This window comes from Eleutherodactylus coqui, chromosome 7, assembly GCF_035609145.1.
Source record: "Eleutherodactylus coqui strain aEleCoq1 chromosome 7, aEleCoq1.hap1, whole genome shotgun sequence".
Lineage (NCBI taxonomy): Eukaryota > Metazoa > Chordata > Amphibia > Anura > Eleutherodactylidae > Eleutherodactylus > Eleutherodactylus coqui.
Genome location: NC_089843.1, coordinates 178,960,585 through 179,226,126, shown reverse-complemented (window position 1 = coordinate 179,226,126; position 265,542 = coordinate 178,960,585). Strand labels below are relative to the sequence as shown.

Sequence of the window (265,542 nt, the reverse complement as noted above, 5' to 3'; positions counted from 1 at the left end):
TCCTTTCGCACAAAGTCACACCCCTTTGTATTTCCCCCATAGTAATAGTGTCTGTTAGTGCCCCCTTCACAATAGTAGTGCCCCTCAGTAACCCCTTCACAATAGTATTGTATTTTTAAATAAGTCAGATACCTGCTCTACATAGTAAGGGTGCGGGCAGACGAGCGCATAAACGGCGCGTTTTTGCGACCAAACGTATATACGTGACCATCTGAGGCAATGGTTTTGAATGTATTCGTTCACATGGGCGATTTTACGGCGCGTAAAAACGGCAATTCGAAAAAAAACGGAACATATGCGACCGAAATACGCGCCAACGCATATTCGATCGCCGAAAAGACCGTTTGCAAAGTAGGAACAAACGAAAATACGCTTTCTAGCTCTGGTCGTGATCGGTGAAAAACGATCGCTCGGGCGATTATACGTTGCGCTCGTGCGAACGGAAATACGCCTACGCTCATCTGCCCGCACCCTAAGGGTGCATTCACACGAACGTATATCGGCTCGGGTTTCACGCCGAGCCGATATACGTTGTCCTGGTGTGCAGGGGGGGAGGATGGAAGAGCCAAGTACAGGAACTGAGGCTCCCGCCCCCTCTCTGCGGGAGTCCGGGAATTAGCCCCGCCCCTGTCCCGCCTCTCCCCATTGCAAATAGTGCAGAGGGGCGGAGAGGAGGCAGAGAGGGGGCGGGAGCCTCAGTTCCTGGCTCTGGCTCTTCCATCCTACCCCCCTGCACACGAGGACAACGTATATCGGCTCGGCGTGAAACCCGAGCCGATATACGTTCGTGTGAATGCACCCTAACAGTGATTACACTGCAGTTACTTCCACTGATCACAGGTTCCGTTGTCTCTAATTGGTGTCATTCTCTTTCCCTTTTCTTCTCTATGCGGGCCCAGACTGTCATGATGACTTCTCAAAGGCCATAACTTTTCTCTGCAGAAATTGACACACATGCATCTTTGACTCCTTACCTTTCCATTACCCTCCCTATGTTTTGCACACCTAAACAAATAATATAAAGTTCCCCAGATAGTAAATAGACCACACACACTAAGTTCTGCTTTTAGTGTTTTCCACACAGTAAGTGCCCTGTTTTATGCTCCATCAGTAATAATGCCCCCTTCTGTGCCCCCATAAATAGTAATGATGCTTTTTTGACCTAATGAGTGATAATGTACCTTTTCTGCCCCATAAAGCAATAATGCTCCCTTTCTGTCTCCATAATTAATAATTCTGCCTTTTCTGCTCTCATAGGTAATGATTCCAGCTTTTCTGCTTATGTAGGTTATAATTCCACCTTTCCTGTCCCCATAATTAATAATGACTCCTTTTCTGACCTCGTAGGTAATAATTCCCTAATTCTGCCCTTAGAATTAATAATGCTGCCTTTTATTCCTTCATAAATAATTATGCTCCTTTCTATCCCAAAAATAATTATAGAGGTTTCCGGGCAAATACTATCCTGTCCTCAGGATAGGGCATCAATAGTTGATCATCGGGGCTCCACCCCTCAGTGCAAACGTATACAATAATAATACCCCTCAGTGCCCCCGATACAATAATAATGCTTCTCAGTGCCCCCTTATATAGAAATAATACTCATCAGTACCTCCTTACACAATACTGCTCCTCAGTGTTACCTTTTACAATAACAATGCCCCTCAATGCCTCTCATACATTAGTGCTGCCCCTTATACATAAATAATGCTCCTCGGTGCCCTCTTATTTAGTAATAATGCCCCACAGTTACCCCTTATGTAGCAATAATGCCCCCCAGTGGCCCTTATATAGTAATTTGGCCACTCTGTTTTCCATTATATATTAATACTGCTTAGCACCCCCCTTAAATCGTAATAGTGCCCCTTGGATAATAATAATGTCCCTTAGCACTTTTGAATAAATTAAAAAAAACTACATATTCACCTCACTCCCCGAAGCTGTTCCAGTCTTCTTCTTACTTCTGACGACTTGGAGATAAACAGTATTGGAGGCTTTCCTCAGCCTACCAGAGAGCTGGCAGTCGGGGCCACCCTGAAGGGTGGTTAAGAGACCTGGTGCCAGTGCTCCAAGTGTACCATTATTAATCCGGCCCTGATCAGATTGGTTGGGAATGTTGATGCACATCCATTTTCAGGTCTCTTTAAAGTTGTTCAATTGTCATTGAGACTGGGCACTGGCCAGGCCACCCAAGGGCATTTACAGTCTTGTCCTATAGTCACATCATTGCACTGTTGGAATAATAACCCCTGCTTAAATGGAAACTAACTTTTCAAACATCTTATATTCATCTAACATCCTGCATGTATATAATCAATCGTGTAATATACATATACTTGCAGTACATTTTTAGTTTTGTTTTACAACTGAAAAATTAAGTTTGAAGTGGCAGCCACTAGGGGTTTTCCTTCGTGCACCTTTGCAATCCATTACCTGTTGTTAGGCATTTGGCTTCTCTAGTAACAGGGACATGGGGATATTGCTAGTCACTAAATGCTATGGAGGGGCGATCATTCAGGTGCTGCCTTGCAGCTGATTGGAGGAGGGCTATGAAAGGTAGCATCGGAAGTGTGGGAAATACTGGCAGAGTGGCTAGCTTAGGACACCCCTCAGCTGTAAGTGGATTTAAAGCAGCAGGGCAGCAGAAAATAAGGAAACTCAGCATTGCTAGAGCTCAAACTATGTGCAATCAGAAACGCTTTAAGGTCCAGAACAATCTAGAACAAATTCAGCACAATATCATAATCAAACTGGTCAAGTCAGGATGGCAAATGGATCCTGCTGGAGGTTATACATGAAGAACTGGAGTATCTTCTAGAAGTGTTTGTTTTTGATAACATTGTCCATTAGAAGTATTCATGTATGATCATATGCCTGCGTATTTTTAAGATTTCAATAAAGCTTTCCCAAATTTCAAAAAATATTTTCACTCTCTGTAAATTTGATTTTACAGCATTTTATTCTGAACCCCTTTTTGACACGCACCATACATATATGGTGCATGTTGGGTGTTAGTGTATGGAGCAGGTTTGGGAGCTGAGCCTGCTCTATATGCGGCAGGCACGTGTCAGCTATTTGACACCTGGCTGCAATGGCCGGAATCAGATTATTCGGATCTTGCCTGTTAACCTTTTAAATGCCGTTGTCAGTATTGACAGCAGCATTTAAATGGCCTGACAGGTCGCTCCCTCTGTCTCCTTAACTCTGAGCGAACTAACAGATGTATTGAGCTGAACATTATTTTCAGCATCAAAAGATGGTGACAGAAATACATTTTTTTTAATAAGTTAAAGGTATTAAAATTTTTTAAAATAGTGCAAGATACAAAAAAATATACACTTGGTATTACCGGAGCTATACTGACTCAAAGGATACATTTATACTGCATCATGCACACTGTTAGGGCTTATTTACACGAGCATATACACGGTTGGCCGATATATTGTACCATCTAGAGATAGATTTATTCTCCCATAGCACAAAAATGCGACGTTTCGGTCCCCGATTGGACCTTTGTCAAGCTCCAATTGGGGACCGAAACGTCGCATTTTTGTACTATGGGAGAATAAATATATCTCTATTTTCTACACCCATTGATGCTGTCACGTCTTTTACTTACCGTATATACCGGCGTATAAGGCGACGGGGCGTATAAGACGACCCCCCAACTGTCACCTTATACGCCGGTATACAGTGGAGAAAAAAAAAAAATTCATTACTCACCTGCCCCGGCGTTCTGTCGCGCTCCGGCAGGCTGTCGCTCGCTCCTCTCCCCGGCGCAGCATAGCTTTCTGAATGCGGGGCTTGAAATCCCCGCTTCCAGAAAGCTAATACACACGCCGGCAGCCATGACATCATTGAATGGCTGTGATTGGCTAAAGCACACGTGGCTTCAGCCAATCACACTATTCAATGACATCATTGAATGGGTGTGATTGCTAACACGTGCGCCTTCAGCCAATCACAGCCATTCAATGATGTCATTGAATAGTGTGATTGGCTGAAGCCACGTGTGCTTTAGCCAATCACAGCCATTCAATGATGTCATGGCTGCCGGCGTGTGTATTAGCTTTCTGGAAGCGGGGATTTCAAGCCCCGCATTCAGAAAGCTATGCTGCGCCGGGGACGAGGAGCGAGCGACAGCCTGCCGGAGCGAGCGACATCCTGCCGGAGCGCGACAGAACGCCGGGGGAGGTGAGTAATAAATTTTTTTTTTTACACTTTTTTTTTTTTGTATTACCGGCGCATAAGACGACCCCCGACTGCAGAGCAGATTTTTCGGGGTTCAAAAGTCGTCTTATACGCCGGTATATACGGTATAAGATATTGTATTACGGAGGAAGTCCAGGGTCCGTGTGGCTGTTGCATCTACTAGAAGGTGCGTCCACAGGTGTGGTATACTTCCTGTGCTGTTGGGACATCTGTGTATATATTGTACCTTCTAAGCAGCCCCCCCTTCCTTCCCTCTCACTGGCTCTCTGCTTCTCTCCTCCCCCCTCAAGAGGTTTGCAATGGGAGTGGGCGGGATGGGGGCAGAGCTAAGCTCCCACCCTCTCCCCGTCCTTTGTCCATAGCCAGCAATAGCTTAGCTCCGCCCCTGCCTGCCCCCTTCCATTGCAAACGCCGGGGTGGAGGAGAAAGTCATTGAGAGGGAGGGAAGGGGGGACTGCTTAGATGGAAGCATATATCGTCCAGCCGTGAAAATGCCGGGCAATATACGCTCGTGTAAATAAGCCCTTAAAACAACACCTCCACCCCCACCAAAAAGGCAAAATTGTTATTTTTTTCCATTTTGTCTCACTTAGAAGTTTTTAGAAGTGTTCCACTACATTATATGGCAAGTTAAATGGTAGCACTGAAGAATGCAATTCATCCTGCAAAAGAACAAGTCCTTGTGTGGTCATATAACTAGAAAAATAAAGGCAGGATTTTTTGAAAGTGGGGGGAAAAAATTAAAATGAAAAAACAAAAATGGACTGCGGGGAGGAGTTAATAAATGTGTACAATCTATATATATAAAGACGAAAGCCCTCACTGACTCACTGACTCACTGACTGACTGACTGACTCGCCAAAAGTTCTCCAACTTCCCGATGTCGTAGAAGCATGAAATTTGGCACAAGCATAGATTATGTCATAAATAGGAAAAGTTAATGGGTCCCAACTCGATTATTCAATTCTAGCGTTAAAGAACTAGCGCCCAAATTTTACCTACGTAATCTAATTCTCTCACTTTCCGATGTCACAGAAACTTGAAATTTGGCACGGGCATTGATTATGTCATAAATAGGAAAAGTAAATAGGTCCCAACTCGATTATTCAATTCTAAGTGCAAAAGATTTAGCGTCCAAATTTATCGTACGGAATCTAATTCTCTCACTTTCCGATGTCATAGAAACTTGAAATTTGGCACGGGCATTGATTATGTCATACATAGGAAAAGCTAATGGGTCCCAACTTGATTATTCAATTCTAAGCGCAAAAGATTTAGCGTCTAAATTTTGCGTGCGTAATCTAATACTCTGCGGAATAAGTTGGCGCTATACAAATAAAGATTTATTATTATTATTATTACTCTGTCTTCCAAATGCCATAGAAACATGAAATTTGGAACAAGCATTGATTATATCATAAATAGGAAAAGTTAATGGGTCCCAACTCGATTATTCAATTCTAGCGCAAAAGAATTAGCGTCCAAATTTTACGTACGGAATCTAATTCTCTCACTTCCCAGTGGCACAGAAACTTGAAATTTGGCATGGAATTGATTATGTCATAAATAGGAAAAGTAAAAATAGGTCCCAACTTGATTATTCAATTTAGCGCAAAAGAATTAGCATCCAAATTTTACGTACGGAATCTAATTCTCTCACTTTCCGATGTCACAGAAACTTGAAATTTGGCACTGGCATTGATTATGTCATAAATAGGAAAAGCTAATGGGTTCCAACTCAATTATACAATTCTAAGTGCAAAAGATTTAGTGTCTAAATTTTACGTACGTAATCTAATACTCTTACTTACTGATGCCATAGAAACATGAAATTTTGCACAAGCATTGATTATGTCATAAATAGGAAAAGTTAATAGGTCCCAACTCGATTATTCAATTCTAGCGCAAAAGAATTAGCGTTCAAATTTTACGTACGGAATCTAATTCTCTCACTTCCCGATGTCATAGAAACTTGAAATTTGGCACGGGCGTTGACTATGTCATAAATAGGAAAAGCTAATGGATCCCAACTCGATTATTCAAAATTAGTGCAAAAGAATTAGCGTCCAAATTTTACTTACGTAATCTAATTCTCTCACTTACCAATGTCATAGAAATTTGAAATTTAGCACGAGCATTGATTAAGTCAAAAATAGGAAAAGTTAATGGGTCCCAACTCGATTATTTAATTCTAGCACAAAAAAATTGCGTCCAAATTTTACTTACATAATCTAAATCTCTCACTTGAAATTTGGCACGAGCATTGATTATTATGTCATAAATAGGAAAAGTTAATGGGTCTCAACTCAATTATTTAATTCTAAGCGCAAAAGAATTAGCGTCCAAATTTTACGTAAGAAATCTAATTCTCTCACTTCCCGATGTAATTTGACACGAGCATTGATTATGTCATAAATAGGAAAAGCTAATGGGTCCCAATTCGATTATTCAATTCTAAGCGCAAAAGAATTAGCGTCCTAATTTTATGTACGAAGTCTAATTCTGAAACTTCTCAATGTCATAGAAACTTGAAATCTGGCACGAGCATTGATTATGTCATAAATAGGAAAAGTTAATGGGACCCAACTCGATTATTCAATTCTAGCGCAAAAGAATTAGCATTCAAATTTTACGTACGGAATCTAATTCTCTCACTTCCCGATGTCATAGAAACTTGAAATTTGGCACGGGCATTGACTATGTCATAAATAGGAAAAGCTAATGGGTCTCAACCCGATTATTCAATTTTAGTGCAAAAGAATTAGCGTCCAAATTTTACTTACGTAATCTAATTCTCTTACTTCCCAATGTCATAGAAATTTGAAATTTAGCACGAGCATTGATTATGTCAAAAATAGGAAAAGTTAATGGGTCCCAACTCGATTATTTAATTCTAGCACAAAAAAAATTGCGTCCAAATTTTACGTACGGAATCTAATTCTCTCACTTCCCAGTGGCATAGAAACTTGAAATTTGGCACGGGCATTGATTATGTCATAAATAGGAAAAGTTAATAGGTCTCAACTCGATTATTCAATTCCAAGCGCAAAAGATTTAGCGTCTAAATTTTACGTACGTAATTTAATACTCTCACTTCCTGATGCCATAGAAGCATGAAATTTGGCACAAGCATTGATTATGTCATAAATAGGAAAAGCTAATGGGTTTCAACTCGATTATTCAATTCTAGTGCAAAAGATTTAGCGTTCAAATTTTACGTACGGAATCTAGTTCTCTCACTTCCCAGTGGCATAGAAACTTGAAATTTGGCACGGAATTGATTATGTCATAAATAGGAAAAGTAAAAATAGGTCCCAACTTGATTATTCAATTTAGAGCAAAAGAATTAGCGTCCAAATTTTACGTACGGAATCTAATTCTCTCACTTTCCGATGTCACAGAAACTTGAAATTTGGCACTGGCATTGATTATGTCATAAATAGGAAAAGCTAATGTGTCCCAACTCAATTATACAATTCTAAGCGCAAAAGATTTAGCGTCTAAATTTTACGTACATAATCTAATACTCTCACTTCCTGATGCCATAGAAGCATGAAATTTCGCACAAGCATTGATTATGTCATAAATAGGAAAAGTTAATGGGTCCCAACTTGATTATTCAATTCTAGCGCAAAAGAATTAGCGTTCAAATTTTACGTACGGAATCTAATTCTCTCACTTCCCGATGTCATAGAAACTTGAAATTTGGCACGGGCGTTGACTATGTCATAAATAGGAAAAGCTAATGGGTCCCATCTCGATTATTCAATATTAGTGCAAAAGAATTAGCGTCCAAATTTTACTTACGTAATCTAATTCTCTCACTTCCCAATGTCATAGAAATTTAGCACAAGCATTGATTAAGTCAAAAATAGGAAAAGTTAATGGGTCCCAACTCGATTATTTAATTCTAGCACAAAAAAATTGCATCCAAATTTTACGTACATAATCTAAATCTCTCACTTGAAATTTGGCACGAGCATTGATTATTATGTCATAAATAGGAAAAGTTAATGGGTCTCAACTCGATTATTTAATTCTAAGCGCAAAAGAATTAGCGTCCAAATTTTACGTAAGAAATCTAATTCTCTCACTTCCCGATGTAATTTGACACGAGCATTAATTATGTCATAAATAGGAAAAGCTAATGGGTCCCAATTCGATTATTCAATTCTAAGCGCAAAAGAATTAGCATCCTAATTTTATGTACGAAGTCTAATTCTGTAACTTCTCAATGTCATAGAAACTTGAAATCTGGCACGAGCATTGATTATGTCAAAAATAGGAAAAGTTAATGGGTCCCAACTCGGTTATTTAATTCTAGCACTGAAAAATTGCGTCCAAATTTTACGTACATAATCTAATTCTCTCACTTGAAATTTGGCACGAGCATTGATTATTATGTCATAAATAGGAAAAGTTAATGGGTCTCAACTCGATTATTTAATTCTAAGCGCAAAAGAATTAGCGTCCAAATTTTACGTAAGAAATCTAATTCTCTCACTTCCCGATGTAATTTGGCACGAGCATTGATTATGTCATAAATAGGAAAAGCTAATGGGTCCCAACTCGATTATTCAATTCTAAGCGCAAAAGAATCAGCGTCCTAATTTTATGTATGAAGTCTAATTCTGTAACTTCTCAATGTCATAGAAACTTGAAATCTGGCACGAGCATTGATTATGTCATAAATAGGAAAAGCTAATAGGTCCCAACTTGATTATTTAATTCTAAGCACAAAAGAATTAGCGTCCAAATATTACATACGTAATCTAATTCTCTCACTTTCTGATGTCATTTTATATAAAGGAAATGTCATATGGTTAGCTTCACGTGGTGTTTCCTGGGTAAGGCAAAGAACCATTCAAAATGGTGAACATATTTTTTCCTCGGTTTCTCTAAAGTAACGACGACTTCATAAGATTTTCCGTGTGAACACCAGATAAACACCTGTACCAAATGAACTCGGGCGAAGCCGGGTATATCAGCTAGTTTTCCATAAACCTGAAATGACCATGTAATTATGTGGGACTGTTGTGCCGCTCTGGCAAAATACGTCCATATATACAAAGCTTGGTGAATTATTACACAATCATTTTTCTGTATGCCTCCTTATGAAATAGGGGACATATGGAGGTACAGCAGAAAGCTTATACACTTCTATGGCAGCCCTATTATGGCCATATGTATAAGACCTTATGCATTTTGGAATAACGCTGTAGTGTAGCAAAATGTGTGAAAAGTGGGTCTTAAATACTTTCTGATAACACTGTGCAGCTGCTGAACATAGAGTCCAATCCTATTATTATTAGAATTTGCAATACGCAAGGAGTAGAACACATAGATTCCAATGGGCTTGTTCACATGCCGATAATTTTCCTGGACATTTCTGCTGTGAAAAAAAATATGCAGCATGGTCTATTTTCCTGCGCATTTAAGCACCAAAAGTCCCCAAAGCAGTTAATGGGGATGTGTTAGGGAATGTGTGATACACTGCCTAATTGCACAAGAAAAAAAATACATTTTAAATAGAGATGAGCGAGCATACTCGCTAAGGCTAACTACTCAAGCGAGTAGTGCCTTAGTCGAGTATCTGCCTGCTCGTCTCTAAAGATTAGGCTGCCGGCGCAGGTGACAGGTGAGTTGCGGCGGTGAGCAGGTGGGAGAAGGGGGGAGAGAGGGAGAGAGGAATCTCCCCTCCGTTCCTCCTCGCTCTCCCCCGCCGCTCCCCGCCCGCCGCCAGCACCTGAATCTTTAGAGACGAGCGGGCAGATACTCGACTAAGGCACTACTCAATCGAGCAGTTAGCCTTGGCGAGTATACTCGCTCATCTCTAATTTTAAACTCATTAGACTAATTAGCCGTTTCAATGGCTGGGAGCATCGATTCATATTTCTTTTGAGCTATATGATGGTATGGCACATGAGCCCCGGGGATCCCAGATCTTTGATTTCAATTTTGAGTTGTGGTCCCTGAAAGTGATAGTAAAATCTAATTAAAAGTTGAAGAGTAGCATGTGAGAAGCAGAAATCCGCTTTCCTCATCTTTCAGTGTTCCGTGGGACCGCTGCCATGACTGAAGTAAGGAAATTGTAAAAGAAGGGGCCTCCTTCTACTACCATAGGGGTCGATGATCCAGGAAGTCATCCACCATTGTGTGCAGTAGATTCGGGTACTGATCTGCATTGAGAGCCCCTGGAATGAACAAAGCTATTACTAGACTATTGCGCCAAAATCAACCCACACGTTCGCGCTGAAATTTGTATTGTCTTCTGATTGAGTCATGCTCCTTCTAGTAATTTGCATTACATCTGCACTGAATTGACGCTTTGTTTTTCACTAACATAGTCCGGCAATCATAGCATTAGCCCTGGACTGCACTGTTGAAAGGTTTTGAGCATCTTATTCTATAAAGAGGCCACTTTCCTTACTTCAGTCATAACAGTGGACCCATGAGACTTAAAGAGAGAAAGATATATATTCTCAAATATTACTCCAACTTTGCAGTTGGGTTTTACTCTATATCTCTTACAGGGGCCACGACACAAAATTGAGGGGCGACCCATGGGCCGATGCGTCACACCATCGTTCATCCATGCCTTCGTATTCATGTACGCTATTGTTATTTTCATACCATATAGGACATAAGAATTGAGATTTAGCGATGGATCAGACTTTATGACTACATCGTCTATCTATAGATCTATCTTTATCTAACAAATATCCAAGGAAGGATAAGTGAACAAGCAGAGACAAGACCATGGGTGCCCAAAGCTAACTGATGCACATGGGAATGTAGGCTAGCCAGTTTGGGCTGATCCCACAGAAGACCTAGTGATACACAAACTGTTGAAAGTGCTAACTCTGGCTATAAAAGAAAGGTGGTAGAACACACTTTGCACCTGTGGTTCATACCCAAACTTGTTTGTCAAATTGGACTATTGCTGTTATGTTAATGTCTCCTGTTAACCTTGTTTTATTTGTAGAAAGGGACTTGCTTAAGGCTTATTTAGACCCAATGATTCTTGCTCAAAAATCGCCTAAAGCTGTCTTTTGAGCTAGAATCGTTGGGTCCAACAAGAAAGCACAGACATCCTGCAGTTTTTTTGCACAAGTCGTTCATCGCTGTCTTTCAGCTAGCTGACAGAGAACAATGAGCCTTATCAGTGCCGTGCATTGAGTTCTCAGTGGGATGCTATTGTTTCAGCTGGTATCCTGCTCGAAGATCACAGCAGGAGTATGAAGAAGACAGTGCTCCAGCTGTGTTTTGCATACCCTGCTTGGAGTGCTCAGCTGGATTTCTTGAACACAGCAGGAGTAAACAGAAGAAGAAACCGAGCCTACAGTCCACTTTATCTGTATGACTCTGCTCCTGGACTTGGAGTACTCCAGAGGAAAAAAGGGGGTAGGGGTCACTCCATAGACACTCAGGCAGACAATTATTTAAATTAAGGCTTGAACAATAGACACCCTGCACAGCAGACGCATGGGTGTAACTCTGTAAAGTACCTCTATGCAGTGATCCTAGTTGTGGATGGCAACACAGGAAAAGCCTGCAGTGTGAACGGGTACCTATTTAGAACTTTTGGTAGGGCTCTCTCTAATGACGGAACTCACTCCTTCACATCCACACTCCAAACGCTAAGGGATATCGCTCCTCTTCCTCTATCTTTACCTATATAGAAGCTGAAGGTGCTTCCTTGTGGCTCTGTGTTAGCACTCTCTCCTCCTGAAGATGGACTCCTTTCATGCTCTCAAACACTCACATTTATAACCTCACTTGTACCACATGACATGACAAACTGATACATTTACAAGCAGGCAATGATTTTATTAACGTTAACCTCTCAAGCTACGCAGCTGTGCAACACACACACTGGCTATGACAGGACAAGCTTTGCACAGTGCATCAACATAGAACAAAACATGTATGACATTTATGGAGGGGACCAGGATGGTCTTCTGGGCCAGTACAGCTCTGTCCATTAACACAGCAGGCGTATGGAAAAGACAGTGCTCCAGCTGTCTTCTGTAAACCCTGCTCGAAGCGCTCAGCTGTATACCAGCAATCAATGAATAATAGAGGTGAAGCAGCATCCACGGAAATTATTTCAAACGCTTTAATTCCTCCAGCATAAAACAACGTTTCAACCAACTTGTGGTTGACCACAAGTTAGTTGAAACGTTGTTTTATGCTGGAGGAATTAAAGCGTTTGAAATAATTTCCGTGGATGCTGCTTCACCTCTATTATTCATTGATTCCTGTTACATTCGGTCCAGTGGATCCACGACCGATTAAGAAGCGTGCAACTTCTTGCCCAGTGGGTTCCTCCCTCAGATAGAGGTTTGGCGTGTGCTGTCGTCGATTGTCTCTTGGACTACGGTATCAGCTGTATACCAGCTGTGCACTCTCTGAACACAGTAGGAGTATGTAGAAGACAGCGCTCTATCTGTCTTCTGTGTACCCTGCTTGGAGTGCTCAGCTGTATACCAGTTGTGCACTCAATAAACAGAGCAGGAGTATGCAAAAGATAGCACTCCAGCTGTCTTCTGTATACCCTGCTCAGAGCGCTCAGCTACTTAGCACTTATGCAAAGTGAACACTTTGAGCGAATTTTGAGCAATCACCTTGCCCTGTAAATGCGCACAACGATGATCGCTCAAAAGATTGCCTTTGCGCAAATTATGAGCGATAATCATTAGGTCTAAATGCGCCTTTAGTCATTTTGACTACTAGTAGTATGGACCTGTAGCTGTAACATTCCCTCCTTATATAGCAAATTAAGCTCAGTTCTGCTGTAGATAAAAAATTGAAATTATGTAATGCTCATGTATGATATTGTCTTGAAAAACAAAAATAATGTCTGTTAAAGCAGATATTTTATCTATGAAGGACGTGAAACTTTGGTCTGATAAAGTCATGTACTGTACACTAAAGTCCTGCTGATTTTTGCCCTTTGCACATACAAAGTTACAGGTTGATTCTATCACTAGAAAACCGAACATTGATCAATAACTTTTTCATTTTTGCATGGATCCCCATAACAATGAACATGCATGAAGATTATATAGCCTATCAAACCATCACAACTATCAATACAGTGACATCGAAGTACGATTGCCAAACTGGTGTTTAATTCAGTGTGGCACACACATGTAGTTGAATAGCATGTACTTATTGTTTATGAATTCTGCTAAATGGGTTAATTTAAACGATGTCTAAGAGTATTTTGGAATAAGTATGGTGAAGGAAGTGTACTGATAAAATCTTGTATTGAAATAATTTGAGATGAATTAATAGAAGGTGACAAATCAACAAGATGACGCGGCATGCCACACATCTAATGCTAGCATCAGGAAAATTGAAAATCACTGTCGCGGCTTGTTGGTTGCAACTGTGTTGTGCTAAGTTAACCACGATACGGAAGCAGACTCGTCACTTTGCTCCTATACAGGCTGCTGGTTGACATATTTTGTGTGGGGGTTGCCTGCTGTTGTTGATTTTGAGTAATAGAGATGTTGATGTTTCTGCCACCTATTTTCACCCCGATTTCAAATTTGTCTAGGTCCATTTTTCGAATGATCACTTCTGCATATAAGTTAAACAAGAAGGGTGAGAGGATGTAGCCCTGTCGGACATTTTTGCTGATCCCAAACCAATCTGTGTCTCCATACTGTGTTCCCACAGTGGCTTCTTGATTGGCACGAAGTAATTTTATCAGCTTGACTAGATGTGCCTGCTACTATCTGTATCCCTATAGTTGCATGTTGTTTTTTTCCTCAGAGTCCCCCACCTCTGAGAGAGGTTTTATTAGGTGTGGTTTCTTTTCTATCAGCAAGTAGGGAGGGATTTATATTTTTACTCCTCCCTTAGCTAATTGCTGTTTATTGCAGTTCAGTTGGTGTAAAGCTGGTGTGTTACGATCGTGTGGGCAACTAACCACGGGGCCCACATGATCGTACCCAAAGGAGGACTAGGTACACACACAGGTATCTCGCAAACTGACCCTGTTCTACAAGGAGGAATGAGAGTGGCCCTACCTAAGCGGCACATTGCCCCAATAAGGGCAGCCCAGCGGTCTTCGGATCTGGGCCCTAGCTAATCCTAGGAGCCACGCACTATCCAGGATACATACACATGCCACATAACAGGGACTGTACAACAGGATACACAGCATACAAAATGCAACCACTAGTAACACATGATAAGCTGAATATAAATACCAGGTATTAGTTGACATGTTGTACAATATGTGGAAGCTAGCAGGCCACTTCACGGCTCCTGGTTATACTGCTAGTCCCTACACTAACCAGTAGTCCAGCAGAACCGGACACCGTTCACACAGCACGCTGCAACAGGACATTACACAGATTGCATGTCACAGAGCATACTGACACAAAACTGACAGAATTTAAATGTACACATGGACATGTACCAGCACACACTGCAAACTTCAACAGACAAGGATTCATGACAGCTCACCTTGAACTCTAGACACAGACTGACCAAGAGCTGGGTTTATATGTGAGCACAGACCCAGGAGATTGGCTGGCAGGAAGAACCACACCCAGCCGACTCAATCAATTAACCCTCCACCTCCTGTGGAGCTGTCCTGCTAGGAAGCCTAGAACTACAGATTCCAGCAGCACACATAACATGATGTATAAAACAGTGTAATAGCCTTTAAAGCCCTCCTCCTCCAGTACTGGGATCCAGGGTTCAAATCTGACCAATGATAACATCTGCTTGGATATTTGTTTCCATGCAAATGTTGTCCTTGGTCAGATTTGAACCTATGACCCCAGTGGTGCAAAACAATAGTGTTAACCACCATGCTTCTTCTTTTTTCGTCTTCCTCCTTGTCCTTCTTCCTCTGGTAGAAGAGAAGGAAAAGAAGGAGCAGTAAGATGAAAAGATCTTCTCCCCCTTCTCCAGAAGAGAAAGAAGGAAGACGCGTGATGGCTCAGTTGCCTTGCAGCGCTGGGGCCGTAGGTTTGAATCTGACCAAGAGCAACGTCTACATGAAGTCTATATGTTTTCTCTGTGTTTGTATGCTTTTCTTCTTAATAAGAAGAATCACATTATATAGTACATACATTTATTGAGAAGGAGAAACAAAAACACGGTAGAACATACTAACTCCATGTGGATGCTGTCCTTCTCAGATTTGAACCTAAGTTCCCAGTGCTGCAAGGCAACATGGGTTAACCACTGAGCCACCATGCTTCTCTTACCTTCTTTCTCTTCCTCCTGCTTCTTCTGGAGAAGGAAAAGGAGAAGAAGAGTGAGAAGAAGATGAGAAGAAGAAGGAAAAAGAAGAAGAATAAGTAGGTGAAGTAGAAGATCTTCTTGTACACAGAAGTAGTTGGATGCTGGAGGGGGCCATTTTTATAAATGATCTGGAGGAGGGAATTAAGGGAAAACTGATCAAATTTGCAGACAACACAAAGCTAGGAGGGATAGCTAACACTGGAGAAGAGAGAGAGAGAGTATTGAAAAGGATCTAGACAAGCTAGAACAGTGGGCGGTGACTAACAGAATGGTATTTAACAAGGAGAAATGGAAGAGTCCTACATCTGAGCAAGAAAAATAAAAACTGCACATACAGAATGGGAAGAATTAAGCTAAGCAGCAGCATGACTTGTTATGCTAATAGATCATAGATTGAATATGAGTCAACAGTGTGATGCAGCAGCAAAAAAAAGGCAAACACAATTCTAGGATGTATTAAGAGAAGCATAGAGTCTATAATCACGTGGGGTAATTACTCTTCCTTCCAGTTCTCGGTGCCCCAATTTAAAAAAAAAAAAGACATAGACAAACTGGAGCAAGTTCACAGAAGGGTTACCAGGATGGTGAGTGGCCTGCAAATCATGTCCAATGAGGAATGGTTAAAGGATCTGGGAATGTTTAGCTTGCAAAAAAGAAGGCTGAGAGGAGACTTAATAGCTGTCTACAAATATCTGAAGGGCTGTCACAGTGCAGAGGGATCAACCCTATTCTCATTTGTACAAGGAAAGACTAGAAGCAATGGGATAAAACTTAAAGGGGTTGTCTCGCGAAAGCAAGTGGGGTTAAGCACTTCTGTATGGCCATATTAATGCACTTTGTAATATACATCGTGCATTAAATATGAGCCATACAGAAGTTATTCACTTGCCTTCCCTGCGCTGGCGTCCCCGTCTCCATAGCTCCGTCTAACTTCAGCGTCTAATCGGGAGAAGACACAGAATAGATATTAAAAATGACTTTTTGACAATGAGGGTGATCAATGAGTGAAACAGGTTACCACGGGAGGTGGTGAGTTCTCCTTCAATGGAAGTGTTCAAACAGAGGCTGGACAGACATCTGTCTGGGATGATTTAGTGAATCCTGCATTGAGCAGGGGGTTGGGGCCGATGACATTGTAGGTCCCTTCCAACTCTACCATTCTATGATTTTATGATTTCAGCATATGCTCTAGGCAGACCTTGTTTTGCAACATACAAGCTAAATATCAACCAGACAGAATTAAATTATTGAGGAATGTTTGGGTTTCCTAGCAAGAGAATAACCCTGCATAAATAGTTCCATTATATCACTCTGCAAAATGTGAACTAGGTTAGGGCTACCTGTGTTGGCTTGCTCAGGCTTCATTATTGCTGAGCAACTATAATTATAGGTCTAAGTCCTACGGTTGTAACCTGTCCATCCTGATTTACCAGTTGATATTTAGTTCAAAACGCAGAATTCAACTACTAAAAGGTCCCATCCTACATAAACTGTAGCTGCGGACGTGCCTCTTCCAATATTTTGTTCTGCTGCTTCTCCACTGTCCTGCAATCTCCTCTAATCATAAGTACCACCTTCCATCTCAGCATTACAACCATGTAAGTTGCTATGGGGGTACTCTGTGGCATTGTAAACAGGCGCACTTTCTCGTAACTGATTGCATTAACTAGAGGACACTCTATTGGTATTGTATATAGCAGTATATAGAACTAAACCCCCCAGAATCGTCAATTTGGAAACACATTGTTCAAAATCCTCTATGGCTCTTTCACATGTGCAAAGGCAGTTCCATTTTGCGCCTCCCTTGCAGATTCTGTTAAATTACTGGGAAAAGTAGCATTGTATGCAGCGCTTTTTTCTGGTAAGGTGCTGAACACGATAAGGCTTCTTTCACACGAGCACATATTGGCCGATGTTTTCACGGCCGGCAGATATACTCTTCCATCTGGGGCGTAGAAGCTTGTAAACGGGAGCACAAATTTAACGTTTGTGTGCCCGTTCACACGGGATGGGGCCCGGTGCATATGCACCGAGCTCACTATGCTGTCTCAAATTTCCCCTCGCTCCCCATCGTAGGCTCACCTATCCTCTCCTTCCTGCTCGTTCTTTGCAATTGGAGGGGTCTGGATGGCGGTGGAGCTAAGCACTGGCCTGTCCTGCCTCCTCCCATTGATGGCTATGGACAAGGGGCGGAGAGAGGGCCAGAGCTTAGCTCCGCCCACCCCACCCCTTGTTCACAGCCAGCAATGGGAGGAGGTGGGTCGGGCTGGTGCTTAGCTCCGCCCCCACCTGCCCCCTTCCATTGCAGAGATCCAGCGGGGAGGGGAAGAATGGTGAGCCTGAACAGGGGGAGGAGAGCAGTGCTAAACTCCCTCCCACCTGCGGCCACTGCCATGGGCTCCCATAGAAGCCTATGTAACGGCCAACGCATTCTGGCCCAAAAGATAGTTTCAGGACTATCTTTTGGCCCGACATAAAAATGCCCGGTGCTATATTGTGCTGGCAGGGCGCTTTTACGTCTCAGGAATACGGTCACGTGATCTGATGCATTGGAATCCAATGCATCAGATCACAGCGTATATCAGCCGGCCATGAAAACGGCCGGCTGATATGCGCTCATGTGAAAGAAGCCTAATGGGAACATGATGGATTCCATTATAGGCAATGGGGTCTGTTTGGCACTGTTGGTGTCCGTAATATGCCAGATACCACCCCGTCATTGATTTTTTAAACTGGAGCAAAACAACATGAACAGTGCAAACGATGTGTGAACAAGCCCTTAGATTTTGTGACCTAGATTGCTGTCTATGTTAAAAAGGTGTTTTTCAGGCAGCACCTACCAGGGTGCTCTGTATAGTGGCTGGCGTTCTAAATTGCAGACACAGCTTCCATTAAAATCAATGGGTAAACTGCTTGCATCTACAAGCTTAATTTCCATTGATTCGAATGAGAACTGCGCCTGTAATTGCAAGCGCCGGCCAATACACAAGAGTCAGAGTGATGCTTCCACTTCGACCCCTGGGTATCTAAGCGGACACTACCTGGAAATCCCCTTTAACTATGCTTAACATTTTAGAGTGCTATAGAGTGCTGCACTGACATGCTTCAAGTATCTGAGTGCCAAGATTTGCATTATTTATTGCAATGTCCTTGCTGAGTCACAAATTCCGCCTTGGTTCTACAATCCATCATCTAAGGAACATTACATCTGCTAAAAATAATATCTTGGAGCATTCTCACAAGACATTTACTTCCTGCTGCAGCACCAACCGAAACATTCATCATCTGTGAGAAGGGATTAAGCATTAATCAATTTTGTCTCTTTAATCATCCTGACAAGCTGTCATGTGAGATTATTTATTTCTCTTTTCGCTGCTGAAGACTCACACATGCTTAGCAAAGAAACACTTTCTACATCTGATTACATGGAACGGACTTTGAAACTACGGTATGAAGGTAACATATTAATTAGCAATAAACCTTCTGGAGGGTTGGCCACACTTACCACGTTCGGAATATAATCAAAAACAGCATTTTCATTACCATTTTAGGTTGCTTGTACACAATACTGCTGAGTCGTGACAATTGTTGAACGGCCAAGAATCAGCTGTAAATCTTTATGGTTTCACGGCAAGTACAGTATCGGTGAAGTATAAGGTGTTCATGTGCTTACCTCTACTATGAATCCACGGCAATTCAAGATAAACTGCATGTGGCTTAGCCACCTCGGGTATGGGCACCCTTTGGCCGGATTCACACGAACGTATTTGAGCAGCGTTTTGCGCTCGCAATACACAGCCAATAGAATCTATTGATTTCAATGGGTTCATTCACAAACGTATTTTGCGCATGCATTTCATTCCCGCTAAAAAATGTGCAGCATACTCTATTGTCTCATGCATTTGCTCACGAAAATAGCACACATTGAGCTAATTAACTTAATTGCCCATTTCAATGAATGTGAACATGGTTGCATGTATTTTTGCACACAAATGCGTACAATTTGCATGCGCAAAAAGTACTGTAAACCGTGCACATGCATGCACAAATATGCACTGCCCATTGTGCAAATACACAGTGCAAATGCATGCACGTGATGCCTGCTTTAGAGACCTTTCACACAGGATGCAATGAGTCCGCACGGACATTTCTGTGTCACAATGTTATCCCTATTGGGCTTGAATTCCGCACCTATTAAAATCTGTGTCTTTACTGCTCTCTGTTGCAGTATCCGACCCGGACGTCTGCAGGAGGCCTATCACTAACTAGAGAAGAAGTATTAATTAAGCATAACTTTTGTTTATACTATTAAAAAAACTAGCTAGAGAAGTCTTGTTACCCATTCATAAAAACCCAGGATAGAAAAATGATAATTATAGCTGGTGCGGTATTATACTATGGTAGCTGGGATCTGGATAAGAGAGAGTTAATGCAATTAAAATGGCAGATGCCATAAAAAGAAGGGTGGAAGTATGCCTATTTAAAGACAAGGAAATGAGACAGCAGTTTGTATGAAGAAAAGGTTAGTATGCCTGTGTAGCAATGCAGCAAAATGGGACCAATCAGCATATGTGTATAAATAAGAAAGGAATTTTGATTGTGTATGATGTATAAAAAGTGTATGCCCCCTGTGCTCATGGCTCAGAATTCAAGAGAATACTCCTCTGAGACGTCACTGGTACCAATAGAAGCTATATTTCCTGAAGAAATTGCCTTGGTGTCTTTCTATCCAATACCAAATGCAGAGATATCTGGATGAAAAAGGACGTAATATACAGAAGACTCATCGATTTGAATGGGTTGAGTCATATGTGCATATTTTGCGCGAGCATTTTTGGTTGAATAAAAAAATATGCAGCATATTTTCCTGTGTATTTGTGCACAAAAATTCATCATAGAAAGCAATGGTGATGCGCAAATGCACACGCAATAAAAAAAGGACATGCGTATACGCTGCGTATTAGCACAGGAAATAGTTTGGACGCTATAAAGCAAACAGGAAATAGCACTGAGCTAGTAGATGCTCAGTGGGTTCCACCATGCCGAGAGGGATGAACATGAAGGTGCTCAAAGCCATGGTGGAGCAGTAACTTTGCTTGTAAGACAAAACCTGTGAGGACTACAAAGATCAGCATCTTTGAAGACAAGTAAGAAGATGACACACTGCAGCAGAGAAAAGAATTCTGAAAGCATTTTTTTATTGCTATGTTTTGCCATGTAATGTCTATGAAACATCTTCTCCCCTCATCTTCATCAATCATCTCATCATTGTAAATTTACTTACTCAATGCGCAGAGTTATCTCATGATTACCAAGATCTCTTGTTTATTTATATCTAATTGTTTTGTTACGAGGTCATGTGGAAATATGGATCCTAATTATACAATGAAGTAACTGATGTATAAGTCCAGTTCTCATAAATGCTACTGATATAAATGCAATATTGTTGAAATGTACTTGAAATTCTAAATGTATGCAACTTTGTTGAAAATTTTAGGTGAAATAAATTCTCAAAAAAAGTAATTTAATAAAACATTTTTAGCAAGTTATGAGTCCGAGTAAGTGTGGGTGCAGTGCACACAGTGTTTTATATGCAGAGTCTGGCACTCTTTGTGCCACTTTTTGTTGGAGTTTTCATGTTTTCCTTGTACTTGTAGACTTTGTGTGCATTTTTCCTGTAATTGTACAATGTGCCTGTATGCAGATTTTTTGGGCGGCCTTATGCTAACTGTTGAATTGAAAAGCATGTTTTAATAGCAGTGCCTTGCATTGTTCATTTTGGTTGCTGTACTTTCTTTTATTGGGATAAACCAAAGAATATTTAATTGTATATACTGAGCAATGTAATTTTTTTCACCAAATACAAATAAGATGTGAAGATAAGTTGGCGGACAATGAGGGGCTATTTCTGAAGAGAATAAACCTCCTTGCCACAAAATACAAAACATCCACACAAGTACTATAATATTCTTCTGGTTTTCAGAAGGGTGGTAGACACGGACCCGTAAGTGTTTTACATCTTTGTATTCATTTTCTGTATTTATATTGTCATTTTTTAAGTCTGCTTAATTGATTAATCGCTATGTTCCATAATTCCCCTAGAATAAAAGTCTAAAGTTGCCCAATAGTAAAATTTCCCAGCGGTATGGTTTACTGTTAGCTGTGCAAAAATCAATGAACTGTGTGTGTAGAAATTGACAGTAGGCTCGGCCATCGTGGACCTTCATGTGTCCTATAAATTACCATAGAAACATAATGTAAATTAAATCCAAAATTTTAACACTTGAATAGACTGTTAGCGCTTTGCCCCCACCAGGTTTGCCTCATAAAAAGGACACAGATACTTACCTGTATTTAATCACTCTGTAGAATAATATTTGTCACCTGCTTTGAACTTTGCTAATACAAGAAACACTCTAAAAACCTGTTACAGTCTGTATTTTCTTCTATTGGGAAATTTAATAACTTTCCAGAGGATGAAATGGAGGAAAGGGGTGTGACTGAGACAGTTGCCGTGTCATCTGCTCTTTCAAGCATTGTGAAGACACAGAAAGCTGTTAAAGGAGCATTCAGAGGCGTCCATATCAGCAGAAAGAACACGTATTACTTCACCAAGGCAGAGAAGACCAGCTGCTACTTTCACACCTGGCTTGCAAGTAGACCAAAATGTCCTGGCCTGCTTGCAAGTCAAGAGAAGGGAAAAATGGATAGGCCACTACTGCCAAAGTTTAGTTCATAATTTCCAAAAATTGCCATGCTACTTACTCCTCCAAGTTATATTTTGCCATAGCGACATATCTATCACCCTGCAAATCAAAAGAATGGTTTATGGCACTTGACAACTGGAGGGTTGTGTGAAGAAGGCAGTACCGGCCTCCTGTGAACTACTTCTCCGCTCCTTCACCACCTTTCAAACTCCAGTACCAGAGGTACATGTACTATGAAATTGACCCTGGATCTTAGCCTTCATTAGATAGAACCCAATGTCATTTTCATAGGCATGACCCATATTATACCCCCCTTCGCCTCTGTGCCACCTCAAAATCACCCCGCCTTTCAAGAACCTTGCTCCCAGTCTGGAACAAGTGCAATGGCCAGATCACAAATTACTGAAGCACTTGACCCATAAGCCACAGAATATTTTTACTGTGAGGGTTATTTGGTTTGTAGATTTATGTTCCAATTTTTTGCATTTTTTATTTAAATTCATGGAGAAAATGTAAACTTTATTTTATCGTTGAATAAAACTATTTTGGTTAAGCAAACTGCCTTGTAGTACTTTATTCATTCGACAAGGTAAACAGTTGTCTGTATAGTTTTTATTGTAAAATTTCAACCTTTAGGGCAGTAATCATACAGTGGTACTCTTATAAGTGACTGTATGTTTACTGGCAATATAGATACGCAAACACATGGTTGACTCAGACTATTACATTGCTTTCATACAGTGTGCTGCCATTTTGCTTTCCACAGTATTCGAAAGCAATACTGCACATGCAGCCTCCGAGACAGCGGGGTAGAGTTTGGGCCTTGTCACGGGGCTCTACCGTCTCCCACCCGGAGGGTAACCAGTGACACATCCAAGGGGCCGAGAACAGGCTATTAAAAGTGAAAACCCAACTGCGGTTTACCTTAGTTTCTTGTCACATGTGACACCACCCGTCTGTCCTCTGTGGTGAATTCCAGACGATGTAATAAAAAGTCCACGCACACAGAGTTGATCTTTAAAGGCTAAACCAGGAACGGTCGGTAGAGCCATTTACATGCAAAATAACTTGAATAAACTTGGAAAGCAGTCCATACAATTTACATCCCCTGGCAAGGCACTGGTGCAGGAGGACATGTAGTGTGACAGGGAGGAAACACGGGAGGCCAGAGGGAGTTCACAGGCCTCGTTATCTGTGTATCTCTGTTCCCGGACACTCTTCTTCTCTCACTCTCCAACTCTGCCAGTTCACACTCACGGGGTAGAACATACACTCAGCGCTGCATGGTGTGGTCTTGCAGACTTGCTGCTCCTCTCTCAGTTTTTGGAAACAGGGTTTGGGTAGAAGGGACCCAAGAAACACATATGCCATCCTCTCAGCTTCCTCCGTCTTCACTACACATAGACGAAAGATGTCTGTGTGCAGACAGGCTCTTGACTTGAATAACTGAAGCAGAAGGTTGATGGAAAAGACTTCACTCATGCACCTTTGCAAACACATATATAAAACAAGGTCACAAGACATACAAAAAATATATTTCCAGACATAACCCAGACAGTAACCCATTCAGTGCTGCAGCTAAGCAATACACATCAAATTCACTCACATAGAAGACACTGACAATACATAAGCACAAAACATATATAGATCATTCAGAAACATCTAGAAAGTTCTGTGCATTGACTTCTGTACACTACACACATGCAATCAGTAGGGTGGCAGTATTGCACTACGGTGCATGGCAGCTGTTAACAGCACAGTCACAACTGTATTACTCAGAGTTTTGTTAAAGATATTTTAAACCACAGCACATGGTTTTAGTAGAAATAAAGGAAAAACAATTTTTTCTATATAGTTTTATTGATGATTTTTATTTTTGGACAAAGCACTAATGAGGTATTGGTTATTAATTTGACAAATTTATACACATTGTTAAACAACAGAACATGAAATTACTGGTAAAAATTACTATAATGTATATACATTTTCCAAAATACTTTAAGCTCACAACCCACATCAAGGGTCCTCGTTGTCTGTGAGTCCCTAACTAAAATGTGAAAAACTAGCTAAATAACATATAAAATGAAAGCACAGCCAGTAGAGATGAGCGAGCACCAAAATGCTCGGGTGCTCGTTACTCGAGACGAACTTTTCGCGATGCTCGAGGGTTCGTTTCGAATAACGAACCCCATTGAAGTCAATGGGCGACCCGAGCATTTTTGTATATCGCCGATGCTCGCTAAGGTTTTCATTTGTGAAAATCGGGGCAATTCAAGAAAGTGATGGGAACGACACAGCAACGGATAGGGCAGGCGAGGGGCTACATGTTGGGCTGCATCTCAAGTTCACAGGTCCCACTATTAAGCCACAATAGCGGCAAGAGTGGGCCCCCCCCAACAACTTTTACTTCTGAAAAGCCCTCATTAGCAATGGATACCTTAGCTAAGCACCACACTACCTCCAACAAAGCACAATCACTGCCTGCATGACACTCCGCTGCCACTTCTCTTGGGTTACATGCTGCCCAACACCCCCCCCCCGCACGACCCAGTGTCCACAGCACACACCAAACTGTCCCTGCGCAGCCTTCAGCTGCCCTCATGCCACGCCACCCTCATGTCTATTTATAAGTGCGTCTGCCAGAGGAAAAGCAGGCACACACTGCAGAGGGTTGGCACGGCTAGGCAGCGACCCTCTTTAAAAGGGGCGGGGCGATAGTCCACAATACTGTACAGAAGCAATGAGAAATCCAATCCTGTGCCACCTCCATCTGGAGCTGGACACGTGGGCATAGCAATGGGGAACCTATGTGCCACACACTATTCATTCTGTCAAGGTGTCTGCATGCCCCAGTCAGACCGCGGTTTTTTATAAATAGTCACAGGCAGGTACAACTCCGCAATGGGAATTCCGTGTGCACCCACAGCATGGGTGGCTCCCTGGAACCCACCGGCTGTACATAAATGTATCCCATTGCAGTGCCCTGGACAGCAGAGCTAACGTCAGATGAAATGCAGGTGGACTTCGGCCCACACTGCATGCCCCAGTCAGACTGGGGTTCTTTAGAAGTGGACAGATGCATTTACAACTCCCTGTGGACCCACAGCATGGGTGGGTGCCAGGAAGCCACCGGCGGTACATAAATATATCCCATTGCATTGCCCATCACAGCTGAGGTAATAATGTCATGTTTAATGCAGGTGGGCTTCGGCCCACACTGCATGCCCCAGTCAGACTGGGGTTCTTTAGAAGTGGACAGATACATTTACAACTCCCTGTGGACCCACAGCATGGGTGGGTGCCAGGAAGCCACCGGCGGTACATAAATATATCCCATTGCATTGCCCATCACAGCTGAGGTAATAATGTCATGTTTAATGCAGGTGGGCTTCGGCCCACACTGCATGCCCCAGTCAGACTGGGGTTCTTTAGAAGTGGACAGATGCATTTACAACTCCCTGTGGACCCACAGCATGGGTGGGTGCCAGGAAGCCACCGGCGGTACATAAATATATCCCATTGCATTGCCCATCACAGCTGAGGTAATATTGTCATGTTTAATGCAGGTGGGCTTCGGCCCACACTGCATGCCCCAGTCAGACTGGGGTTCTTTAGAAGTGGACACATGTAGTTACAACAGAGCCAGGAAATAATTTTGCGCAAGCCTGCTGTAACACTTAGCTGGCTGCGTATGAATTTGGAGAACTACTACACCCAGCACAGACCCAGAACACTGAGGACACTCACAGGCAGCCCAAATAGATTTTTTTCCACAAATTTTTTTGCAAAGGCCCACTGCCTATATTCAATCAATATGTCTTCTGTCCCTGCCTAAGCGCTTCTGTCCCTGGAGTATTACTGCAGGGCGCAATGCTCTGCACAGCCGATATACCAAAAAAAAAAAAAAGTGCAGCACTGCAAAAAGCAGCCTCCACAGTACTGCACACGGTTAGATGTGGCCCTAAGAAGGACCGTTGGGGTTCTTGAAGCCTAAAATACTCCTAACACTCTCCCTATAGCAGCTCCGCCACCAACAACACTTTCCCTCCTCTATGTCAGAACGCATCTGTGGCGAGCCGCGGGAGGGGCCGATTTTTATACTCGGGTGACACCTGATCTCGCCAGCCACTCACTGCAGGGGGGTGGTATAGGGCTTGCCTTCCCTGTCTTTCTATTGGCCAGAAAAGCGCGCTAACGTCTCAGAGATGAAAGTGAAAGTAACCCGAACATCGCGTGGTACTCGTTACGAGTAACGAGCATCTCGAACACGCTAATACTCGAACGAGTATCAAGCTCGGACGAGTACGTTCGCTCATCTCTAACAGCCAGATAAAAAAATTATGATGCTGTTTGGAGAGATCAGTCCATCTGCCATGGAACTGCTCCGAGGTCTCAGAAAATTGTCTGCAAAGATGTTTCTGACAAGATGCTACTGGTCTGCAATGCAGCCTGGGGTGATCCACAACTTTTGAAGGAAGAGTTGCAGGTACAGTCTCATCTGCATTCCAAACCACATTGTCGTCTTGGCAAAAATTGTGCAGAACTACGCAGGCTCTAATTACGGTACACAAGTTCTCAGGTTTCAGCTTATACACCTCCTGGTGTCCATGTCTCTGCAAGCGAAGGGATGCAGAACATGAGGGGTCTGACTAAACCATCATATGCCACAATGACAAGTGGAGAAAGTGAACCTAAAGAGCCAGGAATGTTCTGTGGTTGTGCAGGGACAGCTGTTCGGGAAGAAGTCGCTGGCTCATTCTGGAAGCCTTGAAAATATGAGCATCCTCAGCAGTCCCATAGGCCCCGATATCCACAATTATAAATCAATAGTTACTATCAGCAAGAGCCAACAGCAGTACCGAGAAGTACTGCTTATAATTGTAATATAAGAACCCTGAATGCGGCCGCATTTTAACCCCTTAGTGACGGCCCTATAGTATTTTTAGGTCCTGCTGTTGCAGGACGTGTATGGAGGGAGATAGCGCCGCTATCTCCCTCCATACAGCGAGGGCATCAGCTGTGTATTACAGCTGACACCCGTGGGCTGCCTTAGCAGACTGCCTGTCAAGCAATTCCCGTGGGGCGGCTTGATAGACTACTGCCTGTCAAAAAAAAGTATAACGTAATGCTATAGCTTTACATCATACTGCAGGAGCGATCAAAGCATCGCTGGTTGTAGTCCTCTAGGAGGACTAAAAGAAAGTGTAAAAATAAGATCAATAAAGTTTTAGTATTTATTAAAAAAAAAGTAATAAAAGTTCAAAAAACCCTTTTGCCATATTTGCAATAAAAAATCAAAATAATAAATCAAAAATACGTGTTTGGTATCGCTGCGTCCGTAGAAGTCCGATGTATCAAAGTCATGCATTATTTACCCCGCAAGGTGAACGTGGTCTGAAAAAAAAATAAAGAATGCCCAAAAAGCACGTTTTTGGTTACCCTATCTGCGAGAAAAAATGTAATAAAAAGCGATCAAAAAGTCAATTGTATGCAAAAATGGTACCAACGGAAACAACAGGACATACCGCACAAAATGAGCTCTTGCATAGCTATGTTGACAGAAAAATAAAAAAGTTATTGTGCGCAGAAAATGGACGCAGAAAATAATTTAAAAAAATTTAATATCTTAAAAAAAAATAAAACTAGTACAGCAAAAAAAACTATATAAGTTTAGTATCGTAGTAATTGTACTGACCCATAGAATAAAGTTATTGGGTCATTTTTGTTGCAGTTTGTGCGCCCTAGAAACAGGCTGCACCGTAAGTTGGTGGAATGTTGTTTTTTTTTTCCATTTCTCTCCGCTTAGAATTTTTTAAAAGTTTTTCAGTAGATTATATGGTGCAATAAATAGTACCATTGAAATATACAACTCATCCCGCAAAAACAAGCCCTCATACAGCGACGTTGATGTATAAATAAAGGAGCTACGATTTTTTAAAAGGGTGAAGGAAACGAAAATGGAAAAAAGCAAAAAAAACTCCATCACTAAGGGGTTAACAAGGACGTGTTTGCCATCCAGCGATCCAATGGAGCTCAGAAAATGTGCGACAGCCCAGAATACCTCAGTGATGTCCTTACAGTCTTCATGAAAGGGCAGAGCCATCACCGAAGGCACCAGACATTGCCAAAGGACGTCACAGGTCTTCTTGATCATGCCTGAAATCGTAGATGTCCCAATGAGAAACTCAAAATGCAACTAAGCACACAAATTCCCAGCGGCCAGGAACCTGCACATAGAAACCAAAGAAAAACAAAGTCAGCTAAATGTCCATTTTTGTAAACCAGAATGCAATAAACAACAATAGTGTGGAAGACATTTCTAAAACAGAGAGATTAGAACATAGAACAGTCTATTTATTTACCTCAGGGTGACCGGGAGTCTTTTCTCAGCTGATATACACTGGTGCATGTAAGTCCGGATTGCATCTCCTCCAGAAACATATTCAACAGCTGGACCAACAAACGACAGAAGGCCATGAAATTCTCTGCCTTGAGTCATAGTGAAGAGTATAGACATGCCCCCTATGGGCAAACTGCAACATCAGGACATGAACCCAGAACCTCCTCCTTCTTCCAGCCCCATTCTCGAACATCTCACATGACTCTCCAAATGGATGAGACAGTACCCAAGCGAAAAGAACATCGGAAGAACATGTCTCCAAGTTCAACAACTTTCATTCAAACCTGGAAAAAATGAAGCACGGCAGAATTATACCTGGTGACCTCTTTATAGTTGATTACAGTGGGCAGAAACAATTATGGCAACTTTTGGTCTTGGTTGAGTGGCTTTTTGCGCATGCAAATATACAGTTCAAGCATGTGCATAAAACACCCAAAAAATATGCACAGACACACGCAAAACTGCAACTCCCATTTCTCTCAAACGTATTCTGGTTTTAGTATGCAATTTCCCTGCTGGTCTGTTATTGCAAATTGTTGCATATTTATGCCGATATAGAAGATTTCCCCTCATTTTTTACAAACCGGAATTGTAAATTCATCTTCCGTGCTGTAGACGTGCATCTACCTTATCTTACAAATAGCCCGGAGTGAATGATCTAGAAACTATCTGCTGGGGGAATATACAGGCGCAGTTTCTGAAAGTTCACAAATGCCTGGGAATTTTGCAGAACCAGAAATAACCAATATCCTGCTGCTCTATTTAACAGGGCTTTCAAATCAATGCCTTGTGTACACGGTTCCAGCTGCCTCACTCTAATTAATGGCAGTATCCTCCATTCCTGACACACTAGCTCAGTTTTCTACCATTACATTTTCTGCCGGCCTATATATTGGATCTAAGCATGCTATTTATCTCTTTTCAGGTTGTTATATTTTAACACCTTAAAGACCAGGATGTTTGGGTCCTAAAGGACCAGATACTATGTAGAGCTTTTACCCACATGGTTGTATTAAACTAATTCAAATTAATTGCCTATTGAAATCAATGGGAGCATGCTTTATGTAAACACGCACGGGCAAGGGCATAAAAACGCACGTGTACAATGCACTTACATTTGTGTAAAGGAACTGTATTTGGGCACGGTTTTCACGCAGTCTACAGAGAATAGAGTCCAATATTTTCATTGGGTTCATTCTCACCGCTCTTTTACGCACGCGCATTCTGGTCACACGATAAAAAAGCGACATGCTCTATTTTTATGCACATTTGTGAACCTAAGGCCGCTAAGCGGGCACAATCGCCATAAGGTCGGCACAATGGCCGTAGAACCTAACAATATGCAGCAAGCCAGACTATAAACCAGAGGAGCTAAACTGTCCACTGCAGACCTATATGCAGCCACCCACTCAACCCAGGCCAGTTTGGGGAGGAGCGACTGCATGTAACTAAATCTGCAATGTGAACGATACCACAGAAGCCAGCAAATAGATGGGTGCATCACACAATACAGCATTACAGCTCACACTGACATGGCAGTGGGTTGCCCCGTAACTCAACAGTGGGCCGCACTGGCTGACATCTTGGGCTCCCCCAGAAGTCTATAGCAAACTGCATAAAGGAAATATTGATACACACTAATAAAATGTGGGTGTTAGTTATTAGTTTATAAGTTGTAATCCTGTACTGTGGGATGCACCCATCTATTTGCTGGCTTCTGTGGTATCGTTCACATTGCAGATTTGGTTACATGCAGTCGCTCCTCCCCAATCTGGGCTGGGTTGAGTGGGTGGCTGCAAATAAGTCTGCAGTGGACAGTTTAGCTCCTCTGGTTTATAGTCTGGCTTGCTACATATTGTTAGGTTCTACGGCCATTGTGCCTACCCTATGGCCATTGTGCCGACCTTATGGCGATTGTGCCCACTTAGTGGCTCTCGTGCCTGCTCTGCACCTTATCAGGTATTGCTTTTTTGACCCTTTTCCAGTGAAATATCTTTTTGTGCCCCCCTTCACCGCTGTGATTTTAAGGTCCCATAGGAGTCTACGGGGTGCGCAAATCGCACCCAATTCCCAAAAAATTGCACAATTTGGCAGGGAAATCAATAACATTGGGGACTAATTAGGCTGCACAGCCTTTTCAATCACTGAATGGGTTTCTCCAGCACAAATGTGAACAGCCCCAGGTAGTGCAGAAAGTACAGAAAACGTGCTTAAACACAAACGATGGCATAATCTAAACAGCACTTCTTGCAGAAGTCATGCTACTGCAAGCATTTTTGCACTTGCGCTCTTCTGTAGCCACCCTAAGGCTACCTACACACGGATGACCGTCATATCAGCTTTAGAAACTCAGCCCGATATCGCGCTCATCTGTATAGGCACAGAAAATGCTCGCAAGCATTTCAGCCAATTGAGGGAAAGAATCCTCAGCTACATATCCATTCTTGTAGCACTGGATTCACTGAAATAATCATGACCCGGACGTAACTGAGTCGTTCTTGCAGTGACCTCAACCTCCCACCCTCTTCTCCTGCCGAATGACAACATAGACTGCCTTTTGGATAATTTGGCCACAGCAGGCATTTTTTTATACACACAGTTTACATAGATTTTAGCATACGTTGAAACCCGGCGCTTTAAACCATAACCCTGAAAGTGGAGAGGTCTCCCAGAGCCCCCCTAAATCTGTTGCCTCACCATATTTTAGGTAACGTATCCCCTGTTGCCTCTGACAGCATCAACTGACTTGGGAGACCCAATAACTCTTCAGCAATGCCTCCTGCCTAAAGCCACCTGACTGGGTAGGCCCAATATCACAATTTTCCTCCAGCCTCCCACCTTCTAACTAGGAGACCCACTAGCCACTTCAGAACTAGCCCACTCTACCAGCACCGCCCTATCAGAGCCAAGAGGCGACAGACCCCTCCATAACCATTTATTGACCATATCAACTCCAAGGGACCCCCCCTTCACTCTCCGCCACTGCTGTGACAATGCAACATTTCCCCTTTGTTCTTCTTCTTCTAACTATGGCCCCCCCTGTCCTCCTACTGAGCGGGTGGAACTTCCTGATTCTTCCTTGCTGCTTCCTTTGTCCTTTCCTCCTGACTTTCAGTTGTTGTTCCGCTCCTCCTCTTCCCTTTTCTTCCTTCTCCTTCAATTCGTCCGCCTTTCCTCAGTTAACCCCCTCCTAACCACTCCCTGTTAACACTGTCATGGGTGGCCTCTGCCTATATCCCTGCAGGCCTCCGCTACGGCCCTTCTTTCCTAGTTGAGGAAGCCACTTCACTTGGCAACTACATTAGAAAACAGCTATAAATCATTCCTGCACTGGATTTGTCAATGCTAGTTTTATAATACATTCTTAAATGCTTAAAATGATAGCAGAATACATTAAACCTTTGCTTTTCAGTATTGTAATTAAGTTTCATACAACTGTAAAGAATAAGACAGTGACTAATTACTGGCCAGCATCTAGCCCAAAATAAGGCACCTACTGCAGGACAGCAAAACTGCAACCATAAAAGGAAAATGAGACAGTAAATAACATAATCCATAGAGTTAAATTAGAAGGACTTTATATTTTGTTAAAAAAACAATCAGTTATATAGAATTGGCATGAAAGTAGCAAAGTTATTTTAATTAAATCAACTATTTTAAGTTTATCAAATAGTGACAATTTTGGTTATCGGATTTGTCTGTTGAAATCCCCTCCATCATGTTTTATTGATGGCAAGAGAACTACTAGGGTGCATGCCATCGGGTAATGGTCCTTTTAGATGAGCCGGTTATCGTTTGTATGAGCGAATAAGTGAATGATGTCATCGCTCATTCACTCTCATACAGCCTGTTAAGACAGGTGGAAGTGTTGTTCGCTCGTTCAAAGAAAAATTATTCAGAATCGTTCACTCTGTATAATTGCCTGAGAAGGACTGAAAGAGAGCTTTTTAAACCGAACGTTAAGCAAACGAACCGACGATTTTTATGCTCGCATAAAATGAATGGCAAACGAAAAGTGAACAATTCTCATTCGCCGTTTATTTGCCAGCTCACATTTAGACCAGTCGATTACACAGGTCTGCAAAAAAAATTTTTTAAGCGCTGTTTTGGTTATTCCACGTAATCTTTATATTTTTCGGTACGCTGAATCCGAAAATGACCTTCATTTTGTCATTGGACATCACATTTCCTGCCAATTCAGTTATCGATGTTAAATAAAGCAATACCTCAAAATAAATGAAAATTGAAAATAGACCTATCAAATTAATTTTTAATTACAAATTTTACTTGAAAATCATTTTTGAACTGAAATGAGCTCACTAAAACACACTAAAATAATTTCTTCTTCCCTGTGAGGCTCCTCTTGGTACATTTATGCTTGTGAGTAGCATCTGGAATGTCCCTCTGAAGCATCCAACAGTAGTCTGCCATCATTGTAATGTTCCGTTATCCCTGGTATCTTCTTTCCACCTCTTTAATGTCCTGGTGGAATCGTTCACCTTGTTTTGCACTCACAGATTCCAAATTTTTAGGAAAGTAGTCAGGTGGGATTGGAGGAAATGCACTTTCAAACTCATTGGGCAACTTAAAGCCTGAAATGTTTTCAGCATTCGTCCGACAATCTTTTTGTAGTCAGGATTTCTTATTGCCTAAAAGTTTCTCTACGACCTCTTTAAATGCAATCCACCCTTCTTTTTGAGAATCCGTCATGGTATTGACAAACCCTTGATCAGCTATAAGCCTTCTAATGTCTGGTCCGACGAACACACCTTACTTCAATTTTGCCTCCGAGAGGCCTGGGAACTTGGTGACCAAATATTTGAAGCATTCTCCATCTCTTGGAAGTGATTTTATGAATTGCTTTATCAATCCCAATTTTATATGGAGAGGTGTTAGAAGAAATTTATGTGAAAGTACCAAAGTTTCTCAGAGAACATTTTTTGACTGACTGTGAGCACCCTCAGCTGCCAACTCTTCTTGGTCCAGTGATTTTGTCGGTCTCGACTGTCCCATAGACACAGAAAACAAGAGTATTTTGTATATCCAACTTTTGGGGATATACTCCAGTATTTTGTATATCCCGAGCAGCATGGACAAATTCCCACATACTGGGCAACCGTGGTTTTCATATTTAAAGGGGTTGTTCCGCGCCGAAACGGGTTTTTTTTTTTTTCAACCCCCCCCCCCCCCCCCCCGTTCGGCCGCGAGACAACCCCGATGCAGGGACTTAAAAAAAAAACAGCACAGCGCTTACCTGAATCCCCGCGCTCCGGTGACTTCTATACTTACCGGTTGAAGATGGCCGCCGGGGTCTGCTCCCTCCGTGGACCGCAGCTCTTCTGTGCGGTCCATTGCCGATTCCAGCCTCCTAATTGGCTGGAATCGGCACGTGACGGGGCGGAGCTACACGGAGCTACACGGAGCCCCATAGAGAACAGCAGAAGACCCGGACTGCGCAAGCGCGTCTAATTTGGCCATTAGACGGCGAAAATTAGACGGCAACCATGGAGACGAGGACGCCAGCAACGGAACAGGTAAGTGAAAAACTTTTTATAACTTCTGTATGGCTCATAATTAATGCACAATGTACATTACAAAGTGCATTATTATGGACATACAGAAGTGTATAGACCCACTTGCTGCCGCGGGACAACCCCTTTAAGTTTACGAAGAACCAATTGCAAATTCTTGTAGGTTTCCTTTAAGTGTACGGAATGACCTACAGGGATGGAAGTGTAAAAACCGACATTGTGGAGCAAAACTGCTTTGAGACTTCTTTTTGAATAACATATGAAAAAACGCCATTGCGTTGAATCATATTGGATTTTGAATTGACCCATCAAACCTTCGACATCGATGCAATAAACCAACTTGTCTTCCTGGGCAAAGTAAGGAACGAACTCCTTTTCACGATGCCTGAACCATAAAAAGACACTCCTGGCAATAATAAATTCCTTCTTTTAAACCTTGAACAAAGTAACTCAGCGGCATCTTTGGGAAGATTCAAGTCTCTTGGTCTTGTATTATCTTCAAAGTCAGAACTTGATTCGTCATCTGGTTCAGGTATGACTCCACCTTCATAGGAGCTAGGTATCTCTTCCAAGGTAGCAGGTAGCTTGGGTACTGGTATATCTGTGTCATGGGGGATGGGACGAATTGCTGAATGAAGATTGGGGTATGAAATGGCATGCTTTCGTTTGGAATTATACCCTTTCACATCGCATGAACAAAAGTAACATTCATCACTATGGTTCTTTTGCTCTCGCCATACCAAAGGAATTCCATAATGGAAAGCTTTTTTCTTACCCTTGAACCAATTTCGGAGGTCCGCAACATACCTTTTGCACACTTAATGAGGCGCCCAAACTTTATCTTGATCTCCAAGTTTTAGTCCGAAGTATGCGAAGTATACTTTTTTCACAAAGTCTGTAATATTCAGCTGTTGCTTCAACACTGTATATTCACCACAAACAAAACAGAAACTGTCAGGCGAATTAATATACTTCTGTGGAGCCATAACGCTAACTTGGGGAAACATGATTTAAGAATGACGAGCTAACACGAAGAGATTGTGGGAGTTACTCACTCTCTTTCCATTTGTCAGCGGCCACAGCAGCAGAGAGCTGGCATCAGTGGCGTGGTGGCAGACACTGAGCAAGGGAGCGAGCTATCAGCGGCCACAGCAGCAGAGAGCCGATGTCTGGGACAGAGCTGAGAGGCGGCACAGCGGCACAGACACGTCTGCGGAGGAAGCTGTGGAGGAGCAGATGGCCTGGGAAGATGCTCTGCTGCTTCGTAAGTCACAGCGCAAGGGTTTGGCCAGGGGAGATGGGAGGGCACAGCCTCACAGCAGGAGGATTCCTAGAGCAGCTGCAGTATCACATTGTCAGGTGCCGCCTAGCATTTTGCCACGGGGAGAACGAAGGTGGATGGCTGCACTGGGGAAAGTGATTGCTGTAGTGTGCTAGGACCTTGCTCATGGCAGCCAAACAGCTCCTGGGGGCATCACCACCCTGTCAAGCACCCTGTATCTTGTTTCCACCCATACTTCTGGTGGTGTCAAGATACAATAGTACCACAGACGAGAACCAAGAAAAAAATTTAATCAAGCCCGTGCATGTAAGAGCTTGTGTGGTCAGCTTGCAACATGTTGATGCTGGCTTTCATTAGCTCACTCTGGAAGTTCTTTTCTTTAAAAGTTATGTTTTTTTGGCATTGTATATCTTAAATGCACTGATGTGAATTAAGTAATAGTAATTTTGACTTTAAATTTAGTTAAAAACCCTAAGATAAAAAAAACACCGAAAATTGAGAAAAAATAGCTAAATTTGAAGAGAATTTTAGATTTTGTGGTAAATCCTGACGTCTAGGATTTTTTTCAATTTTTTTTTCATTTTCAGCACACCAAAATACACGGAAATTAGTAGAAAATAATCAAACAGCTTTTTAGACGCAGATCTGTGTTCACTTTATCGTTCACTTTCTCTCGTTTGAACTAGAATCATTTAGTCTAAAAGCACCTGTAGGTGAGCTTGTTTTCTGACTGAAAGGAGGTTGTATGATCAAACTCCCCCCAACAGTGATGAGGTCTTACGCATAGCAACTGTAATAAAATTAATGCGAGTTGCAACTATCTGACAAACTAATCGTCCTAATTTTTTATCATGGCTTTTCTCATTGGGGTCAAGGCATGCTATGGACATGGATACTGAAATAAATGTTAGGCTGCATTCAGACGAACGTATATCGGCTCGGTTTTCACGCCGAGCTGATATACGTCATCCTCATGTGCAGGTGGGGAGGATGGAAGAGCCAGGAGCAGGAACTGAGCTCCCGCCCCCTCTCTGCCTCCTCTCCGCCCCTCTGCACTATTTACAATGGGGAGAGGCGGAACAGGGGCAGGGCTAATTTGCACCACTTAGCCCCGCCCCGCCTCCTTTCATTGCAAATAGTGCAGAGGGGCGGAGAGGAGGCAGAGAGGGGGCGGGAGCTCAGTTCCTGCTCCTGGCTCTTCCATCCTCCCCCCCACCCCTGCACATGAGGACGACGTATATCGGCTTGGCGTGAAAACCGAGCTGATATACGTTTGTGGGAATGCAGCCCACCATGCCAAAAACTGGTGACACGGACATCAATTAACTAACTCCTGCTATGAGAATAAATTGTAATATAATACTTAGTATAACTAAAAGCTGTGACAGATGCTTTTTACCATCAGGGTCTTACAGAATAAATTAATAGATCTTCAGCCTTTGTAGAAATATGATGAATCATAAAACTGCAGGTGACAGAAGCCCCGCTACGAGTGACATGTGGACCTCCAAAGACAATGCTTTTGACTGTTGAATACAGAGCTTCAAGAAAAGCCCCCCACTAAATTCCTGCATAGACCGAATGAACAGCGGCATCTTACAAGATATGCCGTCACGTACTAGTCAGTAGGAGTATAAGATACTGGATATCATAATGAAGGGGCCTCAGCGTTAAAGAAATATAGTGACCTTTCAGTATTTAGCACAGTGCTATTCCTGAACAGATGGTACAAGGAGATCTGCAACATAGTCTCATTGAAGTGAATGGTATTCACATTTTATATATTTACTAGCTTACCTGTCGCGCGTTGCTGCGAAGACAGACAGACATACATTCATTCGTTTTTATATATCTAGATAACAACCAATCACAGCGCAGCTTTCATGTTACCTCAGTGGTATAATATATAACAACCAATCACAGCGCAGCTTTCATGTTACCTCAGCAGTAAGAGAAATAACAACCAATCACAGCGCAACTTTTATTCTGCCTCAGCAATATAAAAAATAGCAACCAATCACAGCGCAGCTTTCATGTTACCTCTGCGGTATTATATATAGCAGCCAATCACAGCGCAGCTTTCATGTTACCTCAGTGGTATAATATATAACAACGAATCGCAGCACAGCTTTCATGCAACCTCAGTAGTATAAGAAGTAGCCACCAATCACAGCGCAGCTTTCATGTTACCTCAGCAGTATAAAAAATAGCAACCAATCACAGCACAACTTTCATTTTACCTCAGCATTCTCAATATCCAGCAATTGTCTTGCGAAACGTTCGGCGGTGCATCATTTTGTAGTTGAACACTCATCCCGTTGCTTGTAATGCCTTTTGCTTTCGTGCTTGAGATGGAAATCAAACGATCTTTGTCTGGGGGGCATAACTGTCGACGATGCTTGTACGCGCGGCACTTATCGTAGGATAGTTGTACTATGCCTATAATCTTCCCAGGAGTGTCATCAGCAACTTCCCAAAGTCTCATGGCAATTGGATGAATTGTGGTGTAGTAATGCATAAAGGACAGACAGACAGACATTCATTTATATATATCAGGAAGTGAGAAAATTACATTCCGTACGTAAAATTTGGACGCTAATTCTTTTGCGCATAGAATTGAATAATGGAGTTGGGTCCCATTAGCTTTTCCTATTTATGACATATTCAATGCCCGTGCCAAATTTCAAGTTTCTATGTGAGAAAATTACATTCCGTACGTAAAATTTGGATGCTAATTCTTTGGCACATAGAATTGAATAATCGAGTTGGGACCCATTAACTTTTCCTATTTATGACATAATCAATGCTCGTGCCAAATTTCAAGTTTCTATGACATTGGGAAGTGAGAGAATTAGATTCCGTACGTAAAATTTGGGCGCTAATTCTTTGGCGCTTAGAATTGAATAATTGAGTTGGGACCCATTAACTTTTCCTATTTATGACATAATCAATGCTCGTGCCAAATTTCAAGTTTCTATGACATCGCGAAGTGAGAGAATTAGTGGCAGTGATGGAAATCAAACGATCTACTGGGGGGGGGGGCGCAACTGTCGACGACGCTCGCACGCGCACCATTTATCGTAGGATAGTTTTACTATGCCTATAATCTTCCCAGGAGTGTACTCAACAACTTCCCAAAGTTTCATGGCGATCGGATGAATGGTGTAGTAGCGCATAAAGGACAAACACACAAACACACAGACAGACACACACACATACATTCAATTTTATATATATAGATTTAGATTTTTATCTTTTTAATATATTTTATATGTTTAGTAAAATATCAATATTTGCAGAAGATACAAAACTGCGTAATGTAATTAACATAAGAGAGGACAGAATGTGGTTGCAAATACATCTGGATAAATTTGGGGCAGAAAAGGGGCAAATCAGGTTTACCACTGATAAATGTAAAGTTCTGCACATGGGCAGAAGAAATACATGTCACCAGTACACACTAAATGGGAAACCACTGGGGAACACTGACATAGAAAAGGACTTGGGGATTTTAGTTATCTGTAAGCTTAACTGGAGCAACCAGTGTCAGGTAGCCGCTGCCAAGGCAAATAGGATCATAGGGTGCATCAGAAGAATTCTAGGGGTACATACAAGAACATGGTTCTTCCTCTTTACAAGTCACTGGTCAGACCACACATGGAATATTGTGGACAGTTTTGTGCACTGAAGGAGGACATATCAGAACTGGAGCGGGTACAAAGGTGGGCAATTAAGTTAATAAATGGAATGGGCAGAGTGCAATATCCAGAGAGTTTATCAAAATTAAAGCTATTAACTTAGAAAAACGATGGCTGAGGGGCGACCTAATAACTATGTATAAGGGTGTCTTTACACTGGCGATGAAATCGCACGATTTCCTGGTGCTGCAAGTCTGCGACAAATCACAAAATTATGAAGCCAATGGCTCACTTCACATTTGCGATATTTTTATGCTTGTGATGCGGCATGAAAGCAAAATCGCAGCATGGCTATTCTTTTTGCAATCTTGCCCATTGCTTCCCGCATCTGCAGCAGGGGATTCCTTAAGCCCCCCATAAAGGTGAGACTGTCATATCAAGGGGCTTAACCTTGTTCTCAATGAGGCCGGTGGCAGCAGGGGATTCCTTCACCCCTGCGGGGAGTCCCCTCATCACTGAACACTGTGACAGCAGTGCAGACAAGGTAGGAAAGATTGTGCGACTATTGACAGCCGAGGCTGGGCGGAGTCTCATCCGCAAGCAGTTTTTAGTATGTGGAAACGCAATCTTACACCACTGAGAATGATTAACATTGATTGTAAAAATGCGACATGCATGTTTTCAAAGACACCTGAGTTTTTACATGTGTTTTTAAAATGGCTTTCTTGCAGGGAATAAAAGGCTAATGTGTAATAGCACTCTTATACAAGGTTGAGTGCTTGACATGTATAATTATGTCTGAGCTTGTTGTGACTTATTCTTTAATTAGTCAACAACGGCTAAGATCCATTCTAATAGCATTTGGCATGTAAAGTTTGTTAGAGCTTGAGTAGAAGGAACATATATTGTGTGCGGTGCAGAGAACAGAGCCTTTGAATATAAATCATGCTGACAGTGAAGGTGAAATTATGCTTCCTGCAGTATGTCAAACTAATGAAGCGGCACAGTCAAGTTTTCTTACTTTGTTTTTTGAGGGTTTTTATTTAGTTGATGATGAAAGTAACTCTTATGTAAATTATGTAAATCCTATTGTGTTCCTGTTATAAAACGAACAGTGCCAAGGAAAAATTCTGACAATGCTAGTATTTGCCAAGGGACATGTTATAGTTTACAATAAAACCAATAATTGTGGGTTGCAGCAGCCGAATGAGGCTTTCATCAATAGGGTTTACCCACTAAAGTAAAGGCATATGGCTGAGATATACAGTTCAGTGGAGGTGCAAACTCCGGGACCTCACCAGAACTAGAACAAAGGAGCCACAGCATTAATGAAGCACAGTATCAATCTAATGCTGTGCAGATACTTTCAAGTAACAGTGTGTAAGGCTGAAAAAAGACACATGTCTATCCAGTTCAACCTATTATCCAGCAATGTTGATCCAGTAGAAGGCAAAAAAAAAAAAAAACACAAACAGTTTTTGCTGTGCAAGAATGCAGTTTTAAAGGGGTTTTCCAGCTTCTAGCTGTTTTGCTGCATGGGACTCAGCCTGCAGTATCAACTTGGGCCACTATGGAATCTACGGTGCTGTCTGCTTCCTGCAAAAAACTATCTAGAAGTGGGACAACACCTTGTATGTGCATTTTACATGCATTTTTTGTGCATTCTTTGACATATGCAAAAACAATAACGTGTAATAGCACCCTAAGGCAGCCTGCACATGGGCATATTTGCATTGCGGAATCGGGATGGGTGTCCGCCCTGGGTTCTGTAGCAAATACCGCCCATAGAATCCTACGGAAAAGCGCTTTTTACTGCACACAAGTGGAAATCAATTGCAATTTTCCACTTTCGGAGGAAAAAACGCAGCATGCTTTATTTTAGTCTGGTTTCCGCATGGACAGCTTACATTGGAATCAATGGAAGCCATCCGACCAGCGGCCCATCCGCAATTAGCATTGCGGACAGGTTGCGGATTCCATGTCATTGCCTAGCGACAGTGTGGAAAATCAACTCCTATTGATCAATGCTTTAATGGCCAGGGTTATTTGCTGAGTTTTTCACCTATGAAATTCCAAATGTGTACCTACTGTACATTTGTAGATTAGCTCAAGTTAAAGTTCTTATTTGATTTTGTATAAGCACTGGTATTATCGCACATTGTTTGTACATGATTTGCACAGTTCATGGATGTTACTTTCACTTTCTGTATAACTTTTACGTTTTCTAACCAGAAAAACATTTCCTAACTAAAAGCCACTCACAGGCTATAGTGGCCAGGGAAGAATTGCTAGTAAAGCCTGTGAGCGACCGAGTGGTCACTCGCACAATGACATGACCAGACAACACTACTTCTGGTTTCCATGTGGCGGGCACTGAGGCTACACCACTGGATGGGGAGTGGCCGGGATTGGTGAGTATTCAATTTTTATTGATTTTTAAGCCCTCTTTAGCTTTTTTAAACTTCTTTAACTCCCACAGGAGGTATGTTCTTTCCTGGTCAGATTCTCAAGCCATGGTCCCCAGAATAGTACTGTGCTAATAGTGTGCCACATATATAGCTGTGGCCTCCAGTGTTAGTATGTGAACAAGCATAGTGTTATTATGAGCCATAGAGTTTGGATTTATAGCAGAAGTCCTGTAAGACTTTAAGACAAGTGGTTTGATGTTACTTGATTCGTTAGGCAGACGGAATATTACGTAGTCTCTGGATATCTTCTGCCAGGATGGGCCTGAGGATTCAAACTGTGTTGCTTGATCTAGCCTAAAGCCACACTGTAGGTTCCTCTAAGGCGTACCATTCATCCTTACAAGAGCAAGTAGTATGTCATATGGCTCCTCCCTTCTCTGGACTGGAGATGCATTGGACCCATCTTAGGAAGCGTTTCTCACACGCTGCATGGGCAACAGCCGCTTTGTTGAATTCTAGTGCAACCCCATTAAGGAATGAATTTGGAAGCTTGTTGAATCCATTCATGAAGAATTCACACTGTTGTGCAGTGAATGGGTTGACGTCCTAATGTAATAAAGTCACTGCTGTTTGTAATTATTGTAATCATCGATTCACATTTCAGCTGTAATTAGGATTACCTTAAACAGAATGGCATGGGCTATGCTCTCTTTTAACGTTATTGTCAGATGCTTGCTTTTGAGTCCTCCTTCAATGTTATGTGAGGTTTAAGATAGCTTGTATGGTCATTGTTAGACACCCATTTGTGGTCCAAGTCAGATTTTCTGATGATGGTAAGGGAAATATAATAACGGTAGAGGAATAGAAGGGTGGTATACCGGAGACACATAGACCGCTTTGTTGACAATATCATGGCAAAGTAGTTTCTCACTTTAAAAAATGGATCAATGAGTTACAAACTATTAGTGCTCACTGAAGTAAAATAACAAACTGATCAGTACTTACCGCTACTCCTCTACCAGGTTCCAGCACTGCCGTGGTCCCGGTGTCTGTTGTGACAGCTGATGTTACCGGAAGTCAGGTGACTGCTGCAGCCTTCTATGGGTTGGGAAGGATATCTCCTCACTCAACTTCTAGGTGCTCTCCTTAAAGAGAAGTATACCCTTACTGACCCACATCTATAGGCCTCTCTAGACCAAGCTAGAAACCTTCTGCACACTGATGAGGGCCAAACCCCCCAAAATCACTGTCTGTATATGGATTCTGGTTTGATTTTCAATCCCCAGTCATTGTTATTAGGTTTGTCTAAAGAGTCTAACATTGACTTGCAGGAATGCTGTCTTCTAATAGATGGCGCTGCAGAGGTATTGTTCCATCTTCCCTATTTGCATATTTCTCAGAGGAGCATGCATAGCCTTATAGGTCTCCTCACACAGATTCTAGGTGATCTCCTTAAGGAGAATCAATATCCTTCCCAACCCACTATTTATTACATAATTGTACGTACATTACCTTTATTTTGCTGTTTTTGCTCATAGTCAGCAAAAACAACAAAATACAGTTAAAACATTTTGGATAATGTTTTGCTGTTAGCTTGTGTTGATGGATTCTAGAATGGTTTTCTTTACAATATCCTGATTGTGACTTATGTCTATGCTTAGGACTCAGAGTAGCAATGTGTACTGTTTTGAATTAAAGGATGTATCTACAAATCTATTTCTGTTTAGAACCTTCCATATCCAACTAAGACCTCTTGCACACTATCATACACTTTTTAAAAGAAAAACAAAAAACCCACAATCCTCCTAGAAGAAGTTGTCATTTTGCTGCAAAACTCGTCCCGCAGTTCCATCTCAGGCAGATATATAAATGATTAGAGTTGTGGTGATTAGATGAACGTTCTTGCAACCTGAGGTCCTAAAAGTGGTTCCACCCTTAGCCTATAAAAAGGCTCTCAGAGGCTACTTATATGTAGGGGACATCTTTTTCTGCTTGTGTAAAGCATGTTGACCACTAGTCGCCTCTATAACGGGGTCTGAGAAATTTTACCCACTTAACAGAGTTTAAGAGGAGCCGCATTATTGCCACATAAGAAACTGGATGGTCGTATCGATGCATTTTCCACCCCCTAGGCCATAACACAAGCAGACGGGCTCAAGATGCCCTCAACAGACCACCAGTAGTGAGAATTGATTGACCGTCCTACAAGCACAAGCAGCTCCAACAGTTTTCTTGTCTGCCATCCATAGACAGGTGGTACCATTATTACAGGCCCCTGTGTCTGTCAAAACCATTTCTAGGCATTTGATCTCACGGCACCCATTACATGTACGGTCTCCCTTCCACCCACTGTTGCCTCCATTTGCAGTGAATTTGTCAATGATGAAACTGGACTGCTATGGAGTGGAACCGGATGTACAGTGATGAATGCAGGCTTAATTTGGGCGCTGACAACAGCTCTGTTTGTGTTTCGAGACCTAGGGGTGAGCACCTCAATCCTGCTTTTGCTGTGGACTGGCACACTGCCCCCTGCTGGTGTGATGGTCCGTGGGGCTATCACATGGTCACCACTAGTAGTGATACGAAGAACAATGACAGCTCATCCTACAGCCACATGTCTTCCTCACATGGCAGCTTCCATGAGGCATTTTTCAGGAGGATAATGCTCGGCCACACACACAAGGGGTTCACATGAATGCCTTCACAACATTGCCACATTTCCGTGGTCTGCTCAGTTGCCAGATTTTTTAGCAATGGAGCATGTATGGGACCATCTGGGATGCCAACTTCAACAGCATATGAGTTTGCATGATCCAGGGGCTTAGTTACAGCAAATGTACACCAATATGCCACAGGATACCATACAGAACCTGTATGCCTCCATGCCTGCCTGTATCACATCTTGCATCCAAGCTAGAGTTGGGCCAACAGGGTACTAGAGCCTCCATGCCATCTCGTATCACATTTTGCATCCAAGCTAGAGGCAGTACAACAGGGTACTAGAGCTTCCCTTCAAAGGGTCAGTTTTCTGCAATAAATTATCCTTTTGGTCTGATATTGTAATTACTTACTAATATCAACGTTACACATAAAAAGACATAGAAAGTTTCATACAATTCTGACAACTCCTTCTAGATGCTTGACAATGAGTGTATTTGGGCCTGTGTGCTCTCCAAGTTATTTCGTGGACTGCACATGGCCCCATTATAGCCTATAGGACCACACAAATTTACATTTTTTCATGTGGACTGATGGTCTGTGTGAAAAAACTAGTCAGAGGTCCTATTCCTACCTGTATCACAGATGGGAAATAGGACAGGCTAATGCATGTCTATGCACTCTGTCCCTGTAAATCAATCAGCACACACAGGTCACACAGCATTTTAAGATTGAGCACAGAAACAAGACACAGAGTAGTTATACTGCATCAGGAAGGTCTCTAGCAGGCAAAGATTTCAAAGCTAACTGGGGTTTTAAGATGTGCTGTTTTGAAGAAGCATAAAGACACAGGCAATGTTGAGGACCGTAGACATGGAGGCAGTGGTCAGCCAAAGTAATAGTGCAGCAGATAAAAAACGCATCATGCTTACCTCTCTTGGAAACTGGAAGATGTTCAGCACTGCCAACAGCTCAGAACTTACAGAAACCAGTGGGATCCAGGTACACCCATCTCCTGTTCAGAGAAGTCTGTCTAGAAGCGGTCTTCATGGAAGAATTGCGTCCAAAAATCTATATCTTCTACATATAAACAAGACCAAGCGACTCAACTATACATGGATATCCAATAAAAGTAAAAAGGTTCCTGCGCTCCTTTAGGACCCAATTCCACCAGGGATTGGAATTGCCAATAAATGAGTAAGTTAAAAACTTTTCTTTATTCCATATCCAAGTACAGTGCAACGCGTTTCGTCGCATATAGCGACTTTCTCAAGCACAATCATAAAAACTTTTATGATTGTGCTTGAGAAAGTCGCTATATGCGATGAAACGCGTTGCACTGTACTTGGATATGGAATAAAGAAAAGTTTTTAACTTACTCATTTATTGGCAATTCCAATCCCTGGTGGAATTGGGTCCTAAAGGAGCGCAGGAACCTTTTTACTTTTATTGGATATAGCTACAGAGGATCACACCCAGAGTGTAATACAGTTATCCTGGCAGCTCTCCCGATATAGCCCGTCGGGATACCGTGGACACACAGGGAGATGACCGGCAGTATATATTAAAGCGAACCAGGACTTGGAGGTGTAGGTGGAGCTCAGGACCGGGCTCCACTATACACCGGGTGAGTCCCATTTTGTGTGAATTATTGTCCACATTGAGATTGCTTTCCATTATTCGTAGTGCGCTGTCCTGATATATATATCAACTATACATGGAAACATGGGAACTGGGGTGCAGAAAAATGGCAGCAGGTGCTCTGGATCAATGAGTCAACATTTGAAATATTTGGCTATAACAGAAGGCAGTTTGATATCAAACCCTATTGTAGTGAATGCAGAGGCTGGAATTAGTTGATCGCCAGGAGTCCTGAGCAGCAGACATGTGTTGATCAACTAGGGATGACCTATCCTAAGAATAGGTCATCAGTACTGAATGGGGTTAACTGTCTAGAAAACCCTTTTAATATTAAGAAATCCCAAGGGGGTCACTCCAGGGACAGAAGAAGCCCACTTTCTCTTCCCAGCCACCTAAATGTCACTATCAGCACTGACAGAGGCATCTAACTAGTTAAACTGCTGGGATCGCAATTATCTCAGATCCTGGTCAATTTAATTTTAGGATGGAAAGAAATTCAACAAACAATGGAGCTTCTGGACTGACTTGACATTGTTATAACCTTTATTCCATGTCTCACCATGTTCACAAGTCCCCGAGGAGAAAAAAACAGCCAATCAAGAGCACCATTTGTGTCATATTTTTCCTTGCCTTCATTCGTCTCTTTCATATTCATTAACTTATATAAAATAAATATGACATTGTACTTTCTAGGCTAACAGACAACTTAAACTACTTTGAGTTTTTGGCGATTATATTTGAGTACTTCTGCACCTATTGGGGATAAATGTTCTTTTAACAACTATGGGAATCTTCGTTCTTTGATTCTAATTCCTGTTCTCTGTTGAAACAATGCTTCTAATATAATGTACCTTATATCTCTTCATTTCTCCTCACCTTTATTACTTAAGGCGGAGTTCTATGTTATGTTAGACATGTATCCTCTTTAAAATCCTAATAAAAATGAAATTATTAAAAATTAAAAATTGTGGACCTCTACCTTGACATGTATATGTTGGGGTTTTCTGTAGCTTTATAAAGTATATGCTCATTCAATGGATTTCTATCTGATGCAAACGACCTGATGATGTAATCGCATTACCTGTTTTGTTACACGGGTTGTCAGACAGAACAAGCTAGGGGGTGCATGGAAGATGGCTTGGGACCGTGGGGGACATGAGTGAGTTTATTATTTTAGTATGGAGGATATTATGGCTACTACTACAGGGGACATCATCGTTACTACAGGAAGGATTATGGCTATTATTATAGGGTACATTATGTACCTGTAAAGGGGACATTATGGCTATTACTAGATGGGACATTATGGCTATCACTACAGGGGACATTATGGCTTCACTACAGGGGATATTATGGTTATTACAGGCAGCAAACATTATGTCTATTACTACAGAGGACATTATGGCTACTATTAAAGTGGGCATTATGGTTAGTACTACAGGAGGCATCATGGCTTACTACAGCAAACATTATGTATACTACTAGAGGGGGCATTATGGCTAACACAGAGGCCATTATGGCTATTATTACAGGGGACATTAGAACTTATACTGCACAGGACATTACAGCTATTACTACAGCAGACATTACAGTTAGTACTACAGGGGACATTATGGCTACTACTACAATGGACATTATTGCTTTTACTACAAGGGATATAATAGCTGCTACTACAGGGGTCATTATGGCTATTGCTATAGGGAATATCATAGCTACTACCATAAGGGATATTTGGTTGTAACTACAGGGACATTATGCTATATATTACTACAGGGAGGCACTTTGGTTCCTTATAAACTGCAGCCAGGCAGTGCTGATTATTTATTAAAAAGGGACAGTGCGACCTATAATCCATTATTCAGGGGACACTGTGAGTTGCACTGCTATACAGTTTTTAGGAGTAGCCATGTGTGGCACTGTTAAAAGTTAATCCTAATATGAGCTAAAGACATCTCTGTAGTAATCTCTCAGGGGACAAATTGTGCCCGAGAGAGGCTGTCATGTAGGTTTGGACTGGATGGAGAAGAAAATGACACTGCTAATTAGAGATGACATCACATCACATCCCATTGGGTTGGTGAGGTTTGGGTACCAGAGCTGTTTTTTAATGCCAGCTCTGCAGTAAACCATCGTGCAGTAAAAATACAAAAAATGCTTCACAAAATCCAGAATAAGGCTACATTCACAGAAGTGTGAATCTTGTGCGAATATGAACTCCCTTCTTTTGAATGGAGTCATACACATGAAAAATGTTTTCCCTCACTGCGATGCTGCGAGGTAAAAAATCGCTGCATGTCCTATTTTTTTTTGTGTCCCTTGTAATGCATTTCTCATTGTTTTCAATGGGACAGTCAAACACTTCGCACGTGAGTGCAATGTGATGTTTCCCATTGAAATCAAAGGTAAACAGTTTCCGAGCCTCTAACGCGTGTGAGAGAAATGACAGATGTCAGGAATTTTTGCATGAAATAGGTAATGCGCTTGTTGACAAGCGCAATATTGGGCTGGGTTTCTCGGCCGCATATCAAGCTCTCCGCGTGAATATAGCCTAAAGAATTCTTCATGCGATCATATTTAGCTTGTTTTTGCGCAGGCAAAAATCCTGCACGCAAAATGCGGACAGTAGAACCAATTGATTTCAATGGTTTCATTCTCAATTCTTTTCTTTTTCGCGGGCACAAAAATTAGGACCTGCTCTATTTTGTGCACATTTGTCATAGAGGTCTATTAGAGGTACACAAATGCGCACATATCTACGGTGCGGGTAGGCACAATATGCACACCAGCACCTTGTCGGGATTAATAGCCATTTAAATCAGGGCAGGGGTGATTCTCCTGCCCCATGTAAACTAGCAGTGCCTGCACTAATGCCCGCATTATTGTGCGTAGGCACGCGTACAGAGTAACCTCGTCCACTGTGCAAACCAATTGCGCAGGAGCAGGCGTATTTCACAATACACCCGTGTGAAGCTGCCCTAAGATTCTTCAGGTATTAGTGTACCTTGACGCCACCAGGAAGCTAGGGGTTTGACAGGAGAAACGCCCCTGTCACACCCCTAGCTCTCTATTGGATGACTTATTCAAGGTCGTAGCAGCACGCTGTGTCTTGACTGTTGGCTGCCATGGACTCTTAGGGTTAGGGATGTTTCAGCAGTTAGCCTTACATTGGTAACTGTTAATGCTTCCATGTAACACATGTCACATGGAAGCATTTTGTAACTCACAATGTAAGGCAAACAGGTAAAACATCTGTAACCCTAAGAGTCAAGACACACTAAGCAGCAAGACCTGAACCTGTGTCGTGGATATACAGGCGCCGCCACCGGCCACGTCAGGGGGGAGAGTGTCTCCGGGGATGAGCTTCCGCAGCGGCAAGCAGCGTTGAAGACACCGCTGCAGCCTGAAGCGGAGAGAGGAGCCGGGATGCCACGCAGGGGAGATGAGGAGCTTCAGTGGCGAACGTGAGGGGAGTACTCAGCAGGAGTGGGGAGCTGTGCGCTGGGGATAATAGTGCAGTAGCGGGGAGCACAGCGATAAATAAGCAGCAGCAGATGCTTGAGAAGAGGGCCGACCAGTCTACTGCAGGAGTGGGGATCGCTGCCCTGGGGACAATACTGCAGGTGCAGCAAGTGCAGCACCGCTCATAAGGCTACAACACCTGGGAGCAGAGTGATGAGCAGGAAATAGCAGGAGGGCTGAGCAGAGAGACGGGGACAAAGGAACACAGCGCCGGGGACCTAAGTACAGCAGCTTGGAGCACAGATGCGGGGAGCACACTTAAGGGCCTGGAAGTCGGCACATAACAGTTATATACGGCAACCAGGACCTGCAGCCAGCCCATATTTTGAAACCAATCAGCTACAGGGGCCGTCACCCCCTGTCACTCTTGTCTCCACCAGGACTTCCTGGTGGCCTCAAGATACACTAATACTGATTCTTCATTAGTAGCTATTTGCAGATAGCAGCTGGAGATACTTTTCTGTGTGAAAAGGAAAAACTAACCAAACAATTAGAATAATAAACTCAGCAAATGTCTCACAATAGAATAGTAAAACATCAATAAATATGCGCAACATCATTTATGACAGAAAACATGTTTCAGGCACGGATCCGATTCAATACATGGTTTGATTCATATTTATTACAGATTTGTGACACAAGTGCATTTACTTATTCCAGATATATTCTCATAAATGTTACATACTACTATAATAAAAATTGGTTATGTCATTTCCATTGTTTTTAGTTTCTCTCGATGGTTTAGCTCTGAAAAGTGTGCCAGAAAATATTTCTTCATTCAAATAGAAAATGTCTTTTTTTTCCTCTTTACACATAAAAGGAACATTCCTCTTCTTTTATTTGATCACATCTGTTTTTTTATAACATTACAATACATACAAATTAATGGATTTCAGTGTAACTGATGACGACTATTCAAATAGCTTCATGTAATGTGTTTACATCGACATCAACCAACTCCATCTTTCTATATCACATATTGGAAACACTGAATGTGGCCTAGATAGATGGGATAAAAACAGAATCAAAATTCTATTGGTATACCTTTGAAACATTTGCATAAAGACGTAAAAATTTCGTGGGCTACGATTATCGAAATACTACAATCACACAGACTCACAGATTGTATCAAACACAAATCTCTCCAGTGTTAGTATACATTAAACTCTATTAGAATAAGTTCAATCATTTTACATTTCATCATGTAAGGGAAACGCACATTTCTGATACATTTATGAAATATGTTGGAAATTAAATCAATGCATATATATTTACATTGAGGAGCCTTTTATATCGCTTTTAAGAGGAAGCATAGTCAAGACAGGAACAAAAAAAATAGCTTTAAATCTATAATAAAAGAAATACTCCTTCTTTGCTCATTTGCTTCTCGGTAATATGCACACTTGAACCCAGCATGCATTTGGGTCACATGGCACCGCAGTGTTAAGCATGCCCTCGGATTAGCATGGATTGATAATTTGGTCATTCTGATTAATCCTCCTATACTCATGAAGGGAAAATCCTTTAAAACTGCAGTTCTGCGCTTGCTGGAAACAGAAGGTTTTGTGAACTAAAAGCAATGGTTTGAATGATGTGAGATGATAGGAGCAGTACTGTATTATCCTATATGAATGCCCGTCTAAGTACTGTGTATTAACCTTTACAGTAGAGTAACATATTTGAGAGTGAGTGTATTGATGACTACAGATTTCCTTTCTGTCTGCTATATTCTCATTAACATTTCTAAGCATTAATATGCTTGGTGACATAAATGTGCATGTTAGCTGGGAAAACATGCAGAATGCTCTTGGCTGGCAGTAAAAAAATGTCTATGGTCTTCTGTGTGCAGCTATACGACCTTTCTATTTTTGGTGGAGAAGGGACTTTTACGGAGAGATTAAAACTTGTGACAGGTTAATTTCCTTGAGCAGTCCCCAATTATCATGTTGCTGTTCTTGCGTGTACAGTATCGTAATGGCTACATGATAAATTTAACAAGATATATCCACAAAGAATGGAATAGTGCTACTACATATGGTGGTCCAATGGGGGGAGATGACCAGTAAACTGGACATTGTTTTGGTATAACAAGGTGCTTTCCAGTTTCACAGTTAGGATTGTACTGGTGCATAATCTGCTGTGAGCTGGCATTACACATTTTATGTGGTCTGTTTCCTTTCCCGAACTTTCATATAGTAAACCTAAATGGGAGAAATTTAGCAAAACCAGTGCAAATGAAAAGTGGAGAGAATGCCCATAGTTTGCTGCAACTTACTACTAATCATCCTTCCCCTCGTTAAGCAGCAATACTCATCTTTTTATATAATGCTACACTGATGCCTCGATCTTGTGCCAATCATTGAACTGGTCAGTGACAAAGGCTCTGTGCAGCCAATACGCGTCTGGTCCAGAGATGTGTATGCCTGGCAAATTTTAAATATGTTTAAATAAAGGAAGATTAGACATTTTATTCTGCAAGCAAGCGTGGATGACACTTTTTCCTGCATGGAATTTTCTGCTCTTATTTGTAAAGTGCTCTAGAATATCTTGGTCATATAGAAAGATTGTTATTATTTATTTATTTTTTTAAACAATGAGGGCAGGAATCGTAGTCACAGGCAATCCCTCCATTTTTTGGCACTAATTCTGATAAATTCGCCTCCCCATTTGTGGGCAAAAAACTTTAAACATTGTGTTGAGGTCTTCAAATGAAAAACTAAAATATATACATTTTTATATGTTGGTTTACATACTGTTCAGGAAACTTTGTATAACATGTTTCTGATCCACGTATGATTGTGCTTTGTGACCCAATACAAGTATTTCTGCAAGGCTGTCAGCATATAATCTACTGATTGCAAAGAAATTCACCAGAGTTGTTAACTATAAAGCTCAAGTACGGTTAATGTATCATTGGAAGTCAATAGCATGTAATGTTTTGTCACCTTTATTCAATGCCAATAAAATGTTACACAGGGTCATACATATTGTACGACTGTTCTAACCATCTGAAGTTGCGTGCCTATGGCTGACAAAGGCTTCCACCCTCTAAAACAGTGCACACAATTCATAGAATTAGCATAAATGGCCAACACCTTGATTGGAAATACATAATTGTTGAATTATTCTAATGTCACTGGATGGTTCTCTGTGATGACCCACATTGATATGGAGGAACCCTTGTGAAGTGTGATACTGTACAATATGTAACCATTATGCACTGAGATGGCAACCTAATAACTATGTATAGATGTATCAAGGGACAATATAGAGATCTCTCCCATCATCTAGTTATACCCAGACAGTAAAAAGGGGGCACCCTCTATGTCTAGAGGAAAGACCAACATAGAAGGAGATTCTTTACTGTAAGAGCAGTAAGACTATGGAATTCTCTGCCGGAGGACGTGGTGATGGAGGACTCACTAAAGGAGTTCAAGAGGCCTCGGCATCTTTCTTGAGTGTTACGATATTGCATGTTTTAATCACTGATCACTTCAGAAGGGTTGGTGATCCGGGGATTATTTGATTGCCAAGATGGAGTCAGGAAGGAATTTTTCCTTCTAAAATGAGGAAAATTGGCTTCTACCTCATCGAGGTTTTTTCTTTTGCTTTCCTCTGAATCAACATTGGGGGGTAATTTTTCAGCCCTGTACACTATTTTACTATGAGATGGTTATTTGATGTGTCTATACTTTTCTTTTCTTGGGCTGTTTGTAGATGAAGAATGTGCTATCTAATGTGAAAGGTTGTAATGTAATACTACTATGGTGCAGACAACTGTGCTGCTTTTATATTGCTTCAATATGCAACTCATTGTCACTAATTCTTTTACCAACTTCAGAGTCAAACAAGGCCGATGTGAAAAGGCGTTTCTGGCACTGCATTTAACGGCACATATATTGACATTTCAGGAGCTCAGCCTAATTCTGTTTGCCTATTGAGATGAAAATACAAATTCAACACATACAAAACTGTTATCAAATGTTGGTTCTGGAAAGACAACTTGTGAATTTATTCATTAATATCCACCCTATCGTGAAAATAAAAACAAAATGGTATTGCATTACAAAATAGAGTGATATGGCAATCACCCTAAACCCTGTACAGTAATCAAATAAAAAATTTCCATGACATTCTTAAGTGCAAAGAAACATATTTGTCTACTAGTTGATGTGGCAATATATTTTAACAATTTTACAGAAAGTTACTCTATGACAGCAGAAGGAGGAGGACGACTACAGCAGTTGGGTCGTCTGAAATTTTTGAGTATTGATTGGAATACCCTGTGCTGTCTTCTTTTGTGCTTTTTCCCTGAAGAATCGGAACAAATCGATTTGCGGTTTTGCTTTAATTGAGCCCTAATCATTTTCTCATGTTCCCTAATTTGTCTTTGCAAGTGATTCTGTATAGCAATCCCTAAGGCCTCTGGGTCCATAGAAGCTCCATAAACTTCCCACGTCATGCCCTGTTCATCCCATACCACATCTTTCACACTTTTAGATTGCTGCTTTGCCTGGCTCTTAGCCTCGCCACTTGAACCTGGACTTGACTTTTTTCCATGTGTCTTGGGAGGTTCAGAGGTAGGTAAGGTGACCAGAACTGGTTCCTTTTTCTCTTCCCTAGCTTTTCTTAGTCTGGGTGTGAGCTGTACTGCACTCTGATTATAGTCTGTTGCTGGTCTGGTATGCAGACTTAGACTGCTTGACCTTTTGGCATGTTCTCCTTCATCTTGATCCTTTCTAACCAAAACTTCAAGTATTTCCTCTACTTGACCTCCAGTAGCGCCAATACTGCTGTTGACTTCAACTTCTACATGAAGTGGGGTTGGCCTTTCTTCCTTCTTTGGCTTTTTTATATCTGTAGTGATGATAGCCTGGGTGGAACCTTGTTCATTAGTAATTTTAAAATGAAAAGGTTTCCGATCAGAGCTTCCTTCACCGGGAACGGTAAGAGTGTCTGTCTGTTCATTTTCTTGACGTATATTATGTAGCTGAATGTTATCGACTCCACTCAAATGATGGAGCCTAGCTTTGCTGCTCAGATCATGAGCCGCCCTAAACTGAGCCTGCTCATTGTACTTGTCCTTTGTCATCTGGCAAGCTTTGGGTTGATTACTATTCTCTATGTTAATTTGGTAAACAGGTTTTACATTCATTAAAATTGGAGAGGCATTAGCCATTTGCATCTGCGGCATGGGGTGGCACAATCCTTGTCCATCTAACTCACTTCTATATAAAACCTGTGAATTTCTTGCTAGTTCTGGTCTCTGAAAGGGGGACCGTAACATATCTGGAGGACTTTTTGTGTGCAACTGTAGAGGCTGAGGACCCTTTGCATCAGGAGGCTGAAAACATACTTTTGGAGCTAAGTGATTTTGAGAGAGCTGTGAATGCAATGCAAAATTAGCACGGTCCATCTGAGGATTCCCTGGGTTGCCCTGATAGATGATACACACTTGTTCCTGTCTTTCTTTAAGTCCTGGAGAGCTGGATTTTAGAAATGCAGCTAATATGCTCGGGCTGGTGGACACAGACTTATTTTCTACATTTGCTACAGCTTGAACTTCAGCATCTTGCTTATCCCAGCTCTCAAGTTGTGATGTCATTGTACCCATTTCCTTAAACTTGCAAACTAACTGCAATTCCAGAGTATCATGTTCCCCATTTGTATTTACCTCTTCCTCAGACTGGTTAAATTCTGAACACTCCATGGCTAGAGGTTCATTGTCATGATCTTCCATATTTGCTTCATCTTGTACTAGATCAGAGCTGAGATTTGTTTCTGTCTGTGTATTCTCCATTTCTGTTTCTTGACTAGTGGAAGGAATGTGCCCATTTTTATCATTATCTAATATTTCAATGTCTGCATCTTTTGATGTATCAGATATCTGTGTGCTTGTTCTGCTGCTCCCTTCTTGATTTTCGGGAGCTATTTGTACAACAGTTATGTTTTTTGGCAAGTGGCTTTCTTCTGTTGCGGGATTCTCCGTTGGCAATGTCAAGTGTGTAACAACAGATGGTACGATAGTTGACTGTGACTGTATTGCATTATTAGTAGTGGCAGCATGTTCAGTAGTTTCCAAGATGGCTTGTGTCTCTTTGCTTGTTGAACCTAAAGGAGGCAAAGTATCTGATGATGTACAAGTCCTGAAGGATGACAATGTTTCATTGGTTTGCTGCTCTTCAAGTTCACATATATTTTTACTACTAAGACTTTCTGTGGAGGGTTTGCAATTTAGATCTGAAGAACATACACCTGTTATTTGCGCAACATTCCCATTGTTGTTTGATGTGGCCCGTTTAAGCTGGGGAGTATCCTCCTGGGATATATCTCTAGCCGGGCATTCTTCCTCCTCCGTTGATGTCGGTGATGACTTGTCAGATCCTGAAGGATCTGGTACAGTCCCCATGGAATCAGATTATGTTGGGCAGAATCTTTAGGCAGAATTACTACGTTTTATAAGGCAACAGTTTTAGTAGATCAAAGACGGGATCTTGAGTTCTCAAACCTGTGTGAGACAAAAAAAATAAAGAGTTTTAATCATAAATCATGAAAGTTAAAACAACGTATCATCAAAAATCTATACCTACAACAGATCACAACAAGCTGAATTTCCGGTGGAACTAGTGTTTTCCATCAAGGCGTGTGTATCCATATAATTTCGTTCTCCCACCCAATCTAAACACTGACACATAAAAGCCCACTTGGTGACATAGGTAGTAACCAAGACAAACATAAGATGTCTGAACAGTTTCATGTATAGATCTTTTTGTATTATAATAAGACACATGCATGAAGCTCTTCAGTTATCATGCTGCCCTCACAGAACCTTGTAGTGAAACTTGAAGCTGCAGGGTCCCAATGTAAAATCTCTAATCAGGCCCCGAAACTATGATGCTTCATTCATAGCCCTAGTTGCCTTTTATGGGGAAAAGAGACCCTATGGGCCCCCTAAGGCTCCAGTGCCCGGGTATGACGGTATCCTCTGCACCCATTATAGTTATGCCACTGTGTATTAACTAAAGTACATTTTTTCTAGTTTTACACTAAAAGCTTAAATATCACTCAGCATGACAGATATGAAATATTAAGTGACATCTAAAAGAGGGAAAAAAACTTTTCAGAATTCTGCAGAGATTACATAATAAGGAAGAATGTTGTATTATTAAGTTATTACGGATCATATTTCTCGGAAATAACATTGTTCACTTTTTTCAAGCAAGTTTATAAAAAATATTAATATAGCCTCTGTAGTGACAATGTACAGTACTATACGAGAGATATTTGATATAGCTCCCACTATTATATTACATAGATACAGGTAAAGGGGGGAATTATATACTTTTTCCCACCCTTGTGATGCAGAAAGTTTAAACCCTAAGAGTCAATATGCCTTGAAAGGGAAACAATTTCTGGATTAGCAAGCAAACAAGAATTCTGTACATTTTCATAAGTTTTTATTTTAATTTGTTCTGAAAAAATCATCAAATCAAATGATGTTTTTGCTAAAACCAGTTCCACAGGTATCCATCACTGAAAACTAATCTCTAATTGGGTAACTAACCACAAATAAAAAAAAACTCTTATTAACAAGTTCAACCACTGAAACATAACTTTTATTATACTATATTAAAAAGGAAGCTGTAAGGCCAAATATACAGGGGGTGGGGAAAAATATGGAAACACTGTACGAAATGCATGGGATTTTAATCATTAGCACTGAGCTAAACTCCATTTATGATGCTGTTCGGTGGTGATAAGTTCCCTTCAATGGCTTTTTGTAATGAGACAACCTTGTTAATGGATCATAAACATTCAGGCGATGTCTTCAATTGTTTTGTTTTTAGTAGAGCTGTACTAACTGTAAAGAATTTTGCAAAGCATTTAAAAAAACACCTCATTCAATCCATGGTGAATGATAAATCCTGCAAAATTCAAAAGAGGAGGATACAAAAGAATGTTATATATGAATCAATAAGAAAATTACAAAAAAAGAATCCACCAAAAAAGAAGAACAATAATCTCAGTATTTGATTTCTCTTCTCTAATTGTATACCCTATGGTCACTTTAAGTCCTCCATTATACTAATTACAAAACTAAAATGCGTGACAACTGTGCTCTCCCCAAAAAAAGTGTCTCCCAACGTGTTTTTGACTTTTCTAACCCTTTAAAAAGAGAAACTAACAAGTGACTACCAAAATATTTAGTACCTTAACTGTCTTGGAAATTTCTCTAAAATTGCTTTACAGTGGATTCTGGGAATGCGGGAACAAATAGGTTCATTCTCAATGTTCCTAATGGTGGTTCCGACACAGATTGGAAGACAGCTTTAGGCAGCTTTAAAGTGACTAGAACATTATGTTCTCCAAATTAGTCCAAAATTCCATGCTGAATAATTTGATAGTATATTTTTATGACAGTTGGAACTCTTTTTTACGATGAAGAGCTCAAAATCACAAAGCCACAGAATTACAAATCCTTCCCATCACAAATTTCTGTTCAAAGCTCAACTACTTGCAATACAAATATTGATGGAGGATCTACTTGTTTCTTTGGTGCCCTGGCATTGTAGACTTTTCATTGTGCTGATGGGTGGGGATACACAAGAATGACACACAACAAGGAAAGCAATGTTCAAGTCCCATGTAAAGGGGTTATCTCATTATTGAAACCCCAATCCAGATGTCCTATTAGGGTATATTGTATTTTATGAGCATTACTGAAAGAACCGAGCAGTTTCTGTAACTTCCATGGAGACTGCCCCACAGGTGGTTATGCCATATATGACCATCATTGGGAAACTGCTAAATATGCAGGATACAAGTCATATAATGTTCCAAAATACTGTTTTTCCTCATGCACACACTTTACAAATTATTTAAAAAGCCATCTGAAAGTTTAGATATGCTCTATGCAACATTGAATTTGCCACCCAAAGAAAATTGTTGCAAAAGGTGGACGTTCATTTTAAAGCTTTCTTCTAATGAGAGGTTCAGTAACAGATAGCCAAACTCTACACTTGCTTTGTATCTAAAAAGAATAAGTGTTTCTGAACATTCTTCACTATGAACAGAAAGCTAAAAAACTATGGGTCAGCAAGGATGTATAGCTATAAAGAATCTATTACTTATAAAAGCAAATAGACAAAAAGAAAGTACATTCTAATAGAACACTATTGTTATTGGAGATCGTATGGACTGAGGGGTTAAAACTTGAGAAAGTGTAGGTAATAGAAGAAAGCACCAAATCATTGAAAAAAAACCTTTTTGATGCAACTACCCACTCACTGAGTCAGAACTCAAGACTTAGCGAGTGGGTAGTTAGGCAAGTAGCCAAGCGATTCATACATCATTCAACTTCCAACTTCTCCCACAGGAGCATCTATATTCTTTGCACCTAAGAATGGCATATTACATTCTTGTATAAATTATAGAGAGCTTAATCAAGTAACTGTCAAGAATCGCTATCCTTTGTCCTTATTCTTGAATTACTTGAGATTGTATAGTCAGCAAACATTTTCACAAAGCTTGACTTGTGAGGGGCTGACAATGTATTTCACATTCAACCCAGAAACGAGTGGAAAAGAGCATTTAGAAAACAGTATGGTCATTTGAATCCCTTGTTCTCCCCTTTGGACTTTGTAATGCTCCAGCTACCGTTCAACACTTTATCAATGATATCTTCCAGGATCTTCTGGATTGATGTGTAGTAGTATTTGGATGAAACACTAATATTCTCCAAAAATTTCAAAGAATATCGTAAGCAAGTTAGCATAGTTTTGACATTTGCAAGAAAACCAATTATAATTAAGTTAGAGAATTGTGAATTTGAGAACAACAGAAATTCAGTTTTTGGGATTCATACTTTCTCTCAAGGGGTTATGCATAGACCCTGACCAGATTCAAACTATATTAGGGCTAATGTCCACGAACGGATTTGTACCGCGGTTCCCGTGAAGTAAATCCGTGGTGGGATTCCGCAGCTATTAGGTTCTATAGAACCTAATAGCTTTTCTGCCAGCCAATGTTGACACGTTGAATTTTACCGCAAATTTCTGCAGCGGGAAATAAATTGTGGCATGTTCTATTTTTCACAGATTTATGCCGCAGGAGTTCTCCTTTAATATAGTATTACTCGAGACGGCAGAAAAACACGCGTTTTTCCGCGATCACCAGCGAGCGTGTTTTGTTTACCACCGTGGTACTCCCGCGGCATAAGTCCGCGGGTGTATCCCGCTCCGTCCATGGGCATGAGCCCTTAGACTGGCAAACACCCAAAAATGTGAAGGAGGTTGAAAGATTTGTATGATTTACTAATTTCTACAGCAAATTTATTAGAAACTGCAGAAGAATTATTAGTCTAATAACGTAACATACCTTGAAAGGAACTGATATTCAATTGCTGAAGCTACATTTTCCCAAATAATGACTCTTTTACCTCTACTCTTTTCTTGATTTATCCCAACCCAGATTTATCATTTGTTGCTGAAGTGGATGTTTCGGATTCAGCAGTGGGAGCAGTGTTGTCCCAAGGTGATAAGTAGCTACTTTATCCATGAGGCTTTTGCTCATGCCAAATGTCACCCTCCAAAACAAATCATGATATCGTAAACCAAGAATTACTTGTGCTAAAGCAGGCCTTTATTGAACAGACACATCTTCCTGAAGAGACTTCTCACTCTGTGCTAGTGCTTACTGACCATCAAAAGCTTGAGTTTATTAGATCAGCTAAGACACTTTCTGGCAATAGGTATGTTGGGCTTTATTTTTTTCAACATTTACTTTTATTATTTCTTAAAGACCTGGATCCCACAACAGTAAGGTAGAAGCTCTGTCTAGGATGTTCTTGGAGACCTTTCAAGATTGTAGGAAAGGCCAGCATTCTACCTGCTAAGGACTTTGTGGAGGCTACCTTTTCCAGTGATATACTACAGAGCATCAAAGAAGGTTATAGTGGAGGTCCTATCTTCCAGATGTAGTAAAGTTTAATTTGAGACTTAGGAACCTTTTACACAGAATGATTATCGTTTAGGTAATCACTTGATCGTGAAAAACCAAACGATAACTGTTAAGTGTAAACATGGCCAACGAATAATAATTTGCTTGTCGTTCATAATATTCATTTTATGCAGGCATAAAATCCTGACAACAATCGACCAAGATTGCAATTATTAATGCAAGATGCAATTATTAATATATGGACAACTGTTTACTCTGAATGGAGCTGGAAAAGATCTCCGGCACGCACTGCCTCCACTTAGTGAGCGAAAATCGTTGGGATGACTATCAGGTGCTTAAGTGCCCAAAAGTCGTCTATGTGAAACCACCTATAACACATCAAGATAACTTTTTGTGCCACAGTTTGTTTTCGCTTTCTATTGCTTTAAAATGTCCTTTGTTGTTTCAAGTGAACAATAGCTTTTTAATAGCTTAAGATAACTTGGCACAAAAAGTTACCACACTCAAGTTTAACTTTGCTACAACTGTAGAAATCCTTCCAAAGACATACATTTAATTTTCAAGGAAACAGTCTGGACCTTTGGTCATTGTCTTTATGTCCTTAAAGGGGTTGTCCCGAGGCAGCAAGTGGGTCTGTACACTTCTGCATGGCCATAATAATGCACTTTGTAATGTACATTGTGCATTAATTATGAGCCATGCAGAAGTTATAAAAAGTTTTATACTTACCTGTTCCATTGCTGGCGTCCTCGTCTCCATGGTGCCGACTAATTTTCGCCCTCCGATGGCCAAATTAGCCGCGCTTGCGCAGTCCGGGTCTTCTGCAGTCTTCTATGGGGCTCCGTGTAGCTCCGTGTAGCTCCGCCCCGTCACGTGCCGATTCCAGCCAATCAGGAGGCTGGAATCGGCAGTGGACCGCACAGAAGAGCTGCGGTCCACGGAGGAAGAGGCCATCTTCAGCGGTGAGTAGAGAAGTCACCGGAGCGCGGGGATTCAGGTAAGCGCTCCGGTGAGCTTTCTTTACCTCCCTGCATCGGGGTTGTCTCGCGCCGAACGGGGGGGGGTTGAAAAAAAAAAAAAACCCGTTTCGGCGCGGGACAACCCCTTTAAGACTGATTGACTGGAGGCTTTATGTTTATCTCAAAATTCTAGAAGTGCAGGTCCTAGAATAAAGATCCTACAGTGGCTTCTCCTTTCTTAACTACTTTTGCACGTTTATTAATGGAATTAGGTTCATATGAACTGTGAAGGCTGAGAAACCCAGAAGATAGACAATACTCTTGTTATTCCATTTCACATAATACACATTTTAGAATAGATTAGTACTCCATTTATGCTTTCTTATGTCTGGTGAGTGAAATATCTACCCAAAAACTGATCACAATTTGTTGTTATAAATGGTAGAGGATTTAGTTCAGATAGAGTTTGGAGGGTAAATCCCTTTTGGTTGAACCTACTTGATAGGAATCCTATAACAGAGGAGGCTCTAGACTCTATTGGAATCTTTATGGGTTCTTCCTCAGTGTCTTTAGTGTGAGATGCTATGAAGGCATTTATACGTGGTTAATGTATACAGAAGATTAGTTTACATAAGTCTAAATCTCAGGATGTCATTAGGGCCCATCAGCAATGAGCTCCATATGCAGAGCAAGCATATATACATTCTCGCATTAATTAGGAAAAAAATTAATTGGAAAAAAAAGGCACAGTCTCACCTTGTGGATCATCTGAGAGGTGTCGTAAAAATAGGCAAAAAATCTTTGAGGAGGGGAAAGCAGGGGGTTGTTTTTCAACGTCTTTAATTAAAGCATAGGAAAAGGACAGCAAGCGCTGTAATTGGATCGAGCGCCAGCCAATCACAGCCGGCACTTGATGAGCCAATCATAGCCATTCAGTGAATGTCATTCACTGAATGGCTGTGAATGATCGAGCGCCGGCTGTGATTGGCTGGCGCTCAATCCAATCACAGCACTCGCTTTGCTGGAGGCGAGGTATTCAAAGCCCCGTCACCAGGAAGAAACTGATATGTCAGTGCAGAGGACAGTGCATCTTGCCGCAACGCTGCTGGAGACCATTGCAAGGCCCCGAGACGCCGCAGACCAGGTGAGTATTGATTTTTTTTCATGTAGGTTAGCTAGGGCGTATATTCGGGGAGGGCTTATATTTCAAGCCTCTCACAAAAACTGGGGAAGGGCTTATTATGAGTGTAGGTCTTAATATCGGGGAAACCGTTAATAATTTAGGGGGGTTATACCTGAATCTTCAGACGGAGCAGGGCTTTTTTCACTCGATGCTGCCAAAGCTTTTGACAGTGTAAAATAGAATTATTTGTAGGCTTTCCTCCTTCAGATGGGTTTTGGTGAGAAATTTGTGGCATGGGTTAAACTGTTCTATTCAATGCCCCCGTCGATTCTTCTCTTTGCCTTGGCAATTGAGCCCCTGGCTAGTTTGATAAGACAATCACCCAATATAGTTAGATTGCAGTATGGTAAAATTGAGGAATATATCTCATTATATGTAGATGTTCTGCTGTCGCATACGGGGGATATAAGTAAATTGATGAGTCCTATTATGTCCATTTTTGATATATTTGGTAAGATGTAGGGTCTCACTGTTAACTGGAAGAAATCTGTGATTCTTCCTTTTTTGGAACCTATGCAATTACAAATAGTAAAGAAATTCAAGTATTTGGCAGTTGTAGTATCTTCTAAGCCTCAAGACTATACTTCTGCCAATTTGCTTTCTTTGGTAAAAAAGTTTGAGGATCAAGTCGAGGTCTGCTAAGGGTGCTACGTGGCTGCGAAACGTATCGACAGCCTCTTTAGCGCTTATCACCAAGCGTTTTCTACATCTTTGGCTCCCTGGTTGTGGATCTTTGGCTACAGTCCTCAACTTCCAATCTGAGGGCTGGGGTCAGACACCACCACGAGGTACTGGCTAACCTGGTGATATTTATGTGGGGGGGGGGGGTGTCTATCCACCTTACAATCCCCCCTTTACTAGGTCCTACAATCCATCAGGGCCTTGTTATCCCCTTTTCACATCTTTAGGATTTGTTCACCTTTGTACTATGGTTTCTTTTTTACCATAGAATCTATGTGTATATGTGTTTGTCCTTTTACACCCCATGGTTTTAATTATTTATCAATAAAATGGTTGTTTGAGGGTTTTTTTCTGTAGGGGTTTTTCTGTAAATTATAAGGCCAAGGTCTGGAATCATCTCCCACTGTCATTGGTGGGGAAAGTATTATTAAAATTGTTTTGATGCCACCACTTCTTTATATGCTTTAAACCTCTCCGGTTTGAATTCCATCACAATATTTGTTTAGACTCAATATGATATTTAGGAGTTTACTATGGAACAAGCAATCTACTATAATTAAATTGGAGACTCTTCAAAGGGATAAACAGTCTGGAGGGTTGGCAACTCCAAATGTTTGGATATATTTTCTGATGTCTCCATTGTAATAGTTTAAGGAGTGGGAAAAAAGAGATGGAGTGGGGCTGAATAGCAGATTAATTTCTAAAATAACAAGTTGCAGCTCCCCTATAACAATATGTATGAGAGGGATGAAAGGAGGAAAGAAGGGATTATATCCAACAGTTACTTTAATAATTATATTCTGGAATAAATTTAAGAAGATATTGCAACTAGATGGATTTACTATATAGACCCCCTCTGGCGGAGTACCAAATTGCCAGAAGTTATTAAATTGGAGCAATGTATTTTAATCGTGGAAGGATAGGGGGGTAATCTTTTTGGTACAGGTACATTTTGGAGGTCTTTTTTTTTAAATAGTTTTGAACAATTTAGAGAGCTTTATGATGTTCCCCTATACTTATTTTTTCCAGTTCCTTCAGTTATAACATGGTTTTGCTTCTGAGGCCCGGTCAGTATCTATGCTTACAGTTCAACACTCTTTGATAATTTCTTTTGGCTGTTCTGGAGTTACAAAGGGTGTAATATCTTATTTATATAGAAAGATGCTTTCTTACTATTTACAGCAATTCCCAATAAAGGTAAAAGAAAAATGGGAAAAACATTTAGACCATATTAGTGAAGATAAATGGGCCATAGTGTAACATATAATTCCATTGATATCTCTATCTGAAAGTCAATGAGTATCTCAATTATACTGTATTTCCCCGAAAATATGATCCTGTCTTATATTAATTTTTGCCCCAAAAGAGGCACTAGGTCTTATTTGCGGGGATGTCTTATTATACTTGCCTAGCAGGCTGGGTCCACATCCCTCCTGCTGCTCTCCACAGCTCTGACACGCTTCCCGCAGTCCTCGGCTGCTCATGATTGGTTCTTCTACCAGCCTGGTTCTGCCCAGCCAATCAATGCATCACTGGATGAACCAATGCGATGGCTGTGGTTGTTTTATTCAGCGCTGGATTGATTGGCTAAGCAGTAGTCAAAGAACCAGTCACAGCCATCACTTCCTGGAAGTGGGATTTATGAATCCTGTAACCAGGAAGTGATGTTTATGAGCGGCCGAAGACTGCGAAAACCATGCCGAACCTCTAGAGAGCAGCGGAAGGGACCTGGAGCGAGCCTGCTAGGTAATGTTTTTTTTAATGTAGTGTAACTAGAGCTTATTTTCTGGGTGGGGTTTATATTTCAACCCTCCATGAAAATTAGGCTAGGGCTTATTTTCGTCGAAACAGGGTATTTAGTGCATACAGTTTATCGTACTCCATTAACCCTTTGCAATCCAATTTTGGATTCAGGGTTTCCTAGGCGGTTTTCTCTTTCTGTCATTATACAATGGCGCCACCTACTGGCTAGAGCCAGTACTGCAGTATTGGACATGCTTGAGAAGCCCCCGACAACAGAGCGGCAAGTAATATACAGTAAGAATACCCTGCCAGACATTTTCAGACATCGGAGCTGTACAGCCTTCAATCAGAATGTCTTTAGACGTCAGACGGTGGATTGGAAAGGGTTAAAGTTGTTTAACATGGGTATTAGATTGAACTCAAACTGTCTGAAATATTATATGGATGACGCAGATTTGGTGCATATGATTTGGGTTTGCGTAAAATTGCATGGGATTTGGAATTGGGTACTTGAGATATTTAAAAATATATATTTTGTCAATATGGTCTTATTTTGTCAAAAGATAAGAGAGGTTATACATTTGGAAATGGGGATACATCAAACAGGAGGCTGTTTGGGGAAGATGGTCTGATATATATATATATATATATATATATATATATAATGGATAGTTTATATTGAGTGCTAGTTGCATTGAGATATCATTGAAAAGCTGATGGGATTTGGAGGGGTGAGGGAGAGAGGTGAGAAGATGAGGAAGAGGTATGCTTTATTTTCACTGAAATGAATGGGAACTTGGCCTGCAATACCAAGCCTGTCCATTGCAGTAGGAATGGAGCTGTCTATTTCCTGCAGAATTCAGCTCATATTAGAGCATACTGACCCAGCAAACAGCGGATCGACTGGAGTCCGTGGTGGCAACCCCTGTCAATCTACTGTTGATAGCCTATCTTTCTGATACAACTGGGCAACCCCTTTAAGTCATGAAAATTGCGAGATGAGCTTCAATGAACATGACTTGTTTTTCCTGCCCATTCCATTAATTGAGATCTGGAGAATTTAGAAACCAAGTCAAGGCCTTGAACTCTTTGTCATGTTTTTGAAGTCATTCCTGAATGATTTTTGCATTACGCCAAGCTGCATTTTCTGGCTGAAAGATGGCACTGTCATTAGGGAATATAGCTACCATGAAGGCGTGTACTTAGTCTGAAATAATGTTTAGATAGGTGATACATCTCAAAGCAACTTTCACATGAATGACCCATGGTTTCCCAGCAAAACTTTGCCCAGTATTACACTGCATCAGACAGCTTTGTGTTCTTCCTACAGTGTATTCTAGTATCTTTTTGAGCAGTTTGTTGTACAGTTTGGACCAAACTGAATAGCCTTTGCTCTCCATGCCCATTTATGAGCCATCCCTGATGACGCCAGACATCCACTGGCAACACGTGTAGGGTGGGTGGGTTGACCACATGTAGCCTTCATTTCTCTCTTTAGGGAGACCCTTGCTTCACTTTTTATTCTGGTGGTTCCTCCTTAGCAATCGTTCCGGCATACTCCTCTTTAATCAGAATCCGGCACTCTGAGCAGGTATTTATGTACATGAATGGCTATTTACTATGTTTATTATCTTGTTACGTACAATACATGCTTTGGATTATTTGTACAGCCATTATTGACATATTATGTTTTGTGTGGTCTTTCCTGGCTATAGTAGTCACCTGTCTTTTTGGGTGTTTTAAATGTTTTTATTATGTTTAGTCCCTTCTGGTATTTATTTCAATAAAGTTTGGATATGATATTCATTCTATTTTCTCTAGAATGCTGGTGTTGCTTGCTTGCAGCTCTTTTCTTTTGAGTTGCGTCCTTTTCTCTGCAAGTTGTACACCTAGGTTTCCTAATTGTGTAGTTCAATCTTTTTGGGTAGGTGTCCATCAGCATCTTGGCTTGGCAATCTTTGCCCACTCTTCCTTGTAAAATTCTCTCCACCCTGACTAAAGCCCCAGTTCCAACAGCAAAGAAACAGCACCCACATAATGCTGCCTCCACCATCTTCGCTGTGGGTATGGGGTTCTTTTAGTGATGTGCAGAACTGCCTTTGCACCAAACATACCTTTTGAAATTAATGCAAAAAGGTTCGACCTTGGTCTCATCACACCATAACACGTTCTTTCACATACTTTTGGCAGGCATGATGTAGGTTTTGACAAAACAGCCAGACATGGATGTTCTTCTTTGTTAGAATAGGCTTCCGTCTTGCCCCCCTTCCCCACAGCCCAGACATATGAAGAATATGGCAGATGGTTGTCACATGTACTACACAACCAGTACTTGCCAGAAATTCCTGCAGCTCCTTTAATATTACTGTTGGCCTCTTGGCCTCCTCCTGGACCAATTTTCTTCCGGTCTTTTCATCAATTTATGAGGGACATCCAGTTCTTGGTAATGTCCCTGTTGTGCCAAATTTAATTCCACTTCTTGATGACCGTCTTCACTGTGTTCCATGGTATATGTAATGCCTTGGCTATTTTTGGTAGCCTTCTACTGACTGATACCTTTCAACAATTGGATCTCTTTATGGCTTTTGCTGAAAAACTAAGGAAATGTCAGGAAAATCCTACTAGAAGAGCTGAATTTTATATGGGGTAAATTAGAATCCCTTTAAATATTAGCAGCGGAGTACTGACTAATATTTAACAGGAGTTTAAATGCGATTGACTAATTCTGAGCACAATTACATCACAAATATAAGAGGGTGGTCACACTTATAACCACATTATTTTAGTTTTGTTGTTTTTATTTTTCCACCTTTTTAACCCCCCCCCCCCCCCCCCCGTTCGGCGCGAGACAACCCCGATGCAGGGGTTAAAAAAACAAACCGGGTAGTACTTACCCGAATCCCGGCGGTCCGGCGTCTTCATACTCACCTGCTGAAGATGGCCGCCGGGATCCTCTCTCTCTGTGGACCGCAGGGCTTCTGTGCGGTCCATTGCCGATTCCAGCCTCCTGATTGGCTGGAATCGGCATGTGACGGGGCGGAGCTACACGGAGCCGGCATTCTGCACGAGCGGCCCCATTGAAGACAGCAGAAGACCCGGACTGCGCAAGCGCGGCTAATTTGGCCATTAGAGGCCGAAAATTAGTCGGCACCATGGAGACGAGGACGCCAGCAACGGAGCAGGTAAGTATAAAACTTTTGATAACTTCTGTATGGCTCATAATTAATGCACAATGTACATTACAAAGCGCATTAATATGGCCATACAGAAGTGTATAGACCCACTTTGTTTCGCGGGACAACCCCTTTAAGGGTGGCTACACACGCACATCTTTGTGTGCATTTTTGTGCACACAAAAGTTGTGTGTGCAAAATACAGAATATAGAACCCATTGATTTTAATGGTTTCATGCTCATTTCCTTTTTTTGCGCTGCTCTATATCTTCCTGCATATTTGTGCACCAAAGGGCCCCATAGAAATCTATAGGAGGTGCACAAATGCTTGTGCAATATGCAAGTACATATGCAAAACACTGTGCAAAACCATGTAGAGAAAAAAACATCTGGACCTCATGAGGCTAAATAACTTTTTAAACCTGTACGGGGGGTGTCGCATGTTGATATGAACTGGCCCTGCGTGCGCAGAAAAAGGACAGTTCTATACGCAGACATCCATGTAAATCAACCTCATTCACTGCTCAATACGTTTAGCTGAGGAAAGTGTATTTGCACAAAGGTTTGCCTGAAGCCGCCCTAAATTATTTCAGTTTGTTTTCCAATGGAATTGTACAGATAAAGGGTCACATTGAAGGTGGAAATGAATCTGAAATGATTCATCCTGGTTGGATATTTTTAACATTACAAAAATATGACGTTTTAATAGGTGTGTAACTTTTTTATACACTGTATATATATATATATATATATATATATATATATATATATATATGCAATGTGCCTGCTCTAAATTTTCTATACACGCGCTGTATAATAATACAGGTTGCTAAGTGAATCTGGATATGTTGGAGTAAGTGTGTATTTTGTACCATCTGGATGTACTGTGCAATGTTTATATAAGGATAAATTATCATGAGGTGGAGGAGGAGGGGTTTGCATTACAATAGACATCCAGATGGTCATTACGTGGAATTAGGGAAGCTTCTGATTAGGAACTTAGCCAATACTTGACTCAAATTAGAAATGCATCATCAACATTATTACGGCTTAACTCGTCTTTCGAGGTATCTCTTATTACATTCTTTTTACTCACCAGAAATGTCGTATAGCAACTTATAAAACAAATCTGCCTTATATAAAGCATATCCTGTATATACTAGGCAAATATAGATTATCTATCTATCTTTCTATCTATCTATCTATCTCATATCTATCTACCTATCTATCTCATATCTATCTATCTACCTATCTATCTATCTATCTATCTATCTCATATCTATCTACCTATCTATCTCATATCTATCTATCTTCTATCTATCTCATATCTATCTATCTCATATCTATCTATCTCATATCTATCTATCTATCTCATATCTATCTACCTATCTATCTCATATCTATCTATCTATCTCATATCTATCTATCTATCTCATATCTATCTACCTATCTATCTACCTATCTATCTCATATCTATCTCATATCTATCTATCTCATATCTATCTCATATCTATCTATCTCATATCTATCTATCTCATATCGATCTATCTCATATCTATCTATCTATTAGAGATGAGCGAACGTACTCGTCCGAGCTTGATACTCGTTCGAGTATTAGCGTATTCGAGATGCTCGTTACTCGTGACGAGTACCACGCGATGTTTGAGTTACTTTCACTTTCATTTCTGAGACGTTAGCGCGCTTTTCTGGCCAATAGAAAGACAGGGAAGGCATTACAACTTCCCCCTGCGACGTTCAAGCCCTATACCACCCCCCTGCAGTGAGTGGCTGGGGAGATCAGGTGTCACCCGAGTATATAAATCGGCCCCTCCCGCGGCTCGCCTCAGATGCATTCTGACAGAGATCAGGGAAAGTGCTGCTGATGCCAGAGCTGCTATAGGGAGAGCGTTAGGAGTATTTTAGGCTTCAAGAACCCCAACGGTCCTTCTTAGGGCCACATCTAACTGTGTGCAGTAGTGTGGAGGCTGCTTTTTGCAGTGTTGCACATTTTTTTTTTTTTTTATATCGGCCGTGCAGAGCATTGCGGCCTGCAGTAATTATACATACTCCAGGGCCAGTAGTGGTGGTGAGGCAGGGACAGAAGACATATTTATTGAATATAGGCAGTGGGCCTTTCCAAAAATCTTTGGGAAAAAAAATCTATTTGGGCTGCCTGTGACTGTCCTCAGTGTACTGGGTCTGTGCTGGGTGTAGTTGCCCTCCTAATTCATACGCAGCCAGCTAAGTGTTACAGCAGGCTTGCGCAAAATTATTTCCTGGCTCTGTGTTGGCTGTTACATCACCGCTGTATTCCAGTCCACAGTGCAACAGTCTGCAGTTATTTTACATACTCCAGGGCCAGTAGTGGCGAGGCAGGGACAGAAGACATATATTTATTGAATATAGGCAGTGGGCCTTTCCAAAAACATTTGGGAAAAAAAATCTATTTGGGCTGCCTGTGACCGTCCTCAGTGTACTGGGTCTGTGCTGGGGGTAGTTGTCCTCCTAATTCATACGCAGCCAGCTAAGTGTTACAGCAGGCTTGCGCAAAATTATTTCCTGGCTCTGTGTTGGCTGTTACATCACCGCTGTATTCCAGTCCACAGTGCAACAGTCTGCAGTTATTTTACATACTCCAGGGCCAGTAGTGGTGAGGCAGGGACAGAAGACATATATTTATTGAATATAGGCAGTGGACCTTTCCAAAAACATTTGGGAAAAAAAATCTATTTGGGCTGCCTGTGACCGTCCTCAGTGTACTGGGTCTGTGTTGGGGGTAGTTGTCCTCCTAATTCATACGCAGCCAGCTAAGTGTTACAGCAGGCTTGCGCAAAATTATTTCCTGGCTCTGCTGTGTGTTCCGTAAGCGAAGTCAGCCTCCAACCACAGGCCAATAAGCGGCACATTTAATTACAGCGTTCTGTTTCTGCACTACTGGTAATACACCATGCTGAGGGGTAGGGGTAGGCCTAGAGGACGTGGACGCGGGCGAGGACGCGGAGGCCCAAGTCAGGGTGTGGGCACAGGCCGAGCTCCTGATCCAGGTGTATCGCAGTCGACTGCTGCGGGATTAGGAGAGAGGCACGTTTCTGGCGTCCCCACATTCATCTCACAATTAATGGGTCCACGCGGTAGACCTTTATTAGAAAATGAGCAGTGTGAGCAGGTCCTGTCGTGCATGGCAGAAAGTGCATCCAGCAATCTATCGTCCACCCAGAGTTTTGCGCCGTCCACTGCTGCAACTCTGAATCCTCTGGCTGCTCCTCCTCCTTCCTCCCAGCCTCCTCACTCCATTACAATGACACATTCTGAGGAGCAGGCAGACTCCCAGGAACTGTTCCCAGGCCCCTGCCCAGAATGGGCAGCAATGGTTCCTCTCCCACCGGAGGAGTTTGTTGTGACCGATGCCCAACCTTTTGAAAGTCCCCGGGGTCCGGGGGATGAGGCTGGCGACTTCCGGCAACTGTCTCAAGACCTTTCAGTGGGTGAGGAGGACGATGACGATGAGACACAGTTGTTTATCAGTGAGGTAGTAGTAAGGGCAGTAAGTTCGAGGGAGGAGCGCACAGAGGATTCGGAGGATAGAGGCAGGGCCAGACCGAATAATCCACCAACTGTTTCCCAAAGCGCCCCCTCGCGCCATGCCACCCTGCAGAGGCCGAGGTGCTCAAAGGTCTGGCAGTTTTTCACTGAGAGTGCAGACGACCGACGAACAGTGGTGTGCAACCTGTGTCGCGCCAAGATCAGCCGGGGAGCCACCACCACCAGCCTCACCACCACCAGCATGCGCAGACATATCATGGCCAAGCACCCCACAAGGTGGGACGAAGGCCGTTCACCGCCTCCGGTTTGCACCGCTGCCTCTCCCCCTGTGCCCCAACCTGCCACTGAGATCCAACCCCCCTCTCAGGGTACAGGCACTATCGTCTCCTGCCCTGCACCCACACCCTCACCTCCGCTGTCCTCGGCCCCATCCACCAATGTCTGTCAGCGCAAGTTGCTAGCGCAAGTGTTGGAGCGCAAGCACAAGTACGCCACCACGCACCCGCACGCTCCAGCGTTAAACGTGCACATAGCCAAACTTATCAGCCTGGAGATGCTGCCGTATAGGGTTGTGGAAATGGAGGCTTTCAAAAGTATGATGGCAGCGGCAGCCCCGCGCTACTCAGTTCCCAGTCGCCACTACTTTTCCCGATGTGCCGTCCCAGCCCTGCACGACCACGTCTCCCGCAACATTGTACGCGCCCTCACCAACGCGGTTACTGCCAAGGTCCACTTAACAACAGACACGTGGACAAGCACAGGCAGGCAGGGCCACTATATCTCCCTGACGGCACATTGGGTGAATTTAGTGGAGGCTGGGACAGAGTCAGAGCCTGGGACCGCTCACGTCCTACCCACCCACAGAATTGCGGGCCCCAGCTCGGTGGTGGTATCTGCGGTGGTGTATGCTTCCTCCACTAAACCACCCTCCTCCTCCTCCTACGCAACCTCTGTCTCGCAATCAAGATGTGTCAGCAGCAGCACGTCGCCAGCAGTCGGTGTCGCGCGGCACGGCAGCACAGCGGTGGGCAAGCATCAGCAGGCCGTGCTGAAACTACTCAGCTTAGGAGATAAGAGGCACATGGCCCACAAACTGCTGCAGGGTCTGACAGAGCAGACCGACCGCTGGCTTGCACCGCTGAGCCTCCAACCGGGCATGGTCGTGCGTGACAACGGCCGTAACCTGGTGGCGGCTCTGCAGCTCGGCAGCCTCACGCACGTGCCATGCCTGGCCCACGTCTTTAATTTGGTGGTTTAGCGCTTTCTGAAAAGCTACCCACGCTTGTCAGACCTGCTCGGAAAGGTGCGCCGGCTCTGCGCACATTTCCGCAAGTCCCACACAGACGCTGCCACCCTGCGCACCCTGCAACATCGGTTTCATCTGCCAGTGCACCGACTGCTGTGCGACGCGCCCACACGGTGGAACTCTACGCTCCACATGTTGGCCAGGCTCTATGAGCAGCGTAGAGCTATAGTGGAATACCAACTCCAACATGGGCGGCGCAGTGGGAGTCAGCCTCCTCAATTCTTTACAGAAGAGTGGGCCTGGTTGGCAGACATCTGCCAGGTCCTTGGAAACTTTGAGGAGTCTACCCAGATGGTGAGCGGCGATGCTGCAATCATTAGCGTCACCATTCCTCTGCTATGCCTCTTGAGAAGTTCCCTGCAAAGCATAAAGGCAGACGCTTTGCGCTCGGAAACAGAGCCGGGGGAAGACAGTATGTCGCTGGATAGTCAGAGCACCCTCCTGTCTATATCTCAGCGCGTTGAGGAGGAGGAGGAGGAGCATGAGGAGGATGAGGAGGAGAGGGAAGAGACAGCTTGGCCCACTGCTGAGGGTACCCATGCTGCTTGCCTGTCATCCTTTCAGCGTGTATGGCCTGAGGAGGAGGAGGAGGATCCTGAAAGTGATCTTCCTAGTGAGGACAGCCATGTGTTGCGTACAGGTACCCTGGCACACATGGCTGACTTCATGTTAGGATGCCTTTCTCGTGACCCTCGCGTTACACGCATTCTGGCCACTACGGATTACTGGGTGTACACATTGCTCGACCCATGGTATAAGGAGAACCTTTCCACTCTCGTACCCGAAGAGGAAAGGGGTTCGAGAGTGATGCTATACCACAGGACCCTGGCGGACAAACTGATGGTAAAATTCCCATTCGACAGCACTAGTGGCCGAAGGCGCAGTTCCGAGGGCCAGGTAGCAGGGGAGGCGCCGAGATCAGGCAGCATGTACAGCACAGGCAGGGGAACACTCTCTAAGGCCTTTGACAGCTTTCTGGCTCCCCAGCAAGACTGTGTCACTGCTCCCCAGTCAAGGCTGAGTCGGCGGGAGCACTGTAAAAGGATGGTGAGGGAGTACGTAGCCGATCGCACGACCATCCTCGGTGACGCCTCTGCCCCCTACAACTACTGGGTGTCGAAGCTGGACACGTGGCCTGAACTCGCACTGTATGCCCTGGAGGTGCTTGCTTGTCCTGCGGCTAGCGTCTTGTCAGAGAGGGTGTTTAGTGTGGCTGGGGGAATCATCACAGATAAGCGTACCCGCCTGTCAACCGACAGTGCCGACAGGCTTACACTCATCAAGATGAACAAAGTCTGGATTTCCCCAGACTTCTCTTCTCCACCAGCGGACAGCAGCGATACCTAAACAATACGTAGGCTGCACCCGCGGATGGAAGCATTGTTCTCTATCACCATCAAAAACGTGGACCCTTTAGCTTCATCAATCTGTGTATAATATTCATCCTCCTCCTCCTGCTCCTCCTCCTGAAACCTGACGTAATCACGCCGAACGGGCAATTTTTCTTAGGCCCACAAGGCTCAGTCATATAATTTTTGTAAACAATTTTTATACATTTCAATGCTCATTAAAGCGTTGAAACTTTCACCTGAACCAATTTTTATTTTAACTGGGCTGCCTCCAGGCCTAGTTACAAATTAAGCCACATTAACCAAAGCGATTAATGGGTTTCATCTGCCCTCTTGGTTGGGCATGGGCAATTTTTCTGACGTACATTAGTACTGTTGGTACACCAATTTTTTGGGGCCCTCGCCTACAGTGTAATCCAATTAATTTTTTGCCCACCTGCATTACAGCTGATGTTACATCAGCTGTGCTGGGCACTGCAATGGGATATATTTATGTACCGCTGGTGGGTTCCAGGGAGCCACCCATGCTGTCGGTCCACACGGAGTTGTAACTATGTGTCCACTTCTAAAGAACCCCAGTCTGACTGGGGCATGCAGTTTGAGCCGAAGCCCACCTGCATTTAATCTGACGTTAGCTCTGCTGTCCAGGACACTGCAATGGGATACATTTCTGTACAGCGGGTGGGTTCCAGGGAGCCACCCATGCTGTGGGTGCACACGGAATTCCCATTGCGGAGTTGGGGATTCCCAGTTGTACCTGCCTGTGACTATTTATAAAAAACCGCGGTCTGACTGGGGCATGCAGACACCTTGACAGAATGAATAGTGTGTGGCACATAGGTTCCCCATTGCTATGCCCACGTGTGCAGCTCCTGATGGCGGTGGCATAGGATTATATTTCTCATTGCTTCTGTACAGCATTGTGGGCTATCGCCCCGCCCCTTTTAAAGAGGGTCGCTGCCTAGCCGTGCCAACCCTCTGCAGTGTGTGCCTGCGGTTCCTCCTCATGGCAGACGTACTTATAAATAGACATGAGTGTGGCGTGGCATGAGGGCAGCTAAAGGCTGCGCAGGGACAATTTGGTGTGCGCTGTGAACACTGGGTCGTGCAGGGGGGGGGGTTCGGCAGCATGTAACCCAGGAGAAGTGGCAGCGGAGTGTCATGCAGACAGTGATTGTGCTTTGTTGGAGGTAGTGTGGTGCTTAGCTAAGGTATGCATTGCTAATGAGGGCTTTTCAGAAGTAAAAATTGTTGAGGGGGGGCCCACTCTTGCCGCTATTGTGGCTTAATAGTGGGACCTGGGAACTTGAGATGCAGCCCAACATGTAGCCCCTCGCCTGCCCTATCCGTTGCTGTGTCATTCCCATCACTTTCTTGAATTGCCCCGATTTTCACAAATGGAAACCTTAGCGAGCATCGGCGATATACAAAAATGCTCGAGTCGCCCACTGACTTCAATGGGGTTCGTTACTCGAAACGAACCCTCGAGCATCGCGATAATTTCATCCCGAGTAACGAGCACCCCAGCATTTTGGTGCTCGCTCATCTCTACTATCTATCTATCTATCTATCTATCTCATATCTATCTATCTATCTATCTATCTCATATCTATCTATCTATCTCATATCTATCTATCTATCTCATATCTATCTATCTATCTATCTATCTATCTATCTATCTATCTATCTATCTCATATCTATCTACCTATCTATCTATCTCATATCTATCTATCTATCTATCTATCTATCTATCTATCTCATATCTATCTATCTATCTCATATCTATCTATCTATCTATCTATCTATCTATCTATCTATCTATCTATCTATCGCATATCTATCTATCGCATATCTATCTATCTATATATCTATCGCATATCTATCTATCTATCTATCTATCTATCTATCTATCTATCTATCTATCGCATATCCATCTATCTATCTATCTATCTATCTATCTATCTATCGCATATCTATCTATCTATCGCATATCTATCTATCTACGCATATCTATCTATCTATCGCATATCTATCTATCTATCTATCTATCTATCTATCTATCGCATATCTATCTATCTATCGCATATCTATCTATCTATCTATCTATCTATCTATCTATCTATCTATCGCATATCTTTCTATCTATCTATCGCATATCTATCTATCTATCTATCTATCTATCTATCTATCTATCTATCTATCTATCTATCTCATATCTATCTTTCTATCTATCTCATATCTATCTCATATCTATCTATCTATCTATCTATCTATCCATCTATCTCATATCTATTAATATATCTATGAACATTTTGTTTAGTTATTCTAAAAACTTTTTCTTGATTAAAATTTTGTTAAAAGTATTGTTCCACCATTAAATATGATAATCCTTGTATATTACAGTCTAGTTAATGATGTATCATATTTATATGCTATTTAAGGCCTTAGTCACACGGGCGTTTTTTCACGTGATTTGCGGATCGCATGACGGATGCGCATCCGCAAATCGCGTGACCGGTGCGCGCAAGTCGCCTGAAAATCTGCTCCTAGCCGCGTTTCATTAGAAACGGGCCGGAGCTGTCCAGCGCATTGCATTCAATGGAGACGGCAATAGAGCCGGCTCCATTTAAAGCAATGCGCTGTGGGCGAGCCCGGGATGAATTGTCGGGAAGGGCTTAAACATATAAGCCCTTCCCTGCAATTCATCCTAAAATGTGTAAAAATAAAAAATATATATATACTCACCTTCTCCCGGCAGCCGGAGCTCCGCGTGGCCGTCCTGCAGTGGGTGTGAAGGGGGTGTGAGTCAGACCTGCCCCCTGATTGGCTCAGCGCTGAGCCAATCAGAGGCATGTCTCACTCACACCCATTCATGAATTCATGAATGGATGTGAGTCAGACCTGCCCCTGATTGGCTCAGCGCTGAGAGGCAGCAGTCACTCACCCATTCATGAATTCATGAATGGGTGTGTGAGTGAAATCTGCCTCTGATTGGTCAGGGCTGTGACCAATCAGAGGCAGATCATTCAGCAGGCGGGGATTTTAAAGCCCCGCCGGCTGAATAGTGCCGAGAAGCAGTTCAGGAGAACTGACAGCGGCCGCGGCTGGACTCCGGCTGCAGCGGAAAGGTGAGTATACAATTTTTTTTTATTTTAACACATTTTAGGATGAATTGCAGGGAAGGGCTTATATATTTAAGCCCTTCCCGACAATTCACCCCGCGCACGCCGGCAGCCCATTGCTTTCAATGGAGCGGCTGTATTGCCGGCTCCATTGAATTCAATGGGCAAACATCGTTCTTCTCTGTCACAGCTGTTACAGCTGTGGCAGAGAAGAATGATTTGTCTTCTATATGTTCTCAATGGGGTCGGCGCTGCTGCCGCCGGCCCCATTGAGCGCATATAGAGAAGAGAACAGGAATCGCAGATCGCAGATAGGTGCGATCTGCGATTTCTGTTCTATAATTTATCGGACGAGCGCATAAAAAGCGCTCATGTGTCCGATACCATTGCAAAGCAATGGTTTTATAAAATTGCCGGACGCATGCGCATGCGCAAATCGCGGCTAAAAACGCCCGTCTGACTAAGGCCTAAGGGGGTTTTCCACTATAAAAAAATAACGGGGCATGCCATAAAATAATAAAGGAGCTCCTACTCATCTGTCATTTAGCCCCCCAGGACACAGTTGATCATCTCTAGTAGCTCCGGCTGCTGGTATGTATGTCCAGGAGAAATCAGGTGACCACTGCTAGTCAGAGGCCACAGCATCACTGTCTGAACTCCTAGTATCACTGCTCACATCCTGTGTACCATGATGCCAGGAGTTTGGGACAGTCACACCGCGGCCTGTGATAGGCTACAGTGGTCACCTGACTTTCCCCTGACATACAACTCGGGAGTCAGAACCGCTCAGCTGTGTTTTGGGGGGCACAAGGCAGGTGAGTATGGTCTTTTTTTAATTTTATGCCATGATCAGGAATTATTATTTTTTTAAATAATGAGAAAACCTCTTTAACCCCTTCCCGCTCCATGATGTACCGGTACGTCATGGGAGCCTGGTACTTCGCGCAAAATGACGTACCAGTACGTCATCTGGTTAGCGTGAGATCATGACTGACCTCGCACTATCCCGCAGCGGGAGCCGGCAACAGCGGGGGTGGGGGTGGGGGGCATTGGAGATGCGACCCCCGCTGTTAACCCCTTCCCTGCCGCGATCTAAGTAGATCGCGGCAGGGAAAGAGTACACAAAGGGAGCGCGCTCCCTCTGTGTCTCCGGCCGGCTCTCACGATGTCATTGCGAGAGCCCGGCCTGTCACCATGGCAACAGGATGCCAGACACTGGCGTCCTGTATTGCTTATGCCTATGATCGCTGTATAAGCGATAAGGCATGGCAGAGCAATAGCTCTGCCATGCCTTATGACAGCGATCATAGGCATAGTGCTGCAAGTCCCTCAGAGGGACTCAAATTGTGTAAAGAAAAAAAGAAAATAAAAATGTAAAAAAAATTGTAAAAAAAACCTTTCATGCTTTTTCTAATATTAGCATAAAAAAAGGTTTAAAAAAAGTAAAACCCCACATATTGGGTATTGACCTGTCCATAACGACGTGTACAAAAAGTTGAACACACGTTTTATTTTGTACAACAAAAAGCGTAAAAGAAAAAGCTAAAAAACAGAGGCAAAATGCTAATTTTTAGCATTGTGCCTCACAAAAAATGCAATAAAAGTGATCAAAAAAGCCGTACATTCCCCAAAATGATACCAATAAAAACTATAGCTCGTCTCGCAAAAAATAAGCCTTTATAGAGCTCCGTACATAGAAAAATAAAAAAGTTACAGGACTTTGAATGCAGCTATAGAGAAAAAAAAAAGATTTCCCCAAAAAAAGGCTTTTTATTGCAAAAAAGTGTAAAAACCTAAAAAAAAACATAAGAATTTTGGTATCATTGTAACTGTACCGACCCGCAGAAAAAATTTAGTGTGTCATGTATGCTGCATGATTAACGCTGTAAAAAAAAAAAAAAATCTATGTCAGAATTGATGCGTTCTCTCCCTGTTATCATACAAAAAATAATAAAAGTTTTACGATATTGTCTATGTACCCAAAAGTGGCACCGATAAAAACTACAGCTCGCCACGCAAAAAACAAGCCCTTATATGGCCGCGTCGACGGAAAAATAAAAAAGTTTTGGCTTTGGAAAAATGGAGATGGAAAAATACCAAAAATCGCTTGGTCCTCAACGCCAAAATAGGCCATGTCATTAAGGGGTTAACCCCACATCCTGACAGCCATTTTTTAATCAATTTAGTTTCTTTCTCCCTATTTCAAAAAATCACAGCTTTTTTATTTTTCCATTGACATAATGGTACATTTTTTTGGTTTGTTTTTTTTGTCAGATAAATTGTATTTTTCACTGCTATCATATAATGTGCTGAAAAACGTTAAAAAATTTTCTAAGGGGGTGAAACTGAAAAAAAACCCTTCAATTGTACCATTTTTGAGTGGTTTAATTTTTACCATTTGTTGCCATCTGCTGATAATTATCTTTTTAATACTTCTGTATTGGAGTATACTATATTTTTTCAGGTGTCCTATTAATCCTTACCACCAGCAGGGCTTAATAGGGTCGAATCCATAGCAAGCAGAGGTTGCCAAGGTGTTAAAAGAATCATCAAGTGATGACTGCTTTTTGCATTGTACAGTGCAACCTGCTGTTCAACGTGCATAGCAATGTGCATGTCCATGCAATGGTCTGAATGGTGGTAAACACACTTCCTCTGCCCTGCTTATCATGAATGGAGCTGACCTTCTACAGTAGCATAGCAGTATAGCAGTGAAGACTCCTTCCGGGATTCTAAGAGGGAACTAAATTGTCAGCTTCCAGAGGGGCAGTAGACCGATTCTGTCCAGAGCCAGTCCCATCAGCATAGATTAGCAGCAGCACCAAGGGGAACACATGGAAGAAAAAACTGATGATAATTGTACTTTTTATGCTAAAAAATGTCATAGCGATGCAGAGTAAAACTCCTGACAGGTCTCATTTAAATTAGAAATAATTAATAACTAGAGATGAGCGAACGTGTTCTTCCGAGCTTGATATTCGTGCGAATATTAGGGTGTTCGGGATGTTCGTTATTCGTAACGAACACCATGCGGTGTTCTGGTTATTTTCACTTCCTTCCCTGAGACGTTAGCGCGCTTTTCTGGCCAATTGAAAGACAGGGAAGGCATTACAACTTCCCCCTGTGACGTTCAAGCCCTATACCACCCCCCTGCTGTGAGTGGCTGGGAAGATCAGGTGTCACCCGAACATAAAAGTCGGCCCCTCCCACGGTTCGCCTCAGATGCGGTGTGAGTTAGATGAGGGACAGTGCTGTTTGTACCGGAGCTGCTGTAGGGAAAGAATTGGTAGTTAGTGTAGGCTTCAAGACCCCCCAAAGGTCCTTATTAGGGCCACTGATAGCTGTGTGTTGGCTGCTGTTAGCAGTGACAATTTTTTTTTTCTCAAAATCGCCTCTGCAGACCGTTGCACCTGGCATTAGGGACAGAAGTGCTGCATAGGCAGGGAGAGTGTTAGGAGTGAGTGTAGCCTTCAAGAACCTCAACGGTCCTTTCTAGGGCCATATTTATCCGTGTGCAGTACTGTCCAGGCTGCTGTTAGCTGTGCTGCATTTTTTTTTGCTTCTCAAAATCGCCTCTGCAGACCATTGCACCCTCCATTGATACTGCAGGGAAAGAATTGTATAGGCAGGGCGACAACACAGTTGTTATTCATTGAATATACGCAGTGCTGCCTTTTGGTGCCAAAAAACGGAAAATAATTAAATTTGTCCAGCCTCTGTCCGGCCTAACGCCGGTGGACACGTGTGAGCTGCGTCTGCAACCTGTAAAAATCAGACGCACCCAGCTACGCTTTACTGCTGGCTTCGCCATTTGCTTTCCTTAATTGGGAAAAAAATACCTGCTCTGCCAGAGTTATAATAACTCTGCTACCCTCACGTTCTGTGACACATAAGCAGGGACACAGCACAGTTATTAAACTTCTCATGTTCATTGAATATACGCAGTGCTGCCTTTTGGTGGAAAAAAACTGAAAACAAATCTATTTGTCCAGCCTCTGTCCGTCCTAAGGGCTGTGGACACGTGTGAGCTGCGTGAACAACATTGCTAAATCAGACGCACCCAGCTACGCTTTACTGCTGGCTTCGCCATTTGCTTTCCTTAATTGGGAAAAAAATACCTGCTCTGCCAGAGTTATAATAACTCTGCTACCCTCACGTTCTGTGACACATAAGCAGGGACACAGCACAGTTATTAAACTTCTCATGTTCATTGAATATACGCAGTGCTGCCTTTTGGTGGAAAAAAACTGAAAACAAATCTATTTGTCCAGCCTCTGTCCGTCCTAAGGGCTGTGGACACGTGTGAGCTGCGTGAACAACATTGCTAAATCAGACGCACCCAGCTACGCTTTACTGCTGGCTTCGCCATTTGCTTTCCTTAACTGGGAAAAAAATACCTGCTCTGCCAGAGTTATAATAACTCTGCTACCCTCACGTTCTGTGACACATAAGCAGGGACACAGCACAGTTATTAAACTTCTCATGTTCATTGAATATACGCAGTGCTGCCTTTTGGTGGAAAAAAACTGAAAACAAATCTATTTGTCCAGCCTCTGTCCGTCCTAAGGGCTGTGGACACGTGTGAGCTGCGTGAACAACATTGCTAAATCAGACGCACCCAGCTACGCTTTACTGCTGGCTTCGCCATTTGCTTTCCTTAATTGGGAAAAAAATACCTGCTCTGCCAGAGTTATAATAACTGTGCTACCCTCACGTTCTGTGACACATAAGCAGGGACACAGCACAGTTATTAAACTTCTCATGTTCATTGAATATACGCAGTGCTGCCTTTTGGTGGAAAAAAACTGAAAACAAATCTATTTGTCCAGCCTCTGTCCGTCCTAAGGGCTGTGGACACGTGTGAGCTGCGTGAACAACATTGCTAAATCAGACGCACCCAGCTACGCTTTACTGCTGGCTTCGCCATTTGCTTTCCTTAATTGGGAAAAAAATACCTGCTCTGCCAGAGTTATAATAACTCTGCTACCCTCACGTTCTGTGACACATAAGCAGGGACACAGCACAGTTATTAAACTTCTCATGTTCATTGAATATACGCAGTGCTGCCTTTTGGTGGAAAAAAAACTGAAAACAAATCTATTTGTCCAGCCTCTGTCCGTCCTAAGGGCTGTGGACACGTGTGAGCTGCGTGAACAACATTGCTAAATCAGACGCACCCAGCTACGCTTTACTGCTGGCTTCGCCATTTGCTTTCCTTAATTGGGAAAAAAATACCTGCTCTGCCAGAGTTATAATAACTCTGCTACCCTCACGTTCTGTGACACATAAGCAGGGACACAGCACAGTTATTAAACTTAGATAATTCATTCACTAGAGGCAGTGGGGCCTTTCGTTTTCCAAAAAGGGCAAACATTATATTTGGCCTGCAGTCTTGCGCCAATTTATTTCCTGCCTGTGAAATCAAATCACTGGTAATACAGCATGCTGAGGGGTAGGGGTAGGCCTAGAGGACGTGGACGCGGCCGAGGACGCGGAGGGCCAAGTCAGGGTGTGGGCACAGCCCGAGCTCCTGATCCCGGTGTGTCGCAGCCGACTGCTGCGCGATTAGGAGAGAGGCACGTTTCTGGCGTCCCCACATTCATCGCCCAATTAATGGGTCCACGCGGGAGACGGTTATTAGAAAATGAGCAGTGTGAGCAGGTCCTGTCCTGGATGGCAGAAAGTGCTTCGAGCAACCTATCGTCTACCCGCAGTTCTGCGCCGTCCACTGCTGCCAATCCGAATCCTCTGTCTGCTGCTCCTCCTTCCTCCCAGCCTCCTCACTCCACTACAATAACACCTGCTCAGGAGCGGGAACACTCCCAGGAACTGTTCTCGGGCCCCTGCTTAGATTGGGCAGCAGCGGTTCCTCTCCCACCAGAGGAGTTTATCGTCACTGATGCCCAACCATTCGAAAGTTCCCGGGGTCCGGGGGAAGAGGCTGGGGACTTCCGCCAACTGTCTCAACAACTTTCTGTGGGTGAGGAGGACGATGACGATCAGACACAGTTGTCTTGCAGTGAGGTAGTAGTAAGGGCAGTAAGTCCGAGGGAGCAGCGCACAGAGGATTCGGAGGAAGAGCAGCAGGACGATGAGGTGACTGACCCCACCTGGTGTGCAACGCTTACTCAGGAGGACAGGTCTTCAGAGGGGGAGTCAAGGGCATCAGCAGGGCAGGTTGCAAGAGGCAGTGCGGTGGCCAGGGGTAGAGGCAGGGCCAGACCGAATAATCCACCAAGTGTTTCCCAAAGCGCCCCCTCGCGCCATGCCACCCTGCAGAGGCCGAGGTGCTCAAAGGTCTGGCAGTTTTTCACAGAGACGCCTGACGACCGACGAACAGTGGTGTGCAACCTTTGTCGCGCAAAGCTCAGCCGGGGAGCCAACACCAACAGCCTCACCACCACCACCATGCGCAGACATATGATGGCCAAGCACCCCGCAAGGTGGGACGAAGGCCGTTCAGCGCCTCCGGTTTGCACCCCTGCCTCTCCCCCTGTGCCCCAACCTGCCACTGAGATGCAACCCCCCTCTCAGGACACAGGCACTACCGTCTCCTGGCCTGCACCCACACCCTCACCTCCGCTGTCCTCGGCCCCATCCAGCAGTGTAGTTCAGCGCACCGTCCAGCTGTCGCTTGCGCAACTGTTGGAGCGCAAGCGCAAGTACGCCGCCACGCACCCGCACGCTCAAACGTTAACCGTCCGCATAGCAAAATTCATCAGCCTTGAGATGCTGCCGTATAGGGTTGTGGAAACGGAGTCCTTCAAAAGTATCATGGAGGCGGCGGCCCCGCGCTACTCAGTTCCCAGTCGCCACTACTTTTCCCGATGTGCCGTCCCAGCCCTGCACGACCACGTCTCCCGCAACATTGTACGCGCCCTCACCAACGCGGTTACTGCCATGGTCCACTTAACTACGGACACGTGGACAAGCACAGGCGGGCAGGGCCACTACATCTCCCTGACGGCACATTGGGTGAATTTAGTGGAGGCTGGGACAGAGTCAGAGCCTGGGACCGCTCACGTCCTACCCACCCCCAGAATTGCGGGCCCCAGCTCGGTGGTGGTATCTGCGGAGGTGTATGCTTCCTCCACTAAAGCACCCTCCTCCTCCTCCTCCTCCTCCTCTGTCTCGCAATCAAGATGTGTTAGCAGCAGCATGTCGCCAGCAGTCGGTGTCGCGCGGTGTGGCAGCACAGCGGTGGGCAAGCGTCAGCAGGCCGTGCAGAAACTACTCAGCTTAGGCGATAAGAGGCACACGGCCCACGAACTGCTGCAGGGTCTGACACAGCAGACCGACCGCTGGCTTGCGCCGCTGAGCCTCCAACCGGGCATGGTCGTGTGTGACAACGGCCGTAACCTGGTGGCGGCTCTGCAGCTCGGCAGCCTCACGCACGTGCCATGCCTGGCTCACGTCTTTAATTTGGTGGTTCAGCGGTTTCTGAAAAGCTACCCACGCTTGTCAGACCTGCTCGTAAAGGCGCGCCGGCTCTGCGCACATTTCCGCAAGTCCCACACGGATGCTGCCTCCCTGCGCACCCTGCAACATCACTTTAAGCTGCCAGTGCACCGACTGCTGTGCGACGTGCCCACACGGTGGAACTCTACGCTCCACATGTTGGCCAGGCTCTATGAACAACGTAGAGCTATAGTCGAATACCAACTCCAACATGGGCGGCGCAGTGGGAGTCAGCCTCCTCAATTCCTTTCAGAAGAGTGGGCCTGGTTGGCAGACATCTGCCATGTCCTTGGTAATTTTGAGGAGTCTACCCAGGTGGTGAGCGGCGATGCTACAATCATTAGCGTCACCATTCCTCTGCTATGCATCTTGAGAAATTCCCTGCAAACCATAAAGGCAGCTGCTTTGCGCTCGGAAACGGGGGCGGGGGAAGACAGTATGCCGCTGGATAGTCAGGGCACCCTCCTGTCTATTTCTCAGCGCGTACAGGAGGAGGAGGAGGAGCATGAGGAGGATGAGGAGGAGGGGGAAGAGACAGCTTGGGCCGCTGCTGACGGTACACCGGCTGATTGCCTGTCATCCTTTCAGCGTGTATGGCCTGAGGAGGAGGAGGAGGAGGAGGAGGAGGATCCTGAAAGTGATCTTCCTAGTGAAGACAGCCATCTGTTGCGTACAGGTACCCTGGCACACATGGCTGACTTCATGTTAGGATGCCTTTCTCGTGACCCTCGCGTTGCACGCATTCTGGCCACGACGGATTACTGGGTGTACACACTGCTCGATCCACGGTATAAGGAGAACCTGCCCACTCTGATTCCCGAAGAGGAAAGGGGTTCGAGAGTGTTGCTATACCACAGGACCCTTGCGGACAAGCTGATGGTAAAATTCCCAGCCGACAGCGCTAGTGGCAGAAGGCGCAGTACCGAGGGCAAGGTAGCAGGGGATGTGCGTAGATCGAGCAGCATGTACATCCCAGGCAGTGCAACAGTCTTTAAGGGCCTGGCCAGCTTTATGGCTCCCCACCAAGACTGTGTCACCGCTCCCCAGTCACGGCTGAGTCGGCGGGAGCACTGTAAAAGGATGGTGAGGGAGTACGTAGCGGATCGCACGACCATCCTCGGTGACGCCTCTGCCCCCTACAACTACTGGGTGTCGAAGCTGGACACGTGGCCTGAACTAGCGCTGTATGCCCTGGAGGTGCTTGCTTGTCCTGCGGCTAGCGTCTTGTCGGAGAGGGTGTTTAGTGCGGCTGGGGGAATCATCACAGATAAGCGTAGCCGCTTGTCAACCGACAGTGCCGACAGGCTAACACTCATCAAGATGAACAAAGGCTGGATTTCCCCAGACTTCTGTTCTCCACCAGCGGACAGCAGCGATACGTAAGCAATACGTAGGCTGCACCCGCGGATGGAAGCTACGTTCTCTCTCACCATCCAAAACGGGGACATTTCTGCTTCATCAATCTGTGTCTAATATTCCTCCTCCTCCTCCTCCTGCTCCTCCTCCTGAAACCTCACGTAATCACGCTGAATGGGCAATTTTTCTTAGGGCCACAAGGCTCACTCAAATAATTTTTCTGAACAATTTTTATAAGTTTCAATGCGCTTAAAAGCGTTGGAACTTTAACTTGAACCAATTTTTCGTTACACTGGGCTGCCTCCAGGCCTAGTTACCACTTAAGCCACATTAACCAAAGCGATTCACCTGCCATCTTGGTTGGGCATGGCCAATTTTTACTGAGGTACATTAGTACTGTTGGTACACCAATTTTTTGGGGCCCTCACCTACAGTGTAATCATAGTAATTTCTATGTTCTTCGCCTGCACTCATGGTACAGAAAGGTGTGTGGGGTTGGCCTACAGTTTAGCTACATAAATGTAACTTGTGCCTTGGCTATACTAAGGCTACTGAAATGGAACGAAGACTGCGCTCCCGCTATACTGCTGCTTCAGAATTGTTAATGGGGCCTGTCCTGAGTGCTACTATTGCTTACATGGAACGAAGACTGAGCTCCCGCTATACTGCTGCTTCAGAATTGTTAATGGGGCCTGTCCTGAGTGCTACTATTGCTTACATGGAACGAAGACTGCGCTCCCGCTATACTGCTGCTTCAGAATTGTTAATGGGGCCTGTCCTGAGTGCTACTATTGCTTACATGGAACGAAGACTGCGCTCCCGCTATACTGCTGCTTCAGAATTGTTAATGGGGCCTGTCCTGAGTGCTACTATTGCTTACATGGAACGAAGACTGCGCTCCCGCTATACTGCTGCTTCAGAATTGTTAATGGGGCCTGTCCTGAGTGCTACTATTGCTTACATGGAACGAAGACTGCGCTCCCGCTATACTGCTGCTTCAGAATTGTTAATGGGGCCTGTCCTGAGTGCTACTATTGCTTACATGGAACGAAGACTGCGCTCCCGCTATACTGCTGCTTCAGAATTGTTAATGGGGCCTGTCCTGAGTGCTACTATTGCTTACATGGAACGAAGACTGCGCTCCCGCTATACTGCTGCTTCAGAATTGTTAATGGGGCCTGTCCTGAGTGCTACTATTGCTTACATGGAACGAAGACTGCGCTCCCGCTATACTGCTGCTTCAGAATTGTTAATGGGGCCTGTCCTGAGTGCTACTATTGCTGACATGGAACGGACACGTGGAGAGGACACGTAGTGCCTCAAAAACATCCCCCTCCTCCTCCAACAGGGAAAACATTCTTGGCAAATGCCTTTGCATTGGTTCGTCTGGTGGCAGTCCAAGAATTTCACCTTTACCGACACAACAAGAGAGCCCCCACACCATCCCCCCGCCACGGCCCACTTAATCCTGGCCACATTCCGAAAACCAACAAAATACAACCGTGCTACTAGGTCCGCAGTCACCACCACATTACCACCAACGCGGTTAATGTTAAGGTGCATATAACCACGGACACGTGGAGAGGACACGTAGTGCCTCAAAAACATCCCCCTCCTCCTCCAACAGGGAAAACATTCTTGGCAAATGCCTTTGCATTGGTTCGTCTGGTGGCAGTCCAAGAATTTCACCTTTACCGACACAACAAGAGAGCCCCCACACCATCCCCCCCGCCACGGCCCACTTAATCCTGGCCACATTCCGAAAACCAACAAAATACAACCGTGCTACTAGGTCCGCAGTCACCACCACATTACCACCAACGCGGTTACTGTTAAGGTGCATATTACCAGTCTGACTGGGGCATGCAGACACCTTGACAGAATGAATAGTGTGTGGCACATAGCTTCCCCATTGCTATGCCCACGTGTGCAGCTCCTGATGGCGGTGGCACAGGATTCTATTTCTCATTGCTTCTGTACAGCATTGTGGGCTATCGCCCCGCCCCTATTAAAGAGGGTCGCTGCCTAGCCGTGCCAACCCTCTGCAGTGTGTGCCTGCGGTTCCTCCTCATGGCAGACGCACTTCTAAATAGACATGAGTGTGGCGTGGCATGAGGGCAGCTGAAGGCTGCGCAGGGACACTTTGGTGTGCGCTGTGGGGGGGGGAGGGGGGGGCGGTTGGGCAGCATGTAACCCAGGAGAAGTGGCAGTGGAGTGTCATGCAGGCAGTGATTGTGCTTTGTTGGAGGTAGTGTGGTGCTTAGCAAAGGTATGCCATGCTAATGAGGGCTTTTCAGAAGTAAAAGTTGTTGGGAGGGGGGGGGGGGGCCCACTCTTGCCGGTATTGTGGCTTAATAGTGGGACCTGTGAACTTGAGATGCAGCCCAACATGTAGCCCCTCGCCTGCCCTATCCGTTGCTGTGTCGTTCCCATCACTTTGTTGAATTGCCCAGATTTTCACACATGAAAACCTTAGCGAGCATCGGCGAAATACAAAAATGCTCTGGTCGCCCATTGACTTCAATGGGGTTCGTTGTTCGAAACGAACCCTCGAGCATCGCGGGAAGTTCGTTCCGAATAACGAACACCCGAACATTTTGGTGTTCGCTCATCTCTATTAATAACATAATATTCAGAATAAAATATTTTATAGCCAGATTCAGAGATAACATTTAAGAAAAGAAAATTATTCCCCGTACCAGAAAATAATAAACAACTTTATACCCACCTCTTTTTGGTCCTCGGATCTCCTGCATCGACAGCTCCAGGTCTCCCCTGTTACACGATCTTTACAGGTTGCAGTCAGTCTGTGTATGGGACATCACAGGCTGCTGCAGCCAATTCTAGACCTGTTCTATGGTGGCCAACACATACCTCTAGATCTGAGAACAGGTGTAGAGGAGGTGTAAGCGTTTTAAGTGCCCTGTACAATAGTTCCCATAACACTTCGACCATCCCGATGCAGATAATGGCAAACTTGACACACACCTCAAACACGTTTCCTTCAGTGGTGCTCTAGAAGGAGACATTCATAGATGTCAGCAGCATTTCTCTCATTGCAAGTTCACGCTTAGATCTAGATAGGTGATGAGTTCTTTTCATGGGACAAAGCCCTTTAGGCAACTATGATTTAGGGAAAATATATTAGAAATACAAAAAAGTCTGATTGGCTCTTTTATGTTGGTTCAACCATAAAATTATTCAACAATGTATCAGAGTTTAACATGACTTGTATTGCTTTATTGTAACTTTCTGAGCCAGGGTTAACGCCCATTTACATGCAAAGATAAGCTTTCAAAGATTGAAAGATTTTGTGACCCATTTGCATAAAGTGTTAAAGGCCATTTAATGGCCATTAATACTTTATCATCTTCATTTGCATGCAAAGGGGCCTCCAGGAGCTGTTTGCAGAGCCTAGCATGTGATTAATCACATGCCCAGCTGTGCACATAGCTGCATTGTTCTGCTCGCGACTGACGACAGGTTACAATGTTATCTGCTGCCTCCCGTGAAGATAACAGCTTGCAATCTATTGAGAGATACTTTATCTCTCACTAGCTGAACCATGGATTTTAAGTTCACTTTAAAATCATTGTTCAAGTGAAAAGTGCACGACGCCCTTTTAATTTAAGTAATTTTGAGCGATAATCGTTATGTAAATGGGCCTTTAGTTTACACTTTTAATTGATTTTCAATGGGTTTTATTGTATTAAGATAACAGAACAATAATATTCTAACAGGTTTAGGCCAAAGGCACACGTCCGGATCGGATTCCGCATGTGGGATCCTGCAGCAGAGACCGACCCGGTGCCCCCTGCGTACCTGTCCGCAATCTTGCGTAGTACAGATAATGGCGTGCCGTCGATAGGCGATGATGCGGATTCCGCAGCCTGTTCTCAATTGATTTCCGCTCGTGGACATGGAAAAGCGATTTTCTGTAGCATGTTTATGGGCAGTATTGCTGTGGAATCTGGAGATGGACGCTCGCTCCGGATTCTGCAATGCAAATACGCCCGTGTGCATTGGGCCTTAGATAAGATAACTAGTATCAGAATATTAGGATTCAATACGTGCTGTATACATCCACATGAAGTGAGCTGTCCCTAGTGGTGCTGCAGGCAGCCAAAGTTTTATAACTTACCAGGAATTTTTTCATCAGAAAATGACCTATTGTGTAAGTCACTTTGCTTAAACATATTTAACACCTTCTCCCAGCAGCTAGTTGTGACCTTCCTGACCAGGCCCCATTTTACAACCCTGACATGGGTCAAGTTAAGCGGTAATAACAAAGGAATGCTTTTATTTATGCAAGTAGTTCTGTTTTTATTGTACTTTATGCTAGTGGTTAATTTTGGTCAACACGTTTGACATTTTTTGCTTTTTTAAAAAATCTTAAATCTACAGGAAAATTAGCAATTTTCAAACTTTGAATTTTTCTGCTTGTAAGGCTGCCTGCCCACGGGCATTGCGGTATCCTGCGGCAGATCTCCGATGCGGGATACCGCCGCCCGGGAGTAGGAGCCGGCAGATGGATCTCCGCCTGTCAGCCTATCTGACAGATAGGCTGATCATGGAGAATCGGGGCAAATCGCATCATGCTGCGATTTGCCGGCTGCGAGCAGAGAATCGCAATGATTCTCCGCTCGTGGACAGGGGGAAAGAGCTCTCCATAGCAACACTATGGAGAGCTTTCACTGTGTTCCCTGCATCTGGATTATCGCCACGGGCAACACAATGAAAACCCGCCCATGAACAGGCAGCCAAAGACAATCATACCATACATAATTGCTAATAAAGAACATTTATCATATGTGCGCTATATGCTGGTAACATTTTGAATGCATTCTTTTATTTATTTTCGATATCATGTAATTAAAACTTTTCTAATTTTAAATTACCTAAAACTATTTTTAACCCCTTCCCAGCATGGGGTGTAACTGTACATCCTGGCAGAGGGGTACTTAGTGCAACAGGACATATAGTAACACCCTGGGGATAGCGCGAGATCAGAAGAGATCTCACGCTATCCGACTGCAGGAGCTGGCTGTCACTGAAAGCCAGCCTCCCGTTCCAATATTGGGGGTGCATTGGGATAGCGACCCCCACTATTAACCCCTTCCCTGCCATGATCTATGTACCCTTTACATGTAGATCGCGGCATGTAAAAGGTTCACAGAGGTAGGGTGCTTCCTCTGTTACATCATCGGACTCTCGCGATATAATCGTGGTGAGCCCGACGGACTGCCATGGCAACAGGATGCCAGATACAGGCGTCCTGCATTGCCAGTGCCTGTGATCACTAATATAAGCGATAAGGCATTGCAGGACAAAAGTCATGTGAAAAAGTCATGTAGCACAGCGGAAGATAGCGTGACGGACGGCTTCCATTTACTGAAATGGCAGCTGTCCGCGCGTACGCCAGAGGGAAATAGAACATGCCGCGGGTGAGGATGTGTGATTTCACGGTGCGGAATTCCGTGGTGGATTTTCGCACCGTGAGCATTGCGCTATTAGGTTCAATAGAACCTAATAGGTGTGGGGCAACGCGGCAGATTTCCTCCGTGTAATACGCGGTGGAAATCCGCCCGTGGGAATTAGCCCATAGTGTGATGGATGCCTAAGCAATTGGTTTCATTATTCATTGTGACAAAACCTCAGTTTGTATGTATTCTTGGTTCTGACTGTATGTTTTCATTTTGGTGGTGGTATTTTAAGTTATTTTTTGGATTTATTTTCATTTTTTGGATCAGGTCTCTTTTTTTCCTGACCTGGGTATCCAGTGCCTCCATCTCCATTTATCTTCTCCCTATTTTTGCCTGTAGGGGGAATTTATTCCTGATATTCTGTGAGCTTTCTGTGGTTCTGCCATTGCCCGGTTATTGACCATTCTGGCTTCTGTGCTTCCTGACCTCAGCTCAGTATTTTGGACTCTGTTTTTGGGCTCAGTCACACGGGCGCATCGGCGCCCGTGTTACTGCAGGCAGCAGATGGACGTACCTGAAGACGGCCGTCTCTCTGCAGCGCCAGGAGGAAGAACATGTGACCTGCTCCATTGCCGGTCATGTGTTCTATGATCAGCGCTGGAGAGAGATGGGCGTCTTCAGGTACGGCCGTCTTCTGTCAGTCACACGGGTGCATCGGTGCCAGTGTACGGATGCTGATGCACCCGTGTGACTGAGCCCTACGTCTGTGGCCTCCCCTGAACTACAGCCTGGACCTTTTTTATGCACATGTTCTACTAGCCTTGACTCAAGACTGTCTCTCTATCATGCTCCTTGAGTCAACAATGTGAAGCAGCAGCAAAAAAAGGCAAACACAACTCTGGGATGTATTAGGAGGAGCATATAGTTTAGATCACGTGAGGTCATTATCCCCCTCTACTCTTCCTTAGTCAGACCTCATCTGGAATACTGTGTCCAGTTCTGGGCACCCCACTCTAAAAAAGACATAGACAAACTGTAACAAGTTCAGAGAAGAGTTACCAAGATGGTGAGCAGTCTGCCAATCATGTCCTATGAAGAATGGTTAAAGGATCTGGGAATGTTTAGCTTGCAGAAAAGAAGGCTGAAAGGAGATTTAATAGCTGTCTACAAATATCTGAAGGGCTGTCACACTGCAGAGGGATCAGCCCTATTCTCATCTGCACAAGGAAAGACTAGAAGCAAACCAATATTTGGCCAGGTAGATCCACATCTGTCTGCCTGAAAAAATTAGATCTCTGACAATAAGATGACTGTGGAAAAAGTGTCAGGAAGGCTCAGTGGCCACTCTGAAGATTAAATGAAAAGAGGTTTTTTTTAAATTAAATATAGGTAGTAAAATGTGCAAATAAAAGCCACCAAATTTCTTTAAAATGATGTTTAACTAAAAAACTTCATTTAAACAATAGTTCACATGACAATGAATTCCCTGTAAATTCAAAAAAAATTCTAAAAATATAAAAATCCAGGTACAATCCGCAGCCCTGTGATAATATATGCAGTAAAGTGAGATACATCTGAAGAGCTGCACAACGCATTGAAGTTACGTCCTACAGCTTCAAAAGCGGTTTCCTTCATTTCACATTTTTCTGAATTCTAATACTCCCATGCAGTTGTCTTACACAACAGATCAAGGTTCTCTCCTCATGGAATCTTTGTAGAAAGGTCAAGCACAGATTTCTGGGTAATTGCCATCTGTTGCCTTCTAGGAAGAGTAAGACACAACCAAATCTACTGTATCTTCTTAGTCACAAGTTATTATGCGACCAAACCACATCGTGAAATAATACTATATCAACATTTCCATTACTTAGATCAATCCATAAGGGTGCATTCACATGAGCATGTGCGTGTGCCGTACATAGGTGCGCACAAAACCGCGCACCTACGTACACGCATAAACACGCATGAATGCAGGTCCCTGCCCATTACTTTCAATGTGACCGCGGCTGCCGGCAACCCCTGCAGGGACCCCCAATGGTCTGCTGGAAACCCCTGCAGTGATTTTCGGGAAAGGGCTTTAAATACAAGCCCTTCCTTGAAAATCATCCCTGTATTAAAAAAAAATAATAATAAAAAATAAAATATATATATATATATATATATATATATATATATATATATATATATATATATATATATATACTCACCTCTCCACCACTGCTGTGTAAATATTCTCCACAGGGAGAATGAATGGCCAGGTGCTGCCTGTCATTGGCTGAGTGCTGTGACCAATCACAGGCAGCACTGAGCTGTCATTCAATAAATGGCTGAGAGCTGCCTGTCATTAGCTGAGTGCTCAGCCAATCAGATACAGCCCTTTCAGCAGGTGAGAAGAGGGGAGGATAATTTTTTTTATTCTTAACACATTCTAGGGATTATTTTTCAGGGAAGGGCTTATATTTAAAGCCCTTCCCAAAAAACCTTTGCAGGGCTTGCCAGCATTCCATTGCTTTCAATTGGATTGCAGACGTGTCAGTCCCATAGAAAGTAACGGGAGAACATCACGATTCTCTGCCACAGCTGTTACAGTGACAGCTGTGGCAGGGGATTCTTTACTCCCCACAGGGATGAAGAAATCCTCTGCCACAGCTGTCACAGCTATAGCAGGCTATTCTTTACTCCCCGCAGGGAGTCCTCTTGGCACTGATCACTGTGACAGTGCTGTCGCAGTGTCCAGTGACAAAGGGACTCCCCGCTGGGGAATATTGACATGCACCAGGGACCTATGGTGCACGCATGTCCTATGTCTTGCAGGTATGTGCGCTTGCATGCCTGTAAAACACAGACATGTGAACACACCATAAGGAACCAATGGTTCTAATAGGTGCGTGTTTTTGTGCGCACAATTGTACACACATAAGTACGCTCGTCTTAATCCACCCTAATATATCATTAGGTCTATGCTGGTATGTACCTTACAATATGTTAAAAAGTGAGTAGCGAACCCTTACCTTACTAATATTGAACCTTAAAAAGCCAATTTTAGTATTCCAGCAATTCTAGTTCTTACTATATATATATATATATATATATATATATATGTATATACACATACACACACATATACAGTGATACCTTAGGTTAAGAGTGCCTCAACTTACAAACTTTTTGACTTGAGAGCAGGTTCTCTCCCGTAATTCTTGCTTTGATTTAAGAGCAAAAACTTGGGTTCAGAGCCTTGCTCTCAATGGGGCCACCGCTGCTGCCGATGGTCCCATTGAAAGCAATGGCCTGCCGACAACTCCTTTAAATATAAGCCCTTCTCTGAAAATCATCCCTAGTTGTAGTAAAAAATATATACTCACCTGTCCGCCACTGCCGGGGCTCAGGCGTGTTCTCCATGCGCTTTTAATCCCTGCCTGCTGAAAACTTTCAGAGCAGTCAGGGAGAGCAAGCTGCGGCTGGACACGCCTGAGCCCCGGCAGACAGATGAGTATATATTTTATTTATTTATTTACTGCAGCTAGGGATGATTTCAGGAAAGAGCTTATATTTAAACCCCTTCCCCGAAAATCACTGCAGGGATGCCGGCGTACTATTGCTTTCAATGGGGCAACGCCATCCCCATTGAAATCAGTGGGAGAGCTTCACGATCCGGAATGGATTAATGGCTTTTCCATTCATTTCAATTGGGAAACTGGTTTTGAGATAAGAGTGTTTTGGGATAAGAGCTCTGTCACGGAACAAATTAAACTCGTAACCCAAGGCACCACTGGATATATTTTTTGCTTGAACGCCACCTCTCATCTCATGTAGATCATTAACAGATGCTAAATTATCTACTCTGCTTTTGGAAATGGTACAGATTTTGTATATTGACAACTGCTGATTGATACCCTATTTTTTAACCCCATAGTGATGGCAATACACCATTTTACTGACCTCATTAATGAGCTTTAACCCCTTGAGTGGCACGCCCGGAAAATTTCCGGGGACGAGCTCCACTGCTCATAGCAACATAGCCCGGAAGATTTCCGGGCTATGTATCACTATGGGAGCTGCAGAGCACAATGCCACAAGCTGTGACAGTGTGCTCTGCCTGCACAGACCCACACAGAGCAGTGCAAGGGCTTTGAAAAAACAGCAGAAGATATTGCCGACATGTCGGCAACCTCCTGCTTTGTTTACAGGTTGCCATAGAGACCATCGGTTTGTCAGAAGCAAGCCGATGGTCTCTGTGGCAGGGAGAGCTGGTTGTTAGCTGTCAGAGGACAGCTAGGTACTAGCTCTTACAGCAGAGATCAGAGAAAACCTCTGATCTCTGCTGTGTTAACCCTTTACATGCTGCAGTCTATGTGACTGCAGCATGTAAAGGGTTGTCACTGCAGCATGTAAAGGGCTGTCATCATCGGACCCCCGGAATGTGATCAGGGGTCCTGATGGGTCCCTGTGGAAGTCCCCTACAGGGACAAAAAATGAAAAAAATTAAAAAAAAAAAAAAAGTAAAAAAATTATTAAAAAAATAAAAAAAACACTTGTCTCCCTTTACTTTGTAAAAAATCAAAAATACAATCACACATGTGGTATCCTTGTGCGTCGTAATGACCCAGAGAAGGAAGTTAATACATTATTTAACCCCTTAATGACATGGCCCCTTTTTTTCTTTTTTCCCCATTTCTTTTTTTCCTCCCCCCTGTTTAAAAAATCACAACTTGTCCCGCAAATAACAAGCCCTCATATGGCCGTGTCAATGGAAAAAGGAAAAAGTTATGGCTCTTGAGACGCAACTGCAAAACTAGTTGAAATTCAATGATTAGACCATTTTAAAAAACCTGCCCTGGTGGGCACGACAGGGTGGTAGAAAACCTGCCACTCAAGGGGTTAAACCTGCGCATATGTTTTTTAAGGCACTGACTTGGCTGATTAGTGACAGCCAGGCTCCTGTTTCAACTGCCAGTAGAGGAGAAACCTCAGATTCTGGTAGTTTAACCCCTTACACACCACAATCAATTGCAACTGCAGAATGTAAGCAGATGACAGGATGAGGGGGTTATTTTTTTACCTATCGGCACCCTGCAATGCAATTGCAAGGTACCAATGGGTTCCCAAGGCAGTCAGACGCCTGAAGAAGGCCTCCACGTAAGGCAGTGTACTATCTTAGCAATAAAACGATTACAGCTTCAAGTCCCACTGAGGGACTAAACGATAGTGTCAAAGAAGTTCAGTAAAGTTTAATTTGCAGGGAAAAAAAAAATCACTTTTTTCCCCTACAAAAACTTGTTTTAAATTTAAAAAAAAAGCAACATGTAAAAGGTATTACGAGGCTCATAACAATCCAAACAATGAGAATATTGTGTTATTTAACGCATATGATGAACACCGTAAAAATAATTTTGAAAAGTAATGCCAGAATTGCTATTTTCTTTTGTTTGTCTCCTAAAAAACATAATACAAAGAAATCCAAAAGTCACATGTACCTCAAAATGGTGCCAATAAAAACTACAACTCTTCCCGCAAAAAACAAGACCTCAAAGAGCTCCTCTGACGGAACAATACAAATATTCTGAGTCTTAGAATGTGGCGATGCAGATTCAAACTTATTTTAATTGTGCAAAAATAGTAAAAAATGTTTAAAAAAATCTATATAATCTTGGTATCCCAGTAATCAGGCTGATCCAGGTAAGAAAGTTATGGCGTTATATTTACTGAACCGTGAAAGACTTAACAACAAAACCCAAAACAATGGTGAAATTTCTGGTGGCTTTTTTTCCAATCCCCAGAGTTGTGCTGTTAAAAAATATAACTTGTCCCCAAAAAACAAGTCCTTATACGACTATGTCAATGAGTTCTGGCTCTTGTAATGCCTTGATGAAAATCAATTCGTCCTTAAGACGTAAAATATGCTGGCCACTATGGGGTTAATTTCTTGTTTACTTTACTGAAATAACTGAAGACATTATGGAGAATTCAGGAACGTGTTTATGCCAGTTTAGTGGCATATAAAAGTCATACGTTTTGATGCACATGATATTTGAAATTTTTGGCCTTTTTGTGCACTCCTTTCTACTTTTCTAAAAGTGGGTGGGGCTTGGCAAAAAGACATGGGGCCTCATTGGCCTGTCGAATTTACAGAGCTGGTTATTAAGAGATGTGCACGTCACTCCGGAGCACTTTTTACAAACACTGGAGTATAAAACTCCAGTAAATCCCTTCCAAATGTTAGGAATAATCCAAAAATAGATAACGTTTATATTATTGTGTATCTGAATATTCTCTTTAAAACAGTAAATGATACAAAGATTTAGATTAATGATAAGGAAGGAAATTATAAGAAAATGTCAATGGCTTAAAGGTGAAAAGGGGCAGAATTAGGGGAAAAAATAGGATGGACAGGGAGAGGGGAAAAAACAAAAAGGACACATGCATCCTTAAGTGATCAAGTAAACCCCACGCCCACCTACCCTAAAATATGAGTCAGAAAAAGTCAAATATATAGTGGAAGACAAAAGGCTATCTAGATGTCTAAATGACATAAAGTCAAGCCAATGACTTCATATACTAGTGAAAATAGCAGTGGTGCTGTGTATGTAGTAAGGACAAAGAAAGATGCAATTTGCCTAAACACCCGTCACCCTCCCAATAACCTAGCAAATACTGGATCAAAAAGAAATAAGTGAGAGCAAAACCTAAATAGAACCAGGAGGGAGATGGCCTAGCCATGATGCTACTGCACACTGATGAGGGGCAAAAACCCTGAAACAGCTGTCTGTGTATGGATTTTGGCTTGGTTTTTAATTCCCAATCATTGCTCTATGGACATGTATAAAGGGTCATGCATTGATTTGAAGGAATGCTATACCAATATGTGGCGCTGCAGAGGTATTGTTCCATCTTCCTTATTTGAAAGAGAACCTGGATGCTTCAGTGCACATAATCATAGCATAAGATATCCAGAGACGGTCTACACAAGAATAAGGAGACCGTATATTCTACTATCTTCTCAGAGCTTCATGGAAAGTGTCACCTTTAGGCCTCCGACACACTAGCATTTTTTTCACCAATGTGTAGTCCGTAAAAATAAGACAGACAGCCTATGGGCGCATATTTTTCTATGATCCAACACACACTACCAAGATTTTTCATAGAGACACTGACCGCGTGAAAACTCATTGCATGCACTATTCTGATCCGTTTTACGGGACGTAACAGACTTTTTAATAGTTATCTGGAATTACTGTAGCAAGAAGTAACATTAGGAGATAAGAAGCATATTTGGAGTCTTAATTTTAAACAGACTAACTAGGAGTTGATACTAAATCTGATGTCCAACCTTATTTTCCATTCAAAGCCCATTTCTGTCAAAGTAATTAAAGAGAAAAACAATGAGAGCTCCATATTGGTGAACTTCTTTATGTAAACTTACTGTTCTATGTCACACAAGACACCACAATGATCAACCCTAATAGTAGCTACAGTTTGAGCTTTAAGGGCTTCTGGCATTAAAACAAAATCCAGTCCCCCAGCTGGACCCTGCCTCAACTAACAAGGGAGGGCATACACATCTCCCCTCAAGCTGCAGGACGCAGATGACAGCCAGCTTTGGAATCAACAATGACTTCCGGGTAGATGGACTGGACAGAAGCACATACCACTGTGGCCAATCAGAGGCTGCAGTGTCATATCCTCAAACTCCTGGCATCATTGCGACCAAAATATGAGCGCCGATGCCAGGAGTGCCAACTGTGATGATATGGCCACTGATTGGTGCTATTTCTTTCAATATTGTGTGCCGGATCTGCGACAGAACCTCTGGATGAAGGTTCTAGCGTAAATGTGAACCCAGCTACACATCTTTATTGTTTTCTATACAGAGAAAATAATGGCGCAGCAATCAATTTCTGATCAGGATTGTAGTAACAATTGTAACAATTCAGGAGTTGTGCTTTTAGCTAATGTCATCGAAAGAAAATAAACTACATGGCGACACGCTCTGCCCGTATCTCCGCTGCACATTGGTAATTGAAGGAGATGAAGTCATTGAATGATTTTTTTTAAAGAATAATTAGCAGTTTTAGTGTTTGTGTAAGAATAATGGCAATTAAGCTTTCAATGCCAGCCTGGTGTCAAAGTAAACAGACATTTAGAGGTTTCTGTTTAGCTAATTAATATTTTTATTGCTGTTTGACTGTTAGCAAAAATAATCTAAGCTTGTGCTATGAAACTGATGCCAACAAATATAAAATTGGGAAAATCCTAGCATACAGGGCTGCGCATACACATAGCAGTTATGTTGTGGTAATTGTGGAAGGGATGGAATTGTACAGCACAAGCCACACATTGTTTAATACTACTTGCCATGCAAAAACATGTGCTTCACCAGTACTTTTGGTAAAACTATTGGTAAACTAGGAGTGGTATTTGTTGCATGGTTTCGGCCATGCGAAAGTTACCTTGGCACAACCACTATCTGAATGGTCAGGACCGCTTGTCTAAAAATGGGCTGAGTTTCTTAATGATATAATAAAAGTTAAAGGGATTGTACTAAAATGTAAAGTTATTCTCTATGCAAAGGATAGGGGATAAGTTTATGATGTCCTGATGCTTCCCCCATTAATAAAGTTGAGGATGTAAGAGCACTTGAACCCAACAATTTCTGTCATTGAAATGAAGGCAATGGCAGGTTGCATGCATATCCTCCGCTTCCATTCTTGTGGAAACTATGGGATACCCATTTTCAGAATTGGTGGAGGTACCAGTGGTCAGACCCACAACAATCATACAGTTATCCTTGTGAATAGGGAATAGCTTTAGATTTTGGAACAACCCCTTTCAGTTTAGGTGTGGAGCGACTTTACATTCTATTGAGGATGGTTTCAAACAGCATTTATGGTGAAAAATACTATGTTTTTAATGGCATCTTTCCTGGTGTTTTTTGATCGAAAAAGCATAGTTGGCAGATATTAGTTACAAATCGACAGGCAAATAGTAAATTCGCTATAAACAGCGCATATGTCAGCAGTGTTTTTTTAATGTATTGTGCAACTTTGGGTCAGTGGCTGTAAGTTTATCGGTTTTCAGATATTTTCCTTATGTTTTTCTTCCATGAATTTCATGACTTTTTTTCATTAAAGCCCAAAGGAACTGCCTCAAAAAAGTGAGTGTGAAGGAAGCCTTAGGGGAATAAATACAACTTCTGACAACAGCAGCGCTCAAGAAGCAATCACAGCCATTGCGTTGTGGGGAGGGGATTTATGAATTGGCCGATCAATGCCATGGCTTAGCCATTTCATAAATCCTGCCTCCACAAAGCGATGGTTGTGATTGGTTCTCAAACACTGCTAAGCCAATCAATGCGGTGCTGGATGAACAAATCATAGCCATCACATTGGTTTATCGAGAGCAGCATTGATTGGCTGAGCAGTGCTCAAGAATTAATCAGAGCCATCGCCTCCTGGAGGTGGGATTTGTCTTCTGTGGGCAGTCAAGGGCTGGGGGAAGCCTGCCGGAGCTCCAAGCAGGAGCAGGAGGGACATGGACGGACCCTTCTAGGTAAGTATAATAAGACATCCCCCAAAAATAAGACCTAGTGCCTCTTTTGGGGCAAAAATTAATATAAGCTAGGGACTTATTTTCAGGGAAACACAAATATAATACGTGACATCACCTCATACATCGCTATTATAGGATAACTCCAGACAGGAGATTATTTTATTTCCTCTAACTGAATCCACATCTGTGATGTTAGGGTCGCAATGTACGGATCGAGTGACGCTCAGGAGGGAGATCCGCATGGGATCTGGGAGCGTTCTGGTGTTATACAATAGTTTTATGTGGGACCATAATGTATACTGCTATGGTGATTAAAAGGTTAATTAACTTGGCTCTCAGGTCATTCTGTCAGGTAATAGTTGCTGATGGTCTCCTGCTGTGATTGGCTGGGGTGTCGTTGCCAGGCGGTTTTGAGGTAAAGCTGGCAGCGGGCATTGATTGGTGGCCTAAAAGAGCGGGAAACTCAGCCCGTTGCTGGGCAGGAGCGGTGTTGAGGAAGCCTATGTGATTGGATAACGGGAGTGGAGGGGGCTGTGAACAGAGGGCATTTAAGTAATCAGCAAAGAGGTCCCGGGCATCTTTGGCTGTAAAGCAGCTTCCCTCCCTCCCTCCCTGCAGGCTGACCCGGTTAATTGATGGGGATTTGTAGCCCGCATTAGGCGGGTGGGCAAGGGGCTTGGGGATTGTGGTTGGTTTTAGCGCGTCTTAAAGACGGTATTTATTATTAATGGTTTTGTTTCATTTGATCCCCAAGTGTTAATAAAATCCCATCAATAAAGACAGCGGCCTTTTTGTTTCAACCTGGTTGTCCGTGTTTTATTTATTTATTATTAAAGGGTTAAGTTGTTGATGATGTTGTAGCAAAGGTAAGTTAAGGAGAGCGTAAGATTCCATGATATCTTCCATCAATCAGCATTGGCACATTCTAAGAAACATTTCCAAGCCATCTGACCATGGCCTAGTGGATCTTCATTCACTTTGTATAGACGTCAGCTGATTTACAATATATAGAAGTACTTTTAGGTTCATCAAAAGTCTAATATGACATTGTATTTGGTCACTGTATTGGGTATTTATAACTGAAAACTAAAACAATAGTGTTCTAACATATGCTATACAACAATGCTTATTATATTAGGAGGTGTTCCCCACTTGTTGGTGTATTACAGTTGGGGAAGCAGTTTAGACAGAAGTGACAATATGCCACAAGCCTTTCTTTGGCTGCAGCAATACTTGGTGTAGTAACATAACTAACATCTTGTAGACTAACTGAAATGTTCTACTGGGTTCAAGGTACAATTGTAAAGATAAATGGAGGTAATATTTCATTATTTTAGAGTGGACTATGATGAATGGTGAGGCTCAGGCATCATTATATTCTGGCTTGTGAGGTTCCAACAGGTTAATATCGAGAGGATCTGCTGTAGAGACGGAGCAATCAATAACTATCTTTACTTGGCAGTTGAATCAGCAATATAGTTATTTTAACTTGGCAAACCAATTCAGCATATTGCAACAGATTTTCAGTACTTGAGCTATGCTGGTTTTACTACTCAGCAACACTGTCTCAACTTTGCTGGCCCTTCCGGAATTTATTCTGATGCTCTTTAACTCCTTAAATGGAGTGAAATGGAAAAAACAAAATTCTGCCATCTTTGGAGCTGTGGGCGGGGGGTGGGGGGTGGGGGTTGTCTTTTCTCTCCTGTGCACATACTAAGGCAAAAATGACATGATGACTTTATTCTATGGCTCAGTGTGATTACAATAACAATATTTGTTCTATACTATTTTTAAAAAACAAAATATCTTTGGAAAATACATAAAATTATTTTCTCCGGCCATCTTCCAACAGCCATAACTTTTTTTAAATTTTCCATTAACATAGTTTTGTGAGGCCTCGTTTTTTTTTGGAATGTCCTGTAGTTTCTATTGGTACCATTTTGGAGTACATATGACTTTTTGATCGCTTTTTATTAAATTTTTTCTTAGAGATATGGCGACCAAAAAAGCACAATTCTGGCTTTTTGTATTTTTTTAATGGCAATATTCACCGTGCAGAATAAATAATGTGTTACTTTGATAGAGCAGACTTTTATGGATGCAGCAATACCGAATATATTTTAATACCGTTTATTTTTTTAATATCTAATAAAACTTTTTCTAACTCACTTTCACATACTTTTCTAGTTCTCATAGAGGGATTTAAACATGCGATCATTTGATCGCTCCTGCAGTATAATGTAAAACCAAAGTATTACATTATACTGCAATCTGACAAGAAGTCTATCTAGCCACGACATAGGCATGGCAATGCAGGGGGCCTTCAGAAGGACCTCAGCTGCTATGGAAACTGATTGTGATCTCATTGCGGCAGTAGGGTTGGGGGGTCATTCGGGAACCTGTTGGAGCTGTCGGCGGCATTTAAAGAGTTAACAGCTGCCATTGCTGATGGGTATAATCTATGGGAAACAGCCGACACCCTTGGATGTAACTGTATGATCTGTGCCGTTAAGGGGTTAAACATTCGCAGTCTTGTTAGCTACACACAGTCTCTTTAACTACTCACAATTGGAACTCTCTCAACAGTTCCTCGAATGCTCTCTACAGTTGTACAATTGCGCTCTCCGGGCGATAATCCGGCCGCGGGGAACACAGTGAACACTTTCCATAGCGTTGCTATGAAAAGCGCAGCCCCCCTGTCCACAAGCGGAGAATCGTAGCGATTCTCCACTCACGGGTGGCAAATCGCAGCATGCTGTGATTTGCCACGATTTTCCATGGTCAGCCTATCTGTCAGATAGGCTCAGTGCGGAGAACCGTCAGCTGGCTCCTGCTCCCCGGCGGTGGATATAGCTACACCCGTTGACAGGCAGACTTACTATAGCTCTCACAACTACAATAGTCCTCACTGACCGGGCGCTCTTAGCTCCGACCAGAAGGTTACAGGGCTCTTCTGCAATCTATCTCAGCAGGCTTCCATGACTCACACCATACTCAACCTTGAACTGACCTCTCATACTTGTTGTTTGCTCCATCATTACAGACAAACACAAGAATAAAATTTTTTTATGCTGCAACCCATCTTTTATACCAAACACAGGCACCACTGCACGGGGTGAGACATGCGCATCCATTTGTCCTTCAGATGCTTCACAAGCTCTGCCCAGCAAGCACTTGGGGATGTACACTTTGCAATGGCTATGGCATTTTCAATTAGGAATAAGGTGCTATGCTTTAAGTACAGTTTGATATGTTATAGGTACATATGGTTGCAAGAAAAAGTGAAACTTTGGAACTACCTGGGGTTCTACATTGATAACTAATATAATGCGGTCTGATTGTATTAATCTATAAAGGCCGTTTTACACGCAACGATTATCGCACAAGGCCGGAAATCAGCGATAATCGTTACACGTGAACGCGGGCATCGTGCGCTTTTTGTTTCAACGATGGATTTTAGTTAAACTTAAAACCCATCGTTCAGCCACTGAAAGACTGAGCAAATACATTCCATTTGAATGTATTTAGCTCATCTTTCAATAGACTGCAGGATGTTCTTCCTGAGGCATGCTTACACTAGCCATGAGGAGAACAAAGGGATGTGTTGGCAGCTGTTTGCACAGCTGGGTATGTGTTTAAACGCATGCTGGATCTGCAAACAACTCCTGGAGGTCCCTTTATATGCAAATGAATATGATAAAGTGTTAATGGCCATTAACACTTTATACGAATAGATCACTAAATCTTTCAATTTTTCAGTCCTTTGAAAGATTATCTTTGCATGTAAAAGGGTTTTTACTGTGACTTTTAATAACAATCTAACTGTACCTGTGTGTTAAAGGGGTTCTCCTACCAAACGCATTTATCATCTATTCACAGGAAGTGTGACAAAATGTCTGACTGCTAGGGAATCGATCGGTTGCTGAGAAGCCCACCGATTAAGGCTCCCTGTCCACTGCTGTTGCAGAATATTGCCAGCGATACTCCACCGCGGCGGAGCAGGGGGGGAGAGAACTGTCAGTTCTCCACGGTGAGTCTATCTGACAGATAGGCTCACATCAAAGAATCGTGGCAAATCGCGGCATGCCACGATTTAGATCCCGCGAGCGGAGAATCGCTGTGATTATGGACAGGGGGCTCCGCTTTCCATTTCAGATTATCGCCACGGGTAACGCAATGAACAATCGCCCGTGGACAGGCAGCCTAATAGAACAGCACACCAGAATCCCTCATGTGAATGGAGTGGTGATGTGCATGTGTGACTACCGCTCTATTCACTTCTACGGGATTGAGGAAAAGCGATATGTTTGGCAATCTGCCTCACTCCCATATACGTGAAAATAGGGGTGGTCACGCATGTTCATTGCCACTTCATTCAAATAGAGACTTGAGATCATGCATTTATTCTATTACTATCATATGATTTTATTATGTTATACAATCTTTTGATCATGTCCTACTGTTACTTCATAGCCTATTATGATTTGGTCTTTAGTGTTCACTTTCTTACATATTTGCGTTATCACTGTTTCCTTTGAATTTAATAATTTTGTTTATTGATTGATTCTTTGATATTGTTATTCCTCCCTCCCCCTCTTTTTTTTCACCTTTTATTTCTGCTCTTTATATACCCAATTCTTGTTACAAGCAATGCATTCCCTATGGTGTGTTCACATGTCGCTGCTTTACAGGCATGTACCTGCAAAGATAGGTCATGCGTGCACCATAGGGCATGCACGCATTGTCTTCAATAGCGCCGCGGCTGCTGCCAGCGGCTCCATTGAAGACAATGGTCTGCCAGCACCCCGTAATTGTTTTTCAGGAAAGAACTTTAAATATAAGCACTTTCCTGAAAAATAAACATTTTAGTGTAAAAAATAAAAAAAAAAATATATATACTTACCTGTCCCACCACTGCCGTGTCCCTGTGGGTATAAAGAACACATCTGCCACATGCGACAGATGTTTTCTTCATCCCCGCGGGGAAAAAGAATTCCCTGCTGCACCTGCCACATCTGTGACAGATGCGGCAAAGGAATCCTAAATCCCCGCGGGGATGAAGAACACATCTGCCGCATGTGCCAGATGTTTTCTTCATCCCGCGGGGGACACGTAAACGGCGCACAGGTAAGTATATATATATTTTTTTTTACACTAAAATGTTTCTTTTTCAGCTGCGGCTCTATTGAAGACTATGCACAGACGTGCACACGCGTATTTTTGGGCTCTTTCACACAAGCATTGTTTTGAGATTGAGTAGGTGTGTCAAAAATTACATCTAAAATAACCCATGGTTGCCTATGGGTTCTTTCAGATGAAAAATTCATTGACGCACCAAAAAAAGCACGTGTTAAAAGATAGCATAATAGGCAAGTTTTCTTGACGCTGAGATTTCTTTCCGTCAAAAGATAGGACATGTCCGGTGGCTCCAATAGACTCCTATGGGAGTCGGCGGGCAAAGGGAGTGAGCGAAGGGGGGGCAGGAGTGCAGGCATACACAGTGCAGAAGCCGGTTACAGGGCACGAGGCACAGTGTTGGAAGGCTGAGTGACACGAGGCTGGAGAGGAGAAATTGCCCACCTATTCTCTAGGCCAGCCAATTGTGGGTGTCGCTTGGGGGCGTTCATCCTGTTTCCACCTATTCTTCATGGTGGTGACAAGATACAATAATACCTAAATTGTTTAGAGGGTTTCCATAATAGGACCTCCCCAGGTGTGTTTTTCATTTTTAACCTACACAAATTCTTGCTTAGAGTGCATACGCGCAGTGCACATAACCACGGGTCTTTGAGAACCGTTGGTTCCCTATGTTGTGTTCACATGTCCGTGTTTTACAGGTGTGCAAATGCATGCACCTGTAAAAGATAGGCTGGATCAGAAGCCTTCCATGCTTCTGAGATTGGTAAAATGAGTACCCAGCTTGGTGGGGGTAGTAATAAATTACCTGAAAGCACTGCAAAATAAATTGGCGCTATACAAAGAAGATTTATTTTATTTTTATTTGTACCATTTTTGGGAGCATACAACTTTTTGATCGCCTTTTGTTTCATTTTTTGTGAGGCAGGATGATCAAAATCTATTACTTAAGTGATGCACTGCATTAACCTGGCATTAACCTTTTTTCTTTTCTTTTGTAAGAAGGAACATTAGCTTCATTACTATTCAGCAATGCATTGCATGTTTCAAATATTTATGTCACGTTACAGAAATTGTATTCCAACACAACAAATACGTCAACTTTCTTTTTCTCTTTGTTTACTATAAAACCCAATAAAAAGGATTGTAAAGAAAAAATCTGCGATTGTTACTGTTTATCTTTTTCCTCTGTTCTTTTTAATGGCATTCACGAAAATTTGCAGGTTGTTTTTAATCTGCATTTTTCCAGTAAAAAAAAATAGTGTTTTATTGGAAAAATGGCACTTTTGTTTTTGATGTGGGGGAGAGGTTTACATGTGGAAATATGTTTTATTATTTGTTTTTTTAACACATATCTTTGTCCCACAAGAGAACTTGAAGATGCAATCCTTTGATCGCTTAAATAATACACTGCACTACTCATATAGTGCAGGACATTATCTGCATTGTTACATTCATCAGTCACAATACAGCCTGTTACTGTTAGTGATGACATTGACCTTCGCAGGCCACCGTACATGCCATCCAGGTGGTTGCAGTGGAATCAGCCGCGATCACGCTTCAGTTACTGGAAACTCAGCTTAGGCCATAATACAAGAAAATATTATGTAGCCCTGCTCTAAATCAATAGAGAATCCTGACTAGACCCCTTAAAAACAGACTATGTAAATAAACAGACCCTAGACCAGAACCCGTAGAAAATACAGACACCAGACCAGACTTCCTATACATTTTGCAGCTAGCGCAACCAGAATGCATTGTCATGGGTCTTGTAATGCCCTAAAAGCCATAGATTACTTATGGTAAATTACTAACTAGGGATGAGCGAACGTGTCCGTTACGGACACATCCGCACCCGGACACCGGCTTTGCCGAACACTGCAGTGTTCGCGCGTAAGTGTCCGGGTGCCGCCGGGGGGCGGGGAGATGCGCGGCGGTGCGGGCGGCAGTAGCGGGGAACAGGGGGGAGCCCTCTCTCTCTCCCTCTCCCCCCCACTCCCCGCCGCACCCCCCCGCGCTGCCACGGCGGCCCCCGAACTTTTTCGCCCGAACACTGAAGTGTTCGCAAAGTTCGGTGTTCGGGCGAAAAAGGGGCGGAGCCGAACGTGTTCGCTCATCTCTATTACTAACAAAATCTGATGCTGCACAACAACAACAAGAGGAGATATACAGTGTTTCCCTAAGATAAGACCTATCCTAAAATAAGCCCTATCCTGATTTTCAGGGGAGGGTGGAGGGATGCTTGAAATATAAGTCCTCCTCCAAAAATAGGCCCTAGCTACACTACTATAAAAGATAAAAAAGCAATACACTCTCTAGCAGGAGCCGTCCGGGTTCCTCCTATTTATCCAACGTGATGGCTGTGATTGGTTCTTCAAGAGATGCATTGATTGGCTAAGCAGTGGTGCTTGAGAACCAATCACAGCCATCACTTGCTGGTGGCAGGGTTTACGAACCCCATTACCAGCAAGCGATCTTCTGTCAGCGGCTGAAAACTGAAGCAAGAGCGCCGAAGCTTCAGAAACCAGTGGGAAGAACCCAGACAGCGCCTGCTATGTAAGTATGATAAGACATCCCCCGAAAATAAGACTCTGTGCCTCTTTTAGAGCAAACATTTATATAAGACAGGTCTTATTTTGGGGGAAACACGGTACATCAGACGATACAGTTTTTATATGTTTTTTTTCTATGAAGACATACAATTAACAGATGGTGCAATCCTAATGTGAACAGGTCTTTACTGTCGGATATTGTCTGATGAAACCTTTAACAGGGCCCCCCGACTATAATGCTTTTTCCATAGTACTGGGCTCCCTATATGGAGAAAATCCTTGAATCCTACTGCTAGTCCATTTGAATCCTAATGAGGAAGGGTTGAGGATGCTACCACATATATTGTGGATTGTCAATACAGGTCCATAGACTTGTGAGAATGTTTTCATTCCTTTTGTGAGTTATTATGGAACTGTACAACATGAAGTTATCAAGTGTTAAAGAATCAAGTTTCTAGTGTATACCGGCCAGAAACATTTACATACAAATTTGCATTTGGAAAGTCTTCAGATCCTTTCACTTTTTTTTACATTTTGTTGTGGCCTTGTGCAAATTAAAAAAAAAATTACCCCATCATTCCGCAATCAATACTTCATTATGACAAAGCTAAAACAGAATGTTGGAATCTTTGTCAATATTTAAAAAATGCGGAACTAACATTTTGCATTGACATAAGTATTAAGACCCTTTTTTATAATACTTGAAGTTTAGCCATGGGGGCCTCCCTTTTCTCTTGATATAAGGTCTGACAGCTCACAATGCATATCTGAGCCAAATTCAAGCCATAAGCGGAATGAACTGCCTGTAGAGCTCAGAGTTAGGATTGTGTGGAGACACAGATCTGGAAAAGGCTGAAAAAAAATTCTGCTGCACTGAAAGTTCCCAAGAGCACAACGGCCTCCATAATTCTTAAATGGAAGAAGTTTGGAATAACCTGGAATCTTCCTAGAGGTGGCCGACTCACCAAACTAAGTAATTGGGTAGAAGGGCTTTTGTAAGAGAGGTGACCAAGAAGCCAATGGTCACTGTAGCCAAGTTCCAAAGATCCTATGTGTAGATAGAAGAAACTTCCAGAAGGTCAACCGTAACTGCAGTACTCCAGTCAAACTTTATGGCAAAGTTGCCAGAAAGAAATCTTTATTCAGTGAAAGGCACATGGAAACCCACCTGAAGCTTGCTAAAAAGCAGCTAAAGGACTCTCAGACTTTGAGAAAGCAGACTTTCTGGTCTGATGAAATCAAAATTGAACATTTTGGCTCAGCTCTATGCATTATATCTGGAGGAAACTAGGAACTGCTCATCATCTGCCCAATACCATCCCTACAGTGAATCATGGTAATGGCAGCATCATGCTGTAGAAGTGTTTTTTTTAGTGGCTAGAATGGTGAGACTGGTCAGCATTGATGAAAAGCTGAATGGAGCAAAGTACAGAGATATTCTTAATGAAAACCTGATCCAGAGCAAAAGGGACCTCAGACTGGGCAGAAGGTTCACCAGTATTGTTGTATCTTGATGCCAAGCTAGGGGTTTTACAGGGGTTGGATGCAGGAACGCCCCTGTCACACCCCTAACTCCTGATTGGGCCAAGCCTTAAAGATCCTAGCAGCGTGTGGATTGCTTTTTGTGGGCCCTGCTGGTTTAGGGTGACGGTTCGTTTTCCACTTAGGCTTAGATTATAAGCTGTAAATGCTGGCATGATTTTCACCACTCGGTCCTGCACCGCTTCTCCGGGATGGCTCCCGGCCTCAGTGCCGGCCACCGGCTGTGTGTTGCGTTCCACCCGTCGGCGCCCTGCTCCCTGCAGCCCGGTGCCTCTCTGCTCCGTCACGCCCAATCCCCTGCGCACAGTTACTGGGCATGTGCCAGAGCCGAAGATGATCCTGCTGCTGTCCTGCAGCACAGTGGAATCCTTGCTGTGGTGATGCAGTCTGTGGCAGGGCACCTGTCACAGTGTCTCCCCTCGGCGCTGTAGCTTTCCTGCTGCCAGCAGTGAGGTGAACATCACACTGGGCCTTCTTGGGTTTGCTGCCGCCCGCAATTTGAAAATTACATCCGGGGGAGGGGGGTTGGGCGTACTTGTGTCACAGTAGCAGGAAAGTGCCTTGCAGCTGGGGCTGCATGGCTGCAGCGGGGGTTGCTGTATGCTGCTCCAAAAAATCCTTCCTTAGTGGGCTGCCAGGACCTGCAGGCCAGCCAACTGTGCAGCCAATCATAAACAGGGGGCGTCACCCCCTGTCAATCTTGGCTCCACCAGTACTTCCTGGTGGAATCAAGACACAATAATATCAGGTTCACCTTGCAACAAGAGAATGACCCTAAGCACACAGCCAAGTCAACACAGAAGTCGCTTAGGGACAACTCTGTGAATGTCCTTGAGTGGCCCAGCCAGAGCTCTAAATGGAACCCAATCAAACATCTCTGGAGAGACTTAAAAATGGCTGTCCACAGATGGTCCCCATCCAAGCTGACAGCTTGAGAGGATCTGAAGAGAAGAATGACAGAAAATCCCCAAATCCCGGGGTCCAAATCTTAAGGGCTCGGTCAGACGAGCGGAGATCAAAGCATTTTTCCGCATGAAAAAAATAATGCACCGCTTTTGCGGGCAGAAAACTGCACCTACCAAAGATACAACATATGGGTGGCAATGGATGTGGTCATGCAGATGTTTTTCCGCACATGGTGCATTTTCTTTCCGCATGGGAAAAAACGCGGATCCCTGCTCGTCTGACCGAGCCCTGAGACATCTTATCCAAGAAAACTGGGGCCTGTAATCACTGCCATAAATGCTTAAACTAAGTCATGGCTATAGGATCTGAATACTTAAAAAGTCAATTCAATTTTATTTTTTTTTAAATTACGCTTTAATTTGTGACACTCTGTTTTCACTTTGCCATTATGCAGCATGATGGGAAAAACTTGATTTTTTTTTAAATTTGAACTAAACCACAATATGATAAAATATTAAAAAGTGAGAGAGTCTGAAGCCTTTCAAAATGCATTTTATATATATATATATATATATATATATATATATATATATATATATATATATATAACACACACTCACGTATATATACACACACACACACAGTATGCTTAGCAATTCATGCATCATGATAACTATGATATAGTACAATTCAAGTTGACGAACTACAGGGGAACAGAAAGTATGTTCTGTTTTCAAGTTCCACTATAAGTGAAGTTGATTATGCATTATATGCAGATCACTGGTGTAACTACAGGGGATGCAGTTGCACCCGGGCCCAGGAACCCTTTAGAGGGCCCATAAGGCCTCTCTTCTCCATATAGGGAGCCCAGTACTATGAATAAAGCATTATAGTTGGGGGCCCTGTTATAGGTTTTGCATTGTTGCCCAGGAGCTTCAAGTTACACCTTTGTGTTAAGGGGTTAAGAGAAGTTGTGGGGCCCCAAAATAAACTTTTATACCTGGGCCCATGAGCCTTTAGCTACGTCCCTGATTACAGATAATAATAAAATAAACAGGCCCAACTTAGTTTCTATATTTCAGTATCTCAATATCCTTCCTATTTTCTGTTCTGACAGCCCAGCTTTTATGAGTAATCTACCATGCCAGCATCCATTATTCAAGCTATCTATCATGTGGCATGTGTGCAAAGATGGCGATTTAAATTTACACGATGGAAGAGAATTCTTTTAAGCCTGGTGTTTTATATGTCAGTCCTAACTTGAAGTACGTAAGAGGCGCACACATCTTAATAAATTTGTCACATCTTTAGCTGTCTGTGTTCCAGAAAATGAAATCTATAGTTGCAATGAGCTGGCACAGATTTGAACCATAATAATAGTAATGCCCTTGTTTAGTACTCCTTATAATAATAGTAATGCCACATTTAGTGTTTCTTAAAGTAGCAATGCTTCCGTCTAATGCTCCTTAGGCCTCGTTCAAATGAAGCGTGGTTTTAGCGCAGAATAGGCGCGTGAAAAGATGTCAGCTATACTGCACTAAAATAGCGTGAACGGGTGATTTCCAGCTATTAAATCTGGAGCTTAATTAGCAGTGAAATTGCTCATTCACACGATCGGGAACTGCGTGTTATCTGGCTTCCATAGGAGTCTATGCAGACTCCTGTGCAGCTCGCACCAAAGATTGGTCTGGTCCTATCTTTTCTCACTGCACGGACCTTAGGCTGCCTTCGCACAAGCATTTTCGCTCAGTAATTTTGCCATGATAAAACGCTAGCTGAAAATCGCAACATCTGATGCATTGGATTCCAATGCATCCGTTTAGATGGTCAATTTTGCGGTTTGTAAAAACGGCCGGTTGGAACAGATAGCGCATAGAAGATAGCGAATAGAACTAGCTTCCAGATGGGAAAAGGGAGGTGGGAGGGAGTTTAGCAGCAGGTCTGCTAAACTCTCTCTCCGATTGACCCCCTCTTCCCTCCTTGCCGGCTACCTGCAAACGGAGGAGGCAGAGAGGCGGAGGGAGTTTAGCAGAGCTAAATTCTCTCCCCCCGCCCGACGGTATCCCGACCCGCGGCATATACTCACCGCACCTGGGCCATCTGAACTGGATCATGGCTGCCTGGATCACGGATGCAATTTTCAGCCGCACTGCAGCCATGACACATTTGGCCGAAAATCGCAGCGCCCTCGTGAAGAAGCCCTTAAATGCATGCATTGCACATGCATGTCTTATCTTTGTGACGTGCGAGTTTTATGTATGTCTAAAATTTCTTCATCTGAACAAATTCTATAGGAAACTATTGGTTCTAATAGACGCAATCTTTTCACCTGCCTATTTTTTGCTAAAAACACGCTGGTGTGAATGAGGCCTTATTATAATTGTAATACCCGTGTTTAGTGCTCCCTATAAAAATATTAATACCACTGTTTAGTGTTCCTTATAATACCCCTGTTTATTGCCCCTTATAATAATGCCCCCATTTACTACGCCTTATAATAATAGCAATGCCCCATTTAGTGCTCCTTATAATAGCAATGCCCCGTTCAGTGTTCCTTATAATCACATTTTGTTCTACTGGCTAACACGGTACTAAACCTTTGTTTTCATTATAACAATAGTAATGCCCCCATTTACTGCTCCTTATAATAATGCCCCTGTTTATTGCTTCTTATAATAATAGTAATGCCCCGTTTAGTGTTCTTTATATTAATGCCCCTGTTTACTGCAGAATTTAGTAAATCATCCCAGACAGATATTTGCCCAGCCTTTGTTTGAACACTTCTAATGAAGGAGAACTCACCACCTCCAGAAAAAAATATACAATGCCCAAAGTGTGCTTTTTTTGGTCATCCCCACTCCAAGAAAAAATTGAAGTAAAAAAAACAAATAGACTTGTATGTACCCCATAGTAGTGTCAATAAGAACTATGTCACGTCTTTTAGAACACTATGACATTAAAGGATATAGACATTAAATACTCAGAAAGGGTTGTTGATCTGAGGAATCTGCTGACTTGGAGTCAGGAAGGAACCTTCTCTGAAGAGTGTTGATCCAGGGTTTATTCTGATTGCCATTATGGAGTCCCGAAGGAATTTTTTCCACCCAGGGAGGAGTAATTGGCTTTTGCTTTATTGGGGTTTTTTTTTGTCTTCTTCTGGATCAACATGGGGGTGGGCAGAAACAGGCTGAACTGGATGGACATTGTCTTTCTTCGGCCTAACTTACCATGTTACCTCACAAAAAAATTAGCCCTTGCACAGCTGCATTCACGGAAATATTAAAAAGTTATGCGAGTCAAAAATGGTGACAGAAAGCAATTTTTTTGAAAGACAGTAATATTACAAAAACAATATAAATTTGGTATCGCTGTAATTATACTGACTCAGGGAATGAGGATTACATCTATTTTTTACGGCACTGTGAACATCGTAAAAACACCCCCAAAAATTGATCAATTGCTTTTTTTTTTCATTTCCCCCCACTTAAAAAATCTTTAAATGTTTTCCAATACATTATACATTGTATTATACAGAAAAATACAACTTTTCTTGTAAAAAAACAAGTCCTCATGTAGTTACCAGAAAATATTAAATAATTTAGATTTTTTTTGGAAGTGGGTAGAGAAAAAGAAAACGATAAAATAAGACCTACTGCAGGAAGAGGCTGAAAAGATTTGTCTAAATGACAGACTCCATACGGTGTTACAAGTCAAATAATTTTATGTATGTTTTTATAGATAAACATTGAGTTTAATTGCTCTGTAAAAATGTTTCAGATTCCTCAAGAGCTCTTTCTGTTTAATTTACTGATAATCTTTCATGATATTTATGTTGAAATCACTTGAGCATGGACTGTGACGCCATTTCTCAAGGAGAAAAAAGGTAAAAAAAATAAACAGCTTTGCCCCTGGACTTCCTTAGAGCTATCTTGGAAAAGATTAGATAAACTTCTTAAACCTTTCCAGGGCGCCGTGTAACCAGGGGAACATTAACAACATAAGTACAAAACCTTGTATCTTTATAACTGCAAAGAGGGATCAGGCTGTAGGCCTGCCCAGTAGAGTAATTATAGGGGTCACAGCGGTCACAATTACAACTGGGCCCCTCTCACTACACTATGAATTCTGGTGGTGCTGTCACTGTGACTTCCTGTCATTCTGCTCAGTCACATGATCATCTGGCGCATCAGAGCCCAAATCCTTTTCTGCTTTTCCAGTGCTCGAAGCATGCTGCTTGGAGCACAAAAACAGGGAAAGAGTTGGCTTTAATGCTGCTGGGTGATGTGACTTGCGTGGTATGACAAGAAGTTACAGAGAAAGCACCACGTAGGCCAAAGTCGCTATATTACTGTAAGTGGCCATACTAGGGGCACTATTACTAAGTGGCAATGAGGAGTCACATTGGGAGCCATATATCCTAGGGGGCCACAGTGGGTACACTAATGCTTTAAGGGGCTACTATTGTTACTACAAGAGGCTACAGTGGAAGGCACAATTGCAATGTAAGGACACTATTACTACTGCAAGGGGCCACAATGAAAACATAATTACTATGTGGGGGCAATATTACTACTATAAGGGGACACAATTGGGGCACTATTACTTTGTGTGGGTACTATTATTACTGTCCAAGTTATATATATTTTTTTCAACTAGTGTTCCATATGCCTGAAAATAATAAAATATCCTAAACTTACCTCTCCTATGTCCCCACAGCTCCAGCACCTCAGCTCTGTTCTCCCTTATGATGTGGTTATACAGTTATAGAATGGTGCTATTATTCAGCCATGGTTTGGTGGTGTTATCTAACTCCAGTACGATGATATTATTTAGTCATGGTATGGCGGTGATAAACAGTCATGGTATGGTGGTAATATGGAGCACATGAGGGGAGGGGGGCAAGCTGAACTTTTGTAACCGAGCCCATGAGCCTGAAGCTATGCCCCTGGGCCTTTCTTTTTCTTCCCTCCTCAATTATTCATGTTAGTGGCAACATTTTGGTACTTTAAATCAAATGTATTAAAAATTGTGAAAGTTAAAGGTACTCTATAATTAAAGATTCCTGAGTTTTCAAAAACCTTTCTAAAATACACCAGGTTCTCCTTATTGTTTTTTATTTGCTGCTGTTGGCACCGTTTCATGTCTGTAAGTTCTGATTTTCAGGTGGTGTTCTCCATTTTTTGGTTGATCTGCTGTTTGCTGTCTACTTTCATGCAAGAGGCATGTAACAAGCCCAGTATTCTGCCAGTAGTTCACTGTTCTCACTTCCTTACCCTTATTTCCCATGTTGTATTAAATAGTCTCTGGTCCTATCAGCAGGAAAGCAGTATCTGATTTTCCCAGGACAATCAGGCATTTAGAGACATTTTGGTCAAACAGTTAGTAAACCCTGTATAATGTGTGTGTGTGTGTAACACACACACACTGTAACAGCAGGAGAGGCAGAGACTGTGGAGATTGTTATCTCTGTATCTACAGATGGGAGATGGGGAAAAACAAAATGTTTTTTTTTAAATTCGCACAAGGCCACATCATAACAAATTGTAAAAAAAAGTGAAAGAGTCTGAAGACTTTTCAAATGCATTATAGAAATAAAACATTAAATAATCTTTTGCTTATTCAGTGTGGCATAATCTATTATTAAAGGGTAATATTTTATATGCCTTCGGTATATGTTTTATTTGATGTGACACATGGGCTGTCCTCCATCCTGGCTCCTCCTTCCTTTCATATGATTTCCATAATACTGTCTTACATACAGCTCTTTAGCACACATTTCCCATTATGCCTGTGTCTTTATAGAGACAGAGGGGGTAGAATTTCATCACCCTGCACTTGCTCTGCTTTTGGTCCTAAGGGCCGCAAGTAATAGATCAGTAACACAAAACTAAAGTAACCTTAGTTATAAAACTTCTTTAACTCCCAGTATCCTCCTGAAGAGTCTCAGTGTATTTCTATGTGATGCGGCTTTACACTACTCTACTTTGCCTTTAGATTGCTTGCTGTCAGCTCTTCCAGCAAAAGGCTGGGGAGAGCAGAGTGAAGTTGCATCACATAGGAATACACTGAAGGCTTTGAACACAGCACATATACATAGTTTACATTGTTAGTTTTGAGTTAATGTAGTTTTATAATTCTGCAGCTAATTATTTTAAGGACTCAACTACTGTATCACAGTGAGGAGAAAGTCATACATTTTCTAAGTGGGTGTGGCTTAGCAAAAGGGGCATTGCCTCCTATGGCCTGGTAAATCTACAATAATTTACACCATAAACTGGCGTAAATTAAAGTACAAATCTAAATTTCATTTTCTCATGCATGGACAGCCAAAAGATGTCCCAAATTTATTAATAGACATGCGCCTCTTAAAAAATTTGGTGCATCTTACTTGAATATGCTTCAGATTAACACTGGCATTGGCAACGCCAGTTTTAATAAATCACTCTCCACCTCACTGTCTTCAATATGGCAGAAATGTTATCTGCAGCAGCACTACAGGGGAGATGCGGTAGAGAGGAACAAGGAAGGAAGAGTTTGATGGGAGATAGGGTATCTGAGAGCAGTTAGGAGGGGTTTGATACATTACCCTATAGTCACAGGAAGTCCAGTCTACACCAAAGAGCGAGCTCTGGACCAGTGGTCCGACTGGGAACACATGATAGTATCCCACAATAAAAGGGTTCAAAATGTCTGAATGTAACAAATTCTATTGCTGGAATATTGCTGGAGAGTTAGCATTATGGGATGCTGGTTTAAGTAACAAATCAGTACAGTGGTGCCTTGGGTTAAGAGTTTTTTGTTCTGTGACAAAGCTCTTAACCCAAGACACTCGTAAGTCAAATCAATTTTCCCCATTGAAATGAATGAAAAAGCCATTAATCCGTTCTGGATCGTGAAGCTCTCCCACTGATTTCAATGGGGATGGTGTTGCTTTAAATTTAAGTCCTACCCTGAAAATCATCTCTAGCTGTAGTAAAAAAAAAATATATATATATACTCACCTGTCTGCTGGGGCTCAGGCACATCTAGCTGCCGCTTGTTCTCCCTGCACTGCTCTGAAGCTTTTTAGCAGGTGAGGATTAAAAATGCAGGGAGAAGAAGCAGCGACTAGACACATCTGAACCCCGGCAGCGGCAGACAGGTGAGTATATATTTTTCACTACAGCTAGGGATGATTTTCAGGGAAGGGCTTATATTTAAAGCCATCCCCCGAAAATCACAGCAGGGGTTACCGGCAGGCCATTGCTTCCAATGGAGCCACCGGCAGCAGCGGCTGCCTCATTGAAGGCAAGGCTCTTAGTCTTAACCCAAGTTTTTACTCTTAAATCAGAGCAAAAATTCAAGAGAGAGCCTGCTCTCAAGTCAAAAAGCGTGTAAATTGAGGCACTCTTAACCCAAGGTATCACTGTATATGATATATTTGGTTTCTAAACATTTTAAAGCAACATCAATGCTACCTGAAAAGTGCCAGATTATCAAATATTCTGGATTATCAGATGGTTCTAGAAAATATAAAACTCATTTCTAAGGATACATAAGCTCTAGGAAAAAAAATCTTGAATGCTAGCTTAAAGGTTAGCACAAATCTATAGTTTATGGGAACACAGATTGGTTTGGGATCTGCAAAGGTGTCCGACAGGGCTGCATCCTCTCACCCTTCTTGTTTAACCTATATGCGGAAGTAATCATGCAGAAAATGGACCTAAACGAATTGGAATCGGGGTGAAAATAGGTTGCAGAAACCTCAACAATCTGCGCTATGCGGATGACACAACTCTGCTTGCAGAAACAGAAGCAGGTCTGAAGCAGCTCATATGGGAGATTAAAACTGAAAGTGAAAAAATGGGCCTCAACCTAAATTTAAAGAAGACTAAAATTATGACAACTGCAGAAAATGGCCAAATTCAAATCAAAATCGACAACCAGGCCGTAGAATCCGTGCACGACTTCATCTTCCTTGGTTCAAAAATTGACCAGGCCGGTGAATCTATGCCAGAGATAAAATGTAGGGTAGCAATGAGGCGAAGCGCGATGCTAAACATGGACAAAATTTTGAAAAGTAGGGATATCAGTATAGCAACTAAACGTAGGTGAGTGCAAACCACCGTTTGCCCCACAGCCATGTATGGATGAGAAAGATGGACTGCGAAAAAAGCCGATAGAAGGAGGATTGATGAGTTTGAGCTGTGGTGCTGGCGAATGCTGCTACGTATGCCCTGGACGGTGAGAGTAACAAACAGAGAAGTATTCCAATAAGAGATAAGAAGTATAAGAGAGAGAAGTATCATATATTCGTATAAGACCCAATATATCACTGGAGGACAAGATGACCAGACTCAGACTCATGGATTTTGGCCATGTAATGCAAGCAGAGTTGCTAGAAAAATCTATCATGCTGAGGCCTTAGTCACACGGGCGTTTTTTCACGCGATTTGCGCATCGCATGACGGATGCGCATCCGCAAATCGCGTGACCGGTGCGCGCAAGTCGCCCGCAAATCGGCCGAAAATCTGCTCCTAGCCGCGTTTCATTAGAGCTGTCCAGCGCATTGCATTCAATGGAGACGGCAATAGAGCCGGCTCCATTTAAAGCAATGCGCTGCGGGCGAGCCCGGGATGAATTGTCGGGAAAGGCTTAAACATATAAGCCCTTCCCTGCAATTCATCCTAAAATATGTAAAAATAAAAAATATATATATACTCACCTTCTCCCGGCAGCCGGAGCTCCGCGCAGCCGTCCTGCAGTGGGTGTGAAGGGGGTGTGAGTCAGACCTGCCCCCTGATTGGCTCAGCGCTGAGCCAATCAGAGGGATGTCTCACTCACACCCATTCATGAATTCATGAATGGATGTGAGTCAGACCTGCCCCTGATTGGCTCAGCGCTGAGAGGCAGCAGTCACTCACCCATTCATGAATTCATGAATGGGTGTGTGAGTGAAACCTGCCTCTGATTGGTCAGGGCTGTGACCAATCAGAGGCAGATCATTCAGCAGGCGGGGATTTTAAAGCCCCGCCGGCTAAATAGTGCCGAGAAGCAGTTCAGGAGAACTGACAGCGTCCGCGGCTGGACTCCGGCTGCAGCGGAAAGGTGAGTATACAGTTTTTTTTTTATTTTAACACATTTTAGGATGAATTGCAGGGAAAGGCTTATATATTTTAGCCCTTCCCGACAATTCACCCCGCGCACGCCGGCAGCCCATTGCTTTCAATGGAGCGGCTGTATTGCCGGCTCCATTGAATTCAATGGGCAAACATCGTTCTTCTCTGTCACAGCTGTTACAGCTGTGGCAGAGAAGAATGATTTGTCTTCTATATGTTCTCAATGGGGTCGGCGCTGCTGCCGCCGGCCCCATTGAGCGCATATAGAGAAGAGAACAGGAATCGCAGATCACAGATAGGTGCGATCTGCGATTTCTGTTCTATAATTTATCGGACGAGCGCATAAAAAGCGCTCATGTGTCCGATACCATTGCAAAGCAATGGTTTTATAAAATCGCCGGACGCATGCGCATGCGCAAATCGTGGCTAAAAACGCCCGTCTGACTAAGGCCTTAGACAGATCAGTGGCAAAAGAAGACCTGGCTGCCAAAGAACATGATGGCTGATACTGTCAGAGGGGATACTGACATGAATATCACAACTGAAAGAAACAAAACCAAAAAACTTGGAGGGAACTCGTGTTTATGGTCGCCGAGGGTCGTGAACGACTAAGGCCTCATGTCCACTTGACAATTAGAATTAGGAAATCCGCGCAGGTGTCCCACACACGTGATCCGTGTCCATAGGGATGCATTGGACACCTGCAGGTAAGTGAATACCTGCGGATGTCATTTTTCACTGCCACGCGGATCGCACGTGCAGGAAATCACCCGCAGCATGCTCCATTTTCTGCGGGTCTTCCGCACGGACGGCTCCCGCAAGCTTCCATAAAAGCCAATGGAAGCCATCTGGATCTGCGGTACACCCGCAGCAGAATTTCTGCTCTCTGGCGAGCGAGCACATCTGCGGGGCAGAGGGAAAGAAGATCCGGCAGCGACGGACGGGAACCCGCTGCGTCTGGACAGGTGAGTTAAATCATTTTTCAGGCCTCATGTCCGTGGGAAAGGAGGGACCCGCTACGGGAATCTGCATGGAGAATCTGCGTGGGCCCGAATTTCCTAGTGGACATAAGGCCTAAACGGCTAACAACAAAACCATAGTTTGTTAAAGGGGTTTCCCAGAGAGACTACTATTGAAAGCTCCGCGCCGACCTCCGTGTAGTGGCTGGTGCTTGTAACTGCAGGCACGGCTCTCATTGAAATCAACACGAGCTGTGACTGCAGTTACAAGTGCTGGCCACTACACTGACAGCATGCGCCGGGCAATGAACCCAGCTGATCAACTGTTGATGACCTTTCCTAAGTATAGGTCATAAGTAGTATTCTCCCTGGAAAACCCCTTTAATCAGTGACAATTTTGAAGTTACCTTTCTGTGCTGGAAATAAGCACTGTATAAGGGCTCATTCACATGAGGGAATTTGCACAGCTAAGTAAACCGCGCAACCCCCCCCCCCCCGCAACTATTAGAACCAATGGGTTACTATGGAAACATTCAGATGGAGGAATACTAGGCGCGCAAAAATTAAAAAAAAAAAAAAATCGCACCTAAAAAAAAAAGTGACTGAAATTCTGTGGTACGCGAAGATTTAGGTCTTGACCTATCTTTGTTCCACAAATTCAGGAGTGTCCATAGAGTTAGCCATGAATTTTTTTGTGCGCAGAAATTCTGCATGATTAGGTCTCTTGTGTGAACGAGCCCTTACACTGCATTCACGTCTGCACTGGAACCTCCAGGTTGCATTGCAGATCCGACACACAACTCCAGGAAGAAATAGCACTGCATCAAACGCTTTTTCTTAGGTAAATTTCTAGGCAGCTAAGCTGAAACTGAACAGACCTCATTGTAGTCAATGTGGTCCATTAGGCTCTGTTCGGTTCTATCATAAGAAAAACCCATTTGGCCAGGGAATTCCCATTTCCTGCTTCCTGAAATGGAGCAGGAAAATGGAATTCACTCCACAGATGTGAAAGCAGCCTTATTAGATTTTCTGATTACTTGGTCATATTTAGTGCATTTGGTTGTAATTTTGAAGAGAATCTGTCGCCTCCATTGAACTCCATAAACTAAAGCAATAGCCACATCATGAAGTCCTTATCATTATGTGCGTGCGCTTATAGCTCGATCTATGCAGCAAGCGTGGCCCGATTGTGGAAGCAGAGTGGGGGTGTGGGGGTGGAATATAAGTATAACATTTCTACTTTGCTTTTCTAGGTCATTGCTTCTCCCGCTATCTACACATTAGTTTATGGGGCTCACGGGAGGTGATCAAATTTCCTTCATTATCTAACTCATCCATGCAGATAATTACAATGAAAAAATGTAGTTACCTAATACAATACATAACGAATAGACAACGTAATAAAGATGCAATTTTTCTAGTCCATGTCAGAGAAGGAGAGCAGTAACCTATATGACGGCTATAGGGGAGCTCTCACTAGTTTCCATAAAGGAGGCCTGCTGATGCTATTACGCATTGTAGAATTATTCATTACTTATTATTATTCATGTATGGACTTGGCTCTTAGAACTACAGACACTCCAGAGTCAGTATTCATATCAACACGTTTATAGAGGTTCTCAGGCTTTTATAAAGAAATGAGCACATCATATGCGCCAACTTTTTGGTATACAGTGGTATACAGAGGAGATATAAGAAACGTAGTCATATGTGGGACAAGCAATGGGTAAACTCTCTGTAGAAAAAAATCGTGCACCTAGAAAAGAGTTGTTCTTTTGCTGCAAAACTCAGCATACAGTTACATCTCAGGCAGCTATACAAATGACTAGAGCTGTGGCGTGATTAGATGAACAGTCTTGCTCCACCCACTGGAGATGTCACGGTTCCACCATCACTATTCTTGCGCCACACTGACAGCGGCGCATGCACATGATATTTGTCCTTGGCGAGATGTCATAGTGCATGTGCTGTCATCAATGAGGTGCAAAAACGGTGGTGACGGAATGCATGTTGTCTCCAGTAGGCGAAGCTAAAGACATCACTAGACATGGAAAGGGGCAGACTGAAGGCAGCAGTGAATCGCCCATTGGACAGTGCAAAGTTAATTTAAATATGGCGGGGGGTAAATATAAAGTTTATTACCTGGACGGTGCAGTCACGTAGCACAGAAATAATGGTATCTACGAATTCCACTTAGCATCTCACATTATACACTACATTTGGTTTCTAACACAAAAAATGGGTGACAGACTTCCTTTAAAGCCAATGGGCATGTTTGATAGAAGTGTCGAGTTCAGAGAATGTAATATAGGTGTATTATTTTATCTAAAAGATAACACATAAAGACAATGGCTTAGGGAAAAGTCAGAAGACATTTGAAACAACAAGCCTTTTGCTGTAGGTCAAACTTACGAAGAAAACAGTGTAAATCATTTTAATAAGTGTTGAAAGTCCCCTTTGGTCATTGCAGTTTACATCAAATCAATAGATTTACCCGAAAAACAAACCTTGCTGAAGCTTAATTGGAAATAATCTAATCATGCATTTTGCCAAATGCTTACAGTCTCTGTAGTCAGCATGCGGCAGAATTAATTCTACAAACTGGCATGTATCAGTGGAATATAAATGCATCGAAAATAGGTCACACATTGACACAGGCACTAAGTAGGTTAGATATTATATTATTCACTGTTTAAATTAATCTACTAGTACGTGTTCCAAAATCACAGCAGTATGGATTAAAGCCGTGATGAGACCTAGTATCAAAGAAGACATATTACTGATTGTGAAACATCAAGGAGTAATGTGAAGGCCAAAACATTAAACCTTTATAAATATATACTTAAATGGCTTATTTATACGGCATTGCCGTTCAGAAGTTAAGAGGAACAAAAAATTATTAAATAGATTTTTTTTTTAAAAGAATAAAATATTACAAACTGAATTGTTAAAAAAATATTTTAAATAATGGATGCTTTTCTTTACCCCTCTAATTGGGCAAAGCCAACAGTGAGTATTTATAAGCAAAAAATAGCATTAGCAGGGACTTGTCTGATTGGTGGATTTAGAATGCCTCTGAAAAGACGGAAACCCAACGTTTAAATTAGTCACCTGAATCACAAAGATTGTAAAATACCTCATTTATTGAAACTGTGTTTGTTGTACATAGCAACCAATCATCATTCCTTAAGCTGCAATAGTAAAATGAAAGCTGTGTTGTGATTAGTTGCTCTGAGCAACAAGTAGTTGAAGCAACAAGTAGTTGAAGCCCCTCAGTATTTTAAGTAAGATCATTAAGAGTGTGTGCCAAGTTTGGTTGAGATCTATCAAGGTGCGTAGAAGTTTATGAAGAACAAAGAAAGAAATTTTCAATTGTATATGCAACATTGTGCAAAAGTTTGAGACAGATGTGGAAAAAATAATGCAAAGTAAGAATGCTTTCAAAAATACAAGGGTTAACAGTAAAAGAGAAATCTAAATGAAATCAATCTTCAGTGTGACCACCATTTGCCTTCAAAACAGCATTAATTCTTTTAGGTAAGTGTGTAAGGCTGAAAAAAAGATATGTCCATCCAGTTCAGCCTATTATCCTGCAATGTATATTCAGAGGAAGACAAAGAACCCCATGAGCTAGATGTCGATTTTCCTCATTTTATGGGAAAGAATTCCTTTCTGACTCTAAATCTGACAATCAGAATAATCCCTGGATCACCGACCCTCTTGAAGTAATCAGTAACTTCATCATATAATATTGTTACAAGAAGGGCATCCAGGCCACTCTTGTACTCTTTTAGTGAGTTCGCCATCGCCACGTCTTTAGGCAGAGAGTTTTATAGTCTCACCACTCAGTACAGAACCCCCCTCTAGGTTGTATAGAAACCTTCTTGCCTCTAGACGTAAATGATGCCCCCTTGTTACAGTCCTGGGTATAAATAGATGATGGAAGAGATCTCTGTATTGTTCCCTCATATATTTATACATAGTTATTAGGTTGACCCTCAGTCGCCTTTTTTTAAAACTGAATAAGGCTAATTTGGATAACCTCTCTGGGTATTGTATTCCACCCATTCCATTTATTACTTTAGTTGCCACCTTTGTACCCGCTCAAGCTCTGATATGTCCTTCTTGATTGCCAAAGCCCAAAACTATCCACAATATTCCAGGTTTGCGGTTAACTAAAATCCCCAAGTCCTTTTCTATAGCAGTGTTACCCAGGGGTTTCCCATTTGGTGTGTAATGGTGACATGTATTTCCCTGCCCATGTGCATAACTTTACATTTATCAGTGTTAAACCTCATTTGCCACTTTTCTGCCCAAGTCCCCAACTTCTCCAGATTCATTTGCAACTGTATAATATCTTCTCTAGTATTAATTACTTTACATGGTTTTATATAGGCCACTTGGACAAGTAGATGATATTGATGAACTTTTTCTACATTAGATGGCCAAGCTCTCAAAAAAGCATGACATAGTGATTATGGGAAATTTTACCTATCCAGACATTTGTTGGGAATCCAACAAATTCTTATCCGCTCTTGCTGACAACTTTATCTTACCAACAGGGAGGAAATGGTTGAGGAAGTAAGGGTGGCTGGGACCTTAGGAGGCAGTGATCATGTTATCCATTGAATTTTGGATAAAAAGGGAAGGAAGACCTTAGAAAACTCAGACCCCAAGGTTGAATTTCAGAAAGGCAGATTTCAATGAACTCAGAAATAGGATGGGAAGAATCCAATGACTGGATGTTCTTAAGGACAGAAATGTTCAAGAAGGTTGGAAAATATTGTGAAATGAGATTCTCAAAGCACAATCGTTAACAATCCCTAAGAGAAGGAAGAATGGGAAGCATTAAAAAAAAACAGGATGGATGAACACAGAACTTGCACACATGTTAAAAATGAAGGAAAATATGTTTATCAAATGGAAAGAGGGGGAATATCTAAAGAAGAATATAATGCGGTCTGCAGAAACTGTAGGGCAAGTGTCAGGAAAGCTAAGGCTATTAATGAATTGAGGCTTGCAACAGAGGCCAAAAGCAATAAAAAAGGATTTTGGGGGTATGTCAAGAGCAAAAGAAAAGTCAAAGATGCTATTGGATGCTTACAAGATGAAAATGGTGAACTGGTTAAAAATGATGTTGAGAAGGTCGAACTTTTAAATTCCTATTTTGTATCTGTTTTCCCTCAGAAAGTAGATGGAATATCAACTGATCTTCCCTGTGCTATTGGGGGAATAAAAGAATGCAGGCTATCTGTAAGCAGGGAGATGGTGAGGGAACACTTAGCTAACTTAAATGAATTCAAGTCTCAAGGTTCAGATGAATTACTTCATAGGATACTAAAGCGGAGGTAATTGCTAAACCACTCACAGTAATCTTTGAAAATTCCTGGACAACAGGAGAAGTCCCAAAAGATTGAAAAAGAGCAAATGTCCCTATCTTCAAAAAAGGGAAGAAGGTGGATCCCGGAAACTACAGGCCTGTGAGCCTGACGTCTATACTGGGAAATATCTTTGAACAAATTATTAAACAGCATGTATGCAAGTACTTGGATGAAAATGGAGTAATTAACCAGAGCCAGCATGGGTTTGTAACAAACACGTCATGCCAAATGAATCTAATTTCATTCTATGGCAGTATCACCGACTGGGTTGATTAGGGAAATGGGGTGGATATAGTATATCTTGACCATAGTAAAGCATTCGGCAAAGTATCTCATACCATACTTATTGAAAAAATGACCAAATACGGGATTGACAAGGCAACTGTTAGGTGGATTCACAACTGCCTGAGTGATCGTACTCAAAGAGTGGTCATAAATGGCTGCACATCCAAGTGGAAGAATGTATCAAGTAGGGTATTGCAAGGCTCTGCCCTAGGCCCAGTGTTGTTCAACATTTTTATAAATGATCTGGAGGAGGGAATTGATAGGCAACTGATCAAATTTGCCGACAAAAGGAAGCTAGGAGGGATAGCTAACACCAGGGAAGAGAGAGAGAGCATTCAAAAAGAACTAGAAAAGCTTGCACAGTGGGCAGTGACTAACAGAATGGTATTTAACAAGGAGAAATGCAGACTGAACATGAGTCAGCAATGTGATGCAGCAGCCAAAAAGGCAAACATAATTCTGGGATGTATTAAGAGAAGCATAGAGTTTAGATCGCGTGAGGTCATTATCCCCCTTTACTCTTCCTTCGTCAGACCTCATCTGGAATACGGTGTCCAGTTCTGGGCACCCCACTTTAAAAAGACATAGACAAACTGGATCAAATTCAGAGAAGAGTTACCAAGATGGTAAGCGGTCTACAAATAATGTCCTATGAAGAACGGTTAAAGGATCTGCGAATGTTTAGCTTTCAAAAATGAAGGCTGAGAGGAGACTTTATAGCTGTCTACAAATGACTGAAGGGCTCTCAAGGTGCAGAGGAATCAGCCCTATTCTCATTTGAACAAGGAAAGACTAGAAGCAATGGGATGAAACTGAAATGGAGGAGACACAAATTAGATATTAGAAAAAACTTTCTGACAGTGAGGGTGATCAATGAGTGGAATAGGTTACCACGGGAGGTGGTGAGTTCTCCTTCAATGAAAGTGTTCAAACAAAGGCTGGACAAATATCTGTCTGGGATGATTTAGTAAATCCTGCACTGAGCAGAGGGTTGGACCTGATGACCATGGAGGTCCCTTCCAACTCTACCATTCTATGATTGTATGATATCATCTGCAATTATTAATATTTTACTGTACAGGTAGTTAATCAGGGATTTTGTAGGATTATAGTTTGGTGTACAATTAACCAATTACACCAAACAGGTGACTGATAATAATCATCATTTGCTTTTGTAGGTTGACACACTATCACTACCTCAAACAGGAACAGCTGTGTGGGAGGCATGAACTGGCTGAGGAACAGCCAGACTCTGCTACAAAGGTGAGGTTGTAGAAGACAGTTTCATGTCACAGGTCATACACAATGGCAAGACTGAGTGCAGTGACAAGACACAAGGTAGTTATTCTACATTAGAAAGGTCTTTTCCAGGTAAAGATTTCAAAGCAGATTGGGGTTTTAGGCTGTGCTGTTCCAAGCTCTTTTCAAGATGCACAAAAAAAAGGCAACATTGTGAACATTGGCTGACTATTGTGTCTATGGAAATTTAGTGCAGCAGATGAAAGACACATGCTTACTTCCCTTCAAAATTCGAAGATGTCCAGCAGTGCCATTTGTTCAGAACTGGTAGAAACCAAGGGGACCCACGTCCTCTCATCTACTCTTTGGAGAGGTTTGGCCAGAAGTGGTCTTCATGGAAGAACTGCACCTAAATTGGCTATATGCTTGATATAAGAACAAGGCCATGTGACTCAACTATACACAAAAACACAAGAACTGGGGTGTCAGAAAATGGCAGCAGGTGCTCTGGACTGATGAATTACAATCTTTAGCTGTAACAGGAGGCAGTTTGTTTGCCAAAGGCCTGGACGGCAGTAAAATAAGTGTTTGCAGCAAACAGTGAAGCATGGTGGAGGTTCCTTATAAGTTTAGGGCTGCATTTTAGCAAATGGAGTTGGGGATTTAGTCAGGATTAATAGTTTCTTCAATGCTGAGAAATCCAAGCAAATATTTATCCATCAGGAAGGCATCTGATTGGCACCAAATTTATTCCGCAGCAGGACAAGAACTGCAAACATATAGCCAATGTCATTAAGAACTATCTTCAGCCTAAACAATAACGAGGAGTTCTGGAAGGGAGCCTTGATTTCAACATCATCGTCTATCTGGGAGCACATGAATAGACAAAAGGATTGGATTAAGCCTACATCCACAGAAGATCTGTGGTTAGTTCTCCAAGGTGTTTGGATCAATGTTCCTGCTGAAAAACAGTGTGCCTAGAAGAATTGGTGCTGTTTTAAAGCCAAAGGGCGGTCACACCGAATATTGATGTGATCTACATTTCTCTTTTGTTCATTCACTTTTCATTTTGTTAACTGCCAAAAATAAACTATTAAGACTTCTATTTTTGAAATCATTCTGACTTTGCAGCATTTTTACACACCTGCCTAAAACTTCTGCACAGTACTGTATATAAATTAGGGAAATATAAAAAAATCCTCATTTAACTTTGTAATAAAAATGTTGTCCTTTTAAGAGCTAAGCACAATTCAGTTGAAGTCAGCTTCATATGCAGCAGTTAGTAGCCAAATCCAGAAGCCTTAAAGGGGTTGTCTCGCGGCAGCAAGTGGGGTTATACACTTCTGTATGGCTGTTACGGCAAAATATGGCCGCCTAGGGTAAGCGGAGTGTACCCTGTGACCGAAGTCCTGGCGACCCGTGCAGTAGGGCTGCGCACACCAAGACTTCAGTACGTCATATGACGGAGGAATTAAATGACAGAGCCCACACAGTTATGGATTCATCAAAGAATTCCCAACCAACGAAGGTTGGGTCTTTTATTTATAGCCCCCAACATAGGTGGGTCGCATTAACTGCGTCCGTTCATTGGCTAGTTTCTTATTCCATCCAGAAACTTCCAAGTCAGTATTGAATAACATGTTCACAGAGTGCTGAGGGGCCCCTGTGGCTTGAAATTCTTATCTTATCAACACATATGTATTCCCTGTACTTTAGCAAAGTATGTGGTCGGCCATTTTGTGGAGTCTTTTCATATGACTTTGTGGCGTAATTTTAAATATTACTTTTATACTCACATCTACATAAATATAGGCGCACATACATACACGTGCACCTTTATGTATACATACATATATATACACATACACACATATATATATATATATATATATATATATATATATATATATATACACATACATGTGTACACACTCATCCACATATTTCAAGTATGAAAACATTATTCTTTTATCCCTACTGAAGAGGAGTTAACCCCCCCCCCTCCTTAGCATCTTGCTATTCCTAGGGCCTCTTCAGCTAACATGTGGAAGCCTCTCGATGTCCTTATCTTATCTAGACATATGTCCTTTCGTTGGGTTACACAACTCAGTTTGTGAAGCAGTTCTTTCTGGTATATTTCATTGCCGTCGTAGCCTTAATTCAAATAACACAGGCAAATAATTTTAGTTAAATAATTTCCATTACAATGGCCATATTAATACACTTTGTAATATACATCATGCATTAAATATGAGCCATACAGAAGTTATTCCCTTACCTGCTCCGTTGCTGGCGTCCCCGTCTCCATGGCTCCGTCTAATTTCGGGGTCTTCTTGCTTTTTTAGACGCGCTTGCGCAGAAGGGTCTTCTCCCTTCTGGACGATCCGGGCATGAGCGGCGTTCTGGCTCCGCACCCTTCTACGCGTCATCGCGTAGCTCCGCCCCATCACGTGTGCCGATTCCAGCCAATCAGGAGGCTGGAATCGGCAATGGAACGCACAGAGCCCATGGTGCACCATGGGAGAAGACCCGCGGTGCACCATGGGAGAAAACCGCAGTGCATCCCTGGGAAAGGACCGGCGGCCATCTTGGGAGAAGAATTTTATAAGTTCATCTTTCATCACATCGGTGAGTAGCAAGCGGTTTAAAAACAGTTTTAAAATGCTATTTTATGCCAGGGGGGTGACAGGGGGAATGGGCTAATGTAAAATTTTGATGTTTGCCGCGAGACAACCCCTTTAACTGTTCTGAGACTTAGACCAAAGGTACATGGCTATATTCTCAGGCCGAGTTCTGTCCCAAGTATTCTACGGACAGTACAAAACCCCATTACAGCCCATGAAGCTATTCACATGCACATTTTTTTACACAAAATTATGATGTGGGTGACAAAAGCTAGAGGAGAAAGAGGAGACTTCTGGCAACCAGTGATGTACCGCAATGCAGGCAGATAACACAACTGTTATAGGGCCTGTGGAACAAGGGGCCATTGGCAAACAGCCGTGGCCCTTCTCCCACCTCCCAGCACGAAGATCCAGCCAACAGCACAACTCTCGATGTAACGCACATTACTGCCGGTCCGGACGCTACTTTGATCAGTGCTTAGATCACCTCCTCCCACTCTGATTGGCAGCACTATTATGGTGGGCTTTTTAGTGGGTAATTATGATTGTTTTGGTTCGAGAAGCCAGATATTCTGCTTAACTTGTAGTAAACACGGTGTTATTATTAAATCAAGACAGGGAGATGAGGTAATTCTCTTTAACACACAATGAGTAACAAATGATATCTCCAGTGAATTGCCAGTGAATTATATACAATTTGCAACAATGAAGATACTTGTGTATAATATGTTTATATACTGGGAGCTTACTCTGAATCTCTTTTCTCTATTCCTCTTCATATCTACATCTCCTTATCTCTTTATCTCCCCCTCTTCATCTCAGCTCTTTCTCTCTCTTATCTCTCCTGTCCTCTGCATCTCAGCATCTACTCTTCTCCTCACTGCAACAGCTCACTCTCCCTGTGACAGAAGACTCCCCTCTACTCACTGTCACACCTGACTCTCCTTCTCTGCTTCTCTGTTTCTCCACTTCTCTTTCTTCTCTGCTTCTCTCTTGCTTCTCCCTTTCTTCTCCCCCCCCCTCTTCTTCCTCCTGCAACTGTTGTGTCTCTCTATATCTCGCTTCAGTCACCTGACCAGTCTGTCTGCAGCCAATCATACCGTATTTGGTTGCTAGGCTACTTGCATCACCCGAGTTTTTGGGGAATTTTCTCTATCCTATGCAGCTGAATAAAAATTACCTAACTGGTTGCTAGGTTACCTGAATTACCTGTGAAAATGATTCTGATTAAACCCCTAGGGCCGGTTATTAAATTACAGGTCCCCACAGCTAAACAGCGCTATGTAATGCCATTTTTCAGTCCCTTACACGATAACTGAAAGCAACTGAAATGTTACTGATGGGTGGTAAGCTACTGCTTCAACATTGGACCAGACACTTTTTGTTGGTATTGGCTATGGTACAACTACAGGTAGAGCTCAAATCCAGTGAGGGTATAGGTACCTGTACAATGATGAGCAGAACTCTCTGAGGATTTGGTACTAGGGTGACCCAGTTATGCCATTCACAGCTTCGTAGCTGCATACCCTGCATGGGACCACAGGTTGAAGGGCTGTCAAGGAATCATGCTGAATACCATAACAGACTTACTCACATGGCTGCTTGCAACCAAACTTTACTTGAATAGTAATAGTAGTCATAATACAGTATTTTACAGTTTTTCCCTTTTTGGCAGTAGCACAGTACAATTGGAATCACACTTACCCCAACTTAACCAACCCTACAAATTGGAAAAAAACCCTTCCAGAAATGTCACTTTTTTTATTGTAGAATCTGAATTTATGTAATTATGAATTGAAGACTTTTTTTGTGGCGCCACATCCCTAGACCAGAGCATTTTTATTTTTCTGTCGACCAAGCTATGTCAGGCCTGTTTTTTGTGGGACAATGTGTTTTCATTGATACTACTGTATTTTGAGGTATATGCAATTTTTACAAAAATTTTTTTGTTTTTGGGAAAGCAAAATGATCAGAAAACGGCTATTTTGGCTTTTTTTTTTACAGAATTTATCACGCTGGATAGAAAATTCGGATTGTTATCGATACGATCATACCAAATAGGTGTAGGTTTTTTGTTCTTTTTGGTTTTCAATATTTAAAGCCTTGTGTAGGGAAAAAACTTGTACACTATTTTTCTGTAAAATGTTTAAATGTCACAGTCAGCAATGACTGCAGCATCTCTGCAGTTAAACAATGAAGAGCAGTGATTAGATGAGCAAGTCCTCATCATTTGACTCTTTTTCTGTGAAAAAAACCCCTTATGCAACAATCAGAGAGCAAATATAGACTGATGGGGAGTGATAACATAAACAAAATTAATGTCACTCCTCCCCTGGAACAGGGATATATACTGGAGAATTACATTATATTCTATGCTGCAGGCAAATTCCTCCTCTCCCTACCTGTCTCCACACACTTATTGAAATGACAACTGAAAATTAATTATTCCTGACTGCAAACAACTGCAGCATTGATTCTATAAGGGCCAAGAATTTTGATTTAAAATTACACCAAAAGCATGTTAATAGAACCAAATCTACGGACCTTTAATGTAGAACGCGCTCTGTTCATCCAAAACTGTAATGTCTTTTTCCTGTAGAATGAACAGAGCTCGTTCTAAACTGCTGGGGGGGGGGGGGGGGTAAATGTAGTATTCGCACAGGTCACTCGATTCTGGTTCTCTTCTCCTCTCATTTTCACACTCGGCTGTCTCTCTCCTTCTGCAGCTGATCTCTCAAATACCAGAATCTTTATCAGTGTCCATACACCTGGCCAACAAATGTATCTTGTGCTCTTTTAGCTCCGAATGTCGGAGCATATGTTCCCACCCAGCCTTTTCTAGTTCTTTTTTGTTCCCTATTTTGTACTATCCTCTCATAATCTCAGTAAGGCCCTTTTACATGGGCCAATTAATTATTTTGATTCCTGCATCCAGCGGGTATCTGAATGAATGACGTTTAGTCTAAATCTATGCCCCCACTGAATAATGAATGAGAATTTGTTTGCTTCTCATGCATCATTCAGCTTCTGCATGCACAAAACTGAGCGATGGATTGGCCCATGTAAACAGGCAGTCATTCATTTATGAACAACTGCCTGTTTACTGTGAATGGAGAGGACATCATCTCTGACCGGCTCCGTCTCGATTTAGTAGTGATGATCAGGGGCATAACTATAGAGGGTGCAGAGTCCTGGAGCCATAGGGGGCCCAAAGTGTTCTCTATCATATTAGAAAACACCAGTATTATAAATAGCAAATGGATAGCAGGAGGGCCCTTTTACAAATTTTGCATTGAGGCTCCTAACATTTAGCCTCTGCCTAATCTTTTGAGATTCCACCAATGCTCCTGCTTGCCAGTGTTGCATTAAAGGGTTTCTTAAGAGACTCAACAATGCAGAGGAAAGTTCTGGGAGGGCCGTCATGGTGAACTTTTGCCCATGAGGCTTTAGCTACACCTCTGGTGATGATTGTTCCTATGTAAAGGAATGATCATCCATGGGACAACCTGTTGGGCATTTGTGTCCAACCGATCATCCTGTGTAAAAGGACCCTAACACACAAGCATATGCTCGCTAAATTGCTATCTCACAACAACTCCACTCTCCGCCCTTCAGAGCAAAGGGTGTTGTTCTATCTCTTTCTGGCCCTTCCCACATGTACACATCATTCACATACTTTGCTGCGTGCCAGAACATGACGGGGCACATAAATTTTTTTTTTCCATAGAAACATAACATTCATAAATAATGTGCATCAAACACCCCCTACATAGAGGAAGCAGCCTATACACTGAGAAAAGCAGCATCGGGACCATCAGTACTATGAGTTGCATTGAGAATAATGCTTTTGACTCGACTTTTGGGAGGAAGGGAGAGACACAGGTTGGGCGAGGCACGAGCAATTTCAGGATCACAGAGGGCACCAGAAGTTTCAGGGGGCACAAAGGGCATATCATTATTTTATGAGGCCACAAAAGTGGCACTATTACAATGGGTAGGCACTATAATTTTCAGTGCCACAGAAGGGGCACTATTATTTTGGCCACAGAGTGGGATCATTATTTTGTGGGGCCACAGATGAGGCATTGTTACTATGGAGGGCCCTGAGAGAGGTATTGGAGGAAGCAGCAAGATGGGAAAGTGTGCAGAGATGATTTGTGGATGAAAGAATTATTCATGGTGGTCCCGGCCCAGACAGAAGAAGTGCAAAAACTGAGGTCACCGATCACTGTGATCACTGGAGGTAACGGCACTGTAATTACTATCACTAGGGGTAACTGTACTGTAATCACTATCATTGTATAGAATTCTTATATGCTGACTGCATTATTTAGAGTTATTCTAGGGTTGAGCTGCTGTATCGAAGCCCAAAATGTTAGAGATATGCGGTCCCTAATATAACTATTTGGTGAAGGGAGCTTTGCTATGGGGCCCCATGAGTTCAATGTATGTTCCTGCTGGTAACCTGAAAAGCCTCTCACTGGATGCAGCAGAGATACAAAGAAGGTGAATTCTGTTACTTTTACTAAAGGTATGTATTTGAAATCATTCTTAGGCCTTAGTCACACGGGCGTTTTTTCCTGCGATTTGCGGATCGCATGATGGATGCGCATCCGCGAAACGCGTGACCGGGGCCGAAAAATCGCCCGAAAATACTGCTCCTAGCCGTGTTTCAATAGAAACGGGCCGGAGCTGTCCAGCGCATTGAATTCAATGCAGCCGGCAATACAGCCTGCTCCATTGAAAGCAATGCGCTACGGGCGATCGCAGGATGAATTTTCGTGAAGGGCTTAAATATATAAGCTCTTCCCTGAAATTCATTCAGAAATATGTAAAAACAAAAAATATATATATACTCACCTTGTCCCGGCAGACGGAGTTCAGCCGCGGCCGGCTGTAGTTCTCCGTAACTGCTCAGAGAATGAGCTGCCTCTGATTGGTCACAGCCTGACCAATCAGAGGCAGCACTCACTCACCCATTCATGAATTTATGAATGGGTGTGAGTGAGAGCTGCCTCTGATTGGTCAGGCTGTGACCAATCAGAGGCAGCTCATTCAGCAGTCGGGGATTTTAAATCCCCGGCTGCTGAATACTATAGAGAGCAGTTCAGGAGAACTGCCGCCGGCCGCGGCTGAACTCCGTCTGCCGTGACAAGGTGAGTATATATATATTTTTTATTTTTACACATTTCTGGATGAATTGTAGGGAAGGGCTTATATATTTAAGCCCTTTCCGAAAATTCATCCCGCGCTCGCCGGCATCCCATTGCTTTCAATGGAGCCGGCTGTATTCCCCTCTCCATTGAATTCAATGGGCAAACATCGTTCTTCTCTGCCACAGCTGTTACAGCTGTGGCAGAGGAGAATGATTTGTCTAGTATATGTTCTCAATGGGGTCGGCGCTGCTGCCGCCGGCCCCATTGAGCGCATATAGAGAAGAGAACAGGAATCGCAGATCGCAGATAGGTGCGATCTGCGATTTCTGTTCTATAATTTATCGGACGAGTGCATAAAAAGCGCTCATGTGTCCGATACCATTGCAAAGCAATGGTTTTATAAAATCGCCGGACGCATGCGCATGGGCAAATCGCGCGAAAAAACGCCCGTCTGACTAAGCACCTCAGAATGTATTCTCCTGTCAACTTTTTTCTCAGCATTGCGTCCTCCCTCTGTGAAGTCATTGGCCCTCCATTATGGAATTGCAGAGGGCAGATGGGTTGCCATGGCAACTGGACACCAGATAATGGTATCTAGGTCTGCCATGGCCTGTGATTGCTATTGTAAGCAATAATGCAGAATCATAGAGATTATAGCTTTCCCGGTTCAAGTCTCCTTGCATGACCATGGAAAATGCAAAAAAGTGGAATAAAAACAAATATAAAAAGAATGGAAAAAAAATAAATAGTGGAAAAAAGTGACTAAAAATCCCTTTTTTTACGCACTTTCCCCTCTTTGTATAAAAAGAAATCAAAGCCCTCCATGTATTTGGTGTCATCGTATCCATAACGTCATTTACAATAAATTTAGCATGCTATACATCTCGTATACCAAAAATTGTCTTAAAAAATAAATAAAAACAGAGACAAAAGGCTCATTTTTTTCATTTTGCCTCCCAAAAAAACTCAATAAAAGTGATTAAAAAAGCGGATGTGTAGCCAGATAGGGAACCAATAACAACAGCTCGTGACGCAAAAGACAAGCCCTCAAACAGCTCCGTCAATGGAAAAATAAAAAAGTTCTGAGACCCTGAATGTAGTGAAAAAAAAAATGAAAAGGGTTTTTTTTTTTTGTTACAGTGAAATAAGACTAAAAAAAAAACATTTTAGGTCTCATTGTAATCGTACTTACCTGCAGAAAACGTTACTGGTGCCATTTATACTACATGATTAACACTGTTTAAGATTAAAAAAAACTAAGGCAGAATTGATGTTTTTTCCCCCTGTTTTCCAAACAAATTATATGTACCGTATATACCGACGTATAAGACGACTTTTGAACCCCGAAAAATCTGCTCTGAAGTCGGGGGTCGTCTTATGCGCCGGTAATACAAAAAAAAAAGTGTAAAAAAAAAAAAATCATTACTCACCTCCCCCGGCGTTCTGTCGCGTTCCGGCAGGATGTCGCTCGCTCCTCATCCCCAGCGCAGCGTTGCTTTCTGAATGCGGGGCTTGAAATCCCCGCTTCCAGAAAGCTAATACACACGCCGTCAGCCGGTACAGCTATTCAATGACAGCATTAAATGGCTGTGATTGGCTAAAACACACGTGGCTTCAGCCAATCACACTATTCAATGACATCATTGAATGGCTGTGATTGGCTGAAGGCGCACGTGTGTTAGCAATCACACCCATTCAATGATGTCATTGAATAGTGTGATTGGCTGAAGCCACGTGCGCCTTCAGCCAATCACAGCCATTCAATGCTGTCATTGAATGGCTGTAACTGGCTGACGGCGTGTGTATTAGCTTTCTGGAGGCGGGGATTTCAAGCCCCACATTCAGAAAGCAATGCTGCGTCGGGGACGAGGAGCGAGCGACATCCTGCCGGAGTGCGACAGAACGCCGGGGGAGGTGAGTAATGATTTTTTTTTTCTCCATTGTAATACCGGCGTATAAGGTGAAAGTTGGGGGGTCGTCTTATACGCCCCGTCGCCTTATACGCCGGTATATACGGTACCCAAAAACAACCAAAAAAAGTACCAATAAAAACTACAGTTTGCCACGCAAAAAACAAGCCCTCATAGGGCCATGTCAAGAGAAAAAAATAAATCTGTCGCAGTGCGATCTTTTTTAAGCGCAAATAAACGCATATAAAAACGCCTGTCTGACTGAGCCCTTGTGGCGAATATTGGGTGCAACAGTTTTTGCTGTTCCTCTGTCATTCATACTAGAAATTTATAGATAAATTGACCACTGGGTATTACCAAATGGGGAGTGTCCGTACACTAGCTGACATTATCCTAATGGTGTTGACAGTTACAGGCTGTGTAAGGACACACCCCTTTGACAAGAAGAGTGCTAATGCTTACTTGTCAATTTATTTATAATATTCAGGAAGAACAAGAGAGGCACAATGTACAGCTATAAGAAAACATACTCTACAGTTATTATTTGTGTGCAATGCTGGATTTCCTAATAGATATATGTCAGGAGAGCTAACGGCTCCTCTGCATGCATGCAACTATTTATTGTAAAATTGTATAAAAAAACATTATTTCTCATATTTATATTCAAGTCTTATACTTATGCTGAAATTATGAAGGTGGAATACCAAAAGCGCAGTGCAAAATCATCAGACAAAATCAGTAAAGCATAGTGGTAAAGGAGTTGATCCATGAATCATTTTAATACAAACAAAAAGACAAAGAACGGAACAAAAAGTTCCACACTGAACCGGAACAAAAATAATATGATAGTAGTCCCTCAAGCGGTTCGTGGGGGTACCAAGTTATGGTGTACTTGTAACCGTCATAAACTCGGTGAACATGCAATGGAGTGTCACCCTTTTTAGATATGACTGAGGGCAAGTGCCCAGTTGTATCACTCTAAACGTAACGGTTTGGGGCTAATGACCCTTCAGTGGTCAGTCGCTCCGAATGGTTCCTAATAGGAGAAGGATTCAATCCGGGTTTAAGTCCTGATTCATAGATCAGGGACAAAAATGATGACTAGCCAGATGTCGGTCAGAGAACACCGATCAATAGTTATTGTGAGTTCTCAACAGAAGTTGGTTCAGTTCAATCCGGGTATAAGCCTGGATTCATAGATTAGGGGAAAAAAGATGACTAATCAGATGTTGGTGGAGAACACCGATCAATAATTATGATAGGTTCTCACAAAAAATTGGTTCAAGCCCTGATTCATAGATCAGGGACAAATATGATGACTAATCAGATGTTGGTCGGAGAACACTGATCAATAATTATAATAGGTTCTCACAAAAAATTGGTTCTGGTTCACGGTCATCTGAAGAAGAACCCTGCGTTGGTTCGGAAGCTCGCTATTATTACATCATGTATTTTTGTTAGTCATTAAAAGGTATCATATCTACAAGATTACTTGGTTTCTCTTGCTGGGAACAATCACAATCCCAATATGCACAAGTATTCTGTTGCTCAGGAATCATAGTGGTTTTCTCAAGTATCTATACACAAAATGCTGGATTTGAGAGTTCTCCGAATGTCCAGATGGTTGGCAATTTAGTAGTTAAGCTTTATAGGTGATTATATGATATCCTCCTAATTTACAGAGATCGGCCCTACGTAAAGGTTACCTTCAACTTGATTTTCTTGCCACTGCTTTCTCAGCATCACTGTAATAAATGAAGTAAGGCGCTTACGGATGTAGCAAAGTATAACTTATAAGATAACTTCCCGTGTCACAGGCTGTTCACCCTTGCAATGGCTTTATTATCTTTTTTGTTGTGTTAATAGAACTATTGTTAATAATAGCTTAAGATAATTTGTTGCAGGAAATGAGCACACTCACCTTGAAGGAGCATTCAGGCACATCACAATGCATCTGGAATACATATTAAAGCAGGGAATATTTTTGACTATGGACATATCTGTGTAAACTAAGTTTCACTCGTAATCAAGGTTCAAAATGTAAGCAGCTCCTGCATATAAACCTGCATGCTGCGAATTGCCGGGCGCGAGCGGAGAATCGCAATGATTCTCCGCTCGTGGACACGGGGCTGGCGCTTTCCATAGCAGCGCTATGGAAAGCTTCAGACAGCGTGATTCGCCGGCGGTTTACCGACGGCAAAATCACTGCCGTGGACAGGCGGCCTTACATCTCAGGCAGATACGTAAAGGATTAGAGTTGTGGGGTGATTAGATGAACGGTCTTGCCACTTAGGCCTTAGTCAGACGGGCGATTTTTCGCGCGATTTGCGGATCGCATGACGGATGCGCATCCGCAAATCGCATGACCGGTGCGCGCAAGTCGCCCGCAAATCGCCCGAAAATCTGCTCCTAGCCGCGTTTCATTAGAAACGGGCCGGAGCTGTCCAGCGCATTGCATTCAATGGAGATGGCAATACAGCCGTCTCCATTGAAAGCAATGCGCTGCGGGCGAGCCCGGGATGAATTGTCGGTAAGGGCTTAAATATATAAGCCCTTCCCTGCAATCCATCCTAAAATGTGTTAAAATAAAAAAAATTGTATACTCACCTTCTGCCGGCAGCCGGAGCTCCGCGTGGCCGTCCTGCAGTGGGTGTGAAGGGGGTGTGAGTCAGACCTGCCCCCTGATTGGCTCAGCGCTGAGCCAATCAGAGGCATGCCTCACTCATACCAATTCATGAATTCATGAATGGATGTGAGTCAGACCTGCCCCTGATTGGCTCAGCGCTGAGAGGCAGCAGTCACTCACCCATTCATGAATTCATGAATGGGTGTGTGAGTATTTTCAGCCTCTGATTGGTCAGGGCTGTGACCAATCAGAGGCAGATCATTCAGCAGGCGGGGATTTTAAAGCCCCGCCGGCTGAATAGTGCCAAGAAGCAGTTCAGGAGAACTGACAGCGGCCGCGGCTGGACTCCGGCTGCAGCGGAAAGGTGAGTATACAATTTTTTTTTATTTTAACACATTTTAGGATGAATTGCAGGGAAGGGCTTATATATTTAACCCCTTCCCGACAATTCACCCCGCGCACGCCGGCAGCCCATTGCTTTCAATGGAGCGGCTGTATTGCCGCTCCATTGAATTCAATGAGCAAACATCGTTCTTCTCTGTCACAGCTGTTACAGCTGTGGCAGAGAAGAATGATTTGTCTTCTATATGTTCTCAATGGGGTCGCGCTGCTGCCGCTGGCCCCATTGAGCGCATATACAGAAGAGAACAGGAATCGCAGATCGCAGATAGGTGCGATCTGCGATTTTTTGTTCTATAATTTATCGGCCAAGCGCATAAAAAACGCTCATGTGTCCGATACCATTGCAAAGCAATGGTTTTATAAAATCGTCGGACGCATGCGCAAATCGCGGCTAAAAACGCCCGTCTGACTAAGGCCTTAAGGTCCTAAAACTGGTTCCCTCCTTGGCCTATAAGAAGCTCTCAGAGGTTACCTGTAGCGGGATACCGCAACACCCGTGGACAGGGGGCCTAACTGCATGCTGAATTTTGTAGCAAAACAAGTCCTTCTAGGGACTTGATTTCTTTTTACAAGCAGTGTATACATTATCATAGTCGGCAAAGTTCAGTTCAACCCCTTAGGGCTCATGTCCACGGGCAAAATAAGAATTAAAATCCGCAGCGGATTTTAACTCTTCTCCCGCGCGCGGATCCGCACCCCATAGGGATGCATTGACCACCCGCGGGTAGATAAATACCCGCGGATGGTCAATAAAAGTGATTTTAAAAAAAATGGAGCATGGAAAAATCTGGACCATGCTCCATTTTCGTGCGGGTCTCCCGCGGGCACGGCTCCCGCAGGCTTCTATTGAAGCCTATGGAAGCCGTCCGGATCCGCGGGACACAAAAATCATATTTTACTTACACGCTCCGGTTCTTCTCTTCTCCGCGGCGGCATCTTCTCTCAGTCGCGGCCGGATCATTTTGCTTCGGCCCGGCGCATGCGCGGGGCACGTCACTGACGTCATCATGCACATCCGCCGAGCCGAAGAATGAAGATCCGGCCGCGACGAGAGAAGATGACGCCGCCGCGAAGAGAAGAAACGGAGCGGATGGGAGGTGAATTAATTCTTATTTATTCTCCTTTTCAGCGCTCATGTCCGCGGGGCAGGAGGGACCCGCTGCAGATTCTCCATGGAGAATCTGCAGCGGATCTGATTTTCCCCGTGGACATGAGGCCTTAAGGCTCAGGCCGCTTTTGACCTTCAGTACCATACTCAATTGTTGGACTTTTCATCTTTACGTTCCGGAATAAACTTTTGCATTAACACAGCAATATGGGGTCTTTTATTTTTGGATGGACAAACGGTAAGGCGGCCTTGTCCACGTCCGTGACGGAATATTGCTAGCGATATTCCGCCGCAGGGGAGGAGGGGGGAGCACTAAAAAGTCTCCGCAATGAGCCTATATTAATGATAGGCTCACCACGGAGAATCTCGGCATGAAGCGATTTTAATAACATGAGTGGAAAATTGCTATGATTTTCTGATCATGTGGAGTAGGCTGCGCTTTCCATAGTTCTCCTATGGAAAGCGTGACACACGTGCTCCGTGTGCGATTTATCGCTGCGGATCTCGCAATGACACATCGCCCGTAGACACCCAGCCTAATGTGCAGTATGTTCTGTTAGTGTTTAATGCTTATTAATTTGATTTGTGGGGGACAAGCAAAAACATCAGAATTCCACCATGTTTTGTTCCATAAGACGTTTTTATAGTTGTTAATCACTGATATTCAATCAGTATATACAGTTATAGTAAAATTACCAAACATGGAGGTTATATTATTGCTTGTGTGTATCATGAAATAAAATGAATTTTTTTAATTTGCATTGCGCTATTTTGTTTCTTTCTTATAATACTTTTTTTTTTAAACTTTTATCCATTCCATAAAGGGACCTTTTTAAAATATACGCTTTGTTTATTAAAATATGCAGACATGCTGGTATATTGTACCCATGCTCAGAAATATTTTACCAAAGACTGCCCTGAGGACCTTTATCTGGTCCCAGAAGTTTTCCAAAATAATTCCAGCCCCAACAATCATTTCAGTAGAGCTGCCAATGGATCGTTAATTAGCAGTACCAACAGCTGCTTATGATAAGAAACTGTCATTGGCTGGATTAAACTAGGCAAATAAACCTGGTTGGTTGTTATGCGGGTTGGCTTAAATTCTACATGTTAAGCACTACTTTACAAGAGCATATGCGTTTTTACATTCACTCTGACGTGCAGTGAATTTGCATGAATGGACGATTTTCAACGATCAAGTCCTGTTTTCTCGTCCATTCACACGGCTGGGTGCGATATTTTAGCAAAAAAAAGTTGCACACTTGAAATCCCGCACTCGGCATAAATCCTTGGAATGATTTCAAATGCTTAAATAGAGGCACCTGTAAGCTATTTGCAGCACTGGACGCTGCTAAACTGTCTCCCCTCCCTTTTTTCCCCCAGCTCCCATAGCAGTCTATTGGTAGAAAGATAGAACCAGAACTATCTTTTTACCCACTGTATAATAGCAGGCGCGGATTTCGGTTGTGTATGTTGTATTTTTTACGGTGCTATGTTTTTACGCGCCACATATTTGCCTATGTGACAGAATGCATTGCAAATCAATACCTCAGATGGTATTGTACGCTCGTGTGAATAAAGCCTCATATTAATGGGATTTTTTTAAGGTTGCACTACTACTTTTTCACATTTAATTTCCACCAGAGAAATGTAGATCATGTAATTAACCCTACATTTTAAAAGTTTCATAAAGCAGTACCGCAACATACACCGTCACGTTTTAACGTGATTTTATGGCGCAGGTTTAACCGCACCCCATCATTGTGATGGGTGATGAGGTGCACTAAACATGGCAAAATAGAGCAGACAGCACTCAAAAATCGTGGCGAACATGTCTGTGAGGCCCCATTAAAATCAATGGGAGCATCATACCGTGATTATGCCACGGTAATCACAGTAAAAAATGGATGTGTGAGAGTAGCCTAACAAAAAATATGCCAGTCTGAATAAATCTTAACGCATTAAGTGTAAGTTAACGTTTGCTATATCTGTATACTCTGATACAGTTCACTTTATTGTGATCTTCCTTCCCCGAAGACTTGGATGCTTTACTTCTTTCCTAATCTCTGATATACATCATACTCTCACACCCTGCTGCTATTTCTAACACTAACAGTAGTCAAAACACAGATCATTTAATGCTTATCGATTATTTCTTTATTAATGCAGTAAATAGTCCATTTTTAGTCTGAGATCTCACAATAACTTACAAAATCTTGCGTTCTGACAGACGTGGGGCATGCCGGCTGCTGTGAAACTAAAGTGTTTAGACAAATTTGTTGGAAATGTTGGTGAAGAGGCTGTGCCATATGAAGGCTTTTTCTACTTTTCTCTTATCGGTCACAATTATGGTTTATTGGTGGGGTGGGGGTCACAAAATTTTAAATAAAAACTGTATGTATTTAGGACTGAACGTGAAGTTAAGACAAGATGCTAAAAGCATTTCTCACTCTCTGATCCCAGGTGGTAATAGGTGCACACTGAGTAGTTTCAAATTAAAAACGAGTCTCTCATTTTACATGCCATGTTGTTCTACATGAATTAAAGGTGAGCTTTTATCCTTCATTGAAATTAATTATTTTAATTCCAGGAAGCTTAAGGCAATCAGCCTAACAGAGAAAATGTCAATTACGATTGAATATCTTCCACACAATTGTTAAGCTAAAATGACTTTAGAACTACATTAACCCCTTCATGACCAAGATTCACTGATGCGCCATTCTGCAGTTCTAGTATTCACACTTTTAAAAAGCAATAACTTTTCTACTTTTCCAATGACATATCTACATGATGGCTTGTTTTTTGCATGAGTTGTATTTTTCAGTGGTAGCATTTAACTTATCATATAATGTATTGGAAGACTTTTAAAAATTTGTAAAGTGGAAATGAAAAAAAAACACAATTGCGCCCTTCTTATGGGCATCATGGTGCAATAAAGATAACATGCTGTCTTTATTTTGTGGGTCAGTACAATTACCATGATATCAAATTTATATAGGTTTTCTTATATAGTAATGCTTATTTTTTAAATATATACAGTACATTTAAGTGTTAAAATTGTATTGGTTTCAATCGCCATCTTTGTACCCCCATAACTTTTTTCTTATTATTTTGTGGGGCCTTATTCTTCAATGGGGCGACCTGTAGTTTAAATTAGTCCCATTTGGGGAACATATGACTTTTAGATAGCTTTATATTCAAGTTTTTCTTGGATACGAAGTGGCCAAAAAAAAGAACAATTCTGTGTTTTTTCTCTGATAGCATTACCCTGGTGATTAATAATGTAATATTTCGATAAAATGGACCTTTACGAATGTAGTGATACCAATCTTTAGATTTTTACATTTTATTATTTTTTATGTGATGACTTGTTTTATTAACTTTTAATATTTTTTATTTTTATAAGAATAAAAAAATCTATTTTTTTTCTTTTTATTCAATTGTCCCCATAAGGGACTTGAACTTGTGATGATTTAATTGCTTATACAATATAATGCAATACTATGGCTGTAATTCAATAGTCTGTTTATTAAAGACATGCCACAGCCACATACCTAATAGGTAGGGATGAGCGAGTATACTCGCTAAAGCACTACTCGTTCGAGTAATGTGCTTTAGACGAGTATCTCCCTGCTCGCCCCTGAAGATTCGGGGGCCGCCGCGGAGCGGGGAGACGCGGGGGAGAGTGAGGAGGAACGGAGGGGAGATCTCTCTCTCCCTCTCTCCCGCCCGCTCTCCCCTGCTCCCCGCCGCAACTCACCTGTCAGCTGCGGCGGCTCCCGAATCTTCAGGGACGAGCGGGGAGATACTCGTCTAAGGCAAATTACTCGAGCGAGTAGTGCTTTAGCGAGTATACTCGCTCATCCCTACTAATAGGCAAACAATCATGGCAGACCTTACACCTTGTGATTTTTTTGTCTTGGGGAGTGCTAAAAATAGAGCCTACATCTCACCCTCACCACCCATCATGCATGATCTGTAAGTACGTTTCACAGAAGGCATTGCATTCGTCAATCGTGATATGCCACAACATGTTTGGCAAGAACTTGATTATAGGCTCCATGTGTGTCAAGTGACAAAGGGTTGATAAGGACTGCAATGATCGAAACATACCTGTGCGTTATGGGAGAATAAAACGAATCCACGTTATTTGCACCTATCTATTCTGCTGAGTTGTCTCTTCGCCAAGTGACGAAGGGTCGGGAGGGGTATGATCTCTCCTTAAAGAGAGCACTTAGAAGGTGAGTGAGGAGACTTATAAGGCCAAGCATGCTCCTCTGGGAAATATATGCAACTAAGGAAGATGGAACAATACCTCTGCAGCGCCACCTATTGGATGGCAGCATTCATAGGCTTCTTACTAGCCAAGTCAGGATCCTACTGCACACTGATGAGGGACAAAAACCCTGAAACAGCTGTCTGTGTATGGATTCTGGCATGATTTACAATTCCCGATCATTGCTCTAAAGTTCTGTACAAAAAGGTATAAAGGGTCGGACACTGATTTGCAGGAATGCTACCATCCAATAGGTGGCACTGCAGAGGTATTGTTCTATCTTCCTTATTTGTATAAGTGACTAAGGGGCTCACATGGAACACTTCTAATGTGGGAAAACATTTTTTATGTTGTACAAGAAAACATTTTGAATGTCTGTTGCCATTGATATCAAATTTATGTATCTGCATGTCATTAAGTGCTCAGGGTGGACACCCAATGGTGATATTTTCTTTCTTGCGCTGAAATACAACATCGAAATACAACCAGCATATCACCAGTGTTTTCAATGGGGCCAGCAGCAGCAGCGCTAGCCCCATTGAAAAAAAACGGAGAATGCCGCGGACTTCTGCCACAGCTGTGACAGCTGTGGCAGAAGTGCAGAATGATATCCCATTGCTTTCAATGGGATCGGCACTGCTGCTGGTCCCATTGAAAGCAGTGCTTTCTGGCAAGCCCCGCAGTATGATTATCAGGGAAGGGCTTGAAATATAAGCCCTTCCCTAAAAATCATCAATAAGTGGTTAAAAAAAAAAAAAAAATTTACTCATCTCTCCGCCGCTCAGACGCGTCCTCTGGCTGGCTCCCAGGCACTGCAGTCCAGCAATTCAGCAGGTGGGGATTTAAAAATCCCCGCCTCCTGAAAGTGCTGTACTGATTTTACTGAGCGCTCAGCCAATAGCAGCTAGTGCTTAGCTATTGGCTGAGCGCTCAGCCAATTACAGATAGTGTTTAGCTATTCATTCATGAATAGCACTGTCTTAGCTATTTTAAATCCCCGCCTGCTGAAAGTGCTGGACAGCAGTGTCGGGGAGCCAGCCAGAGGATGTGTCTGAGCGGCGGAGAGGTGAGTAATTTTTTGAAAATTTTTTTACCACTTATTGATGATTTTCAGGGAAGGGCTTATATTTCAAGCCCTTCCCTGATAATCATACTGCGGGGCTTGCCAGAAAGCACTGCTTTCAATGGGACCGGCAGCAGTGCCGATCCCATTGAAAGCAATGGGATATCATTCTGCACTTCTGCCACAGCTGTGACAGCTGCGGCAGAAGTCCGCGGCATTCTCCATTTCTTTTCAATGGGGCTAGCGCTGCTGCTGCTGGCCCCATTGAAAAAGCTGGCGATATCTTGGCGTGATGCCGTTTATTTTCTTGCACTGCGCTGCAAGACTTTTCCTTTACTCTCGCAGCGCAGTGGAGAAAAAAACGCCAGTGGGTGTCCGCTCTAAGTTAGACAAGCACATTTTTCAGGCATGTATAGGCGCATGAAAAACAAATGGAGAACGCATGTATAAAAAACATGACTGAAGCTTTAGACGTGTTTTTAATTCGCACTTGTTACACGATGGTAAAAGTCGGCCATAAATAGTATGCCCTATTGAAAGCAATGAGAGAGGATCACTATCAGCTGTCACAGCCACAGTAGGGGATTTTTTGAATGTGAAACCCCTGGATGCTGTCACAGGGGATTCCTTCATCCTCGTGGGGAGTCACAGTGTTCAGTAAAAAGAGGACTCCCCGCTGGGATGAAGGAATCCCCTGCCACAGTTGTCAATGAATGGCTGTGACTGGTCACAGCACTCAGCCAATCAGAGGCAGTGCTTCTAGGAGGCAGGGATTTTTCAATCCCTGTCCAGAAGAAAATAAAGAAGAAGAGTACTGGGGACCCAGGAAGAACACCCGCTGGAGCCGGACAGCACTTCTAGGTGATACATTATTTTTATTTATTTTTTTCCTGCAGCTAGGGCTTGTTTAAAAGCTTTGACAGTCCTTTCTTTTGCAGGTGCAAATTTTTAACGATTGTTAAAAACAGACATGTGACTACTTTAATTGAAAAGCATTAGCTTTAATAGAGCCGTTTTTTAAACGCTCATCTGACTGAGCCTTAAATGTGAGTTATAAGGGTTTAAAAATGGGAAGATCATTTGTAATAACCTGGTATGTTATTAAATAAAAATACCTCAGTTATCAAGCACCACTTTTTTCCCTGTACCTGGTTATTGTATTTTGTGTATCTGTTCAGAAACTCTGCACCCACTGAATACCTAATACAACTATGAAGCATGAAAGTCAATGGAGTTTTTGGTCTCACTGAGGGATCACATTACGCAGAGCATAGCTGCAAAGAGCCCTTGTGAGGGGGGGGGGGGGGGAGGGGTTGCCCGAAGTTACATACATTTCTCTATTGGAAGAAAGCTATTCTCAATACTGATCACATTATCTGGAAAGTATTAGATCTCACAGTAGTGTTTAATTGAGGTCACCACTGCTTGGTCTTTTCAGTTTGGAATATAAGTTAGAATGTCTGAGACACTCTACTGCAGCTGTTTCTGTAGAAAGACAGAGAAGCGCAAATAAGCAGCCATTTCTCATGACTCATAGAAGATCAGATGATTAATCAAAGTATTGTAGCTTGAGAACAGGTGGAGATTGCCCAAGACACTGATCAGAAGCCCCTGTTAATTCATAAGAAGAAGGCCCAGACTTGTGGGCTGAGGACACGGTGCAGTGCTTCTGAGTATGGAGCAACGTCATACAAGTAATATCTCTCCCTTATGAATCTGAGCTGCATTGGAAAAGGAGCCTGCTGGAGGGAAACTGCTGAAAAATTACTGAGAAATGTGATGTGCTACAATTTGTGACCATGGCAGCCATTTTACTTTGTCTGTCCTGCTATGACTCTTAGGCAGTCTCTGTCTATTTGTCTAAAGAGCACGCATGTGAGCACCTGTCCAAAATCTTAAAGGGTCAGCGTGCATCTTGCCATTCCAGAGCACCACTGGATATGTCAGACACCTTCTCCCTTACGCTATGTTTACATGGGTGAGTGCGATATCAGCCTGAGAATCTCGACGGTTATCACTTAGTGTAAATTCATGCACCGACTAAACAATGAATTTCCTGCTTGTCGTTCAGTTTGCGCAAGCAGAAAACTTAACGCATAGTTCTGTGTAGCACTACAAAGTTGCATGTGGAGCTACAAAGTTACACCACTTTGTAGCACCACATGCGAGGATTTTAGTGTGCATATCGCCAGACCTGCGAGTTTTTGTGTCGGGACGCTGCATGCTACAAAACATCGCACATATGAATTAACCCATAGAAAAGCATGGGCTTCACATACATGCCATTTGTAGCATTGTCGCAATACGACTTTGTCGCCTGTGTGAACAAGGCCTAAGGAACAGAAACGAGTATCACTGGAAAAGTCTGTCAGACAAGTGTTGCCTGACAGATCGTCCCATGTGAAACCACCCTAGGCTGAGATATTTGCCTGCAAGTGCGGTGTGCTTAACGAGAAAAACGCATGACTATTAGAGATGAGCGAGCACCAAAATGCTCGGGTGCTCGTTACTCGGAACGAACTTTTCGCGATGCTCGAGGGTTCGTTTCGAATAACGAACCCCATTGAAGTCAATGGGCGACCCGAGCATTTTTGTATTTCGCCGATGCTCGCTAAGGTTTCCTTGTGTGAAAATCTGGGCAATTCAAGAAAGTGATGGGAACGACACAGCAATGGACAGGGCAGGCGAGGGGCTACATGTTGGGCTGCATCTCAAGTTCACAGGTCCCACTATTAAGCCACAATAGCGGCAAGAGTGGGGCCCCCCCCCTCCCAAAAACTTTTACTTCTGAAAAGCCCTCATTAGCATGGCATACCTTAGCTAAGCACCACACTACCTCCAACAAAGCACAATCACTGCCTGCATGACACTCCACTGCCACTTCTCCTGGCTTACATGCTGCCCAACCGCCCCCCCCTCCCCCCCACAGCGCACACCAAAGTGTCCCTGCGCAGCCTTCAGCTGCCCTCATGCCACGCCACACTCATGTCTATTTAGAAGTGCGTCTGCCATGAGGAGGAACCGCAGGCACACACTGCAGAGGGTTGGCACGGCTAGGCAGCGACCCTCTTTAAAAGGGGCGGGGCGATAGCCCACAATGCTGTACAGAAGCAATGAGAAATAGAATCCTGTGCCACCGCCATCAGGAGCTGCACACGTGGGCATAGCAATGGGGAACCTATGTGCCACACACTATTCATTCTGTCAAGGTGTCTGCATGCCCCAGTCAGACCGCGGTTTTTAATTCATAGACACAGGCAGGTACAACTCCCTATTGTGAAGTCCCTGTGGACCGACAGCATGGGTGGCTCCCTGGAACCCACCGGCGGAACATAAAAATATCCCATTGCATTGCCCATCACAGCTGAGGTAGTAATGTCATGTTTAATGCAGGTGGGCTTCGGCCCACACTGCATGCCCCAGTCAGACTGGGGTTCTTTACAAGTGGAAACAGATGCATTTATAATTCCCTGTGGACCCACAGCATGGGTGGGTGCCAGGAAGCCACCGGCGGTACATAGAAATATCCCATTGCATTGCCCAACACAGCTGAGGTAGTAATGTCGTGCTTAATACAGGTGGGCTTCGGCCCACACTGCATGCCCCAGTCAGACTGGGGTTCTTTACAAGTGGACAGATGTAGGTTAAACTCCGTGTGCACCTACAGCACGGGTGGCTCCCTGGAACCCACCGGCGGTACATAAAAATATCCCATTGCATTGCCCAACACAGCGGATGTAACATCAGCTGTAATGCAGGTGGGCTAAAAATTCATTTGATTACACTGTAGGCGAGGGCCCACAAAAATTGCTGTATCAACAGTACTAATGTACATCCAAAAAATTGGCCATGGCCAACCAAGAGGGCAGGTGAAACCCATTAATCGCTTTGGTTAATGTGGCTTAAGTGGTAACTAGGCCTGGAGGCAGCCCAGTTTAACGAAAAATTGGTTCAAGTTAAAGTTTCAACGCTTTTAAGAGCATTGAAACATATTAAAATTGTTTAGAAAAATTATATGAGTGAGCCTTGTGGCCCTAAGAAAAATTGCCTGTTCAGCGTGATTACGTGAGGTTTCAGGAGGAGGAGGAGGAATATTAGACACAGATTGATGAAGCAGAAATGTCCCCGTTTTGGATGGTGAGAGAGAACGTAGCTTCCATCCGCGGGTGCAGCCTACGTATTGCTTACGTATCGCTGCTGTCCGCTGGTGGAGAAGAGAAGTCTGGGGAAATCCAGGCTTTGTTCATCTTGATGAGTGTAAGCCTGTCGGCACTGTCGGTTGACAGGTGGGTACGCTTATCCGTGATGATTCCCCCAGCCACACTAAACACACTCTCTGACAAGACGCTAGCCGCAGGACAAGCAAGCACCTCCAGGGCATACAGCGCGAGTTCAGGCCACGTGTCCAGCTTCGACACCCAGTAGTTGTAGGGGGCAGAGGCGTCACGGAGGACGATCGTGCGATCGGCTACGTACTCCCTCACCATCCTTTTACAGTGCTCCCGCCGACTCAGCCTTGACTGGGGAGCGGTGACACAGTCTTGCTGGGGAGCCATAATGCTGGCAAAGGCCTTGGAGAATGTTCCCCTGCCTGCGCTGTACATGCTGCCTGATCTCTGCGCCTCCCCTGCTACCTGGCCCTTGGAACTGCGCCTTCTGCCACTAGCGCTGTCGGATGGGAAGTTTAACATCAGTTTGTCCACCAGCGCCCTGTGGTATAGCATCACTCTCGAACCCCTTTCCTCTTCGGGAATCAGAGTGGAAAAGTTCTCCTTATACCCTGGGTCGAGCAATGTGTACACCCAGTAATCTGTAGTGGCCAGAATGCGTGTAACGCGAGGGTCACGAGAAAGGCATCCTAACATGAAGTCCGCCATGTGTGCCAGAGTACCTGTACGCAACACATGGCTGTCCTCACTAGGAAGATCACTTTCAGGATCCTCCTCCTCCTCCTCTTCCTCCTCCTCAGGCCATACACGCTGAAAGGATGACAGCCCAGCAGCATCTGTACCCTCAGCAGTGGGTCAAGCTGTCTCTTCCCCCTCCTCCTCATCCTCCTCATGCTCCTCCTCCTCCTCCTCAACGCGCTGAGATATAGACAGGCGGGTGCTCTGACTATCCAGCGACATACTGTCTTCCCCCGGCTCTGTTTCCGAGCGCAAAGCGTCTGCCTTTATGCTTTGCAGGGAACTTCTCAAGAGGCATAGCAGAGGAATGGTGACGCTAATGATTGCAGCATCGCCGCTCACCACCTGGGTAGACTCCTCAAATGTTCCAAGGACCTGACAGATGGCTGCCAACCAGGGCCACTCTTCTGTAAATAATTGAGGAGGCTGACTCCCACTGCGCCGCGCAAGTTGAAGTTGGTATTCCACTATAGCTCTACGCTGCTCATAGAGTCTGGCCAACATGTGGAGCGTAGAGTTCCACTGTGTGGGCACGTCGCACAGCAGTCGGTGCACTGGCAGATTAAACCTATGTTGCAGTGTCCGCAGGGTGGCAGCGTGCTTGTGGGATTTGCGGAAATGTGCACAGAGCTGGCGCACCTTTCCGAGCAGGTATGACAAGTGGGGGTAGCTTTTCAGAAAGCGCTGAACCACCAAATTAAAGACATGGGCCAGGCATGGCACGTGCGTGAGGCTGCCGAGCTGCAGAGCCGCCACCAGCTTACGGCCGTTGTCACACACGACCATGCCCGGTTGGAGGCTCAGCGGCGCAAGCCAGTGGTCGGTCTGCTCTGTCAGACCCTGCAGCAGTTCGTGGGCCGTGTGCCTCTTCTCTCCTAAGCTGAGTAGTTTCAGCACGGCCTGCCGACGCTTGCCCACCGCTGTGCTGCCACGCCGCGTGACACCGACTGCTGGCGACGTACTGCTGACACATCTTGATTGCGAGACAGAGGTTGCGTTGGAGGAGGAGGAGGAGGAAGGTGCTTTAGTGGAGGAAGCATACACCGCCGCAGATACAACCACCGAGCTGTGGCCCGCAATTCTGGGGGTGGGTAGGACGTGAGCGGTCCCAGGCTCTGACTCTGTCCCATCCTCCACTAAATTCACCCAATGTGCCGTCAGGGAGATATAGTGGCCCTGCCCGCCTGTGCTTGTCCACATGTCCGTTGTTAAGTGGACCTTGGCAGTAACCGCGTTGGTGAGGGCGCGTACAATGTTGCGGGAGACGTGGTCGTGCAGGCCTGGGACGGCACATCGGGAAAAGTAGTGGCGACTGGGAACCGAGTAGCGCGGGGCAGCCGCCGCCATCATGCTTTTGAAAGCCTCCGTTTCCACAAGCCTATACGGCAGCATCTGTAGGCTGATCAATTTTGCAATGTGCACGTTTAACGCTTGAGCGTGCGGGTGCGTGGCGTCGTACTTGCGCTTAAACTGTGGCACTAGCGACGTCTGGACGCTGCGCTGAGAGCCATTGCTGGATGGGGCCGAGGACAGCGGAGGTGATGGTGTGGGTGCAGGCCAGGAGACGGTAGTGCCTGTGTCCTCAGAGGGGGGTTGGATCTCAGTGGCAGGTTGGGGCACAGGGGGAGAGGCAGTGGTGCAAACCGGAGGCGTTGAACGGGCATCGTCCCACCTTGTGGGGTGCTTGGCCATCATATGCCTGCGCATGCTGCTGGTGGTGCCTCCCCAGCTGATCTTGGCGCGACAAAGGTTGCACACCACTGTTCGTCGGTCGTCAGGCGTCTCTGTGAAAAACTGCCACACCGTAGAGCACCTTGACCTGTGCAGGGTGGCATGGCGCGAGGGGGCGCTTTGGGAAACAGTTGGTGGATTATTCGGTCTGGCCCTGCCTCTACCCCTGGCCACCGCACTGGCTCGGCCTGTGCCCACACCCTCACTTGGCCCTCCGCGTCCTCGGCCGCGTCCACATCCTCTAGGCCTACCCCTACCCCTCAGCATGCTGTATTACCAGTGATTTGATTTCCCAGGCAGGAAAGAAATTGGCGCAAGGCTGCACTCAACCGTAGCTGGTTGCGTCTGATTTTTGTACGTTGTCCACGCAGCACACACGTACACGGAGACCTTAGGACTGACACAGGCAGGCCAAATATAATTTTTTTCCTTTTTAGCTTAGGGAAGACCCCACTGCGTATATTCAATGAACAAGAAGTTTAATATCTGTGGTGTGGCCCTCAAAAAGTGTCACACAACTATAGTGTAGCAGAGTTATTAACTCTAGCAGAGCAGGTATTTGCCAGTCAGGAAAGACAATGGCGCTAGGCTGCAGTAAAGCGTAGCTGGTTGCGTCTGATTTTTGTACGTTGTACACGCAGCACACACGTACACGCAGACCTTAGGACTGACACAGGCAGGCCAAATATAATTTCTTTTCCTTTTTAGCAAAGGGAAGCACCCACTGCGTATATTCAATGAACAAGAAGTTTAATATCTGTGGTGTGGCCCTCAAAAAGTGTCACACAACTATAGTGTAGCAGAGTTATTAACTCTAGCAGAGCAGGTATTTGCCAGTCAGGAAAGACAATGGCGCTAGGCTGCAGTAAAGCGTAGCTGGTTGCGTCTGATTTTTGTACGTTGTACACGCAGCACACACGTACACGCAGACCTTAGGACTGACACAGGCAGGCCAAATATAATTTCTTTTCCTTTTTAGCAAAGGGAAGACCCCACTGCGTGTATTCAATGAATAATAAATGTCTTCTGGCCCTGCCTACACAATTCTATCCCTGTAGTATTAATGCCGGGTGCAATGCTCTGCACAGCCGGTTTTGAGAAAAAAAAAAAAAAATGCAACACTGCTAACAGCAGCCTGGACAGTACTGCACTCGGATAGAAGTGGCCCTAGAAAGGACCGTTGGGGTTCTTGAAGCCTACACTAACTCCTAACACTCTCCCTGCCTAACCCCCACTTCTGTCCCTATTGCTGGGCGCAATGCTCTGCAGATCCAATTTTGGACAAAAAAAAAGAAAATTACTGTGCTAACACAGTACTGCACACTAGTAGATGTGGCCCTGAGAAGGGCCGTTGGGGTTCTTGAAGCCTACACTGACTCCTAACGCTCTCCCTACAGCAGCACCAGCAGCAGCACTTTCCCTCAGCTAAGTCACAAGGCATGTGTGGCGAGCCGCGGGAGGGGCCGATTTATATACTCGGGTGACATCTGATCGCCCCAGCCACTCACAGCAGGGGGGTGGTATAGGGCTTGAACGTCACAGGGGGAAGTTGTAATGCCTTCCCTGTCTTTCAATTGGCCAGAAAAGCGCGCAAACGTCTCAGAGAGGAAACTGAAAGTAACCGGAACACCGCGTGGTACTCGTTACGAGTAACGAGCATCCCGAACACCCTAATATTCGCACGAATATCAAGCTCGGACGAGTACGTTCGCTCATCTCTAATGACTATACATGTGATTTCCACATGCGTGAAATTTGCATATTTTTCATTAGTAAAGATAGAAAAATTGCATCCCAACTTGCATGAAATTTGCATTTACATGAAAATGTGATTAGATTTATGTTTGTCTGCCATATTAAAGAATGCGTAATTCTTATTCAAGAAGCACCCAAAAACAGAACATGCACTAATTTTTCTATCTCGCACCAGAAAAATCATTGATGTGAATAACATAATTAAAATGAACTGGTCATTTTCATGCGCAATATCTGCCCATATTGCAATCGATCAAATATCGACTGTGTCAGAGCTCTCTTAGGCCTCGTTCGCATGAGCATTGTTTTGCATGTGAGTATGTGCGTGCAAAACAGTGCTGCACAGATGTGCAAAAAAATGCTTGAATTAAGCTGCATCATTGTTATTATTCAAGTATATAATTGTTTATTCTGCAAATTCACCTGAAATGGAAGGATACGCATTCTTTCACACAGGCATCGTTTTCGCGCTGAAGAGGTGCGTCAAAAAATCACGTCTATTAGAACTAATGGTTTCCTGTAAAAACGTTCAGATGAAATGTGTTTCTGGGCAACAAGATTTAAAGGTCCTGTTGTAAGCAGCAGGGATTTCCTCCAGCCCCAGTGCTGGGCAATATTGCCGTCAAGCCCCGCCTCCTCTCTCCTTGCTATGGGGGAGTCCCTGGAAAAAGCCTTAGGGCGCCCACCCACTGGCGTTTGCGTTTTCCGCGGGGAAAAAACGCAGCGTTTTCGCCGCATTTTCCGCGATTTTTCCGCACGTTTTTCGCGGCGTTTTCGCGGCTTTTCCGTTAATTTCCATTGACATTCATGGGTGCATTAGGAGAAAAATAAGGACACATATGCAACTGACAGTTCCTATGTTAAAAACGCAAACGCAACGCAAAAAAAACGCCAGTGGACAGGAACACATGTTATCTCTATGCCTGTGCAGGAAAAACACAAAACGCAAAACGCAGGTAAAAAAACGCCAGTGGGTGGGCGCCCTTATAGTCTCGTCCTCACTCTCTAGCCCCACCCTCTCTACCTCTGCGGTATGGGAATATCCCTCGGTGATCCACTGTAGCCTTGTCCGCTCTTTCTCTATGCTATGGAGATATCCCTCAGAGATCGCCATAGCCGCGCTCTCTCTTTCCCTACTATGGCGAAATCTCTAAGCCCTGCGGGGAAGGATCTCTCCCTCCTCCCGAAGCAACTGGCCTTTTTTTTAAGCAACATGCTGCTCCAGTGAATGCACAATTTTCACACGCATGGTGCTCGGGTTTTCTGGGCAGAAAAAAATTGCCCATACACACAATTTTTAGTGCAGGTAGCCATGGTTTTTTGATGTGCCTATTCTGTGCTAAAGCAAAGCCCCTGTGAAAGAGCCCTTAAATTCTGCTTTTTACCACTCACTTAAAAGCTTGTAGATTATACTTTATGAGGTTAGGTATAAAGGCCGTTTACATTTTCTGGATTTCTCCTTGCTGAAATCCACAAGAAATTTGTCTCTAATTGAAGTGAATGGGAAATTGTGATATCGTGTAGCTATTGCAGTATTGCCTTCTGCTCCGACCCCAGTGTATTCCGACACTGTCAGTGGGCGCCCGATCAGCTGATCGGCCAGGTCCCAAGAGGCAGGCCCCGGCCGATCAACTATTGATCTGAGGACAGGTCTTTGGAAATGTTGGAGTAATTCCTTAATTTACATGATACTCAAGGGGTATTGAAGACTCATTAACCAAGTAGGCCCAATTATCTGTACGATGCGCCGGAGAAGGAACTTGGAGACAACACGGAAATGCTTGAGTTACAGCTCAGAGTTCTTCTGATGCTTGCTTCCTATTTACTTATACAGAGAAATAAAGAATAACAATACCAACTAGTGTCATACAACGCCCTGTAGCTATCCAATGACTAATTGACAACATAAGTATAGTATTTTGTTGCAAAACATTTTAAGGGCTCAATCACACGAGGGTATGCATTTTACAGTCGACCACAAAATTGCGTGAATGAAGAAAAGCTGTGATTGAGTCCCAATCTTAATTAGCGTTTTCTTGTCCATTCATCCGGGCGACTATGGCGTCCTGACGAAAACAATACACTGCTATCTGGAAATCCCTCGGTCAGCAGAAATTCTTGTAATGACTACTAATGCTTAAATAGAGCCAGTTCTTTTCTTTTCCCAGCATTGGATGCAGCTAAACTCCCCCCCTCCCCCTCATTTTTCTTCCAGCGTCTATAGGAGTCGCCGATTTCGGTCATATATGTATATACGTCCTAATTTTTCTGGCACAACGTTTTTTGCGGCTAAAAATCAGTCGTCTGAATGAATACATTGAAAACCAATGCTTCAGACCGCCGTGATGTTCGGGCAACATATTTACGCAGCTAAATAGCCATGTAAAAATGCTCGTGTGAATAAGGCCTAAACGTTATTTATATAATGCTTGAATACATTAATTATAGATGCATGCAAATATATGACCATATGTAGTGCCTCCAGATTGTGCTGACTTCCACCCAGCAAACCAGTCCTAAACAGTTTGTCCTGCTTTTTGACTGCTTTTATGAGTCTACATGTGAGTTGTGATAAGGAATAATGTGCTAAAGAACCATTGAATTACTCTCACAATAGTATTTTTATGGAAAACCCTTTTAAAGTTACTAAAGAGGCAGAACTGAATAATTAATTTACCTATGAAATAGAGCACTGATTTCTCACATTGGCTTCCATAGATATGCAGTAGTGCTTGTACCGCTCTGCTTCATGTTAAAACTAGCTGGGATAGCTGCGTATTGTGTGGAATGATCTTTCTTACTTTAATAGTTTTGTTGGGAAGTATGTGAACTCCCAAGGGAATGCAGTGGCCTACATTTCGGCAAATCGTTTCTATCTGGTAAAATATGGCATCCTAATATTCCATTGCATTATTCATTGGGCAGGGAGTCAGATTTTTTGAGTGATTTCTATCTGAGCCATTACTGTCTAACGTGAAGACAGACTGTATAGATGTGGGTTATCAGCAGGGGCTTTTCATCTTGTCCGTTTCACCGCTGCACTGCAGAACTTAATCACTGCATCTAGGTCAGGTGAGTGAAACATGGCTATCTCAGACCATCACATGATCCTGCCTCCTCTCTGCTGTACCTGAAGCAGGAAATCCAGAGCTTGAGATATTCCTAGAATCCATCAGGATTAGAGAGAATTCACATTTGGAATGTGCGTGCTTTAAGCTTCAGAAAAATGGAAGACAGACAGACATTCGTATGTAAGGTCAAGAAACAGCTTCATACTCCGTCATGGACACCGGTGAGAATACTGACAAGAGCCATTCTTGTACTTTCTATCGTACAGAGTAAAATTACCAGTAACTGTAAGGGCGCCTTCACACCCAGCGTAATCACTGCAGGCATTCCGTAACAGAAAACCGCAGCAATTATGCTGTAAATTCGCAGTGGCCAAATCGGATACAGATTTGGACGCATTCCTAGTACTTCATACGAGCGCAGGCATATTTGCCCATGCCTGAGCGCGGCTCTTCTGCGGTAAGAATGATGCTTTTCTGCGTGCCTCGGCATATTTTTCTATACTTTTTGCGCCCACAAGGCATGTTCATTTGTGTGTGGCAAACAAAGATGCATCGATTTAAATGGCTAATTAGTGTAATGAATTCCAGATGTGTTCTTTTCCCATTGAAACTATGCAGCGAATCACGCATCTCCTAGCGTATTGAACATGCATTTGCGCAACCCCCCCCCCCCCCCCCCACTGGCTTTTATAGGGAAAGGTGCAAGAAAATAGAGCATGCTGCTGGGTTTTTCTTGTGTGACCGAAATGGGCTCTTTTCTATACGTTTGTTTGCAAAAAAGTTTTGCCCCATGTGAAGATTTTTTTAAAGCCCTTCCATGTGGCTTATACTATAAATGCATTTCCACTATTTGTGAGGGTAACCTTAGTCTTTGTAAAGTTATGTAAGGCTAGGGGTTCACATCACATTTTTGCATCCTGTTAAAACATCCGTTAGTTTTTTACCTTCCTTTTTTTCCCATACGGATGCATTGACAGATTCATAACTTTTCAATGGGCTTTCTAATAGGGTTAACTCTTTAATGCCAAGGACATACATGTGTGTCCTCCGGCAGCAAGATTTGTATGGTACAGGCCAAAGAGCCAGGTGTGCAATATGATGCCAGGTATAGACAGGCCGTACACAGCACGGTGATAATTGAAGGGATTACTAAAATGACAACTGGTTCTACAACATTGACTAAAGTATATTCACAATTTTTATAATTTTTCCTATGACAGAAAAGCAAATACTTTGGACACTATTTTTTATACCTGAATAATGTCCTTTCTTCAGTATGAGCTGAGAAACATTAACCCTTCTGATAGTCATACCCAACAGTTCTCCCAGGCCAGGGATTTAATATAAAGGAAAAATTCCTTGCTGTGCTCAAGAGCTTTTTCATTAACATGCATGCAAGCTGACTCTGGTCGAGCTCAGGGTTAATTACGGAAAATCCTGGATATTACCAAGGTTCATGCACCAAGTTTCAGAGGCATAGAAAATACGGATGCCGCACACAATTTTCCTCTAGTATAAGGTGGGAGACAAAGAACTCTGATTGCCAGATTACCCGGATCCGGACAAAAAATCCAATAGATATCACCTTAGCATTTGTAGAGTGTAAGCAGCACTTGGGGTATTTCTTTAAGACAAAGTCAAATCTTCATTAAGGGTAAAAGAACTTTTGTTCATCCATTTTTTGCTAAAAAACGCCTGCAACGTTTCGACTGTTCAGCACAGTGTTTCTCAAGCCTGTAGAGTGCTGCTTACACTCTACAAATGCTAAAGTTTCAGAGGCAGACGCTACTCTTCGATCTACACTATTTTACTGTACTTCCTCCCAGGTGCCTACTTCACTAAGTGAGCGTATATCAGGGATGCTGGACAGGGGAGGGGATAAATGCACTCACGCTAAGGCTCTATCTGCAGCAGGTGATCCGGATATGCACTTTCCTTTCCTGTGCTTTTCCTCAGTTGGAGTTGATCCTCATACAATGGTCCAGTGATAACTATCTTCCACTGTCATCTATGTCCTTTTCCAGGAGAAAGGTCTGTTATTGGTACATGGTAGAAGGATGATTTGCGCTGGCAACACTTTCGCCATACTGCTATTTCACTTTTTCCTCTGGTTTTATACTCAGTCAGTCAGCCAGACAGCACAGACTTCAGGTCTTGGCAGATGAAAGCACCAGAGCATGACCTTTCAAAGGTCCTTTGAAGTTAATATGCTCATCTCAGTCAAATATGGGTATACATACCAATTCGTTTAACCCCTAGCACATACATGGTGGGTGTTGGCTGTCTCTGACAGCCAACATACACCTGCAATGGCTGTGATTGGAGATAACTTTGATGGTTGCTGTTAACCATTTTGATGTCACTGTTAAATCTGACAGCAACATTTAAATGGCTTGAAAGAGGGAGCAAGCTATCTCTGTCCCCTGGAGAGCCCCAGCATAATGCAAGTGTTTCATGGCAGCACAGTGCTTTGTGAAGGCCACCAGGATTGACATTTATTTCTGCCTATTAAGATGTGTCTGTAGCAGGTCTTAATAGAATGTCTGCAGAAAAACAATGTACTAAAGAATTGCAGTACATTGTATAAGCAATCAGAGGATTGCAAGTTCAAGTCCCCTATGGCCCCCTGCACACAGTCGGAAATTCCGTGGCCGGATTTCTCGCAGAATTTCCGCCTGTGGAAGCGGCCATAGGATTCTGTTAGAAAACGTAATCCTATGCAGACAGATGCGATTTGTCCGCGCGAAATCTCGCGCAGAAAACGAATGGCGGCATGTTCTATTTCTGTGTGGGTCTCACAGAGCCCCGCACAGAAATGTCACTCCCCGGCCGCTGGCTCCACTCTGCGCATACGCCGGCTGGGCGGCAGCCGGCAGATCACAAAGCCGGAACCGCAGGAGCAGGTGATTGCCGCGCTGGTCTTTGCAGGGGAGCGGGTCGGTTCCCGCTGCGAGAATTCTCACAGTGGGATCCGACCCGGCCGTCTGCAGGTGGCCTATGGCTACTTAAAAAAAGGTAATGATATACATTCAATACATTGTTTAAATATTAAAAAATACAAATTATTTTAAATCCCTTTTCCCATTTTTAACATAAAAAACACACACACAAAAAAATTGGTATTGATGCATCCATAAAAGTTTGATCTATTGTAATAATGTATTATTTATCCTGCATAGTGAATACTGTAAACAAATACACATAGCCGAAACCTGTTTCTATGAAATAAAATTAGACATAATGACCAAAAAGTTGTACATACCCAAAATTCATGTCCGTAGAAAAACTACAGGTTATATAGCAAAAAAAAGCTTTTACACAACCCCATTGACTGAAATATAAAAAAGTTATGGGGCTCAGATGACGGCGACCAAAGGCTACTTTTTAAAAATCTATTTTACTTTTTAAATATAGTACAGCAACAAAAAACTACTGAAATTTGGTTTCACCCTAATCATATTAACAGAATAAAGTTAACGTCATTTTTGCAGCATCGTGTACACTGTAAATCCCCCACCCCCACCACAAAATTGCTAAATTGAGGGGGGTTCCACTTTACACCACTTTCAGCACATTATACGGTGCATTAATTGGTACTAATGAAAAATATAAAAGATGGTTATGTCTACTGAAAATAAAGAATTTAGGATTTTTTTTGATCATGGGAAGGAAAAACAAAAAATAGGTTGGAAGTGGTGGGTTTAAAGGAAACCTGTCACCAATATTTTACTGCATAAACTAATCTTAACTATAGTTAGGTTATACGACTACAAGCATTAATATACTTCTTTTTTCTTGAAAGTGCCAGAAATCATCTTTCCGGGTATGCACTCTGCAAATGATAAGCACACCATCCCTCCCAGGCTAGATGCATGTGCCTGATGTCATGGAGGCCAATGTCTAGCGCAGTTAAAGTCAGTGTGTGTGTGCCTAGTCCTGGATGTGTACTGCATGCACTGTCCTTAAATGCATGGCATCTGAGCTGGAGATGACTCGCAAGGGGTGGCGTTTAGGCAGGAAACAAGTAGGAGAGATCGAGATGAACCCGAAGCAGTGGACTGCCCATCTTATGGTTTGCTGGTGATTTACATAGAGTGCGCAATTGAAAAAAGCAATTTTAGGGTCATGACTGCAGTCAGGAAGAAGAGAGATAATACTTGTAGGCATACCTTCCACCCACATGTAGGGTTAGTATTTAGAGTTAAATATTGGTGACAAATTGCATTCAAAAGAGTCCGCTGGTCTCTGTTGTGACAAACTCCCACTGGGATCCTTTTTTTTTTCAACAAGACAGATGGAGACCATCTGATTCTTCTGTCCTGTTGAACAACAGCATCCTACGGATCCATTTTGCTTTACAGTGAAAGTCTATGGTAATAGGACGCTATATAATAGGCAGGCATCATCCTGTTTGACAATGATAAACATTTTTTTTCCTTTTACTTGATAAAAGATGGATGATTTAACAGGATGGTAAAATATGGGGTAAACTTAACCTAACAACCTATATTCTAAGAAACAAGTGAAGCTGAAAGCAGTGGACAATAATCACACTTGGCGTATAGCCACACGGGGCAGATTTTCTATAACAGATTTTTTAGCTTGGATTTTGCAGTTACTTCTAGGCAATATCAGCAATAAACGAGAAGCCAAGTCTGCATGTGTTTTGAGTTTTGGCGTGGATTTGCCCTGGATTCACCCCACTCATTGGGAAGTTGGAATCAGTGGTAAAACGCTAAAGCTTAAATTTATACTCTACAGATTCAGGCCTTAGTCAGACGGACGTTTTTTCACGTGATTTGCGCATGCGCACGCGTCCGGCGATTCTATAAAATCATTGCTTTGCAATGGTATCGGACACATGAGCGCTTTTTATGCGCTCGTCCGATAAATTATAGAACAGAAATCGCAGATCGCACCTATCTGCGATCTGCGATTCCTGTTCTCTTCTCTATATGCGCTCAATGGGGCCGGCGGCAGCAGCGCCGACCCCATTGAGAGCATATACTAGACAAATCATTCTTCTCTGCCACAGCTGTAACAGCTGTGGCAGAGAAGAACGATGTTTGCCCATTGAATTCAATGGAGCCGGCAATACAGCCGGCTCCATTGAAAGCAATGGGCTGCCGGCGATCGCGGGATGAATTGTCGGGAAGGGCTTAAATATAAGCCCTTCCCTGCAATTCATCCAGAAATGTGTAAAAATAAAATATATATATATATACTCACCTTGTCCCGGCAGACGGAGTTTAGCGCGGCCGGCTGGCAGTGGGTGTGAGTGAGAGCTGCCCCTGATTGGTCCCTGCGCTGAGCCAATCAGAGGCAGCTCTCACTCACACCCATTCATGAATTCACCTCTTTCAGGATTTCTGCTCTTGGAGTGATCTTAACAGGATATCTACTCCTATGGAGAGTAGCAACAGTCCTATTTTTTCTATTTGTAGATATTTTGATTTAACTGTGGATTGATGTACACCCGGGTCTTTAGTGATGCTTTTGTAACCTTTCCCAGATTCATGAGTCTCTATGACACATCTGCTGAACATTTGTTGCATCGAGGCATAGTTCACACTAGTCAATCCTTCTTGAGAAGAATAGATTCATCAGTAACCAGGCTTGATGTGTCTCTATTTAATGGGCATAGCCATTGTGAAACCACACTTCCACTATCAACTCTTTAATTGAAACACCTTTTACCAACTAGCTCATGGGGAAGTGAGTATCAGAGTTTCACTTACTTTTTCTCTCCACACTGTGGATGTTTTTTTCAGTGGGCTCAAAATAAGACATGAATGGTGCAACTGTTTGTGTGTTATTAAATTAATCAGATTGTGATTGCATATAATAGTGACTTAGATACCATTCAAATCCCATTTGATTGGTAATCAATACAGAAATCCAGGTAATTCCAAAGGGTTTACTTATGTTTTCTCGAAATGTTACTAGTGAAGATTTGCGACCTGATGCAAAAATCTCTACTGCTTAAAATAGAGAGAATATACCATGGCAAAAATATATGTAAATGTTTGATTAATGGGTCTCCCACCTTCAGATTTCCACTAATTGCGAGAAATTGGACCTAGAGCTCTAAATTCCTTCTATCACAGATTAAGGGAATGTCCTATTGGAATATTATATGTTTCTCATTGGAAAACTCCTTTAAAGCTGCAATACAAGTATTCTAAACTCGGACACTTTTTAGTGCTACTTTACTTAATTTTCTAAACTTTATCCATAATCATCTAACTTCCTCATAACACATTTCAGTTGAAATGTATGATGGTACAGCTAGTAGTTGAGTTAGGGTGGATTCAGATGAGCATGTTTATGTCACCGGCAGCAGCCGCGGCCCCATTGAAGGCACGTGTTTGTGCACGTACGTGGGTGCGCGGTTATGTGCGCATCTATGTATGCATATGCACACGCTCGTGTGAATGCACCCTTAGGCCTCAGTCAGAGGGGCGTTTTTTCGCCCGATTTGCGCATGCGCATGCGTCCGGTGATTTTTTAAAACCATTGCTTTGCAATGGTATCGGACACATGAGCGCTTTTTATGCGCTCGTCCGATAAATTATAGAACAGAAATCGCAGATCGCACCTATCTGCGATCTGCGATTCCTGTTCTCTTCTCTATATGCGCTCAATGGGGCCGGCGGCAGCAGCGCCGACCCCATTGAGAACATATAGAAGACAAATCATTCTTCTCTGCCACAGCTGTTACAGCTGTGGCAGAGAAGAACAATGTTTGCCCATTGAATTCAATGGAGCCGGCAATACAGCCGGCTCCATTGAAAGCAATGGGCTGCCGGCGAGCGCGGGATGAATTGTCGGAAAGGGCTTAAATATATAAGCCCTTCCCTGCAATTCATCCAGAAATGTGTTAAAATAAAAAAAATATATATACTCACCTTGTCCCAGCAGCCGGAGTTCAGCGCAGCCGGCCTGCAGTGGGTGTGAAGGGGGTGTGAAAAAAAAAATCGGAAAGGACATGGAAAGTCTTCAATTTGCTTCCATTCGAGGTTTTGTTTTTTTGTACAGGAAAATAGTGCAGTCCGTAAAGAAACACAGTATGGAAGCAAATGGAAGCCTTTCTGTTTGTTTTCTGTTTTTTTGAAACCCAATTGAAATCACTGGATAAAAAAATGGATCTGTTTTATTTCAGTTTCTCTCCTTCAAAAATGCCATGGAGAGACAGAAAGCCTGAACTGACCGTAACGCCAGTGGAAAAGCAGCCATACTGGTTTTTAAGGCATGATTTATAAACTGCACTTACAAGTGGCTGATCTACCAAACAAAAATAGGTTGCCTCAGTTGTGTCTCTGCCCTCATCCCCGCAAGCTTTTTAGTCCAAGCCCCATTTTGTTTTTTGTGGTTTGATAATTATCAGTGATTTTATAATATATGTCTATGTAGTCTAGTACATTTGGCATTTTGTACTATATGTTAACTATCCCTGATTGTAAAAAGTAGTGGAATATATTGGTACTACTTAAATAAGAGTTGATATTATCATTGCACAATAACATAACTTACTATGCAACACTCCCCGAAGGAAAGTTCAAAGAAATGCAGGCATACGTAGCATCAACTAAGACTGGCCTCATGACTGTCAAATGCATGGCAGAAAGGTAAGCAGAACCACTGCTATTCAAGAGTAACAGTAATACCTGTAGCGTTATTTTTTGTATAGGTCAAGAAGTTGGCCATAGCAACTGTAACCTTAGGCCAGAGACCATGTTATACTCTATCCTTGAAGTTCTCCATGAAGTCAATAGGGAAAAAATGGAGAGACAGACGCACAGGCTGTGAAATGTCTAATATATACACATCTTAGACTGACGTGGTACGGTTTGTTATGAAAGCAACTCCGCCCTCATGTGTATGCACTATCATCATCACCATAGCATCTACAACAAACTTCATGCCTCCCATCATCTATATCCACACAAGTGGAGCAAAATGATAATGGTTTTACAAAGTGGCAAAATTAATTTAATTTAAATTTAAATTTAATTTACTTAACAAAGTCCAAACTTAAGTCCTGTTAAATCATGGTACGTCCCCGAATATATAATAGTGAAGAGGAATGCTGAGTTGTGCAAGCAGAGAGATTGAGATAACGAAGGGACCTCCATGTTGGTTTGCCCTGGGTATTTTGTGTTTTCAGAATAGTTGATGCCTTTACATTATAAATATTATACCTAATTTCAGTGAATAATTTCCTGAGCAGGGATATTTATACAGTATCTACAGATAGCTGATTGATAAATTAGAGGTGAAATAATAACAAAATAATTTTTATTATTCCCCTCAAGGTTCCAGTGTGGAATCTCCCTTATCAGGGTAGTGTTTCTGCTTTTGGTGGGGTCACACTGTCAGGGTATTGGTAGGGTGACTGTACCTTTAATACTAACCTACCATTATAGTTTGAATCCCAGTCTTATGAACGATTGGTGAACTGAAAATCATCTATTTTTTATCTGCTGTTATATCATTTTAATTAAGTAAATTAAAGGATAGATTTTTTTTCTGTGAATTCTTAAGGTGATGCAAGCAGTTAATGTATTAAAGGAAAAGTCCACAGTTACACAACTTATTTACAACATTCCACAGATTATATCTACACAAAATGTTAAGTCACTTTGAACTTTACTTATCAGGTATTGATTTTGAATTGTACAATGTTTTATTATCTGTTCAAACACAATGCTAAATTAAAATTTCTGTTGTAATCTTGTTACTTAAGAGCAATGCATTATGGGAGCTCAGAAGAGTTACACATTTAGAGCTTTGCTTTTTAGTCAAATGACTGTCTGCAGAGGGCATATCAGGTCATGCCTACACTGGGCTTTTAGCAGTATTTTTTTGGTAAATTCTTCATTCATCAGTCAAAGTCTTCTAATTAATTTCTGTGACAAATTTCTGCCACAGTGCATTCATTTGCATTTATGAAAACACATTTTGCAGAAAGAATGCATTGACATGCTCTGAACCACATACCGTTTCCATGATAAAGGAAACATTAAAATTTTACTTTGTAAGAGAATGTTTAAAGCAACCCTATTATTAGCGCTGGTTCATCTAAGAATGTTCAAGAATGTCTTTGACTACTGACGCTCATTGTGCATTGGGTAGTCTGTAAAGTTGGTGGCCATTTTATCTAAATGAAACAGAAAAGAAAAAGAAGGGCACCAATTTTAAAGGGGGGTTTTCCAATAGTATAATTTTGATGACCTATCCTGAAGATAGCATTCCAGGAGAAGACAATAATTATTTAGTGCTTGTAATCACTACTTCTTGTGCTTATCATAAAAAAACACTAATCCAGTACATGCACCTGTTACCATGTGGCAGTTGCGGTGTGCGGGGTCCCGCGGTCGGGGCGCGTCCACCAGGCTTCTTGTCGGGCTGCCGTGCACGAGCTCCCTTTTGTTGTGCTCTGTTGGGAGTTGGCTGTCTCCCTCTCTCCGCCCTTGGGCAGAGGCTTTTGTTTTTAGGTCGGGCAGAGACTTGTAATCACTGCCAGTTATTGCTTTCCCTCAGTGTGCTAGCTAGTCTGCCTTTGTTGGTCCCCTGCTTCTGTCATCTTGTCTGCTTTACTTTGCTATTATCCGCCAGGTTTTTCCATCTGCCTCAGTTCTGCTTAGTATTGTTCGTGTTGGTTATTTTCATCTGCCTATTCTGTCGGTATTCTACCCTTTCCATCCAGGTATGCCAGCATCCCTTTATTCGGTCCTTAGTGAGAGTAGGGACCGTTGCCCAGTTGCCCGTCTGGGGTTAGCCAGGAGTGGAGGCAAGTAGGCAGGGACAGGGGTTGTGGGTGAGATCTAGGGCACCCGGGCTGGCATATCAAGGGTAGTATACCGTAACAGCACCTCAATCAACTATTTAGCCAGCAAATCAGGATCAAACTTAATGTATGAAGTTCTGGGCTTAAGTCCTTCAAATACAGAGTAGCGGCAGAATCACAGTCATGCAGTGGACAATGTGCACAAATGGAGGGCTAAAACATATATGCACATCGAAGAACCAGAGTCCTTATCTTCCTCACACATGAACTATGTTAGTGCTAAACAAAAAGCTAACAAGCTGAGAAAATGGGTAACGAGAACAGCATGGAGCCGGTAGCATTCTATCACACACTTCACCCACGTCGGTCACTTAACAAAATACAGAGGTTGCAGTTACCCAAAAAAGATCCTTTGTGTTGAGGAATAAGTGAATTCCTTCCTCCCCTGGGGTTGGGTTTGCATAACTATCAACCACATCAATATAGCTGGCCTCAATAACAGAACCTGCCCCTTCTTAAATAGTTCACTGCTGATCAAGGTTCTCTTGGTTCCACTAATGCTGCCTCTATACTCCATCAATGCAAGTTTTTGAATACCACTATGAATCTATAAAATTTCCCATAAATAAACCATATTACTCATAAATATAAATTCAGCCATATTAAGAGCTAAAGATGGGCAGCAGGGGGGAGAGAGAGAAATCTATCTGTCTACCCCCCGCTAACACCCGCCGCCCCCCCCCGAGCCTGCTCGGACCACTAAGCAGTTACTCGAGAAGAGCGATGCTTGCTCGAGTAACTGCTTTATCCGAGCATGCTCGCTCATCTCTATTAAGAGCACAACAACAAGATCAGTTAGTGGACCAATAACAAAAGTTTTTGAAAACTGAGGACCATATCTCTGAAACATTGTTTATAACTTGTCACAATATTCAACATTCCCACCTGAAGAATATTGCATTAAAACATTGGGGAATCTTACAGGGTGACACCTTCCTTTCTGACAATATTCCTAGTCGACCTCAAGTGGTGTTTCCAAAAAATAGGACCCTCAAAAACATACTAGCACCATCTCACTGCCAAATGGAGGATCCTAACTCATATTTCAAGCACTTCCATGTGGGGTGGGAGCATTCATGGCACCTTTAGATGGGGCATACGATATTGCAAATGCTGCCTCTCAAATATGTTGGCCCATGATAAATTCTCTAAGGGCTTCAGACAACAAATACTGTTTAAACATCACAAATGGCTTTTTTAAAACTTGTTAATTTATTTTAAAACATTAAAAAATTTTAGGACTACCTTCATTACATTTTTTAATATACTTTTAATTAAAATCCTTTTTAGTTTCATTTGTTTATGTTTTTATATATTTATTTTGTTTACTTTTTTCAATTATTCTCCAAGTAATTATTTTACCTTATGTTTCCTCATAGTTTCTCACCATTCACTTTAATGTTTTATGCAATGTATTATATTGGAGGTCTCCAAGGCAAAACGTTTTTTCAACACACTTTAAAAAACTCTCAGTGATTACACTTATTGCTGGTTTAATAATAAACATGCAGAGTCCATCGGTGAGCATGTGCGAACAGAGCAAGCACACAAATTTGAGCTTATAAATGACCTACCGCATTTGGTCCTGCATACATGCAAACATGGTTTGGTGACCATGTTCTTCCAGCTACGTGTATTTTGATGCATGAGGGCTTGCTTTCGTTTGTGCGCCCGAGCATGGGAATGGTGACACACACAAGCACACACTTCTGGCTGCCCAGTTGTAATAAGTATCCCACAATACTAACATGTCTTTATATCATATGCTTAAAAAAAGAGGCAAATTTGTCCATAAGCCCTCAGAAACATGTTGAATTTCCTGTATTGCATCATTTGTCCTGTGGTCATAAAATAAATACAAGAGGAGTTCCTACTCTCCAAAGAAACCTGGATAATGTGTGATACATTGGAAGCAAACCCAGATTAGTGAGGAGGTTTGTCTATGCCTCATCCACGGAAGTGCATTTTGTAATCTGCCTTTGCCTCACAAAAATGGAATAAAAAGTGATAAAAACTCACATAACTCGCCAAATGATACCAATAAAAATTCCAACTCACCCCACAAAAACCTCACACAGCAACATTACCAAGAAAAAACATTGGGGGTCTTTGAATACAATTATGCAAAAAAACTGTTTAAAAAAGTGTGAAAAAGTAGCAAAGTATTAAAACATTGATATAAATTTGGTGTTGGCGTAATCATACTGCAAACCTAAAAAAAAAATTTTAGTGCACAAAAACATAAAAATAGGTAAAAATTGCGTAAACTTGGTATTGCCAGCATCGTGCTGATTCAGAGAAAATGCTATCATGTTATTCGGCAAGCTGAAAGCCATAAAAATGAAATAAAGAAAATAATGGCAGCAATTCTTTTTTTCCCCCCAATAGTCCCTCCCCATCAAAAATAAAAGTCATATAATACATTATATGAATCCAAAAATTATGCCATTAGAAGATAGAACTTGTCCAGAAAACAAGCCCTCATACGGCTATGCTGACAAAAAAGTTTAAAAAACCTATTGCTCTAGGAATGCGACAAAAAAAAAATAAAATGTAAAACTAGGTTAAAACAAGGACATTGTAGTGAACATAATGCAGAATGTAGAACTTATCTACATAAAATGTTGAGTTGCTTCATACACAGTTCTACAGGCTTTAAAGCCACAATCTCTATTTTTTCCTGGCTCACTGTCTGCATAAGGGCACATTTACATGAACGATATTCTTGCTTGAGTTTTGTGCGATGCAATGTGCACAAAACTCGCACAAATATGAAATCCATTCTTTTGAATGGATTTTTTCACACAAGCGAGAAAAATCTCAGGACGCTCTATCTTTGGACGTTCCCTCGAAACACTTTGCCTATGGTTTTCAATGGGACGTTAAAAGACATTGCATGGCACTCAGAAGCCATGCGATGCTTCCCACTGAAGTCAATGGGAAACACTTGCAATTCTTTCACATGCGTGAAACATGAGTGTGAGGACTTAAACACATGGGCGTGATTTTGTTCCATTTTGCGGCCGTGAAAATCAAAATGGGCCAGAAACAAAACCATTGATTTCAATGGTTTTGTTTTCACTAGCGGGAATCTTGCGCTTTACTACCATGCATGACACAAGATAGGACTTAAAATAGGCCTAAATAATTAAAATTACTGGCTCGTGCACTAATACACCCTGAGGATCGTAATTTCACAGAAGCAATGCGATTTAGTGGCTAATACCGCTCAGTCTCATTCATTCATGTTATTAGCATTATTGAGCTGTTATCTGATTTTTTTTTCTTTTTAACAATGGAACTGCTCGGACTCCCTACAGCACCTCTAGAAAACAAATAGATCAGATTTGTCAGAAATTCTCTCTTTAATCTACTCCGTGCCTTCACTCTATAATGCACTCTAAGGAATAGTAATGGCGGTTACACTACACACACATTTTTTTAAACATGCCTACAGTTTTTTATGCAGTTGCTTTAGTCAGAGTTGATCCAACAGTAAGAAGTAATGCAGCATCCCAGACCTAGGAAGTGTTAAAGCAGCGGGGCATGGATAAGATGGTAGTCATAGTGACTCTACTGCTCCTCCTAGCAAAGTGGAAAATATGCCGGGGTCTAGGGTCTAACTACACCAGTGGTAAAAATAATAAATAAAACAAAAAAATAAACAATTGGCAGCTATTATGGCCTGCTACCCGTGGAGTCGGGTAGGCAAAGATGTTAGTTTGTCGCAACGCCAGTCGGTATATAGGTACAGACCCATTCTGGAAAAAAATAATAAAGCATAAAAATTGAAGAAATAAACAATAATGGGGGTAGTAGTCCTTGTCCCTGAAGCGTTAGTGTGGTACCTCAGTGCAGTATGTCGGTGATGGGAAGGGACTTCAGGCCATAGACTGTAGATGGTAAAAACAACTTTGAACTATTTCTTTGCCAGGAGTCACAGATTATGTGATGTGGAAACGGTAGTGTTGCTTTACATCACATTGATTAGAAGTATTTGATGAGTTTGAATTACACTATTAGACATTGAATTACAAACACTTGAAACAGTTTCTCAGGGAGCTGTGGCAACACATTGCAGTAAAACACTTCCAGCTTTCATCCTCGGCCTTGTCAAATACTGTGCATAAAATCCACTGACTTGGTTCCTGCCTTTTCTCTTCTGTTAGCCTTTGCTCTTTTTCTCTCTCTCCTCCACTGTCTCTCCAGCATAAACTTGACATGTTAGTACTCACACTTTTGATGTTCTAGCTCCCCACCGCACTGGTTGTTAGTAAAGATGGTCTACTTGTTCTTTTCCAGTCTTCTTCAGACAATTCTGAGCCGGTTAGACTACTAGAATGGACTGGCTAACCCCGCCCACTCTCTACCTTTTTATACTCAAAGCCCCGACACCAATCCTGAGCTAAGGGAAAGCTAAGTAGCCAATACCAGATTAGCTATGAGTGACTGACAGGTGTTAGCGCATCTTACGGTGTCTTTTGCTAAATCATGCAGTGTTGGGTAGTAGGATCACCAGAATTTAACACTTTCTTGACAATTTAAAGTGGTACACACATAATTGAACATAATTAAAGATATATACACAAGATACACAATTTACACTGAGTAAGAATAGCAGTGCTGTGGGACCCCAACTCTGGAGTACTACAGTAGGAGTCCTTTTTTATTTCCTTATTCTTTTGAATCCACTTCTGACTTTGGCTCAAAAAACTCCATGAAAAACTACCCTAAAATTGCAGCATTTTTCAAAAACAGCTTGAATGTGAACCCAACCTTAAAGAGTTACTGTACAGAGATGTCAACGTGACCATTTTCATCTTATAGTTTTGATTGCTTCTGGAAATAGCACAGATTTTCTGAGTGAATTAACTTGGACTCGGTTAATTAAATGATGGAATAGGACTGTGTTTTAATTAATGTGTCTAGGCGAATTCTGCTAGAAAGCGAGAGCTAGTGTCAGGAGACAATGCACATTCACTAAACTAGATTGTTCACGTTGACTTCTCTGCTTCTATGAAAAATAAATTGCACTTTTCTCTTGCAGACTTTATATATATAATGTGTGTGTGTGTGTGTACATTTCTGTCCCAGTCCTACCTAAAAGGTTTATATAGTTATACAATTAGTACCAATTGCTGCTGATGTATGCTGTAGCCACTTAATGTTCCATTCTGAGAGCTCAAGCTATTAATTTTCTTTGGGTCCAAGCCTCTACAGCCCCCATCAAGTGTACATGCCACCATAATAGAAGAAGAGCAACAGGCCAATCAAATGTGACTCCAGGCAAGGGTATAAGTGTTTGGGATAGGAACAGGGCATTGAATTGAGCAGAAGCACTTGGGACAAGTCTACAGTCTGCATGAGATGGCTAGTGGCATGCTCTCTACAAAACCTGTGCTTACATGCTGGGAGCGGAGATAGGCACCAGTGGTAGATCTTCATGTATCACGGTGGGAGAGGACCACTCTAAGGAGACAGGGAGAGGGAGACCCATGAGAGAGAAACAAGGAGTATGTGTGTAGTTCGGAGCAGCAGACAGTAAAAGGGGAGAAGAATGCCTAGTCAAAACTCAAGCAGGATCCATCTCTCAGATAAGTTTAGCTGAGGGACTGTACAGATGAAGCAAAAGAGGACGGTCCTGAAGAGAATACAGACAGGGGCATAGAATCCATGCCGTTAAAAACTAATGCAAATTATAGAGAATCCTTACCCAGAATAAGGGGTGCCCTATCTTCTAAGCAGATTGTGGGGCCTCACTCATTACATTTTGACACTGTGTCCACCAATGTGTTAATAGGGCCCTGTCCCACCTACAAGGTCCCCCAATGACATATTGATTGAAGTCAATGGGCCATCCGTGTTTCACAGACTAGTATGTCGAAGGGAGAGATACTCGACAGTCTTGCTAATAGATGAGAAGCTATTACTTCCTCATGCACTATTTACAGGTTGTCTAAATGCAGATAGTCACTTTAACCCCTTAAGGGCAAGGCCTATTTTGACCTTCAGGACACAGTGATTTTTTTTTCTTCTTTTAGTTTCGAGAGCCATACCTTTTTAATTCACTTTTGGGCAATGTGGCAATATGAAAGCTTGATTTTTGCAGGATGAATGATACTTTCAGTGTTACCATTTGTAGGTACCTACAACCAATTTATTTACATATTAATATCTTATATCACCACATTCAGAGAGACTAAACTTTTTTTATGTATATGAAGCTTCATAAGTTCTTGTCTTTTGTCTGCCGAGTTATATTTTTCAATTCTACCATTTGATAATGTAAATAACTGATTGATTACTTTTATTATTTTTTAGGAAGGAATTAAAAGCAAAAACAGCATGTCACGTCTGCTTCATGTGTGCAATAACTTAAAGGGGTTGTCCCGCGCCGAAACGGGTTTTTTTTTTTCAACCCCCCCCCCCCGTTCGGCGCGAGACAACCCCGATGCAGGGACCTAAAGAAAAATCCGCACAGCGCTTACCTGAATCCCCACGCTCCGGTGACTTCTTACTTACCGGCTGAAGATGGCCGCCGGCATCTTCTCCCTCCGTGGACTGCAGGGCTTCTGTGCGGTCCATTGCCGATTCCAGCCTCCTGATTGGCTGGAATCGGCACGTGACGGGGCGGAGCTACACGGAGCCCCATTGAGAACAGAAGAAGACCCGGACTGCGCAAGCGCGGCTAATTTGGCCATTAGACGGCGAAAATTAGTCGGCTCCATGGGAACGAGGACGCTAGCAACGGAGCAGGTAAGTAAAAAACTTTTTATAACTTCTGCATGGCTCATAATTAATGCACAATGTACATTACAAAGTGCATTAATATGGCCATACAGAAGTGTATAGACCCACTTGCTGCCGCGGGACAACCCCTTTAACTGCGAACCAAAATATATGCTCTCTGGCCATGTTTACACCACACTACCAGGAACCCCATGCAGTACCAGGAAAAAGTAAAAAAAAGGAGACAAACTTTCCCTTAGGGGAACTAGGGGGTGACAACCCCTGCCTACTAGTGGATGCCCTGATAAGGACGCATCCACCCTCGTGCCTGTGTCACTCACTAACCCTGATAAATGACAAAGGAAAAACCAAAACCTCAAAGAATAAATCCCGGTAATAAGTCTCTGAACTTATTATAGGAGCCGCTGAAAGAACCACGGAAACCAGATCCAGAGATGTCCTCACTCTACAGCAAAAGGACACTGCACTGAAATTGAGCAGCACAGAACCCAGGCCAGAAGGGAATTAAAAACCCTCCCTAATTACTCCAGGTGTACACCAACAGCTGACACAAAGTCAGAGTGAAAGAAGACCAAATGCACAATCAAGTTCAAACTGTCATAACACAGCAATTTCACTAGTTCTTTGGACCCTTTTTACAGCATTCACCATGTGACAAAAATAACATCTTAACCATATAATTCCTGTTGTTTAGTTATGGAAATATCAAAAAACGTGAAATTCCAGTGCTATACAATGCACAAATAATACCATAGTAAATTGCCACAATAGATTGAATCAGGCTTTGTTCATATTTCTGTACTTCTGTTTTCTTAAGGAACAGAAGAACAAAAATAAAATGGATGCTGGATATGTCAAAATGATGGAACCAAGCGTTGCCTATTGAATCCCATTGACTATAATGGGTTCCGTCCAATTCTATTCAGGGGCTCTACCATTTTTTCCGGCATTTATGATGCAACCCCTCATGGAAACCTGAACAGAGCCTAATACATTGTATTATATTCCTACATATCAGCTGTTGAAAAAGATGACATCAGTTAGTGCATCTGAGTGCTGCATGTCAGTTGCATAGATATGCACAGCAGATCAGTGGATGCAATGGCGATATCTCTTGTTGGCACTCTGGCAGGATCTGTGAATACAGTTTCAAGAAAATGTAAGTGAACACATTAGTATTACTTGGACTACCATTGAATTACTATTGACTGCTAACAAAATGGCATCCAAAGGGTGATGTCACTTGGCCAGAAGGCGTAGAAGCCGCAAGCCAGCTTTTTGAGATGTCACTGATGACGTCCCTGCCCAGCCTTCTATTGACTGCAGTCACATGACTGCTGCAGTGCTTGTAGGTAGAAGACCGGAACTGCATGAAGTGAGTATTGTGGTTTACTTTTTATATACAATGCATCTCTCCACTGCCACCAATGTTTAGGGTTCTCAGAAAACCCCTTTAAGCACAATGAGTAATTAACAATGCAGGAAGAAAAAGTAAATGAGCCTCTGTCTTAATGAATTCTCCAAGAGTCATTTGGCAGATTATGCTTTGTAAAGAAATGAGATTGGATATATGGGTTTCACAGGTGCCCTGGTTACTGACAAACCTGGTCTTCTCAAGAAAGATTTGTTCTTGTTAACTATGCCTTGATGCAAACAACTTTCAGAAGATCTCAAACGTGTTATGAAACTGGAAAGAGCTATGAAAGGATTTCTAAAGATCTGCATATACAGTATATCAGTCCATGGTTAGAGAAAGTATCTACAGATGGAAACATTTAGGACAGTTGCTACGTTCCATAGGAGTGTGTGTCCTATTATAATCACACTAAGAGCATAATCGGGGATCCTGAGAGAAATGAAAAAGAAACCAATGGTAACAGCAAAAGACCTAAAGAAGACTCTACAAACTGCAGAATCTCCATTCATGTGTCAACCACTAGGAAAACACTGAAGAACAGTGTTCATTGAAGGAAACTGGGAAAGAAGCCGCTATTGTAAAAAAAACAGCAACAAAAACATTGCAGCCTATGTCAAGTTCGTCAAAGCCCATATAAAATGTTTGCGATAAAATGTTCTCTGGACTCAAAGAGAAGAGTGAGTACCTCAAGCAAAATAGCTGTAATAACTCCGTATCAGCATGGGTTCATGAGAGATCGCTCCTGTCACACCAACCTGATCAGCTTCTGTGAGGAGGTAAGTTCTAGATTGGACCAGTGAGAGTCATTGGATCTTGTGTATTTGGAGTTTTCCAAAGCGTTTGATGCTCTGCCACATAAAAGGTTGGCATATAAAATGAGAATGCTTGGTCTGGGCAAGAATGTGTGTAAGGGGGTAAGTAACTGGCTCAGTGAGAGAAAGGAGAGGTTATTAATGGTACATACTCTGGTTGGGTCACCGTTACTCGTGGGGTACCACAGGGGGGCAGTTTTTGGCCCTATTCTTTATTATATATTTATTAATGACCTGGTAGAAGGATTGTGCAATAAAATTTAAATATTTGAAGATGACACAAAACATTGTAAATATATTAACATTAGAGAGGACGCAAGGCGGTTGCAAGAGCATCTGATAAGTTGGGGGCTTGGACAGAAAACTCGAAAATGAGATTTACCACTTATCAATGTAAAGTTCTGCACATGGGCAGAGGAAATACATGTCACCATTACACACTAAATGGAAAACCACTGGGAAATACTAACAAGGCAAAGGACTTGGGGACTTTAGTTAACTGTAAGCTTGACTAGAGCAACCAGTGTCAGGCAGCTGCTGCCAAGGTGTAGTGGCCCAGAGTTAGTGGGGCCCCTCTATAATGTTATATGTCTTTCACATGCCATTGTCTTGTCAGTGTCTTAAATGTGGAGTGCATTTGAGCTATGTGTATTGCACCTCAGTAGGATTGAATGGGTTAATGTCTGGATTATGTCTGGAAAATGAATCGTGTTGTGTGTCATGTGACTATGTTTATATATATATATATCTATATTATATGTGTGTGTGTGTGTGTGTGTGTGTGTGTCTGCAAGGATGCTATGGAAGGCAGTCTGCTTCTGGTTCTTCTTGCAAAAGGCAGTTAGCAAAGGTAAGCGCAGAGTTAGCAAATTCTTCTGGCAAGTCTGCAAGTTCATGAGTGAGCCATACAGACACTGATCGGTCTGTGTGTGGAGAGAATGGAGGAAGCTGAGCGATTCCCTTCTGCTTGGCCTGGGATCAGTCTATGCAGGATACACCAGTGCTACCACTAGGCACCTACTGAGAGAGAAGGACTGTTGCTTGGCGAGAGAAAAGCACAAGAAGCATGAGTGTTGACTGGTAGAGAGTAGGAGAGAGAGAAAGTCACCGGGAGCGGGATCACACAGATAACTTGGACTGTCGATTGTCTGGAATACACCGAGAATCCTCCCTGTCGCACCACCCTATCTTGTTGTATCTGTGCCAAACTGCTGTTGTAAAGTGGACTTTACTAAAGTTACAGTAAATGGACACTACTGACCGTTTCCGGTTTTGCCCAAAACATTTACCTGTGTGTGGACTACTTTATTCTACCATCAAGATTCACCGCAGAGGATAGAACGGTGGCGTCACAAGGACAAATACACTACAGGTAACCTCCAATTACTTTTCCCCTGTGACCTCCCCCAGCAACTTGGTCGAGTCCTGAGCTACCCCCAGGAGAGGAGATTGTAGTGCCCCGTGACAAAGTATTTATCTACCCCGCTATCTCCTCGGCTGTGGGCCTGCTCCTCGGTCACTGCAAAGGCAAATAGGATCATGGAGTGCATCAAAAGAGGTCTAGGGGCACATGAGGACAACATTGTTGTTCCTCTTTACAAGTCACCGGTCAAACGACACATGGGATATTGTGTACAATTTTTTGGCACCAGTACTCAAGAAGGACATTTCAGAGCTTGAGCGGGTACAAAGGTGAGCAACTAAAGCAATAAATGTAATGGATGGACTACAATAAGGAGAGAGGTTATCACAATTGGGATTATTTGGTTTACAATAAAGATGGCTGAGGGGCGACCTAATAACTATGTATAAAAATATAAGGGGACAACATAGAGATCTCTCCCATCATTATTTATACCCAGGACTGTAACAAGGGGGCATCATCTACATCTAGAGGAAAGAAGGTTTCTACATCAACAAAGAAGGGGGTTCTTTACTATAAGAGCAGTGAGACTATGGAACTCTGTGCCTGAGGACGTGGTGATGGTGTGCTCACTAAAAGAGTTCAAGAGGGGCCTGGACACCTTTATTACTAATTACTTCAGAAGGGTCAGGATTATTCCGATTACCAAATTGGAGTCAGGAAGGAATTTTTTTCCCTCTAAATGAGGAAAATTGGCTTCTACCTCATCAGAGTTTTTTGCCTTCCTTTGGATATTGGGGAAATAATAGGCTGAACTGGATGGACTTGTTTCTGTGTATCTGCAACATTCTTTAAAAATGCTACGGATTCTAAATCTTCAGCATGTCAATTTATGCTGCAGATATTGACAGCGAATTTCAACCTTTGTAATAGAAAGATTGAACCTTGCTGTACCAAAATCTGTAGCATTTAGGGTGGGTTCACAAGAGCGTGTTTTGGTGCGTACTTAGGTGCGTACATACATCCGCACCTAGGTACGAGCAAAAACACGTGTGAACACAGCTGCGTGCTTGTTGTCAATAGAGCAGTGGCTGCTGCCGGCGGCTCCATTGAAAACAATGCTCTGCCGGCCCCCTGCATTCTTTTTCAGGGAAGGGCTTTACATATAAGCCCTTCCCTGAAAAAGAAACATTTTAGTGCAAAACAAAAAAAAAAAAAACTTAGCCCTTCGCCACTGCTGTGACCCCCGCGGGCATGAAGAACACATCTGCCGCATGCGGCAGATGTCTCCTTCACCCCGGCTAGTTAAATGAATTCCCTGCTGCTACATCTGCCACATCTGTGGCAGATGCAGCAAAGGGAATTCTTCAATTATCCACCGCAGCTGTAACACATGACAGCTGCGATAGAGGAACCTGCTGCCGGCATCCCGTCTATGGCTTTTCAGGGAAAGGCTTAATAAGTCCTTCCCTGAAAAGCCATTTAAAATAGTGCAAAAAATGTTAAAAAAAACAATACTCACCTCCCTTTTGCTGCCGGGGCTCAGCGGCGACTTCTGGCGCTGTCCCCAGCTCTGTAGTTTTGAGCTATCAGCAGCCGGGGATAAAATGCTTCAGCCAATCACAATCAGAGCTACCAGCAGGCGGGGATTTTTAAATCCCCAACTGCTGATAGCTCAGCAGCGCTACAGAGCCGGGGATAGCGGCAGAAGTCCCGCTGAGCCCTGGCAGCTGTCAGTGGCTTTGCAGTGAAGGGCTCCATAAGCCCTTCCCTGAAAAGCCTTTTAAAATAGTAATAAAAAAAATACTCACCTGCTGGGGCTCAGCGTTAACTTAGTTGAATTGTGATTAGCTGAAGTGCTTCAGCCAATCACACTCAGAGCTACCAGCAGGCGGGGATTTTTAAATCCCCAGCTGCTGATAGCTCAGCAGCGCTACAGAGCCAGGGACAGCGGTAGAAGTCAACGCTGAGCCCCAGCAGCTGTCAATGGCTTTTCAGGGAAGGGCTTCATAAGCCCTTCCCTGAAAAGCAATTAAAGGTAGTGTAAAAAAAAAAATTACTTACCTGTCTGCAGCTGCTGTGTCCCCCTCTACCGCACATGTCAGCTGTGGTAGAGGATTCTGCTGCAGGCAATTGATTTCAGGGAAGGGCTTTGAATATAAGCCCTTCCCTGAAAATCAAGTAAAAGTGGTTTAAAAAAACAAAAAAATAGATACTCACCTCCCTTCAGCTACTGGGGCACAGCTGCATCTTCTCCTGCTGTCCCCTGCACTGTGGTGCTGATCTATCAGGAGTCGGGGATTTAAAATCCCTGCCTGCTGAAAGAGCTGAATGTGATTCGCTGAGGTGCTCAGCCAATCACAGGCAGCTCTCACCTGTCATTCATTCGGGGAGAGCTGCCTGTGATTGGCTGAGCACCTCAGCCAATCACATTCAGCTCTTCCAGCAGGCGGGGATTTTAAATCCCTGCCTGCTGATAGATCAGCACCACAGTGCAGGGGACAGCAGGAGAAGACACTGCTGAGCCCCTGCAGCTGAAGGGAGGTGAGTATCTATTTTTTTGTTTTTTAAATCACTTTTACTTGATTTTCAGGGAAGGGCTTATATGTAAAGCTCTTCCCTGAAAAACAATTCAGGTGTGCCAGCAGACCATTGTCTTCAATGGAGCCGCCAGCAGCAGCGGCTCCATTGAAGTGAATGGCTGCTTTTTTTTTTTTTTTTACACCAAACTTTTTCTTTTTCAGGGAAGAGCTTATATGTAAAGCCCTTCCCTGAAAAAGAATGCAGGGAGACAGCAGACCATTGTCTTCAATGGAGCCACCGCCAGCAGCCACGGCTCCATTGAAAACAATGCGTGCATTCCCTATGGTGCACGCATGTCCTATCTTTGCAGGCACGCACCTGTAAAACACGGACATCTGCACACACCATAGGGAATGCATTGTTGTAAATACAAGCGTGTTTTTGTGCGTGCGTATGCACGCATCAAAACACGCTCGTGTGTACCCACCCTTAATTGCAGATTTGGCCATTGTGGATTAGCTGTGCACTTGCTGTTTGAGTTTCCTTTGGTATAAACCCACAACAAATACAGCCCGTGTAAAGGCACCCTAAGGGCTTAGTTACATGAGCGTATATCGGCCGCCGTTTTCACGGCCGGCAGATATACGCTACTAACTGAGCTGTCTTCCCCCTTCCCTCCCCCTTGCCAGTTCTCGCGTCTCTCCTCCTCTCCAGCTGTTTGCAATGGGAGGGGACGGGACTGCGGGTAAGGGGACTTAACTATGTTGTGCGGAGGCATGTGTAATTATACATGCGCCCATTTGAAGGAGCCCTTAGACCAGAGTCATATGGACGTAAGCACATTTACACATGCATTTGTGCTGCATGTTCATGTAACGGGTGTTGCGCTTTTGTACATGGCTGTGCTTGTTTTTCTGTATTTTTTTGCATGCGCAAACCATGCGTATTTGTGCGCGCAAAAAAACACTCAAGCCCGCCCCCAATGATTGCAATAGGTAATTAGGTCGATATGTGCTATTTTTCTGCGCAAATCTACAGGAAAATAGAGCATGCTGTATATTTTTGTGCGTGCAATATACGCTCATGTGAACGAACCTATTGAAATCCATTGGTTCTATATACGCTGCGTATTTGCATGCGCTTTACTCTGTACAAATGCATTTGTTTGAATAAGCCCTTAGGATGTGTTCACACGTCGCTGATTTGCTGTGGATTTTATCCAAGACTTTGGTGCAGATCTGCAGCCAATTTCACACTTTCCATTGAATTCAAATTGAAGGGGTGAAATCTACCAAAATATGCAGCAAATCAGTGACATGTGAACGCCCCCTTAAAGCAAATGGAGTCTATGCCTCCTACATCCAGCGAGACCTGTGAAATATTACAATATTGAACAGCTCTGAACTACAGGACTGCCAGACTATTGGAACATCCAAGTTGAAGAGCTCTGACTGTATTTTCATTGTATTTCTGTACAAAAAGGATACATCAGTCAGAAGCAGATGACCTTCCGCATAAAGGACCCGCTTTTAGTGAGTAAGAAATGACATTACGGTGAAAGCAAATCTGCTCGCTGGGATACGTCAGAGTATGACGAATGTATGAAACGCTGGGGGCAAAGTCCGAAGTAAATCTTCCATAGATACAAAAGTATGAGAACACAAACAGGAAATATCAGCAGCGGTCACAAGTATTGGAACATTTTCCATTTACCGACATTTAAAAAAGTAGGACTTAGGGCCTCATTCACATGAGTGTCGGTTGAACGCTGAGTAGGTGCGTAAATAAATCACATCTACTGTAAAATAACCGGTGGCTCCCTTAGAATCCTATGGGAGCCGGCCGGAAAAGAGCGAGGGTGGGGGGAAGAGGGCAGAGCGGCGTGGTCACAGATTCTATTTGTTCACCTGTTTATCGCACAGATAGCCGCGCTGTTTTAGCATTGGTTTAGCGCGGCTATCTGAGTGTTAAAACTACGCTTGTATAAAAGACCGCTTTTGATGTGTTTATACTCGGAATGCACAGATAATGGAACCCTTTGATGTCAATGGGTTCAAAAAAATAGAACATGCTCTATTTTCCTGCGCAAAGGTGCCCATGGAAGTCTATAGACGGGTGCACAAATGTGCAACAGGGTGTGCAATACACTGCACAATTCCATGGGAAAAAGAACACATCTTGAACTCATTAGCCCGGCTGCACACGATCACATGGCATGCAGCAAGTATGCAACGACATTGTAAACTCCCTACAGGCTGCTGACTGCCATACACTATCTTGGCGATTTTTACAGTGTGCGTATGTCACGTAATATGTGTAATTGGCATCATGGGAGCCTATGGTAGAGTGGTGCAGCATATTCCATGAGCTAACTTCACATGGGCGAGCGCGATATCAGGCCGTGAATCACAGCCCCATATTGCGCTCAACAACATGTGAATTCTCCGTGTATGCAAGGCATTTTTGTAACAAAACTGCCTCGCATCACTTTGGGGATGTAGCGATCCTCAATGGCTGACCTTGCATCGCATTGCGTACATCTAGAATGCAGTGCGATGCTGCCGCCGGCCCCATTGAGAGCAATGAGAGATGTGATGTAAGAGCCCGCAGGAGGATGGAACATGCCGTGAATTGTTCAAAAGAATGGGGTTCAGATTTGTGTGAGATTTGTACATTTCTCATGTGCGTGAAAAAATAGGACCTCGTCTAATTTCTGTGTATTTGTTCACCAAGGGCCCCATAGAAGTCTATGGGAGGTGCACAAATGTGCAATACTCTGTACAATTCTAACAAAAAAAACCAGGGGGACCCCATTAGGCGTGTTTCACACGGCGCTGCATCAATGTTCTGTGCGATATTTTCTTGCAGCAATATAGCGATATTGCGTCGCTACAAAGTCGCGTGTGGTGCAACAAAGTCTTGCAACTTTGTAGAGCTCTTTTGCTGGGATTTTCAGGGGAGGGCTGCTTGAAATATAAGCCTTACCCCCAAAATAAGCCCCGGCTACATGAAAAAAAACCCCAAACAATACATCACCTAAGAGGCGCTGTCCAGCTTCACTGCACATTTCCTCTGCATCTCCGGAACTTGTTTGAAGTGTTTCGTCAGAGCTTCCTTGTCAGGAGTTTGAAAACACCTGCCTTCAGGAAGCGCTTCCTTCACTGAATGGCTGTGATTGGTTCATCAACCGCTGACTCTGATTGGTTTTGAGAGCTGCAGCGCAGCCAATTACAGTCAGCTCTCCCTGGAGGCGGGGATTTCTAACCTCCAATCCAAGAACAGATCACAGAAGACTTCAAACAAGTGCAGGAGATGCAGAGGAGACGTGCGGCAAAGCTGACAGTGGCTGTTAGGTGATGTATTGTGTTTTTTTTTTAATGCAGCCAGGGCTTATTTTAGGGCTATTTACTACTGTAAAAATTGCATTGGAACGCACGAAAGCTGTGTTTTCATGCGATGCAACAGAGAGGAAGGCTCCATAGGGGACTACAAAACCACGAAAATATTTAGCAACCCGTATTTTTTTTCTCGCAATGTAGCATCCTACAAAACATCACTACTATGAAGTAATCCTCAGGAAAGCATGGGCTTCACATACATGCAATTTGTAACACTCTCGCATCTCGAGAAAATCATGCAATTTTGTCGCCCATGTGAAACAAGCCTTCGAGCTCCTGCACACTGGCAATCAATCGCAAAAACATCACTGCCGCTTGCAACAATTTTTTAGCACGAAAGTCAATAGGACTTTTTAATGCTTAGAAAAGGCATTGCTTTGAAAGAAAATCGCAAATTCCTGCTTTGCAATGTGATAAAAAGGAGAGAAACATAGGAGATTAAAAAAAACGAAAAACGCAGAGAGATCAGACATAATGAAAACATTGCAAATGTGAAGGAAACCATTGAAAAGCAAGGGTTTTATATTTCTGCATTTTCACTCACTCTCGCATCACACGAAAATTGTGCAATTTTATCGCCAGTGTGAAAGGGGCCCTTAGGCCTCATGTCCACGGGGAAAATCAGATCCGCTGCAGATTCTACATGTAGAATCTGCAGCGGGTCCCTCCTGCCCCGCGGACATGAGGGCTGAAAATAGCAATTTAAAAGCATTTACCTTTCCGTAGCGGACGGCGAAGATCAGCTGTTCCTCACGGCCGGATCTTCATTTTCGGCCGGCGGATGAATTCCTGACGCCGGCGGCACATCGCCGGCACGTCGTCGACGTGCCGCGCGCATGCGCCGGGCACATCCGCCGAGCCGAAGCAAGGGAGATGCAGCCGTGAGGAAGAGCAGAGCTTCGCGGCCCGCTGCGGGTGAGTAAATGCTTTAAATTCCTATTTTAGGTCACCCGCATGAAAATGGAGCATGGTCCAGATTTTTTCATGCTCCATTTTTTTTAAAATCACTTTTATTGACGATCCGCGGGTATTTATGTACCCGCGGGTGGTCAATGCATCCCTAGCGGGAGATCCGCTGCGGATTTTAAATGTCATTTTGCCCGTGGACATGAGCCCTTAGTGAGTAAAGTGAGTTAAAAACGCTGAATTATGAAACCAATGATCTTCAATGGTTTCCTTCACATTAGCGATGTTTTCACTGATGTTTCCCTATGCAGCCTTCTTTTTATCACATGGCAACCTATGAAACTTGCAATTTTTGTGCAATGTTTTTAACGTTAGAAAGTCCTACTGACTTTCAGGCAAAAAAAATTGCACAATTTTACAGCGATGCGATGCAAGATCATTCTCAGGCAAATGCGATCGCCCCTGTGTGAAACTACGCTAAAGCTCATACTTCTAGGCTGCTCTCACACAGGCCATTTTTTACAGTGTTTGACGCTGTACAACGTCTACTCTATTTTAGCGATTTTTAGTGCCCCACATCACTCGTTGCAATCATCGGTTGTATTAAAAAAAACACTAACGAACGTGTTTTTACAGCCGCCGGTGTGAGAGCAGCCTAACTATACTAACTGCATTACTTTAGTCTGCAAACACACCAAGATAAGCCCGATACGAGATATGCGACATAACAGTCAGTATAATAAGTCAGTAAAAACTAGCTGCTCCGTCTTGGTTAATGATTACATGAATGTTTTACAGTCCATTGTAACTGCATCTCTCCTAAACTCAGCAGTAGTATAATAGCAGGGTACATTGTTGTCTTTGGCCAGCTGTCCACGTCCGCAACCGAATATCGCTAGCTATTCCGCCACTGGGTAGAAGGGGGGAGTACTAAAAGGTCTCCACGATGAGCCTATATAATGATAGGCTCACCGCAGAGAATCGCGGCAAATCCCGGCATGCAATTAATTCAATGAATGGCTGTGTGCTGCCTGTGATTGGTTGAGCGCTCAGCAAATCAGACACAAGCTTCAGAGCAGTGCTGGTGACCAAGTGGCTAGACGCGCTGGGGCCCCGGCAGCGGCAGAGAGGTGCGTATATATATATTTTTTTACACAAGCTAGAGATGATTTTCAGGGAAGGGTTTATATTTCAAGCAGCAGCGGCCCTCATTGAAAGCAATGGGCATGGAGCTTTATTTACATGTTTTTTTGCACATACGTGTAAGCGCTGCTTTTTTCGCAGCATGGATGCGTGCAAAATAACGCTCGTGTGAACGAGGCCTTAGGGTGGCTTCACACGTATGTTCTTGCATGTGCAAAATTTGCGCGCACAATACGCAGAGAATAGAACATATAAAAAAAATTTTGCGCACATATTTCATGTGCGTGGAAAAAACACAGCGTGATCTATTCTTGTGGGCATTTACGCACCTAAGGTCCCCTTAAAAGTATATGGGAGGTGCACAAATGCACTACACACTGCATAATTGCATGAAAAAAAACACATCTGGGCCTCATTACCTTAAATAGCTTTTTAAATCCAGCACAAAAAACTCTGCCCTGTATGCACAAAACGTGTGCCAATTTGTATGCAAATTAAGCTCATTCACAGCGCAAAATACGTTGTGATGAAGCATGTGCAATTGCAGAAACGCTCACGCTTAGGGTGCATTCAGACGCCCATTCACGCCCAGCTGATATACGGCGTCTCTCTATGCAGGGGAAGGAGGCTGGAAGAGCCGGGAGCAGTGCTCTGAGCGGGGCTAAGTTTCCGGGGGAGGGGGGGGGGTTAGCTCCGTCCCCATCCGTCCCGCCTCCTCTCATTGCAAATAGTGCAGAGGGGTGGAGAAGGGGTGGAGAGGAGGCAGAGAGGGGGCGGGAGCTCAGAGCACTGCTCCCGACTCTTCCAGCCTCCTCCCCCTGCAGAAAGCGACGCTGTATATCAACTGGGCGTGAAAAACCAGCCGATATACGGTCGTCTGAATGCAGCCTCAGGGTGCTTTTATATTGTCCAGAATGAGCCCGCAGGACACACAGCAAGCCGTGACAAATTCTGCACCAAAATCTGCAGGCTACCTGTGGCTTTTGATGCAGAGTTGAAAATGGCTTAAAAACTGCCTGCAATGTTGCATCAAAATCCATAGTTAGACCTGCAGATTTTAGTGTGGAATTCCGCAACTGAGGATCTGGGTACGTCCTGCAGGCTAATTTCGTCCCATGTGAAAGTAATCTTATACAGTCCTATACTGAGTGCAGGATAAAGAAGTCTGAAAAAGAAGTTCAACTGAATCAGCTGCTTTTTCTAGTGGAGGGATACATGTGAGTGACGAGGCTTAGTTCTTCTTCATGCACAGACTATAATAATAGAGGAGATTACTGTTTGTTGGGTCTGTTTTTCCAGCAATGGAAAACTGCACATTGCAACAGAGAACTCCAGGTAAAGCAGATATAGGGATTTTCATTTTCCTGCAACTGCATTCCACCATTACCTGAACTCCTTCCACATGTGCAAGAAATGATTTGGAAATGGGAGTATATTAAATAGGTTCTTTGAAGACAAAACTTATTCATGCAACAAAAACTAAGATAGTCAGACATTAAAATAATGCTGATATAAAGAGTCTAAACTAATCAGGTTTCATGGCATGAACCTCATAAAGTGGCAACAGATGCTATTTCATGATAGAAAACAATGCAAGCCAAAGTATTAGCAATAAATTGTTTTCCCACATGTGATAGCATCTGCATTTTAAATTTCAAATCATCCTTCATCAAGGTCACAAACACAATCCAGATGTTCATTCTCTTATCTGCCTGAATATGGCTTCCTCAAGTTGAACATGCAGTGCTTTTTCATCCGGTAAAATGTCGTTCAGCTAAGCAGACACCAAACAAACCCCATTATAGTCAATGGGATCAGTTCAGCGCTTTTTGATTCCATCATAAGACAGATCTATTCAGCCAGGGGATTCCCCTTTCCTGCTCCTCAAACGGAGGAACCTCGGATGTAGATGTAACGGTTTCTAGCACTAGATTGGAACCTCAGATGTAGTAACCGCAGGTTTGGTGAGTAGGCAGAAGGAAAGCCAGGGGTCAGTATATGAAGATCTCAATAGCAGTAAGTTAGCCTACTGCATCAAGAGTTGTGGAATATCTTGGAAACATCCGCATCACCTGCCCAGCATGGTTTGGGCAGGTGATGTGAAAGTATGCTTAGTAGCTCTTCGGGAAGATGGGGGAGGCAGCGAGCTGCGCTTTTTGTCAATGAAGAAATAGTGATAAGTATCTTTAATTGCTCTTTTTAAATACTTGTTGTAGCTGAAAGGTTGAAATCAGCTGTGGGTTCATGGCTGAAATCAACTGCACTGAATCAGAGTCAAAATCTGCACCAGAGGTTCAGATTTTGACTTTGCTTTTGATGCGGAAATGCTGTGGATTTTGGTGTGTATCCGCAGCATTTCCCCCATATGTGAGTACACCTTTAAGAATGGGTATTCAAAAACAGACAACCCTGGGTCAGTACTGCTCTAATTTCCCAGGTTCAAACAAGGTGGCAGAACGAATTATGTAAGAAAATGAAGTTTATTCGCACAACGCGTTTCTGCTGTGGATCAGAGCCTTCATCATGTGATAGCATCATCATTTATATTGTTAAAATCAGAGGTTACAATAAATGTTTTTATGCAGAGTAAAATACTCCTCACAGTTTTTAAAAAGTATTTTTATGAAGGAGGAGTATATAATTTGCAATAATTCAATATCATAGTAGATTGGTATATGTGAAGTCCCTATTTATACTGTGTGACAACTTGGAGATTAGTCACGCTCTGGTATCGCTATCTTACTGCATAGAACAATACACAAAGTAATTCAGTTTCGCACAAGAAGTTTTTTTTCCAAGTGTGGCATCAGCCAGCTGTATTCAGCACACTTTACACCAACATAGAATGGTAAATCATCAGAGACAGATGTCTGTCCAGCTTTTGTTTGAAGACTTCCATTGAAGGAGAACTCATCACCTCTCGTGGCAACCTGTTCCACTCATTGATCACAGAGTATAAAATCCTAGGCCTGTGTGGCCCCTAAATAACACAATCCAACCTCCCTAGTCGATGACGGTACAGGTCTACTACCTGTCCCCTCAAGACCTCACACGGGTTTGGTACCGCCTTCCTGGTGTCAGGCTCCCTGAAGCTAGTGTTGCTTCTTCTTCCCAGGCTGTAGCCAGGACTGAGAGACTCTCCCTTCTCTTCAAGAACACTTTAAGATGGAGCATAATTATCCTAATTAGCAAGCTCCAAAACAGAGAAACCTTTTCTAGTTTATACAGACCACCTGACATGTCTATAATTTTGCTCCTGATGGCAACTTCAGAAGCTTCACTGCTACAGGTTGGAATTATCTCCTAAGCATAACAAGGAAGTTTTCAACAATATATACCTATTTAACATGGTGCACTAAGCAAAGAGGAGTACAGAACTGCATCTAGCACAATACTACACCCTCCACAACACTGGTCCCACAAACCTCCTTTGCTCATTGCTAGTACCCCCTTCTCCAAGAGGCAAATCCCAATTAACAGTACTTTTAACCCTATAACCTACACAACAATAACAAACAAAAGCAATAGTAGCAACTCTCTGCAATGCAAGCCTACTTTGGATCTAGAATCATGGGAATGTGTCATTATCTTCGGACAAGAGTACTGATACTCTTGTAAAAGCTCAACCGTGACTGGCCTCTAGATGTGGAAGAAATACAAGGCCGGTGAGATGTAGTTTTAGTCTCCAGCAGTCCTGCATTGCTTGATGGTCAACATCAAGCAAGAGAGCAAAGAATGATTATGTGAAGATATTCCTTCACTGAAGTTTCCATAGCAGTCTTAGGCTGCCTATCCACGGGCGTTTTTGCATTGTGTTCCCCGCGGAGATAACCCGGCTGTGGGGAATACAGTGAGCGCTTTCCATAGTGTTGCTATGGAAAGCGCAACTCCCCTGTCAGCGAGCAGAGAATCATAGCGATTCTCCGCTTGCGGGCAGCAAATCGCAGCATGCTGCGATTTGCCGCAATTCTCCGCGGCAAGGAGATCCGTCAGCTGGCTCCTGCTCCCCGGTGGTGGCTCCTGCAGTGGATCTCACAACACCCGTGGACAGGCAGTCTTATAGGTTGCTTAATCATACCAACAAAAGATTTAGGCAGCTTCACTTAGAAGCTTTTACTACATTTTTCCATGAATGAGGAGACTGCGGAATTCCGGGTCCACTTCCACATACATAAAATTTATGCCTATGTCCTCCTCTTAATTTAGTATGAAAATCAAGACACAAGTTTATGAAAAGCAGGTTTCCCAAGAAGGTCATATTCTGAGACCCAAATATTGTTAATTCAGTCAAAATGTTCTTAATTCGCCATTGAAGGATACAACTAATCCCTAAATATTTTGATGCATGTTCTCATTTGATTCCTATATGTACACATCCTATTTAGACTAGGAAGACAACTGCAGCTATGATTACTGTCCCTGAGTAGAAATGATAAACACGATTATCTTCATACTCTCCATATGCCTTCATACTTTAACTTACTAACATAAATCTTCTTTTCTTTTAAAATACTAAACTCTTAAAATAGGACCATAATCTATTAATCTCACATTTCCTTTCAACCACAGACACAAATTTTATTCTGTGTGCACAACTACACCCTATATCCGTGATGGCGAACCTATGACACGCGTGTCAGCACTGACACGCGTGGCCATAGTCACTGACACGCGGCCGCTGTCGGCCGTTCACCCAGTTGGTAAATACTAGCAGGGGCCGCGGCTCTCCTGCTGGTATTCACTAACCAGCGCTACTACCGGTAGCAGCGCTGATCCCGGCGCACACTGTGATGTCAGTGTGCAGCCGGGATCCTCCTCCCCCCTCCCCCAATGTCTCTTACCACTAGGTTCCGCGATAGCGTCCGGGGAGGAGGAGTCAGTGTGTGCCGGAGATCATCTCTGCTAGCGGCGCGGAGGCCAGCGGGGGAGCAAAGCTTTCAAGACATGGATTGGGTGAGTACGTGTGTCTCGGGGGGCACTGTCACTGCTGTGGGGGCCACTGTCGCTGCTGAGGGGTCTGCTGTCGCTGCAGGGGGGTCTGCTGTCGCTGCTGGGTGGTCCGCTGGGCGGGGCGCTGTCGCTGCTGGGGGTCCGCTGGCGCTGCTGGGGGGGCGCTGTCACTGCTGGGAGGTCACTGTCACTGCTGGGGGGGCCGCTGTCGCTGCTGGGGGGCGCTGTCACTGCTGGGGGGGCGCTGCTGGAGGGCGCTGTCACTGCTGGGGGCTGCTGTGGGGGGGCGCTGTCACTGCTGGGGGCCGCTGTGGGGGGCTCTTTCTCTGCTGGGAGCTCATCATTGATGAAATTTGGCAGGGCGATAGCTTGCATCTTGAGGAAGGACATAGGCTACGTTCTACCCCGAAAATATATAGAGTTCTCTATGGAGCGCGCCATGACAGATTTATTTGGTGATGTGCTGGCGTACCTCAACCGCCGATGCTGCACCGTGCGGTAAGGCAGAGGGGAAGGGGGTGTAGCTATGCCTACACAAACAGGTAGACACGTGAGGGCAGACATGATTGCCACACGTATGCAATTATTAAGCTAGCTGGGATATCTGGCATTGCCCCAGATTAAAACGTGAGCGAAAAACACAACAACATTGATTGAGATTTTAAGGAAAATCTGTGTTTCCCATAGCAAGCAATCACAGCGCAGCTCTTATTTTATGTCCGCAGTATGAGAACTGTTTAACCTTTTACATTTCAATATACAGTAAAACACAGATTAGATTAAAAAAAATACAAATTCCACGCGGGCGAAGTCACGAGTAACAAGTTAATATTTAATCATTTAAACATGAAACACAATAACTAAACTCCATTCATTGTGTTTCTAGCACACTCCTTTTGGCTCAAGTAGTTCACATTTAAATTGGCACTAACTTTTCAAACAACTTTTGCTTGCTGATGATAATGAAAGCCAATGTGATCACTAGCAAAAGTGCAATTCAATTCATTCACCTAAAATGCTATTTTCTGCTTAAAATCACTGAAAGAGCTGCCCACTAATGTTGTCCCTTCCTTCTAATTTTCTGTCCAATGTCTGTTGGTAAGTGCTGCCCATCTCTCCTAACAGACATAATAAGATGAAGAACAGAAACTAAAGGAGGGTGATGACTCATACTAACTCTAGAAGTCTGTGAAGAGGAGGAAGAGTGATGCAGAGGCTCATACAGATATGCTGCTACTAAAATCACATCTACACTGCTCAGTACTGCTACATAATATTCCTCCGTGATGCATTTAATTATGTGTGTGTTTTACACACAGTAGAAGCTGCTGTTTTATCCATGTGCAGGTTAGGAGATAGCATGATATCTAGACTCTCCCACCAGCTAAGAAAAAACTGAAAACTAGCTACAAAGCCTGTATAGAGGGAAACTGGTGAAAAATACATATTTTATAATGGGCAGATATAGTGTTATTCCTCATGCAGCTTGTTCTGAAAAGTCATCTGAAAAGAAATGTCCACCATTTAACACCACTTTGATTTTCAATCAATGTTGAACGCAGTCAGTAGAGCTCTGGATCTCCTGCATAGACATAGATTAAAATGATAAGGTTTTGGCTCTTTACTGCCACCACTAGAGAAAGCTTATTAGATACTGGTTATATAATTAACATAATGACAATACAGTATGCAGTAAGCTCCAGAGCTCCCCCTAGCGGTGGCTGCAGACAGTATTTGTGTAATTTAAATCTACTGGGCTGATTTATTAAGACCAGCATTTTAAACTCCAGTTTTAATGAGCAGCCCTCCTCTTGGAAGATGCACCTAACTTATTAAGAGCTGCATGCCTTCTAATGTATTACCGTAGGCGCATTTCATTCTCTTAAAGAGGAAATCTATAAAACTATGCTAGCTATGAGCTGGTGTAAATATCACCTATAATTTATGATAGTTTTTAAGTATAACTTATAGTAAAGGCGACAGGCCATCGTAGCTACACGTCTGCATTTAAGTGCATTCACTTTTTAAAAAGTGATAAAAGGAGCTGCCTGCACACGGGCGGAAATCCCGCGGCGGGATTTCCGCCACTGAAAGTTTGCATAGGAGTGCATTACAATACGCACTCCTATGCAGACGGCCGTGGTTTGGCCGTGCGAAATCTCCTATTTTTGTGCGGGGCACGCACTCACCCGGCTGCCGGCTCCGGTCTGCGCATGCGCCGGCTGCGCCGCAGCCGGCACATGACAGAGCCGGGGCCACCAGGCGCGGGTGAGTACACGCTCGTCCCTGCAGGCTCTCGGGTCGGGTCCCGCGGCGAAAATTCTCGCTGCCGGATCCGACCTGCTCATCTGCAGGTGGCCTAAATCTTCAAAAAAATTGCAATTTTTGTTTATAGGACTTAATAAATGTCGCCCTATGTTTATGCAAGGGATTTGGATCACTGCATCTGAAAAAAAAGTTGTGACAACTTTAAAAATATTACTAAATTAAAGGGAACCTGTCACTAACTATAAGCACCATAAACTGAAATCAATGAGAGCGTTGTACTGCATTTTGCGCGGTGTTTAAAACACCATGCTAATCATTGTAAAAAGCAGGCTGTGTGAGAGCGAACAGGCAGAGAGATCAAATTAACTGAAAGTGGCCATATAGTTCACCTTCAATAGCTGTGAGTCAAACACTCATTTGGCCGTCAGCTATACCTCCCAACCCCCACACACATTCACACTAGCCTCTGGCTGAGGCTTGTGCCACAAAGGAAGTGGCCTGTTGAAGCTCAACATTCCTGACACTTCTTTCACTAATATTGACCATCCGGAGAGAGTCAAAACACCCCCATACAAATTGGATAGCTGCCAGCCTTGCTGAAATCAGCTGGTTGGGCTGACAGTCATCTAATGTGTATTGTCACCTTAAAGTGGTTGTGCCAACTTATAAAGTTATGCATGTCAACTCATTCTTTTAATTGGAAGTGGCAGAGATTTCCAAGTGCTTGTACTCAGCAATTTCCAATGCTCTATTCATACAAATGGGGCTGCCACATGGCTAATTTTTGCCACATTCCCTGCAGCGGAAATCCGCAGCGCAATAACACAGCTATAGAACCTAATAGCTTTTCTGCCTGTCAATGCTCACACGCGTGATTCTACCGTGGATTTCCACTGCAGGAAAAAAACAAATCGCAGCATGCTCTATTTCATCGCGTTTTTCCGCAGTGGAGGTCTCCATTAATAGAGTATTAATGTAGCCTGTGGAAAAAACGCACGTTTTTCCGCGATCACCAGTGGGGACTTTTTGTTTACCACCATGATACTGCCGCAGCATAAATCCGTGGGAGCATCCCGCTCTGTCCGTGGGAGCATCCCGCTCTGTCCGTGGGAGCATCCCGCTCTGTCCGTGGGCATGAGCCCTTAAAGTGTTTCTCGCTCCTATCAGCAAGAAACTGTATTATTTATTGTAAGCAATTTAAAGGCTGTGAACACCTTTTAGAGACATTTTTGGCTGCATTATGAGGTTATGTTCACACCAGCATGTTTTTGAATGATCCGGTTTTATTAAAAACGGAAATATCTCTAAGCTTTCCACTTACATCCACTTTTCAGCATGGTGGTGCTTCTTTAATGAATGTGGCTCAGTGGTTAGCACTGTTGCCCTGCAATGCTGATGTTCTAGGTTCTGATCTCATCAAGAGCAACACCAACTTTGAAAATTCCTATCCAGCCATCAACCTTGGTAAGATTTGAACGCCCAACTCAAGCACTGCAAGGCAGCAGTGCTAACAACTGAGCCACCACACTTCTTTCAATGCCACAGAAATAGAAAATCAAGAAGAATAAACACAAAGAGATTATAAAAAGCTAATACATACATCACCCTTGGTCAGATTTGAACCTACAATTCCGGCACTGCATGGCAGCAGTAGTAATGACTGATCTAACATGCTTGAGAAGAATAAACACAATGAGAACATACAGGAAATTGTAAAGTATTATAAACTAAGCGCTTATCTACTGTGACTTCAATGAGGGTAAAGACCTAAGTGACTCTACTTTCACTTGTCTATAGCAACACATCAGCAGCAGTCAACAAAGTATTTGCAACATATTAACCAAGGATGATCTATAGTCACAGATTGAGTATATAAAAAGATACGTTGTCATAGGCACAATGATTCAAAGATGCATTTTTAGTGAACAGCTTATGTGTAATAAATGCAGTGCATATGTGTATGCACTCCAGCTTCTATGGAACCTCATATTTGAAGGACCAAGGTAAGGTAGAACCACCATTGTTTGCCAGACAAGGCCTGCAATGCTTAGGTCAGGGCATTGTATAGCATATACAGCTGCTGCAGCAAAACCTCAAAAGATGCCTTTCTATCAGTCAATAAGTGACTAACATAAATTTCCCACTTCCTTTTGAAAAAATAGGTTCTGCAGCAGCTGAGGCAATACTGTGCCAAAGTTGTTAGAAAACACTGTCACATATTCTCAAATAGTGCCTTTGTTAGAAATCAGTGGAACAGAGTCTGCAGAGCACTCGGTGTACAGAACAACTGTCTAATCATTGCCCTAGGGCAGGGGTGTCAAACTCATTTTCACTGAGGGCCACATCGGGCTTATGGTGACCTTCAAAGGGCCGATTGTAAGACAGTATAGTAAGGGCCTGTTCACACAAGCGTATTTGCGTACATAATATGCAGTGAATAGAAGCCATTGATTTCAGTGAGTTCAGTCACATGATGTACATTTTCACACAGCATGACCTATTTTGTTGCGTACTACGCACTCCAATAGGCCATTGAAGTGAATGGGCCGTGCAAATATGTGGTGAATGCGCAGGAAACCTATGTATTCACTGCATATTTGGGCACCATCTCAGTGGGCCCATCTGCGTTCTTTTTTCCGTGCCTAAATATGCAGGCATTAGCAATTTTTGATTGCGCAAATACACAGCGTATTTGTGCTACCGAAATACCCATGTGAACAAGCCCTAATAGTGACCCCCCCAGCAGCCACCATTATCCCCCCCCCTCAGAAGCCACCATTAAACCCCCCCCCTCTCAGCAGCCACCATTAACCCCCCCTCTCAGCAGCCACCATTAACCCCCCCCCCTCAGCCACCATTAACCCCCCCCCTCAGCCACCATTTACCCCCCTCCTCCAGCAGCCACCATTTACCCCCCCTCTCAGCAGCCACCATTAACCCCCCCCTCTCAGCAGCCACCATTAACCCCCCCTTAGCAGCCACCATTAACCCCCCCCCTTAGCAGCCACCATTAACCCCCCCCCCTTAGCAGCCACCATTAACCCCCCCCCCCCCTTAGCAGCCACCATTAACCCCCCCTCTCAGCAGCCACCATTAACCCCCCCTCTCAGCAGCCACCATTAACCCCCCCTCTCAGCAGCCACCATTAACCCCCCCTCTCAGCAGCCACCATTAACCCCCCCTCTCAGCAGCCACCATTAACCCCCCCTCTCAGCAGCCACCATTAACCCCCCCTCTCAGCAGCCACCATTAACTCCCCCCTCTCAGCAGCCACCATTAACTCCCCCCTCTCAGCAGCCACCATTAACTCCCCCCTCTCAGCAGCCACCATTAACTCCCCCCTCTCAGCAGCCACCATTAACTCCCCCCTCTCAGCAGCCACCATTAACTCCCCCCTCTCAGCAGCCACCATTAACTCCCCCCTCTCAGCAGCCACCATTAACCCCCCCTCTCAGCAGCCACCATTAACCCCCCCTCTCAGCAGCCACCATTAACCCCCCCTCTCTCAGCAGTCACCATTAACCCCCCCCCCCCAGCAGCAACCATTAATACCATTAACACCCCCCTCGGCAGCAACCACTAAATCCCCCCCCCCCCCCCCCAGCAGCCACCATTAGCCCCCCTAAACCACATACTTACCTCCTCCTTGCTGTCTGCGCTGCTTCCCCTCCGCTCACATATTAACATTTTCCACATCACTTCTGCTTATTCAGCAGTTCCAGCAGCCTGATTGGTTGTTTGGGTTGGCTGATTCACCAAGCAACCAATCAGGTTGCTGGAATTGCTGAATAGGGCAGAAGTGTTGTGAAAAATGTTAATATGCCAGCGGGGAGCTGCAGCACTCCAGCTGGTAATAGCTTAGTGGTGAGCAGCGTCGGCACGCCGCGGGCCACATGAAACGAGGCAGCGGGCCGGATTCGGCCCGCGGGCCTTGTGTTTGACACATGTGCCCTAGGGAAAGCAATTGCACCCCATGAAATTGTTGTCTCTTGGGTTGAAGCGGTACGTCACACTCCTGAGAGCCACAGCCAGTCCTAAAGCCAGCAGTTAGGCATCATTGGCCTAGGGTTATCATTGATTTTATTAACAGTTTCCTATAAGATTATGGTTTTGAAATTAATTATACATTTACATTATTAATTAAAAATAAGAACATTGCAATGTCTATAAAATTAAGGTAGTTTTTTATATATATAATGTGTACATGATTTGTAAGAAGAAATGTATATAGACCTAAAGCCTAAGCCTGGGCTCACATGAGCGGTCTGGACTCCACATGCAGGAGATCCGCAGCAGATCCGGCTGTGAGCCCGGCCGATGACCCTGTGTACTCGTCTCCACTGTATTGTGAATGACAGAGGTGGCTCATGTACAGTACAAGGCTTTTCATTTGTTTGTATTCCCCGCGCCATTGCTTAGCGATGACGTGGGTAATCGCAGCCCATATGCAGTGTTATTTGCGAATAGGCTGCGGGTCGGACGACCTACACTGACCTCAATGAAGGCTAACTGCACGGATTCTGTAGCAAAATAGAGTAAGTTGAGATTTGCATTCAGCTCACAGAATATGCAATTTGTATCCACAAGTGTGACTAAAAAAGCAAAAATGCATGCCTTTCAATACCCGCATTTTACCTTGGACAGCAATCGCGGAATCCACAATCGAAATATGCCCGTGTGAGCCCAGCCTTACTTAAAAAAAGGGAAAAGATCCAGCGTCTAAGGATGCTTTTAGACAGAATAATTACTGTTCAAGGAATCGCTCAAGAGAGCAAAAGTGAACGGTAATCATTTAGTCTAAACGTGAGCCAATGACTGAATGTCGAATGAGAATTGTTCGCTTCTTGCTCGTCATTCATTTTCTGCAGGCATAAAAATCACCGTTGGCTCATTCGCTTATCGTTTGGTTTAAATAGCAATTGTTCAGCCGTTCTCACTTATACAGTGAAGTGAACGACTGAACAATTGCTCATTTGAACAAGCCAACCATGTATCTGCTGTATAAACAGGCTGGCCAAGAGCGAATGAGCCAATGGTGATGTCACCCATTTGTTTGCTCATGCCAACTAGAATCGGTTTGTCTAAAAGAAGCCTAAGTAAAAATGGCTTTATTTCAACTTGATTATAACCAGAATAAGAAAATCAATGACAGCGTTTCTTGTTGCCCTAAAAAAAGGCTACATAGAGCCCTTAGTCATAGGTGGTGTAAAGCCTAACTATAAATCTGAACAGTTTAACTTAATATCTCCCTCCTCCATGTTAAACTCAAAAAGTGCTGTGATATTGGGAGTGGTTTGGAGGGATTCACACACCAATCATAGAGCTGTGTTTGTGTAGTGGCCCAGAGCTGGGGTGTCTTTAGTTGGTATGTGTCTGTCTCATGAGTATTTGTCGTTTGTATATCAGTGTGTATTTCTGTATCTGTGTGTTCTATGTTGGTGCTAATAAGCTTTGTAGTGGCAAATCTGTCTAACTTGTTGTGTGTGGCATTGTAGGAGTTTAGGACAAGTTGGGAGGTGGAGTTGAGAGTAGAGGGAGAGTGCAGAGATGTAGTCGGTGGAGGAGGACGTGTCAGCAGGAGGCTGAAGCTTGTATTTGCTTCAGCCTGCGCAGAGCCGCAGACCTATCTCATTTGCATGGGATATATCTCCTCCGGGGACTGAAGCTCAGAGTGATTGTTCCTGCTATGACAAGTAGGAAGAAGTAACTAGCAAGTAAGGAGACACAGAGTTGTGTGTTGACCCACCGTGTCAGGAGTGTACTCCCAGGGATCGTTTATCAGAAAACTTAGACTGAAGACACCTAGATTTTGGGGTAAAAAGTGCCTCCTAGGAAACGAGTGTGTGTATAACAGAGTTGAATCAGAAGGAAGCCTGCCAGAAGTGTTATGTCTGAGACTGTCAATCTACTTTATTCTTGGAAAGTCAAAGTTGGATTATGTGAGTAAAGAAAAGCCGTGTACCTCTGATTGAAAATAATCTCTTTGTCTGTGGACTCTTTTATTTAACTGCAAGCAACCGTTTTCTATAAAAGAGGTACTGGCGTCACGTGACAACACCATTAGGACTAATTACCATCGTTTACATTTGCCTGTTCTTTTTGCACAGCACGCCATCAAGCTGGGCCATGTTCTGCCATTGTCGGGGAGAGATAGGAGAGCCACCTGTTGCAACCATCTTGAGAACCCCTTGGTCTCCTCCGCAATGGGCAGCTTTCTGCTCGGATGCCGCATTTGCTAACAGATAACACAGTGGAGACATTCTGATTTTACTTTCTTGACCAAATAGTAAGTCTACATGGTGAAACAATTCTATTTTCTCATATTACCATATCTACATTAACCACCATGTTTTTTCTATATAACACACAGTCCTGTGATGGCTAAACTAGCACCACAGCCCTATAAGTCTCCATAACACCCCTTATTCTGCTGCAAACCATGGTGTGGAGTGAAATATTGGGGGCAATTATAGTCACTTTTGAGTTTCTAGGCTTTGAGTTCAGTTAGGCATTAATCAATGCTTGGCTTCTTCAACAGGAACACACATCATAAATAATCCATCACAAATATACCAATATAAAAGCAGCCTTGTAAAACTCAATGGCCGTGAAATAGAAACCTCTGCCAGATGATCCTCTAAGGTTTGTCTTTCAGTTGACTGATGTTTTATTTTTTGTGCCTTTGTTTAGCTTCCAAGTAATCAATTATTTACAGTTTTTATGTCTCTTTTGCCTCTTTACTGTATACAGTGCATTGATACTATGAATACATTGAACTCAATATACAGAATATTCTATATTAAATGCAACACATAATCCATAGCGTTATCCCCTGACATGATTTTAGGTTATGAAAGCTGTTCATATAAGTCTTGTTTTAATACCCATTCATCCATCAGGAAAAAGGCTTAAGAATTGACAACTGATCTGTGTCAATCACATCTAACACCCCTCTAAGCTCTTATAAAAGATATTTTTTTCTGTGAAATCACCAGCCTGAGCGCCAGACATTTATTTCTCAGATGTTAAATTCCTTTCTAGAGCAAGTTGAAGCCACTAATTGAAATCACACAGGCTTCCAACAGCTTATAGCCACTCTGCTGTCAATACCTTTGGGTTTCTACTGAACCAGATAGATTTCAAGTGACAACCAAAACCTCAAAGGACTTTCCTACAGTGTTAATACATGAAAACACCTTGTTTCTTTTAACTAAATGTTAATGTAATATCAGTGATCTGGAAAGAAATATGTCTCAAAATGTACCATAAATGACGGGTCATAAATGGCAGTTTGCTAATAGACTGCAGTACAATATTGAGTATGTATTAATACAAAATGCTCCCTTTGCAACAAACACAATAAGACAAATATTTACAGTATCCTTATTTAAAGAGTTCCTTTATCACAACACCTCCCCATAGTCATCAAATTGGACAAGTAATATAGAACCCATCTCGATTCTGTCTCCCCAAACTGATAGCATGGCTTGGGCCGGGCATTAGGGATGATGTTGGAGAGGTCATTCTGCAGCTCTTGTCCTATGTGAAAAAAGCACTTCTATTATAACATAGATGAACACACAATGGGTGTCCATCATGGATTCCACAACCTTTTTTGCCAAATAAAGAAAGGTATATACTCAACACCCGCACCTCCCTCTGAAAGCAGACTATTTGACAGCGTTATCCCTTAAAGAGGCTATGTCATCTCTTGGAGGGCAATGAGTAATTTGATTGATGTAAACATTTGGTTAGTGTTGCTAGTAATCTGCTGCAGTAATCAGTGCTGGGTCCTAGGTTCTAATCCCTTCATAGATATCGTCTGTGAGAACCTTGAAAGACTCCATCCAGATGTTGACTTTGGTCTGATTTGAACCTACAACTTCAGCACTGGAAGCAACATTTGTCTGTCCTGCTCTAGAGAAGAACAAGAATAAACACAAAGAAAACATAAAAACACCATCCAGATGTTGCCCTTGGACAGAGTTGAACCTAGAACTCCAGAACTACAAGGCAACAGTGCTAATGGCTGAGCCACCATACGTGTTCTTCCTTCTTTCTCTTTCTTCTTCCTTCTCCTCCTCCAGTGAAGGCAAATAAGAAGTATGAGAAGGAAGTGGATAAGGAAGAAAAAAGGGAAGGAAAAAAATCTTATTTTCCTTCTCCTTTTTCCCTCCTTCTCCTTCTACAGAAAAGAAGAAACAGAGGGAGGAATTGGGTGGCTCAGTGGCTAAATCTATTGCATTTATTGCTGGGGTTCTAGTTTCATGGCTTATTATCGACATATGTATGGAGTTTATATGTTCTCTTTGTGTTTATTATTCTTGTTCTTCTCCATTTTCTCCTCCTCTGGAAAAGGGAGAAGAAAGAAGAAATGAGCTGGCTCAGTTGTTAGCACTACAGCTTTGCAGTGCTGGAATTTTAGGTTCAAATCTGACTAGAGGCAACATCTAGATAAAGCTTTTCAAAGTCTTTGCAGATGTTATCTCTGAAGGGGTTTAAACCTAGGACCACAGCATTGAAAGGCAACAGTGTTACCAACTGAGCCACATTCATTGAAAAAAATACACCCAACCAATGGGAAGCTCAAACCTGCAGATTTCACAAAGGTAACAAACTTGTGTCAATAACTAAAGATAATAAGTGTATCCAACTTGTATAGGACCCAACTAGAGGGATGGCCATTTTGGGCTTTATGTTAACCAACAGACCTGATAAAATAACAGTGATGTGGGTTGAGGGGCACCTGGGAAATAGTGACCTTAACCCCTTGCCTGACTCTATCGTCTGGCATGCGTTCGAGAGAAAAAAATTTAATCTGTCTCCGACGCATGCCATGCGATACGCAAGAGCAGCTTGGGCCCTATTGAAATCAATAGGCGATGATCATTATCTGCAGCCACTGCTGTAACAGCAGTGACAGAGGATTTCTTCACCTCTGCGGGGAGTCCCCTCATCGCTGCACACTATGACAGTGCTGTCAGTGTTCATTGATGAGGGGACTCCCTGTGGCAATGATTTTCGGGGGGAAGCCTTGAAATATAATCCCGTCCCCGAAAATCATCCCAAACGTGTGTAAAAAATAAAAAATATATATATGAATTGCCAAGAGCTGCCTGTGATTGGCTGAGTGCTGTGACCAATCACAGGCAGCACTTAGCTGTCATTCACTGCATGGCTGAGAGCTGCGTGGGATTGGCTGAGCGCTCAGCCAATCAGATACAGCGCTTTCAGCAGGCGGGGATTTTACTGAAAGATCTTCCGTACAGAGCCTGGATGCAAAGCGGCAAGACCCGCCAGACCACGACAGCGGCAGAGTTGTGAGTATATATATTTTTTTTTTCATTTTTTACACACGTTTGGGATGATTTTCAGGGAAGGGATTATATTTCAAGCCCTTCCCCGAAAATCCCTGCAGGGCTTTCCAGCAGCCCATTGCTTTCAATGGGACTGCAGAAGCGCCGGTCCCATTGAAAGCAATGGGAGAACACTGTGATCCTCTGTCACAGTTGTGGCAGGGGATTCTTTACTCCCCGTGGGTAGTCACCTTGTCACTGAACACTGTGACAGTGCAGTCACAGTGTTCAGTGACAAGGGGACTGCCCGCTGGGAAATATTGACACACACCACTGACCTATGGTGCACGGACAAGTGACCACACCACAGGGAACCACTGATTTTAATAGATACGTGGTTTTGTGCGCACCAATGTACGCATACGCTCGTGTGAATGCACCCAAAGTGTTTGTCTGCAAATGACATGATCATATGATCGAGGATCTATTCCTCAATAAATGAGGGCACAACCAAGTCATACAGGTTATTTTTGTACCGTTTTAATGATATCTCCCAGTTTACAGTCTCCTCGATAACTAGTGGCATTCCACAATTACAACTGGAGGCGAGATTGGAGCCACAACGGCATATAAAAATGTGGTGTTAATTGCCTGCCAGTATGTTTTGTGTTCTATGAGGCTTGACAAAGGTCGCATGAGGCCAAAACATTGTCGTCTGCAGCCTTTTTTTTAAATGATGGCTGAATAAAAGGCTACGTTTTACACATATGCAATGGTGCCTTGGATTTTGTTTTTTATGTGATAATGTGAGTTAAATCAACACACTAAGTTCAGCATAGAAGACTGTAAGTGGTGCATGAGGTTTATACCATTGATGGGAACTATAGATGGCCATACACTTAATGGCTGGTCAGGCAATCCAATGAAATTGGTGAATTTGCCAGACTTTTTTCTAATATGGATGCTCTGTTTAGCATTTGCCAATACTGTATGAGATATATACATACGGTATATATAAAATAATCAAACTATATTCGCAAATGTCCACGGGCAAGGTGGAATATTGCTAGCAATATTCCGCCGCCCAGGAGCAGGGGAAAAAACTGACAGTTCTCTGCAATGAGCCCATCTGATAGATAGGCGCACGGCGGAGAATCGCGGCAAATCGCAGCATGCAGAGTTCATGGACAGGGGGCTATGCTTTCCATAGCAACGCTATGGAAAGCGTGCACTGCATTACTCACAGCTGGATTTTCACAGCGAGTAACGCAATGCACTATCGTCCGTGGACAGGAGCCCTTAAACTGAGCATCAATATTATATAAAAGTCTGGCAAGCTCACCAATTTCATTGGGATTATCCAACAACCACTGATGTTGAGGAAGAACAGGATGCATATATATGCCATATATATATATTTATATAAAGTTGGACATAAGTTTGCTTTGACGACCAAAATCTGGTTTATTAAGAGTTGCATCAAGTTTGCTAATCATTGTTAAATCCAAATTGCTTGGCTTAATTGAAAATGGAGGTAAAATATCTACTTGCTGGCTAGGAGATCAGGTGCTTTTGGCTTTAGGAATGTTCCTTCTCTTTTTTTCCATATTAGCCAAAAAAGCCTAATTTTTAATTCATCTTTTTAAATTACTAAGGCCTCATGTCCACGGGGAAAATCAGATCCGCTGCAGATTCTCAATGGAGAATCTGCAGCGGGTCCCTCCTGCCCCGCGGACATGAGCGCCGAAAATAGCAATTTTAAAAGCATTTACCTATCCGGCGCGGGCGGGGAAGGTCAGCTGTTCCTCACGGCCGGATCTTCATTTTCGGCCGGCGGATGAATTCCTGACGCCGGCGGCACGTCGCCGGCACGTCGTCAACGTGCCGCGCGCATGCGCCGGGCACATCCGCCGAGCCGAAGCAAGGGAGATGCGGCCGTGAGGAAGAGGAGACCTTCCCGGTCCGCTACGGATGGTAAATACTTTAAATTCCTATTTTAGGTCTCCCGCGGATCCGGACGGCTTACATAGGCTTCAATAGAAGCCCGCGGGAGCCGTCCCCGCGGGAGACCCGCACGAAAATGGAGCATGGTCCAGATTTTTCCATGCTCCATTTTTAAAAAAATCCCTTTTACTGACGATCCGCGGGTATTTATCTACCCGCGGGTGGTCAATGCATCCCTACGGGATGCGGATCCGCATGCGGGAGATCCGCTGCGGATCTTAAATCATATTTTGCCCGTGGACATGAGCCCTAAATATTCTACACTCAGAATCACCTACAAGGGGAGCAGAGGCTGCAGTCATGTATGGCCCGTAGGTTTCTCTGTCACAGAACAGGAAACAGGAATATTACTTGCTGTTGCACATCACACACAGGAGCTGCATCAGTACATACAGAATCAGGTCAGACTTACATGACCGCTTTTCCTGCATGCTGCGCACGTATCTCTCGCGTGCAAACATGCAGTAAGTATGCAATGAAAATTTTTACTTGTTTCGTGCCGCCAATCCCCGTACACTATCTTGGCATGTATGTACACATAATACGCGCCAAGATAGAAAATGCTGTGGTTTTTTTGCGTGTGTATTTTGCACAGCTCATGTGTGCAGCACACCTAATGTGTATGGGAGATTACTACTTCACAGGTAGTACGCAATGCTCATATAGTCGTGCGAGCCTAGCCTTAACCATTAAGTTATTCCAGTGGAGCTATTACTATTCCTCGCTCTTGACTGTATGTGCATTCTTCTCCCTTCTCCTTGGGGTTAATTGTGCATAGAGTTCTTAGAGCAGCACTGCAGGCTTCAAGTAGATGCAAATTAGAAAATATATTTTCCGTTTCAGCCCCGATGAAGGACTAAAGCCGAAACATTACGGCTATAGTTGTATTATGTTTTTAATGGAACCTGCATCATTATATGTAGTTCCAACTGAAGTTTAGCGTGCTGTTCTAGCAATGAACTCCCTGTAAGATTATTTCAGGAACATAGGGCAGTTACTGTTATCAGTGTAGTAATATATATGTGTCAAATTGAAAATTGATTGATGATTTATTCCAGTATTCCTTTACATGTTCTTCTTTATAACAGCCCGATACATGGGAATCTCATTTTTTACAGTAGACGTTTAAGACTACTAGATTCCATCTTGGTATGTGTCATTTTACAAGAAAATATAGCGGTGTATGATGTGCTATTTTTTCCTGCCATTTATGACACGACCTCCGGGACAGAAAAAATAAATTAAAGTTTGAATAGAGCCTTAGGGCGGCTTCACATGGGCGTATTTGCGTGCACAATCAGAAAATAGAATAAAATTAGTGCATTCTCGTTTTCTTTTTTTGCGCATACATTTTGCATGCGTGAAAAAATGCAGCATGCTATACTTTTGTGCACATTTGCACACCAAATATCCCCATAGAAGTCTATGGGGGATGCACAAAAGTGTACATAATGCGCAAGGGAATGCCTAAAACACTGCGCAATTCCACAAGAAAAAAACACAGTTGAAATGCATTAGGATAAATAGACATTTAAATCACGGCAACATGCCCTGCTAGCGCGAAAAGTATAGTAAAATACGCTGATATGCAAAAAAAGGCTCATTGCGCGCAAAAACACATATGCCCATGTGAAGTTGCCCTCAAATTAAGACCTTGATCAAGTCCGACTGCATAAACTATAGTCTGCTCCTGAGCTGTAGGCATTTTTACACGTGCCCACCAATGCCATAAAAACGCATGAACAGGTTCACAAATCTGTCTCCCCCTTCCTTCCCTCTCGCTGACTCACCTCCTCCACTCTGGCTGTTTGCAATGGGAGAGGGCGGGGTGGGGGTGGAGCTAGGCTTCCGCCACTTGTCTGCAGCCAGCAATAGGAGAGGCAGGATGGAGCTTTGCTCTGCCCTGTACCGCCCCCTCCCATTGCAAACAGCCAGAGGGGAGGAGAGAGGAGGAGAGAAGGGGGAGGAAGTGTAGCAGTCACACTGCTAAACTTCCTCCCGCCTCCCTTCTCCAGCTGCTGTCATTGGCTCCCATAGGAGTCTATGCAGCGGCTCACGTGTTCCGGGCAGAAAGATAGTTCCAGGACTATCTTTGCTGCCTGGCTTAAAAGCACCCAGCACTATATTGGCCATCTGGGGCTTTTACGCCACGGGAATGCGTCTGTGTTATCTGATGCATTGGAATCCAATGCATTGGACGGTAGTGTATATTGGCCGGCCTTGAAAAACATCGGACGATATACGCTCGTGTGAATAAGCCCTGAGCAACAGAAGCTCTTCCTCATAGGAGCACACACAGGCAATTTAAGACTCCTGAGCGCAATGCAAAATCTACAACAGGGCCACCACCTAAGCCTTTGGGACCCTTTAGGCATGATGGCCCAGGTACAACTGCTGCATCTGCATTTGATATAGCTACTCCATGGAAAGTCCAAGATCAAAATATAAGTTCTAAAATAACTATAGTGCAAGTGAGGGACCAAAGTAAGGACATAGTATTCCAAGCAGAAGATCCACAACACTGGCAACAAATATTTACAATGAATGATACACATTTTACTTATTTATCCAACATAGAATACATTCGACATATGAAAAACTCATATCCAAAACGTTAGAGTAGAATAATGCAACAATCACTGTTGGCCGTTGCATCATTCTACTATAAAGCCTTGCATATGAGTTTTTCATATGTCGAATGTTTTACATGTTTTATAAATAAATTTGAAATCTGCAACATTTATTGCAAATATTTGCCAAGAGTAATGTGGATTTTGTGCCTGGAATACTCCATGCAATATTGTTAAATAATGAAATGGTAAGGACTAGAGATGAGCGAGCACCAAAATGCTCGGGTGCTCGTTACTCGGGACGAAATTTTTGCGATGCTCGAGGGTTCGTTTCGAGTAATGAACCCCATTGAAGTCAATGGGCGACCTGAGCATTTTTGTATATCGCCGATGCTCGCTAAGGTTTCCATTTGTGAAAATCTGGGCAATTCAAGAAAGTGATGGGAACGACACAGCAACGGATAGGGCAGGCGAAGGGCTACATGTTGGGCTACATCTCAAGTTCCCAGGTCCCACTATTAAGCCACAATAGCGGCAAGAGTGCCCCCCCCCAACAATTTTTACTTCTGAAAAGCCCTCATTAGCAATGCATACCTTAGCTAAGCACCACACTACCTCCAACAAAGCACAATCAATGCCTGCATGACACTTCGCTGCCACTTCTCCTGGGTTACATGCTGCCCAACCCCCCCCCCCCCCCCCGCACGACCCAGTGTCCACAGCGCACACCAAACTGTCCCTGCGCAGCCTTCAGCTGCCCTCATGCCACACCACCCTCATGTCTATTTATAAGTGCGTCTGCCATGAGGAGGAACCGCAGGCACACACTGCAGAGGGTTGGCACGGCTAGGCAGCGACCCTCTTTAAAAGGGGCGGGGCGATAGCCCACAATGCTGTACAGAAGCAATGAGAAATATAATCCTGTGCCACCGCCATCAGGAGCTGCACACGTGGGCATAGCAATGGGGAACCTATGTGCCACACACTATTCATTCTGTCAAGGTGTCTGCATGCCCCAGTCAGACCGCGTTTTTTTATAAATAGTCACAGGCAGGTACAACTCCGCAATGGGAATTCCGTGTGCACCCACAGCATGGGTGGCTCCCTGGAACCCACCGGCTGTACATAAATGTATCCCATTGCAGTGCCCTGGACAGCAGAGCTAACGTCAGATTAAATGCAGGTGGGCTTCGGCCCACACTGCATGCCCCAACCTGACCGGGGTTTTTAATTCATAGACACAGGCAGGTACAACTCCCTATTGTGAAGTCCCTGTGGACCGACAGCATGGGTGGGTGCCAGGAAGCCACCGGCGGTACATAAATATATCCCATTGCATTGCCCATCACAGCTGAGGTAATGTCATGTTTAATGCAGGTGGGCTTCAGCCAACACTGCATGCCCCAGTCAGACTGGGGTTCTTTATAAGTAGACACAGGCAGGTACAACTCCCTATTGTGAAGTCCGTGTGGACCGACAGCATGGGAGGGTCCCAGGAAGCCACAGGCGGTACATAAATAAATCCCATTGCATTGCCCAGCACAGCTGAGGTAATGTCATGTTTAATGCAGGTGGGCTTCGGCCCACACTGCATGCCCCAGTCAGACTGGGGTTCTTTAGAAGTGGACACATGCAGTTACAACTCCGTGTGGACCGACAGCATGGGTGGCTCCCTGGAACCCACTGGCGGTTCATAAATATATCCCATTGCAGTGCCCAGCACAGCTGAGGTAATGTCATGTTTAATGCAGGTGGGCTTCGGCCCACACTTCATGCCCCAGTCAGACTGGGGTTCTTTAGAAGTGGACACATGCAGTTACAACTCCGTGTGGACCGACAGCATGGGTGGGTGCCAGGAAGCCACCGGCGGTACATAAATATATCCCATTGCAGTGCCCAGCACAGCTGATGTAATGTCAGCTTTAATGCAGGTGGGCAAAAAATTTATTGGATTACACTGTAGGCGAGGGCCCCAAAAAATTGGTGTACCAACAGTACTAATGTACGTCAGAAAAATTGCCCATGCCCAACCAAGAGGGCAGGTGATACCCATTAATCGCTTTGGTTAATGTGGCTTAATTTGTAACTAGGCCTGGAGGCAGTCCAGTTAAAATAAAAATTGGTTCAGGTGCAAGTTTCAACGCTTTAATGAGCATTGAAACGTATAAAAATTGTTTACAAAAATTATATGACTGAGCCTTGTGGGCCTAAGAAAAATTGCCCTTTCGGCGTGATTACATGAGGTTTCAGGAGGAGGAGCAGGAGGAGGAGGATGAATATTGTACACAGATTGATGAAGCTAAAAGGTCCACGTTTTTGATCGTGATAGAGAACAATGCTTCCATCCGTGGGTGCAGCCTACGTATTGTTTAGGTATCGCTGCTGTCCGCTGGTGGAGAAGAGAAGTCTGGGGAAATCCAGGCTTTGTTCATCTTGATGAGTGTAAGCCTGTCGGCACTGTCGGTTGACAGGCGGGTACGCTTATCTGTGATGATTCCCCCAGCCGCACTAAACACCCTCTCTGACAAGACGCTAGCCGCAGGACAAGCAAGCACCTCCAGGGCATACAGCGCGAGTTCAGGCCACGTGTCCAGCTCCGACACCCAGTAGTCGTAGGGGGCAGAGGCGTCACGGAGGACGGTCATGCGATCGGCTACGTACTCCCTCACCATCCTTTTACAGTGCTCCCGCCGACTCAGCCTTGACTGGGGAGTGGTGACACAGTCTTGCTGGGGAGCCAGAAAGCTGTCAAAGGCCTTAGAGAGTGTTCCCCTGCTGTGCTGTACATGCTGCCTGATCTCCGCGCCTCCCCTGCTACCTGGCCCTCGGAACTGCGCCTTTGGCCACTAGTGCTGTCGGATGGGAATTTTACCATCAGTTTGTCCACCAGGGTCCTGTGGTATAGCATCACTCTCGAGCCCCTTTCCTCTTTGGGTATGAGAGTGGAAAGGTTCTCCTTATACCGTGGGTCGAGCAGTGTGTACACCCAGTAATCCGTAGTGGCCAGAATGCGTGTAACGCGAGGGTCACGAGAAAGGCATCCTAACATGAAGTCAGCCATGTGTGCCAGGGTACCTGTACGCAACACATGGCTGTCCTCACTAGGAAGATCACTTTCAGGATCCTCCTCCTCCCCCTCAGGCCATACACGCTGAAAGGATGACAGGCAAGCAGCATGGGTACCCTCAGCAGTGGGCCAAACTGTTTCTTCCCCCTCCTCCTCATCCTCCTCATGCTCCTCCTCCTCAACGAGCTGAGATATAGACAGGAGGGTGCTCTGACTATCCAGCGACATACTGTCTTCCCACGCCTCTGTTTCCGAGCGCAAAGCGTCTGCCTTTATGCTTTGCAGGGAACTTCTCAAGAGGCATAGCAGAGGAATGGTGACGCTAATGATTGCAGCATCGCCGCTCACCATCTGGGTAGACTCCTCAAAGTTTCCAAGGACCTGGCAGATGGCTGCCAACCAGGCCCACGACCATGCCCGGTTGGAGGCTCAGCGGCGCAAGCCAGCGGTCGGTCTGCTCTGTCAGACCCTGCAGCAGTTTGTGGGCCGTGTGCCTCTTCTCTCCTAAGCTGAGTAGTTTCAGCACGGCCTGCTGACGCTTGACCACCGCTGTGCTGCCGTGCCGCGCGACACCGACTGCTGGCGACGTGCTGCTGCTGACACATCTTGATTGCGAGACAGAGGTTGCGTAGGAGGAGGAGGAGGGTGGTTTAGTGGAGGAAGCATACACTGCCGCAGATACCACCACCGAGCTGGGGCCCGCAATTCTGGGGGTGGGTAGGACATGAGCGGTCCCAGGCTCTGACTCTGTCCCAGCCTCCAATATATTCACTCAATGTGCCGTCAGGGAGATATAGTGGCCCTGCCCGCCTGTGCTTGTCCACGTGTCCGTTGTTAAGTGGACCTTGGCAGTAACCGCGTTGGTGAGGGCACGTACAATGTTGTGGGAGACGTGGTCATGCAGGGCTGGGGCGGCACATTGGGAAAAGTAGTGGCGACTGGGAACTGAGTAGCGCGGGGCCGCCGCCGCCATCATACCTTTGAAAGCCTCCGTTTCCACAACCCTATACGGCAGCATCTCCAGGCTGATAAATTTGGCTATGTGCACGTTTAACGCTTGAGCGTGCGAGTGCGTGGCGGCGTACTTGCGCTTGCGCTCCAACACTTGCGCTAGCGACGGCTGGACGGTGCGCTGAGAGACATTGGTGGATGGGGCCGAGGTCAGCGGAGTTGAGGGTGTGGGTGCAGGCCAGGAGACGGTAGTGCCTGTGTCCTGAGAGGGGAGTTGGATCTCAGTGGCAGGTTGGGGCACAGGGGGAGAGGCAGCGGTGCAAACCGGAGGTGGTGAACGGCCTTCGTCCCACCTTGTGGGATGCTTGGCCATCATATGTCTGCACATGCTGGTGGTGGTGAGGCTGGTGGTGGTGGCTCCCCGGCTGATCTTGGCGCGACAAAGGTTGCACACCACTGTTCGTCGGTCGTCTGCACTCTCAGTGAAAAACTGCCAGACCTTTGAGCACCTCGGCCTCTGCAGGGTGGCATGGCGCGAGGGGGCGCTTTGGGAAACAGTTGGTGGATTATTCGGTCTGGCCCTGCCTCTACCCCTGGCCACCGCACTGCCTCTTCCAACCTGCCCTGCTGCTGCACTTGCCTCCCCCTCTGAAGACCTGTCCTCAGCAGGCGTAGCAAACCAGGTGGGGTCAGTCACCTCATCGTCCTGCTGCTCTTCCTCCGAATCCTCTGTGCGCTCCTCCCTCGTACTTACTCCAATTTCTACTACCTGAGAGATAGACAACTGTGTCTCATCGTCATCATCCTCCTCACCCACTGAAAGGTCTTGAGACAGTTGCCGGAAGTCCCCAGCCTCATCCCCCAGACCCCGGGAACTTTCCAAAGGTTGGGCATCGGTCACGACAAACTCCTCCAGTGGGAGAGGATTCGGTACCATTGCTGCCCATTCCGGGCAGGGGCCCGAGAACAGTTCCTGGGAGTCTGCCTGCTCCTCAGAATGTGTCATTGTAATGGAGTGAGGAGGCTGGGAGGAAGGAGGAGCAGCAGCCAGAGGATTCAGAGTTGCACCAGTGGACGGCGCAGAATTCTGGGTGGTCGATAGATTGCTGGATGCACTTTCTGACATCCACGACAGGACCTGCTCACACTGCTCATTTTCTAATAAAGGTCTACCGCGTGGACCCATTAATTGTGAGATGAATGTGGGGACGCCAGAAACGTGCCTCTCTCCTAATCCCGCAGCAGTCGGCTGCGATACACCAGGATCAGGAGCTCGGCCTGTGCCCACACCCTGACTTGGGCCTCCGCGTCCTCGCCCGCGTCCACGTCCTCTAGGCCTACCCCTACCCCTCAGCATGCTATATTACCAGTAGTGCAGAAACAGAACGCTGTAATTAAATGTGCCGCTTATTGGCCTGTGGTTGGAGGCTGACTTCCCTTACGGAACGCACAGCAGAGCCAGGAAACAATTTTGCGCACGCCTGTAGTGAGACGTAGGTGTGTATGACTGAGCTAGTGGAATTTACAGCGCAGAAGCAGTCAAGTGGCCAAAGGCCAGTAGTAGGCCTTAAGTATTTTGCTTCTATTTTTTTTAAATGCTGAGCTGATACAGCAGACGGATACTGTAGGCAGCGTATAATATTATGTATACTGTTTCCCTCTGGCGGGATGACGGCGGTGATGTAACGGAGACAGCAGAGCCAGGAAACAATTTTGCGCAAGCCTGCTGAAACGCTTAGCTGCGTATTAATTTGGACTACTACCCCCAGCAGACAGATACTGTAGGCAGCGTATAATATTATGTATACTGTTTCCCTCTGGCGGGATGATGGCAGTGATGTAACGGAGACCGCAGAGCCAGGAAACAATTTTGCGCAAGCCTGCTGAAACGCTTAGCTGCGTATTAATTTGGACTACTACCCCCAGCAGACAGATACTGTAGGCAGCGTATAATATTATGTATACTGTTTCCCTCTGGCGGGATGACGGCGGTGATGTAACGGAGACAGCAGAGCCAGGAAACAATTTTGCGCAAGCCTGCTGTAACGCTTAGCTGCGTATTAATTAGGACTACTACCCCCAGCCAACAGATACTGTAGGCAGCGTATAATATTATGTATACTGTTTCCCTCTGGCGGGATGACGGCGGTGATGTAACGGAGACAGCAGAGCCAGGAAACAATTTTGCGCAAGCCTGCTGTAACGCTTAGCTGCGTATTAATTAGGACTACTACCCCCAGCAGACAGAAACTGTAGGCAGCGTATAATATTATGTATACTGTTTCCCTCTGGCGGGATGACAGCGGTGATGTAACAGAGACAGCAGAGCCAGGAAACAATTTTGCGCAAGCCTGCTGTAACGCTTAGCTGCGTATTAATTAGGACTACTACCCCCAGCAGACAGATACTGTAGGCAGCGTATAATATTATGTATACTGTTGCCCTCTGGCGGGATTACGGCGGTGATGTAACGGAGACAGCAGAGCCAGGAAACAATTTTGCGCAAGCCTGCTGTAACGCTTAGCTGCGTATTAATTAGGACTACTACCCCCAGCAGACAGATACTGTAGGCAGCGTATAATATTATGTATACTGTTTCCCTCTGGCGGGATGACGGCGGTGATGTAACGGAGACAGCAGAGCCAGGAAACAATTTTGTGCAAGCCTGCTGTAACGCTTAGCTGCGTATTAATTAGGACTACTACCCCCAGCAGATAGATACTGTAGGCAGCGTATAATATTATGTATACTGTTTCCCTCTGGCGGGATGACGGCGGTGATGTAACGGAGACAGCAGAGCCAGGAAACAATTTTGCGCAAGCCTGCTGTAACGCTTAGCTGCGTATTAATTAGGACTACTACCCCCAGCAGACAGATACTGTAGGCAGCGTATAATATTATGTATACTGTTTCCCTCTGCCGGGATGACGGCGGTGATGTAACGGAGACAGCAGAGCCAGGAAACAATTTTGCGCAAGCCTGCTGTAACGCTTAGCTGCGTATTAATTAGGACTACTACCCCCAGCAGACACGCAGTAAACTGAAGACGGTCACAGGCAGCCCAAATATAGTATTTTTCCCTAATTTTTTTGAAAAAGCCCACTGCCTATATAGCCTGTATATCTCTTTCCCTGCCTCACCAGTACTGGCCCTATACTCTGTACAATGACTGCAGACTGAGGACGCAATGCTCTGCACGCTTGATATTCAAAAAAAAAATTGTGCAACACTGCTAAAAGTAGCCTCAACAGTACTGCACACGGTCAGATGTGGCCCTAAGAAGGACCGTTGGGGTTCTTGAAGCCTAAAATCACTCCTAACGCTCTCCCTATAGCAGCTCCAGCATCAGCAGCACTTTCCCTGATCTCTGTCAGAATGCATCTGTGGCGAGCCGCGGGAGGGGCCGATTTATATAATCGGGTGACACCTGATCTTGCCAGCCACTCACTGCAGGGGGGTGGTATAGGGCTTGAACCTCGCAGGGGGAAGTTGTAATGCCTTCCCTGTCTTTCTATTGGCCAGAAAAGCGCGCTAATGTCTCAGAGATGAAAGTGAAAGTAACTCGAACATCGCGTGGTGCTCGCCTCTAGTAATGAGCATCTCGAACACGCTAATACTCGAACGAGTATCAAGCTCGGAATAGTACATTCGCTCATCTCTAGTAAGGACGCTACCAGTCTCTTTTCATGCACATTCACTCCTATATGTCATCCCTCTCCCTTTAGTCTCTTTATGTCTGCAAATCACATAAAATCTATTTCGAACTATTTAGCATTTCACATACAAGTGTATTTCATTATCAAAATTCTGTGCTGACCCCTTAGACTTAAAGGGTTGTCCAGGACTTTTACTACTGACGATCTATCCTCAGGATAGGTCGTCCATAGTTGATTGGTGGTGGTCTGTTTATTCCTGGTCAGCTTATTTATAGTAGGAGCTGTGTCTGCAGTATCATACCGGACCGCTGCAATGTTTACAGCACTATCTGTTTCCACTGTTTTCCACAGTGACAGTGGGCCCAGGGATCAGCCGATTAACTATTAATGACCTAACCTGAGGAAACATAATAGGAAAGGTCCTAGAGAACCCCTTTAAATACATAGAAATATCATTTGCTACCTCAAAGCTATATTTCATGGCATGATGGCTGAACAATTAATAATAGATTCTACATTTAACTAAAGCAACATTGTACCCATTGTAGATGCAACACTGTATACAGCAACTATTTGAGCTGCAGAACAAGAGCTCTCTCTTGTGTATTTCTGGATATATATGGCTTAGAGAATTGGTTTATAAAAATAAAAAATATAAGGGCTTATTCACACGAGTGTATATCGACTAGCGTTTTCATGGCTGGCCAATACGCTACCATGTGATGCACAGGCTCAGCGTATATGCCGTGGGGCATATTCCCCTTCTCTTCCCCTTATTGGCTCACCTCCTCTGCAGTCAGCAATGTGAGGGGGCGGAGCTTAGATCCACCTCCATCCCGCCTCTTCCTATTGCAAATAGCGGCAAGGGGGGGAGAGGGAAAGAGAAGGGGGAGGGAGTTTAGCAGTCACGTTGCTAGGCTCCCTCTCACCTCCCTTCTCCGGCCACTGTCATTGGCTCCCATAGTAGTCAAGCTGACTTGCTGCCCGGCGTAAAAGCACCCATCCAGGGGGGCGCTTTTACACCGTGGGAATATGTTTGTGTGATGTGATGCATTAGAATCCATTGCATCACATGGTAGCATATATCAGACGGCCGTGAAAACGTCGGCCGATATACGCTCGTGTGAATAAGCCCAAATACAAATATTTATCATTATTATAGTAACAATACATATTGCCTATATACGTCTAATCCACTTCCAGAGCAGGTGACATCACTGTCATCCATTCTGCACTTTCACAAGTGTTGTGGTGTCTGTATATTGCAAACAGAACAATAGGGATCATAAAAGACTTACAATAAATAGAGGTAATATGATCACATAAATGGCTACCACTAGACAATTACTGCAGGAAAAACTTTAAACTAAATGGTAGCAAGCCAGCAGACTTATAAAGTAGTCTATGGTAATACTCTAGTATACATGATGTTCTTCTCAAGGAACCCTAGATACAGCTGAATACATGCAATGTACCATCTATCTATCTATCTATCTACCTATCTATCTATCTATCTATCTATCTATCTATCTATCTATCTATCTATCTATCTATCTATCTATCTATCTATCTATCTATCCGGCTATCATCATAGCTTAATACCTTATGACTATATAGATTGTAAGATAGCTTTAGCATTCATCAGTATATAAGAGGGGATTTACTTTATTAGTATAACAGTCAGCAAACAGCCGGATGTATTTTTTTTACACAATCTTCAAAAACCCCCAAGACTAACATTATATGGCACATGTGTGAATACCAAAATACTTGCCTAATTTATATAAATTGTCTCACACTGTAATGTTTCCCATAAACAATGCCCACAGGAAGTTCTACATGTGCAACATTTTAACCCATTAGAGACCGTAATATGGCTTTTCACTGACCTCACTCATGAGCTTTAAACCTGCACATACATCTTTTTAAGGTGGTGGCTTGGCTGACTACTGACAGCCAGGCTCCTGCTGTAACAGCTAGTAGCAGAGAAACCTCAGATCCTGGCAGTTTAACCCTTTACATGCCACAATCAATAGCAACTGCAGCATGGAAGCAGATGATGGAAAAAGCGACTCTATCTGTCACTCATCGACAACCGGCAATGTGATCACAAAGTACCAATGGGTTCCCAGGGCATTTGGAAGCCATACAAAGGCGTTCATGTCTGTCATGTAACTCAGCCTATTAGGCTCCACCTCCTGTGGAGTCTAATAGGCTGCCGTCATAGGCTTAGTAGAATGTACTACATAAGTAATGCAGTGTACTATTCTAGTGATTAAACAATTGCCTATTCAAGTCCCCTTGCAGGGGCTGAGAAATAGCATTTAAAAAATGAAAGTTTAATATATATATATATATAATTTCCCCACAAAAAATGTAAATGGATAAAAAACACAAATTTTAAAAAACCACATGATAGGTAATACTGTGTTCATAACAACACAGACAGGGATATAATTTTGTTATTTATTGCACAGGGTGAATGCTGTAAAAATAGTTTGAAAAAGTAATACCAGCATTGTTATTTTTCTTTTGTTTACATTCCAAAAAATGCAAATTCAAAGCAATCCAAAAGTCACGTGTACCTCAAACTGATACTATTATAAACTACAACTCTTCCCCCCAAAAACAAGACCTCACATAACTCCACTGTCGAAAAAAATAAAGATATTACGGGTCTTAGAACGCAATGCAGATTCAATTATTTTTCTTTAAAGAACGTGTTTTTATTGTACAAGAGTGGTAAAAAAATGTAAAAAAATCAATAAAATCTTGGTATCGTTATAAATGTGCTGATTCAGATTTTAAAAAATGATCATGTTATTTTTACCGCAAGGTGAGCGTTTTAAAAACAAAACCCAAAAACAATGGCAGAATTTCTGCACGTTTTTTCCATCTCCCTCCTAAAATTATACTAAAAAGTTATACAACACTTTATATGTACCTCAGAGTGGGGCGATTAAAAAGTACAACTCGTCCAAAAAAAAAAAGTCCTCATAAGGCTGTGTCAACAAGTTATGTCTCTTGCAATGTCATGATGAAAATCACTTGTTTTCTAAGGCACAAAATAGGCTGGTCACTAAGGGGTTAAAATACAAAAGTCACCTGAAAAAAAATGTACAAGGTGAAAAGATTGAGGAAAAAAAACGCATCCTGAGAGTAAATTTTGCGTAAATCATCAAGATAATCAGTAACCTGGCAACACCAGCACTTTCATATACATACTATGTATTCAGTGAGTTCTAGACTGTATTGTAAGATTCTGGTGGGGAGTGAAGAATCCTTTACACTTTATACACAGCAGGCAGCAAATACCTAAGAGATTGCAGCATCCCAAGCTAGGCAACATATAGTTACATAGTCTTCTAGTCAATCCAGTTCTCAGGGGATTATCTATGCCTGGTAAACATGTGAATATACAAACATTTCTTGTGTCCTAGTAAATGTATCTCTTTATAGTGTGCTGAGATCGAGTTGATACATCCAATTCTCAGTGTACATGGTGATACATCCAACTCCCAGTGTAAATGGACCCTCTTGTCACTGGCCATTAGCATTCCCAGGCACATCCACACTGCAGACAGACAACACTGGACACAACAGCCATGCATTAGCTGCTTCAAGTTGTATTCTCCTAGCTCACCTATTATTAATGCCAGTGTTGGGAATACATGACATAAGGAATGCCAATACATAGTGATGCATCCAGCAAAGGTCATCATCAGCAGCAGCAGCTTTATCCCTGCTCTGTAATTAAGCACACTAATATGTGATGCTGCATAATCCCCCAAGTGCTGTCTGGAGTGATCACAAGTAACAATCATTTGGAGGGTACAGGGATAAATACCTGGAGCATACACAGATGATGGGAACAAAGGCATTGAGTGCATGTCTTACCCTCAGTGCTGCACACAGAAGAGCCAGCATTGACCTTGCAGGGAAATTCATCATCTGCTGCTACTGTAAATGATAATCCAATAGTAAATGAGGTGTCACTGATGATGTCCTGGCTTCCCTTCCATGGATATCACAGGCAGGGCATCGGGGAGGCATGCATGCCACAGGGTACTGATGCTGGGTAGGAATGGGCAGCGCTTGCCCTATATGTGTGTTGTGCTTTTACCAGCGTCTCCCCAGTGCAGGAGCCGAGCGCAGCAGCAGCAGCTCCACAGGACAGCTCCGACTGGCAGTGTGACCCGCCCTCGGTGATGCTGCCTGTCATTCAGCAGGAGAAGGAGGGATCAGCTCTCTGGACGAGGACGTCAGTCTGCTGGATGTATATAGTGTTACCTCTCCTGCTGCACCAACCATGATGATTAGTAGTACAGGGTGATTCCAAAGGGATGGTGCAAAAGTCAAGCTGATTTCTTCATACCTGAATTGACTTGCAACAACCAGAATGACAGGAAATAATAGAACTCTTCAAGTTTTTAATGCAGATGTAGGAGCCATTGGGGGCACAGAAGATGTCAAATTCATAGTCCAGTTCTGCCCAAATGCGTCCCAGCATAACCTCTGTTGACCATTCCACTGTAGCAGACATGCAATGTTTCAGTTTGGCTTCAATAGTTGTATTTGGGTGTGTATTTGCGCAATACGCAGAGAACAGAACCAATTGATTTTCATGGGTTTATTCATATTTCTGTATTTTGTGTGCACATTTTGGTTGTGCAAAAAAAATAGAGAACGTTCTATTTTTCTGAGTATTTGCGTAGCAAAGATTCCCATAGAAGTCAATGGTGCACAAATGCATGCGTAATACGCAAGGAGATGCGTGAAGCACTACGTAATTCTGCTGAAAAAAGAACACATCTGCAAACTCATTAGTAATTTCAATCAGTGTGTCTTTGTTTGCTGTGTGCAACTTAGAATGCCTTGTGGGGGCAGAAAGTACAGTAAGTATCAAAGATGCATAGTTCATGCCACAAATACGCAGCACTCAGGTGCACGCTAATGCGCTTATGCTTATGTGAAGCCAATCTTAGGTTTTCCAGTGTCATCCACATGGAACATTAAGGAAGCTGCACTACAAGCTTGAAGAATTCTGCTATCTTTTCATATTATTCTGGTTGTTGCATGTGAATTCAAGTACAAAGAAATCAGCTTTACTTCTGCACCTTTCTTTTGGAATCATTCTGTATTATACAGGGTTTTCCAACTAAGGACATTTATAATTGTATGGTGGCTGGGGACACCGCTGCTAGAACCCTGACCTGTCCCATATCCTCCATTCCTACTCATCCAGCCTTCATAACCGTTATGGATACCACCAGACAGTCCAGGATTATGGGGTACGTTCCAGAACGCATACAGTGGGTCTCCACATTCCCCTCCTCCACTCCAGTGACTACAGGCATTGGAAGGGATAACAGCTGCTTGATCGCCAGACTCCCTGATGTTCATACACAATATTCTCCTTTTTAACTTCATAGGCGTACAAGCTGTATATGTAAGATTGCAGATTTTAGTCTATGCAATAAACTAGATAAATGCTACCATAGTTCACGAAGGAAGTAATGTGGTGGAGATTTCTATCTGTTGTATTTGCTATGACCTTAGTATTTTTACACTCTGACAGCATGGACACCTACTGAGTCCCAGCCAAAGAAATTGCTTTGTCTAACCAAATTCTGTTTGCTGTCCACATATTAAGCTTTGGGAAAGACGACTAGATAAAGTAGGGGTCTGCGAGAAGAGAATCTGTATCCCTGGCGTAAGATACTGTATTACAAAGAATCTTGTCTTGATGAAAAACAGATAAATAGTGAATAATTATATTTTTAATTTGAAAAAAATCTCTACTAAATGTAGTGATAACATTGGAACATAATTTGTTGGTTGAGCCTAAGGCCTCATGTCCACGGGCAAAAGAAGAATTAAAATCCGCAGCGGATTTTAACTCTTCTCCCGCACGCGGATCCGCACCCCATAGGGATGCATTGACCAGCCGCGGGTAGATAAATACCCGCGGATGGTCAATAAAAGGGATTTAAAAAAATGGAGCATGAAAAAATCTGGACCATGCTCCATTTTCGTGCGGGTCTCCCGCGGGCTTCTATTGAAGCCTATGGAAGCCGTCCGGATCCGCGGGAGACCTAAAATAGGAATTTAAAAAAATTAACTCACCCGCAGCGGACAGGGAAGGTCTTCTCTTCCTCACGGCCGGATCTTTCTTGCTTCGGCTCGGCGGATGTGCCCGGCGCATGCGTGCGGCACGTCGGCAACGTGCCGGCGACGTGCCGCCGGCGTGACGAGTTCATCCGCCGGCCGAAAAAGAAGATCCGGCCGTGAGAAGACCTTCCCGGTCCGCTGCGGGTGAGTTAATTCTTTTAAATTCCTATTTTAAGCGCTCATGTCCGCGGGGCAGGAGGGACCCGCTGCGGATTCTCCTTGGAGAATCCGTAGCGGGCCTGATTTTCCCCGTGGACATGAGGCCTAAGGCCCAATGTCCACTTGCACTTACGGATTCCACTGCTGAATCCTGCAGCAGAATCTAGCCGTGGCCACGGACATGGACAGGAAAAAACATTTTCTTACCTGTCCAGATCCAGCATGGGTCTCCTCTGTGCTGGCCGGACCTTCTTTCTTCAGCATGGCGAAGGCATCCAGTCGCTCCGGCGTTGTGCCGGACACATGTGCATTGCAATTTTTTCCCCACAGATCCATTACACATCCCCAGTGATAGCTATTGCTGTGCCGCGGATCGGACAGCTTCCATTGACTTCAAAGAAAGCCATCCCGCGGGATCCGCAGGAAAAAAGGATCATGCCGCGATTTCTGCCCGCGCATGTGACCCGCACACTGAGAAAAAAAAAATCACATCCGCATGCTTTAAATTGCCTTGCGGATGCTAATGCATCCCTGTGGCGGCTAGAGCTGCGGCTCTCCTGTGGATTTTATAATTAAAATCTGCTCGTGGACATTGGGCCTTAGAAGATTTACATGAAATTAAGACCTGTCTTTAATATTCTGGACTCTTATTTCTGCTTTGTTTAACTCTGGATATCCCGCCTCTTCAACCTGCTACATACCATAACTTGTTCCACGGCAAATTTTTCAGCAGTGAAACAATTCATTTTACTGCATATGAGCTCACCCAGAGACGCACTATTTACAGTGTGCCTGGGATGGCATCAACAGGCATTCAAGACTGTACTCCCTAAAGTAGGCGTCCTGTAAGTGTGTGTGAAAGGTACCACTTTTGTAGGATAATAATAGGTCTCAAAAAGATAAAAATCTTAACCCAACTATACGAAATTATCAAATTGCATATATTAGAATTGATATAATCCAAAAGCGTGTTACAGTTGCCATATCTAAATATATAAAGACGAAAGCCCTCACTGACTCACTGACTGACTGACTCACTGACTCACTGACTGACTCACTCACTCACTGACTCGCCAAAAGTTCTCCAATTTCTCGATGTCGTAGAAACATGAAATTTGGCAGAAGCATAGATTATCTCCAAAACAGGAAAAGAAATTGGGTCCCAACTCGATTATTCAATTCTAGCGCAAAAGAATTGGCGTCGAAATTTAATGTACATAATCTAAATCTCTCACTTCTCAATGTCATAGAAACGTGAAATTGGGCACAAGCATTGATTATGTCATAAAAAGGAAAAGCTAATGGGTCCCAACTCCATTATTCAATTCTATCACAAAAGAATTGTCGTCGAAATTTTACGTGCGGAATGTAATTTTTTCACTTTCCGGTGTCATAGAAACGGGAAATTTGGCACGAGCATTGATTATGTCATAAATAGGAAAAACTAATGGGTCCCAACTCCATTATTCAATTCTATGTGCAAAAGAATTAGCGTCCAAATTTTACGTGCGGAATGTAATTTTCTCACTTTCCGGTGTCATAGAAACGTGAAATTTGGCACAAGCATTGATTATGTCATAAATAGGAAAAGCGAATGGGTCCCAACTCCATTATTCAATTCTATGCGCAAAAGAATTAGCGTCCAAATTTTACGTGCGGAATGTAATTTTCTCACTTTCCGGTGTCATAGAAACAGGAAATTTGGCAGGAGCATTGATTATGTCATAAATAGGAAAAGCTAATGGGTCCCAACTCCATTATTCAATTCTATGCACAAAAGAATTAGCATCCAAATTTTATGTACATAATCTAAATCTCTCACTTACCAATGTCATAGAAACATGACATTGGGCTCGAGCATTGATTATGTCATAAATAGGAAAAGCTGATGGGTACCAACTCGATTATTCAATTCTATGCGCAAAAGAATTAGCGTCCAAATTTTACGTACATAATCTAAATCTCTCACTTCCCAATGTCATAGAAATATGAAATTTGGCACGAGCATTGATTGTGTCATAAATATGAAAAAGTAATGGGTCCCAACTCGATTATTCAATTCTATGTGCAAAAGAATTAGCATCCAAATTTTACGTGCGGAATGTAATTTTCTCACTTTCCGGTGTCATAGAAACGGGAAATTTGGCACGAGCATTGATTATGTCATAAATAGGAAAAGCTAATGGGTCCCAACTCCATTATTCAATTCTATGCGCAAAAGAATTAGCGTCCAAATTTTACGTACATAATCTAAATCTCTCACTTCCCAATGTCATAGAAACATGACATTTGGCTCGAGCATTGATTATGTCATAAATAGGAAAAGCTAATGGGTCCCAACTCGATTATTCAATTCTAAACGCAAAAGAATTAGCGTCCAAATTTTATGTACGTAATCTAATTCTCTCACTTCCTGATGTCATTTTATATAAAGGAAACGTCGCATGGTTGCCTCCACGTGGTGTTTCCTGGGTAACGCAGAGAACTATGCAAAATGGTGAACATATGTTTTTCCTCAGTATCTCTAAAGTAACCACGACTTCATAAGATTTTCCGTGTGAACACCAGATAAACACCAGTACCAAATTAACTCGGGCGAAGCCGGGTATATCAGCTAGTTAGAGAATATCGACACATCGTCAATATAGTGGCCGTACCAAAGTATATCAGCGCTGAATGGATTAGACTTTGAAAAGATTGCCTGCCTTCCCCACCATGCTATCAAAAGACAGAGAACATTTTGCACCCATTGATGCACCCATCCTTTGCAAATAATATTCCCCAATTAAACATGAACTAATTGTGCTAGATTAGGAACTCTAGTGCCCTCAGGATGAATACTACCATAATCTGAATAGGGATGTAGTATATCAGAGACGGCCCTCAATTCACATTCCTGGGAAATGCATATATGACTGAATATCGCATGTATATAAAGACTCAATGTCGCATGTCAACCAGAAATACCATTCTTTCCAAGGAATCTGTTGGATTACTGGCAGGACATGTTTAGTTTCCCTTAAAAAGTTGGATACCTCATCACAATCAGTTGAATTAGAATCTATTGATTCACATAGAGGCTCATTTAAAGAATTTATCCATGCTAGTGTTACTTGTCTTGATCGAATTGTATTGGGAAAATCAACGCAATTTTTGGCAAAATAGCGGTAAAATCGGATTTCCCAAAATGCCTGCTACAGAAGTCAGAGTGCAGCCAATCAGCAGCTAGGCCCTAATGATGTCACCAAATGTGTCCTCCATCTTGCCTGCATCACAAAGGGGCAATGTAACCAGTGGCCATTATGCAGATGAGACAGGACAGAGAAGCTGCATCACATTTACACTACCGTTCAAAAGTTTGGGGTCACCCAAACAATTTTGTGTTTTCCATGAAAAGTCACACTTATTCACCACCATGCGTTGTGAAATGAATAGAAAATAGAGTCAAGACATTGACAAGGTTAGAAATAATGATTTGTATTTGAAATAACATTGTTTTTACATCAAACTTTGCTTTCGTCAAAGAATCCTCCTTTTGCAGCAATTACAGCATTGCACACCTTTGACATTCTAGCTGTTAATTTGTTGAGGTAAGCTTGAGAAATTGCACCCCACGCTTCTAGAAGCATCTCCCACAAGTTGGATTGGTTGGATGGGCACTTCTGGCGTACCATACGGTCAAGCTGCTCCCACAACAGCTCAATGGGGTTCAGATCTGGTGACTGCGCTGGCCACTCCATTACCGATAGAATACCAGCTGCCTGCTTCTGCTGTAAATAGTTCTTGCACAATTTGGAGGTGTGTTTAGGGTCATTGTCCTGTTGTAGGATGAAATTGGTTCCAATCAAGCGCTGTCCACTGGGTATGGCATGGCGTTGCAAAATGGAGTGATAGCCTTCCTTATTCAGAATCCCTTTTACCCTGTACAAATCTCCCACCTTACCAGCACCAAAGCAACCCCAGACCATCACATTACCTCCACCATGCTTAACAGATGGCGTCAGGCATTCTTCCAGCATCTTTTCATTTGTTCTGCGTCTCACAAACGTTCTTTGTGATCCAAACACCTCAAACTTGGATTCATCCGTCCACAACACTTTTTTCCAGTCTTCCTCTGTCCAATGTCTGTGTTCTTTTGCCCATCTTAATCTTTTTCTTTTATTGGCCAGTCTCAGATATGGCTTTTTCTTTGCCACTCTGCCCTGAAGCCCAAAATCCCGCAGCCGCCTCTTCACTGTAGATGTTGACACTGGTGTTTTGCGGGTACTATTTAATGAAGATGCCAGTTGGGTACCTGTGAGGCATCTGTTTCTCAAACTAGAGACTCTAATGTGCTTATCTTCTTGCTTAGTTGTGCAACGCGGCCTCCCACTTCTTTTTCTACTCTGGTTAGAGCCTGTTTGTGCTGTCCTCTGAAGGGAGTAGTACACACCGTTGTAGGAAATCTTCAATTTCTTAGCAATTTCTCGCATGGAATAGCCTTCATTTCTAAGAACAAGAATAGACTGTCGAGTTTCAGATGACAGTTCTCTTTTTCTGGCCATTTTGAGCTTTTAATTGACCCCACAAATGTGATGCTCCAGAAACTCAATCTGCTCACAGGAAGGTCAGTTTTGTAGATTCTGTAACGAGCTAGACTGTTTTCAGATGTGTGAACATGATTGCACAAGGGTTTTCTAATCATCAATTAGCCTTCTGAGCCAATGAGCAAACACATTGTACCATTAGAACACTGGAGTGATAGTTGCTGGAAATGGGCCTCTATACACCTTTGTAGATATTGCACAAAAAAACAGACATTTGCAGCTAGAATAGTCATTTACCACATTAGCAATGTATAGAGTGCATTTGTTTAAAGTTAGGACTAGTTTAAAGTTATCTTCATTGAAAAGTACAGTGCTTTTCCTTCAAAAATAAGGACATTTCAATGTGACCCCAAACTTTTGAATGGTAGTGTATATGCCTATGTAAAGCTGCTCTGTTCTTAGGGCCAGATATTCTACAGAGACTACATTGCTGCTCGTGTGAAAGGTTGTATACCAGGGTTATATTGGAGGGAACAGAGATAGAAGCTGGATCATTTTTATATGCATATACCAGACATGGTCTGTTGTTAGGGAGATATGTTCTGAAGAGGATATGTTGCCGCTGAAATAAAAGCTTGTATACCAGCAGAGCAGTTAAAAAGGGTTAACTTGGAGGGACCAGAGAAATAAACTGCATCACATTAATATTAGAGATGAGCGAACGTACTCATCCGAGCTTGATACTCGTTCGAGTATTAGCGTGTTCGAGATGCTCGTTACTCGAGACGAGTACCACGCGATGTTCGAGTTACTTTCACTTTCATCTCTGAGACGTTAGCGCGCTTTTCTGGCCAATAGAAAGACAGGGAAGGCATTACAACTTCCCCCTGCGACGTTCAAGCCCTATACCACCCCCTGCAGTGAGTGGCTGGCGAGATCAGGTGTCACCCGAGTATATAAATCGGCCCCTCCCGCGGCTCGCCACAGATGCATTCTGACAGAGATCAGGGACAGTGCTGCTGGTGCCGGAGCTGCTATAGGGAGAGCGTTAGGAGTTATTTTAGGCTTCAAGAACCCCAACGGTCCTTCTTAGGGCCACATCTAACCGTGTGCAGTAGTGTGGAGGCTGCTTTTTGCAGTGTTGCACTTTTTTTTTTTTTTGTATATCGGCCGTGCAGAGCATTGCGTCCTGCAGTAATTTTACATTGTCCAGGGCCAGTACTGGTGAGGCAGGGACAGAAGACATATTTAGTGTATATGGGCAGTGGGCCTTTCCAAAAACATTTGGGAAAAAAAATCTATTTGGGCTGCCTGTGACCGTCCTCAGTGTACTGGGTCTCTGCTGGGGGTAGTTGTCCTAATTCATACGCAGCTAGCTAAGTGTTACAGCAGGCTTGCGCAAAATTCTTTCCTGCCTCTGTGTTGCCTCTTACATCACCGCTGTATTCCTGTCCACAAGTGTACTGGGTCTCTGCTGGGGGTAGTTGTCCTAATTCATACGCAGCCAGCTAAGTGTTACAGCAGGCTTGCGCAAAATTCTTTTCTGCCTCTGTGTTCCCTCTTACATCACCGCTGTATTCCTGTCCACAAGTGTACTGGGTCTCTGCTGGGGGTAGTTGTCCTAATTCATACGCAGCCAGCTAAGTGTTACAGCAGGCTTGCGCAAAATTCTTTCCTTCCTCTGCTGTGCGTTCCGTAAGCGAAGTCAGCCTCCAACCACAGGCCAATAAGTGGCACATTTAATTACAGCGTTCTGTTTCTGCACTACTGGTAATACAGCATGCTGAGGGGTAGGGGTAGGCCTAGAGGACGTGGACGCGGGCGAGGACGCGGAGGCCCAAGTCAGGGTGTGGGCACAGGCCGAGCCAGTGCGGTGGCCAGGGGTAGAGGCAGGGCCAGACCGAATAATCCACCAACTGTTTCCCAAAGCGCCCCCTCGCGCCATCCCACCCTGCAGAGGCCAAGGTGCTCTAAGGTGTGGCAGTTTTTCACAGAGACGCCTGACGACCGACGAACAGTGGTGTGCAACCTTTGTCGCGCCAAGATCAGCTGGGGAGCCACCACCACCAGCATGCGCAGGCATATGATGGTCAAGCACCCCACAAGGTGGGACGAAGGCCGTTCACCGCCTCCGGTTTGCACCACTGCCTCTCCCCCTGTGCCCCAACCTGCCACTGAGATCCAACCCCCCTCTGAGGACACAGTCACGAGTGCCTACCGGCCTGCACCCACACCCTCACCTCCGCTGTCCTCGGCCCCATCCACCAATGTCTCTCAGCGCAGCGTCCACACGTCGCTAGCGCAACTGTTTGAGCGCAAGTACGTCGCCTTGCACCCGCACGCTCAAGCGTTAAACGTGCACATAGCCAAATTGATCAGCCTGGAGATGCTGCCGTATAGGCTTGTGGAAACGGAGGCTTTCAAAAGCATGATGGCGGCGGCGGCCCCGCGCTACTCGGTTCCCAGTCGCCACTACTTTTCCCGATGTGCTGTCCCAGCCCTGCACGACCACGTCTCCCGCAACATTGTACGCGCCCTCACCAACGCGGTTACTGCCAAGGTCCACTTAACAACGGACACGTGGACAAGCACAGGCGGGCAGGGCCACTATATCTCCCTGATGGCACATTGGGTGAATTTAGTGAAGGCTGGGACAGAGTCAGAGCCTGGGACCGCTCACGTCCTACCCACCCCCAGAATTGCGGGCCCCAGCTCGGTGCTGGTATCTGCGGCAGTGTATGCTTCCTCCACTAAACCACCCTCCTCCTCCTCCTACGCAACCTCTGTCTCACAATCAAGATGTGTCAGCAGCAGCACGTCGCCAGCAGTCAGTGTCGCGCGGCGTGGCAGCACAGCGGTGGGCAAGCGTCAGCAGGCCGTGCTGAAACTACTCAGCTTAGGAGAGAAGAGGCACATGGCCCACGAACTGCTGCAGGGTCTGACAGAGCAGACCGACCGCTGGTTTTCGCCGCTGAGCCTCCAACCGGGCATGGTCGTGTGTGACAATGGCCGTAACCTGGTGGCGGCTCTGCAGCTCGGCAGCCTCACGCACGTGCCATGCCTGGCCCATGTCTTTAATTTGGTGGTTCAGCGCTTTCTGAAAAGCTACCCACACTTGTCATACCTGCTCGGAAAGGTGCGCCGAGTCAGCGCACATTTCCGCAAGTCCAAGACGAACGCTGCCACCCTGCGGACCCTGCAACATCGGTTTAATCTGCCAGTGCACCGACTGCTGTGCGATGTGCCCACACGGTGGAACTCTACGCTCCACATGTTGGCCAGACTCTATGAGCAGCGTAGAGCTATAGTGGAATACCAACTCCAACATGGGCGGCGTAGTGGGAGTCAGCCTCCTCAATTCTTTACAGAAGAGTGGGCCTGGTTGGCAGCCATCTGTCAGGTCCTTGGAAACTTTGAGGAGTCTACCCAGATGGTGAGCGGCGATGCTGCAATCATTAGCGTCACCATTCCTCTGCTATGCCTCTTGAGAAGTTCCCTGCAAAGCATAAAGGCAGACACTTTGCGCTCGGAAACAGAGGCGGGGGAAGACAGTATGTCGCTGGATAGTCAGAGCACCCTCCTGTCTATATCTCAGCGCATTGAGGAGCATGAGGAGGATGAGGAGGAGGGGGAAGAGACAGCTTGGCCCACTGCTGAGGGTACCCATGCTGCTTGCCTGTCATCCTTTCAGCGTGTATGGCCGGAGGAGGAGGAGGAGGATCCTGAAAGTGATCTTCCTAGTGAGGACAGCCATGTGTTGCGTACAGGTACCCTGGCACACATGGCTGACTTCATGTTAGGATGCCTTTCTCGAGACCCTCGCGTTACACGCATTCTGGCCACTACGGATTACTGGGTGTACACACTGCTCGACCCACGGTATAAGGAGAACCTTTCCACTCTCATACCCGAAGAGGAAAGGGGTTCGAAAGTGATGCTATACCACAGGACCCTGGCGGACAAACTGATGGTAACATTCCCATCCGACAGCGCTAGTGACAGAAGGTGCAGTTCCGAGGGCCAGGTAGCAGGGGAGGCGCAGAGATCAGGCAGCATGTACAGCGCAGGCAGGGGAACATTCTCCAAGGCCTTTGCCAGCTTTATGGCTCCCCAGCAAGTCTGTGTCACCGCTCCCCAGTCAAGGCTGAGTTGGCGGGAGCACTGTAAAAGGATGGTGAGGGAGTACATAGCCGATTGCACGACCGTCCTCGGTGATGCCTCTGCCCCCTACAACTACTGGGTGTCGAAGCTGGACACGTGGCCTGAACTCGCGCTGTATGCCCTGGAGGTGCTTGCTTGTCCTGCAGCTAGCGTCTTGTCAGAGAGGGAGTTTAGTGCGGCTGGGGGAATCATCACAGATAAGCGTACCCGCCTGTCAACCGACAGTGCCGACAGGCTTACACTCATCAAGATGAACAAAGCCTGGATTTCCCCAGACTTCTCTTCTCCACCAGTGGACAGCAGCGATACCTAAGCAATACGTAGGCTGCACCCGCGGATGGAAGCATCGTTCTCTATCACCACCATCAAAAACGTGGACCTTTTTGCTTCATCAATCTGTGTATTCTATTCATCCTCCTCCTCCTGCTCCTCCTCCTGAAACCTCACGTAATCACGCCGAATGGGCAATTTTTCTTAGGCCCACAAGGCTCAGTCATATAATTTTTGTAAACAATTTTTATACGTTTCAATGCTCATTAAAGCGTTGATACTTTCACCTGAACCAATTTTTATTTTAACTGGGCTGCCTCCAGGCCTAGTTACCAATTAAGCCACATTAACCAAATCGATTAATGGGTTTCACCTGCCCTCTTGGTTGAGCATGGGCAATTTTTCTGACGTACATTAGTACTGTTGATACACCAATTTTTTGGGGCCCTCGCCTACAGTGTAATCCAATTAATTTTTTGCCCACCTGCATTAAAGCTGACGTTACATCAGCTGTGATGGGCAATGCAATGGGATATATTTATGTACCGCCGGTGGCTTCCTGGCACCCACCCATGCTGTCGGTCCACATGGAGTTGTAACTCCATGTGTACACTTCTAAAGAACCCCAGTCTGACTGGGGCATGCAGTGTGGGCTGAAGCCCACCTGCATTTAATCGGACGTTACCTCAGCTGTGATGGGCACTGCAATGGGATACATTTATGTACAGCCGGTGGGTTCCAGGCAGCCACCCATGCTGTGGGTCCACAGGGAGTTGTAACTGCATGTGTCCACTTCTAAAGAACCCCAGTCTGACTGGGGCATGCAGTGTGGGCCGAAGCCCACCTGCATTAAACATGACATTACCTCAGCTGTGCTGGGCAATGCAATGGGATATATTTATGTACCGCCGGTGGCTTCCTGGCACCCACCCATGCTGTCGGTCCACACGGAGTTGTAACTCCATGTGTCCACTTCTAAAGAACCCCAGTCTGACTGGGGCATGCAGTGTGGGCCGATGCCCACCTGCATTTAATCTGACGTTAGCTCTGCTGTCCAGGGCACTGCAATGGGATACATTTATGTACAGCCGGTGGGTTCCAGGGAGCCACCCATGCTGTGGGTGCACACGGAATTCCCATTGCGGAGTTGTACCTGCCTGTGACTATTTATAAAAAACCGCGGTCTGACTGGGGCATGCAGACACCTTGACAGAATGAATAGTGTGTGGCACATAGGTTCCCCATTGCTATGCCCACGTGTGCAGCTCCTGATGGCGGTGGCACAGGATTATATTTCTCATTGCTTCTGTACAGCATTGTGGGCTATCGCCCCGCCCCTTTTAAAGAGGGTCGCTGCCTAGCCGTGCCAACCCTCTGCAGTGTGTGCCTGCGGTTCCTCTGGCAGACGCACTTATAAATAGACATGAGGGTGGTGTGGCATGAGTGCAGCTGAAGGCTGCGCAGGGACACTTTGGTGTGCGCTGTGGACACTGCGTAGTGCGGGGGGGGGGGGGCAGCATGTAACCCGGGAGAAGTGGCAGTGGAGTGTCATGCAGGCAGTGATTGTGCTTTGTTGGAGGTAGTGTGGTGCTTAGCTAAGGTATGCATTGCTAATGAGGGCTTTTCAGAAGTAAAAGTTGTTGGGGGGGGGGCACTCTTGCCGCTATTGTGGCTTTATAGTGGGACCTGGGAACTTGAGTTGCAGCCCAACATGTAGCCCCTCGCCTGCCCTATCCGTTGCTGTGTCGTTCCCATCACTTTCTTGAATTGCCCCGATTTTCACAAATGGAAACCTTAGCGAGCATCGGCGATATACAAAAATGCTCGAGTCGCCCATTGACTTCAATGGGGTTCGTTACTTGAAACGAACCCTCGAGCATCGCGAAAATTTCGTCCCGAGTAACGAGCACCCGAGCATTTTGGTGCTCGCTCATCTCTAATTAATATGCTTACATGAAGCATGTTCTGTATTTATTGGAAGATATAGTCTGCAGAGCATATAGTTCTGCTGCTGTCACCGTGAACAACAACAGAGCAGACAGATAACTACACTTTGGCGTGGGGAATGTTGCAGCTCTCTGTTTGTGGCCTCAGACTGTTCAATGTCACAAGTCCGGCAACTATGAACTATTTGCAGTCCTTATGTAGCTAGCACTGGTATGAGGGGAATTAAATACGGGTGTCTGAAGAAGTCCTCAGGCTGGCTTCCCATTGGCGTATTTGCGTGCGCAATGCACAGAGAATTGAACCCATTGATTTCAATGGGTTTCTTTACATTTCCGTATCTAGCTCATACATTTCTGTCGCACAAAAAAATAGAACATACTCTATTTTTCTGCGTATTTGCGCACCAAAGGTCTCCATAGGAGTCAGTGGGAAGGGGATGGGGCGCATTTGCAAGGAGATGTGTAAAACACTGCACAATCGTGCTGGAAAAAGGATACAACTAGAGATAATTAGCCATTTGAATTGGCGCATCTTTGTGTACCGCGCGCAAAGGAACATACCTTGGGGTGGCAAAACGTACAGTAAAACACGCTGATGCACGTTCATTTCCCAAAAACGCAAATGCACATACTCCCATGTGAAGGGGCCCTTAATCCTTGGCTGCAGGGTGGGTGCATTACTTGCTACTTACATTTACCTTTTCCTTGAACCACAAGAATGTATATCCCTTTAAGAGCCACCTGGATAATTCACCGGGTTTAGATCTGATCATGGTAAATAAGGCATGTAGCCCTGGAGCAGGATTTTATACAAGGGAGAAGCAGATGGATATTTTGTTGAAGGCTATTATATACATCCTTCAAGCATTTATGTATCAGCCATATAACTAAGAAGAAGAGGAAAAATATATATTTGCAGATTTTAATATGCTAAGTTGACCTAGTTTGGCGAGTTTTCGGTTTTAGAAGAAACTTCATTTATTTGATTTACATCATGCTGTTAACACAGCAAACATATCTGATTTAATGAAATATCATGGAAATTTTCAAGCTAAAAAGCGTTTGAACCATTTATTTTTATGTTCATAATGTTTGGTTTGAATTTGGTAGATTCTCATTGCAGATCTTGTCCTGATGCTCTCTCCACCGCTACCCCGTAGCTTCCAGTGCAGCTGCAGGCCTGCATTGTACATTAAGGCCAGTTTCATGGCCAAGCATCCCAACCTGACCATGGGTCTACTAACCAAACTCATAGCCTCATAGGGGTCTATCATTCTGTACCACAAACATCTGAAACTGGGAATTACTAGCCATTATGTATTTTCTTGTACTTCTAAAATAAGTTGTGTTATAGTTTGCACTTTGTTTTTGTCTGCTCCATAGTAACGCATGAACATTCAGATGTGTAGCCCTGTGCACCTGCCAGAGTGCAATATTTATTATATTGCTATCATACTGATCAATGCATCTTATCTTCTTCCCCTTTTTAATTCCTGATTTGTGCACATTTGCATGGATGTTTATCGATATGTACAGTATAAGGTCAATAGATTGTATCAGATTTAACTAGTTTACTTGAGGTGCAACAAGTGCCAACAATCCAAAAATTCCATATATTATTCCATGCCCACTTATACCCTCCCATGTAAAACAAACATTTTTACTAGGTGGTATATAACCCTCCTTCTCCCCCTTCTCCAAAAATATTAAAATACAGTAAGTAAGATCTTTATGCGGTTTTCTAGTTTATGCCCCAATATTTACAGTTTTGTAAATGTTTGATTAGTGGGGGTCCCACTTCTTCATGACATACCCTTCTGTGGATATATCATAAATGCTTCAGATGGGAAAATCTCTTAGTATATTGAGGAAAGCGTTTTGTGGAACACACTCTCACAAGAATTAATACATTTATTCCTAGATGACTGAGCTGTGGCTCATTATGAACACTTGTCTTCATCAGTAGAATATCAATCTGACAAAAAGGTAGCATAAAGTCCTGACTTGCAGTATCTTCTGTGGGCATGTTTGCATTTGAAATATTTTGACTTTAGTGAGACATTCCAATAGACCTTCATGCAGCTGTCTTCAGCTGCCAGGAGAAGCCCGAAAAGCAGTGAAGACAGCCGAGGGGGAACAGCGCTAAAGCCGCCTCGTTCTAGTGATCAGGAATTCCTGCACTGATCAAAACTTTTGACATGTTTCTCTGACATAAGTGTCACAGAATTAAGAGGTATATAAGCCCCTTACAGCAAAAAGATGAATCACAGACACAAAAACTACTAGGCTTCACAGAAAAATGTATTGTCTTTTAGATTAATATGTAACTTTTATTAATAATTATTTTAAAAGCCTAATTGCATCCCAAGCCATCCCACACTAGTCTAAGGCCTCGTTCACACAAGGGAATTTGTGCAGTTAAGTTAGCTGTGTAAAAAATTGTGACTACTAGAACCAATGGTTTTGTTGCGGTACTAGTGGGGAGCCTAGGTACGCATGGCACGGGGCTCCCTGATCTTCACCCATGCCACTGTCCCTTCCTGGAGATAGCCCTGATGGTGGACACATCCAGGCCCCTAACTCTGACCCTACGTTTCCTAGGGGGGACAGGCAGGGACCGTAGTACCTATGCAAGAGAATACTACCTACTAGTACAGACAGGAAAGGCAGATGACAAACCTAACACGAACAATACAAACAGGACAGAGGCAGATGGTAAAGCCTGGCTGATTACAGAGAGTAAAGCAGACAATAGCAAGGTCAAACGGACAAGCTGCATAAAGCAGGATACCAAACAAGGCAGACTGGAAAACACTGGCTGATAACAGCGAGGTCTAGCGGACAAGCAGACAGTAGCAAGGTCAAACGGACAAGCTGCATGAAGCAGGATACAAAACAAAGGCAGACTGGCTAGCACACTGAGGGAAAGGCACAAGCCACCAGGGCCAGACTACCAGCAGGTCAGAGTAGCTGGGCTACACAGTGGACACTAAAAGGTACCACAAAGTAACAGGACCGACACTCAGCAGGTCAGAGCCACTAGACTACTCGGAGGACAATGCAAAACAGAACACAGAACAATAATTGGCAACTCCCAGGCAGCAAGAGCTGGATCTTATAGGGAGGTGGGAGGAGCCGATAGGGAGATAGACCTGTCAATCACCAGCACACCTCTCAGACGCATAGCAGGGTAATTAATCTGACTGGAAGGCACAGGAGCAAAATGTAGGAGTATCTGTGGACTCCTATGGGAGCTGGAAAAAAAAGGGAGAAGGAGTGAGTTCTGCAGCACCGCTAAACCCAGAAGCACTGTATCCTCGTAAGTATAAAGGGAAGCCCCGTAATAGGGGACTCCCTTCATCCCCGTGGCAGGGCTTTCTTTCATTTCCCCAGGGGGTTCCCTTAATCTCCCCAGGGCCTCCCTTCAACTCCCTGAGGCTTCCCTTCATCCCTGTGATGAAAAAAGCCCTGGGAAGATGAAGGCAATCCCCGGGGATTCCTTTTAGCTCTCTCTCTACAGCAGTGCATATTTTCAGTCCCTCCCGCTCGGCATGGAAAAATCGTGTCTGAAGCTCAGAACTTCAGCATTGTCCGTTCATACAATTTTCCGCAGCCAAATTTGCTATTTTTTTGCGTAGTTAACAGCTCCATGAATTCTACACCCATGGGAATGAGCCCTAAAGATGGAAACGCAGAATAACCCATTTATTATCTACTACGTGGATCAAATCTAGTTTTTCCTGACCCTGAAAATTGGATACCTTTCCTGCAGAGTTAGGTTCCTGTGTGTGGTTGCACTTTTCGGGGTGGCTACTCCACTTTTCCATCTTAATGTAAAAGGCAGTACACTTTTCTTTGAACACTTAAATCTCTGTGACATGTCAAAAGTTTTTGAAAAGTGTTATTACTCTTTAAGTACCAAAGTAGGCTACGCCCTTAACAGGTTCAATTCATTTTATAAAGTGTCAACAAACTGTAATTTTCTATTTATGTTCTATCAATAACAAAGTGATAGTTTTCCCAGCAGTTTCTGAGAATCTAATTCTCTTTTCTTATACAGTATATGGCCATTTTTACATTTTGGGAGGAAATCTTCTTTTTGCTTTATCTATTTTATAATGTATATAGTTTATATTTAGCTGTGCTATTGCATCATCAGAACCACCCAGGAGCTTGCTTAATGGTATAGTTAATAATGATTCATAGGAAGAAAAGAACAAAAATGAATAGCAGCTAAATAAAACTTCTTTCTTGAGCTAGTTGTCTGACATTTTGTTTGCTAATGTATTTTTATCTCATGCTGTCTGAATCACAATGCCCTCAATAAGTCAGAGGTTTATTGCAAGGGGAACGGAAACAGGTGAAATGACATATGACAGTGCCATTTACATCCTTGCTGTGGGCATTTGCTAGAGGTGATAGTATAAACATTATCTGATGGTATTTTCTCAATTCAGAGAGAATGTTACCAAATGGCAGTGCTTTGTTATATAGTATATTTAAGACCGGATTCACATCTGCGCTGGAATCGTCGTTCGGAGGTTCTGTCGCAGATCAGGCACAAAATATCGGAAGAAATAGCCCTGCATGCAGCACTTTTTCTTCCAGTAAAATGCCTGGCAGCTAAGCGGAAACCAAGCGGAGTCCATCATAGTCATTGGGGTCCATTAAGAGATGCTTGGTTCGTCATTCGACGGATCTGTTTAGCCAGGGAATTTCCATTTCTTGCTCCCTGAATGGAGCAGAAAAACAGAACCCCCAATGCAGATGTGAAAGCAGCCTAACATGAAAGCATATTTTCACTGCGGCAGAAGAATCAGTTAATCCTTACGATACTATTCACTGAAATGATTCTTATCTCTTTACTAAAAAAAATAAGCTTGATTAAGAAATGTATTAAAATAACTCAGACCAAGCTTCTACTGACAAACACACAAGTAATAACGCTTTCACACTCTGGTGAAAGACAAATTTCAGAAAAGTGTAGTTTTGACTGACGACTTTCTTCCAGATGATGATTGTATGTCATCGGTCATCTGAAACCATCCTAAGCTCCTAAATTTCACCCAACAAATGATCATCTTAGGTGAAATTGTCCATTTTCATCAATTTTAGTCTAATATGTATGGGCATCTTTAGTTCTTTCAAAATCTGAACCTCTCACTCTCATCTCGTAGAGTTTTCTTGAGCTGCACCAGTTCTCTGGAATGCACTATCCCAGACAATCAAGTTAATCACCAATAGCTACAGTCTGAAAGCAAGTCATAAAAATACATCTCTTAAAGGAGGCCTATTCTATTCCCTAATCTAATTCTTCTCTGTTTAACCCTCTTCTACATTCTCCCTCAAAACCTGATCCTATCATCCAGCATTACAGTATATCCCACACTCCCTGCAATCAAAGACACTTCATATTTGTATATACACACATACTGGCTGGTGATCGGCTCATGTGGCTTTATGCATACTACTGTATTTAGAAATACACGGCCGGACCATTGTACAGAACAAGCACTTGTACTCTTGTGTCACCTCTATCTCCTCATAGATTGTAAGCTATTGTAAGCACAGCCCTCACTCCTATTGCTAATATTGTTTAGTTTAATATGGTATGTAATGTCTGATGTTGTCTATGCATGTATCCTTGATTTGTAAAGTGTTGTGGAATATGTTGGCGCTACACGAAAAAGATTATTACTGTTAATGCACAAGCCGTAGGTGCTAACATTTGAGTTGATGTCTTTTGGGATGCAAGCTGGTGTAATAGAATCATTATGTCAATCTGTTCTTCCTGCTGCCACATGGACAGTAAGCTGAGTAAAGGAGACCCCTGGGAGCAGTGGTAGCTGTGTTTGAGCAGTATGCCACTATTCTGCTAGTGGGACACTATATGATAATAAGTGACTACTTCTGAACACCATATGGCACTAAGGGGGACATTTCTGGGCTCTGATACTAAGGAGGCACTTCTATGCACTATATGATGCAAAATACACATTTGTGTGCACAGATGTATAGCTAAAAGCTGATTTATATGGAGTACTTTTCTGTTGGATTCTTTATGAGTCAGAAGAAAAATTGTGGCTGCACCATTGTATGCCAAATTACAGAGGCATTGTAGGAAAATACCTCCTTGGTAGTTCTGCAATTCTAATGTGGTTTTTTTCCAGTTTGATTTTTCAAAATTCCAGATCAAGAATTAATTTATACACCAGTCTTGATTCCAAAATTCATACAGATCACAGACCATGCCCCCAAATGAATTCTGACCTTAGAGTCCAAAACAAAATATGACACCAGACCCCTGAATAATTGCAGACCCCAAAATTAACCCAAGTCCATAGACCAAACTACAAAGTTAATCCAGACCCTATACCCAGGGGCGTAACTATAGGGGATGCAGAGGATGGGGATGCACCTGGGCTCAGGAGCCTTAGGGGGCCCATAAGGCCTCTCTTCTCCATACAGGGCACCCAGTACTATGAATAAAGCATTATAGTTAGGGGCCCTGTTACAGATTTTGCATTGGGGCCTAGAAGCTTCAAGTTATGCCTCTGGATATGGGTACAGGTAAAGGTGGGGGGCCAGAGCTGAACATTTGCAGCCAGTTAGTTACATCCCTGCCATTACCACACACCCAAAAAGAGCACACATTAAAAACCACAACATTTATTCAGACCCCAAAATTTATCTAGACACTCAAATCAATTCTAATCAAAGACCGGACCCCAGCTCAAACTCCCAAATTAGTCCATATCCAAGATCTATCCCGACTATAAATCGAGACCCTTAGGTCAGATCTTTGATAGCTCCTACAGTATGATGTAATGCCATAGAATTACCATATACTGCAATCTGACATGCCTGTAGCATGGCTTGATAAGCTATCTGCAAAGGCTGCCCTGGGGCCATTCAGAAGACCCTTGACTGCCATGACAACCATACGATACCCCGCGATCTCATCACAGGGGGCAGTGCCATTGATCGGGGCATTTAAATGCCGCTGTCAGAGTTGACGGCGGCATTTAAAGGGTTATCAGTAATCACCAGCTTAACATTAGGTATCGATCTTCTCTGGCAATTGGCATGTTAGGACATCTTCTTAGCTGTGGCGGAGGGTCTGTCTTCACAGGCTCAGCTTCCCTGCTAACACAGCTCTCAGATCTGCAGTCAGTGTGTACACAATCTCTGCCTCTCCTAATGTTATACTTACCTAACCTGCAATGTGCACTTATCTTTATGTTGTAGGCATTAAATGTCTCTCCATTTGTTGTGGGCAAAGCAGCATGATTCTTATTGGATTGATCTTTATTAGCTGCTTTACTAGCTCTTGTATGTTTGTATTGTCATAGCATATATAGAGCATACATAGAGATCTATGGAGATCCATATATATGCTGTGATCATGCAAACACACAAGACCTAGCAGTCAAGTATAGCTCAATCCAATAAGTATTATACTGCATTGCCTACAATATCTCCTAATAATCAGGAAATACCTTCAAAGTGAATTTGAAGTGAAATATTTTTGCACGTTAAAAATCCATTACATTTTGACTTGGTTCTTGTCTTACAAACATTTTTTGCCCAAACAACAAAGCATTAATCCATTTTTCACTCTGAGCTCTGACTTTCAGTGCTCATATGTGTTCGGCAGGTCAATTATTGGTCTGTGGTTCTGGAAATAGTACAAGTTAATCAGCTGGAATTTGCTGTGCCAGAAACAGGTAATTGTTTTCAATAGAATAATACATCATTTGGTTTCTCGTATTATTACTGTGTCAGAATCAATGTTTGGTAGATGCTCTGAAACATTAAATAAGTATCTCCTCCCTTAGGCCTCCTTCACACAGGCGTTTGCAGAAACGCAGCGTTTTTCAATGCTGCGTTTCTGCGATTTCAGCAGCGCTGGCATGCAGTATGTCAGTGTTTTGGCTGCTCTTTCAGCAATCCTCACCTAGCTGGTGCCACCGGTTTCTGGCTGCTAATCTCTGGTGCTGCTCCAGGCTTCCCCTGCACTGACAGATCATCTATTGCATGTAGCGAGGTTTGAGAACCCCGGCTCCAGCAAGAGATTGCTGTGATTGGTTCTCAGTGTTGGCTCAGCCAATCAGAGTTGGCGAGCTCTGATTGGCTGAGCCAATCAATGAATGGCTGTGATTAGTGCATCGAGCCAGTGCCAAGAACCAATCACAGCAATCTCTTGCTGGAGCCGGGGTTCTCAAACCTCACTACCTGAAATAGATGATCTGTCAGTGCAGGGGATGCCTGGAGCAGTGCCAGAGATCAGCGGGAGGGACCTGGCGGCACCTGCTAGGTGAGTATTGCTTTTTTATTTTTCCATCTAGTGTAGCTAGGGCTGATTTTCGGGGTACGGCTTATATTTCAAGCCCTTCCCTCCCAAAAATTGGTGTGCGGTTAACGCTATCAAAAATGCGGCACCAAGTTGTGCCACGTTTTCAGCAGTGCTGCAACTGCTGCCTATTCATTTCAATGGGCAACACACAGGGCTGAAAACGGCCAAAGATAGAACATGCATCCCTGTCAGAGCGCAGCGTTTTGATACTTGTGTGAGCAGCCCCACTGAAATGAATGACAGTGTTGTACAGAGCTGAAAAGGCAGCGCTAAACACTGTACAAAAACGTCTGTGTGAGGGAAGCCTAAAGCAGGCATTGTTTAGTAAGGGAAACATACAAAAACAAGCAAACATTTAGAGCTTTTTCTAAAAAATTAAAAAAGCCAAATATTTATTATTGATATGATTTTCAGTTCACATTTTTCAGTTATATCTGGCAAATCATCGTCTTTCCTAATTAGACTGTTTTTATTCCAAATGCTCTAACAAACTTCCATTAAACAGCAACATTTCTATATTGGAGCCCGTTTGGCATTAGCTGGTTACCACAATTGTGGTTTCATAGTGTAAGGCGCTGGTGATCAGTGAAAGTTCTTCTTTCCCAGCTCCAGCAGCACGGACAACCCCACTGCACCCTCCAACAACTGCCAGGATAGTTCCAGCTGACTTCACATCAGTGGCGGGGATTCAATGGCCAAACAGGTCCATCTTATGACGGAACCGAACAGCGCCAAAGAGGCCCCAATGACTATAATGGGTTCCGTTTGGTTTCCGCTCAGGTGCCCAGCATTTTACCAGAGGCAGTGCATTTTCTACCAGTATTTTTTGCTGGGTCTGCGGAACCTCTTCCCAAGGCGGTGCATGCGTGAACAAACCGTCACCGAGTGATGCGAATAGCGGGCAAACAAACCAATTGAAGCTGGACACAAAAGCACCAGTCGTAGCAAATAAAATGAAAAAAAGGACTACGTCAGCACAACACACAAACATGAAAGGAAGAACCTATATGGCAAGCATCACAATAGCAACAGAAATGCAGGGATAAACATGCTGAATGTTCATAGGAAGACCCCTGGGTTGACAGGAATTAAGTCCAGAGATCCAGGTTGTCTCTTTACGTAATAATTTGTTGTTAGAGATAGTGGTTATATAAAAGCACAGCATAGTTGGCTAAAATAACATAAATAATGAAAAAACACTTTATTCACTGAATTATTGAAAGAGGAGACTAAAAGTAAGCTATAAAACACATTAACATAAAAGCAACTAAAACCAGCGCTAAGATCAAATATCAAAAAATAATGATCACATATGAGTATTATAAAATATATGGAGTTACTGAACAAACCGAAGACTGAAGTGGAGGGAATAAAAGTATGCAAAAAGGGTAAACAAAATTAGGGATTGTCCAGAGTTTACGTTTCTATGCAAATGTGCCTAAGTAAATGTAACATACAATGGTAGGGTTGTGGCAGTAGTTGGGTGTCACTACAAGCAGTTTGTCTTGTGAACAGTTTAACACCTATAAATGTCAATGGGGATATAGATGTGATAGTGCCCATAATGCTAGTAGTCACTGTGTAGGGATCGGAGTGTGGGCATGTTTGTCTGTCAGTCATCACAATAGAAGCTTAGAGAAAGCGTCCACAGCACCATCTCCCACTATTTTAGCTTCAGTCCGTCAGTCCTCAAAACTGACCATGAACATCAACATAGGCAGAGCTTGGATTCCCCCATACAGAAAGACACAGAAAGTTAGATTGTTTTACCCACTCCACTGTACCCACCTTAGAAGATTCTCTCATTAGGGTCTGTAACACATCTAAGTACAGTCCTAACAATTGTGTCAGACAAGAAAATGCCACTATTCTTCCATCAGATCTGTGGACATCTAGTTTATCTAAACACTCGGTTACGTTTATAGAGGGCTTTCTATCAATCACTCCGATGTCAATGCAACGGACAAGGCCAGATCCCAACAACATACAAATCACAAAATTCTTCACCCCTACGGGACAGAAGAGAAAACTAAAGGTAAAAGGAAGAAAAACAGAAGAAAAAGAGAAGTTTGAACTATTCATTGATATCAACCACTGTTAGGTTGTGCCTCTGGGACCTGTGGCTCTACAGGTTTCTATGAGCACAGCTTCACAAGTGGGGGGTTAAAGATTCAAAGTACCAAATAATGTACTGAAAAATGTAAAAAAAAAATTCTAAGTGGAGTGAGATGGAAGAAAAAGGAAACTCCACAATCTTTGGGAGGATCTTGTTTCTGCGGCAACACACTGCAACAAAAGTGACATGATAACTTTATTTTATGGGTCAGTACGATTACTATGATACCAAATTTATATAGCTTTTTTCTTTGCTGTACTACTTTTATTTTTTTTCTTCAGATTTTTTTTTTTCTGCTGCTATCTTCTGACAGCCATAACTTGATAGGCAATCTGAAATGGTACTCCTGGGGCCTTTCAGAAGGCCCCTGGGTGCCATGGCAACTTCACAACACTCAACTTCACAACGTGATCTCATTGTTAGGGGCAGTGCGGGCCCCCTGAACATCGATTAGGCAATTAAAGGGTTAACAGCTACGATCAACGGCTCTGATGCGGGCAGGTGTCGGCAGTAAGAAACAGCCAGCACATACATTGTATGGAGCAGGATTGACCCCCAATCCCTATAGCCTTAAAGGGTTAAAAGATACCCCATCACTACTCAACATTTTGGCAGACATCCAATGGTCACCGACATATAGCTGGGCCACACTGGACATTACTTCCCTCTACTCTACTATCCCACATGACTTAGGGATAAATGCTATTGCATCAGTTTTAGACCCTAATTCAACATTGCCGGACGAATCAAAAAAAATCATTTTAAATGTCATCCATTTTATTTTTAAGAATAATTAATTTTCTTTTAACTCCAAACCTTTTAAACAAAGGAGATGCAATGTGGACAAGGTCGCACCGAGTTTTGCCAACTTATATGTCAGTGAATTTGACACATAAGTTGAATAAGATATATTATGTCACATTACAACTGACAGAAAAAATATTACCTGATGTCTATCTGGGAAGGCTCTAATGCAGATTTTAACACTTTTACCATATATGTATTTAAACTAAAAGAATTTTAACCTGTTTTTTTTACGGAAAAAGCTCCACTGAGAACATTGAGTACCTAAATCTCGTACTGGATTGTTAGGATAACAAGGTTGTTAGAAAAACGTCTTTTGAAATCCACCGATACCAATAGCCTCTAAGGCTATAAAAGTGCCCAATATGGAAAGTGGAAAACAAGCATCCCCTATGGCTAATTTAAAAGACTACGATGGAACTGGACAGAAAATTAAGATTTTATCACCCAAAGCAACATTTTAAAGGAGAGGCTTAAACTAAGAGGATGCCCTCACAACCTGGTCTTATCAGTGTTCAGCAGGGCAAAGCAATACTGTTTGAAAACGTCAGGATGGGTATTATCTCTCCTTGAGGAGAGCACCTAGAAGGTGAGTGAGGAACCTTATAAGGCCATGTATGCTCCTCTGGGAAATATGCAAATAAGGGTGATGGAACAATACCTCTGCAGCATTCCTTCAAATCAATGTCTGATTCGTTATACAAGTCTTAACAATCATTGGGAATTGAAAACCAAGCCAGAACCCATACACAGGGGTTTTTATGTTTAAAAAAACAAAAAAAACAAAACAGAAAACAAGGTAAATCATCAGTAATTCAATCTCAGCCTGATTACTTTCTGCAACCCCTCACATCGTAGACTGAGGATGACAAACAAGAACAGGATACATGACCAACACTTATCTCTAAATATAGTGGGTTACTACAGATGCAACAAAAATTATTGTAAATGTTGCCTAAACATTGCAAATAGAACCCCTGAATTCACCAGTTACAGCATGGATGAAAGATTTAGGATAGACGTTCATTAATTGCACATCAGATTTTGTGATTTACATGTTACAATGTTCCTGCTGCCTTCGATATGTAACCAGACTGAACACTACCCATGGTATCCTGAAACATAGTATCTCATGATGCGTAGCACTTAAAGATGAGCGAACGTACTCGTCCGACCTTGATACTCGTTCGAGTATTAGCGTGTTCGAGATGCTCGTTACTCGTAACGAGTACCACGCGATGTTCGGGTTACTTTCACTTTCCTCTCTGAGACGTTAGCGCGCTTTTCTGGCCAATTGAAAGACAGGGAAGGCATTACAACTTCCCCCTGCGACGTTCAAGCCCTATACCACCCCCCTGCAGTGAGTGGCTGGGGAGATCAGGTGTCACCCGAGTATAAAAATCGGCCCCTCCCGCGGCTCGCCTCAGATGCGTTGTGAGATAGCTGAGGGACAGTGCTGTTGGTGCCGGAGCTGCTATAGGGAGAGTGTTAGGAGTTAGTGTAGGCTTCAAGAACCCCAACGGTCCTTCTTAGGGCCACATCTAACCGTGTGCAGTAGTGTGGAGGCTGCTTTTAGCAGTGTTGCACATTTTTTTTTTTTTGGTATATCGGCCGTGCAATGCATTGCGCCCTGCAGTAATAGTCCAGGGACAGAAGTGTGGAGGCAGGGAGAGCGTTAGGAGTTATTGTAGGCTTCAAGAATCCCAACGGTCCTTCTTAGGGCCACATCTAACCGTGTGCAGTACTGTGGAGGCTGCTTTTAGCAGTGTTGCACATTTTTTTTTTTTTTGGTATATCGGCCGTGCAGAGCATTGCGCCCTGCAGTAATACTCCAGGGATAGAATTGTGTAGGCAGGGCCAGAAGACATATATTATAGATTGAATATACGCACTGGTCCTTTTGAAAAAAATATTGAAAAAAAAATCTATTTGGCCTGCCTGTCACTGTGCTCAGTGTTCTGGGTCCGTGTCTGCTGGGGGTAGTAGTTCTCCAAATAAATACGCAGCAAGCTAAGTGTTACAGCAGGCTTGGGCCAAATTATTTCCTGGCTCTGAAATCACCGGTCTGTTGCAGTTAATAACAGTGCAACACTGCAGTTCCGTGACACACACATCAGGGACAGAATTGTGTAGGCAGGGCCAGAAGACATATATTATAGATTGAATATACGCAGTGGTCCTTTTGAAAAAAATATTGGAAAAAAATCTATTTGGCCTGCCTGTCACTCTGCTCAGTGTTCTGGGTCTGTGTCTGCTGGGGGTAGTATTTCTCCAAATAAATACGCAGCCAGCTAAGTGTTACAGCAGGCTTGCGCCAAATTATTTCCTGGGGTTCCGTAAACGAAGTGAGCCTCCAACCACAGGCCAATAAGCGGCACATTTAATTACAGCGTTGTGTTTCTGCATTCCTGGTAATACAGCATGCTGAGGGGTAGGGGTAGGTCTAGAGGACGTGGGCGCGGCCGAGGACGCGGAGGCCATAGTCCGGGTGTGGGCATAGGCCGAGCTCCTGATCCAGGTGTATCGCAGCCGACTGCTGCGGGATTAGGAGAGAGGCACGTTTCTGGCGTCCCCACATTCATAGCACATTTAATGGGTCCACGCGGTAGACCTTTATTAGAAAATGAGCAGTGTGAGCAGGTCCTGTCGTGGATGGCAGAAAGTGCTTCCAGCAACCTATCGTCCACCCAGAGTTCTGCGCCGTCCAATGCTGCAACTCAGAATCCTCTGGCTGCTGCTCCTCCTTCCTCCCAGCCTCCTCACTCCATTACAATGGCACATTCTGAGGAGCGGGCAGACTCCCAGGAACTGTTCTCGGGCCCCTGCTCAGATTGGGCAGCAGTGGTTCCTCTCCCACCAGAGGAGTTTATCGTGACTGATGCCCAACCATTGCAAAGTTCCCGGGGTCCGGGGGATGAGGCTGGGGACTTCCGGCAACTGTCTCAAGACCTTTCAGTGGGTGAGGAAGCCGATGACGATGAGACACAGTTGTCTATCAGTGAGATAGTAGTAAGGGCATTAAGTCTGAGGGAGGAGCGCACAGAGGATTCGGAGGAAGAGCAGCAGGACGATGAGGTGACTGACCCCACCTGGTTTGCTACGCCTACTGAGGACAGGTCTTCAGAGGGGGAGGCAAGTGCAGCAGCAGGGCAGGTTGGAAGAGGGAGTGCGGTGGCCAGGGGTAGAGGCAGGGCCAGACCGAATAATCCACCAACTGTTTCCCAAAGCGCCCCCTCGTGCCATGCCACCCTGCAGAGGCCGAGGTGCTCAAAGGTCTGGCAGTTTTTCACTGAGAGTGCAGACGACCGACGAATAGTGGTGTGCAACCTTTGTCGCGCCAAGATCAGCCGGGGAGCCACCACCACTAGCCTCACCACCACCAGCATGCGCAGACATATGATGGCCAAGCACCCCACAAGGTGGGACGAAGGCCATTCACCGCCTCCGGTTTGCACCGCTGCCTCTCCCCCTGTGCTCCAACCTGCCACTGCGATCCAACCCCCCTCTCAGGACACAGGCACTACCGTCTCCTGGCCTGCACCCACACCCTCACCTCCGCTGTCCTCGGCCCCATCCACCAATGTCTCTCAGTGCACCGTCCAGCCGTCGCTAGCGCAAGTGTTGGAGCGCAAGCGCAAGTACGCTGCCACGCACCCACATACTCAAGCGTTAAACGTGCACATAGCCAAATTTATCAGCCTGGAGATGCTGCCGTATAGGGTTGTGGAAACAGAGGCTTTCAAAGGTATGATGGCAGCGGCGGCCTCGCGCTACTCAGTTCCCAGTCGCTACTACTTTTTCCAATGTGCCGTCCCAGCCCTGCACGACCACGTCTCCCGCAACATTGTACGCGCCCTCACCAACGCGGTTACTGCCAAGGTCCACTTAACAACGGACACGTGGACAAGCACAGGTGGGCAGGGCCACTATATCTCCCTGACGGCACATTGGGTGAATTTAGTGGAGACTGGGACAGAGTCAGAGCCTGGGACCGCTCGCGTCCTACTCACCCCCAGAATTGCGGGCCACAGCTCGGTGGTGGTATCTGCGGCGGTGTATGCTTCCTCCACTAAAGCACCCTCCTCCTCCTCCAACGCAACCTCTGTCTCGCAATCAAGATGTGTCAGCAGCAGCACGTCGCCAGCAGTCGGTGTCGCACGGCGTGGCAGCACAGCGGTGGGCAAGCGTCAGCAGGCCGTGCTGAAACTACTCAGCTTAGGAGATAAGAGGCACACGGCCCACGAACTGCTGCAGGGTCTGACAGAGCAGACCGACCGCTGGCTTGCGCTGCTGAGCCTCCAACCGGGCATGGTCGTGTGTGACAACGGCCGTAACCTGGTGGCGGCTCTGCAGCTCGGCAGCGTCACGCACGTGCCATGCCTGGCCCATGTCTTTAATTTGGTGGTTCAGCGCTTTCTGAAAAGCTACCCGCGCTTGTCAGACCTGCTCGGAAAGGTGCGCCGGCTCTGCGCACATTTCCTCAAGTCCCACACGGACGCTGCCACCCTGCGCACCCTGCAACATCGGTTTAATCTGCCAGTGCACCGACTGCTGTGCGACGTGCCCACACGGTGGAACTCTACGCTCCACATGTTGGCCAGGCTCTATGAGCAGCGTAGAGCTATAGTGGAATACCAACTCCAACATGGGCGGCGCAGTGGGAGTCAGCCTCCTCAATTATTTTCAGAAGAGTGGGCCTGGTTGGCAGACATCTGCCAGGTCCTTGGAAAGTTGAGGAGTCTACCCAGGTGGTGAGCGGCGATGCTGCAATCATTAGCGTCACCATTCCTCTGCTATGCCTCTTGAGAAGTTCCCTGCAAAGCATAAAGGCAGACGCTTTGCACTCGGAAACAGAGGCGGGGGAAGACAGTATGTCGCTGGATAGTCAGAGCACCCTCCTGTCTATATCTCAGCGCGGTGAGGAGGAGGAGGAGGAGGAGGAAGATGAGGAGGAGGGGGAAGAGACAGCTTGGCCCACTGGTGAGGGTACACATGCTGCTGGGCTGTCATCCTTTCAGCGTGTATGGCCTGAGGAGGAGGAGGAGGAGGAGGATCCTGAAAGTGATCTTCCTAGTGAGGACAGCCATGTGTTGCGTACAGGTACCCTGGCACACATGGCTGACTTCATGTTGGGATGCCTTTCTCGTGACCCTCGTGTTACACGCATTCTGGCCACTACAGATTACTGGGTGTACACACTGCTCGACCCACGGTATAAGGAGAACCTTTCCACTCTCATACCCGAAGAGGAAAGGGGTTCGAGAGTGTTGCTATACCACAGGACCCTGGCGGACAAACTGATGGTAAAATTCCCATACGACAGCGCTAGTGGCCGAAGGCGCAGTTCCGAGGGCCAGGTAGCAGGGGAGGCGCGGAGATCAGGCAGCATGTACAGCACAGGCAGGGCAACACTCTTTAAGGCCCTTGACTGCTTTATGGCTCCCCAGCAAGACTGTGTCACCGCTCCCCAGTCACGGCTGAGTCGGCGGGAGCACTGTAAAAGGATGATGAGGGAGTACGTAGCCGATCGCACGACTGTCCTCCGTGACGCCTCTGCCCCCTACAACTACTGGGTGTCGAAGCTGGACACGTGGCCTGAACTCGCGCTGTATGCCCTGGAGGTGCTTGCTTGTCCTGCGGCTAGCGTCTTGTCAGAGAGGGTGTTTAGTGCGGCTGGGGGAATCATCACAGATAAGCGTACCCGCCTGTCAACCGACAGTGCCGACAGGCTAACACTCATCAAGATGAACAAAGCCTGGATTTCCCCAGACTTCTCTTCTCCACCAGCGGACAGCAGCGATACCTAAGCAATACGTAGGCTGCACCCGCGGATGGAAGCATCGTTCTGTATCCCCATCAAAAACGGGGACCTTTTCGCTTCATCAATCTGTGTATAATATTCCTCCTCCTGCTCCTCCTCCTGAAACCTCACATAATCACGCCGAACGTGCAATTTTTCTTAGGCCCACAAGGCTCAGTCATATAATTTTTCTAAACAATTTTTATACGTTTCAATGCTCATTAAAGCGTTGAAACTTTCACTTCAACCAATTTTTATTTTAACTGGGCTGCCTCCTGGCCTAGTTACCAATTAAGCCACATTAACCAAAGCGATTAATGGGTTTCACCTGCCCTCTTGGTTGGGCACGGGCAATTTTTCTGAGGTACATTAGTACTGTTGATACAGCAATTTTTGTGGGCCCTCGCCTACAGTGTAATCAAATTAATTTTTAGCCCACCTGCATTACAGCTGACGTTACATCAGCTGTATTGGGCACTGCAATGGGATATATTTATGTACCGCCGCTGGCTTCCTGGCACCCACCCATGCTGTGGGTCCACAGGGAGTTGTAAATGCATCTGTTTCCACTTCTAAAGAACCCCAGTCTGACTGGGGCATGCAGTGTGGGCCGAAGCCCACCTGCATAAAACATGACATTACTACCTCAGCTGTGTTGGGCAATGCAATGGGATATATTTATGTACCGCCGGTGGCTTCCTGGCACCCACCCATGCTGTGGGTCCACAGGGAGTTGTAAATGCATCTGTTTACACTTCTAAAGAACCCCAGTCTGACTGGGGCATGCAGTGTGGGCCGAAGCCCACCTGCATTAAGCACGACATTACATCAGCTGTGATGGGCACTGCAATGGGATATATTTATGTACCGCCGGTGGGTTCCAGGGAGCCACCCATGCTGTGGGTGCACACGGAATTCCCATTGCGGAGTTGTACCTGCCTGTGACTATATATTAAAAAACGCGGTCTGACTGGGGCATGCAGACACCTTGACAGAATGAATAGTGTGTGGCACATAGGTTCCCCATTGCTATGCCCACGTGTGCAGCTCCAGATGGAGGTGGCACAGGATTGGATTTCTCATTGCTTCTGTACAGCATTGTGGGCTATCGCCCCGCCACTTTTAAAGAGGGTCGCTGCCTAGCCGTGCCAACCCTCTGCAGTGTGTGCCTGCTTTTCCTGTGGCAGACGCACTTATAAATAGACATGAGGGTGGCGTGGCATGAGGGCAGCTGAAGGCTGGGCAGGGACAGTTTGGTGTGCACTGTGGACACTGGGTTGTGCGGGGGGGGGGGGGGGGTGGATTTGGCAGCATGTAAGCCAGGAGAAGTGGCAGCGGAGTGTCATGCAGGCAGTGATTGTGCTTTGTTGGAGGTAGTGTGGTGCTTAGCTAAGGTATGCATTGCTAATGAGGGCTTTTCAGATGTAAAAGTTGTTGGGGGGGGGCTCACTCTTGCTGCTATTGTGGCTTAATAGTGGGACCTGTGAACTTGAGATGCAGCCCAACATGTAGCCCCTCGCTTGCCCTATCCGTTGCTGTGTCGTTCCCATCACTTTCTTGAATTGCCCCGATTTTCACAAATGAAAACCTTAGCGAGCATCGGCGATATACAAAAATGCTCGGGTCGCCCATTGACTTCAATGGGGTTCGTTACTCGAAACGAACCCTCGAGCATCGCGAAAAATTCATCTCGAGTAACGAGCACCCGAGCATTTTGGTGCTCGCTCATCTCTAGTAGCACTCAAACATAATTGTAGGTTTGATGTTTTTAGCAGCACTGGAACTATGCCCGCTGCCTTGGAGTCATATTTGATTCTGATCTTTCTTTTACCCCCTACATCCAATCTCTGGCCCGAACTTGTCAGCTGCACCTCAAGAACATCGCAAGAATCCGCTCTTTTCTCACTGTGGACACGCTAAAAACACTTACTGTTGCCCTCATGCACTCCCGGCTCGATTATTGCAACTCGTTGCTGATTGGCCTCCCCTGCACTAGACTCTACCCTCTCCAATCCATCCTGAATGCGGCAGCCAGGCTCATCTTTCTGTCCAGCCGCTACTCGGACGCCTCTGCCCTGTGCCGGTCACTGCACTGGCTGCCCGTTAAATACAGGTTTACAAAGGCAGTATAGGTCCAAGTATAAACTTGAGAAAGACTTAACTGTATGGACCGTAAAGCTAATAATATTAAAAAGTAACTTTTATTAGAAATAACTAAAATAAGGAAAAGAGAAAAACAAAACAAACAATTAATAAATCGTATAAGACGATAATGAGAGCATTTGCCACACATAGATGGAGACCAATCGGGTTAGAGTCGACCGGTACCGCTCAGCCCGCAAAGTCAAAGTAAAGCACTAAGACTCGACCTGTGTAGGTTATTGGTCAACAAACGTGACTAAAATAGTCAGTCCTGTTAGTTGTGTGTCATGTATAAAATAGAATTGACACGCAGTTAGGCGTTAACCAGCGTTACCCTACGCGTTTCACCCACTTGGTGGGTTCCTCAGGGGTATCAATACGCTATACCAGTAGTGTACTGGGTTGTGGCTAGCACAATTGTTTTGACGAGAATTCAGGGGTGTCTGGAAGAATAGAGCCAGACAACTCAGACTCGAATATACAGCTGTCTGGAAGTGGCTCTAAGACCAGAGCCAATTAATTGTATGATCGTCTTCACAGACAAACTGTGTCCAAGACATAAGCAAAAAGGAGTAATCTGATCGTGATAGTTATCAGATTACTCTCAGGATATGGTCTAGTCTCAAACAGATAAATTAGCCCGGGATAATAAGCCTGGGGCTAATATAGCCGTTACGAGGTAAGATAACTACCTGGGACACTATGGTGCTGTGCGGGTTATTATAGGTAGATTCTAGCTGCAGTACACTTCTAGATAAAGCAAAACTCTGCATCTAAAGATTTAGGCACAGATATAGCCATAAAGGGTTAAATGGTTTTAAAGATACCCAGATGCTGTGCAGGTTATACTAGGTAGTTTCTATCTGCAATAGTCATTTGAATAAACTAAACCCTACATCTAAAGTCCCAGGAAAAATTGAAATCAAAATAAATAAATGAAAAAAACCGACATTCCCCCGGTATTGCCCACCCCCAGACCTCCTCCTCCCACCCTTGTCCAAGGAGAGATGGAGTTCGAGATAGAACGAATTCTGGACTCCAGGCGGGTATGGGGTGCTTGCCAGTATTTAGTGCACTGGAAGGGGTTTGGACCCGAGGAGCGGTCATGGGTTCCGGCCAAAGATGTCCATGCTCCGCAGCTAGTCCGTCACTTTCATAGGACCTACCCCCTCAAGCCAGCACTGGGTCATAGGGGTCCAGTGTCCCCCCGTAAGAGGGGGGGTACTGTCAGGATGGGCGGCTATTGGGGTCGCCGTGCCCGCACGGCGGACGCTGTCGCCCCTGCTGTGAGTGCATGTCGCAGTGGGACTCCTACGCTGGTCATCACTCCTGGCCGCCTGGCTCCTACACAGCGCAGAGGTGCTAGGAGCATGGCGGCTGCGGCCGGCGCCGTGTTCCTGTTTCCATGGCAGCCTGCTGCATCCCCACTGACCTAGTCTGGTCTGCTAGTGCTGAGGGAGGTTCTCCCAGCACTTTCTGATTATCCTGCTGATGTCAGGTGCTCCGCCCCAATCAGCTGCTGGGGCGGGAGCTCTGAGAGCATTTAAACCCCTCAGTTGCTTCCTGACACTGCCAGTGTTTGTATAGGCTTCCTTGCACTCACCAGCGTTACCTTGTATTCCTGTTTACTAGTGTATTGACCTCGGCCTTTCCCCTGACCTGACTTCGTCTCCTCCTTCTGTACTGCGTTTCTCCGGACTGACTTTTAGTGCTTGACCTTGGCTTGCTCCTGGACTGGGTTGCGGTTTTTCCTTTGTGCTTCGCTGTGGTTGTCTGTTTGTCTGTCCATTTGTTTTCTGTTTCTAGGGATTGTGGATTTCCCCAGCATTCTCCTAGCCAGCGTAGGGACCGTCGCCCAGTTGCCCGCCTGGGGTTAGCCAGGAATGGAAGCAAGTAGGCAGGGACAGGGGTTGTGGGCTACGTTGCAGGGACCCCCAAATCCTGTTTTCCCTGGTTCCCTGACATATAGGGACCTTTTTGGGGGTGTGGTATGAATTCCTTCCATTTTACTCGCTCTAGCATGCTAAACAACCACCAAAACACATGTTATCTTACGTCGGAAGTTTGGGCATGTATAGCATCGCTGGAATGCATGCATTGCGTGCCAAACCACTGGGAATCTGCTGGTGATCTGAGTGTCAAGGATGCGATTTTACGTTCAATCCAGCAGCTAGACGTTAAACTGCCGGACATGCGTGTTACTTGTACCATTTTAAAAATGTGTTAAAATAATGTAAAATCCAGAGATCGGTACAATTCTAAACACTCAAAACTTAAAGCCAGAATTAAAAACCATTGGACTACCCTACGTGGTGACCCATATTTGGCAGCGGAATTACCTGAACACCCTACAATTGTCTTCAGGAAAAATAGGACCCTTAAAAACATTTTAGCACCTTCATGCCCTGGAAATGTCATACTTTTGCCTCCTACCCAGAATACCTTGGGAAAGTTCATAAGAGGATGTGAAAAAAGAGGCTGCAAATGCTGCAAAAATATATGCCACAGTCGGAAGGAAATCCACATAGAAGCAGAAAACATCTTCCTCTGAGGGATTTACTAAAACTGTATCAGATTATGTGATCTACTTGATAGAATGCTACTGCGGCCTCAGATATATAGGCTGAAACATCAATGCCTTAAGAATCAGAGCTAACAAACATCGCTCAAATATATGGAAGGGTTTCATGCAACTCGGCGTATCCAGACATTTTTCCAGTCATCATAACATGGTTTACACATTCCCCTTTGGAGAGGATTCCTCAAGAGGAATTTTCAACACTAAAATCAAAGGAGATGTTTTGGATTTTTCGTCTCAACAATTAATCCAAAATGGCATCAACGAAATCCTTGAAAAGGGGTGAAACTGGGCTTTTATGATTTTTAGTATTTTATATGGTATAAATTTTATATTCTCAATTATAAAAATGTTATGATTCCTGGACAGTCCAGCGTGTGGAACCCTCCATCATCTTGGCACTTTTAACTCTTCTCCAATATTATGTTTTACATTATGATTTTTATATTATTTTATATGTTGTTACCGTATATACCCGAGTATAAGCCGAGTCAATAAGTTTCACCACAGAAAACTGGGAAAACGTATTGACTCGAGTATAAGCCGAGCTATACTCGAGTATATACTAGGTAAAAAAGAAAACTCCATACTCACCTCCCAGCCAGCGTCTGTGTCTGTGCGACAAGCTGCTTGAGTTCTCCCCACTGTCATCCCCTGCCATCCTCTCTGCTTGGAGCTGTCAGTGCCGTGTAAGTAAGCGCTGTGATTGGATTGAGCGCCAGCCAATCACAGCTGGCGTTCGATCCAATCACAGCGCTTACTTACACAGCACTGATGGCAGGGGATTTGAAAGCCGAGCAAGGAGATGACAGCGGAGAAAATTCTAAAGCAGCTTGATTGGCTGTAAATGATCAAGCACCGGCTGTGATTGGCTGACGCTCGATCCAATCACAGCTCTTACTTACACAGCGCTGACGGCAGGGGAAGACAGAGCCGAGCAAAGAGGACAGCGTGGGATGACAGCAGAAAGAATTCAAGCAGCCTGCCGCACAGCTGCCGGAGACACAGACGCCGGCTGGGAGGTGAGTATGGAGGGGTTTTTTTTAAGCCTTCCCTTACTCGAGTATAAGCCGAGGGGGGCTTTTCAGCACACAAAAAATGTTCTGAAAAACTAGGCTTATACTCGAGTATATACAGTATTTAATAATTTTATTATTTTTTACAGTAATGTTTCAAGTTCTCTATGAATATTGAATATACTATAATTTTCACCCCATTTTATCATACTCACTTTTATTCATGATGACATGTTATTTGTTTATAAATATTATTTGTATTGTTTATATTTGTATTGTTTTCTTTTCATTGCTATCTTTCATTTGACACTATTGTTATTAACTGTTGGAACATTCTACATATATCTAACGGTGCACATTTCTTCCTGAATTTTAATACATGACCAAGAATCATCACTTCTGCCTATCGCTATGATCTTTTGTTCTTATTTTTATGCAGAATTTTCAATTTTGTATGGGCATGTATAATTTCCTTTATCTTCATTTTCAGTTTGTTGTGTGGGCATGATCACATCTCAGGATTGTAAATTATTTTTACTACTTTTTAAATTGGTAGAAGTATATCATGAATTTCCAGCAGTTCCATATCCTGTCACCGGAACGCATGTAAAATCACATCCTTGACACACAGACCATCCACAGATTTATGGTGGGTTGGAATGCAATGCAGTCATCTCAGCAATTCTATACATGCCCAAACGTCCGGCATAGGATAACATTCATTTTGGCAGTCGTTCAGTGTGTCAAAGTGAGCAAAATGGCGGGAATTCATACCACACCCCCAAAAATGTTCCAATAGCTATATACATCTTCTGGATAACTGTTTTGTCATGTGTTTGAAAAAGGAGGTTCATATTCCTCTGAAATGCGTTGCACCAACATCCTGTTAATAAATTAGCTCTCTATGCATTTCCATTGTGGACTGTGGATTTGGACCTATGAAAAACATCACTGAGGCATTTTGCAGACTCGGATAAAGGGGGTGTTCTCATCGGAGACCCCCCTGTAAAGTAAGTTTTTTGTTTCCTTATTTTATATGTAACCCCTGGATCGCTGGGTTTTATTTATCTATTTCAATCTCTCCGCCTGCATAGACACACATTCTGACGCCACTAAAAAAAACAGAAAGGTAAGGAATCACAACCCACCTACTCCCTCCATGGCCTCTAATGTATTGACTGTCAACCAATCATGCCCACACTCGGATCCCTACACAGTGACTACTAGCACTATGGGCACTATCACATCTATACCCCCATTGACATTTAAAGGTGTTGGGCTGTCCACAAGACAAACTGCTTGTAGTGGGCGTTCCTTTATAAACATCACGCCTACACCCATTTTTTTCCACTACCAAATTTTACATGCAAGGCTGTGTTCACTTCTGCACCAGACGCTCCGTTTAGAGCCTTGAGAACAAATGGTGGATCTAAAAGTCCTGCATGTAGGACTTTTTTGTCCAATGAAATGCCGGACAGGATGGTAACAACTGAACGGACCCCATTAGAGTCATTGGCGTCAATTCAGTGCTGTTCGATTGCATTATAAAATGGATCCGTTGGCCTAGGGGATTCTGTTTCTCTGCTCACATAACGGAGTGGAAAGACAGATACCTAAATGCAGATGTGAACATAGCCTTAACTATAAAATGTTGTTTAAAGTTGGACATATACTTTAAACAACTGATGGACATGCAGACCACTTTAGCTATTTTATAATTTGGCATTTGTCAAGAAAAGCAGTGCGTAAAGTTTAGAATTATCCCTAACAAGAAAAGGAGCTGGCAGATTTCATGCTTTTCCAGTACAGCCAAGAGAAGATTACTTACTTGCATAGCAATTTTACTGGATTTCCGACTCTTAATTCAGCAGACTGGTTCTCAGTCGAGCTTTGAGCCTTTATCCTCATAGCAAGGACCCGGAGCAGATATAAAACAAGTCAAGTGTAAACAATTAGCTTTCCCGTTCTCTGCACAGCAACGATATACGCATTACAAACGGGTGTCTCACCCACATTTGTATTTAAAAAGGATCCGTTGCAGACATTTTTCCCTAATCCAAGCTCTTTACACATTACAGAGAAAGTTAATTATTCTGCCCTTTCTAAGCATGCGGAAGCTTTTAAACCTCCTCATCTATAAAGCTCCAGCCTACCCTCAATCAGTTTTTTTCAAGCTTGCTCAAGTACATTCGATGTATATAGTACCGTAAAACTGAATTATATTCTCAACTAGTATGCTGCATTATAGAAGGCTAGAAATTATGGATATTCTAAAAAGTCTATCATCTAGTTATCTGAGAACTAAGAGAAACGTTGATCCTCTTTTTCCTTATTGAAATGGCATGGATGCCAGGAAGTCAATAAGGAGTGATGTAAATTAGTTGGTTGAAGCGTTGCCGGCCCGGTGATGTCACACTTTGGAAAGGAGCGTAGACGACTATGCAAGGAATGGGGCTAAACACAACCATCGGGCAATGAAACAATGGAAATCAGACTCGTTGAATAAACCTGACTCTTGTGTTTATTAATGGCAACCTGTTACATCCGATGAGCACCATAAACTGAGTCATGAGGCTCATAGGACACGTAACGGGGAGTCTGCATGTGCATTTCTATCTGCTTTATCTGTTTTTATAGCTTGCTATCAATAAAGGTTATGTACTAATTTTCTTTCACAGTGAACAGAGTTTAATTAAAGTACTTTTACTTTTTAAATATGCTTTTTAAAGCTACAAGCGTTCCTTCACGCGGGCATATATGCACGTGTTTTTGTGCGCATAAAATTTACCGGTGCAATACGCTGCGAATAGAGCCAATTGATTCGTTCTCATTTCCTTTTTTTCACGCACATTTTCTGTGCGTACAAAAAAAGAACAACGGGGCCCGATCTATTTTTGTGTGCATTTGCACACCTGGGGTACCCATAAAAACCTATGTGAGGTGCGCAAATACGCGCGCAATTCTCAACACGATGCGCAATACGCTGTTCTATTCTATGAGAAAAGAACACATCTGGGACTCATTCGATAAATAGTCATTAAAATTGGTACATGTTTGTCTATCGTGTGCAAATGAACATGCCCGGCATGTGTAAAAAGTACAGTAAGATATGCCAATATGCACGCAAAAAATCTTTGTACTTAACGCAAATACTTTGCGCTAAATCGTGCTCAAAAACAACTATGCCCCTGTGAAGGAGGCCTAATGCCACTTTATAAAGGTGGATTCAGATGAACGGATTTGTGGATCTATTTCTGCTCGGGAAAATCTTGCCATAAAACGTGACAGAGTGATGCCTGCTGGGCAAAATCATCATCCGAGGAAGGATAGGTCCTCTGCTATCTTTGTCCGTTAGATTGCTTGTTAGATTATTTACTTTCTCTTGCTGGGAACAATCACACTTTGCTCTAATGCTAACACCGTACTAAACTATTTTTGTTTTATCTTTGTTTGTGTTATACAAGAAAGCTGCCATAGACTTCTATGGCAGCTCAAAAAATGGCGTGGAGGGAGTTACCCTGTGTTCAACCGAGGGAAAAGAAGACAGTTCACCTTAATTAGACATTTAATTACAATTGTGTTCCACAGGAAGGGTGTAACAAGCGAGCATGTAAACTGGCATTTCGATCTCAAAAAAACTATCTATCTGCTAGCACGGATGTATCAACCTGCTTCCTGCCATCTTCCAACTTTGTGCACGCAAAAATACGTTCCATACAGGTGAATGTATTTACACATACGCTCGTCTGAATAAGCCCTAAGGCCCAATGTCCATGGGTGGATTTGATTTGCGGATTCCGTGCAGACGGCTTCCATTGAAGTCAATGGAAGGCGTCTGATCTGCGGCCCCGTCTGCAGTTGACACTGCTGACAGACTGCGGATTCTGTAGAAAAGCAGGAATTTAAGAAAAACAAAAAATTGTACTGCGCGTGTGCATAAGCCCGCCAGTCGGCACTTCCCTACACATACAAAGTATAGCAGCAAGCTGCCACATGTGGAAGCCGACCCGCCGTGGATACGAGGTCGAAGTCTGTGGGATATTATTTTATTTCCTGTGCACATAGACTGTACAGACATTTATTTGGGCGTATCGGACGTATTGTCCTAACAACTGTTGCTTATGAACAGTCCTGGAGGCATCTGTTAGCCCATGAGCTGTTCATTAAAGCCAATAAAGCCCTGCAATATCAGTGCTGGGGCTGTAAGTATAACATACTTTATCTGATAGGTGATTTCTGGGCAAGCGCCCGGACTAACAACAGTAGCAAAGAAAAAAAATGGCATAGGGATGGCTAAACAATGGAACGCTTTGCAAGGAAGAGCAGAAAGATAGTTATTCAAGTCCTTGTGGAAAGTGGTACGCTATATTAGGACGTAAAGAGTGGTTAGACGGGAAGTGGTAGAACTACATGATAAGATCCCACTAAGCCATGTAGAAGGGCAATAAATAATACGAGGCATAAAATAACCCAATTGGGGAATATAGCGTGAAAGGTTACTTACCAGTTATTGCCATCAAGGCAAAAAAGGTACCAAATCCATATTCCACAGCTTGTAAAGAACGCTGACACATTTAGCAGGACACTGCCGAGTATAACAAATAAAATTGTTTAAATAAAATCCTCACTACAAAAGGATGGAATATAAAAGTGACATTTTTCCATTACGGTGTAATTGCCTTGCTAGATTTGTGATTTTCCAATCCACTTGGCTGTGCGCTCGTTGCTTAAAACACTTCAGTATTTAGACAAAGCATTGATGATTAACCTTCATGGCTCGGATGCTAGCAAGCATACATAGCTTCATGCCAGAGACAGGCAGCTGAATGTATTAGTCAAAAATGTGCAAAGCTATGGAAAAAACACACAAAATGTATCAGCGGGAATTATCCTACAAGGACAAAACCAGATAGTGAAGTAATGTGGACAAGATATAATAGATTTGGTCAAACATATTCATTTAGATTTATCAAAGGGGATTTGATCTTCTTTTAAGTTCATATGCGCCACGAGGCGCCCTGGAGGTTATTTTAAACTCTTAAACCCCTTCATGACGCGTCCCTTTTTTTATTCCCAGTTTTGTTTTTTCCTCCCCCCACTTAAAAAAATCATAACTCTTTTATTTATCCATCGACGTCGCTGTATAAAGGCTTGTTTTTTGCGGGACGAGTTGTATTTTTCAATGGTGCTATTTAATGTACCATATAATATACTGAAAAACTTTTAAAAATTTCTAAGTGGAGTAAAATGAAAAAGAAAAACGACATTCCACCATCTTTCAGTGCGTCTTGTTTCTACGGCGCACAAACTGCAACAAAAACACAATACTTTATTCTATGAGTCGGTACGATTGCTACGATACCAAACTTGTATAGGTTTTTTTTTACTATACTACTCTTTTTTTTTTAAAGACATTTAATTTTTTTCAATTATTTTCTGCGGTCATCTTGTGCGCGCAATAAATTTTTTATTTTTCCGTTGATGTAGTTCAGCGATAGCTCATTTTTTGCGAGATGTACTGTATTTTCCGTTAGTACTAACTCGGAATACATATGACTTTTTGATCGCTTTTTATTGTGTTTTTTCTGGGAAACAGGGTGACTGAAAAACGGCATTTCTGGCGTTCTCTTTTTTTTTTCGGACGACGTTCACTATGCGCAGTAAATTATGTGCTACTTTGATAGATCGAACTTTTACAGACATGGCGATACCAAATATGTACTTTTATTTTATTATTTAGACTTTTTAATTATAGATATGGCAAAAGGGGGGTGATTTAAACTTTTATTACTTTTTTTTTTTAAAGTTAAAAAAACTTTATTGCTCTCTTTTTTACTTTAGTTTTAAGTCCCCCTGGGGGACTACAATATGCGATACTTTGATTGCTCCTGCAGTATGACATAATGCTATAGCATTACGTCATACTGCATTCTGACAGGCAGTCTATCAAGCTACCCCACGGGGATGGCTTGATAGGCAGTCTCTCAAGGCAACCCTGGGGTCTTTCAGAAGCCCCCAGGCAGCCATAACACCTGCACGGCTCCCTCGATTTCACCGCGGTGGGGCCGTACGGGACCCCCGGGGGCTTTAAATGTCGCTGTCAGAATTGACAGCGGCATTTAAAGGGTTAATAGCCATGATCGGCCAAATGGATGGTCGCGGCTATTGCCCGCAGGTGTCAGCTGTAGTAAACAGCTAACGCCCGCGCTGTATGCAGAGAGGTCGCCCCGCAACCATTCTGCATACATACCCCGACGCTCTAGGACGTAAATGTACGTCCTGATGCGGGAATGGGTTAAAGGGGTTTTCTGGCTAAACAAATGAATCACTTAATCCACAGGATAGATAAGTGTATGATTGCTGGGACCCCACGGGATCACTAGAGCGGTGCACTCTGTGTCGCCCCCTCCCCTGGGTGATACATTTAGGGCAGGTTCCTATGTAGTGAAACTGCAACAAAAATTTTCTATAAGAATCTTTAGGGAAATCCGCAGTGGTAAATCTGCCCGCAGTCATGTGGATTTTGGGGTGTATTTGTTGCAAATTCACCACTGTAGATTTCCGGTGAATTGTGCAAAAAGAGAGAACAAAAATCAATGCTTTTGAAATCTTTACTTAGATTTAGATCCAAATCCACAGTAGAATCCACAAGTGAGTTTTCTCATGGATTTTAACTTCCCGGTTGAATGAGGAAAAAGCAGCAACAAATCTGTGACTGAAATTGATGGGTTTCAACATCTGCTCTGCAGGTCAATTTTATAGATATTTTCGGCGGTACTGTAATCCTCTGCGTATTCTCCACAAGGAAAATCCAACTCTATTGTTTGGGTATCATTTGAAATACATACTACCATACAAGATTCACATAATAGTGCCATACAATGTTCACATACACACATAGGTACTCACACACTCTGCAGAACTAAAAACACACAAATGCATACTATGTACATACATGCATACAGATAAACATACTACACATGTGTGCTGAAACACTATATGCATCTATACATTACAAACAAAGACAGCAGCATACATTGAAAGTGGCTGTACTACAATTGCAAATTATCCCCTATCTACAGGATAGGGAATAACTTGTTGACTAGTGGGGGGGGGTCTCACCTTTGGGACTTCCAAAATCTTGAGAACAGGACTCCCATGTCCCACTTTCCTGTCACTGTTTGGGAGGCTTCCGCAATGATGGCCGAGCATAGGAGGAGGTCAGGGTACACAGGACCCCATTTCTCAGGATCAATGGGGGTCTCAGCAGTTAGTCTCCCATCAATCAGCCAGTTATTCCCCTCTGTGGATAGGCATAACTTGCAATGGTGGTACAACTCCTTTAAGTCCTGTGTGCCACAGAGCAGATTTTGGCCAAGGGTTAACCACCGAGTACCATACCCAGACAAACTGAAGGGAACTTAAGAATTCACTTGTGTCTGAGTTCTGGTTTCAGAAAGTCACAAATTTGCACACTGGATTTTGTGCAAAAATTTGTGGTGAGAAAAGAGGGAGTGGTTTATGTGGCACCTTTTACCCTCCAGCAAGCTGGGTACTCATTTTACCGACCTCGGAAAGATGGAAGACTGAGTCAACCTTGAGCCGGTTACCTGAAGCAAGTGGGCATTGAACCTGCAACATTCAGATCGTATACGAGAGCTTAGGACTGCATACTGCTGCCTTAACACTCTGCACCACACAAGAATATTTTGTATTCTCTATGTGATTTATCTTTAAAGCTTTTTATAAGCTTCTTCATAAGTTCATGTCTTACTGATGGTACAGGCAAATGTACAGAGTTGTTTAATAACTGGGTTAATATAAGAATTTTGCTATGCCTCGTCAGTTGTACAATTCCTATGCAAATGAATACTGAAAATTCATCTCAAGGTTAATGTGATGGCTGATTGGTGAAGTGGAGGATAAAATAGGAATTGAAAAAGAAGGAACATTTAAGCAGATACTACAGATAAGAAGTTGCATGATAATAATTATTCTTAACTTGAATCTTAAATTGCCATGCAGTTTTCTAATTAGCCACTCTTGAAATTCACAATGCCATGGAGTTTACAGCAGTTCCGTGAACATTTTGCAGTGTTGGCCATAACTTTTTTTTATACTTAAATACATTTTCATTTTTATGAACATTAATGAAAACTGTTTGACATGATGTATGTGTCACAGATTTCTGTCTTCGAATTAATGTGTGTACCCTGCATACTGTATTTTATGTTTAAGTGTAGATTTTATTTGTCTTTTGGGAGAAAGGAGAGGGGATTAGTAGAGCAAGGACCAGCAAGGCACCACTGGGCACTTTTTTTGTCTAAAAAAATACAAAACTTTTCTCTAAAAAGCAGCTCCTTAGATTTTTGCTTTTACTAAAAGAAACAGTTTTATACAATTCTGTCAATGCCCACAGCATGCAGAGGGCCAATGGTGTTGACAAGCCGCTTTCTGTGGTGGTCTTCAAGGTCACTGTATCATGGTCATGGGACTCTGAAGATTTCAGCCAATGCAAGCTCTGGACAGCTAGGAAAGGAGAACCATGATGACAGTTCAGGTGTGAGGAGACTCAGAGTGGCTTATGGTGCAGGAGAGGCTGAGTCCCTTCCCAGTGAGGGCAGTTTAGAGCAGGAGAAGCAAGAGTCCTGAAGCCAGGTCTGATGCAAGTTCCATAGGCAGGAGAGTAGGAGAGTTGGAGAAAGCAGTGGCTTGGGTGCTGAAGGAAGGAGGACTGCAAATTGGTTCTGTGGCATGATAGTAGCTTAAAAAAGACGTTACTGCATCTTGTAGTGTGGCAGACGAGGGAGAAGGGGGTTCCTGAAGGAGCTGCTCCCTCAGCAGGGTGGAATCTTTCAAGTTCAACCAATGGTGTAGGTCGTGATGCCCAGGGTGGTGCTGCCCCTGATACCATACACTGGTGTAGGCACTTGGGGCACTGTCTGGAGGTATTTCTTTAAGTGGCAACCAAAGTGTAAGTGGCTATGCAGGGTCTGAGGCCTTGGATAGGAATGATGAAGAGGAATTGTGGGCTATAGAGGCTTTGGCCCGAGATATGTTAGTTGGGCCTGTGGTGGGCTTATTGTTGAAGTAGGGAGAATGTCAGTGCCTGCTGTTGAAAATAGGACCAGGAATTTATCAAGGCATTTACCAGTTTTGGATTGGAAAACATGCCTGTGATGTGGACAGAGAGATGATTCTGGTGCTGAGTCAGGGGCCACAATCTTTGTGAGAAAGCGGGGCCAGAAGCAGGGCAGGTGAACCAACGGGTACGAATTGTGTGGGTGACTGTGGGCAGCTGTTGGGAGATTTTGTTAGAGTCTTAGAAAAGATCAGAAAATGTTGTTGAATCAGGGGTTTTAAGAGAGATGAGAATTTGGGGACACCTCATGTGATAGTAGGGCAACCGAAGCATGGCTGGGTCATGAAGTGTTGAGGGTGCTCTTTGGGTCTTCAGTCTAGGCATGATTCAGTGTCAGGGCAGTCTATGTCATTACCTGTGGTAAGTCAGGATAAGGTCGAGGATTGATTGCTGTGGGTAGCAAACATAGCTAGCAGATGTCATATGGCTTTTTCATGTTTTTTAGTAGTACATTTGAAGCTGTAGGTGGAGGGAAAAAAAGAGAACAAAGCTTGTAAAATTGTTTTCATTTTTACCTTTATTGGATTGCCACAAGCTTGTGGTATCAGTAACAGCTGCGTAAGGAAGAGGGTGAGATGGCTCGGAGTCCTGCTATTCTGCTCTGGAAACTAAACTACTGTTTGGATGACTCT

At 43.6% G+C, this 265,542-nt stretch overlaps 1 protein-coding gene across 1 annotated transcript; it reads right to left on the bottom strand.

Annotated features, from left to right (window-relative positions):
• Positions 1-49,869: 49,869 nt before the first annotated feature.
• Positions 49,870-219,888, bottom strand: GPRIN3 (GPRIN family member 3). The gene is made up of 2 exons (XM_066574039.1): positions 219,621-219,888; positions 49,870-55,775 (listed from the first exon to the last, which is right to left on the bottom strand). The coding sequence occupies exon 2, from the start codon at positions 55,674-55,676 to the stop codon at positions 53,472-53,474; it is 2,205 nt and encodes a 734-aa protein (XP_066430136.1). The 5' UTR covers positions 55,677-55,775; positions 219,621-219,888; the 3' UTR covers positions 49,870-53,471.
• Between the last annotated feature and the right edge of the window lie 45,654 nt (positions 219,889-265,542).

Coding starts and splice junctions, on each gene's coding strand:
- GPRIN3 (XM_066574039.1), bottom strand. CDS start 55,676: ATGGGGACTGTACCAGATCCTTCAGGATCTGACAAGTCATCACCGACA.